The sequence below is a fragment of the Aethalodelphis obliquidens genome, unplaced genomic scaffold (assembly GCF_003676395.1).
Source record: "Aethalodelphis obliquidens isolate GAN/ISIS:26980383/991018 unplaced genomic scaffold, ASM367639v1 scaffold33, whole genome shotgun sequence".
In the NCBI taxonomy this organism is placed as follows: domain Eukaryota; kingdom Metazoa; phylum Chordata; class Mammalia; order Artiodactyla; family Delphinidae; genus Aethalodelphis; species Aethalodelphis obliquidens.
In genome coordinates, this window is record NW_020837977.1 from 12,305,444 (window position 1) to 12,520,204 (window position 214,761).

Genomic DNA, 214,761 nt, shown 5'->3' on the forward strand with positions numbered 1-214,761 from the left:
ACACACACACACACACACACACACACACACACACACACACACACACACAGCATTACTTCTCTGCTCTTATCTACACTGGCCTCTTGGCTGAGTCTCAAATATTCAAGAAATGCTCCTGTTACAGGAGTCTTTCACTGGCTGTTCCTTCCGCTCTTCCCACATATTGACAAGACCCACACTCTTACATGCTTTGCTCATTTCACAGCGTGAGTCTTTCCTGATCCCTCGATTGAAAGTTGCAGTAGCCTCCAGCTCCCAGAACTCCCTAGCCTTCTTCCTTGCTGCTTTCTCTTTTCCTCCTTATCACTTATCAGTTTCAAATATATTTTATGTTACATATTGAGTTTATTATTTTCTCTCTTGCCCACTAGAATGCAAGCTTCATGACGGCAGGGATTATCTGTTTTGTTCACTGATATCTTTAGTAACAGTCACAATACCTAGCAGTGCTCAATAAATGATTGTGGTAGTGGATTCAGATAGACTTTAAACAGCTAACATGGTATTAGATAACCTTCGGGCAATTTTGTTTTCTTAAAATTAGATGCTTTTACAATTTAATCCTTGATTTTTGTTACTTATGCATATTCTAAAGACTTTCAGCTACACACTATGTAAAAAAGATAGATATGAGATAAAGACTAGACCTTAAAAAGATGAATACCTTTTTTTTAATTTCCTTTGGTTCAATTTTGTACCTCTACAGAGATCAATGAATTGGTTTTTTCTGACCTTGGACAGAATTTTATATATCAATTACAAGCCTTTTCCACCTTTAAAAAGTTTAGTTCCTATTGAACAAAAATATATGGAAATATAAAGTCACTTTCTCTAAAGGTTTTATTTAATAAAAGACAGTCGTGAAGATTGATACAGTTAATGTGGATTTGGTTTACTTACTTGTTCCAGAAATCTCTCTGCCAATCAGTTTAATAGAATTATTGTGATTTTATAGAGTGTATATTGCATATTCGAGCTTAAATCAACTGTGTTGTGCAATTATCTAAAAATCAATTGACAAAGTATTTGCATATTACATTGACTGCCAGGTATTAGGGAACCAAGGGCAACAAGATTTTACTGTCTGTCTCACATACACACGTGTGTACACACAGGCACAGAGACAAATATTTTGAGAACTTTTACTACAAAAGGAAAACATTTAATTCCATTTTTGAAGGGAGTAAAGACAGGGAAATGAATTACACATTCAAATGCAGAAAGGTAATTAGAAGCAGAATGGGACCGTTATCTGACTTTCAGTCTAGTGCTCAGCCGATGACTAGGCAAAGCACTGTTCTTTCAAGAACAATATAAAGAATAAACGATGTCAGCACTGCTCCCACTACTTGCCATCCACTCATAGCTCACAAACACAGTGGTCATAAAATTGTAAGACAAGAAAAATCCGGGTGGCTGCAGTAAGAGGAGAATTTTTGGAGAATTCCAAAGTGGAAATCTCAAAGAATGGATGTGTTCTTTGGGGGTGAAGGGAATTTTTCAGGTAATGTTCAGTCTAGAAGTTGGTTTCTTCTACCCCTAAAAAAAGAGAAGAGATTTGCATAGTCTAGCCTTCTCCACCACAGGACGTAGAGAGGAATGATCCTCAGGGAAAAAAAAAAAAAAATGACGTCACTTCTACAAGTGAGCATCCCTGAGAAAGAATGTGGAAGGAAAGCAGAGCTTATTTTCCTGTATCGTAGCTGAGCTAACGCAAAGGATCAGGTGGCCAAGGCATTCACGTGAATCAAAGATCTTACCCAGTGTCAAGCTTTGCTAATAGTTGCAAGAATACAAGTAGCTAAGATGCACAAGACACAGCAAGGCGAGGTCTGAATCCCACGTACGGCCCTCCAGGTCTTTACTTTTTGGATCAGTTGCATCCCCTGGCTCAGCGCAGTGAGTTCTCCAGGTAAAGTACGGTTTTCTCTCTTGGCAGGGAGCATTCCAGGTTATGAAATATCTCTGAATAATATCCAGAAAGTTAGACCCCTGACATTTTCTAAGAAGCCGTGTCACATAAATTTTTAGATTCCAGGTTTGTTTACCATAAGCATTCTAAATCAGACATCTTGCTAAAATATTCCACAGTGAAGGACTCTCCTCCTGAAAAACACCATGAATTATTAAGTTGGCTTTTAGCATTCTTACCAGAAGATACACCTCATCACCTGTCTTCTCTCTCTTGGGCATTAGCAAAGATTGTCTCCGTGACCAAACTCTAGTCAGCCTCTTCTGAGCTCTTTCTCAACTAGACCTTGACTTCTGGACTTCTGTGTTTGTCTCTGAATTGTCCTATTTTAGCAAGAATCTTGCCAAGTCAGTTTAACCAGAAAACCTCCCCCTTCCATCCTCCATATTTGATCGCCTTTGATATCTATTCAAATTCCTTATCCTTTACCATCCCCCAGGTGACATGTGATCACACTGGCCTGCTTTCAGCAAGAATCCTGCTAGGTCAGTTTAGCCAGAATCCGCTTATTCCAGATATTTATTTCCTCTTAGTAATTTTCCGCCCGCCGACCTCCACCCTGCTCCTTGGTTGTAAATTCCCATTTTTCCTTGTTGTCACTGGGATTGAGCCTGATCTCTGTGCCTTGCTACAAAACCCCGTTGTAGTAGGTCACCCTTGAGTAGAGTCGTCCGTACCGCCTTTAACGAGTGTCATGAATAATTTTTCTTCTTCAACAGCATCCACCCTCAGCTCCCCATAAAGGGAAAGAACTAGATCACAGGCTGTCTTCTTCCTCCCCGGGTTGATCTGTGTGGCCGCAAATTAGAAATAGCAGTGAGTATTACTATGGCAATATAGTTAATGATCACCCAGTCCTTATAGTGTGAACCTTAAACAAACATAGACAAAATATCTGGCAATTCCTTGCAATTAGTACAGAAGTTTTGATATAAGGGAAGAACTTTCCAAAGCCAATTAACACAGGTTTGAAATAGCATGACAGATCAGTAAACAACTTCACAGAAGAAAACCAAACGTGTGGTCTTGACAGAACCAACACAAAGCTGATGCTCCTGGCCTCTCCACTATATGTTACTTGTAATTTGCTGTCTACAAAATTATGCTTAAATATTTATTAATTTGTATCTGTCGTGTGGGTTCTAGTTTTCTCAAGATGTCTTCTCATCGTCGTTAATATGGTTCAAATGTAATGACCCCCTTCTGGAATTGTTAAGCTGAAACCAGATGATTCGCCACATTTGCAGCATCAAGATTATGGTACCCAAAGTTGGTTTTAAAAAGTAATGCTGTCTTGCTGCTAGACTGCAGTGCACAGTCTACACTCATTGTTTTTTTGTTTTAATAAAATTTGTTTATTTATTTATTTATTTTTGTCTGCATTGGGTCTTCGTTGCTGTGCGCGGGCTTTCTCTAGTTGCGGCGAGTGGGGGCTACTCTTCATTGCGTTGCACCGGCTTCTCATTGCAGTGGCTTCCCTTGTTGCCTAGCACAGGTTCTAGACGCGAGGGCTTCAGTAGTTGTGGTGCATGGGCTCAGTAGTTGTGCCTCATGGGCTCTAGAGCTCAGGCTCAGTAGTTGTGGCGCACGGGCTTAGTTGCTCTGTGGCATGTGGGATCTTCCCGGACCAGGGCTCAAACCTGTGTCCCCTGCATTGGCAGGCGGATTCTTAACCACCATGCCACCAGGGAAGTCCCCACTCTCATTGTTTTTATAAAGTATTCCCAGGCAGCGTTCGGAGCAAAGTAAACACACGAGGACTTTGTCCTTAAGGAAATTACAGTCTAAAAGGGTCAACAAACAGAAAAATCAACAAGGTGACTATTCCCACTCTGACCCCACTGAGCTGATGGATGTCACTAAAACAAATCATTAGTCTACAGAAGGACGTACTGTCCTGGCTCACATAGACCTAAATCCTGGCTCTGCCGTAACTCTCTGTTGGCCCCTAGTGCACCACTTCCTTTTTCAGGATCTCAGTTTTATCATTCATGAAATAAATGAAATTTGGATTAGATGATGCAGAGGCCCTTTCAAAGTCTAAGTTCATGGAGGAAATACATACGATAAATGGATGGAGAGAATTAGCATCCCTGATGTTGGTACTATGAGACATGTCATTAAGTCCCAAGAACTGAGTGCAGCACAACATGCATTTCATTTGGCAGATTCCTATGACTCACTGCACGGAGAAAGGATGTGAAGCGTCTTGACTCTAGTGCTTCTATAAATATAATATGATCCTGGCTCATATTTTGGTCCCCAGGTATTTGAATTCTTGAGTCCTGGCCTTAGCCTTGTACTCAAAGGCTATTTAGGTAAAAATGTCTGACAAGCTTTACGCCTTTAGTTAAGTTGCATACAAAAATGGCTTGTTTGAAAGAAAAGCAAACATCATTTCAAACTTTTAAAAGGAAAATTCAAAAATTTCAGAGAATACAGTCATGCTTTCTGGTCAAGGCACTCCCATAAGGAGCTGGACAATTTTTGTGAGCATTTGAAGTTTCATTGTCAGAGTACCACGTGGCACGGCATTCTGAAGTCTTCTTCCCAGCCCTGGCCAGAGTGAAAGAAACTATTATGATGAGTGAAATAAGCCTGGCACAAAAAGACAAATGCTGTGTGATCTCACGTACATGTGGAATCTAACAGAGTCAAACTCATAGAACCAAAGAGTAGAATGGTGGTTCCCAGGGACTGGGGGGGTGAGGGAAATGGTGAGACGTTGGTCCAAGGGTACAAACTTTCAACTAAGAGATGATAAGTTCTGGAGATTTAATGTACAGCATGGTGACTGTAGTTAATAATGCAGGACGATATACTTGCAGTTTGCTACGAGAGTAAGCGTTCTCGCCACACATACACAGAAAAAATGGTAGCTACGTGAGGTCATGGGTGTGTTAATTAACTTGGTGGTAATTATTTCACAATGTATACACATATCAAACCATCACCTTGTACACCTTAAATATATACAATTTTTACTTTTCAGTTATACCTCAATAAAGTTGTTGAGGGGGGAGAGAGATTATTATTGAGAAGCCAAGATGCTAAACCTTGAACCTGGCAAGGCCTAAGCTGACTGCATAAGTTATGTAATTTTTTTCCTGAGTCTTCCATAACTCTTAAAGAGGAGAGGGGAAAATCCAATTTGAGTCTTTTTCTGAAGTACCTCATAATGGCAGAAACATTTGAATTTCTTAACTGGTGCACAAGCTAGGAGAAGAAAACAAGATGGGTAGAGATTTAAATTCAATTCTTTTCTTCTATTGTGTGAGGCTGCAGCATCAACAACTGGCAATTGAGAGAAGAGATACATCATTATACTTATTTATAGCATTAACTACTTTACATTCATCCTCACAAGTGAAACTGTAAAAAAAAAATTATAAAGGGAGTATGTGGTTCTTTCATTAGCTTGTCTGTAATACTGGATTGGTCCATAAATTAATGTGTATTGGGGGGGAGAGAATTCAAAGCTCTGCCATTGTAATTACAGCTCTTTAAATATCAAAAGACACAAAGAAAGATTCCTTTTGAAAAGCCTACTGACTGTCTTGGCAAGACACTATTAATTACTTGCATAAATCTGCAGTTTGTACACCCAGAGCTCTGGGTGACATTATATTACATTATCCGAGCTTTTAACAGTCCCCACTGGTCTCAGCATGTGTTTCTTTAAATTCTTGTTTACCTAGCGATCCCTCTGTAAACTTCAGCCTCCTGCTTAGAGGGAGGGAGCAGAGCTCTGGGTCAACAGGTAGATTTGAGTCCCTAGTATTGTCTATAACTAACACGATTCAATTAGAGAAACTGTACCAGGCGAATTATTAAATTAGGCTGGAGATTGCCACGAGCAGTAATAATATCACACTCTGATTTAAAACCAAGACATTTAGCTTCCATAAACAAACTGTTTATAAACAAACCACATGGGCAAGTGGAAGATACAAAGTGGGCCTCGGATCTAAATTAATAGTTAAAGCCCTAGAGAAAGGACACTAGAGAACCTGTTATATCTTAGAAAATATTTGCCTCCAAATTTCTAGCCTTTATATATAAATTTAATCAACATTTCTCTTCTGAACATCTATCGCACAGGAAAGTTAATAGAATTAAAGTCTGGCCTGTGGCTCTATATTTTTGCAATAAATACAGACTCTAGGGAACATCCTCCAAGCTGCTTTGGAGGAGAGGGGAGAGTGTGTTACTTGATAAAATGAAAACCTAAATTCAAAACAGCGAATGTGTCCCCTGCTGTGCCCAAGTGCCAATTTTCAGCTTTAGCCATGCCTAAGCACCCTTTGCAAAATTTTTTTAAAGGAAAATGCGTTTATGACCAAGCCAAATTGGCCCACGTCGTCTATTTGGGGAGAGAGAATCAGGAAAAGCAAACAGAATGTCACAAACTAAACTACGCGGAGAGCATCGCACCCAGGAGAAAGGAGGGGATGCTCTTCCTCAAGGCCAAGGCAAGCTCAACACAGTGGGAGATGAGGCTCACTCAAGTCAGACCCTTGCTATGATCTCAGAGGTAGCCCTGCTCTCACAGCCGTGAAACCTAACATGACACCATTTAATAATACAAGTTGTTGTATTCCTCCTAATGACCAACAAGCCAATTAATTATAAGACTTGGCTGACAGCCAATTCTATTGATCTCATGAAGCTTGATCATGTAATAGAATGGAACAGCTCCTTTACATCTTCTCAATCTTTCAACTCTTTATTTTACAGACAAGGAAACAGAGAACTCTTTATTTTACAGACAAGGAAACAGAAAGAGAAGGTACATGATTTTTTAAATTTTCACAAATAATTAGTTGGTAGAGTTAAGCTTCAAACTCCTATTTATCTCTTACTCAATGATCCTTTTGCTATTATGCTTGAGAGTAAAAAGTACAGATGAGTGAATATGTACTTTCCTTAAATCTAACAACTGCTTTTTGCTGTGGTAGCCATGGTCCAGCTAAATAACAAGAAAAGAAATTTTAAAACAAACGTATTATGTGGGAAATGTTTTAAAGAATGTTTGCCTGGGGCTTCCCTGGTGGTGCAGTGGTTGGGAGTCCGCCTGCCGATGCAGGGGACGCGGGTTCGTGCCCCGGTCCGGGAGGATCCCACATGCCGCGGAGCGGCTAGGCCCGTGAGCCATGGCCGCTGAGCCTGTGCGTCCGGAGCCTGTGCTTCGCAACGGGAGAGGCCACAACAGTGAGAGGCCCGCGTACCGCAAGAAAAAGAAAAAAAAAGAATGTTTGCCTGGAAGGAGGATTAAGAGTCACAAGCTGGATCATGTCACTTCCTTACTTAACACATTTCAGTGATGGTCCTTGACTTGCAATGGTTCGACTTAATGATTTTTTGACTTTACGATGGTGCAAAAGCAATAAGCATTCAGTAAAAACTGCCTTCAAATTTTGAATTTTGATCTTTTCCAGGGCTAGCAACCACCTCCGATCCTCTCTCATGATGCTGGGCAGTGGCAGTGAGCCACGCAATCATGAAGGTAAACAACCGGTACACCTCCAACCATCCTGGACCCAGACAACCATTCTGATTTTCCCTTTCAGTACAGTATTCAGTCAGTTACATGAGATATTCAACACTGTATTATAAAATAAGCTTTGTGTTAGAGAATTTTGCCCAACCGTAGGCTCATGTAAGTGTCCTGAGCATGTTTAAGGTAGGCTAGGCTAAGTCTATGATATTTGGTACATTAGGTATATTAAATGACTGTTCAACTTATGATATTTTCAACTTAGGATGGATTAATGGGGATGTAACCTCATTGTAAGTCAGAGAAGATCTGTACTGAGATTCAGGCTCCACTGTGACCTTCAAGACTCTGCCCTGGGCTCTCTCTCCAGCCTTCTCTCATGCCCTTCTCCTCCACTGCATTCCTAGGTCATCTGACTCCTTTCTGTTCGTGGTCGTCTCTTATCATCTCCCTCCCTAGATCATAAGCCTCATATTTGTCTTTCTTGTTCTTCATTTTATTCGTGATGCCTAGCACAGAGCCTAGCATATGGTGTGTCTTTAATACATTTGTGTAGAATAAATGAATGAAGTCAAGCATGTAAGAATGCTTGGAAAATTTCTAGGATGTAAAGCACTATTAAAATGTTAAGTATTTCTTCATTTAATTTTTAGCGCATTTGGAATCTGACACTTTCACACAGTTGCTAAGGGACAGATTTATGGCCTAAAGCTGCGCACATTGTATTATACAGTGACATCTGGATGAGCCAGAGTAACTAAAAATACACCACTTTAATCACCTATCACCCAACTCCTTGTACTCACCAAACTGAATGTTCTTAACTATACCTACCTCTTATTAATAAAAAAGAGGGCTATTTCATGTGCAGTAAACAAAAATGAAAAGGCATGACCTTTCACCTCCTCTATTATCCTGTCCCTGGTTGGAGGGCAGGATACTCTCAGATCACACACAGTCATCCTCTGGAGACAGATGTGTGCGATGGCGGAGATGATGTTATTGGTCCCTCTCTGACCATTATTGACTGAGCTAAATTTCTGCCAAGGGCCTCTCTAGAAAACGTAGCAGGAGCCTCGGGGCATTATCCCAACAGAAAACCTGGGCCAACCAGGTCTCCAGCTCTGACGGGGTTGGTCCTTCTGCAGACTGGTTCCTCACCTTCAGAGTAGAGGAGGCTGCCCATTGGCACATATATAGCAGCTAAAGTCTCTATACTCATGAAGTTTACATTCTAATTAGGAAGACAGAAAAATAAATAAGTAACTATATGTCAAAAGTGTAAGTGCTGAAGAGAACAGAAAAGGGGAAAGCAGGATACCAGAAGGGTGACGATGGGGCTGAGGCGAAGGAACCAGACTACATGGGGTGGAGGTCAGGGAAGGCCTGAGCGATAGGGTAATATTGAGTAAAGACTGTATGGGTGAGCAATCCATGCAAACCCCTGTGGAAATGACCATCTACACACAGGGAGCATGTGAGTGCTGCTGTACATATGTGGGGAGCATATGCCGCATTAACTGTATTTTCTTATTTTCTGTATTCTTGAAGCTCTGGCATCTAGAGCCTGCTGATCCTGGAAAGACTGACACCCCACCACCACCCACCCCCGCCCTGTGGGGTTAGCTAATTCCTAGAGATAGCAAACCACTCACTCCTGGAACATGCATTTCATATGCAAACCAACCAATCCAAAGCTGACACCCCAGCCACCTCCTTGAATGGGCTTTTACTCAGGGCCAACGTTCCCCTTTGCTAGTCATGCCAAGAGCAGATATCTGACAACTAAAGACAGCCCCTGTACCCCAGAGACCACTAAAATTACTAAAACTGGCTGGTCCTAAGCATGCTTACCCTGTCTTGCCATGCTTTTCCCTGCAGAAACCCCAGTAAATGCTTTTACCCCTGCTTTGCCCTCACTCCTCTGCCTCCTGATGGCCCCGGTGCTTCCTTGTGTGGCCCTGCATGGCCTGTGATGCTTCTAGGGAACTGTGAGTAAAAACTTCTTCCTTCATGACAGTCTGACAGTCATCTCCATGTCTGCATGTCTTGCCATGCCAGATTAAAACAAATCTAAGGACTTTTAAAACCCATGCCTAGTGTGTTCAAGGAGCAGCAAGAAGGCCAGTGTGGCTGGAGCAAAGGAAGTAAGGGGATTAGGATGAGGAGAGAAAATGGGAGAAGGAAACAAACGAGTAAGTCATGTAGAGCCTTAGATACAGTTATAAGAATGTTGGCTCTTCTGCCGGGTGAAATAAAGAGCCAGTGAGAGATTTGAAACAGAAGAATGACATGATTTGACTTAAATTTCAACATGATCAGTCTGGCTGCTGTGTTGATAATAGACTAAATGGTAGCAATGGCAAAAGCAGGGAAATAACTTGGGGATTTTTTACAATAAACTAGGCAAGAGGTGTTGGTGCCCTGGACCAGGATGGTCGTAGGGGAGATAGCAAAAAATAGTTGAACTCTGGATATAAATTCTTTTGAAGGTAAAGTCAGTAGAATTTGCTGATGGATTGATGTGGGTGTGAAAGAGAGAGAGAAAAGTCATGGATGCCTGCAAGGTTTTGGGCATGTGAAACTATAAAAATGTGATTGCCATTTACTTAAAAGGTAAAAAACTGCAGGAGGAGCATATTTGGGTTGGGGACGTGGGTCACAAATTAGGAATTCATGTTAAATTTGAGATGCCTAATTAATTATGTTTAAACATAATTAATTTTATGATTAACTCGCAGCGAGCAGCAATAGGTACGAGTATATCTTATGTAAAGAATGATAGAGTAATTTCCCATGTGAGTGAGGCTCACATGGCAAGAAACTGAGGGTGACCTCCAGCCAACAGCCAGCTAGGAACTGAGGCCCTGATTCCAACAGTTCAAAGGAACTGAATCCTGCCAACAAGCCTGTGCAGGACACACATCCTTCACCAGTCAAGCCTTCAGATGAGACCCTAGTCTCTGCTGACACCTTTATTGTAGCCTCATGAAAAATCCTAAATTACAGGACCCAGCTATGCTGTGCCTATATTCCTGACCCACAGAAACTGTAAGATAATACTTGTGTATTGTTTTAAGCTGCTGATTTGGGGATAATTTGTTATGCAGCAATAAATAACAAATACAAGATCATTAGAATGAATGTGTACATAAGAGAGAACTGGGGTTTGGCCCTGGGCTCACCACTGTTCAGAAGTCAGGAAGGTGCAAGGGGTTGGAGGACACTCAGGGAAGCAGAAGGGCAATGAAGAGACGGGAAGACAAAGGGGTCAGTGAAGAGGGGGAAGTGATCAACCAGTAAATGCTATTGATGAGTCAAGTGAGATGAGGGCTGAGAATGTGTCGCTGGAGTTGAATGCTGAGAAAATAGTGATACTATAAAAAGGATAGGGCAAAAAACATATTTAAAAACTTAACTTCTTTTATAAAGATAGCCAAAATTTCACAGATGGGGTTTCCTTTAAGTCAGATATAGCTCTATCTATTCCTGCTGCCGCAGTTGATCATAAAATTCTAACACTGAAAAAGAATTTAGCGACTTTCAACTTCAAATGTCTCTTGCATCGATGAGCACAGTGAGCTAAGTGAATTATTCAAGGTCACATAGTTAACTAATAGAGGACTTAGGAGTCAGAATGAGAGCAAAGATTCCTGACCTACTGCTCTTTCTGCTACATCACATTCCTTCTTCGATTTCCTACTGCAACGTGGATGATTAAAAACCCTAAAATGCTGTATAGCAATATTAAGTATAGCTAACCTTTCTTACCCGAAGTCTGGTTTATTTGTGCTCTCCTATATTTAAAAGTTTGTAAACGTCTTATTAAGAGCAAGTGTGTGGGATATTCTTTAAACCATTGAAAGAATCAACATGTAAAAGACACAGGGATACTGACGTGGGAGGTGGCAGAATTTAAATTAAAAGCTCAGTAAAGCCAATAAAATTCTTTTAGTTAAAACAACTGCCAATGACCGCACTATTTTAATGAACATTCTACAAAGTTAGTCTTTAACATATAAAATAATTTGCTTCAGAACATTTTTCAGAAATCATTACCTTGCTTATTTAATTATCACTCTTGTTTCCATTGTATTAAAATATCGGCTCCATGAGAGTAGGGATCTTACATGTCCTGCGCACTTCTGTTTCTGGGTACATATAACTGTCCCTGGAAACTGGTAGAAAGTAAGATATATTTGAAGGATCAATGAATGTTTGAACTGGGCCTTGAAGAACATAAGTGGAGGCATGTAAAGCAGAAGAAAAGCCATGGACACAGGCCTGGAGGCATAAGAGTTCCTCACGTGTTTGAGGATGGGGTGGGGCTCTGCTCCCTGGACAGTGGATGATTGAAAGAAAATGATGGGAAACGTTAGAGTGGAGCCAGCTCGCCTGATTCTTGAATGACCGGTGGAGAGTGCTGGCCTCCATCCTGAAAATTCAGAGGACCCTCCAGAGATTACTGATAGGAAGAATGATAAACATCATGAAACCTGAATTTTAGAAAGGACTTGTATTTCCATGTGGACGAGAAGTTGAGAATGAGACAGGAAGGAGGACAATATATTAGAATGCCTTGGATTGGTTTTTAAAAACATGTCATCTGTGTGCTTGAGCTACAACCGTGATCAAGATATTTGCCCTCAGGGAAATGACAGTCCAGTGGGAAGGCAAATGCATAAGCAAGCGACTGCAGCTCAGGGTAATGAGTACAATAGATGGAGAAAACCCAGAATGTGGTGGGTGCATAAAAAGGATTCTGAGCTCAACTTTAACTGCAAGTGACATCTATCGTGATGGCAAAAATATGAGAAGTATCAGCAGTGTAGGGGGGTGGTCTAGGAAAAGGGAAGAGCGTAGCCCAGGAACAAAAGGGCTGCTATCCCAGAGGCGAGAAATGATGCTCCCTGGACACACACAGCAAGAAGGCAGTAAGGGCCATTCAAACCACAGGAGCACAGAGATTCTGTTAGTGCACACACCGGTGGGGAGTATTTCCAGAACCCCATAACTTTCTTGCAGGCCCTTTCTCCAGTCTGAATGTTGCATCCCCACTCCCATGCCCACCCCCAGAGGTAACCGGTATTCTAACTTTCATCATCACAGGTTAGTTTTGCCTATTCTTAATTTCATATGAGTGGAATCACAGAGTAAGCTCTATAGTTTGATCTGGTGGTAGTTACATAGGTGTGCATGTACCTAAAATCACACTGTACGTTTAATATTTGTGTGCTGCAGCGTTCACAAGTTATATCTCAATTTTTAAAGCAAGGGAGGAGGAAGAAAGGAAAAAGCACAGATGACACCTAGGCAGCATTTCTCAAGATTTCCACCAGAACCCCTTAGAAAAGGGATTCCCTGTTCAGATAAGCAGGGAAATCGAGTTAAAAGCATTTTCTTCTGCAGATCTTCTCTGAGCTTTTACTACAACAGTAAGTATTGTGAATCTCCAGAGCTGTGATAAATAGCCAGACTTTCTCCAATCTCTTCTTGTGGAGTATCTCTCAGGACTCAGATATTAAGGAACTCACTGTGGACCCGCCCTCTAACCTGTATATGTGGGAAGTGGATTGTGTGACATTGGAACTGGTTCGTGAGGGAAATGATCTCCCGGGCATACTGCATTTGAGATGCCGGTGAATCCTGCAGGTACCAAGAGTCCAGGAGGCAGCTGAAATGCAGGAATGGTGCTCCAAGAGCCTTTAGGCCTGGGAATATATTTTGAACTCTGATATATGGTTGAGGCCTGGAACTCTGTGGGTAGACATGGATTACATCCCCCAAGAAGAGATATCAGGTGAGATGCTCCCAGGACCCAGGGGGCAGTGGGAAAGAGGGAAAAGGGACAGGAAAGTGACAAATAAGGAGGAGCTGTGGGATAATAGGGCTTCCGTCTGGATGAGACTGATGCAGCAGGAGAATGCGGCTCCTCCCGGCAACAGTACAGGTCCAGTGCTTTCAACCCCATTTCTCTCCTTTCTTAAGCCTCTACTCAAAACTCTCCCCAACAACCAGAACTCAGAGCTCCTTAAGTGTCTTTCAAGGTTCTCCAAAGGGACAAGATTTTACTGGATTCTTAACCTAGTGAGAAGAGAAGCCTAGTATTCAAAATACAACATTTACTCTTTTGAGGTGTTTATAAATTGTAAACACTGGTTCTAAAATAAGAACACTTCTTCCAGTCTAAAAGTTGGTTTTCAAAAAAAAAAGACGTACAATATGAGTGTGGTTTGTTTATATACCTTGTTCTCAAAAAAAAACCAAAGAAATTTCATTTGAATTAAATATGTTACATGCCTAGTACTACTTAATTAATAATAGTTCTACCAATGGTTGTACACTTTGCTTTCATTACTAGCAGATATATCAAGATTTGCACATAGAATACCACAAAGGTGGATTTAGATACGGAGTTAAAAGTTAAGCAAAGGAAAAAAGTTAACTAGTCGAGAAGAGGCAGCAGTGAAGTGAAAATAATATTGCTAATATTTTATGAAAAATGTAGAAAGACAAGATTTTGTAAATACCAAAGAGACAACCAATAAAGATCTTGTTTCTTCCATCTGACTAATCTGGGAGCAGCAGAGAATATCATTCATTTTAACCATCTTAAAAAAATGATCTTATAATATTGCCATCTGTTGGCATATGACAGATACAGCAATCCAACAATGCAGATAATGAAGCAAAACTACGGAAAATAAGGGACAGATGTGAAAAACTCACACACTCATTTGGCTTAGCGTTTCATTTCTGTAATCTCAGAAGCCTTCCCAGTGACACAAATCTGATTCCTGGATGCAATATCTTGAAATGTTATGCTGTGCAGCAAGCAGTGTGCCCATGACTTACTGAAGGTCCACTCATTCCAACACATCATGTGTTCCCTCATCAATATTGGGACTCTTCTATCCAAAACTCCGTTTCTGTCATCAAGGGAGGGTCCATGTAGGTATACATAAGTGTATATTACACTGAATGTATTTATCCGTCCTTCTAAAAATTGGCCTCACTGGCGTTTGAAGTTAACTGTGACAAGAAATGCAAAAAAGGCTCTCATCCATGTGTTCTACACACCATTCTGAGATCATTCACATTTTTGATTGGCAGAGAAAAAATGAAAAGTAATACAAATATTAACCAATTCCTGCATAGTGTATAAATCTGTTCATTTAAACACCATATCTCCTTTTTACCCTTTTAAAATTTTGGACTGTAAGTTGCCTATTCAAAACTGTTTAGTTTAAAATGTGATGAAATAAGGACTTCCCCAGGAGTCCAGTGGTTAAAACTCTGCGCTTCCACTGCAGTGGGCCCAGGTTTGATCCCTCGTTGGGGAACTAATATACTGCATGCCACACAACACAACCAAAAATTAAAAATATAATGTGATGAAATAAATATTTAATTATTCCACAGCACTTGCTGCACCCTTGCCAGAGCATCACAGCTTGCAGAGGTCCCCGACCAGGGCTTGAACCTGGGCCCTGGAAGTGAAACTGCCGAGTCCTAACCACTGGACAACGAGGGATCCCCGCCAAACACTTTTCTATGCAAAAAGGAGACCCCAAACACAGTAAGTTAAGCAAAATGAGAAGACAGAGGAATACACAGCAGATGAAGGAGCAAGGTAAAAACCCACCAGACCAAACAAATGAAGAGGAAATAGGCAGTCTACCTGAAAAAGAATTCAGAGTAATGATAGTAAAGGTGATCCAAAATCTTGGAAATAGAATGGAGAAAATACAAGAAACGTTTAACAAGGACCTAGAAGAGCTAAAGAGCAAACAAACAATGATGAACAACACCATAAATGAAATTAAATATTCTCTAGAAGGAATCAATAGCAGAATAACTGAGGCAGAAGAACGGATAAGTGACCTGGAAGATAAAATAGTGGAAATAACTACCTCAGAGCAGAATAAAGAAAAAAGAATAAAAAGAACTGAGGCAGTCTCAGAGACCTCTGGGACAACATTAAATGCACCAATATTCGACTTATAGGGGTCCCAGAAGAAGAAGAGAAAAAGAAAGGGTCTGAGAAAATATTTAAAGAGATTATAGTTGAAAACTTCCCTAATATGGGAAAGGAAATAATCAAGTCCAGGAAGCACAGAGAGTCCCATACAGGATAAATCCAAAGAGAAACATGCCTAGACACATATTTATCAAACTATCAAAAATTAAATACAAAGAAAAAATATTAAAAGCAGCAAGGGAAAAACAACAAATAACATACAACGGATCCCCATAAGGTTAACAGCTGATCTTTCAGCAGAAATTCTGCAAGCCAGAAGGGTGTGACAGAACATATTTAAACTGATGAAAGGGGAAAACCTACAACCAAGATTACTCTACCCAGCAAGGATATCATTCAGATTTGATGGAGAAATTGAAAACTTTACAGACAAGCAAAAGCTAAGAGAATTCCTCACCACCAAGCCAGCTTTAAAGTAGCAGGATACAAAATTAATGCTCAGAATCTCTTGCATTCCTATACACTAATGATGAAAAATCTGAAAGAGAAATTAAGGAAACACTCCCATTTACCGTTGCAACCAAAAGAATAAAATACCTAGGAATAACCTACCTAAGGAGACAAAAGACCTGTATGCGTAAAACTATAAGGCACTGATGAAAGAAATTAAAGATGATACAAACAGATGGAGAGATATACCACGTTCTTGGATTGGAATAATCAACATTGTGAAAATGACTATAGTACCCAAAGCAATCTACAGATTCAATGCAATCCCTATCAAACTACCAATGGCATTTTTCATGGAACTAGAACAAAAAATTTCACAATTTGTATGGAAACATAAAAGACCCCGAATAGCCAAAGCAATCTTGAGAAAGAAACAGAGCTGGAGGAATCAGGCTCCTGGACCTCAGACTCTACTACAAAGGTACAGTAATCAAGACAGTATGGTACTGGCACAAACACAGAAATATAGATGTATGGAACAGGATAGAAAGCCCAGAGATAAACCCAGGCACATATGGTCACCTTATCTTTTTTTTTTTTTTAATATTTATTTATCTTTGGCTGCGTTGGGTCTTCGTTGCTGCGCACAGGCTTTCTCTACTTGTGGTGAGCGGGGGCTATTCTTCATTGCAGTGCGGGAGCTTCTCATTGTGGTGGATTCTCCTGTTGTGGATCACGGGTTCTAGGCACGCAGGCTTCAGTGGCTGTGGCATGCAAGCTCAGTAGTTGTGGCTCGCAAGCTTTATAGCGCAGGCTCAGTAGTTGTGGCGCATGGGCTTAGCTGCTCCACAGCATGTGGGATCTTCCTGGACCAGGGCTCGAACCCCTGTCCCCTGCATTGGCAGGTGGATTCTTAACCACTGCACCACCAGGGAAGTCCCTATGGTCACCTTATCTTTGATAAAGGAGGCAAGAATATACAATGGAGAAAAGACAGCCTCTTCAATAAGTGGTGCTGGGAAAACTGGATAGCTACATGTAAAAGAATGAAATGAGAACACTTCCTAACACCATACACAAAAATAAACTCAAAATGGATTAAAGACCTAAATGTAAGGCCAGGCACTATAAAACTCTTAGAGAAAAACAGGCAGAACACTCTATGAAATAAATCACAGCAAGATCGTTTTGACCCACCTCGTAGAGAAATGGAAATAAAAACAAAAATAAACAAATGGGACCTAATGAAACTTAAAAGCTTTTGCACAGCAAAGGAAACCATGAACAAGACGAAAAGACAATCCTCAAAATGGGAGAAAATATTTGCAAATGAAGCAACTGACAAAGGGTTAATCTCCAGAATATACACGCAGCTCATGCAGCTCAATATCAAAGAAACAAACAACCCAATCCAGAAATGGGCAGAAGACCTAAATAGACATTTCTCCAAAGAAGATATGCAGGTGGCCAACAAACACATGAAAGGATGCTCAAACACATGACAGGATGCTCAAACACATGAAAGGTTGCTCATCATTAGAGAAATGCAAATCAAAACTACAATGAGGTATCACCTCACACCAGTCAGAATGACCATCATCAAAAAATCTACAAACAATAAATGCTGGAGAGGGTGTGGAGAAAAGGGAACCCTCTTGCACTGTTGGTGGAAATGTTAATTGATAACGGCCACTATGGAGAACAGTATGGAGGTTCCTTAAAAAACTAAAAATAGAACTACCATACGACCCAGCAATCCCACTACTGGGCATATACCCTGAGAAAACCATAATTCAAAAAGAGTCATGTACCACAATGTTCATTGCAGCTCTATTTACAATAGCCAGGACATGGAAGCAACCAAAGTGTCCATCAACAGATGAATAGATAAAGAAGATGTGGCACATATATACAATGGAATATTACTCATCCATAGAAAGAAACGAAATTGAGTTATTTGTAGTGAGGTGGATGGACCTAGAGACTGTCATACAGAGTGAAGTAAGTCAAAAAGAGAAGCAAATACCGTATGCTAACACATGTATGGAATCTAAAAAAAAAAAAAAAAAGGTTCTGAAGAACCTAGGGGCAGGACAGGAATAAAGACGCAGACGTAGAGAATGGACTTGAGGACACGGGGAGGGGGAAGGAGGGGGAAGGGTAAACTGGGACGCAGTGAGAGAGTGGCATGGACATATATACACTACCAAATGTAAAACACATAGCTAGTGGGAAGCAGCCGCATAGCACAGGGAGATCAGCTCGGTGCTTTGTGATCACCTAGAGGGGTGGGATAGGGAGAGTGGGAGGGAGACGCAAGAGGGAGGGCATATGGGGATATATGTATACGTATAGCTGATTCACTTTGTGATATAGCAGAAACTAACACACCATTGTGAAGCAATTATACTCCAATAAAGATGTTAAAAAAAAGTCTACTCAGCAACTTTCAAGTATATAATACAGTAGTGTTAACTATAGTCACCATGCTGTACATTCATTGTATGTCCAGAACTTTTTCATCTTATAACTGTATTTGACCAACATCTCCCATTTTCCCTACTCCCCAGCCCCTGGCAACACCAATCTATTCTCTGTTTTGACGAGTTTTGTTTTTGTTTTTTTTTTGGATTCCACATATAGGTAAGACCATACGGTATTTGTTGTTCTCTGTCTGACTTATTTCATTTAGCATAATGCCCTCAAGTTTCATCCGTGTTGTCACAAATGACAGGATTTCCTTCTTTTTAAGGCTGAATAATATTCTACTGCATTATTACAGTGTATATATCAGATTTTCTTTATCCATAGGTACTTAGGTTGTTTCCATACTTTGACTATTTTGAATAATGCTGCAATGAACATGGGATTGCAAATACCTCTTCAAAACAGTGATCTCGGGCTTCCCTGGTGGCGCAGTGGTTGAGAATCTGCCTGCTAATGCAAGGGGACACGGGTTCGAGCCCTGGTCTGGGAGGATCCCACATGCCACGGAGCAACTAGGCCCGTGAGCCACAACTACTGAGCCTGCGCATCTGGAGCCTGTGCTCCACAACAAGAGAGGCCGCGATAGTGAGAGGCCCGCACACCGCGATGAAGAGTGGCCCCCACTCGCCGCAACTAGAGAAAGCCCTTGCACAGAAACGAAGACCCAACACAGCCAAAAATAAATTAATTAATTAATAAAATACCCCCAACATCTTAAAAAAACAAAAACAAAAACAGTGATTTCCTTTCCTTTGGATATATACCCAGAAGTGGGGTTGCTGGACAGCTCTATTTTAAGTTTTTTGACAAACCTCCGTACTGTTTTCCATAGTAGCTGAACCAGTTTACATTCCCACCAACAGTGCACGTAGCTTCCCTTTTTTTCCACATCCTCACTCAGCTGTATTCTTGATAGCATGAGGATTCCTAACAGAACATATAAATTTTGTGCCTCTGTTAAGTTAATAGTCTTTCAAAAAGTAATAAAAGCATATTTTCCACATTATGGATAACAACCTTATAACCTAATAGCAAGAAACCCTATTTTTCCTTTAAAAGGATCTGTCCGTTACAAAAATTTGAGAACATTGGTAAAGTACCTACCTTAGCATTTGTTTTTATGAATGCGTCAGTACCAAGTTGCTTTGCATCAAAGCCTAATGTAAAATCAACAGAAGTGAACTTAATCTGGAAATCCTGCTTTTTAGCCAAATGACATCAAGAGCTGCAAGACAAAAGGCTTTACAGCAATTCACAGGGAGAAAAGTGGCAGAATTAAACTATCACAGGGCTTGTGATAGGAGAGTTGTGCTGATCACAAAAGCTTTTACACCTTTAGTCATCAGCACCGTATTCACACGGGAAAGAGTAAAGCAACAATATGTCTCCTATACTATCTAACATATACTTAATCTTCAGCTTGTGGAAATTTACATTGAAGAAAAACAATTCACATCCATAATAAGGATCCGAGAATCTTCTCCCCCAGCCTCCCACGCATTAAAAGGGTTAGTGCTGTTCTCAAGCTTGAGAAAGACTCGTGTCAATGTTAGGACCACACCTTTGGGACACACCAGCCTGGTTTCCCCCAGGCTCTGGCTCTCACTAGCTGTTTGATGTAACGGAAGTTCCTCAACCCCAGTAAACCTGCTCTCCACTTGTAAATGGGAACAACAAGAAACCACCCTATTGCTCATCAGGATGAAATGCCATCATTTGTTTAAATCACATGTGTTTATAAAAGACACAGCACGGAGCTGTTTTAGAGCAAGATCTCAGTATGTTTTCATTAGTTATTTTTCTTATTATTGATTCCTCACAATAAAGTGTCAAGGTAGAAATTATGGAGCCTATTTTACAAGTGATGAAACTGAGACTTAGGAATTTCTAGTAACTGTTACACAGCCAGGAACTGGTGTGGGGGCTCTGGAGCCTGGAATCTGTCCGTTCTACCACACTGCCCCTCAGGCAGTAGCCCAAGAATTCTCACGCTGTGGCTGAAGGTACACGGGCCCAGCCAAAGGCAGCGCCACCAGCTAGAGCTTCCTGTCCTTTGTTACTAGAATCTGGGCCAACACTTCTGACTGTGGTGAGCAAAGTTTACCAGACACGCGATTACCAGTGATAATCTTAGCGAGCGCGGCTCCGTGAACAAGACAGAAGTGACTGTTGTCGTGAAAGATAAAAGCCCTTCCTCCGCTTCCCGCTCAGCTCCCTCGGGCTCCAGGAACCACGAGCAGAGTGGCAACGTCTCACCTCCCTTCAATCGGATGGCACTGAGATAAGGAAGCATGAACACCCAACATATGCTTCCTGTTCCTGCCAGAGAATTTTCCTTGTTATCTATTCCAGTTAGAGGCTTTGTGGTTTCCATTACCAGAGTAAAAGTAAATCAGTGTGGGGTTTTTCTGTTTCTTTTTTTGGAGGGGGAGGGGGAAACCTTTTCTATACCTTGATGTGCCCTCAAAAATCAACTGCAGGGCTTCCCTGGTGGCGCAGTGGTTGAGAGTCCGCCTGCCGATGCAGGGGACGCGGGTTCGTGCCCCGGTCTGGGAGGATCCCACATGCCGCGGAGCGGCTGGGCCCGTGAGCCATGGCCGCTGAGCCTGCGCGTCCAGAGCCTGTGCTCCGCAACGGGAGAGGCCACGACAGTGAGAGGCCTGCGTACCACAAAAAAAAAAAAAAAAAAAAAAAATCAACTGCAGAAGCGAATGGATGGAGGAATTGGGCGTGTGATGAGTGTGGTGGCTCCCACATCAGACATGACACAGTATATACTCTACACAACAGGGAGATAAAACTCTCTAGACTATCACAGGTGACACGCCTGCAGTAAAGTCAGTCCTTTTTATTGCCATTAAATGTGCTCTGCATCAGCATAATATGTAATCATTCTCCATGAAATGGATGCCTTTAGACTGACTTAGTTTCAGTGAAGGAGAAATAACACAGATTTGTGATGTGGAGTTATTAATGGTGATGGGGGGTAGGAGGATGGCGTGGGGTTCTTGAAATGTCCTCCTTTGAAGAACCAAAGGCAGAGGCTATAAAAAGGCCTTGACCACAATCAGCGAGCAAGGACTCCACAGCCATTTTTTAAAATAAACCCTTGCAACATTATCTTTTATCTTCATCCAGTTTCTGAAGGGTTCCTGTTAGAGACCTGAGACACAGTATGGACTGGGAGACCCATACCATAAACACTCGTCTTTGCTCCCATGGACACATGGAAGCTGGAGGCTCGCCAGGGTGATGCGGTCCATGCAACGATCCCTTCCTCTGATGGTACCCTGCTCCTACCCACGGTGTCAGGTTCAGCTTCCTAGAAGGTAAGTCACAGCTCTGTCACACATTCAGTCCCTATTTATGTGAGCCTGTGTCATGCCAGGCGCTGGGAAAGGCATATGAAGGGTACAAGTCCCAAGGAGCTTGCAGTCAGTTGAACTGGGCTCTGCACTAGCATGTGGTAGGTGTCACAGTAGGATTAAGTATGAGGATGGGCCAGCAGGGTCCTTCCCAGGTGCTGTGGAAACGGAGCAGAAGAAAAGAGCTTTTGTCCTCTCCTAATATGAGCTCTGAAATAGGAACCTAATAGCTGCCAGCAGTCATACTGAAAAGGCCAGGAAACACTTGGCTGGAATAAAGCCAACATACCAAGAGAAATCAGGACAAGTGATTGAGGCAAAGTCCAATGCACTGGAGTCCCTGACTGCAGGTGTCCAGGACTTGGTCACCTAATCCTATGAATTCCCCATTTTGGCCTAAGCAAGTTCAAATGTGATTTCTGTTCAATATGAATTTGCAACCCAAGAGTGCCGGACAATGTAAGTGACAAGTGGGCCCAGCAGGGCGTCCAAGTCAGTATATTCAGCAGGCAGCTGGCTGGGTGCAAGGTTCAAAAATAGAATCTAGGATAGAAATATCAGTTCAAGAGTCATTAGCCTATAAAAGGTAACTAACTTCATGAGAGCAGAAAAGATCTTCTGGAAAGAAGATCTAGAGTGAAAAGATAAGAGGACATAAAAACCAAACTTCAGGAAACAGAACTATTTAATGGACAAAGAAAGATGAACTAGAAAGGAGAAGAGAAAGTGAGCCAGACCCCAGGTGGCCTCTTGGAGATGTGACCGTTTCACTGAGGAGGGCAAATGGGGCCACCAGCTCGAAGCATCCTGGCTTGGCCGGGAGGCAGATGCCATGGCAGATTTTCCACAATACTGTCAGGTGGCAGGGGTGCCCTGGGGTGGAGAGGTGACACCTGCTCCCTAGCAAGCAGTGAGTTCTTGGGTCTTCTCTGCGGATGTAGTGAGCGGTCCAGGCTGGGGTGGAGAACACAAGGGTTTCTTGCTGCTTTGGGAGAGTGTGGGAGACATTTCTGTCTTGGTTTTCTGCAAGTTCCATGAAAATGGTTCTCTTCAAAGCCCATTGTATCTGTCATGGTTTCCGTCTGTCTTATAAGCAAGTCATTCCTTTATTTGGCATCTGGAACATCCCAGCCATTAAAAACCCCATGTTCTCTGCACTGTTTGGCCAGCATAATAGCTGGCAACGATTCAAAGCAAAGAGTTTTAACCTGACGGCGTGGAATGGATAAATGAGGGTAGGTCCTTTGGTATGTACTCTAAGCACTGTATTGCTGTTTTCTATAAAACAACCCATAAGCCTTTAACCTTTAGAGAAAATGAAAAAGGTTAGTGTTTGGGGGGAAACTGACCTCTTCATTAAGTCAATATGTCTGAGCTGAGTATGTTTGAATAAACCTTCTGATTTTTCTTGAGGAAAAAAAAAAAAGACTGCCAAGCACTTGAGTAAAAGCAATTTCAGAGACATATAATCAATGTTGCCCTCATCAGGAGTGAAGTGACGGAGACAGATGGGGAAGAAGCTGAGGAGGGTAACGGGAGCAAGACGGTTCTAGAGTTAATTCTGATTCTACGACTAGGCCTCCTTATCTATAAAAACACGATGGACTGTAACTGAGCTACAGGCACGCCGCACCTTTTGCAGAGGTCTCGATGATTATTCAGATGGACTGACCAGGATAGTAAACCCACCCACTCAGGGACCTCTCAGAACTTCCACTGAGACTTCCTAAAATCCTTTTGCACAAGTCCAACTAGGCTTCCTTAAAAAAAAAAAAGAAAAAATGGTGGGACTTCCCTGGCAGTCCAGTGGTTAAGACTCCATGCGTGGGTTTCATCCCTGGTCGGGGAACTAAGATCCCACATGCTGTGTGGCATGGCCAAAAAAAAATGGTGACAAGGACTTTGGGATCTGTGGTCGGTTCTGGAAACTTCACTGATCCTACATTGCAGATGCCCTCAGCCCCTGAAGGAAAGGAGGGGTGAATTCCCCCTTAGGGGATACTGTAGTGTGTGCGCCCGGATACCCTCCTTAGGACTGAAGCACATCTCCGCGCTGAGAGCTTTGGTGGCAGGCAGCACCCAGTTCCCTGCCCACCCAGGAATTGCCCCTAGTTAAGGACAGCCACATGGCCAAGGTCACACTTCACCGCACAGGCTGCATCCGATAACTGGCTGGTGGTTATAAAGGCCAGAAGGCCGTCCCTACCTCAGAGCCCGGCTCTGCTGCCTTCACCAACCTCCCCACCTCCCGCCACACAGGGATTGATCCCGAGGGTCCACCCTGGAGAACCTCCTGCATCCAAATCTCCATCCAGAGCCTGTTTCCTAGGAAACCCCAGCTAAGTTACCAATATTTAGAAAGTATATTGCTGGGCTTCCCTGGTGGCACAGAGGTTAAGAATCCACCTGCCGGGCTTCCCTGGTGGCGCAGTGGTTGAGAGTCCGCCTGCCGATGCAGGGGACGCGGGTTCATGTCCCAGTCCGGGAAGATCGCACATGCCGCGGAGCGGCTGGGCCCGTGGGCCATAGCTGCTGAGCCTGTGCGTCCGGAGCCTGTGCTCTGCAATGGGAGAGGCCACAACAGTGAGAGGCCCACATACCGCAAAAAAAAAAAAAAAAAAAGAATCCACCTGCCAATGCAGGGGATACGGGTTCGAGCCCTGGTCCGGGAAGATCCCACATGCCGCAGAGCAACAAAGCCCGTGCGCCACAACTACTGAGCCTGCGCTCTAGAGCCCGCGAGCCACAACTACTGAGCCTGCGTGCCACAACTACTGAAGCCCACGTGCCTAGAGCCCGTGCTTCGCAACAAGAGAAGGCACCTCAATGAGAAGCCCGGGCAACCACAACTAGAGAAAGCCTGCGCATAACAATGAAGACCCAACGCAGCCAAAAATAAATAAATAATTTTAAAAATTAAAAAAAGAAGTATATTGCTGATGAGAAGGAAATGCAGACAGACAGGCGTTAGGAGTGAGTTATTGTCTAATGTGATCCCAGACATTTAGGGCACACAAGAGGAACTTCTGAGTGGTATTTTTCAAGTGCACCTTGGCCCACTCTCAGGAGACTTAAAACCTGAAAAGCCCAGCACCCTTTTGGAGGACCTAGTACCAAATTTGTGTGAGTGAAAGGGGTCATAATGGACAAACTTCCAGTTCTGAGTCCTGGGGATGTAATGCACAGCATAGCAACTATAGTTAATAATACTGTAATGTGTATTTGAAAGTTGCTGGAAGAGTGGATCTTAAAAGTTCTTATCACACACACAAAAAATATGTAATCATGTGTGGTGCTGGATGTTAACTAGACCTGTGGTTCATTTTGCAATGTATACAGATATCAAATCATTATGTTGTACCTCTGAAATGGATACAATGTTATATGTCAATTATACCTCAATTTTTAAAAATCTGTAAAGTGAAGCAGAGGGTCTGCTCCCAACTGGCCCTGGTTGGAGCCACAAGTCTCTCGAGTCGAGAGTGGCCCTGGAGACAACAGTAGAGTCACTTACCTGTCACTGAGAACAAGAGTGCCACCCGGGGGCTGGCCCGGGACCCTGAGGAGAACAGGTGAGGGCTGGGGCTTGAGGGAGTGTGGCAGACAGTGGTGACATCAGCGACCACCCCTGGGCAAGAGGCCTAAGGTGACTTTTCTGCACACAGGGACCCCGTTCCACCTATGGCCAATGAGGAGAAGCACAATGTATATACTGAAACTTCCTCAAAGTGAATGTAAATTGCGCAAAACTGAGGCAACTTGCTTCTACAGAAAGGTTCTTAGGGAAAAAAAAAAAAAATCCATTATCCTAAATCGCTGAAAAATAATTTACTTTTTCTTCTTTTTTTTTAATTCAGTTGATTTACAACTATAGTTGATTTACAGTACTGTGCTAGCTTCAGGTGTATAGCTTCAGATTCTTTTCCATTATAGGTTATTACAAGATATTGAATATAGTTCCCTGTGCCATACAGTAAACCCTTATAGTTTATCTATTTTATACATAGTAGTGTGTATCTGTTAATCCCATACTCCTAATTTATCCCTCCCCCAATAATTTACTTTTTTACCTTAGTTTCTGGGGGGAAGAATATCAAAACTTCTCGAAGTCCTCTCCGCCCATTTCCTCACCTTTGTACCCCCGGCCTCTTGCCTCTCCTCCAGCTCCTGCCTCTTGAGCTCAGGGCACTTCCTTCTCTCTCCTGTTCCTTCACCCTCTCTGTGCCTTTCTTTTCCCTGCCGGTGGCTCCCTAACCTCTCAAATATACCTCGCTGCCCCCTCTCACGCTTCCCCAGTCTGTGCGTGTGTGTATGTGTTTGGGGGGGGAGAGACACCTTACCTGTTACCCCCAGGCCTGGGACAGGAGGTCCTGGCCTCTTAACTGCTTGCGACACAGGGTCCTTCCTTCCTCACAGACTCTCAGCAGCAGCTTTGCTTACATTCCTGTCATACTACATGTACTACATTTAAAGCTGTCCTTTATTTCAAACTTACATCCTCTTTACCTTTTGGTTGTTAAAATATATCTTTTATTAAATGACGGTAACAGTAGGTGGTAGTGGGTTTTTTTTTTAAGTACTTGGCTAAATAAAATGTCTGCAACCTTATATCAGCCTTCAAAACTTTCTTTACATTTTACAAGCCCACTAAATACAAAACTCTTGGAATCATTATAGTTAAACAATATGCACAGCTGAAACTAATAATTTTATGTCAGTTATACCTCATTAAAAGAAAAAGACAATATGCAGAGAAAGAAGGAAGCACTGGGGACTGTCAGTCTGCAAAACGTTGACTGCTATCCCTCTTGGAAGAAGAATTTGAGGAAAGATTAAAAAGAACAGAAAGGAGCAAGGGGGTTAGAAACACCCCAGACAATATACGAGGGCTCTTTGCATACATTTGCATACATGATAACATGTAGGTGTTCACACCCCGACATTACTGATGATGAAACAGGTTCAGAGAGCCTAAGGAGGGTGCTCAAGACAACCCAGCAGGGGGTGGCCCAGCCGCGTGGAGTTCCCCCGGTAGTGGGGACAAGAGGGACATCCCTGATGAGCAGCTGGATTTTAGAGACAGTGGAACTGATGGCTAGGTCCCAGGACACAGTATATACGACCCCCAAACAAAGAGCGGGGAGCAGAAAGTCTGCCCCGTCTATCCTCTAAGGACAGACAGGGACATTCTTCTGAGAGAGAAATCAGTTGGAGGGCCTTAGATATGGAGCCAAGCAAAAAAGGAATTATCATCCTTAACCGACTAAGTCATCTACGCACGTCCACATAGAGTCACACGGAAATTTAATTCCCCGCCCACCAAGTGTTTCTGCTGTGTTCTCACACTCAAACCTTTGCCTCAAGTTATCAATAGCTTTTCTTCCCTGTCTTTCTTTTTAACTGAGCTAACTCCACCACTGCATCCTGACAGTATAATTAGCACTAGCCTTGGGAGAGGAATTGTTCTGCATTAAAAAATAAGTATTGTAGACAGATACTTTTAGGTCTTCTTGCATGGCTGAGGAAGAATCAGTACACTGCACATAGAGTCAAGACAAGTCAAAGAACAAAGGAAGAGGAACACTAATGAATTCTCAGATGTGTTGGAAACCTGTTAAGTCACAGGTTTGACAGTAGATGTGGAGTTAAGTGATTTTTAATTTTTTTAATTGTAATTTGAAATTGAATATAATCCAAGAATGCTGTCTGTCATTTCACAGAACCTCACTAATGGTTACACAGGAGGGACACAGTAACTCCTACCAAAGGGATTCCCTTAGGAATCAATCTTCTAAGAGTTTGAGACAGAGGTGATCCTCCACAAAATTATGCATCTATTTTCCTCCATGTTTTTCAAACTGAGCTGTTTATGCTGGTCAGGAGGGCCAAATCGTCATCTAGGAAAGGAAGAAAGAGAGATGTATTTCCTGAACAAATACTGTAATATCTTTCTGTAATATCTGAACTTACACATAAATCAGTCTACCAGCTCTATCAATCACAAAATGAGATAGGTTACAGGAGAATGCTTGGTCGACTATTCAGAACTCCTTTGATGTGATATATTATTATTGTCATTATTATTGCTACTTCTGCCATTACCATATTTGAATTTGGTATTGAAACGTATAATAAAATAAACACTAATTCAGACTAACTGAGAGAGAACAGCCTAAATCATACACTGTGTTATTAAAATGTAGTGTTATTATCGTAAAATCTGCAGTCTAACTTAAAGCTCCTGCTAACAAGTGCAACCAAATACAGTTCTGTCTGTTCTGCTTCAAGATAAGAACCATTTGTACTTGAAATTACACATTTATGTGCTATAATGAATGTGATAGATTCTTTAAAAAAGAATCCATCCTGCTAATTATTGTAAACATGTCTATATATTAAAACCTCATTAATCCAGGCTTCCAGTAATTCAGAGTTTAATCTTATTTTCCCTATGCCAAAATGAAATATACCTTTCTCTCAAGATAATGTAAAGGTATATTTCAGTAGAGCACAAGCTGAATTAGTAAAATTTAAATATATATTCTCTGAGATTTTATTTGAAAGGCTTTCAAAATCCTGCATTGCTGCCATCTGGTGGCCAAAGTGGTTCTCTACAATAATTTTAAAATTAAAACTACCTGTATAGAAACATAACAGTTTGAACTCTACCAATATGGGTATGCTGTTGCAGATGTAAATATCTTGCCATAAAGCAAGTGCAAGTAGGGATTTAGATAATTACCTGTAAAAATGCCCATTTATATTTTTTATATGCCCAAAGAAATTCTTCAAACATGTTCTGTTGTGGATTATTAATTACTATACAGAACAAGGTCCCTGCCTATGAATACAACCCCAAAACAATGAGGAATAGTCTCTGTAAAAGCCGCTTCATGTTCTCTTTTTAGCATAATACAGAGTTTTTAACAGTTCATGGGGTTTTGAGTTCTATTGCCATAGATTCAAGCTGTACCAGGTACTGCTACTTATTAGCTAAGTGACTTTTGGTAAATAACATAGTTGCTCTATATGCTCTGTACCTCATTTTCTCATCTGCAAAATGGGGACAATTGCATTTATCTTTCAGTTTTGTTGTGCGGATTCACTATGGATATTATAAGCGTATAATTAATGGTAGCAATTACTAGCATTTCTGTCCTAAATGGCAACACAGACGAGACTCAAGGAGAAAGCAGACTTCTTGTTTGGACTCTAACCCTAAATTTTCAGTCAGTTTCTACCTAAAGTGCAAACCGATGGCCAACTTTCTACCCTTCCCGTGTAAACACTTAGGAGGAGTTTCTTCGTAACTGCTCCTTGTACTGTGACTCCGGCCTCTTGAAAGGCAAATATTTCTTGGTATTCTTAAATAGCCAAGACTATAAGGAATCCACACTCAAACATGGGGAAAATGGGAAACAGCCACTGAATTCAACCTACCCTTTTAAACTACTTCCTTAAAGGGCAGAGTTCTCAGCCGAAGGTACTGCTCCCAGTGACCAGTGTAGAGGGACGTTCTGATTCTGGTAATTCGCCACCTGTCTGAGCATCCTGAAGCAGAAGAGGGCACCATCTGGACATCCAGCTGTTACCCCCCTGCTATGCCCTCAGAGAGGTAATTTGCTGCCCCCTTCCCCCCACCAGGCCTCCCTGTTCTCCCAGAGCGAACATTGACTCATCACATCTGGTTTCCGAAAGGACTTGACTCAGATGTTTAGCCTTAGGTTGTTATCTCTGTGTTAAGACGCTTTGGTAGCAGGAAAACTGCATGAGAGGTTTAATCGTATTGATGTAGCACAACCAGCAACTGCATAACCTCACCCAGGACCATCTGGCCTGGCTCAGCCCTCCAAGCCCACACATCAACTTTCATTAAGTGTCATATGTATGCTTGTGTGGCTCATGGGCTGGGTGATAAAGATTGGTCAGAAATCAATAAGTAAAGACATAATTTTTATTTTCAAGAAACATCGTGTCCACATTGGAGAAACCAGTAGTAATAAGGGAAATACTAAAAAATTGCCTTAATATAATGCAGAGAGTGCATGGTTCTTTGCAACAAGGAGAAGGAAGAGATCAGAGCACACTGACATGATTCTCATCTTTGAGTGTCTCTCACTCACAGTAAGCGTGATTATTAGGCCTCAGCACCCTTCCATCTGCCGTGTAGTTCATCCCATAGTCTACTTGGCCCCCCAAAAAGTTAAATAGCTAAATCACTTAAAGAATCTTTTCTTGGGCTTCCCTGGTGACGCAGTGGTTAAGAATCCGCCTGCCAATGCAAGGCACATGGGTTTGATCCCTGGTCCAGGAAGATCCCACATGCCTCGGAGCAACTAAGCCTGCAAGCCACAACTACTGAACTCGCGTGCCACAATTACTGAAGCCCGTGCGCCTAGAGCCCGTGCTCCTCAACAAGGGAAGCCACCGCAGTGAGAAGCCCACGCACCACAACGAAGAGTAGCCCTCACTCGCCGCAACTAGAGAAAGCCCACACGCAGCAACGAAGACCCAACACAGCCAAAAAGAAATTAATTAATTAAGTAAGTAAGTAAGTAGGGAAAAAAATTTAAAAAAAGAATCTTTCTTGATCAACAGTTACTATGTACATGGAGCCTCTGAAACAATCCAGCATCATATTCTTGTTCCAGAGGCGTGTAAACAGAAATTGGTTTATAAATTTCAGTTAATAAGCTTGAAAACAAACTAGAGAAGGATTAATGCACAATTCAGATTTGTCATAATCAACCCCTAGATGTGAGAGTCTAGACAGGCAATAATAAAGATTAACAATCTTATCAGGATTATGAGGCAGCAAATTATTGGAAAAGACATCTTTGATTTATTATAGTCATCAAAGGAATTATTTCAGAGCTGTAGAAAATGATGTAAGTCAAACTCCAGAAGAGACAGAGTCAACGGTGAACCACTAACATGACTTGTTTCTTGGTATCTAAAAATTATTTGAAAATACAACAAGGAAATTAATTTTGTCTATCTTGGAAAGAAGGATATGTAGCCAGGTTATCAGCACATATTTATAAGAGCCTGAGCTACATCAGACCACATCATGTCTTTTGACATAATTAAATGAGTACATAGGAGTACCAGAGTAATAATAATCTATTTACACCTTAACATAGCACTCATGATGAAAATCCATGAAAGGTCTACAAATATATGGATAAAGGAACTAAAGATGAAAATCCATGAAAGGTCTACAAATATATGGATAAAGGAACTAAAGATGACATAGTAATTAACAAATCGGTTTCTAGAAGGGCTTAGATAAATAACAGTACTGTTTCTTGTTACCTTTCTTCTTGAGTTCCAAATGGCCACACAAGGATTTTGGGTGCATCCCCACTTCATAAGCTAAAAGGTTTGTCTCAGAGCACCTACACTCTGAAAGCATGTGACATAGAAAAGAAAAGATGTCGTGGGGAAAGAGAGGTGCACTGAGGGGGAAAAGTGTGGAAAGCTCTGAACACAGCACAGAGAATTCAGAAAAGTCAGATTGTGAGGGAGACTCACTGTCCTAGTTGACTGTCACTTTGCCATATCCTGCAGGCCACCACTAAGTCATATAAATACCCTGAGTTTGTTCCTTCAGCCTGTCATGCCACTCACTCTCAAGGGTTGAGACCATATGCCCCACTCTGGTTACTATAAGCATTAGAATGTGAGTTCCATTAGGGCAGAGGTCTTGTATGTTTTATCAACTGCTCTATCCCTAGTGCTTAGAAAAGTGCTCAATACATAGCTGTTGAATGGATGGTAAATATGATCAATAAACTCACTGAAATAGTCTGTCTGATGGGTTCAAGATAAATACTAACTCAGTAGCTTTTCTCTGCAGAAATAATAACACTTACAAATACAAACTGAGAAAATATTCCATTCACAGAAGTGACAAAAACTACAAAGCAGTAACAATACAAGAACAGCAGAGATGTGAAGAACAGTACAAATATTACTAAAAGACATAAAATTGGAACAAATGCAAAGATATAACATAGTTGCATAGGAAGACAATAATAAAAATGTCAGTTCTCCCAAAAGTAATAATGTAAATCAATGTAATTCTAAGTATCCCAAAAGAATCTTTTATTTCATTAGGATCATCTTGAATTTCATAGGGAAGAATAAATATCTGGAATAGCCAAGAAAACTATTTAAAAATCTAATGACAATGGGAGATGTACTGTAAAGCCACTGTAATAAAATCATTATGGTATTGACATGAAAATATATTAAAAATAATAAATCAGTGGAATAATATAGACAATCCAGAAATAGATCCCAGTGTATATGTCACAAGGGGATACATTAATTTCACGAGTAATGAACTGATTCATTTCAAAAGCATAATGGCATAGCCAGGGCTCCATGAGGAGAAGTAAAAGCGGGCGGGCCTTTATTTACACTATATACAAAGTCATCTCCAGGTGCATACAGGAGTTATCTGTATAAACAAATAAGATAAATGAAAATGTTTGAAGAAAATGTAAGAGACTGCATATGTAATCTAGGTATGGAGAAAATTTATTAACCAAGTGAGAAAAACTGAAATCTGAAAGAAAGAAAAAAACTAGACAGGGAATGAGGAAGGGAGGAAAAGAAGATTTGACAATACAATTTTTTTCATTAGGGTGAAAGGGTCGTAAACAAAATCAATAGATAGCACAGGGCTTCCCTGGTGGCGCGGTGGTTGAGAGTACGCCTGCCGATGCAGGGAACGCGGGTTCGTGCCCCGGTCCGCGAAGATCCCACATGCTGCGGAGCGGCTGGGCCCGTGAGCCATGGCCGCTGAGCCTGCGCGTCCGGAGCCTGTGCTCCGCAACGGTAGAGGCCACGGCAGTGAGAGGCCCGCGTACCGAAAAAAAAAAAAAAAAAATAGCACAGGCAAGCAGTGCTTTGAGGGGGGGGGAAGTCACAACTTTGAAGATTGACAAAGTGTAATCATCTGTAATGTGAAGATTGACAAAGTGTTATCATCTGCAATAACATGGGAAAAGATATAAAAATAGTTCACAGAAAAGCAAATCTGAGTGACCAGCACACACACAAAAAGATTTCAGATTCACTAGTAGTCAAGTAAATGCAAAAAAATACAAAACTAAAATGTCACAATGAGGTATCACATCCAGCAAAAGTTAAAGTGCAATAAATGCCTACTACTGACAAGAATGTAGGGGGAAGGGAGACTCATACTACTAGGTGAAAGGTCAATTTTATAGTCCTTCTGGAAAACAATCTAGCAACACCTAATAAAATTTAACAGACTTACCCCCTTGGATGGGAGCAATTCTACCGGTAATCTATCACATAAAAATAAAGGCACCTAAAAATATCTACAGCTATGTTTTTTGCAGTACTGTCGATATGGTCACAAACTACAAGCAAAGCGGCTGTCTATCAATCTGGGGGATGCTTGAATATATTAAGATAAAATTACACCATGAAATAATTTGCATCACTTAAAACAATGGTTAGAATGATACTACATACTTGAAGAGAGTTCCTTGAAGTTTTCTTGAGAAAAAGAAAACACATAAAAGTAGGAATAATATAATGCCATTTTTAAAAAGAACTGAAAAATGGCCTTCTGTGTGTATTCATGTGCATACAGAAGTGTATCTATATGTAGCTTGTTTATAATTATAGAACATGGAGTAAAACACATTCATAAGGGGTAAGGTCTGCCTGATTTAGGGAGGAGCAAAGGAGAGAAGCAAGAAGAGGCAAACAAAGGAGAAAAACATGTTACAGCCTCCCCAGATAACGATATGATTCCATGTAAGCATTACATTCAATTATATATATACGTGTATATATATGTGTGCGTACATATAAAGAAAAACATTTAATTTAAAAAATTAAAAAGTGAGAAAGGGAAGGAGGAAGAGAGGAGAAGATGGGAGGGGTGGAGGTAGGGAGAGACGGGGAGAGAGAAGAAATTGGCTTCAGTGATCAGCCTTTTCAGACTTACATCACATCAACTACTTCACTTACTAGTGACTCAAGACTCAACCTTGACAGCCTTCAACAATATCAGATATTTAAACAACTTGGTCCCAAATGGGAGTGCATTTTTAGTTTTTGTAATTTTTCTTTTCTTTATCCTTCCCTCCTCCACTTCTTCCTTTTTTAAAAACAAGAACAACCCATTGCCAGTGTTGAACATGGCCTACATGGCTCAGAATCTTGCCTGACTACATTGAAATCTTTTAAGCTGATGTGCCTACAGACTGATATTCTAAGCTTTTTGTAGTATGTATGAAATCTCAGATAATCTATTGATGAGAGGCTTCTCCTAAAAGCAAAACTACCCAGTTCCAAGAAAAGCTTGCTTCTGCAAAACAACAACAAAAGCTTGCATGTCTTCTGAGTTATAAAAGACAAGAGGCTATGTTTCCAACACAGAAGAAACAGTTTCTGAAGCACCTTAATAAATCTCAGTAATTGTTAGCACACCACCAAGTCAAGCAGAAAACAAAGAAGGATATCAGTTTCTCAAAAGATCAAGGTCAATAAAATTGGTTCCAGCAACCATTCAACAATTTATAGTGAGATCAAACTTGTCACCAAATATCTTGGGAAAGTAATTACAGTGGATGTACTTTGAGGCTTTGGGTTAGCATAAGGCGTCACCGAGGAATTAAGAATGATGACAGTATTAAAGGTTTAGAGAACAATGGTTGAGGAACACGAATACCAGGGAAGGAGGTTTTAACACAGACATCGAGTCTGCAGACTAAAATTAACTTGAATTCAGGTTAGTATCATTCAAATAATCTATGTCCATTAAAATTTTATATTCAGCCCTCATCTCATCATTCATTCAAGCTGCCTCCCTCATCTTTTCTCTGCTTTAGCAAGAGTAGAGGACTCGACTAATACTAACCCCAGCTTCTTTTTGTTGAGCCCCTCTTCTAATAGAATCACACTTCATATCATATCTCAGTTAAGCATAATTGCAAGTTTGTGAAATAGGTATTTATTTCACCATGTTACGATGAGGGGACTGACGCTCGGAGAGGTACAGAGAATATGATCAAGGTCAAACAGCTAGTAAATGCCACAGCAGGGATTCGCAGCCATGGCCAGCTTCAAAACCTGTGCTTTTTCTGCTCCACTGTCATGTGTCTCTTGTTAAGTCAAGGTTGTCCTGGAGACAGCCTAACACAGAGAACCCACCATATTCACAGCCATAATCTGGCTTGGAGTCACTGACTCGGTATTATTCGTACAAGGCCATTGTGGTTGTTAACATCTGTGGGATGGATCTGAAGACGTAACTGCCCACCCCATCAGTTCATCTTCCTTAGACACTCATCTAGTAGGAGGACACTTGGTCCATCTGCCCCTCAGTGAATGGCACCCCACCCTTTCCCCACCAGCCACTATCAATATCTCAGACTCCCAGGACTTACAGGCAAGTGACCTCAGGGAATTAGTCATGACCCAACTCCATATTATCTTTTCTTGGGGAAAAACAATACACATTTCCTCCTCCTAAGCTCAGAAAATTTCATGGGAAGAAGAATATTAAAGGCTAATGGGTAATTAAAATAAGGTTACAGAATCTTATCCCAGAGAACATGGTGGATTGTGGAGTACTCAGAGACTCTATGAGCCAGAGGTCTCCAGGCCAACATGCTCACTTTGCAGCTGAGGAAACTGGGCTCAAAGAGGTGACATTACAAAAGCTCCTCAGTGACGCAGCCCTGCCTACCTTTCCAACCCTAGCCCATGCCCCTCTGCCATCCGTCACATGCCAGTTAGAACAGAGCAGCTAAGTGCAATGGACAGACTGCATGTTTCTCTTCCTCCATTTCCTCGTTTTCAAAACAGGGATAGCTCACCTTTTGGTCCTTCAACACATCCTTACTGAGATTCAACAATACTAAGAACTTTCTAGCCAACCTCACAGGGTTTATATGAGGATTACTTCATTAGAATTGATTAACGAGGCTTAAATTCCATGTACAATTCTCAGCCTGGTGAGTGCTATATAGTAACTTCTCTGTAAGTTATTAGTATTCTTATTTCCTTATCTCACCACTACATCTTTGTACATGCTGCCCTGTCTGCTTGAAATGCCCTTCCCCAGCTTATTCATTCTTCAGGCCTCAAAATATCACCTCCTCTGTAAAGCCTTTCTTTTTTTACCAGAACAGTAACTGGTTTCCTTCTCCTCCTCTGAGCTCTTTGTGCATACATCAATTATAGAAATATTATAATACTTTGTCCCATATCTGTCTTCCCCCATCTCCACTAGACACTGAGTTCCTTGAAGGCAAATGGGTGTCTTATTCATAGCAGAAGCGCCAACATTTAGTGCAATGGCAAGGACAGAATCGATTCTCCGTACACGGATGCTGAAGTGAATGGCCTACATGAACTTTTAGAGTCAGTTGGTCATAGAACCAGAGATCCCAGGTCCCCTGATCCTGCTGCTTGTGCTTGTCTCTCTACCATGCTGCTTCTCTGCATCACTGGGGAAAGGGGCCACAACATGCTAGTGTCAAGGTACCACAGATCAGCCAGTGCTCCTCAACAGGCCTACGTCAGTCTGGGTCCAATCGGGAGACAGAATCTCCACAGCAATTTAAGCAGAGGAAGTTTAACATGAAGTTTAACATAACTACACTATGACTCAAGGGTGAAACTACATAAGAGAGAGTACCCGAGGGAAGACAAACATAGGAGGTGGTCCCCTCCCCAAGGCCGGGGTCCAGATCTCAGTGGAGAAGGAAGAGTTTCAGGCCACTAGTTGGCAGACAGATTTGTGGGCCCACAATCACAGGGCAAACAGGAAGCAGGCTCTGTGACACAAGCAAGCTGTGGCTGGTGGGCGTGCCCACAGGTGTGCAAGGGGGGAGGGGCACCAGTGCAGGTAAGAGGTCTGGAGTGCCTAAAGTTTACATCAGGAGAGCTTCAGGAGACAAACCAGAGACGGAGGGAGCAGGCACGCAGAGGGAGGTGGGGTGCCAGTGTGGGCAGAGGGCCTAGGGTGCAGTGTCTGTGATCATCAGTCCAGGCCAGGGATGCAGGATCGTCAGAGAACCATGCGTTCCTGACTCATGGCCGGGGCAGAGCACCAGTGACGTTCTCACACCCACACTGCTGACAGACAGGGTAGGCACCAGAACCAACACAAAAGCCCATTCCTTCTGCAAACTCCTTCCAGTGCCCTCTATGAAAAAACTTAATATGCTCACTATAAAGGAAAAATGTTTAAAGTTGGCCTGTCCTTTATGACAGAGTAGATATTGAAAGATGAATTTGGAGCTGACGGGCAATAAATTGATAACTGGCACAAAGCCTAAATGGAAATTTCAGAGTGCAATAACTGCTTATGCTAATTTTTTGAAGTCCATGAAATTGCCAGTCAAAAGTGAACAACAGGTTGGAGCTGAGGAATAATGAGATAATACAGATAAAGGTGTAGCACAAAATATACTTTCAACTAATATTTTTACCTAATTCCCTTAATATTATTATAAAAGTTTGCTATACGAGTTATCTATTGCTGTGTTTCAAACTATGCCAAAAATTAGCAGCTTAAAACAACATGTACTTATTTGCTCATAGTTTCTGTGCATCAGGAATCTGGGCCCAGCCTGATATGGTCCTCTGTGTCAGAGTCTCTCACAAGGCTTCAATCGAGGTGTCATCTTGGGCTGCGGTCTCATCTGAAGGCTCAACTGGGGAAGGTTTGCTTCCAAACTCACTGTGGTGGTTGTTGGCAGGACTTGTTCCTCAACAACTGTTGGACTGAGGGCCTCAGCTTTTTAAAGGTGATGGGCTTGAGGCTACCCTCAGCTGCTCCCCACATGGGTCTCTCCAGCTTGTTTCATCAGAGCAAGCCCATGAGAGGAGCCAAAGAGAGTGCAAGCAAGACAGAAGTCACATCTATTATAACCTCATTTTGGAAGTGATGTTCCCCACCTTTGCCATTTTCTGCTCCTTAGGAGCAAGTATCAAGTCCAGTTCACACCTAAAGGGAGGAGCTCCCACAAGGACAGGAATACCAGGAGGTGGGGTAATTGCAAGCTCTGTCAGAAGTTGTCTGCCACATTGCCCTTTGCTTTTCATCTCTCACTGTTTTCCCTTAAGAATGTAAAATTAATACATGAAATTATATTGTTTAAAATCCCTATTAGAAATCTAACTGCGTTACTCTGGTGGGATAACATATTTAAAAGATCTTTGGTAATGCAGGAAATGAACACAAAATTTAAAAAAAAAACGCTTTATGATTGATGCGCTGGCTACCAATCACAAAATCTCCCTCAATTTAGACAAGTTCAGCCATTTGAAACCAATTTTGAAATGTTTCAAGATTAATCCCTAAATTAATACATTGTGCAGTCATACACACTTGTAAATTCTTTCTCAAAAGTTTAATTCGACATTCTAATTTTATATTTACTGTATTCATAGCTACCCCCAAATAACTGACTACGAAGCACAATTATCATAGTGAAAGAGTATTTGTTAAGCATTCAGTTTTGCCCACCAGTGTCCATATACACATGTAAGGGTCTTACATTCTAACAGTTTACATTCTAGAAGATTTGACCCGGATGTGACTAAACATAACTATGGCAGCGGTAACAGAATCTTATATTACCCTTTCTTAGATATTCACAGCACCCTTGCAGGACCAAGACATCCTGCACTGATAGGACTTCCTCTGAAATGGGAAAGTTAAATGATAAATATATAAACAAGGGAAATCAACATGGTTATGTAATAACCGACAGAGGTTAGCTTATATAGAGTGGTCAAGAAAGGCCTTTTTGAGAAGGTGATCTTTAACCAAAGATGTAAAGAATGAGAATGAATTAGACTTCCAAAGAGCTGGAGAAAAGTGTTTCTGGCAGAAAAAAGTGTAAGTACAAAGACCCTCTGTGGCAAAGGGTATCTGCTTGGAAGCAGATTCTTTCCTAGCTGACCCTCCAGATGAGAACCCAGCCCTGACCCACACCTTGACCGCTGTTTCATGAGAGACCCTGAAGCAGAAGACCCAGCTGAGCCATGCCAGAAACTATGAATAATAAATAAGTATTATTTTAAGCTACCAAGTTTGTAGTAATTTGTTACCCAGAAATAGATAACTAATGTAGGGCCTGTCTGCATAATGCCATCATTGCAGTGACACTCAGTCCCCTGAAGGGAGAGAGATTTCCTTCACGTCTCAGGTCACCTACTGGTGGCAAATAACTTGAGAACTCACATACTCCTCTTGTGGTACCATAAATGTCTATTGAAGCCCCAGCCAGGTAAAGGCATTGATCTTGATCTCCTTAGGCCAAAGGCATTTCAAAAAAGGAATCAGGGGGCTTCCCTGGTGGCGCAGTGGTTGATAACCTGCATGCTAATGCAGGGGACACGGGTTCGAGCCCTGGTCTGGGAAGATGCCACATGCCGCGGAGCAACTGGGCCCATGAGCCACAACTACTGAGCCTGCGCATCTGGAGCCTGTGCTCCACAGCAGGAGAGGCCGCAACAGTGAGAGGCCCACGCACCGTGACGAAGGGTGGCCCCTGCTCGCCGCAACCAGAGAAAGCCCTCGCACAGAAACGAAGACCCAACGCAGCTAAATAAGTAAATAAAACGAATTTATAAAAAAAAAAAGAAAAAAGGAATCAGCAATATCCTAGATGACATTTCAGGTGCCACCAGTTTTGATACACAACATCTGGGATAGCCAGGGCTATAACAACTGAATTCAGTGGCAATAATCCACCTGAAGTGTCCAGCCTCCATTAGCCTTTTCAATGGCCACACTGAACTGTTACAAAGAATTACATCTCTCAATACCTCTGTTGTCTTAAAGTCCTTAATCATGGCTTTGAAGATGTTTATTTCTAGATAGTACTTCTATATCGCTTTTGTTGCATAACATGGATGGAACTGGAAGCCTGGTTAGTGCCTCCATCCCACTGTTATCCTTCTACAAGCAATTCCCCTCCATTGGGAGAACCCTCTTATGCTTTATAAGCATTATCAGCAATGAGAGCAACAACGGTGCCTCACAGGGGCGAGACAGCCCCATCCAGTTAGTGACAGTGTTATTAAATGACAGTCACTTCCCTTCCACATTTCACTCCTATTGTCAAATCCAGCCAATTGAATGAGGGGCACTCACCCCACAAAAGAACCTGAGAAGATAGACAACAGAGCCATCAAAGTTTGTAGCCCCAGCCCTTCCATTCTATCCCATTGTACCCTCAATGGAGTATAAGGTCTTCAGTTCCTTCTAGGGTCAGAGAGTTCCTTCTACGGTCGGTTCCTTCTTGGTCTCACCCTTAGCCTACCTTTTCCTTATAGGCTGTTAAAGCAGGACACAGGAATGCAGGGTCAGGCAGCTCCCTGATCAGTTCTCTCCAGTAGCTGGAGGTCAAGTACCACGGAGGAATCTGGCTCTAAAGAGGCACTTTCTGTTTCAGTTAGGTGGACAGCTGCCTCCTGGAACCCACTTCCCCCAGTTGCTATATGGGCCAAATTTCTCCAAAGCTCACCCCCTCTGTCTCTCCTTGGGAAGCTCCTGTTAATCCATCAGCATATTGCCTTATTGCTGGGTTCCTTTGAAGGGGGGTTGGTTTTAGTCCCATTCTTGGGTTTTGATTCAGATTACAGAGCCAGTGCTTCGTTTGGAGGGTGGGAAGGTCAGTCGTTGTCCTGGGCAGAGATCACAGCCTCCAGCATGGGGACTCCAATACCAGCAACAAAACCAGTGGAGTTCTCCACACCGAGGGGCCGAGTTTGAGAACTCATCAGCCATTCTGTAGGAACGGGGCTCGTTATTCGAGGTGCCTTTTTTGTCCGTTGTGCAGCTAGTCAGGGAAACCTGTAGGTCTCGTGCTTTGAAGAGCTTACTCCATGGCATTTCCACGGATTTATCAGCCTGGAGGAGGTCTCCCTGTGTTGGCCATGATGTAGTCACTGAAACAGAAATCCAAAGCCTTTCTGTGGAGCACGATTCTGCTCCAACTAAATCATTTGCATAATGGCTCAAGGCACTGGCCACGTGTGAGACAGCCTAGTTACTGCCAGTCACCCTCTTACAATAGAACCTTTCCTTTTCTCTTGTCAGACACACCGGCTGAGTTTCTAAGAGTTTCCTGCTAAGAAATATCTCCTTTAACTTCTCTCAAAAACTCAATACTTTATTTCTTAGTTCCTCTTTCACCATTGATACCCGTTCATTTACAGCTAAAAGAAACCCACTGGAACTTTTTATTCCGCCTGGCAATCCCCTTACCCAAAATGCATTGTAAGCATGACTCTGCCACTTACCAGCTGTGGGGCACGGGGCAAAGATACGTCATCTCTTGTAGTTTGAACTTCCTCGCCTCGGTAATGAGGATATTGACGCCATCCTTGCAAAGATGTTGAGAGAGGTATAGTGAATGTATGCATTAAGCTCTAACCACAAGTTCATTAGGTGTATTTTCTATTTTCTATATATTTTTTTTGGTCACACGGCTTGCGGGATCTTAGTTCCCTGACCAGGGATCAAACCTGGGCCCCCCTACAATGGAAGTGCAGAGTCCTAACCACTGGACCGCCAGGGAAGTCCCCTATTTTCCACACTTTTGCAGATGAAGAATGCGGCCTGCTAGATCAGTAAACAAAGGATGTTGCGGCCATCAAGCCATCAGCCATTGTGGCTCCCCTGACTGTGCACCCTGAAGGGATTCAGGATGGGTAGAAAGAGGATATTGGCCCTAGATGGTTAAGGTGCATATCAAAGGAATGATTTCAGTGAGCCCAGACTCTTGCATCTTCCCATACAGAGAAAAGCGCTAACTCATTAACTTGAGATGCCTGGGTTTCTTTAATAAACAGTCATCTTTTGATGTTCCGATTGCCTAGTTTTTTCTGCCAAAACTCCTGCATATCCTGGCTCCTCCCTGACCTCTTTGGAGGAGTCCCTCAGAGCCATCTGAGAGGATGTCTTCCAGAAAGTCTGCTGAATAAAACGTAATTTTCAACTTTTAGGTCGTACATTTTTTTTTCAGTCGACACTATCAACTTTCTGCCAAGTTTTCAGCCACAGGTAACTTGGGTCACCTCTTCTCCAACCTCCAATGACAATTTTCTCTCTGTCCTTCCAGGTCTCACTAACAATCCCCTTGAGTCTCTTCCAGATTCTACCCGTCCCAAAGCCAAATCCATAGGTCATAAGTTTTTGTGATAGACTGTAATCAGGAGGGGAATGAGACTGAAATTATTTAGAGGTTTCCCTTGGACATTGGGATGGATTGGACTTTCTCTCCGTGTAGTGTCATGTGGTCTCTCCAGGGTGGCCAGATTTTTTATATGGCAACTTAGGGCTCCCCAGAATGAAGCTTCCAGACCTTAATGCTTAGATCCACATAGGCAAGTGTCACTTGAGCTGCCTTCTGTTGATGAAGCAGTCACAGGACAGGACAGATTCCAGGGGAAGATAAACTAACTCCCAATCAGGGGCATAACAAAGGAACTGTGGCCATTTTTTTTCATCCCAAATAGGCTTATTGAAGAGGTACTTTCGGAAGTATCTCCTCCCAGGAATATAACTTGGCATCTTGACTTGACTGGCAAAAGTTTTGGCCGTGGTGATCTGGGAGAATCATCTGACCTCTTTGCTGAGCTCCGGGCTCTTGCCAGAGCAATGCATTTCATTAAGAACAGATTTTGCTACTGCTATTTTATGCAGACACATTTTCACTGACTCATTTCCTGGGATAACAATCTTAGCTGTCAAGAAAAAGAGCCCTTTAATTTGTTCTTGGCATCGGGGGTGGGGAGGTCGGTTTAAAACAGATTCAAAACAGAAGATAAAACAACACATCTCTTGTTGCTGATAAAAAGCAAAGTGTCAAAAGAAGCAAAGCTGAAACCAAGCACACTTCCAGCTTGTTGCTGAAAGGAACTAAAGGAGACGGACAGCACTGAATTTTTGTAGGAGATATTTCTGACATGTATTTCACTCACCTGGATACATCACCTTATCACATTCATGCAGTACCATGTTCCAGAAACATCTTCTAAATAAGTGAACTCTGCCAGTAGCATTTATATCTTTATGGAACAATCAAGTTGATCTGTGGTTCTTGCCATCTAAATGTTTCCCAAGAAGCAAAAGAAAATGTTTGATTATACCTCATTAAACAAAATGACATAAAATTAGATGCTTGGGAAGATTATCAAACTTGGGCAAAAATCATGGATTCATTCATTCATTCAAAAATTTGCATTGACGAGACACTGCCACAGGACAAAAGCTACTTACAATTTCAAAAGAAGGCATCATAAAAAGCAGTATGGGCGAAGTGCCTTTAAAGAGGGGTCACTCATAAGAGGGGGTGACACTGTTAAAATTGTGAAACCACCCACTGTCTCTGATGCAGCAGCTCAGCTTACCTGCTCTTCTCTGCTCCATGCCGGCCACACAAAACTCACACCATTGGTAGTAGAAACTACCTATACAGTTGATTGGAGAATGCCAAATTTTCAGGCTGAGTTTCCTATAACTGTGCTCTTCCTAACAGAGTGCCTGGATGTCACCACTGGATTCACCTTGGAGATAAGCCACTAAAGGACCACTGGACACATGGCAGCAGGCTTTGGTATTAAGCCACAATCAAGATTGTCCATCCAGATAGCTAGCTGAGAGCACAGGTAAAATTCGATACAGAAGTCTAGAGGATGATGTCATGCCACAGAAGAAAAACCTGTGTAAAAAGCATTACTACTTTTATTTGACAAAGTAGCAAGGCTATGAGAATGGAGAAAGCAATCTCCATTCTCTAAAAATTCCGTTACCTCTTATTGAACACCTATATCTGCCTGTCATCAGATGAGCTTTCGCATAAATTCACTCTGCCCCTCACAATAATCTTGCAAAATGGCATCAATATTCCCACGTTTATGGTGAAGGAACTCAGGCTAAAGGAGGTTAATTAAATATGTTGTTCACGTCAGGTAAAGGTTGAGTCATGATTTTACCCAGTTCTGCCTGACATCAGAACCCTTCTGGTTCTAGCATACAAGCTACCCCAAGCAGAGAGAAGGATTCCAGCTGGGTGACCACAGAGGAACACCATCTAAAGCAGACCCAGGGGTACATGAAAGGCTTCAGGGAGACACTGATGCTGTGATTCAATCTGGGAAGGTCAGTAGATTTATTCATTTGTTTGTTTTCTAATTTTTATTTTATCTTGGAGTAGAGTTGATTAACAATGTTGTGTTAGTTTCAGGTGTACATCAAAGTGATTCAGTTATACATATACATGTATCTATTCTTTTTCAAATTCTTTTCCCATTTAGGTTGTTACAGAATATTGAGTATAGTGCCCTGTGCTATACGGTAGGTCCTTGTTGGTTATCTATTTTAATGCTCTTTTTTCTTTACTAAATTTATTTTGGCTGCGTTGGGTCTTCGTTGCTGCATGCAGGCTTTCTCTAGCTGCGGCGAGCGGGGGCTACCCTTCATTGCGGTGTGCCGGCTTCTCATTGCGGTGGCTTCTCTTGTTGCAGAGCACGGGCTCTAGGTGCGTGGGCTTCAGTAGTTGTAGCATGCGGGCTCAGTAGTTGTGGCTCACGGGCTCTAGAGCGCAGGCTCAGTAGTTGTGGTGCACAGGCTTAGTTGCTCCACGGCATGTGGGATCTTCCCGGACCAGGGCTGGAACCCGTGTCCCCTGCATTGGCAGGCGGATTCTTAACCACTGCACCACCAGGGAAGCCTGTTTTAAATATAGCGGTGTGTACATGTCAATCCCAAAATCCCAATCCCTCACCCCACCCTTCCCCTTTCATCTGCATTTAAATTATGTTCTTAATTACAAGTATAAGCTCTCGGTAGATAGTTCAAACCAAAGAAAGTTATAAGACAAAAAGCAAAGCCTCTCCTCTTTCCTCCTCCACACCCAGAAAGGCTAGCACCATGCTTCAGAAGTAGCCATTGTTATGAATGTCCTATGTATATTTCAAAGAACTTCAGCTATAAAATCCTTTTAAAATTGCTTAAATTATGTATTAAAATTATATGTGAATCTTTTATTTGAATTAAAACTCATGGTACAAATCATATGTGCCGTGAGTTTTTTTAATTTAAGAAAATTCATCACCATCTTCTCACATCGGCATTAATGGCTACCCAGTGTTTCACTGTTAGGAATTTACTCTTTACACCATTTACTCTTTAGACCAGCAGACTTGTTTCTATGGTTTAATTTGCTATTACAAACAGCACTGCAAGGAGTATCCCTACATCCCCACACCCTTTTTTAGGCACTTATGCACAAAAGGAGAAATTCCTAGAGGAGGAATTCCAACTTGTGTTGAAAAAAATGAAGACGATGGCTGAAGTGGGGAGGGTGGGCTAGGAGTGGGGAGAGCTCCGAAGCTGAGGGTCCAGTTAGGGGGCACAGGGCCAGCAGGTCGCAGGGCCTGGAGAGCAGGAGTAAATCACACACATGGGCGTGACCTAAAGACGATTGTGGAGAAAGGCCCGAAACAAACTTTTTCCACCTCCCTCCCCGTCACCCATCCATCCACACACTGCACAGGCCACCCGCGCATGCACACGGCGTGTCTTGTCTAGGTCAACCGTGCCTGTGAATTTCAAGACTTTCAGGTCTCATATCATACAAGCAAAAATCCCTGTAAGACTTTGAGGCCCAGTAGAAGTTTCCGGGAAGCCAGACAAAAGCACAAGTTAGGACAGCGGCTCGTAGAACAGCTGATCCCGATGACCCGGATTTACACTAATGGAGTAGATTCATTTCTAAAATTACCACTGTAAGATCACCGTGACTTTTCTTATACCAATTACCTTTACAGGAGTAGATTCATTTCTAAAATTACCACTGCAAAATCACCGTGACTCTTCTTATACCAATTACCTTTACAGGAGTTTGGGGAATGATAAAGAATGGAAGGGGGCCAGATGATAGAAAAAAATAAACTCATTTTTTGTAATCCTCCAAAGTGAATATGCATCCTCCAGTATAATCAAACGTTTCCTGTCTGTTGACAATTGAGAAAATCTAAGTCAAAATATTATAGTTTAAAGAAAAACCTCAACCAGGGCAATGGAAAATGTAATCAAACCTCAATAGCTCCCTCTTCTGTCGTTTTATGTAATTAAAAAAATTTTTTGTTTTATTTTGTAATTGCTCAGTTACGAACCACATTAAGCTGGGCAGTACAGAAGCCAGTTGATAAGATCCTTACTCCTTTATCTGAAATTGGAAGCGTCACCCCTGTATCACAAATACGGATTCTCTTATGGTGGAACATTTTTCTATATGGTAGAGGTATTAGGGTAACTTAAAGACGTAGCTACATTTCTGGAGTGAAAAGTGATATATATGTTTCGATAATAAGGAAACATCAATCTCTAAAGATCAGACTCATTTTTTAAAACAAAACTTTTAACACTTCACTTGTCTAGACAGCGTTGGCCCTGTGAAAGCTGAAAAGCCCACCCATGGCTTTGGAAAGGGTGTGGAAGATCTACAGTTTGAATGCGGAGAAGGAGGCAAACACCAGGCCAATTAGGGAAAAAACAGGTTCTTCTACTCGACGAGCCAGCACTGCAGGAGAGCGGAGAGCAGGGAGCCAGTGCTGACACACCCCGGAGGCTTCCGCGGGCCCCGCAGCGCGCATTCTCACTGAAGCCTCCAAACAAGTCTGAGCGAGGAGTTTTCTCACTTTACAAGCAAGAAAACAGAGGCGTTTAATTGTTTGGTTGGTCAACAGCTATGGAGAGGGTTTGGGCACAGACTTAGAAGCATTTGGCTTTGAAGTGGGAGCTAGAAAATCTGGGCTTGGAAGTCCTCCTGTCATTAACTGGGACCCTGGGAAAGTCATAGCATCCCAGCCTGTTTCTTCCTCTATAAACTGAAAGATGTGAGTCAATGGCCTCCCCGGTGCTTCCCAGCACTCTTAACCATCGCAGGGCCAGTCACACTCTACTCCCCCACTTTATCTGACCCAGACAAAATCCAGTGTAAATGACAATCAAAGGCAATTTTGGAAAAAAAGAAAGGAGGGAGGCAGGGAGGGAGGGAGGGAAGCTGGCGGATTTCAAAAGAGCAGCCAAATAGAATACTTGAGATGGAATGGAGATATGGTCAGGCAGTCAACAGGTCCTTGGTAAGGAAAATGAAAGTCACATGGCTTTTTCTCAAACAATAATTAGCGGCAGCAACTTTTCCCTGCTCTTTGCATCACCAGTTCATAGACTGACTTCTGGATCTCAAGCAACGAAGGCCGCCATCACAGATCGATAGCAAAGGCTCTATCCATCCCAATCCAGGAGCAGATGGGAGGCGTCAATGACTCATTCAGCCGGTAGCTATGGAGCAGCTTCCGTGCCAGACAAAGTCCCTTCCCTCCGAATCTCACAGTTTACAAAGCCATACGTAAGGGGCTTCCCTGGTGGCGCAGTGGTTAAGAATCCACCTGCCAATGCAGGGGACACGGGTTCAAGCCCTGGTCCGCGAAGATCCCACATGCCGCGAAGCAACTAAGTCCGTGTGCCACAACTACTGAGCCTGCGCTCTAGAGCCCACGAGCCACAACTACTGAGCCCACGTGCCACAACTACTAGAGCCCGTGCTCCGCAACAAGAGAAGCCACTGTAATGAGAAGCCCGCGCACCGCAACGAAGAGTAGCCCCCGCTCGCCGCAACTAGAGAAAACTCACGCGCAGCAACGAAGACCCAACACAGCCAAAAATAAATAAATAAACTATTGCCTTAAAAAAATTTTTTTTAATTTCAAAAAGAAAAAAGCGATACACGAACACTTCTGGATGAGTGCTAGGAAGAAGGTAGAGGGTAAGAGAATGGAGTGGCAGAGTAACTGATTCAGCTGTGGTGACCAGGGACGTCCTCTCTGAGGAAGTAAACCTAGCGGAGCCCCGTAGAAGAGAGCAAATATCTGATCCGGGCAGAGGATGGAAGAACTCGGAAGTGGGAATGAAACTGAAGTTTGTGGGAAGAAAGCAAGCCAGTGTGGCTGGAGGACGGGGCCAGGGCAGAAAGAAGGAGCTGGGATCTGAGGCCAGAGGGCAGTCCGGGCTGGTTAAGGACATGAGCAGGACGGCCGACCTGGACGGGAGAGAAACACAACTGAGCAAAGTGGGGCAGGGGAACCCCTCCTTGCTTGCCGTTGTCCCTGCGTTTGTTACCACCGCCTCTGCTTGCAGCTTGGTAAGTTAGAGCGGCGGTACGGAAAGAAGAGCAGAGGAAAAAGGAAGCCAGAGGATGCTGAGCCGGGTCAGGTCAGGCAAGGAGGACCAAGGATAAAAGCAAACATTCCCCTGCAGATATCCCCACACAAACCCCTTACAAATACAAATCAAAACTAATTTGAGCGTTAAACCACTCATGTTCTTATTTCTGTAGGCAATAAAGCAGCGGATAGGGTAAGGAAATGATATGAAGTTACAGGAAAAAAGTTCAGTGTTAACTAAAAGCTATGAATCAATAGATCCCTTGTAATGAAGATGTTAACCGAGATGCGTGTTGGACTTCCTGTTAGTAGATCATGAAGGAAAAAGACTGGTGTGTGTCTGTAGGAAGGTGGGGGGCTGTGTACCCATGAATGGTGGAGAGTTTCCCAACGGGACCCAAAAGATCTTAGGACAGCCATTCACACAGGGGACCGCGAACACCACGCAGCACACCAACAGTGTCCCCAGAGCCGTGGTTCCCAGAGGGCATCTGCAGTGACAAGTTTATACTCAGATTCATACCAGGACTTTTCACTCATTCTCTCCTGAGTGTACAGTCCAGTGCTCCAGAGGATTACATACACAAGAAAGATGAAAATCCAGCTGCTATTAAATCAAACAATAAGCGCTTCAAACTTTTTCAGTTTTAGTTTCCAGTATGGTAAATATCGATAAAACCCACATGAACAAAAAGCTCTTTGGTTACTCAATCATTTCAGGGTAACAGGGTCCTGAGACTAAAAAGTTTGGGAACTGCTGCTCAAGCTGTTAATAAATGTGAGATTATTAATATTATATATTATTGTATTATAAACATGATGGAAATGTTACAAGTATGATATTGATTGATAATTTTATTATTAATAAATTAGGGGAGTTACATTAAGACTAGATACCAGGACAATAGATCCAAGCATCAAAACCATCCAGGAACCACTATGAGGCAGTAATCTGTCTAGCATTGGGCCTGTGCAACACTCCTGAATGATGTCAAAATAGATCTACAATGATGAAACACTGGAGGCTTTCCTTTAAAACAGTGAAAGTTGCGCTTTCATTGTGGATGGATGTTTCCTCACCAAACTAAACACAGGAACTGAAGGGGAAGAAGAGGCTGTGTCTATATGTGAAAGAAACTCAGCATTAATGTCTTTTTTTATATCTGAACCTTTGTCAGAAAGCTGTTTAAAATGTCTGCTGTGAAATCTCTTTTTAATCTGGTTGAAAATAAATACAGATGCAAATACCTAGTTTATTTCTACACACACACACACACTCACATACACACATATGCTACTGATATTCATTCCTTTGGCTTTTCATTTGGTTTTAACACATGACCTTTCAACTATTGCCTGGAAAGCTGAAGAAATTTGAAAAAAAAAATTAAAAAAAAAAAAAGAACAAAAACAAAGAAACATGCCAAGGCTACGTAACTCTAAGACAGGTACTGAATATCTAAGTTCCTCTTTCTCAGGCCTTTTTTTCCCCTTATTAAAGGAGTAATGGCAGGGGTCGTGGGGAGGACCATCAATTTACATAAGCTCTGTGCCTTTCCAAAAGAGGAATGGTTTCACTCAAGACTTGACATCGTTTCAGTTGGCTTTAAATTTAGATACAAGAAATTATTAGTGGGTACATTTCATACAGAAAACATTGCTCATAGTTTAGATACTTGAAATAAATATGTAAGTGCTGGCACATTGTATTTTCCAAGTGGTATGAATACTTCTTTCTCTTTATTGCATTTATTTGCAAAGATATCCTAGCAGCTTATTACACATGGACACATGCAGTCATGTTAAGCTGTTTAATGCAGAAGGAAAAAAGTTCTGGGACTTTAAAAAGAATAATTTAGGTTAAAACTTTAAAATAAAGTGTTAAATAATGAAAGATGTCAGTTAACGAGTAGATTCATAAGTGATACAAACAAACTTTGCACATTTTAATTTATAACACAAATACTTCAGGAATTCCCTGGAGGTCCAGTGGTCAGGACTCTGCGCTTTCACTGCCGATGGCCCGGGGTTCGATCCTGGTTGGGGAATTAGTATCCCACAAGGATTTGATTTAGGTCCAAGACTTCTCTGAATAAGAATCATGTCTTTCTTCTGTGAACCATACCTCACCTCTAAGGCACCATCTAACATTTCCCACTGGAGTAAGAAATGAAAATACACTTGCAAACTGCACGCAAACTTCTACATTTTAATGATTTTCCTGCCAAGTTTTTACTGTTTTCTGATCTATACCTAATTAGACAACTCACTTTTGTCAGGTATTTCCAAAGAAGTCAATTTAGTTTTCATAGCAACAACTATCAATCACATTTTATCAGTTTACATATTTAAATCTCATAATAAAAGAAATAAGTACAACTGGAATAAACAAGCTTAGAAGGAACCACAGATGACACTGGTAAGCATACATACATGGGCAAACTAGAAAACAGCTCTGAGATGAAGTACTAACTGTGCTGTAAGCACTGGGTGCTTTACAGAGGAAACAGTCAGTGACTGCCGCAAAAGCCAAGCAGAACAAGCTTAACATACTGGAGCTTTAATATCAGCACGCAAACATATGTTGAAGCTTTATTTGTAAACTTTTTACCTCGAAATATAATCTTGAATATATACTAGTTGGAACTACTATCTGTCAAATACCTTTTCCTTCTAAAGTTGTACGATATCACGAATCGTTGGAACTACTGTCAAATACCTCTTCCTTGTAAAGTTGAAATACGGAGGTAACACATCCATAGTGTTTCCATTTTGAATTGTTACTAAATATTCACAGTGTGCTCTTATAATTTACTAATACACTTAAGTGGCATTAATATCGAGGCATTTGTAACAAGCAAAGCAAAAAATTTCTTGATCTAATTTTCATCTTTGGCTTAATTTTCTATTTTTCATAGATTTTCTTGTTATTCTTCCTAGTTGCTTTCCTTTTGGTCTAATTTGCCTTTGGTTTTGCCATCTGCTCAGCCCTAGCAGGATAAACTATGTCGTTTGATTTTTTTTTTTAATAGTGTATTTATTTTATTTTTGGCGGCATTGGGTCTTCATTGCTGCGAGCGGGCTTTCTCTAGTTGCGGCGAGCTGGGGCTGCTCTTGGTCACGGTGTCCAGGCTTCTCATTGCGGTGGCTTCTCTTGTTGCAGAGCACAGGCTCTAGGCACCCAGGCTTCAGTAGTTGTGGCTCACGGGCTCTAGAGTGCAGGCTCTGTAGTTGTGGCGCACGGGCTTAGTTGCTCCGTGGCATGTGGGATCTTCCTGGACCAGGGCTCGAACCCATGTCCCCTGCATTGGCAGGTGGATTCTTAACCACTGCGCCACCAGGGAAGCCCCTCATTTGATTTTACGTACTTTGAAAAAGCATGGCTGACAGTCACTGAAAACCCCGGAAATCAAAAGTTGCAAAAAACGAAGATAAATGATAATTTAACAAAGCTTTATTCAGGTAGTGCCTTTTCTCAGGATCTCAATCATGTAACAATATGAACTGAAAGTAATCAACTTTCTACAACCTCTAAACTGCATCTAAGCAGTAAAGATTACCGTAAGAAATATTCAACGGTAAACAATACATTCTAAATTTTCCATAAGAAACAAAAGAGGAGAGCAACAGTTAACAATCGGAAGGCTTGCCACAGGCTCAGGGTTTGTGCTCACCACTTCCTATTACTTCATTTAATCCATACAGGCTCCATTCTCATTCATCTTTTTTAACTGATGAAGAAATCTAGGCTTGGAGCCTAGTGGACCCAGATTCCATTACAGGTTTATCAGCCTCCAAAGTCCATGCTCCCGGCCAGAATATTATGCAGCAGCCTCCGAAGTATTTCAAAAGCATTCCATCAAAAAACAGAGGCAGAGCTACTTAAATCACCTTTTAAAGGAATGCATCATTCTAACCATAAAACACTGTTTAACTCCTACCTTTGGTTTTTCAATCCAGTCAAATTTGAATGACTATCTCTTCTTACCTATACTCGTAAGATCAGGATATTTGGCCATCATCTAAGTTTTCTCTACTGATATAACTTCAATCCCTTTACTAAAATCTCCACACACAATTAGAATCCATTCAGGGAGAGGGTATGAGTCTCTATTAGAATTCCTCCAAAATCCATCTATTCCATTGAGAAATGAGGAAAGACAGTGGGAGGGGAGGGAAGTTCTAAAGAGATAAAAGCAAAAAGGACACACAAGCCTGCCAGGATGAGACTATGTTCTAGTAAAACAGATTCCTGTATCCCTCTTTACAAATACAAGGATAAGGGAGAGCATAATTGCCTACTCAAGTGTATACTGTGACTTCCTTCCAAAGTACAGTGTGGAAAGGAGGGAAAAAGGGTAACTTCATAATGGAGAAACGTGACACTACCAGAGCCAAGTGGTCAGTCAACATCAACAGGCATATGTTGGTGGTATGCATGCTTGACATGATGTGATGGAAATGGCAACTTTACCTATGTGGTCTTCCTCCCAAAAACTCATAACCCCATCTAATCATAAGAAAGATATAAGATAAATTCCAAAGGAGGAGTACTCTACAAAATATCTGACCACTACTCCTCAATACTGTCAAGATCACCAAAACCAAGTCTGAGAAACCATCGCAGCCAAGAGGAACCTCAGGAGACACGACAACTAAAAGTAACGTGAATCTACCCTTGATGGCGTCCTGAACCAGAATAAGGACAATTTGGTTAAAAAAAAAAAAAAAAAAAATCTGAAAAAAAAAATAAGGGATCAATATCGGTCCATTAATTACAACATATGTACCAGACTAATGTGAGATGTTAAGAAGAGAAGAAGCTGGATGCGAGCTATATGGGGACTCTCTGTACTGTCTTCCCGATTTTTCTCTACAACTGTTCTAAAATATAGTCTCTTTGGAAAAAAAAAAAAAAGGATAATGTAAAACGGCAGTAGAATTAAAAAACAAACAAACTTGGACTGGATTTCTTTGGGACACACATTCTCTTGATTCTTTTTACCAACACTGTGGAAAAGATGAAGATTTTGAACCACTAGACTTCAAAACTCACTAAAGGGAAGTAATGGTTATATTTTATCAGAGTCAATGAATAAAATACAATTGGAGGTATTCAGTACTTATATTCTGAAATAAACAAAGAATGACTATCACAAATTTCACTGGTTTCCAAACTTATTTTTAAAAGTTCATTATTGCTAGAATAAGCCTACAAAGCTATATAAATCATAAAATTATAAAAATTCAGAACTGCAGAGAACCTAAGATGCATTCTATGCCAATCTCCTGAATTTACCAAGTGCACTAACAACAAAGGAAGTGATTTATTCAGTGTCCATCTACCAGTTAGAAGTAACTATGTAAGTCTGGTCTTTCCAACTCCCAATTCTAAGATCTTCCCCTATACAGTAATTCCATTCTGGTTACAGATGTGTCAGAAACAGCCAATGATGTTTTCAAATGACGTTCAGATACTTAAAGCTCTAAGTGTGTTCTGTGTAAGGGGTATTCTTTGAAGCGGCCCAGGGTGGCAGGAAGGGATGCGGAACTCCCCCAGTGTTTCGAACTCTGCACTCACATCTTCCTTGTACACTGACTTTTATAAAGACAGTTTTCATTTACATTTAGCTCCAATGTTATACATACAAGTAACTCAAAATATGGAGTAGAAAAATTCTGAACTTAGTGCACAATTTATAAACAAACTGTATTTAAACTGCCGCTACTACCTGTGGGTGATCTACAGGGGAGTTCTGCCCCTCACTATCACTGCACCAAGAGAAATGAGGAAAGAATACACATCATGATTACGCAATGACAAGTACAACTGACCCTTGAAAAACACAGGGGTTTAGGGGTGCTGACCCTCCACGACATACAACTTAAAGTCGGCCCTACTCACACACGGTCCCTCCACATCCGAGGTTCCTCTGCATCCACAGATTCAGTCAGCCTCAGATTGTGCAGCACTGTGGTATTTACTACTGGAAAAAGTCTGTGTACAAGTGGACCCATGTAGTTCAAACCTGTGTTGTTCACGGATCAACTGTTCTGTGATTAGAAAGCAAATGACCTTGAATTGCTCAGTTAACTTCTAACTGCAAGAATATTTTAGTTCCTAGACTACCATTACTAAATCTAATGTCACTAAGCAAGATAAAGCAAAGCCAGTAAGAATTAGGGTCCCAACTAAAAATGAGTAGCCTCAAATATAAGTACGCTGAAGAGATGCAAACCCTCTTTAGGAGATGATGCTGCAATGTGGGACACCTGGGGTGCTGTAAAACTGTGCTCTGATCGCAGGCTAACAGTGTGGTATGCAGCACAAAACTAAAACTCTGGTTTCCCCCATCTGAATGAGTGCCTTAGAGAGCCCAGCAATGATTATCAACGCACCATTCAGAGTCACCACGATCCCATCTCCACAAGCTCTATCCAGCCCAAAGGAAAACGTCCACACTATTAAAAAGCATTCCTTGGTACCAAGAATGGGGGATCAGGGTTATGAGACAGCTGGTGCCAAGACTTCCTCCTGTTAAGTAAGCCTCTTTCTCTTTTGCTCTAAGTTTAGCGTTAAGAGCATGTAATTCAGTAAGCTCACTGGAGTGGATAAAGATTAGGATAAACTGTGATCCTTCCTCTCTTTAATTTCCCCACTTAATTTCAAATGGCCAACTAAATCGAATGACATAATCTATTTGTACTTGAAAGGTATGTCAATCAGGAAATTCGTAACAGAGCTGACAAGAATGTTACGTTTTCTGGAAGGCAATCTGTATTTATAAAGATAAAATGGAAAGAACACAGATATGAGTGAACAATTTTTATTGAAACCCTCAAAGATTAAAGAGGACCAAATGGTGAGTTTGGGTACCATAACAGAAAATCTCACCTAACTGTACCATCATTCACAGGAATGAACAAACCCAAACACGACAAAATGTAAATTCTCATGTAACTGCTACAAGTGAATGTAAATGAACTAATCATTTTATCATAACCTTTCTTTAATCATATGAAAAAGAAGGGAATTTACATGGCATAACAAAAGATATGCAAAACTTAATGAAACACAATTCTCTTAAAGTTCTCAAACTTATTTTTATAGGATGCAGAATGCACTTGAAATGATTAAATGACTTAAGCTGATTCTTCTTTTATTGCAAACTGTTTTAACATCAGCTTAACCCCCATGCATGGTATTCAAAAAGAACACAGCTTTTGAATTAGAAAGATCACTTAAGTTAAAACGAGGATTGAACTTAGGAAAAGGCTGGGGTTTCTTCTGAAAGGAATCTTCAAGTACCAATATGTATAGAGAAAGAATACTAATTTTGGTTACATTTTCCCCCTTACTGTTAAATATACAAACTATATAATACCTTTCAAAATAAAACACCCACGTAAGATAACTTTAATTAAGAAACATTCAAACCAGATCTTGGAAAAACATTAAGCAAGAAAGTTACTGGGCCAATAATGTCTTAATTTGTGATTACTCAGAACACTGGATCAGTCTCCTGCTCTAGAGCCCAGTTTCTCTCCCTCTTGGTCCCCACAGCTAAGAAACCTTCCATTAGTTGTGCTACTGAGACAACTTCTGATCATCTCACTTAGAGGAAAAACATTTTGCTGTACACTGACAGACCAAGGAGGGAGAGAGAAGAGGCACTCGGAAGAAAATTTAAATGAGGAAAAAAACTGACCAATTGAAAAGTTTTGTTTTGTCTTGGTTTTTTCCCCAAAGGAATGCTGCACCCATTTCACTTAATATTAGAAATCCAGGTTAAAGGCACTGGGATGTACTCCTCACCATGAGTAGACTGCTGAGTTACATTTGACATTTCTGAGTCTGCTATTGCAATCAGCCTGCTTGCTGAGTGTTTCCGTGACATCTCTTACACAGAAACCTAATGTAAATTAAACAAGTTTCAATCCGTGTATAATGTAACTAGTTTTATAAAAATATTCAGAGTTGCTAATAAAGCACCAAGAAGAAGAGAACCTCAGAGAGAAGACTCAGATCCTTTCCACAAGGTCACCCCTGTACAGTTTTCTCTAACAGGACCTCCCGAGTGACAGTGTCCCCTCTCTGACATGTCCTACCTGTATAATCCTAGGGATGCAGAACGCTGCTGTGGTGACTATACCCAAATGCCAATTTTCATTACAAATAGTTACGAGACATGTTACTACAAGATTTCATGGCTTACTCTTAAAAAAGGTAAAATAGGTGCAATTTTCCTTTAAGAAAGTCTTTATTTTGTAATATACTATTAACATTTTGATGTTCCCTTCAGTAAACACTGGTAACTATCCTGGGACTACCAAAGCACTGTGAAGTAGCTACAATTTAGCTACAAATACTGTATTGGTTTTCGCTTGAATACAGTATTTGTACATTTTAAGAAAACATTGTACAAAAAAAAAAAAATCACACAAATGAAAGCCTCAAAGAAATATCTGTCACTAAATTTTGAATCGAAGTGACCAAAGACCATAGTAAATGAAAACATTTCTAAACATGATGTAAACATAAGTGGAGTAAATGCAAAACATCAAGGTACTCAAATCTACTGTATTGCTATTTTCATCCTTAACATATCTTTCTACATAGCTTTCTCCTTTTGGAACAGTAATATAAGGGGCAGTACATTATTTCATAACCATGTGCCATCAGATCAGTTAATACAGATGTCTGACACATAATTATACAAAATCAATTTGTTTCAAGATACAAAATTAATGTTGATATGTAATTAACGAAAAAAATAAGATGTTAAAAAGATAACTATAAGAATACCCAGATATATGCTGTATTCCCATTTATATAGATCTGATCAATAAAACATCAACACATTCACTTAGATACTGATTTAATCCATGGATCAAGGCCATATTTTCAAATATTTTAAGGATGCCAGGACACTGCAAAAGCTGGAGAAAGGAGCTGAGGAACAATATATGCTTGCTAAACAAGAACTATGTTTATTTAGCTAGTGAATACCTAGAGTAATAAATTTTTTACTTCATGATAGCAATCAGGCTCGCAAACACCCAGAAATAGGAATTAAGGGTTTTAAATGTAGTTATAAAGGTCATAAAAAGTCTGATTAGACTGAGGTACATTACTCAAAATTTTGAGATTCATTAAGTGGTAGCAAACAAAATAATTCCTCAGACAAATGCACATTTTTCAGTATACATATTATTGGGGGAAGGAGGGGAGAAGAATGTGCATTAACTGGTGAAATCCACCAAGCTGCATATCAATATTCTGTTACACCAAACAGTTTGAAGACAAGGGAAATGTTCTAATATAATCTCAGATTATGTTTCATTTGGCTAAAATAGAGCATAAGGTTGCTTTGCCATATTAAAAGTTTACTACAATAATTTTCACATAAACATTTAGACTTGAACTCCAGGACTAAATATGGCATGATTATTTTGCTTTTAATCTGTCAAATAGCTAAAAATTGACAATTTAAAAACTACAACAAAGAAAAAGTTGAAGCAGTGTGACTCTTACATCATTGAACCACTTCTAATGGTTAACTGTTAGTATTTAACAAATTCAAAGAGTTAATGAATCCTTGCATTCATTCAGTCTTCTGTGCCTTAGCTAGGATGCATAATTACAAAAGACAGCAGATACTGGTAAAAGCTTCAGGACAGAAAGTGCTTGACGAAGTTACAGTTCTCAAGTGTGTTTGGTGAGAGTATAAGGGCAGACGCGCTGATGAAAACCATTACAAGGAGAGTCAGTTCTGTGTTAGAGTTCAAAGGTGTCACCTTAAGCAGAAAAAAGCTTTAATAACGTCTTCTTTGACTTATTAGGCATTTCCAGAGTCTACATCATTAGTGTTGTATAATTCTAACAGGACATCTTCATATGGTTATTGTTTGTTTCTATTTCTCTCCTGAAAGAAAAGCACAAAGACCTTTAACAAAACACCATCATTATTTAATGATTTAAACTATATGCATTTATAATGTAAACCATCTCCATAAGAAGTTCTTCAAATACTAATTTTCAAGTAATTAGCTAAAAACGATTTACTATTACCTATACACACCTCAGTGTGGTTACCACAAACCATTTTAAAATAAAGAAGTCCAAACACAAAGACCTAGTTCAGGAGATTATAGGTCCTCACCACAGCTCTGTTTTCCCACAGAATTTTGTTTAGGTGAGACTATTACAATAAGGTCTTTCTAGCCCTTTCAGTGAGTTTTTGATGGTGAGGTATCAAAATAGACCAGAAGTCCTCTGAAGCAATTTGAAAACTATTGGCCGAGGTAGGGTTAGGAGGAAAGGAAAAGAGTTGCATTAAACTGCATTAAATTAAGCTTTCAGTATTAACTTAAAAAAAAAAACACTGAATCACAAGCTTCCTCCATATCCTACTCTCAGATTCAGCATAATTTTTCACATGAAGAAATATTAATAATACTTATTATTATAATTTCTTTTAAGAAAGCAGAAACCCCTTGAACATAAGTTGAGTGATGTTTTCATGATGTTTATTAACCAAATTATCCACATGTAATACTTATCCTTGAAAAAAAGGATGACTAGCACTCTGCATGCCTGTCAAGTGGATGCATTACGTAGTTTGTTTGTGCCACCATCTGCTTTAATGTGTCATCACTGGTTCTCATACTTTAGCAAGCATCAGAATCACCTGGATGGCTGTGGAAACACTCACTATTGGGCCGCAAAGGTCTGAAGCTGAATTTGTGAGCCTGCAGTTCTAACGAGTTCAAGGTGATCCTAATACTGCTGGTCCAAGGACCACACTGAAAGCCACTGTGTCTAACACATTATAAGACTCTCTATTTGTGGTTTCACTACTCCCACTTTTCTATAAGTAACACATGCTCCATAATAAATATGTATATACTTTGCCAATGGTCAAATTAATGTCCCATCCCCTGTGACACCATCAGAAAACTGTATTTTAAATTCCAAAGAGGGCACTTCCCTGGTGGCACAGTTGTTAAGAACCCGCCTGCTAATGCAGGGGACATGGGTTCAAGCCCTGGTCCAGGAAGATCCCACATGCCGTGGAGCAACTAAGCCCGTGCACCACAACTACTGAGCTTGCGCTGTAGAGCTCTCGAGCCACAACTACTGAAGCCTGTGCGCCTAGAGCCCGTGCTCCACACAAGAGAAGCCACCACAATGAAGAGTATCCCCCACTCGCTGCAACTACAGAAAGCCCGGGCGCAGCAACAAAGACCCAACACAGCAATCAATCTATCAATCAATTTATAAAAATAAATTCCAAAGAGAACTTTAAGTTCTTTGTTACTAAAGTCCTTTCTTTTTCATCTTTATATATTCCTAGACTAGAATAACAGTATTTAATACAGAAAGCTAACAAATAAATGCCCTACTATAACTACAAATGAATTATTTCATACACCCATAAGCATCAGTGAGATATTCCTAAAGAAAAAAACAAAAATGAAAACAGACACAGAGCCAGCTAATTAATCATGTTTCCAAAGGATAAACAAAAACAAAAATCCAACAACATAAACAAAGGAAAAAAAAGACAAAAAAAGAATTTGGAACCAGGAATCTGTAGTCTAATTTTACAAAGGCCCTAAAGCTTTTAAAAAACCAGCCTAAACATAAAGGAAATTTATTTCTCAGCTGAAGGAAACAGATTTGTATGAGAAATGTTGAAGCCTGCTTTAATTAGCTGGATATAAAACACTGTATTACAGATGAAGCAAAAAGTGGTGGTAACAGCTCACTGCTTATTCCTCCCCATGAAATGACTGATCAAAACTAGAGAAATTCATCAACTCCATGAAAAACCCCAAAACTACAGAAAAAAAGGGCAATACTACTTAAGGATAAGCTAGACAAAGAGAGGTTTAACCTGAGGGAGATGATTAGGTATATGAATGAGGACCATGTTTTATTTAAATAGAAGTTAGAGATGCTGTTTCATTTTGAACTGTAATCAATTATGGCACCTTTAACTGAATCAATAAAATATACAGATTAAATCTATGTACATAATGCATAACTTCTAACTCAGTGGACAGGAAAAGAGAAAAATTTTAAAAACTCCTTTCCTGTGCTAGGACAGGAAAGGAGGGAGAGGGGAGCTTGAAAGATCTAGGTGAATTAGAAAGCACAAAACATAAAATGGCAGAAATACACATTTATATTATTTATACATTTTTATCAAGCAATCAAAAAATGGAGGTTCATTAACGAAAACACAAAAGAGCTCAAAATTAAAAAAAGAAATCTAGTTACACATGATTTACAAGAAATTTACCCTAAACATAAAACAAGCCAAATGAAGACTTAGTCAACTATATTAATATCAGATAAAGTGGATTCTAAGGCAAAAACCACTGAGGCAAAAACCACTACATACTGAGTAAGAAACATTTTTTATAAAAAGCTGTAACAGTATTAAACTAAAAATACAACTTTACATATATTAAAAGTTTTCAGAATTACAAAGAAAACCTGACAGGTTCCTAATTATAGCAGGAGAATTTAACACATTTCTCTTAGTAATTGATAAAGCAGACAAGTTAATGAAAATAAAGACTGAATATACAGAATACAGAAAACGGAGCCAAATCATTACAGGGTCCACAATGAACAACCACAGAAAGGAACTATATGCCAGACCAGAAAACCAATCTAAATACCAAAGAGTCAGTATCATACATAGCATATTTTCTGACATCAATTTTAACAGCAAAACAGGTAACAACAAACAAAATCTTACATTTGGAAAATCTAGAACACATTTCTAAAAGTCTCCCAAAAAATCGTAACAAAAATTCAAAATTTTTATACCAGTACAATATAAATATACTAAATCTAATAAGCCCTGAAAAATAAAATTAGAAATTTAATGTATAGAATTTAAAAAAACATTTTTTTAAAACTGAAAAATAATGAGCTCATCATCCAACTCAGTATGTTAGGAAGTAAGTAGCATTGAGTCCCCCAAAGTAAAATGAATCAAATAGGACAGCAGGAGAAAATAATGAAACAGAAAACAAAGATAGAGAGAGCCTAGGAGAACAAAAATAAAAACTGGTGTTTGGGGGGTAAAAGAGGCTGACAATAGAAAAATCTCTGGAAAGACTGATTTAAAAAAAAGAAATGAAGCATAAATAATATCGTGAAGACTCACACAGCTAAAAAAAATTAAAATAATATTAATGCCAATACGAAAAAAAGCTTAAAACAACTTCCTAAAAATAAAATTTACCAAAACAAATTCAAGAATACAAAGAAAACTTGAAGACTTATAATAACTAAAGAACTTTAACCAACAATTAAAAATCTAACCCAAAGAAAAACTCCCAGGCTCATGTGGTTTCACAAGAATTCTGTACTTATACCAACTGTTCCAGAGACTAGAAAAAGGAGTATTTCCTGATGTATCTTGAGGTTGGCAACACTTTGATACTACCTTCAGAAAAGCAGGAGAAAACTTGAGTCCAGTCTCACTTGTCAGAAGGACCTCTTAAGGGCTGTTCTGATGGTAATGGAGTGTATAGAGGAGCAAAAGTAGAAGCAGGAAGGCCAGTAAGGAGGCTAGCACAATCATCATCCAGTACAATAATAATAATAATGGAGGATGGAGAGCTAGTGGAAAGTGTTTAGATTCTGGATCTATTCTGAAAGCAGAGCCAACAAGACTTACTGATAGATTGGTTAGATATGGAGTGTGAAAGAGGAATATTGCGAATTAGTCCAGTATTGTTGGCCTGAACTGGAAGGGCGGACAGTGGTGCCCTCTACAAAGAGGGAGAAGGAAGACTCTAACATTCTTGATCCTTCTGCATGACCACACTATAGTAAAGAACTACTTTACAAAGATTCCAGTGCCCACATTTGCATTTGATGCTTTATTGTGTGTCAAGTTTAAGAAAAGAACAGATGCAGTCTAATAATAAAAAACTATTCATCTGTACCAAAGATCAAATAACCTCAAAGTGTACTATAAAATGGAAGAGTTAGGAAGAAGGTCAAATAGTGAAAATGGTGGAGGACAGTCATAACATGTGTTAGTTTAGGTGGTCCAAATGAGAGTAAAAACAGGGTTCTAAAACTTAAGACTAATTCATGCTTTGAGCTGTGATTTAGTTTCGGCAAAATAACATCACTCATCACACTAAATTTTTTGTTTATGTGCAGTTTTATTTTGGTTTTAGAGTTTTCACTTAATTTTATGTTTAAGTAATACAAGTAATAAAATTACAAGAAAAAAAGCATAAAGATCAAAAAGAAATAAAACGGTCTCTATTTGCAGATGATATGATCTGTTAGGCAGAAAATCCTAAGGATGTTCTATTAGAACTACTAGAACTATTAAGTGAATTTAGCAAGGTCACACAATATAGGACATTTCTATTGATATAAAATTGTAGCAAACAACTGGGAAGACTGAAAATACAAATTACATTCACAATAGCAGTAAAAATTATATAAAATACTTAGAAACAAATTCAGTAAGAGCCATGTGGTTTTCAACAGTGAAAGCTACAAAATTTTACTGAGAGAAATTATGTCTGTCTCTCCAAGACCTCTGAGTTCTACAAAGAAAGGGTTATTGGGGCTTCCCTCGTGGTACAGAAGTTAAGAATCCGCCTGCCAATGCAGGGGACATGGGTTCGAGCCCTGGTCTGGGAAGATTCCCACGTGCCACGGAGCAACTAAGCCCGTGCGCCACAACTACTGAGGTCTTGCGCCACAACTACTGAAGCCCATGCGCCTAGAGCCCGTGCTCCACGAGAAGCCACCGCAATAAGAAGCCCACGCACCACAACGAAGAGTAGCCCCCGTTCGCCGCAACTAGAGAAAGCCCGCGCGCAGCAACGAAGACCCAACGCAACCAAAAATAAATAAATAAAATAAATAAATTTTAAAAAGAATAAGAGCTATTTATCTTAAGTGGCTTACTGGTAACCTTTAATATTTATCTGTTGAATGAATAAGGGAACAGTTAAAAAAAGAACACGCAGGCTCTAAATATATGGTGATAAAGGTTGACTAGAACACAGGACATAGGCTAGAATTGTCCGTGGAGTGTGGGAGGAGCGGGATGACACTACTTCTCTGGAACCCAGTAACAAGGTCTTAAAGCCGAGCGAAGGAATCAATATGCAACCGTATTTTGGAGTGAGATTTTGGACTCTTTATGATAAAATGAAAGTAATAAAATTATTATACTCCAGATTGTTGTTCACAAGTGGAACTGTCCACTTGTAGCTTTTTTACATCCTAGGTGTGTGTGTGTATATATATATATATATATATATATATATATATATACACACACTACATATATATATACACACACACACACACACACACACACATATACTATATATCCTGCAGGGAATTGGTTCCAGGGCCCCCGTGGATATCAAAATCCGAGGATGCTCAAGGCCCTTACAGCTGGCCCCCTGTATCCACGGGTTCCATTATCTGCAGGTTCACATCTGTGGATATGGAGGGCTGACTGTAATCATGCATTTGTTGCTAAAGAAAAATAGACAACTGAGATACCACTCAATTTAAGGATGACTGTTCACACCATAATCCATGTGAAACAAATCTCTCCCAAAGATCTATGATTAACCCAATAATCCATCTTCTAAAAACTCATAAATTTCTTTATCAACATTGGAACTTAACATAGCCACTATTAACTCTCCTATGGGGTGCCAAGATAAATCTGATGGGGAAAAAAAAATCAGTGTTATAAAATGCTAATTGAAGTACCTCTTTTCCCAATTCTGGCTTATAAAGAATTATTACTAAGCTCAGAACAGAGTATTACTACAATAAAAACAGAATCATCTTGATTATTCAAATATCACTCAATGTCTTATCATAGAATTACTCACTTAAATACGTAATGTAAGTTTATTCTGTCACGTGTGATACATCCTGGGCCAAAAACTGTTTTCCAGAGAAATATTCTTTAAATTTTACAGTGAAGATGAAAGGAAAAGCAAGATTTTATACACTGAATTTGTTTCTGTTCATCATAATCAACTCACAAATAGACAACTACAATTGTAGAAGAGTTTACTGAAAGGTCATCAGATAGAGACTTCAACCATTCTTGATCCTAAGAACTGCAATCTGATTAATGGGAAAGCATTAAACTAAATGTTCCACTTGAGAAAAAAGAAGTACAGAACTGTCAGGAAAATGCTTACTGCTAACAACAGTAACTACTACTAAAATAACTACAACTGAAGTAATTTCTTGTATATTAGCACAAACTTGATTACTTTGAGACAGACCTAAACATCATCTCATCTCAGAATCAAAATTATTCCAATTTTGAAAAAAATTATATCAGGGACTAAACTTTACTCTTTGGAAAGGCTCAGCGACACAAAATAGCATAAATGATTAAAATACACAGACGGTTCTGGAAATTAAAACTAATAAGGATTTTATTACAGTTATGCCTTAAGTTCATCTCAAAGTTACAGGTACCTGAAAACACTAATTTTTCCTATATGGAATTTTAAAAGTTATTAAACTAAAAATCTCACCTCAGACTGTTTACTGATCAATAAGGATTTATAAGAATGAAAGAATATAGTAGAAGCTAAATGATGCACATTCAGTATAACGAAGGTAAAATTTCAGTAAAAGGTTATCTAAATAGTCAAAAGTAGACTCTACGGCTATGTAGACTACTCGAATTTATACTGGACATAATATACTCAAGACATTAGCAGTTTTTTGTTTTCTTTATTTTCCAATCAAACTAGCTTTATCGTTAGAAGTAATACATACAATTGCAAGTTAAAGTAAAAAAGTAAAGCTCCCCTATCCCCCTCTAGTCTTTTCTATTTCAACTTCCTCTGATAGGTTACCACTACTGACTTTAAGTGGCATGCTAATATATACATTTCTTGACTTGTCAATTCAGACACTATCAATTCCCATTGTATATGACGAGCAATTTATCACAGTGAACGTTATATTCTCCTCTTCCCCGTCCCTACAATAGAACTCACTCTATCTTTAGTTCTGGTGACTGTCCTTATGACTTCACCCACTATGCGCCAAGCATTAGGTGCTAAGGATTCAGCAAAGAACAAAGCAAGTCCTGCTCTCAAAGAGCATCTCCAAGGTCAGTGCTTCCCAACTGAGGGCTCCTGTCGTTTGTCTAAGACCACAATGCCATTTAACAGACGGAGGCTTACAGCCCTGAGGTCCACTGTATACAATGAGAACCTTCTGACTCAAAATGCATACGGAGTCCCTATTGATGGTTCTAGTATAACCAGCTACCAGGTGTTATCCTTCTTAAATTCCTTTTTCATTCTGCTGAAATACCTCTTCAAGTTTCTTATGAAGGGTATGTAGCTAAGCTCTTGTACACCTGAAATCTTTATTTTGCACTCCTCCCTCACAGATATTATTTGACACTCATCTTTAAGAACATAATTCTATGCCCCATTCCCCTATACTACAAAATATGATTTTATATGTGTCCAGAGTTGTAGATGACAGAATTCTGGTAACAGTCTGACTCTCCTTCCTGTGTAGCTTTCTTACAGGCCTTTTGCTCCGAAAGCTTTTCTCTTTATCTTATCTTTTTTATCTTTTACAATTTTAAATAATCCTGCTGGTTACTCAGTGAGCCCATCATTCTGAAAACATGTATCTTTTGGCTCTGGAAATTTTTCTTTAGTCGTTCTTCCCTCCAACTGTTTCTTCCTGTACTCTTTTTAAAGACTCCTTTAGATATACTGGACCTCCTTTCCACCACATCTTTCACACCTTATATTTTTCATCTCTATTATTCCACATTTGGAAATTTCTGATTTGAAATTCCAGATGATTAACTGGATCTAAAACATTAACATTTTATTAATCCACTTGCTTAAAAAGAAACATTTTTAAAAACTGCTGACAATCCTGTTTCTCATTTCCAAGAACATTTTCTGGTTTTCTTTTCTTTTTCCCTGTGAACCCTAACAAATCAAATCTTGTTGTATAAATTACCTTCTGCTCTCCGAATACCTATTTCTTTTAGAGGATTTGTCTTGGTTTTTTCATCAAGCTTGATTTTAATCAAATATATCAAAGTTATGTGTTCAAATCTAAGAATGAAGAACTATACAAACACTGCAATAACTGGCATGGATTTTTCCTGCAGTTTTAAGTTTCACGACTACCCCTCAGTCTAAGATAGAGAATCTGACTTTCCAAGTTTTATATGAACAGACAGGGTATGTCTGGTCAGCTCCTCCATAGGCTGCTGTACTGGCAAAGCAAGCTGGGGAATTCCTCCTCTGCTAAAATAACCAGAAAAGGGACAAGAAAACAGTCAATGAAAAAGACCCAGCAATGACAAGATGGAATTCGTTTTTTTTTAAACTTCTTTTCTGCTATCACAAATCGGCTGAAGAACTTAAAGAGAAAAATGAAACAGTAAGAAGAGAAATGAAAGAAAGCTACAGTAACCACAAAACTAAATGTAAAATTTTAAACTACAAAACTTCTATTAAAAAATATACAAAAAAATTTTTCCACACTTGGGGAAGGCAAAGATTTGAAGTCAGGTTAGTATAAGTCTTCTAAAATAGTTCTTATTCAAAACTGTTTTGGTTATTCTAATCTTAGCCTGGATCTTATACTACAAAAAAAGATTAAAAAAAAAAAAGGCTTAAAGGACACTCTGGACCAACTGACAGAATATCACGGTTACATGAGAGAATATCCTTATTCTTAGGAAATATATATGATACTTTTTTGGGGTAAAGAGCCATGACGTATGAAACGTACTGTCAAATTGCTCAAAAAAACCATAAAGCAAGCATTTTTCCCGCTGATTGCATTTGAGTTGTTCCCTGTTATTTACTAGTATCAACTGTACACCTAAGAACATTCTTATATGTATTCTGGGGTATGCGCGAAGTTTCTCTTAGGTATAGATATATATCCTGGAGGACAACTGCTGAATTACAAGGTACTGAAACATTCAGCTTTGTAAGAAAATGCAGAACTACCCACCCACATGGCTATATCAATTCAATGCTCCCACCTGCAACTGTATAAGACCTTTTGTTGTTATACAGTCTCTCCAATACTTGCTATTATCAAATTTCTTAATTTTGCCAAATGAGTGGATATAAAATATTTTCTCATTATAGTCTTGATCTGCACTTCCTGAATTATTATTAAGACTGAATATCTTTTTACACTTATTACCCACATTTATTTCCTCTCTCATGAAAGGATTATCCATATCTTTTGCCCATCTTTGTAGTGGATTATTTTTTTCTTAAACTGATGCACAGGAGTTCTTTAAATGCTCTCGACAACTGTCTCCGGTCAGTTATGTTCAAATTCCTCCCAGTTCCTAACATGTCTTTTTACTTTCTTTAAAGCATCTTTTGATGAACAGATTTTAATCTAGGCAAATTTTTATCAATCTTTTCTTTTATAAGTAGTGCCATTTTTTGTCTTGCTTAAGAACCCCTACTTTACCCAAGGTCTCTGAAGGATGTGCACCTGGGAAAATGTGACCTCGACATATCAGAAGCTTTGAGGAATTTCAGCTGAACACAAGACAGATGGGGTCACATTAAAAGAGAACATAAATAATAACTTGCAACTCCTTTTACTTAAAAAAGAAAAAAGGCATAACCAGTGAAGGAAATCCTAGCAAAACACCACTAATTTGTCCTTTTTGATGGAGCCAAGGAGGACCTAGAATAGACAGGAGGCACATCCTTCATCACTGGGATGCCAAGAGTATTTGAAAGTAGTTTTGCTGGAAAGCCAAAGTGCAAACACAAGCATACCTAAGAGGAAATCTACAAATGAGTATCTACAATTTCTGCCTGGACAAGGACTTTAACAGCTCCAGAAAGAAAACGGCAAGAACACTTGATATCCCACATGCCAAACAGTTAATAAGCAAGGGAAAAGGTTTCCTGACATGGTGGTTTCAAACTCAAAGGAAAGTCAAATTTCAACTACTAGCATGTCCATTGCACTGGCTCTCCCTTCTTACTCTTCACAGGTTGATGAATCACTTAACTGGTAAAGTCAACATACATCATGGCTCTCCCATCTCCACGTTTGCAATGGAAAGAGAATATGCAACTAACACCAAGCATTAAAGCACACACACACAAAAACAAACCTATCTGGGGGCAAATACCTGATCCGGATGATTCTCTGCCTCGTTTAATGATGACAGAAAAAAAAAAAAAAAGCAAAGAGTCTTAAAATACTTTTTCAGAAAAAAAGGATACTAACAAAACTATAATGAGTTCAGATAGATACTGGGGAAAGATAAAATACAAAGGGGGAAAGAAAAGATAGTTTGGGGGGAATACTGTACCCTGATAGTGGTGGTTACACAAATCTACAAATGTGTTACAATTCATAAAACTGTACAGCCCAAAACAGTGACTTTCACCGTATGATTTAAAAAAAAATTTTTAAGGATATATACACAAATATTTATAGGAGCTTTATTTACATTCTTCAAATCTGAAAGCAACCAGATGTCCTTCAAAGAATGAATGGTTAACAAACTGGTAAATCCATACAATGGAAAGACAGAATTAAAAGGAACAAAGAACTGATACACAAAGCAACATAAACTGCAAGGACATCGTGCTGAGTACAAGACTCCAGTGTTAAAAGATTACACATTGTAATTTCATTCATGTGAAATTATGGAAAACGCCTTATAGAGAGAGAGAACAGATCAGTGAATTACTTACTAGTGGAGGGGAGCACTTGACTAGAAAGAGGCAGCAAAAGATAATTTACAATTTTACTGTGTGTTAATTAAAAAAAATTAAAGATATGTAAGACGAAGGAATTTAAAAATGATAATTACAGGAAGCAGAAATAAGCTTTCAACAGTCATCTTTGTGCTCAATAAAATCAAGATAAGAATGGCCAAGAAGGGGGAAAAAAAAAATCAAAGTGGACTCTGGAACAAGGGATTCAGGTAAGAAAACAACAGGTGTGAAGGGAGAACTAGGTGTGGTAATGTAAGCAAACTAACAGTCATTGAAAAATACAAAACCTCACAAATCACTGAACCAACACAAAGTAAATCAAATCAATGACATGGAAATTCAATTTTGAGAAACTCTCCAAACACAAAGAAAAATAATGAAGATAAGAACCAATGGCATTCAAGGACAAAGATTCAATATATTTTTTGACATTACTAGGAAAAAGAAAAAGAAACAAATTTGGCCTACAGATGAAGGAATAAGGAAAACTGAAGAGACCCATACTGTGCACATTCCATATACATGTTCACATAGCAAGAATAAATTTTGTGCACACAGACAGAAATAGTTATTTCCAAAGAAAGAAAATTTAGGCTGGCCCCAGACTTCTCCATAATATAAAACTATAAATAATAGACTATAAATAGAAAACTATAAAACAAAGCCTGAATGAAAAGACTGTGACCCAAGATTTCTATATCCAATAAAACTGTTGTTCACATATCATGGCCAAAGAAAGGCATTTTCGGGATTTAGAAGCGCTTAATAAATATATTACATCAAATTACTCTTCCTAAAAAAAAAAAAAGATGATGGTAATAAAACAAGCTAGGCTCCAAATTAAAATGTCAAAGGTGGGTTCAGACACATTATAAAAAGACTGGCAGTAAGCCATGAAACAATTTAAATGTAAAATTTTTAAGTTTAAAAATATAAAGTTTAGGGCTTCCCTGGTGGCGCAGTGGTTGAGAGTCCTCCTGCCGACACGAGTTCGTGTCCTGGTCCGGGAAGATCCCACATGCTGCAGAGCAGCTGGGCCCGTAAGCCATGGCCGCTGAGCCTGCACATCCGGAGGCTGTGCTCCGCAACCAGAGAGGCCCACGTACCACAAAAAAAAAATAAAAAAATAAAGTTTAAATCATTGTTGTATATATGATTATAAAACATAAATAATTCCTGAGACAATTATATAATAAAAAAATAAAACTAAGATAAATTTTCAGACTGGGTAGAGGAGAAGTGTGGGAAGACGTACAAGGTGACCTGTCCTGGGTGATGGAAGAAAAGAAAAGTTGAATCATTTCTCCTGATTCACTATTTGTAAAGGCACTTACAGTGGGACAATCTACTCAACTGCTGAGCTCAAAAACTCAGAAGCTACTCTTGATCCTCCTTTTTCCCTCACTTCCCACATTTAACCTGGAGAAAACTCAATTATATTCAGCAATTCACTGGAAAGGTTGAGCAGGGCCTTTAAGAGTCATACGTATTATTCCAAAGCAAAATTTCTAACAATTCAGTACAGCAATCACTAGCACCAGAATCACCTGAGGTGCCTGTAACAATACCAGGTCCCTTATCAAATATATCAGATTTTCCTTGAGTGGGTCTCAAGAAGCTGCATTTTCAGGGAGCACCCTAATTGATATTTATATGCCATAAGGTTTGGCAGGATCATTATTTCAACATTATTCAGCGGTGAGGATTGTTATTTGAACAATTCCCTCTTCTGTACAGACTAAAAAGCCACAGGATACTCAGGCGCACACAAACAAACAACAGAAACGAATCACTGATGTTTTACATACAGATAAAGTTGAAGTTCGTGCTTTATCTTAATTTCTACATAGAAGCTTTCCGTAGTAACCAACATAATTTACTGGAGAAGATTCTAACTTAAGCCCTGCTTCATTTGAAATTTAAATGTATTGTCTATGGAAAAATCTGCTAGTTGCCTATTCCATCCATTCTCTTTCCCTCCTATAAATAGGACTCTGCAATTTACTTTTGTAGCTTGGAACAGAAAATACTCCTCAGCCTGTCCTGCTCTATGGGCTCTGTGATCAAATTCCAGCCAACCTGACGCAAGTAATAAACAGTGTGTAACTTCAGGATACATCTCCCTTAAGAGTCTCACAGTGGGCAAATAACAGAATTAGAAATCAAATTCTGCAGAGTTTAAGTCCACTTCTCAATTCTAAGCTGCCTTCCTATAAAGTCAAATCCTTACTATATTTTGTACAAGTGCTTTAAGTGTACAAGTTATGAACAAGCCTCAGGAATCTTGGGGGAAAATATCTATTTATCATAAATACAAAATATGTAGTACTTTAAAAGCTGTTTGTCTCAAACTCCAAATACATTTTCCCGTAAAATTAAAGTTTAAGATTAGCGACTAGAATCCCTAGCCAGTTCTTAAGTCTGCTTAATTACAAATGCACAACTCAGGGCTCTGATAAAGAATAAAGACCTTTATCACCTGAGGAGTATGAACACGCAGGAAGCAAATTCAGAGTAAGGGTTACCCTTGGAAAGGCATCCGAGGCCTTCACGGGGGTCTGCAGAGTTCTGTTTCTTAAGCTAAGTGGTTGGTTGCCTTCAGAGTAAAGTTCTTAAACTCCGAATGTAATATTAAAAGGCATTAAAGATTACAATCCATACACACCACCCCAATAAAAAGACCCTACACACAAAAATCACTGTACTCTTACCCTACGCATGGCTTCCTCCTCTTCTTGACGCTTTTCATAATGTGCAAAGTCATCAAAGATTGAGGTGGTGTGCTTGAAAGTAGCAATTATTTTAAGCACTTGCTTAGCTTTTTCTAGGGGTACCTCTTGGGTGTCCCTTGAATTGGTAACTGGTTTGTTGTCATTATTTTCTAAGCGAATATGCCGTAACTGGTTATTGGGAACATCTTTGACAAAGATCCATTTAACTTCAAATTTGCCCTTCCACTTATCCTGAGACCAGACACCGGCATACGCGTTATAGTCCACAACAGACTTCATCTCAGCCACTCCACAAAAATGTCCACTGCCATTCACGCTGAAGAGCAAATAGAGTGGGCCCTTCCCATTCAGGGAACGGTAAGCGGCATCCAAACGCTTATTACCATGCTCAGTACTACACCAGATAGAGTACTTAATGGAACGGTGAATGTCATCCTCAGAATAGCTTTTAATTATAAACACCCGTCCATTCTTCAGGTTCCAGTCAAAGTCTTTGGGATTGTAGTTGTTTATGGCCTTTAGCTTTTCCAGCACTGGATGCACTTCTACACTTGAAGGTGAAGCACTGGCAGGAACAACACCTAAACCAAAGTTTTCACCTCCCCCTCCACTGTTCTGGTGGAAGCCCGCCCCCCTGTTCCGAGGAGCGAGCCAGCGATTCTGCAGCGGCTGCGGCTGTGGCTGCGGCTGTGCTTGGTGAGGCTGGGCCTGCGGCTGCGCTCCCGGCTGTGGCTGCGGCTGCGGCGGGGGCAGCTGGCCTTGCACCAATGGTGGCGGCTGAATTAACGGCTGAGGCTGCTGGACTAGAGTCTGAGGAGGCAGAACTGGTTGGGCTGCTGGAGCCTTTACCACTGACCCCTTTTCATCCCAAGTTCCAATATTCATGTTGTGTTTTATAGGAGGTGGTGGCACGGCAGAGCCCCCGATCCCCACGCTGCCCTTGGGTTTGAGTTTCGGTTGAGGTTTGGCAGGTTTTCTGGCAATGGCAGCCCAGGAGGTTGGCTTAGGCGCTGCACTGCTAACGGGCGGCACACTATTGGCTGCAATGCTAGTCATACCACTGCTGCTCAAAGCTGTTCCTACAGTTTTTGTCACTGCGGCTGTCAGGTCACCACCAATTTTCAGTCCAGTCATGCCTTGCTCAATACTGCTAATGCCAGGCACCTTACTCAAAGTATCATTGCCAAATCCAGCCTGTCCATCAGTAATAGCTCTCCCAAGAGAACTAGGTGGATAGCCGTAACTGCTACTATAAGCAGAACTTTGTGTTGATTGTCCCTGAGATCCACTTGTCCCCCATGTAGAGAAATCAGCATTACCAGGAAAAAAGTTAAATCCATGTTGACCAAGAAATGGAGGGGTATTTCCTAATGCCCCAGGTTGACTAAACACACCATCTGGTATATAATGATGTTCTCCATTACTCATTTGTCCATAGGTTGTCAGATATGGCATAGGTTGGTCTCCAGCTGTGGACCATGCTGCTTCCCCAAGAGAATATGGAAATCCAATGGATGGAGCATAGTAACTAGGCATGTATGGATCTGACATTGGTGGATAGCTGTTATTCTGGAAAACAAAAGACCACAATCAGGACAGAAATAAGATTAGGGGGCAGAGAAACATCTGAAAGAGTAAAATCAAATAGTTTTAAATAAATGGAAAACAGATGCACTTGTTCCAGATAAAGTTAAAATTTCAAATCGTTTTATCAAGGAAAAACTTTACTGATGACTTTTTATCTGTAATGAAATTACAGGGTATTTTTTTGCGGGGGTAGGTGGGTGGAGGGATATGGTAGGGATTATTTTTGTTTAAGAGCCAGATCCTCTGTGCACGATTTAAAAATACTCTAATTTCTACAAAACTGATTTATAAAGTTTGCAGAGACACTGATTGTTAGCTTTATTTTTAGCAACTGATGAACAAAAAATTTATGTGCAAGGATTAAACAAACATGGAAACTATGCCCAATAGAGGAATTACAGTTTATCTCTATGATGGAATCCAGTTCAGCAATTAAATTTTGTACTTTCATAAAGAAAAACTAGAATAGAGAAATGTTCACACTCTGAGAGGAAAAACAAAAAAAGATTCAAGATCATACTTAGAGCATGATCCATATTTGTTTTGTTTTGCCTTGCTCATTTTGAAAAAGAAAACAAAATCCTAATGGTTTCTTAATGGTTGGTTACAGGTGCCTATTTTCTAAATTTTACGTAACAAATTTATCACCTTCCTAATCAGAATTTTAATTTAGAAATAGTTAAGTTCCTATCATTTTTTCCAGAATTACTGTAATTAAACTGACCTTTATTTTGAATAAAATTAATCATCCATTTAGTGATTTGCCAAAAATCAAAGCTTATTAAAGAAAAAACTCAGTCAAATTTGTTACTAGCCAATGTAAAAAATAAAATATTCTCCAGATTTCTTTTGAAAGTACATTTCTTATGCCAAAAATATGTCTGATACAGCCAGCCCTCCAATCCACAGGTTCTGCATCCATGGAGCGAAAATATTCAGGAAAAAAATTTCCATAAAGTTCAAAACTTGAATATGCCACACGGGCAACTACTTACATAGCACTCACATTGTACTTGGTATTATAAGTAATCTAGAGGTGATCTGAAGTATACAGGGGGATGTGCATGTTATATGCAAATACTACGCCATTTTATATACGGGACTTGAACATCTGTGGATTTTGGTATCAGCTGGGGTCCTGAAACCAATCCCCTAGGGACACCAAGGGACAACTGTAATAGATTTTCACTCTATGATTTAGGTGTGATTTTTAAAGCCTTGGACAGAGCTTCAGAATTTGTAAAATTAAGCAAGATGAAAAAACTAAGCTAATATCTAGTCAAGACAATTTGTATTCCCCTCCCAAGGGTCAATACCATTTTGAAGGCTGATTATTCACTTTATTTACATAGACATTCTAAGTTCCCTGGAGCAAAGTGGAGAATGCAATGGAGCAAAGTGCAAAATGGAGCAAATCCATTCTGGTTTTTTTTGGCTGTTACTCTCTTGGGATTATTCTGCCACTGCTTTCCCACTCAAGAAAGTATATCAATATACATATGTGACAATTACATCATAGATACTACCTGGAATTCATTTTATTTTTTAAAGGCCTATTATTGAAAACTAAAATGCTTTACTATTACTATTAAGTTACTTGTGACATACCTTACAACTATTAAAACTGTCCACTGTCCATAAGAAAGCTAATTTCATATTTTGCCTTTTCAAATGACTCTCATATAATTAAATAAAAATGACAAGAGAATCAAATAAAGGCTGCATTTAAGTTAATAATTAAGACATAGATTTACTGAGTGTTTTCAGTAAAACCTGAACTTAAAAACAAAAAACAACTATGTCAGCATTATTTAAAGAAAAAAAAGACTTTAAACACATTTGATATTAAGTATATTCCACTGTATTCAAAACTGGAAATATATGTGTCAATCATTTACTAATTTAGTTGAACATATTCTTTAACTATATTGGATAACTGTTAACCATATTTGAAAATATATTCAAAGAATGCTCACAATATTAGTATGAAGGAAATGAAGCCTGAGGGAAGCTCAAAGTCACCAACAGTGGTTTTCGAAGAAAAAAAAAAAATTCTTGAAGAAATTAATAATGAGTAAGCTTCAGTAGCCATGGATATACACACACACACCTGTTTATAATTCAATCACCAAATTATTTATTGAAAGTAAAAGTATTCATAGTACTTCATACTGAAGTCACTGTTGAGAAAGCCCCAAAATTTAGCCAATATTAATGAACATACACAATCAAGATTTTTTTAACTTTTAAGTTTTTTTGGAGTTATTAAAGGTTTCCCTTTATTACTTTTTTAACCAAACACTTACTGAATGCGTACATTGTGAAAAATACTGATATAAAATATTCATTCTAAAAGAAAACCTACAGTTAAAGACACATTGCACAGGGAAGTGAATATATTCCACATGAGGGAAGAATAAGGAAGCTGAGTTGAATATGGAGGTAATCAGTTTCAGTTTCAAAGTTTTAATTTAGAATGTTGGCGTTGAAATCTGGATTTAGTAAGTCTTTACCTGGATGTGGGAGTGGAAAAACAGACAAGGTGGAAAATTTTTAAGTTCATTCATCATGATAAAGTGTTTGCAAAATTATACTCGTAACTTATGTTGAATATTCTTACTTCACCCTCACAAATGCTGAATTTTGCGCAACAGTTACACATCAGGTTCCTAATTTGTCTATATCCATCACATGACTCAGGAATCAGCAAACTAAAGAGCCAAAAGGCAAATATTTTAAGCTCTGCAAAAGCCCAATACAGCATCTGGTTGCAGTCCCATATTCATCTTCTTTTAACAACCCTTTAGAAAGCTGCTAGCTCAAGGGTTTCCTCAAAGAAAACAAGTTTTGGTCCCTGGGTCAGTCTGTCAACCCGGTTTTAACACATTATCTTATACTGATTCCTATTAAAAAAAAAAAAGTCCCCCCAAGCTATATTATTAGATTAAATGGGTAACAAATTTTCACCAATTCTGCCACTTCTGGGGCTGGAGCAGGTCCACACCCTTTTGTTGTGGGGCCTTTTATTAAATATCTTTTCAATTATTTTTTAAATCATGGGTTTTACTACTTCACCCCTAAACTACTAATTTTGTCAAAACGGTAAGTTTAAATTACTTTAAAATGTGCTCCATTAATCACAAGGGCCTTGTCAAACAGTCAGCTCAAGCTAATGAGCAGAGATGCAACTGCTGTCCCTACCTGACTACAGAGCTATCCACAGTGCTTCTATGCTACCAACCTAGAATCCTTCAGTACAGTGGATAACCTAGAATCCTTGAGTACATTGGATAAATGGCCTGCTTTCTCCTGTTTATCAAACAATGCTATTTATTTCCTAATTCTTTCAGTAGTTTTAGCTGAATGAGATGTTTTTTCCTCAGCTTTACGAAAGTAACTTAAGCAGTCTCCTTCCAAAAGGCAAGGGTTTTGGTTTGGGTTCTAGTAAGAACAAAGCTGTAGGAAACTACTAACGTTTAAAAGTAAGATATGGTCAACACATTTTGTATTAGCAGAGCTTCAATTATAATTGGAAATATTTTTAAACGTTCTGCTAAATGTAAGATAGATTTTTAATTGCTAGCTAAGTGGAATGAAGGGGAACAAAATTTCCACCTACTGATGATGGAAAACAGAAACTCAAAACTTTCTTTCACCTTTTACTTCAAACCTGGTACAACGAGGTACAATCAATTTAACAGTTTATGTCCAAATAATCACTTTAAAATAGTTTATTCATAATTCTGAAATTGGTCAGTAATAGTGAAATTTTACTTTGTTGTTTAAAGATATATAACCTTTAAGAAAGTGATATGAAATGTCTGGCACTTCCCTCTTACTCAAAAGACTAATTGAAAAGGGGAAAATAACAATATGTACACATAAAAAATGATATATAATAATCAATGGATATAATGAAACATACTTGTAAAGTAACAGATCCACAAACCCTTTACCTAGAGCATAAACTTAGAAACGCAACCTGAAGGTGGATGTGAAGCCACGAGGTAACTAAATTCTAATCCCAACCCAGTACTTATCAGCTGTGTGAAGCCAATATCAAGTTACTTAAAACTTGAGTTTTCTCGAATATTAAAAAGAAATAAAGATAATGTACCTAGGACACACTAAATATTCAATCAACAGTAGTTATTCCCTACTTTTGCAGTTTCTATGTCAGTGATCATCAGATCATTTAATTTCTCTAACCCTGCTTCTTCGTCGGTAAAATGCTGTAATCAATTACATATCTTTAAAAATCTAGTTGTTAACTGCAAAGTGCTATACTGAAGTATAGGAGTTAATCTTGTTTTAATTTGAAAACTAAAATATAGAAAAGATGAAAAACTCTTCCTTTGAATTTCAAAATCATTTATAATTATCATTTCTTAGCCTTGTGAGTCAGGTCAATTGTTTTTCTATTATCTCAAAGAAAACTTGAACAATACTAAGAAAAAATTCATGATTACTGTTCTGACCTGAGGACACTTTAATACAACTCAATTATAACTGAGTCTTTCAGTTATAGTAACTTAATACCTATTTTTACTTCATAAATATCCAAACTTCCAAGAAAGAACATTGTACAATGTCCTAGAAGTTCAATAAAAAACAGTTGAGGTATTATTCACCAAAAACAGCACATCTGCATAGAAAAACGGAAACTGTTTTCCATTAAGAACCTGAGGTACTTCAAACCCCAGAACTAACTACTAGATTAACAAAAAGTTAAGTGAAATTTAATATACTTTTAATGTTTATGTACATTTTCTTCTGTTATTTTAAAAATATTATTGTACTTCTCAAAAAGTAAAAAAGATGCATATTTAATCACATAGACGTCATAAGAAAAAATGTATCATACATTATACTCAATTAATCTGAATATTTCATCAAGCATACTTCTTCATTCCCTAATTCTAGCAGTTAACCTAATCTACTTATTCAATAAATGCTTAATGAATGCCTACTACATGCCAGATACAGTGCCAGTCTACCTAGAATCAACCTAGAATCCTTGAGTACATTGGATAACCTAGAAAATAAGATAAAGGACATGGTCTCTGACCTGGAACGCTTCACAGGTCTAGTAGGGAAGACATATTTACCCTGCAATTTGATAGGTATTGTTACAGAAATAAGAAGAAAGCAAAACAAAAACTCTAGTACAAAGAGGAGGGGGCAAGTAACTGGAAAATCAGAAGACTTCATGAAGTGACAAACATGAGAGTCTGTGTGTGTACATCATATATATAAATGGAAAGCTTGAGATCATGAAAGAAAATATTCAGAAAATACTTATATTTTCAGAAAATAAGAAGTCCTATTCCCTAAATAAGTTACATGGATAAAGTTGACCAAAGATGAGGCAGGGAGGGAAGTGGAGCCCTTTTAAGGGCTCCCATATAGTGAATATATCCACTGTGGTGAAGCTTTGGTAAGTCTTTAACATGATGACGGCAACAGACTTGGACTTTAAGAGGACTGCTGAGTGGCAATATGGAATTACCAGTTAAGAAATCATTCCAACAGCAGAGATAATGAAAACCTTACCTAAGGGCAGTAATAACACGGACAGAAAAAATCTGTTACTGTCTTAGTTCTCTATACCTCTTCTCTGATAAGCATGGCTAGGAATTTATTTCCCCATATATACAGGCAGACCAATTCAAACTTCATTTTTTTCAATTTATTCTTCAAATGTATATGCACAAACTACACAGCATCTTGAACAGTACCAATTAAACCTGAATTTTTAATCAACTTAATCGTCAGATTATTCCGAGGAACTACAGAGAACTAATTTTAAGTCCTGAAGGACATACGTTTACTTTTAAAATTACTATGAAAATTATTCCCTGAGAACTTGAGCATGAGAAAATGGAATAAGCTGCCACAGAAGTAAAAGGCCAACAACCTGTTTTTAAAGCATCCCTGGGTTTGATTTGATTTAGATCTAAGCATATAAAACAAACATTAAAAACTTTTCTAGACTAAAGAATATCATTTTTATTATTTGTAATATTAAAATCAGAAGAAGGGATTTAATTTTAAAGACATCCTGTATATTTAGTTGAAAAATTTTTTAATTAGCCAATTATTTCAGCTAGGTCAGTACAACAAATACTTGCATAACTTTACATCTGAAAATAATTACTTTAGATATTTCATCAATAAATCCACTTTTCAATAGTGTACTTTAAAAGGTCAATTTGTAAAAACTTTTCTATTTTAGCTAAGTAACTACGATAAATTTAAATTCTGTACAGCTTACCTTTAAGATTTCAGATAATTTTCAATTCTGCTCTCCAATAAACCCAGTTTTCAATATTCTATAGTGTTAGTATTCTTTAAAAGGTAAATATGTATCCTGGTTAGACAATTATTTTTAGTTATTACAGAAAGATAATTGCTGAAAACCTATTCATCAGCACTGGCAAGGAGAGGGAGGCAAAATATAGCCGTACTGGTATTAAACTTTAAGACTTCTCTTTAAAGAACACATTACATTGATGCTAACATCAGTAAGTGATTTAATTAATATAAAGTGTAAGACCTTCCATTTAAACATCACATTAAAACAAACCTTTTATAGATGTTTTTGCCCCAACATAGGGAAACTTTTATGATTCAATTTAAAAACTGGGTTCACTAAGGTAAATGCCCTTATAGTCTTAAAAAATAATGACTTTCCAACACTTTATGTGAAATCTTATGCAGAATTCCAACATATAAAAACACATGAAAAGCAAAGCACAGCTCTGGCTGCTGCACGGGTAGGATCCAGGTTACCCTCCCCTAGGCAGACCTGAAGCATCTCTGTGGAATGCCAAAAAACCAATCTTCTAAGCCCCTGTGACAAATAAATTATGAAACATCTGTTACCAAATAAAACGAGAAGATTCTCACAGGTAGCAATTCTCAAACATTTATAATCCATTAAAATTTCTTGAAAATAGAGTTTGAACAAGTCAGTCAGAGAATATTCATACCATACCCTTGTCTTAAAAAATCATTTTACATTAAAATACAAAAAGTATAAAATCAAGTAGCAAAAAACAATTATGTAAACCAAATAAATTTCCCAAACTTATCTGATCATGGAGATCTTTTTAGGAGAATATCTACTACACCTCATTATATCAGAATTTCTCAAAAAAGTTGGAAACACTGCCATAAGGATGTTAACTGAGATTACTGTATGGGACCAAATAGAACAGAATATATTTCTTTTAAAACTTGCACTACACTTCACAACAAATGATCTTGCCCTATTTTCCAGTGATATATTCTTTCACAACCTTTAGGTGGAAAGTAAATTTGTTATTGAGATCATAAAGGTAGATTACATAAGAATGAAATGAACTTTTTCATTTTTTTTAAAGTAGCCAAACTTTCATAGATTTTTATCACCCATTTTTATTTTTTCTTATTTATTTATTCCCTCCCAACATACGCTAGGGATGTAGATCAACAGATAGAAGGGGGTGGTTAAAGAGAAATAAATGTAGATCAGGTTGAACATAACCATGGCTCTCCAAAGTCCTAAAAATAACTGTACATTCCACAAATTGGAAACTACTTTTTTTTCAAATTTTCTCTGCAACTGCAAAGTTCTGTAACAATATTTGGTTCCTTATTCTTTTATAAGCTAAAAAAATCTAGGTTAAGATTTCAAGGTACATTTTTCATATGTCTTTTTATAAGCAAAACAACAAAGCAGTTTCATTCCAGAATGTTCTCTCTGAAGAAACTGGTTAATAATGAAAGTTTTTTTTAAAATTTATTTCTAGTAGTGACATTTTTATTAACAAACAGAAAGAGATGCAGAATTGGTATACAGAGACTAAGAAATACCATTCTTTTGGTCAATGTTTAAATATAAATTATTCCTATATACAAAAATCACAAGATTATTTGTGAAAAATTCAAACACAGAAGAACCTCAAAAGCGACCAGTTATTTGATTTGATGAAATTCTCCATGCCTACAATATATAAACAAGTGTGTTTATAATATCTTTAATTCTATTTCCTATGCTACCAGATTACATACCAGGTTATATTAAAACTTTAATTATACTAACGAAAAATTTCAGGCACAAACTAGTCTTCTCCCACAAACTTCTAGCTAATTAAACCTTATAATGTGCTTTAGCTATGAAGATATGGCGGCAGCATTAGAAGATTAAATTCAACAGTCAAAAAAAAAATCTAACTACAATACATACATATCCCTGTATTTCATAATCTAGTTTCAGCCATCTCCAATTTCCAAAGAACCCTCTTGTGCCAAAAGCCTGCAGCTGCTATTCACTATTATGTAGGCACACTGGGTTAATTCATGTTAGGGTTCGCCTCATTCAACTAAAATACCTACTTTAAAAAAATCAATTAATACTAACGTAAGTTTAATTTCCTAAATATGTGACTGTCACACTTACCTGATTTGTCTGGCTACTCAAGTATGGCTCAAAATCATCATCATTTACAGCATCTTTTTGATGAATCGAACCGTTTTGTACTGAAACTAAAAAATATGTTTGTATTAGATGTACTGTAATTATCTTTATGAAACTCACAAAATAACCTAATATTTTCAATATTTTTCAAATCAAATCGGAAACTTATCCTGCGTTCTTTGTTCTTTTCATTTAAAAACCCCCTTTAGGATTAACTTAATTTTGGATATAAATATTTATGTGCCACCAAAAACTTACAAATCTTGTATATATAGGCCCAAGATTACATAAATACAAAGTATATATACACTTCTCATTACTAAAAACATAACGTAAATATCCCAATTTCAACACTGTAGTAAGCAGTTAAATTAAAATGTTGGAAGGGTTTGCTAATGCTATGTTTGAATCTAAAATAACCACTTTAAGCAGTGTTATTGACAAGATAGATTTCTGAACGTTCTCTACCTTTGTTAAATCACTTTACTACTCAGTCCAATAAAGGTAAATAAGTAACCTTGTTTGGTAACCGACGTTAAAATAAATATCTTAAGTGTCTCCAGTCAAAGAAAGTGGCTAAAATTCACTTGAAGCAATATCACAATAAATAAATATTATCATAAAAAAATCTAAATAAAAAGGGCCTTTACTCTAAACAAAAAACCATGAAGACTTTCACAAGAAAGTATAAATAAAACTAAGACACTAAAGATAACCATGATTACTCTTGCAACATACGAGAAAACCAGTCAGAGTGATTTATAATGCCATATTTGTTCAGAGATCACTTCCATAAATGCTCTATATCAAGCTGTTGTTCTGGACACTGTCTCAGTGCCTCTGAGCACAGACTCAAGGTAAAAAGATCCTGGGTTTGAATCCCAAGTCCAACACGGAGAAGTTGGGGGAATCTCTAGTTAGTAACTTAGCCTGTCTAACTCTGACTACTTCTCTATTCAAGGAGGTTATTAATAGTACCTACCTCATCTCATCTGAGTATTCAATGACAGTATTTAATAATCTTGGATATTATTATCACATAAAATATTACAAGATCCAAACAGGACTAAAAATTACTTTAGGACCACATAAACAAGCTTATGACTAATCGACTAATCTCTTGGAAACAAAAAAAAGCCCCTCAATACCTGAAGATTTGTTGCTTAAAAATACAGTATTTTTAAATACAATACTTAAATATAAAATATTATAAATTAAGGTTAGGAGCAATGGATTTACGTTGTGTGTTCTTCTATAATATCATAACATCTTTATTTTCCCTAATCATTCCAATGAGTTCAGAGACATAAATGAAATATACAAGTTGACAGAGTCATGGGAGCAAAAATAGGTAAAATCCCTTAGTTCTTTGCCACCCACTGAGTAGCAATGATCACTCAAAAAAATACTACTCTGTGAAGTCTTCAAAGTAGACCTCTCATGATTCTACACTGCCCCTCAGAGACTACAAAAGAAACCTCAAGGTCACCGTGATCCTGGCTCCACTGAGGTGGCTTAACTGCATTTGATAAGGAATGCATCAATGCCAGAGTTGAGCTAAATGTGCTCCCCAGAATTTAAATATGTAACAGCCACTAGAAACAAAATTAAAGCGGAGGGTACCTTAGGTTATTTCAGGTGGGCTAATCATTTCAGCCCAAGAGATTCTAACATATCTGTTCTCCTTTACCACTCCTCTATCAAGGATAGTTATGCCTGGTCTATTACCTCCTGAAAAAGAATTCTTCACTACGTGCCTGGACTGGTACATATTTGTCACTGTTACGTTCATGTTTAACAGTATCTGAAACAGCTACCCATCTCAAAATTACAACTATTATCTCTTGTATTCATTAGATTATCATAAGTTTAGTCCACACTGCTAAAACAGTAAAAAAGTACCTACTTAAAATTTATCCAACTATATATTATATTGATCTTCTTACTCATCTGCTCTATCTTTTCTTCTAATTCTAAGAGGCTGAGACTAAGAAAATAATCTCATACACTAAGTAAATAGTCTATAGTCATTTATAATGATGCATTAAAATGTCTAAGTCCTAAAAGATCATTCAAGGACTATGGCAATCTAAGGAAAAAGTATTTTATTTTGTTTTAAGTATTTCACGCATACTGATAAGCAATTTGCATCAAATTAGAATCTGAATAAGAAGCTAGCCCTAGAGTTTCAGAAGCATACCTTTCTTAAAGAAATTCAATTGTCTTAAAGACTTCAGGTTTTGAACATTACTTAATGACAATCTAATGTCTTGGAGACTGAAAGCCATTAAATAGTAATGAAATCCAAGCTAGTCCCATAGTCTGTACAAGTTCTTCAGGGAAAAAAGAACAGATGACTTACATGATTCTTCGCCTGTTTCCTCTGCTCTATGAAGCAGAGTCAAATCAAGATAGAACATGGGCCTTAGGAGCCAGGTGATTCTTTGCTCTGGTCCTGACTACATCAAGTTAGGAAAGTCAACAGATCTGTGCATCATGTTTTCCCACCTACAAAAACAGCGACAATACCATATACCCTCTATCTCCTTATAGGAATGTTTTGAGGATTAATAAAATGAAGCCTAAAATAACAGTAAAGTGCTTTGCAGTCATTTCCCGAGGGGTTAGGGGTAGGGTGGAGAGAGGATACAAAAGATATTGCCAAAATACAAGGCATTTTCCACTACTTTTCCGAAACACTAAAAGATAGCCAAATTCAGCCTAATTCTTTTAAACTGCAGTACCAAACAATGACTATGTCCCTCTGTTGGGAGGGGCAGGTGAGGAGAGGAGGGAAAAGATATTTCCTTTCCATATATTTGCCTATTTATAAACTTAAGGGATAGGAGGAAGCAGGCAGCAAGGCCTGAGGCTACTAGAAGCATGGGATCTGACACTTTTATCTGTGGTGCCTGCAGGGAAAGGAATGGTACTTTTATTCCAGCAAGCAAAAATTCCACTTGTTAAATAAATAAAAGTGATATGAAGTCAGTTTTAAATTATGGGCCAATAGGTACATAACTATCCTTAAATTTCTACTATCCTTCAGTACTACCCTGGCCAAGGATAAAAGAGTTCTAATATTTAACATAGGGACAATCTATTAAAAAGAATTCAAGCTTATAAACAAGTAAACCTAGAAATATACTTATACTACAAAAGCATTTTTGCCTTACAAAGAGATTGATATAGAATTCCTTTTAAATTTTTGCTCCTTTAGTGTATTTAAGGACATACAGAAAAATACTTAGTAGAAAATCAAAGACACTGAAGCCAGGTGTTGGGCTAATGCTGTCAACTGAAGACTATTAAGAAAGGAAATACACAGTCCCTGAAATCATATTAAGTCAACTAAAAAGGATTATGCTTTCAGAATTCTGGTAATTCCTCAGGGACATGCATTTTTCATGAGGTTGATAAGTTCTGAATTCAAGTTTAATACTCATATTCTTAGAACACCGGGACTGTAGTTCAAGAAAAATAACTTTGCTTTCTGCTTCATAAAAGTAAGCAGAAAAATTATAAAACAATTTTACTAGCTTGAAAACCAAGTCAACTAAGGCAGAGTAGTTTTTCTTAAACACACATATAGCTACTTGTATGAGTTCACTGGAACTGCTGCCTTTTCCTTGTAATTCTCAGAGGCATAAAAATACAAGTAATGTGTATGTGTATTTGTACACTTGTAGTATCTACCAATTTAAAGCAGCTTAAATGATTACCAATACTTTTAGGCCAATAGAATTTTTCCCTCCTGCCAGGTCTTAGGCAATAGTCTTCCTGCACCTTAACAATAAATAGATGAGGTGAGGCAGCAATTATCATGGCTACTGGAGCAATGGACTACTTTAACTACAACCCTCGTAACATACAATAGGATTTATGGCTAGAATTGTTACTTTTATTTTACAGAGAGAGGGGAAATTCTGACAGAAAGGTACAATGTGTTCAAGCTCACTTGGCAAGTCAGCAGTATGAGAACACAGGTCTCCTAGGAATCCTAGTCCATTGTTCTATCCATGGATGAAATTATGAACTGAAGAGTATGGGGGAAAGCAAGAAAAATTTCTTGGAATAAACAACTATCCAAATAAATACTTTGTATGTGTGTCTAAATACATCTAACAGAGGTGATACAAACGGATTAAAAAAATTTTACTAACCAGTAAATATTTATTTGTAGTTGATACACAATTTTGTTTATAGAAAATTTATATCTCTCATATCAAAGATGTCATGAGGACATACCTAAGTGAAATAACTGTCATAAATCAAACTTACAGTAATACAGTAATGGCTTACAATGCTGTAGATGCTCTATTTTGTTTTGTCAAACAAGTTAAGTACTTCATAGAACTTGCACTTACCTTAAAGCAGGTAACACAAAACACTTAGCATTTCAAATAGCCTTGCAAAGTGCCACCTCCCCACAGATCTAGGATAAAATAATTTATGCTAGGCAATAATGACCACAGATTGCACATATGTCCAAGTCTATATACTTCCTAATGGGCAGACTAACAAAAAAAGAAATTAATGGATCATTCTTTTTAGATTTACAAATAAATTTTTTAAAACTCACTTTAAATAAATCAACAATATCAAATTCTAAGCTTTGTGCTTACACCACAAAAGATAATTCTAAAATTAAATTCTAAAATTTAAAATTGCCGTTTATATACATCTTTAATCAAAATAAAGCAATGAATTTTTTACCTAATACAGTGCCATATAACTAGTATGTAAAAATTTTCAAAAATATTGTACTACAACTCAAAAGAAAATTAAGCTGTGCATACAGAACCCATTCCTTTCAAATGTGCAATAGCTAATAAAAACCCTAAGAACATGAGGAGCACCAATAAAAAACATTAAACTTTACATCTAAAAGGCAACTGTAGATCTTACTTTGTAGGTTAATACTTCACTACAGAAATAAGAAACACGAAGCATAATTCTATTTAGTCTAATTTCAAGCCCTATTACAAAATGTAATAAATACATAGTTCACTGTAATGTTATTTAATTGGCACCGTCCCAAGAAAGCAGTTATTGTTCTACCCTTACTAATGTCACATGACTAATGTCATGTTTCAGTCAGCTGACTGTATGGTTCCATATTAATAAACACAAATCACACTAATTTTTTAAAAATGCTTGACTTTCAGCAGTACTTTTTTTTTCTTTTAGCTAAAGAGTAAATCATATAATCCTGGAAGGAACCTCACAAATTATTTCCTTCCCAATCCTTTCTGAAGTACCATATTGAGTCAAACCTTGCAAGACTACAGAGCAAGATGACATGCCTGTTCCGTCCAGATCTCTAACTGGCTACTGCCTCAATGGGACCGACTTCAACGGAACCAGTGACTAACGGTACAATTTCCACTACTGGAACACAAAATTCTATGTGGGCTGCGCGTTCCAACGTAAACCAGACAGGAAGAAAATGTCCACTTATCTACATACACTGGGATAATCTGTGGCAGAAGTCACATAATACAGACTGTAAAATTAAAGAAATGTCACTACATTCATAACAATACCTCCTTAAGTGAAATACAAGCTAATAAAACGGTTTCTCGTATCACTTTGGTTTCTATAAAGACCTACCAAGGACCTACCAAACTTTCGGACAGCATTTGGCTGCCTTAGCCGAGACGAACTGTTTCTCTAATCCTACATTTCAAAAAAACAAAAACAAAACAAAACAAAAACAAAATATCAAAACCAAAAAGGCCTTCACATAGTTTAAAAGTAACATCAAACCAACAATGAGAAATAAAGGTAAAAAAATATCCGAACTCACCTTTATTTCCTTGCCCTTTAGGTCTCTGTGTAGCAAGATGAAAGATGTAGTAATAAGGAAAAATTAAAAAAAAAAAAAGGAAGAGAGGAAAAGCGTGTTAATCAGAGACGTTATCCGAGACAAGTTATTTTAAACAATGCGCGTAGGAGTGAAACCCACCACATCCTCCATCGCCACCGACCGCCCACCCATGCCGGGGCTTAGCCCTCCGACCCGCCACTCGGGAGCCGTCTCCCAGCGCTCGCCCGGGGTCAGCCCCACTTCTGCCGCCCTCAGGACGCGTCCGAAGGCCCCGGAGCGCAGTCCTGCCTCCACCCTCCGCGGCCCCCGCGGCCGCCCGCCTGGACCGCAGGCTCCGCGGCCCGGGCGCACGCCCCGGCTCGGGCGGCGGGACCGCAACCAGTCGTGCCCGGGGCACCGTTACGAGCCCGGCGGCGGCGGCGACGGGGAGGAGCCGGAGCCCCACGCGAGGGTGGAGCTCCGGGGCTCGGGCCTTCGCTGAGCCTGCGGCCTCTGCTCCCTCACCTGATCCACGCTAGTGGCTGACATTCTTCACCGCAACCCGAGAGCTGCTGCTGCTACCGCCGCCGCCGCCGCCGCCTGGGCCTCTCCCCGTGCACTCACAGCAGTTGGCTGCCGCCCTCGGCCGAGAGACTCTTCCAGCCGCCGCCGCTCGTTAAGAAGCCAGAAAGAGGGCCTCGCGCTCGGGAGTCGGTGGAAGGCGCCCGTCTCTTCCGCTTGCACACTCCCCTCCCCTCTCTCTCTCCGCTTCTCGGGTCCACAATGGCGGACAGGCTCCCTAGTCTCACTTCCGCTCTGAGCCTCCCTGACCTTCCGCTCTCCACTCTGACGTCCGCGCTCACCTCGCTCTTCCTCCCCCACCCTCCCGCCACAGGCCTTGGCTCCGCCTCCGCACCCTCACGTGATCTGAGATGGGCCCGCGCGGCCGACCCCTCGGCGCATGCGCCGCGTACGGAGGGAGGTTGTGCGGCTGCGAGCGCCGGCTTTCTGAGACAACTCGGTGCCTTTCTTCTGTCGCGCTCGGAGGTGGCAGGGCGCGCGTCGGTAGGCGGCGGCGGCAGCAGCGGGGAGCCGGGCAGGAGCCGGAGTCTTGTCTCATTTTGGGCGGGAAGTGGGCGTGGGCGGCAGACGGGCGCTGCCCGGGATTGTAGAGCCCGGCCGGCGGCGCCCTCCCGGCGCCCTCCCGGTGGCGGAGTGAACGTTGGTGGGTAGGAACTCCGCGGCAGTAGCCGCGGCCGCCCCTAGGTGAACGAGCCGGGGCGGCCTCCACCGCGGCCGCCCGAGGCCGTCCAAGGCCACGTGGGCGGCGGGATGAGTCGGAGGCCCTCGGTACGGAGTTGCTGGGCGAACCGCGAGCCAGCACGTGCAGCGAAAGTAGCTGGGTTGCGGCTCTGGGCGCCAACACTTAAAAGCACAGACACATTAACCGTCACCTCTGAAGTCAGACTTTACCCTCCCCTGACGTGGATTTTGATGAATGAATAAAGTTACCTTGGGAAAGGTAAGCACAGTTGCAGAACGTTTTTTCAGTCCTAAAAGGACAGAAGTTTAAAGGTTCAAGAGAAACTGGTAAAGTTACTTTTCTGCAAATTGGCAAAACCAAAGGAGCTGATTTACAACATTTTGAATGGTTGGTTGAAACAACGTCTTTGCAATAAAGGCAAAGATTTCTTAGACTCAATGTAAAGAAATTACTTAAATGGCCAAATCCTTACTTTACTTAAAAGCCATCAGATAAGTGATAGTTTATAAAATATAAAATTGCTAAGTTATAGGATTGACTTTGTGTTTAACAATGCAACAATATTTTAGAAGCAATGAAGAGAAGTGAATCTTATCTCGAGAGTCCAGTGTTTCATATACATCACCAAGAGGCATTTTGCAGGTCTGCTTAGCTCCCCAGTCTCTCCCATTTTGCCACAAGTCCCAAGTGGGACTCTGCCTGATTCTCAGCTCAGGCTGAATGCTTTTGCAATTTCCCAAGACCGCCCTGCTCCACCCTACCCGACCCTTCCAATTGCTGCTCTTGATCTCTCCAGTCTGTCCATCCTCCCTCCTTACAGACCTTAGCCTGAAAGAGTTTGCTACTACAGTACCTGTTATGAGTGGGGAAACAAACGGAGGGTATACAAGAGGAAGCATGTGAAATCTTACAGGCTTTGCCTTCCAACCTTAATTATCTTAGTTAAAAAGCATGGCTTTGGGATCCAAACCAATCTGAGTTTGAATTACAGCTGGGCTAGATACATTAGTTGTATAACCTTGGGAAAGTCACTGAACCTTTCTAAGCCTTAGTTTCCCCATGAGTAAAATAAGGTCAGGTATGGATAATTCCTGGCAGAGCTTAAGCCCTCAAGAAGCAGTGGCTATACAGAGCTAATTTCTGGTTCCTTTGCTGAAGAATTCCCAGAACGGTGGTAATAGCTTACATTTATTCATCACTACGTGTCAGGCACTGTAATAATCATTAAAATCCTCAGTGCGTCGTTGGGCATTAAGTGCTGTTGACAAAAACTGACACACAATGAGGTTAAGAAAAGTGCCTGAAATAACACAGCTGATCACTGTGAGAGCCAGGATTGGAACACAGGCAGTTTGGCTCCAGAGCTTGTACTGTAGCCACCATATAATGCTGCCTAATGACATGTTCTGGTGAGTTTCTGTTCTCTTTCTGTCCCCCAACAAACTCCTTCCTTCCATATTATCCTAACTAGCTTGGAGGTCTGAAGTTGCAGAATGCAGCACTACCTACCATGAGATGTGGCCCATTTAATATTAAATATGTTTTAAGTACCTGTGGGAACTATCTCAGATCCTCCCCACTGCCTCCAGAAGTGTGCAGACTCTAGCTGTAGAGTCTAGATTCTAGACAGTGCTTCACTCTTGCACAGGGCCGCGGGCATCTCAGCCTCCTAGTGAATACCCGCTCTGGTCACAGCTTGGAAAGGAGAGGGCAGGCTGGATTTCAGCCCCCTTTCACTCCTCAGCCACCTTGCTGCCTTTATCCAGTGAGCTTCCACTCTGCACAGTGGCAATCGTGGGCCCTGCACTTCTGCATGACTCTTTGTATCCGTTCCAGTTAGGTTCAGCTGCAGGTGATAGCAAGTCCAAGATAACGGGAACTTAAGACAGGTCAGTTTTTCTTTCATACAAAAGAGGTTTGGAGGGGCTTCCCTGGTGGCGCAGTGGTTAAGAATCTGCCTGCCAATGCAGGGGACATGGGTTCAATCCCTGGTCTGGGAAGATCCCACATGCCACGGAGCGACTAAGCTCGTGTGCCACAACTACTGAGCCTGCGCTCTAGAGCCCACGAGCCACAACTACTGATCCCGCGTGCTGCAACTACCAAAGCCCGCACGCCTAGAGCCCATGCTCCACAACAAGAGAAGCCACTGCAATGAGAAGGCTGCGCACCGCAACAAAGAGTAGCCCCCGCTCACCGCAACTAGAGAAACCCTGCGTGCAGCAACGAAGACCCAACGCAGCCAAAAATAAATAAAATAAATAAATTTTAAAAATAAATTGGTCTGGAGGTAGTCAGTCCAGGGCTTGGGCTGCTGTCACAGTCAGGTATTGGGCTTCTTACAGCCTGTTTTGCCACCATCCTCGTGATAACACTTCCACCTGGGGTCCAAGATGACTGTTCAACTTCCAGCCATCATAGTCATTCCTACCAGCAGAAAGCAAGGTGAAGAAAGGCACCTTTCTCCCCTTTAAGGACATTTTGTAGAAATTGCACTTCTGCCTGTCTCCTAACTAGGGCACAATCTTACGAAAATACCAACTTAAGGAAACTTGGAGGATATATTTTGATGTATTCTGGTTGGCCATGTGCTCAGTTAAAAATCAAAGTTTACTATTAAGGAAGAAGGTGACAGTGGATAGTGAGAGACAAATGATAATAAACTGTGTGCATAGTAATTACCCAGATTCACTTCCTTACCTAGCAGCATTTAAACTTCTCTTTGAATTTTTGCCAATATTTAAGACAATTTCTAAGGCTTTTTGTTATCATTAAGTAACATAGTATAAGTGAACCAAGTATGGAAAATTCAATGTGAGGGTTGATTGATGCATTTTTAGAAGGAAGGAATCCTTAAATATCATGCTTAAGGTAAAACTAAGAGCTGAGCAGAACAGTGAATAAACCCCTCCTCCCACCAAAAAGAAAAGTAAACCTGCTTTGAAAGAGAAAAGTCAACAACTTTTTTTCATTCTTGTGTATACTACAGAGAAATTTACAATGACAGGAAGAAACAGAAAACATCAAGTAGCCCTAAGGTTTCCTTAAACCGGTGTTTTCCAGAGCGTTTCCCTAGTAACAGCATCTCTGGGGAACTTAATACAAATGCAAATGCTCAGGACCCACTGCATTTACCAAATCAGAAACTGGGTGGGGAACTTCTTTATTTTGAAATCATTGTAGATTAACAGAAATGTTGCAAAGATAGTACAGAGAATTCCTTTGTATCCTTCACCCAGCTTTCCCTAACGTTCACAAATTACTTAACCAGGTATATTTAGCAAAACTAGGAAATTGACATTGTTGCAGTACTATTACCTACAGACTATGCGGATTTCCAGTTTTTTCACTAACGTTCTTTTTCTTTGTCTCCCCCAGTTTTTGAGATTCTTCGTCTTTTCTTGTCTCATGGCCTTGACACTTTTGAAGAGTACTGGGCAGATATTTTTAGAACGAACCTCAAATTGAGTTTTTCTGATGTTTCCTTCCTCACAACTAGGTGGGGCTCGTGGATTTAGGGGAACAATACCAAAGGTGAGATGCCTTTCTTATCACATCATAACAGGGGGCATGTGACATCGACATGACTTACCACCGATCATGTTAATCTTGGTCATTTGGTTAAAGGGATGTCTGCCAGGTTTTCCACTTTCCATATTATAGTCTTGAGAGGTGAGTCAGGAAATCCAGCCCACACGCAAGGAGGAGGGGATTAAAGCTCCACCTCCTGGAGTATTTAGAATTCTTGTGCAGGGAAGGTTTGTCCTTTCTTCCATATTTATTTATATCCCTATGGACTCATGGATATTTATTCTTTGGGTTATAATCCAGTACTGTCGTAATTTATTTAGTTGCTCAGCTTGTTCCAAGCTTTGGCCAGTGGGAGATCAGATTGATTTTTGCCATACCCCTGTTCTTTTATTTTTTTCCCCCAAGCACTTCATTTTGGAGCACAACAACTATTTGATTCATTCTAATGTTTATTACAGGGACATTTACAATGACGAGGAAAAGGCAACAGAAAACATCAAGTAGCCCTAAGGTCTCCCTAAAGCATCTCAAAGTATGGTCCTGGGATAACAGCATCATTGCTACCTGGGAGTTTGTTAGAAATGCAAATTCCCCAGGGCTCCACCCCATAGTTACAAAATCAGAAACTCTGGGCTTGGGTCCCAACAAGCTATATTTTATCAAGCTCAACAGGTGATTCTGAGGCACACTAAAGTTTTAGAACCACTGCACCTAAGTTTCCCCAAAGATCCAGGTCAAAAACCTACTCAAAGAACCCATAAATTCTGTTACTAGCCTTGGTGAAAGAGTTTCTGAAAAACTTCTGGTTATTTGCATTAAAAATAAAGCAGACAAGGTATGGACAGATATTTCACCAAAGAGGATATACAGATGGCAGATGAGCATGTGAAAAGATGTTCGATGTCTTTTGCCATTAGAGAAACGCAAATTAAAATCACAGTGACGCATCACTACACACCTATCAGAATGACTAAAATGAAGTGACAGAATGCTTGCAAGGTTGTAGAGAAACTGCATCACCCTTACACCACCGGTGGGACTTATGGAAAACAGTTTGTTTCCTATAAAAGTAAGCATGCAACCACCAATGATAGTTGGATTCTTGAGCACTTACCCCAAAGAAACGAAAACTTGTGGTTGGCTACGTAATGGCTTTGCCGTGAGGCCCACATCCTAATCCGTAGAATTTGTGAGTATGGTACCTTATATGGCAAAAGGGTCTTTGCAGTTGTGATTAAGTTAACGATCTTGACATGGAGAGATTACTTTGGATGGTTCAAGTGGGCCCAATATAATCAGAAGGGCCTTTATAAGAGGGAGGCAGAAGGGCCAGAGTCAGAAGATCTTGTGATGTTTTAAGCAACACTTGGTATGCCTCCATGAGCCAAGAAACGCCAGCCAACTCTGGAAAGAAAAGGCAGGGATCAGATTCGCCCCTAGAATTTCCAGAAGGAACTCAGACTTTTTTTTTTTTTTTGGCCATACCCCATGGCATGAGGAACTTCCTTGACCAGGGATCAAACCCTTGCCCCCTGCATTGGAAGCTCCAAGTCTTAACCACTAGACCACCAGGGAAGCCTGGAACTCAGGCTTCTGATCTCCACAACAGCATGATAGTAAATTTGAGGTTTTTAAATTAGGTGTGTGGTAATATATTACAGCCACAATAGGAAAGTAATGCACTTTTGTGGCACAAAAACCTGTACGCACATTTTTATAGCAGCTTTATTCATAATAGCCCAAAACTGGAAACAACCTAGGTGTCCTTCAGTGGGTGAATGGTTAAACATTCTGTGCTATGTCCACACCTGTAATACTAGTCAGTAATAAAAGGGAAGGAACTGCTGACGGATGAAACAACTTGAGTCTCACACTGAGTGAAAAAAGCCAGTCCTGAAACTTTACATACTATGTGATTCCATTTATATAACATTCTTGAAATGACAAAATTATAGAAGAAGGACAGATTAGTGGTTCCCAGGGGGTTAAGGAAGATTTGGGGGCAAAAGAGAAGTGGGTATGGTTGTAAAAAGGCAACGGGAGGGATCCTCCTGGTGATGGAAAGTTCTATCCTGACTGTATGGACATCGTTCTCCTGGTTGTGACATTGCTCTATAGCTCTGCAAGATGTTCCCATTGTGGGGTAGAGAGTATACTGTGTCTTCTGGATGATTTCTTACAGCGTATGTGAGTGTACAATTATCTCAAGATAAAAATGAAACAGACAGGAAAAAATGACATGCCTCTTATTAAATGAGATGATGTACAAAGGATTATTACATTTTATTTTTGAAGACTGAAGATATGGAAACTGGCTTAATGTTAAATGAAAAGGGAGGAGCTAATCAATATGGTTCCAATTTTTCTGTTTATGTGTAAAAAGACAGAAGAAATCAATCAAAATGTTAACTCTATCAATTTATGTGGTCAGTTCCTTCTTTGTAACTTCGTTTTCCAGATTTTTTACTCTTACAGTTTTAAAGAGTTAACAAGAATTTACCTATCAGATAGTTATGGATGAAATGGTATATGTCTGGGATTTGTGTCCAGATAATCCAGCTAGAGAGAGAGGAAGAGGAAACGACACTGGCTGTTGTTGAGTCTGGGTCCTAGGTACCTGGGGGTCCGTTTACTATTCTCCCTCTTTTAGTTTTCCGTAATAAAATTTTAAAAGAAGAGTTACCTTATTTTTGTTGTTGTTCATTAAAAACAAGCAAATGTACAGTCGATTCTCATTATTCTTGGTAGTTAGTTTCTATAAAGTCTCGGGGAAACTGAATTAGCAAACAATGAGCCGTTGCTCCCAGGGAATCACAGGGTTAGGTTCCTGCAAGCCTCTAATCATGACATTTTTGTCAGCCAATCAGAACATAACCTTGTTTTATTTTTATTTATTTATTAAAAATATATTTATTTATTTTTGGCTGCGTTGGGTCTTCGTTGCTGCGCGCGGGCTTTCTCTGGTTGCGGCGAGCAGGGGCTACTCTTCCTTGCGGTGCGCGGGCTTCTCATTGCGGAGGCTTCTCTTGTTGTGGACCACGGGCTCTAGGCGCGCAGGCTCAGTAGTTGTGGCACGTGGGCTCAGTAGTTGTGGCTCGCAGGCTCTAGAGCACAGGCTCAGTAGTTGCAGTGCACAGGCTTAGTTGCTCCACGGCATGTGGGATCTTCCCGGACCAGGGCTCGAACCCGTGTCCCCTGCATTGGCAGGAGGATTCTTAACCACTGTGACACCAGGGAAGTCCCTAACCTTGTTTTATTTATGTTTCATATATACTGTTGATTCATTAACATTGAACTCAGGGCCAACAGCACTGAACTCATGCCTGAACAGAGTTATCTTATGGGTGTATTTTCTCCTTAGGGCACATCACAGCCTTCTTGCACTTAGGGACACTAGATAGCATTGAGCGCTACAGGTGGGGGCCATTTTAAACAGCAAGATCAGCAACAAAAAGCACAAAAATGTGATAATCAGCACTTAATAGACTACAAAAATGATGTATGTATACAGTATGCGAGCTGAAACAAGAAGAGAGTGTGTAGCCGTGTCAGACCTCAGCGGGGAGCGTGTGCTTCCCTTAGCAAATCAGATTCCCCCAGTCTGCCCATGTGTATGTCCACCATCTCAAAACTGCTGGAATATTGATCTGAGGGTTACAAATTTTTTTAAATTTTATTTTATTTATTTATTTATACAGCAGGTTCTTATTAGTCATCCATTTTATACACATCAGTGTATACATGTCAATCCCAATCGCCCGATTGATCCCACCACCTCCAACCCCCGCCGCTTTCCCCCCACAGATACATTTTAAGTAGGCATATCTACAAATACAGAATTCAGGCATAATAAGCGTCAACAAGTTCAAGTGACAAGTATAATGATTGACGCAATATAAGTGATAATTAAGTGTTCCTTTCTCTTTTTGTAGGTACAGACGAAGATGCTGAATTATTCAATAAAATTTGATACGAGTACTGTGGTTCTCATGTAAGTGAGTTACGTTAGTGAGTTAAATACATTAGAAAGTAATGTGCAGATGAAACACATGTCATCTGTAGTTGGTTATGAGTGGTGGTGGGGTTATAGAAAGTTGGACATAACCTCCCAGCCCATGAGAAAATTAGATTTAACTTAAACGTTGGAAAATTACAACATTTTGGGGAGTTCCCTGGTGGTCTAGTGGTTAGGATTCGGCCCCTTCACTGCCGTGGTCTGGGTTCAATCCCTTGTCAGGGAACTGAGATCCCACAAGCCATGAAGTGCGGCCAAAATAAATAAAGTTACAACATTTTTGTCAATACTAAACCCACCATAAGCTGGAAGACTCACTACATGCTATTAAATGAGATTTGTGCTTCCCTGAATTTCACAAGTGCATCAAGTAAAATACTTTAAAAGGAAAACTATTCATTTTAACGTGAAAATGTTGAAGAATTCCAGTTTTATTCTGGTTTTTCCAAAGTGATTTTTTTAATCAGGAGCTTCAAATGGAAAATATTGATGTTTCTGATAAATCTAGCGTAATGAAATTAGATTTAGGTTGTAAAAGAATACGAAAATCTTTTCGTATTCTTGTAAATGTAAATGCTTGTAAATGTCATTCAGAAGTCAGAAAAATCACTGGATCTTTAAAATGCTAAATATGTTCATTAGATCTTGTTTACTAAAACTAAGTGTATAAAGCTGAAACTTTACACTAAAAGACCTCTTTTTTGGTAAAAATATTGTTTCCCATTAATCAACAAATACTGAATGCCTTCTGTAATTGATGCACTTTCTGAGGCATTTTGGGGGGATGCAAATCAGACATTGCCCTTATCCTCTAAAGAACTTTCCTAGTTTTGAAGATAAAACCTGCCCTTATCACCTCAGTTGGATAGTGGTTTACAATTTTCAGGAATGGTTTACATCTGTTGTTAAATGAGCACGTCTCAATCCTCTGAGGCAGGACAGTTAGGATGTAATCCATTCATAAGAGAAGAAAGTTAGACTTAGGTTGTAACAGTACGTAATGATAGAGCTGGAATTAGAACATAGACCTTTCAGGTGGTTAGGCCAGTCTTCTAATCAAGTTTTAGGCAATTTTTTTAGGAAGGTCTCTGCTTTTTCCAAAAGAGTAAAATTCATGTGCCAAGTGCCATAGGAGTGTTACGAGATCAACAGAGGTTGCAGAGTGGATGGCGTTTACACGGGCAGTGAAGAAAAGTCTAGGTAGCGGGAAAGCAGTGAGCAGAGCTTGGAAGCTGGAACTCAGCGGTGGCATCAGGTGATGGGGGAGGAGGGGCGAGAATCCTGGCTGTGCTGACTTGTGAAGAAGGGCTGATTCCCAGGCCACCTTAGGACTCTGATGGAAAACTCCACTTACTCTCACCCTCTCCCTTCCCCACTCCCAATAGTGCCACGGGACTAGACCAGAGAGTGCTGTCCCGGGGTCCCTGGATCATGGCTGGTGAGAGATGAGTTACCGCGGGCTTCAGCCCAGGGTGGACGTGGAAATAAGTAACTGCCCTCCCCACCAACTCCAAACCCGAGGGAGTGCTCTTCTCTATTGTAGATGTGGTGGCCACTGTCTCAGGCAGCAGGCAGGACAGTCCTTAGGGAAGAAGAGGATCAGGTGCCTCAGACGCAGGATGTGGAGGCCAGAGGGCCAGTGCAGAAACCAGCTCTTCCTGCCACTGCAAGAGTGGCTCTCCGTCGGTAAAGGGCGCAGTGATACGTGGGTGATGGCAGTGGTCCACACATGTGAATAGAGAATTACAGACTCGATGGCTGCAGACGGGATGGCTTCCTTAAGTACCCACAGCACAGGCAGTTGGGGGTCTCAGTTCCTATTTCCGTAGGGGGTGCTCAGTATTGTGAGCCCTACTGTGCTTACAGGCAGGGCGCACTTGTTGGAACCGTCATTTCATTTGTGCAGGATTCTCTGCGTACAATGCCCTGTTTGTTTGGGCCGCTGTAACAAAGTACCACAGACTGGTAGCCTATACACGTGTACAGGAGCGAAATGTATTTCTCACAGTTCTGGAGGCTGGAAGTGCTGGCACAGTTGCATTCCAGCCAGGGCCCTCTTTCTGGTGCATGGCCTGCAGCTTCGCCGTGTCTCCACGTGGCAATAGGGGCAGGGATCTATGTGGGGTCTCTTTTATCAGAACACTAGTCTCCTCTCAAAGGCCCACACTTCCTAATACCATCACATCAGGCATTAGGAATTCAACATACGAACTTTGGGGGGACCCAAACATTCAGACCACAGCATGCCCTTCACCTGTTAACATTTTTCTATTCTTCAAGGCCCTACCGTTACTTTTCCCCATAACATCTCCAGTCCCCCCCGTCAAGATTAATTGTCCCCTCCTCCAACCCCCAGAGTACTTTTTAAACAATAAATTATCATTATCAGCCTGACTCATAAGTACAATTAATTGAGTGCCCATTACCTGGCTGATGTGTGCTGGGTCATTTACATGTGTTATATAACTTAGCCCTCACTGCAGTATATCTCCATGTGGCACATGAGACAGCTGGCAGTGGAAATATTAAGTCACTTGCTTAAAGTAATTGGCTAATCATATATTGGTTTGTAAGATGCCAATAAACACCGTCACGCTGGTTAATAATGGTGCAACAAGAACTCGGGTGACGAGGACTCTGCAATAGAGACTGCCAAGGAAGGCTTCCTAAGGTCAGCTAGGCATATACAAGTAGTTAAGAGGGCAGGCTCTGGAGAAGGCCCCCCTGAGTGTGCATCTCGGCTTTTGCATTTACTAGCTCTGTGGCCTGTGGCTAATTCCTCACTGGCTCTGTGCTTTGGTGTTGTGCTTGCCTCTTAGGGTTCTTGGAAAAATTAAATGAGAGAGAATTCTGTGGAGTGCTTGGCACTGTCCCTGGCAGATAGTAAACATTCAATAAACATTAGCAGTTATCATTATCATCATCATCATTATTATTAAATGTTAAAAGGTACCAAGATGTGTGGCAAGAGCTCCAGAATTTTACTAAGAACATCTGGATTCATGTCCCAAGTCTGCCTCTTTAGAAAGGCTGTCTTAAACAAGTATTTAACATTCTCCATTCTAATTTCTTAATTTTCAAAATGAGAAAAATATATTAGGGTTCTTTTGAGAGCTAAGTGAGAAATCACACCCAAGAATACTCGGTGAAACTATCAAGTGCTTCACAAATATGTTGTATCAATAGTACTTATTATGAGCTAATCTTTAAATATTTTGCAGCATTTTATACACTGCTTGCACACTGAAGTTTAAAAACGTTACTAAATCCAAAAGATTGTGGCTAATGATGAAAAATATGAGATATTTACTAGTATCTTTGTTCTTCTCACTTTATGAGATGTTGATGACCAGTTGTTAGTTCACTGTATACAAAATAGTGTCTCTGCTGTTTAAAGTACTTAGAACATTCTTATTGTAGGTTGAATTATGTCCCCTGAAAGATAAGTCCTAACTGCTAGTACCTCAGAATGTGACCTTACTTGGAAGTAGGGCCATTGTAGATATAATTAGTTAGGATGAGGTAGGAGTAGAGTGGGCCCACAATCCAATACAATTGGTGTCTCTTATAAGAGGAGACCTGGAGAGAAGGCCCCATGCGTGATGCAGGGGGCAGAGGCAGAAGTGATGCAGCTTCAACCCAAGGCCTGGTAAGGATTGCCAGTAGACCGCCAGAAACTAGGGAGAGGCAGGAGGGATTCTCCCTTATGGGTTTCAGAAGGAGCACAGCCCCACGGACACCTCGTTTTTGGACTTCCAGCCTCCAGAACTGTGAGACAAAAGAATTCTGTTGTTTTAAGCCGCCCAGATTGTGGTACTTTGTTACAGCAGGCCTAGGAAGCCAATATAATACCTTATGAATCTCTTTCAAGAATGTTCGATAATCTTAATTTTTAAAAAATAAGAGAGTTATTTTGGAGAATTAAAGAACCATAAAGTGGAAAAGAATAAAATACTATCTTAGACCAATACTATTCATGAGTCCAAAAATCTATGAGAGGCAATGAAAAATAATAAGAACACATGGGTTTTTCAGTCATATGTGCCTGGCTTCAAATTCTTGCCAAGCTACCTAATAGCTGTGTGAACTTTAGTTAAAACGTGCTCAGTTTCCTCATTTAAAAAATGGAATCATCGGGCTTCCCTGGTGGCGCAGTGGTTGAGAGTCCGCCTGCCGATGCAGGGGATATGGGTTCGTTCCCCGGTCCGGGAAGATCCCACATGCCACGGAGCGACTGGGCCCGTGAGCCATGGCCGCTGAGTCTGCGCGTCCGAAGCCTGTGCTCCGCAACGGGAGAGGCCACAACAGTGAGAGGCCCGCATACCGCAAAAAGAAAAAAAAAAAAAAAAAAGGAATCATCATGCCTATGCCCCAGGGTTGTTGAGAAGCGTTTTTCCAGCACCTGGGACCAAGCAGGGACGCTGGCACATGGTAATTCTGAGTAGATGCCAGGGGATGTTCTGTCCAACAGCCTGGTGATTGTAATTTACCACAATCTCAGATTAAGAATATGTAAATAATCCCTGCATTCCCCTTTAGTAACTCATCACAAATATTCCATTCAGGAGTCAGATTTTTACTTGTGAATATGAAGCAGAACACTGATTTTACAGTGTCTGTCCGTATTCATCCAAGCCTCTCTCCTCTTTCTCAACATTTCCTTTTTTTTCTTTTTCAAGTAAAAGGAATTTAATCACATCTTCATTTGTAATTAAAAAACTGGAAACAGCTTACACATCTGATAGAAGCAGGTCATTTATATTGTACAATATGCAACTTATGTGAACAATAATATGGGACTATATGACATGGTATTGTGATATGTATATGTGTATATATTTACACATTCACATGAATATATGTAACAAATACACATATATTTAGGGTACAACTAGAACACATACAGCCTAAAATAGCATTGAGGCCTTTATTTGAACAATTAAAAACAACTGTGTTTTCATTTGAGAGAAGCCATTGTAGGGATAAAGAAGCAGAATTCAAGAAGTACTTCAAGAAGGCTTTAACATCTGGAATCAGATGTCATGATTTCAGAAAGGTTAATACTCCCAAGTAGACCCTTGTTATAAATTGTCCAGTCTCAACATTTCCTTTTGTCTTCTTGGTCCTTTATCCATTTTAAAGCAGCACCTAGGCACTTCTGTTTGTACTCAGGGAAGGAATGTAGCTATGGGGAGGAGGGGGGTGGGGGTGGGGGCGCGTGCTGGCCTTTGAGTTTTAAGGATAAAAACTAATGGATTAATAGACAAAAGGCTGAGGAGGGAGCATCAAAACGATTACAGCTTCCCCTCCTTCTTCCACAGTCTCTCGACAGCCTCAAACAAGAATCCCCAAGGCTCAGAGGGGTCCTGAGTGTCCAAATGAGAGGAGCCTGGGAGGGTCCCAGAGAAGAGCACTCTCCCTGCCGAGTGAAGAGATAGTGCATCCCAGGTAGGGTGGAGGTCCCAGAGCCAGCAGCTCCAAGCTTCAGCCCTGGGGGAGACCCCTGGGCGTTAGCGGGACCCAGAGGGAGCGGCTGCCTGGAGCACCAAGCAGCGGAATGAGTCCCACTCATCCTTGGGAATGAGACCCAAGGACGGAGGCAGAGAAGAGCAATCCTAACTCAAAGGAGTCGTGGGATAGGAAAAAGACAGTCAGTCTCCAGGGCAACCTGCTTGGCCTAATCCAAAAGGTCCAGGTGGGGAATTGATATCTCAAGTGATCGAGGGTCCAGATGACATGGAAATGAGCTTCATCTCAATATCTTGGCTTTATGCAAATATTAGGGGAAAAGAGGGGAAGATACTGAATTGACCAAGACAAAATTTTTGCCAGCCTGGTGAAACGATGCCTTGGAATAGAAGTTGAATTGTAGTAATTCTACAATTTCTATGTGTACATTTCATGCACATATGAGTTTGTAGATGGAGATCCTGGCCTAATATACCTGATTTATCAGTTTGAACTATAAAGCTCAATTTAATCCAATCAGTGTTTATTGAGTGCCTGCCATGCGGCAGGCAGTGTTCTAGCCCACATGATGTTTACTGTCCAGTTGGGGTGGTGGGTACTAAAAAGTAATTGCAAGTCAAATAAATGTTACCAAAAGGGAAGTTCGTGGAATCACATAGCAGAAGAATTTAGACTATATAGCAGTATGGTAAACGCCTCCTTGAGAAAACTACGCTTAAGCTGAAACATGAGAAATTAGAAGGAATACGCCCAAGGTGAAATGTGATCAGGAGAAGAGTGGTAGAGGGGAAAAAGGGAGAGGCAGTTTCAGAACTGCGAGTGACAGGCGGCACGGTTGGGGCATAGAGGGCAGAGGGAAGGATATTAGTGCTTCGGCTCAAAAAAGTTCTTAGATTTTTAGGATATTATTTCTTTGCTAGGTAAGTTGGCTGGAAAATCAGATAATGCAGCATATTTAGGTCTAAAACCAGGGGGAAAGTCTAGCCATTATTTAAAGTAGCATTCTATCATAATGCCCCAAATTCACTTGAAATGACTGATAGTTCTAGAGTAAAAATATTTTCACTCCTACACCCTATGCCTATTTCTAGACATTATCTGTAGTTTCATAACTGTGTCCAGATGGGGGTTCTCTTAAGGTCGTAAAGACTGTATGCTCTTGTAACTATGTCACTATCTTCCCAACATGTTATGGTGTTTACAAGTGTAACTGAATTCAGAACTTTATACCACTTCCATTGGAACTCAGCACATTTCACATGTTCTTTTGATCAGAATCTGATCATTTATTTCACTTCTGGGTTGGCAGTCTCCAACAACACATTTCTTGTGTTACATCTGTGTGGGCTGGAAATATACAACTTAAAATGCATTCTTGCATTAAACTACTATCATGAACGGTGGCTTCAGCGAGGATATGCATCCTGTAGTATTGCTGAATTAATTTGTTCTGCATTTGACTTTTGATTCGGCCCACTTGTGGTTACCTTACAAAGCATCCATCCCCTTCTTTTTGTTTCTGTTATTTCTATCCTTTTTTCCTCTGCAGTGCACACAATGTCAGTCTACCAAGCCCTATCTACATTACCTTCTGAATGTCCCTTTCCCACAATTCCTGTGCTGCTTCCTGGTTCAGGCTCTTAGCCTTTCTCACTTTGACTAATGCCTCCAAATTGCCTGCATGCTCTCTCCCATCAACAACCCTCCATCCTGCTGCCAAAGTTTTCCATCTTGTTGCCAATCTTTCCTCCTTAAAACCCATCACTGTTTCCCTTCACCCAAAGCAGCTGTCTCCAAATCTCAGTGAACTCGTACCCTTAACTGCAAAAACAATGAGGAGCATGCAAACCCAATACGGCCAAATTTATTTTTTATAACATGTGTTTATTATATTAATATTAGGTCTAATATAAATTGCATCACAAGAAGAACAATTTTAAATATAAACTGAACTGCAAATACATACAAGTTACAGTTTTTCCTATACTCCCTTGAACTCCCACAGACTCACATATACTGTACCTTTGAGCTACAGTGTATCACTTAGAATTCTCTCACCTACCACAGTCACTCTTTTTTTTTTTTTTTTTTGGTGGTGCAGCATCGGCATTTTAGTTCCCCCACCAGGGATTGAACCCGTGCCCCTGCAATGGAAACGGGGAGTCCTAACCACTGAACCGCCAGGGAATTCCCATAGTCACTCTTGACTGTATCTTTGCACAGGTTGTTGCTTCTGCTTGGAAATTCTTTTACACTCCCACTCCCCCCAGCCGTTCTTTGCCTAATTCATACCCATGGTTCAGGACTCATTTGCTTGACTATCTTCAAGGATACCTTCCTGGATCCTCTCAGACAGGATCAGATACCTTTCTCTGTGTTCCCATAGCAACCTGAGCATCCTTTATGTAGGCTGTGTCCCTTACTAGTCATTAAGCTCCTTGAGGATAAGGATCGGGGATTTCATCTTCATGTTATCATTGCCTAGCACAGGACTCAGTACATAGAGCAACGTTACTATTCAGCTGAAAATAGTTTGTCAACGGTAGTTTGGTGGAAAGCAAGCTGGATGACATGTCGTTTTGGTCATGGTGGGGGGCTTGTAATGTTTTATGCATCTTTAAGAATTGTTGCCCATTTTGCTTCCCCCCCCCCAGGAACATGATTGTACTTTTTTATACTAATTTATTTTCATCTAATTTTAACTGCTCTCCACTATTAGTCATTTCAAAAATTTGGTACAACCTAGATGTTTAAAAATAGGTAAATTGCAAAGAGTACGCATGATATTAGATTGTAGAAAATATACATAGGCTCTATGTAAAAGAATCTTGGAGGATATATTCTAAGGTATTAATAAACATTTTATTACAAAAATAGGTTTGTATTATTCAAACACTTCCTGCTCTTTACAGAAAATCAGAAACCACAAATAAAGAAATAAATTAAGAAACAGTCAAAATGTCACTGTCCTAGAGACAGCTGTTAGGTGGGAGAGGATGGGGGGAGGGGAGACGTATATGAGTCGATTAGGGACAGATTAGGAAAAGGGTCGTCTTGATTGGACTTTTGGAGGGAAGCACAGAAAATCAAATTAATTTGGTGGGAATACAGGGATCGCTTGAAATAAATGAGGAATTCTTTTGAAGTAGCTAAACCTATCTTCCTACCTCAGATTAAAGTACAGTTTATTCATTTAATTTTGCTAGCCCCAAATCTGGACAAATTAAGTACATGTTTATTTCCAGATTTATTCTCTTCTCCTGTGTTGCAGCCAAATTATGGTCCTCGTGCTTCCCCTAAACTTGTCGCTAATGTCCTCTTGACTTTGCAAGTTATGCTATGCACAAGTTATGCTAGGCACAAGTTATTATTATAATGAAAGCCACCAATCATTGTCTATTGAAGTATGTCCACCTTTCAGAGCTCACCTGAGCTGCTTCCTCCTCCGTGAAGTCTTCTCTTCCCAGCCGACCCTTACCACTCAACTGCAAGGAATCGCTTCCCTTTGAATCTCTGTAGAGCCCTTTTTTGGTTGATGGCCTCTATATTCTGGTCATGGAAAGGGAACAGAGCAGAGAATTTGTACTGTGACAGTACATTTTAAACTAAAAAGCATTGTACAAATATATGTTATCTCATTCTTAGAACTAGATTATAAACCCCTTTAGGACAGAGATTATATTTTATTCAAACTTTTGTCTCAATTGCCTAACATAGTTATTTAATAAATATTTGTTAAATAGCATATAATAATTCTTTTCTGCTTTCCCTTGTATCAATTCTTTGGGAGCGGCCATGAGTTTTAAAGAAAGACTTCTTGAGCTTCCCTGGTGGCGCAGTGGTTGAGAGTCCGCCTACCGATTCAGGGGACACGGGTTCGTGCCCCGGTCTGGGAAAATCCGACATGCCGTGGAGCGGCTAGGCCCGTGGTGTCCAAGATTGCTTTTTTTTTTGCTTTTTTTTTTTTCGGTACGTGGGCCTCTCACTGTTGTGGCCTCTCCCGTTGCGGAGCACAGGCTCCGGACGCGCAGGCTCGGCGGCCATGGCTCACGGGCCCAACCGCTCCACGGCATGTGAGATCTTCCCAGACCGGGGCACGAACCCGTGTGCCCTGCATTGGCAGGCGGACTCCCAACCACACGCGCCACCAGGGAAGCCCCAAGATGGCTTTTTGGTGGAGGGAAAAAACCCACACATAGAATTGGTGGCCAGAATTATTATATAGATAAATATTTAATAGCTTGATGTAACCAAAGAAGCGTTAAATGAAACCAGTACAAATATATAAACTCTATTTTAAAATATAAATATATATACAGACATAGAAAAAATGTTAAAATGATATACATTCTTGAATGGTGGAATTATGAATGACCCTTATCCTAGTATACTTTTTCTTAGTTTTGTAATATACATAAAATGAGTATGTCGAATTTATAACTAGAAAAATTGAATTTTTAGTTATAAATATAAAGCTGCTTCTTATTTTTAAAGAGAGCATATCAGTCTCCCAGATAACTTTAGGATGTGCAATTTGTGTTGAGCTTACTTTTAATGAATCCTGGGTCACTTTACATTTTTCCTCGTTTCCAAGACTGTAGAAAAACCAATTGATTTCTTCTAAAGTTCCACTAGGTGGTGCTACGGTGGAATTAATCATGGCTTTTTTTTTTTTTTTCCTTTTCTTTTCTTTAATCCACTAGTTCTCAAACTTTAGATCCTGCTTTGGAATTCCAGGCACTATTCATTTCCCCCAGTCAATCTCTTCATGGTGCCATTACCAATTAACAAAAACAGATCACCTCACTGCACCTCTAGTGCTGATTTAATGTGATATTAAGGAGGTGACATCTATTAAATATGATAGAAAATCCATTGATTTATGCTGAATGATAATATAAGCAATGGTCTGTTGTAAACATTAAACAGACATATATCCAACCTTGATAACCATGAGTCCTTGGAGATAACTGGAGATATCTGTACCATGTTTTGTGAACCACTAATTTACAATACACTACGTTAAGAAATTTGGATTGTTAATTTTGCAATTACCAGTCATTCTCAAGTTTCGGATCTTGAGCTACAGGAATCCAAAATAATGGCACACTGATGATCAAATGCATGCTATTGTGTATGGCATTTAGAGCAGTCCGTGCAGAGGTCAGAGGTGTTCTGGCCCAGAGGTCCTTTATTGATGAGGCTCAGTACATTTCTCCTTTTGCTGCACATTTGTCCCCCAGCGATCTTTCTGGCTCATGGCTTCAGACATCACAAAATTTCCTCATTCTAATAATATATGCTCTTTAGCTTTTTTTCCTGGTAATTTTGTCAATAAATGTCATGAGTTGTAATACTGTGCCATTAGAAAGATTTAGCAAAAATATGTCACAATTCGTTACTTATAAATAAATTTATGTAGTAAAAAGAAAAACCCCAATTTATTTTTTCCTGTGTAGGGAAAAACCCAGTTCTTCCCTACTGTGTGTTTCTCTCCTGTGTGTCTCCTTTCCCACTCTCATCAAACACTTCACACCTGACACTTCTGGTCACGAAATGTGGGTCTTTCCCCCAATAACAAAGAGCAAGTCTTTGGGATGCCAGCTGGGTGTCCTACGATTTAACTAAATTCTGATCCTATCGACCTGGAGGTAAGTCAGATCCCACAAGTTAAGGGCTCAATCCCATAAGACTCCCCTCAACACACACTCACAGTCACACACTTCAGATGGCAGTCACAAGCCCAGGTTATCACCCGTGCTCCTGACCAAACTGGATATAAATCAGACGTCCGTTCAGCCCCCTCGTCAGCTTCCATTAATTTGCTAGAGCAGCTCACAGAACTCAGGGAAACACTTACTTACATTTACCATTTTATTAGAGGATATGATAAAGGATACAGGTGAACAGCCAGACGAAGAGATAGACAGGGTGAGGTCTGGGAGGGTCCCAAGCCCAGGAGCTTCTATCTTCATGGAGTTGGGGTGCATCACCCTCCCGGTGTGGATGTGTTCCTCCACCTGGAAGCTCTCCGAAGCCCCTCCCATTGGGATTTTATGGAGGCTTCCTCACATAGGCATGGTCAATTATTAACTCCATTTCCAGCCCTCTCCCCTCTCTGGGGGATGATGGATGGGGCTGAAATTCCGAACTTCTCACCGGGAGCCCACTCAGACTCACCTCCACAGAGCAAAAGGTGTTTCTAGTGCCCTTATCAGTTACGAAGTTTCAAACATTTTAGGAGTTTTGCGCCAGGGATGGGGTCAAAGACAAATATTAGAACAATAGGTGTTCCTAGTATTCTTATCACTTAAGAAATTACAAGGGTTTGGGGAGCTCTGTGCCAGGAACCCGGGACAGAGACATACATATATTTCTTTCTATAATCTAACACATAGTGTCTATAAAAGGTTGATGTGGTAAAACTAAATAATGACCTCCAAACGTCCACATCCTAATCCCTGGAATCTGTGAATGTTATTTTATATGGCAAAAGGGACTTTGCAGTTGTGATTAAATTAAGGATCTTGAGACGCGGAGAATATCCTGGATTTTCTAGGTGGGCTTGATGTAATTACAAGTCCTTATAAGAGGGACACAGGAGGAGTCAATGGCAGGTGAGAAGGCCACGTGACTATGGAAGCAGAGATTGGAGTGATGTGCTTTGAAGATGAAGGAAGGGGCCACAAGCCAAAGAATACAGGCTAGAAGCTGAAAAATGCAAGGAAGTGAATTCTCTTTTAAGAACCTCCAAAATAATGCAGCTCTGCAAACACCCTGACTTTAGCTCAGTAAAACTGATTTTGGACTTCTGGCCTCCAGAAATGTAAGAAAATAAATTTGCATTGTTTTAGGCCATTAAGTTTGTGGCAGTTTGTTATAACGGTGATAGGAAATTAAAATACTGATACTTGTATATCTGATTCTTGCTCAGTTACCTACCCCTATTAATATAGCATTGTTGCATCTATTTTGAAATCCTAACCTGCCTATATTATTGTAATATAAACATTGTAATACATTGCAAAAATACGTGCTACTTCTCATGGATTTATTAACTAGTTCAATTTTTCTGGAAGAAGGTTTAGCAACATGGATCAAGATATTTTTAAATGTTCATACCCTTTGACCCAATAATGCTAGATATCTGAGAAAATAACCATAATTACATAGATTTTATACAAGAGTGGGCATTGTAAGAATATAACCAATATTAGAGGAGATATTAATAAAAGAGAAAAAACAAACAAAATAAATACCCTGCTTTCAGTAATGAATAAAATAGTGTGGCAGAAGGTTGACAAGAAGTAGAAGACTTGAATATATCATAGCTCAAATAGACATCAATAAAACACTCCACCCAACAACAGCAGAATATACATTCTTCTCAAGTACACATGGAATATTCTCCTGGATAGACCACATGTTAGTCCACAAAACAGGTATCAATAAATTAAGAATATTGAAATCATAGCAAGTAACTTCTCTAACGATAATGGAACCAAAATAGAAATCAATAACAAAGAGAAAACTGAAAATTTTACAAATCTGTAGCAATTAAACAACACACTCCTAAACAACCAATGGGTCAAAGGAGAAACCATGAAAGGAATTAGAAAATACTTCGAGATGAATGAAAACTAAAACACAACATTCCAAAATGTATGGAATGCCTTGAAAGCAGTGTTCAGAGGGAAATTTAGAGCTATAAATGCTTACATTAAGAAAAGCACAAAGATCTAAAATCAATAATCTAACTTTCCACCATAAGGAACTGTCATTCTAAGGAACTGCTGTTCTAGGAAAAAAAAACCCAGCAAACTAAACTCAAAGGTAGCAGAAGGAAGGAAATTATAAAGATTAGAGTGAAGATAAATAAAATAGAAAAACAGTAGGGCTTCCCTGTTGGCACAGTGGTTGAGAGTCTGCCTGCCAATGTGGGGGACATGGGTTCGAGCCTGGTCTGGGAATATCGCACATGCCGCGGAGCAACTGGGCCCGTGAGCCACAACTACTGAGCCTGCGCGTCTGGAGCCTGTGCTCTGCAACAAGAGACGCCGCGATAGTGAGAGGCCCGCGCACCGCGATGAAGAGTGGCCCCCGCTCGCCGCAACTAGAGAAAGCCCTCGCACAGAAACGAAGACCCAACACAGCCATAAATAAATAAATAAATTTATCAAAAAAAAAAAAAAAAAGAAGAAATACAGTAGAAACAATCAACGAAACTAAAAGTTGGTTCTTTGCAAGGATCAGCGAAATTGACAAAAGTTTACCTAGGCTAAGAAATAAAAGAGAGAAGACTCACATTACTAAAACCAGGAATGAAAGAAGGAACATTAATACATATCTTACAGAAATAAAAGGATTATAAGTGAATACTGTGAACAACTGTATGCTAACAAATTAGATAATCTAGATGAATGGATAAATTCCTAGAAAGACACAAACTGAATCAAAACTGAATCAAGAAGACATAGAAAATCTGAATGGGTCTAGATCAAGTAAAAAGATTGAATTAGTAGTCAGAAAACATCCAACAAAGAAAAAGCTCAGGCCTTGATGGTTTCATTGTTAAATTCTATCCAAAATTTAAAGAATGAATACCAAATCTTCACAAACTCTACTAAAAAATACAATTGGAGGGAACACTCCCCAATTCATTCTTTGAGGCCCATATCACCCTGACATGAAAACCACACAGACATCACAAGAAAACTAATGACCAATATCCCATTATGAATAGAGATGCAAAAATCGTCACAAAAATACTAACACACCAAATGTAGCAAAATATAAAAAGGATTATACCACGTGACTAAGTGGACCTTATCCAAGGAACGCAGGCTTGGTTTAACATTAGAAGATCAATTAATGTAAAATACCATTCAAAGTTTTGATTGTGTAGACTAAACGTTCTAATTTCTAAATCGAGACTACTTTGGTGACATTAAGTGATCACAGAAATTTTATTAACTGGAAATGATCAAAAAAATCTTCCAGGAGCAGAGGAAAAATTTCGAATGGGCATATTGTAAAGTCACTGTGGGACACAGATATAAAGTTTCCTTCCGATTAACTTCCTTGAGCCCTGCTTATTCAAGGCATTGTTTACATATATTAATTTTTTTCTATTATAAATTTATTTCTATAATGTTGTCTTGCAGGATCTCAGTTTCCCCACCAAGGACTGAACCCAGGCCACAGCAGTGAAAGCCTGGAATCCTAACCACTAGGCCAACAGGGAACTCCCACCCATTGTTTTATAACAGCTTTATAGAGAGATGATTTACATAAAATGTTTTATAACAGCTTTACAGAGAGATAATTTACATATAAGATAATTCATCTATTGAAAGTTTTCAGTATGTTAAGTATATTCACAGAGTTGTGAGACTGCCCCACTAGCAATTTTTTGGCAGATGTTTCATACTGACTCTTTCCTTTTTTCTGCATCATGTACACCAGGGGCTTCCAAACGTAGCATTTAACCTTTGGGCCAAATCATCACCTGTTGTCCCATGCATCATAGGATGCTTAGCAGCACACCTGGCCTCTGTGCACAATACCCGTAACACACCACTCACTCCCAGCTGTTACCACCAAAAAATCTTCAGACATTGCCAATGTCCCCAGGGTACAAAAACATCCCCGGTTGAGAAACTACTGATACAGATGATGCATCCTCCTCCAGCTGAACTCTGCCTCCCAGCTCCTGTTTTTGTTCTTAATGGGCTGTTTAGACACAGTTCAGCACATGACATGGTCTACTTCACACATACTTCTTTGATGACCAGTGTCCCCATGTAGCCCCTCTTGGACAGAATGTAAAGCAGTCCCAGGCCAGCTCTTTCTCACAGGTGCAGCCCAGATCTTGTCCTTGGGACGCAGCTGGCATCTTTTACCCTCACAAACTCAGAATGGGAATGCCCAGCCACTCTCCTCTCTTCTTACCCTGAGGGCAGCTGCCCACAGGTCTCTGCCCTGTGTTTTCCAGTCAAGAATCAGATACGCGTCTACTAGGTTGCCCTAACCACAGGGGCGCCAATCATACTAGCTCTCAGAGGACCTCACTGAACTTGCTTAAGGATAAAGTCATCTCCACTTTTGACCCTTTTATACCCTAGATGAGGATAAAGCATTCAGGAGTTAGGAGCCAGTTTTCAGACAATGACTTTCGTATTCTGACAGAGCAGTTTGTCTTACAATTCATTTTAGTATCTGACATCTGAGTACCTTAGGATCTAGTAAACTTCCACTTTATCCCTCTGTTCCACATTTAACAATGTTGCAAATGGTAATTTATAGTGTATTTCATCAGGTACAATATTAAGTAACCATTTATAGTGTAACCATTTGTAGTGTAACAATTTATAGTGTATTTCATCAAGTACAGTATTAAGTAACCATTAAGAATATTGCCCTTTGAAGAAATGCTCACAACATAATGGTGATTGAAGAAGAGGCTGTAAAGTCTGTTTTTACCCTATAATATTAACATTAATATTGAAAATATATATTTCTAGACAAAAGAGTAGAAGGAATTATAATTGAATATTATTTGTGACAATCTCTAGATGGCAGAATTCTTTTTTATAATTTTTTGTTTTCCTCAAATTTTCTACTATAAGCGTGTATTGGTTTTTAATAGAAAAAAATGTCCTATGAAAGCAAAATGTGCAAAGTTGATTCATATTCACATTCTCTTCCTCTTTTAATTTAAATATTTTTACAATGCACTGCACAGACTTCCAGAAATTTTAATCTATTTCTTCTTTTTCAGAGAGCTTCTCATTGCCTCAGAAACAAAGTCCAAATTCCTTCGTGGGACATTCCAGGCCTGTCACCAGCCTCTTAGCCCTGAGTCCGTCTGCTCCTTCCGTGTTCTGACAGGTACTTGTGCGGTGGAGACCTTGCAACCTTTACTTCCTAGACTTCCTCGGCAGCTGGCTTCTAGTGGCTTCTACCAAAGAGATACTACTGAAAAACAGGCAGATGGGGGTAGAGGAAGAGAGACTCCCTTGTTCTCCATCGTATCAGTATCCCTGCAGCAGCAGCAGTCGGCTGTGGAAGAGTGTCTTTAGTGGCACCATCACCCACTGGGCAAAGCCTCCTCTTCAGTCTTAGCCTCAGCCCTGAAACCCCAGTCCACGGCCCTAACACCTGCGAAGGGCCCCTTCCCTATGATTCCAGCAGTGCACGTGGCAACACCTCAGCTCCTCAGTGGATACAGCACCAGGGAGAGGACCCCTCCTCTGAGAACAGCCGAGGTGGCATGTCCCCATAGTTCTGGTCTGTGGTGACACCACCTAGTCCCTTTATTCCTCCAGTTTTAGGGGTGGTAGGTGCTTCCTTCAGTTACTAATTTCTGGATTTCTTTTCTACGTAAATTTTTTTCCTAGATTTATTGAGATATGATTGACATACGGCACTGTATAAGTTTAAAGTGTACAGCATAATGACGTTACTTACATATGTTATGTAACAATTACCACAATAGGTTTAAACATCTCATATAGACACAAATGAAAAAAGGAAATATTTTTTCCCTTGTGATGAGAACTCTTAGGATCTATTCTCTTGGCAACTTTCAAATACACCACACAGCAGTGTTAACCATAGTCATCATACTGTACGTTATGTTACTTCATTCTTGTTCTTACTCTCTCAGTTTTTCCAACAGTCGTGCAAGGAATAATCTGCATTAAGTTGCCTATATTTGAAATGCCTAGAGTAATGTCCGTTTTCCTAACTGGTCCCTGACATCACCCATCACACCTGCTTAAATTCCACTGGCCAGAATTCAGTCATGTTTCACCCAACTCAAGAGGAGGTGTCCTGGGAGATGTGGTCTAACTGCTCCCATGTCCAAAGAGAACACGGATCAAGGTGGTCCTGCTACCAGCTGGTACCAGTGGTCTTTCCCACATTGCCTAGTGAGGCACAGAGTAAGTTAACTATGATGCAAAAACTAGACAGGACATTTTAAAAAAACCAAAAGAGGTATAATTGTCTAAAGAAAATCTAGGTATATATAACAAAAGACCTGAAATGAGCTTATTTTTGAATTGGACATTGAGTGTAGCTCTAAATTTCCTCAAAATGAAGGCCTATAAAGGGAGCTCCCTGGTTGCCTAGTGGTTAGGATTCTGGGCTTTCACTGCCGTGGCCCGAGTTCAATCCTTCGTCAGGAAACTGAGATCCCACAAGCCATGCAGCGTGGCCAAAAAAAAAATATACTGAAAAAAATTTAAGGCCTATAAAGAAACGTATGGGATTGCAGTTTTGTTTTGTTTTGTTTTGTTTTTGCGGTACGCGGGCCTCTCACTGTTGTGGGCTCTCCCATTGCGGAGCACAGGCTCTGGACGCGCAGGCTCAGCGGCCATGGCTCACGGGCCCAGCCGCTCCGCGGCACGTGGGATCTTCCCGGACCGGGGCACGAACCCGTGTCCCCTGCATTGGCAGGCGGACTCTCAACCACTGCGCCACCAGGGAAGCCCAAATTGCAGTTTTTAAAGTATATTCAACAGCCTAGATAAGGTTTGTCCTGAAATGAAACACAAGCGTCATTCATCACATTGATCATCATATAGTAAATATTAGAATATACAAGAATCATAATTTGAAGCTGTGATAATATGTTCATAAATCTTCTGCTCAGTTCTGATCATAAGTATTTTCATTTTAAAAATATCAATTTTGGGGGCAATAAATTTGAATTCTTAGATTATTTTCTAATGTTCAAGGCATGTACTACCTGTGTCCATAGGAAAAATAAAATATTCAAAACTTGAATAAATGATATTATATTTACATATATTTTTTCAAGAATAATATTGGTCAATAGCAGGATTTGGAATTTTCAAACTGTTACTATTTCTTTTAGCTTAAAAGTTTTTTTCAACTTCCATGTCTGGGTAATGTGATCTATCTACAACAAAAAGCAGTTTAATATACTATTAATTTAGAGTCAGTTTCTAAAAGGAGAATGACAGATCCCCAACATTTGTGGCCCTAGAGTCTAGAAGAATTTCCGGCACATAGTAGGTGCTCAACTGTTTACTGAATGAGAGACAGTCGAATCCAAAAATGTTAAATCTGTGATTGCTAGTTGTATACTTAAAACTCTAAAGCATGCAACTCCCATGTCTCCAGCTCTGCCCTGTTTTTAGATAAAAATTAGGTCATATCGTATTAATACCTGAATCTTCCCTTCCCGCAAAAAGTCCTCCCTCCAACTAGGTATTTCAGAGAGGCCCAGGCAGGTATGCACACACTCACAGATCAGGGGCGGCTGCCCTCACTGTCTCTCTACTGGCTCAACCAGACAATCGCTGCTTCAAGCACTCTGCCTGAGCGTCTGGTACCCACCCCGCCAGATGTGCTCTGGGCACATTCTCGTTGCCATGGTCCCAGCCTCTCATGGATAGCACAGCACGGCCCGCCCGCCTGGGGCCGGAGCCAGGAGGATGCCTCCTCTCCCATTTGTTACGTCCAGTTAGAGGGACCCCACAGCAGAGCCTTGGGGCTTTAACTTTTAAATATTTAGTGAGAAATCTTGGAGTTCACCACCCCCTAAATGAACATTCTTTTATGTAGATCTTTGTACTCTTAAGCAATTATTTCCTCAGAATAAGTCTCTGGGTTGAACTACATGTCCTCTTTTTTTTTTTTTTTTTTTTTTTTTTTTTTTCCCAGGGTTTTTTTTTTTTTTTTTTTTTTTTTTTTTTTTTTTCTTTTTTTCCCCAGGGCATTTTTCGGGACTTTTTTTTTTTCAGGAATGTGGATTGCCAAACGATCTGGAGAGGTTGTGCCAGTTTACCCTCCCACCAGAAACTTAGGTTGATTTCCTAATGCTTTTATCAGCAATCATTACATCTTCCTTTTTAATCAATTCCTTCATCTTTTTTTTTAATTACAGTTTACGCAAGCTTCTTAGAGATGCATGAATATCAAGTTTTATAGAAATACATTTTGGAAACATTTGAATTATGAAAATTCCAATTTCATGTAGTACAAACTGAAGCAAATACTATTTGAAGCACTATTTGAACTTGGTTAACTTGCATAACTGATTTCCAGAACTAACTCACAGGGCAAGGCTAGGTAAACACTCTCTGGAGTTGGTTTTTGGTTATTTACAATGCTGGGTAGTGGACTAAAGGCCACCATTAAGTAAACTGACTGTGGGTGCCTGATTGCCTCGTTCCTTCTAAAAACTTCACATACAGACATTTATTCCTGTTTCCAGAATGAGGCCACCTATATAAATAATTTTCATGTAACAGGAATATTATGTATTAACATTTATCTATGAAAAAAGACAAATTAGCTTTTTTTTCTTTTCCTATTCTTAATCTGATGTTAAATAATAACTGTAGGACAGGCGGACTCTCAACCACTGCGCCACCAGGGAAGCCCTGTACCTCTTAAATGAAAGGTCAAAACAGGGATGGATATTCCTGGTAAGCAGGAGTCATAATTCAAGTCTAGAAGAAGGGAGTGAACAGAATCAAAAGCACAGATAAAGCTGATATTTTATTTATGAAACCTAAGATGCCATTGATTGTAAATGGCAGCATTATTTTGTGTATTACTTAGAAAAACATTATGAAACACTGCTTTCTTATCACCCAAATATTTTATATTTATAGAAAGAACTATTTTAGACTTAGATAAATATTATTATCATATACCACTCAATAACTCTTATAAATACATTAAAAAGTAGAATACTGGGACTTGCCTGGTGGCACAGTGGTTAAGAATCCGCCTGCCAACGCAGGGGACACGGGTTCGATCCCTGGTCTGGGAAGATCCCACATGCCGCAGAGCAGCTAAGCCCGTGAGCCACAACTACTGAAGCCCGCACACCTAGAGCCCGTTGCTCCACAACAAGAGAAGCCACCGCAATGAGAGGCCCGCGCACCACAAGGAAGAGTAGCCCCCGCTCGCCTCAACTAGAGAAAGCCTGCGTGCAGCCGCAAACGCTCAACGCAGCTAAAAATAAAATAAAATAATTTAAAAAAAGCAAAATACTGCATTTCAGTGAGTCTAAGACGTTTTAAAAATATTTTTACATTGCAGAAATCAGTGAGTATATTGTAATCAGTGTTGCCACAGCAATGCATCGTAGTTCAATGTCTCTTTACTTTTATAACATATATAAGAAATGTAGTCTTACAATACATGGCACCGTAGCTTCAATGAAAGATGATGTGAACAAAATACTTCGATTAATGCATTCCTAAAACATCTTCACACCCAGGGACGATCTCTTTTGTATCACTCTTTAACTGACAGTCATCCATGTCCATGGTTTTCTATACAATTATTATTCCCCTCTGGCATTAAAATGCAACATTTGTTAAAAGAGTCCTCGAGGGCTTCCCTGGTGGCGCAGTGGCTGGGGGTCCGCCTGCCGATGCGGGGGACGCGGGTTCGTGCCCCGGTCCGGGAGGATCCCACATGCCGCGGAGCGGCTGGGCCCGTGAGCCGTGGCCGCTGAGCCTGCGCGGCCGGAGCCTGTGCTCCACCACGGGAGAGGCCACGGCAGTGGTAGGCCCGCGTACCGCAAAAAAAAAAAAAAAAAAGAGTCCTCGAAAGAACTAAGCCTCGTTTGTTCCAGACTCTAAGCCAGGTGTACAATTTAGTAGAACTACTTTATTTTGACATTAGGAATGTTGATAATTACATGTGATTCACCAATGCCCCCATCTCCTGCCCATGACCTTTTGGTTTGTACCCCTGATCTTTTGGTTGACAGAGGATAAAAGATTGCACCAACTGCAGCCTTTGTGGAAAACATTTTGGTGGTTTCTCAAAAGATTAATCATAGGACTACAATACAGTGCAGAAGGTCCACTCCTAGGTATATATCCAGAAGACTTGAAAGTAGAGACTCAAACAAATACTTGTACAGCAAAGCTCATAGCAACATCATTCACAATAGCCAAAAGACAGAAGCAACCCAAGTGCCCATCAAGTGAAGAATGGATAAAGAAAATGTAGTAGATACATACAATGAAACACTATTCAGCCATAAAAAAATGCAATTTTGATATTTGCTACAACATGAATGGACCTTGAAAACATTATGTTACATGGGCTGGCAGGGAGAAGAGTTATTGTTTACTGAGTACAGAGTTTTGGTTGAGGGTAATGAAAAAGTTTGAAGAAGAGGTAGTGGTGAATACCTTGTGAGTGTATTTAATGCCACCTAATCGTACACTTATGAATGATTGAACTGATACATATTTTCTTATGTATATTTTTCCACACACAAAAAAGTTTGCACCACTATTTTATCTTCAGATTGCTTCCACGTCATGCACACTCCCTCTGTAAGTCTTCATGCTTGCCTTTTTGCGGTGTGCAGGCAACATCTACTGTGTCACAACCGTGGTCTGGACAATAGCAATTGTAAGAAGCCATTTACATGTATCCCAAATTCAGAGATGAAAAATGTGGAAAAATGTGTGCCTCAGAAGGAATGAAATGAGGGTCAGGGACTTGGGCTAGAATTAGGTGTCGGTATTTAAGGTCACTAGGACAGTAATCAGAAGAGACTACATGTGATCCTGAGATAAATTCACTTGGCGACGTGGGTAGCAAAGTAGCAGACACAAAATTAGCTGATTTAAATTAGTAATCAGTTCAGTTAGAACTCAGTGCCAGAGTCACAAAGCAAAGAATGTGTGTGAGCATTTTGGCACGTTGAAGCAAAAAACTTAATAATGATGACATATAATCTACATAAGTATATATTAAATATATGTGATACACGTAATGAACCTGACAATGAACAGATCTTGGACAAACATAAGGATGCTCTTTTGATACCCTGCATCTGTAGTTACTACAACACACTTTCACCTATATTATTTCATTTGACTTGACCGTTGCAACATCCCAATGAGGTAGTCAAAGGAACGCCTTTCAGAGAGGAGCCAGGCGCTTCCTCAGGGTCACGTCTGCTGCCAAACAGAATCAGGGTCCAACTCTGGCTTTCTGACTCCAAAGCCCAGGTCCTTTTCCCTCACCACAGGAATGGACCAGTAAGTACCCAGTTTACATCCTCAGTCCACAGTCCACAGACGTGGGGATACTTGATTGAGGGGGAAGCTAGGTCCTTCTGGGACATTCCCTGTTCTGCAACAGGTGTATAATACAAATCTTTCCCCCAGATCAAGCGCAGAGGGACCTGAAGCTATCTATCAGAGTAACAGAGCAATGGAGAAAAAGGACCACGTTGAGCTTCTAAGGGTTCCCAGATACTATGAAGCTAATCCCCAGAGCCCCAAAATACCTCTATGGTTTCCATCAGAATGAGGCTTATGGAGATAAGTGATAGATGAAGTCTTGACCTGAGTTTATTTTAGTGAATCTGATGGGATAGAAGACTCATCCTATGGTCATTTCCTCACTCGCAGAACAGATAATGGGAATAAGCATATTTGGTATCTGGTCATATCGGTCATGACCCATGGAGTACGTGCTATTTTAGTAGAAAGAGCCAAAAAGAATCCCTCAAAACGGACCACCTTGCTCTCTCTCTCCACCCACCCCCAATGCCAATCTCCCATATTATCTCCAAGGTAGTAACCCAGAAGCAGGACCACATCCCTAGGTAACTGCAGAAATTGGGGCTATTTAACTTGCTCCTTCAGTTAGCAAAAGCCACATGGTTCTTAGAAGGTGACTCTGAATTATTACAAACGTGAGCCGGTGGTGATGCCAGTTATAGCTGAGGTTCCAAGATGTGGTTTCTTGACAGGAGCAAATAAACATTGTGCTATTGACCTAAGAAAAAGGGCTCTCCAAGCCCCTATCAGTGAAGATAATCAGAAGCAAGTTGCATTTAGGCAGCTGGGATCCAGATCTTACCCGGGGCTGTGCAAACTCTCTTGCTTTCTTACTTCATCCAGACACCTTGATTGTCTTAATATGCCACACTGGTTGGTCAGACAGGGTTCTGACCAGAAACAGATGGCACACTCAAATTGGATAATTTAGGATATAGTTTAATAAAGGGACTATGTACAACAGTGAAGAGGTGGAAAACAAAGTCATTACCACCCTCAGGTTTGGTACTGGTTTAGTGTCCACCCAAAATTCACGTCCTTCCCAGAACTCAGACCGTGACCTTATTTGGAAATAGGAGGAGCGGACAAATAAACTCCTGTATTAAATTGGTCGCATAACCCCACAGAAAACAGCATTTCTTAAGTGAATTTAAAACGCAAGTATTTTGACTGTATATCCCTAATAAGATATAGTTGGAAAAATAAAAAAAGGTTTTTATTATTCATCTTTATTCATTTTATCCTGTACACACAAGGTGTTTTGGGTCAGAAACAGAGTTCTTACTAAATATTTACAGTAAATTAAGTGGGTTGGTTCCCCTTGTCCCATTCCTTGACCCCAGGGCAACTTGATGAATACTAAATGATAATTTTCCTACATGACTGGCCAAACACCCCTACTAAGGAGTGTTGAGGAAAAATGATTTATCTTTGCATAAAAGGAGGCTGTCCTCCACCCCTCCTAAAAGGGTCTCCTCCTTAGACCTCCAGACCTTTGGTATGTATATAAAATCTCCCCAGGAGCCAAAGAGATCCACTCCCTTTGATTCTCAGCTTCTACTATTTAGAGCTGTCTCCTCATTCTGGGATAGCCATTCCAGTCTTCCTGGCACTGTGGGGACTTAACCTAGGGACTGAGATGTGGTCATCTGGCTTTCTCCAGGAGATTAGAGAAGTCTTCCTATCCTTTCAGGTCAGAGCAATTAACTAGACACACTGCTACATAATCTAATCCTCATGGTATGTAAAGATGTTTCTGTGAGCCTAGGTCTTTTTATAGAAACACTAAGCAATCCAGGCAAGTTTAATTTCCCCACAGACATATCCTAAGGACAAAAAGGACCACAAGGAAATCTTTAACAGCATTCAGTGATCTTATTTCTTAACAGTATTATTGATACTGCTAATTTTAAACTTTTACATGTAAATTATATGATTAAAACATCTAAGTATGTCAATATCAGTAAGGGGTAAGATATACAGTGTAAGGGAACAGGGTTACAAATATAAAATCAAAGGTCAGTAACACCATGGCAAGCTTCAGTTTGGGAAAAATAGGTCTGGACTCATGAAGCATCTTCTGCTTTAAAACAATGCACTTTCTGCTTCTGTTCACTAAAGACACCTAGAAACCAAGACACTCCAGTAGAAATGAGCAAGAATGCGAGCGCCTTTGTGCCTGTCCAATCACCATCTGCCCCCCATGGGGACCCACGTTTCTAATACACAGTAGTTCTGCCAGGTTTTATGCTTGTTATCGATGGAACAATCCAGCATGAACTCTTTAGTGCCTGCCTTCTCTAACTCTACCTATGTTTGTGAGATGCATCCACGCTGTGTGTGGTTGGTTTGTTCATTCTCATTATATAGAGTGCTTGAGTGTCTGAATATACCAAAATTTATTCATCCCCCCTATTGTTGATGGACAGTTTTGAGAAATGGAATATTTCCTGCCGTATCAATAAGCAAAGGATTTCACAGTCATCAGCAATTGCAGCCCTCCAACGTGAGTCTGTGAGCTCTGAGGAAACTCCGGAAGGAAAGAATACCTGCCATCTAGCAGCCATCAGACTGCAGCCACTCCCTACGGCAAGCCCTGAGGAAACCTAGGATGTGAAAATACAGGATACTGATCCCAGATAGCTGAGGTGCATATCAAAGGAAGAATTTCAGTGAGACCAGACTCTTGCGTCTTCCCATACATAGAAAAGCGCTAAATTCCTAAACTTGGGATATCTGGTTTTCTTTAATTTACAACAATCTTTTGATGTTCCCAACGACCTGCCCTTTGTTGCAAAACTTCTGTATAACCTGACTCCCCAGTCGCCTTGTCTCCTCGGAGAGTTTTCTCCGGGTTACTTGAGATGCTGCCTCCTGGGCTTGATGTCCTAAAAATTCCCTCCAAATGAAATATAACTCTCAAATTTTAGGTTGTGAATAATTTTTTAAGTCCACAGTTTCATTGCTTCCAACTTGGGATACAACAAATAGAGCTCCTACAAACATTTTTTTACATTTTTTTTTGTTGAACATATGGTACTCTTTGTTGAATATATGTATTCTACATATATAGACACATTTTGTTACACCCATGTTATACATATGAATATATGTGCATATACATAGAGTGAAAGTGCTGGTCATAAGGCATGAATATTTTCAGCTTTAGTAAGTATTGCCAACCAGTTAATGAGAACAGTCAAGCATTTATCTTACCTTTCCCATAAAAACTAAATTTCAAGTTAACGAAATAGTTGATAACGGCAAGCTCCTATTCCCAGAAAGATTCTTTCTAATAAATTAGGAGAGAATGGTAAGATAGAAAATGACCATTTTGCAATCCCTAATAAAGTAATGGGCCTAAGCACAGATTGTCATCAGCAAATGCAAAACCACTGGGTAAAAGGGAAATGGAAAACTTTAAAATGCATGGATTGGGGTGACAGCATCTAAACCAGCTAATCAAGCAGTACCGTAAACCAAATGGACCACACGGATATTATGCAAAGAAGATGCAAAGATCCAAGGAAGAGTCACCTCATGAAATAGTCTTCCCGGAGTAAGACTACCTAAATCTAATCAAACATCTAGATCTACTTATTGTAAACCCATCTAACACTGTTCAGAATAGAGTAGCGCCTGTCAAGGGCTACTATCAAGTCTCTTTCAGACATCTAAGGACTGGAAAATTACTGAAGACAAAAAGTTACAGATTCTCAGCACATCCTGTAGAAGCACAGCCAGTGCAGATACAGCTGTGGACCAGAACAGATGTGAACCACCCCTCCCTGCTGCACCTTGCTCTTTGAAACCCAATAAAAGACTCAAAGCCCCACCATTTGGGGTCAACGCCACTCTGTGCGTCTGGCCCCTTTCCTCCCTTGCAAAGTGAATAAAAACTTTCTTTTCTTCCCTTGTTAATACTTCTGTGAATTCTTTCACAACCCGCATGGACTCACCTAACACTTATCATAAGAAATGCAGGGGAAAGAGGAACAATTCAATGATACCACAAAAAAGCAATCCACCACATCTAGAATGTGGCAAATCCTAAGGAATATTGACCTGGTTACTCCAACGAAGTATTTAATTTTTTTTAAAAAAAAGAGGAGAGCTACTTTTTACACTTAGGCCAACCAACCAAATGAAGTGTGTGCATTTAGGTGTATCCTAATTTGAATAGACTAAAAGGGATATTTTTGAGACAAGCAGGGGAATTTGAATATAGACCGGGTATTAGATGATATTGGGGAATTGTTGCTAATTTTTTTAGGTGTGAAAAATGGTATTTTGATAATGTAATAGAAAGAAAAAAAATGCACATTTAAGTATTTACCAGGAAAATGATCCTTTAAAATGTAGGTAATATTTAAAATGTTACAGTTTATTAAAAAAGCAGAGGAGGGCTTCCCTGGTGGTGCAATGATTAAGAACCCACCTGCCAATGCAAGGGACACGGATTCGAGCCCTGCTCCGGGAAGATCCCACATGCCGTGAAGCAACTAATCCTGTGCGCCACAACTACTGAGGCTGCTCAGCCCCTGCTCACCACAACTAGAGAAAGCCCGTGTGCAGCAACAAAGACCCAACGCAGCCAAAAGTATCAATCAATAAATAAATAAAAGCAGAGGAGACCGATAAAACAAGACTGGCAAAATCTCATTGATTGCTGCAGCAGCCTGTTCATTAGCGTTCACTAGTAGTCTCTTTCTGTTTAAAATTTTCCACCATAAACATTACTTTAAAATTTTTAAAATAAATTTACATCATTCCAAGTGATGTAGGATAAAATTGTGCTTCAGGGGAAAACTGTGCACTGTATGGACTCCAGAGCACTCCCTCTGAATGACCTGATTCTGATTCTATCTAGGTTATTTCACAACACCATAAATTATAGCTCACTGATGGCAATGACAGCTACCTAAAAGCATGCAAATTCTGCCCTACCTGGTAGAGTTTCAATTGGCCTCCTCCCTTCACGGTGGAAGAAGTTAGTTTTGTCTCCATTTGCACATTCATTTCAACATCCTTTATTCCATGTAAATGTGTGCTATTTTGATTTCTCCTTTGAGCCTCATAACATCTGCCTGGTTCCCTGCTTACAAGTTAAATAAAAAATCCTTAACACACGTTCATTTTTATATCTGTATGAGAGTCATAATTGTACGTTTTTGGAAATTATCTCTTAATGATAATAAATAGTATTTATGTCTTTCTTGTGAAGCTGAAAGTAAAATAATTGGTATACTTATGAATTATTACATGTTAATAAATAGTTGCTAAATAATTTCAGAGTAAACTGTAAGTTAGTTGTACAAATATTAACTAATTTTCCTTCCATTTTTTGTTTTCGTTTCCTTATGCCACTAGTTCCAGAAACCCCTCTGGAATCTTTGTATCAGAGGCCTGGATGTATGTGCAGGAAGCAGGTGAGCTTGCCAGAGCAACATATGAGTGAAGACACTTCAAAACAAAGAGTGAGTAACATCTCCAGAAAACTCATGCCAGGAATTCTAAAATGCTTTTTCAGATCTAAGATACATTGTTGAAAGACAGAAGGATGGTCTGCATTACTTAGCAAAACTGTCTGTTTAGGTCTTCTGCCCATTTTTGGATTGGATTGTTTGTTTTTTTGATATTGAGCTCCTTGAGCTGTTTGTATATTTTGGAGATTAATCCTTTGTCTGTTGTTTCATTTGTAAATATTTTCTCCCATTCTGAGGGCTGTCTTTTCGTCTTGTTTATGGTTTCCTTTGCTGTGCAAAAGGTTTTAAGTTTAATTAGGTCCCATTTGTTTATTTTTGTTTTTATTTTCATTACTCTAGGAGGTGGGTCAAAAAAGATCTTGCTGTGATTTATGTCATAGAGTGTTCTGCCTATGTTTTCCTCTAAGAGTTTTATAGTGTCTGGTCTTACGTTTAGGTCTTTAATCCATTCGGAGTTTATTTTTGTGTATGGTGTTAGATAGTGTTCTAATTTCATTCTTTTACATGTAGCTGTCCAGTTTTCCCAGCACCACTTATTGAAGAGGCTGTCTTTTCTCCATTGTATGTTCTTGCCTCTTTTGTCGTAAATTAGGTGACCATATGTGTGTGGGTCTATCTCTGGGCTTTCTATCCTATACCATTGATCTCTATTTCTGTTTTTGTGCCAGTACCATACTGTCTTGATTACTGTAGCTTTGTGGTATAGTTTGAAGTCAGGGAGCCTGATTCCTCCAGTTCCGTTTTTCTTTCTCAAGATTGCAATAGACATTTCACCAAAGAAGACATACAGATGGCCAAGAGGCACATGAAAAGATGCTCAACATCACTAATTATTAGAAAACTGCAAATCAAAACTACAATGAGGTATCACCTCACACCAGTCAGAGTGGCCATTATCAAAAAATCTAGAAACAACAAATGCTGGAAAGGGTGTGGTGAAAAGGGAACCCTCTTGCACTATTGGTGGGAATGTAAGTTGATACAACCACTTTGGAGAACAGTATGGAGGTTCCTTAAAAACCTAAAAATAGAACAACCATATGACCCAGCAGTCCCACTACTGGGCATATACCCTGAGAAAACCATAATTCAAAAAGACACGTGCACCCCAATGTTCATTGCAGCACTATTTACAATAGCCAGGACATGGAAGCAACCTAAATGTCCATTGACAGATGAATGGATAAAGAAGATGTGGCACATATATACAATGGAATATTACTCATCCATAAAAAGAAACGAAATTGAGTTATTTGTATACAGAGTGAAGTAAGTCAGAAAGAGAAAAACAAATACCATATGCTAACACATATATATGGAATCTAAAAAAAAAAAAATGGTACTGATGAACCTAGTGGCAGGGCAGGAATAAAGATGTAGACATAGAGAATGGACTTGAGGACACGGAGCGGGGTGGGGGAAGCTGGGGTGAAGTGAGAGTAGCAGCAACATATATACACTATCAAATGTAAAATAGATAGCTAGTGGGAAGAAGCAACATAGCACAGGGAGATCCACTTGGTGCTTTGTGACCACCTAGAGGGGTGGGATAGGGAGGGTGGGAGGGAGACGAAAGAAGGAGGGGATATGGGGATATGCATATGGCTGATTCACAATGTTGTACAACAGAAACTAACACAGTACTGTGAAGCAATTATACTCCAATAAAGATCTATAAAAAGAAAGTAATCAAGATTTCCTGTAGGAGTCTACTCTACCACTTCTCCATCTATTTTTCTTTCTCTTTTCCTCCTTCTTCAATGGTACTAACTGTAGGCACTGGAACTGCTTCACATTTTGGTCACAGATATGCCCCGCTACCACTGTACCTCTTGGCTATTAGGAGCCGTCTCTCACAGCCATCTGGGCTCCATGTTGGTTCCATTTTCACTGAGTTTAATGTTTATCAATCTCAATCAATCAATAAACCTTCTTTTGTGCTTATCTTATAAGAGTTTTACCAGTGCAGACCTAAACAAATTGGACTCCATACCCCATATAGCTCACTTCCAAAAAAGGATGTTATAGCCATGATACTATAGCTATGTCCATGACCTCTCACTGAACATTTTTTTTTTTTTTTGGCCACGCTGAATGGCTTGCAAGATCTTAGTTCTCCGACCAGGGATCGAACCCACGCCCCCTTCATTGGGAGCATGGAGTCTTAACCACTGGACTGCCAGGGAAGTCCCTCTCACTAAACTTCCTGCCCTATTTCAAAATAGCAGATGCTAATTACTAAGAACAAGTAGAAAAATGTGTTAAAAAATTTGAAAGAGAAGAAAATATGCTATGTATACTCTTTCTTCTACTAGAAAAGACTGGCTTCCCTTGTAGTTTTCATTAGTCAGAGCTCCAAGTAAGGCTTTGCACAGTCTACACCTTTTGGCTAGTACTTTCTTCCTGATCTCCCCCTCTCGCCCTCACCTGGCATACTTTCCCAATGCGTCCACTAAGCCCTCTTTATGAAGCCTTCCCAGATCTCCTAGGCAGAGTCAGGAAGGCTTCCTCTGTGTTCTCTACAGCACTTTCTCTCTGCCTCTTTCATGACAGTTTTCATGTTGAATTGTAAGCCTTTACTCCAATAGCTTTCCATCTCACTCCAAGTAAAAATCAAAGCTTGGAATCTCTAGCCCTCATTTAAGTAAGTACCACAGCTTATTTACTGGATTCTGATGATTTATTCCGCTGGCTTCCCAAGCCTGCTCCACCCGTCCCCCCCACCCCGCCCCCCATTCCTAGTCCAGGCTATCCCTGGTCCAGCCTACTCACCCCTTGCAGGTGTTGATTCAAACATCACTGTCGGTGCTATCCTTCTTCACAGCTTTATGTTTTCCCAGAGCACTTATCACCACCTCTCATATTGTCTTTTATTGCTTGTTTATCTCATTCCTTGTCTATTTCCCTCCACAAGAATCAAAGCCCCCAAGACGAGGGTTTTGTTTGTTTTGTTTGCTGGTGGACCCTCGGTACCTGGAACAAGTTCTGGACACAGAAGCTGCTTAATAACTATTCTTTTCATGAATGAAATGGCAGTCTCTCTCACCTGCCACTGGACATCTTAAAGGCAAAGATTTGGTTTTATTTGTGCGATTCTAGTATTTACCTGTCGCATACTATATATTCAATAATAATTCGTCTCATGGGTTCCCCCTTGGGGAAACAGGTCAACTCTGGGATAGGGCAGAGATCAAGAAAAAGACCAATTTAACGACCTTTCTGGCTTCCACATCACTTTCCTGCTCCGTCTTCATTACCCAGGATCACTTAGATGAGGTCACATAAGGATTCTGGACTCTCTGTTGAGGGACTAGACATGGTGGTGAAGCATAACAGAGGAAGTATAGAGTGTTTAGAAAGATTTGTTTGGGCACTTACTAGTCATTTATTGGTATATGTCACTAACAGAGTAAAGTGCCAAGAACTGAGAAGACTTTGCCTGGATTGGGAGGAAGGGGAAAAGCAGTGAGTCGGTGAAGGTGCCATTTTGGGATGTGTATTTTGGAAACCACTGTTGTAACACAGTTTGAGGTGAGGAGTCGGTGTGAAGCGGAAGGGGTAGGGAGAAGGGCTCCGCGGCGAGCCTGCCACCAAGACGTGAAGTGGTGGTTCTAAGGCTCCTTCCATCTCCAGGACAAGGAGGGAAGGAAGAAAGGGAGGGAGGGAGGAAGGGAGGAAGGAAGAGGCCGCAACAGTAAGAGGCCCGCGTACCGCAAAACAAAAAACACATCCCAACCAATCACAATCAACTAAGGCAAACAAACTTTGTCATCTTCCCCTTGACGTCGAACATCAGTGCCTTCCTTACTGGGAAGGCTGGGGTTCCGACCTGGAGCTTCCAGAACGCTGAGCACGTCGGGGCTGCCACATGGTTCCGCGTAAGGAGCGGCCGGGCTCACCCCTGCAGGCGGGGCGGGCGGGGGGCGTGCGCGGGCTGCCCGCGGAGGAGGGGCGGAGGCGGGCTCGACCTCTCCCCGGCGCCTGGGCAGCGGCGGGATCGGGGCGGCGGGCATGGCGGAGGCGCGGCCGGGGCCGGCGGCGGGGGCGCAGCTCAACGGGCTGCCAGACCACTCGCCGCTGCTGCAGCCCAGCCTGGCCGAGCTGCGGCGCCGGGCTGGGGAAGCGGGCGCTCGGCCGGCGCGGCGGCCGCTCAGCGACGCCTTCCTGCTGCGGTTCCTGCGCGCCCGGGACTTCGATCTGGACCTGGCCTGGCGGGTAAGGGGTTCTCCCCGCCGGGCCGCACCCGGGGGACGGGCCGGTAAGCCGCGGCTGGGCCCGGACCCTCGCCGACGCCCGGCTCGCCCGCCGGACCTCGGCGGGGGCGCGGCCCGAGCGCACCGCGCGGCGGAAGCGGGAGCTCTGAGGATTCCCGCGCTGGTCCTTGCAGTTTCTCTGGGTCGTGGAAACGGGAAACCTCGAAGAAAGATGGAGCCTTCTAGGGAGAGGGCCCATTTGACCCCAAGCACTGGAACTCTGCCCTGCACGAGTCTCCCGAACCTATAAAGTTTGGGGGAAATGCTTCACTCTCCGCGGCAGAGCGGGTGAGATAGAAAATGACAGCTGAAAAGTGGGAAGCCTAGAATTATTCCATCTTAGCAGGTAACTCGACGTTTGGTGGGGGAAATGAAATTGCCAGTAAAACTGAAGATCTAAAGCCAAATCCTAGCAAAAGAGTATTATTAATAGTAACACTGAAGTGTCAAGACGGTAAAGCAGTCCAGAGTGTTCTGAGTGGAGGGATGCGGATGAGGCGCTTCTTTTTATTTTTTTTTTTTGCGGTACGCGGGCCTCTTACTGTTGTGGCCTCTCCCGTTGAGGAGCACAGGCTCCGAACGCGCAGGCTCAGCGGCCATGGCTCACGGGCCCAGCCGCTCCGCGGCACGTGGGATCCTCCCGGACCGGGGCACGAACCCGTGTGCCCTGCATCGGCAGGCGGACTCTCAACCACTGCGCCACCAGGGAAGCCCGGCACTTCTTTTGTGGCTCCAGGTGTGTTATGACAGCTGATTGAGAGCAGGGTGGTGGGAAGACAGGAATCAGAAAGAGGGGTACGACCTTGAGTTCTGGCACTTTGGACTCAGCATCCTCACCTGTTAAATAACGGTGAAAGGGCCTCCCGCGATGACTGGTTTCCAGGACTGAACATTAACCAGTTTAACGGAACAGGACGTACCCAGCACAGAGCCTGGCACGTAGGAAGTGCTCAGCAGTTGGACTTGATCTAGCCCTTTCTCCAAGTGGCTCGCTCAGTGTCACACGGCGAGCTAGGAGGCAGAGGAAGTATTAGAGTGCAGAGTCCCAGCTGTCTCACTATGAGGATTTTTGTTGTTGGTAACTAATTTTTAATTGAAAAAGTAAGAAGTACAGACGGTAAAAAAAAAAAAAAATCCATAAATAGTAAAGAATGCAAAGCAAGTTCCTAAAAGTAACTTTCTAAGGGAAAAAATTCCTCACCCCAGATCTTAGCTTGCCAGCCTCCTACCCAGTGGCAGTTACTGTTACCTGTCTCTTACCTTTCCAGGTGTAATCTACAGTCACACAAGCATATGTATGTGTTTTACATTTTGCCTTTTTAACATAATTTATCATAGAGATGAATCTGTTTCAGCATGTGTCTTATTCTTTTGGGGGCTGTGTACTATTGCATTGTCTCAATTTATTATATTAAAATGTATTAACCAGTCTCCTGTATTGGACATAGGAGTTGTCATCAGACATTGGCAATGCTGCCGTGCAAGCTGTTCATTCCTTCATTCAACGATTATTTTTTGAATTTCTGCAATTTGCTTGACAGTTCACAAAACACAGAAACCAAGACAAATAGGGTTTCTTCCACACCAACTGGGTATTCTAGTATGTCTTTTTCATTGTATCAATACAAAAATAGGAAAATCCTTATAGGATAAGTTGAACTTGCACAATTGCTGGATGAAGTGCAATGTGCATTTTCAGTGTTGATGAATAGACCAACTGTCCTCCAAAGTGTTTGCACTTATTTTATCACTTCTATATTATCAATACATAATGGTGTCTTTCCCCATATTATCACCCATGCTGTGTCACCAAATTTATGATGTGTGTCAACCTGCTAGGAACTGGTTCTCATTACTATAATAATAATGAGGAACTGGTTCTCCTTATTATTATAATATGCATTTAATTACAAGTGAGGTTAATCATCTTTCATATATTTAATATTTTTAAATTCCTTTCTAATTAACTGCTTGTTTTGCTATTTTCTTCCACGTTGTTTTCATAAAATATGAAACATTTTATTCATATCTTCGTGTATTAAAGAAAATAGGCTGTTGTCCTAGTTTGCGGTTCGTCTTTTGACATCGTTAATGCTATTTTCTTTCTGTGAAGAATTTTAAAGTTTTTATGTAATCAAATGTATTGATTTGATTGTTCTGTGATTGCTTCTAGTTTCATAAGCTCTTCCCTTCTGCAAAATTTTCTCTAGTAATTTATGGCTTCTCTTTTTTATGTTGGAGTTGTCGATCTACTACTGCACTTCATTTTGACATTAGGAATGAAATAGGAGCCTACCTATTTCTTTTCTTTTATCAGATGGCTACTAAGCTCTCCTCATACTTACTCAGCAGCTACTAGATATGAAGACACAATCTCAGGTCCAATGAAAAGTGTAGCTCTAATGGGGTATTAAACATTTATAGGTAACTAACAATTAAAAGTGTATGATTTACAGATTTCATTTTGGTTACTTTTTTTTAAAAAATTTTTTTAAGTTTATTTTATTTTTGGCTGCGTTGGGTCTTCGTTGCTGCGCGCGGGTTTTTCTCTAGTTGCGGTGCACGGGCTTCTCATTGTGGTGGCTTCTCTTGTTGTGGCACACGGGCTCAGTAGTTGTGGCTCAATGGGCTCTAGAGCGCAGGCTCAGTAGTTGTGGTGCATGGGCTTAGTTGCTCCACGACATGTGGGATCTTCCCAGACCAGGGCTCGAACCCATGTGCCCTACATTGGCAAGCGGATTCTTAACCACTGTGCCACCAGGGAAGTCCCCATTTTGGTTACTTTTTTAAAATAATGTCTGCTATGTATAAAATAGATAACTAATGAGAACCTACTGTATAGCACAGGGAACTCTACTGTTATCTGTGGTGACCTAAATGGGAAGAAAATCTAAAAAATAATATATATATGTATATGTATAATTGATTCACTTTGCTCTACAGTAGAAACTAACACAACATTGTAAAGCAACTCTACTCCAATTTAAAAAAGTAACGTCTAGGGCTTCCCTGGTGGCACTAGTGGTTGGGAGTCCGCCTGCCGATGCAGGGGAAACGGGTTCGTGCCCCAGTCCGGGAAGATCCCACATGCCGCGGAGCAGCTGGGCCCGTGAGCCATGGCCGCTGAGCCTACGCGTCCGGAGCATGTCTAAATAGAAGATAAAATAAAATTGACCTCCAGCCTCTGTGTTGTATATTTTTTTCCTGTATTATTTGTTTTCCTGAATTGTTTTCATTGCATCATGTCCTTGAGGAGCTGGCGAAGGACTGTGTCCAAATCTACGGGATGGGAATCAAGTTTCTGTGAACTCTTTGCCCTATTTTTCTGCCAACTTGAAAGGAAAAAGGGAGAGTTAAGAGTATGAAACTGTTTTTTCATTTTCCTCCACAGAGGCAGTGAATTCAGTTACACTCCTTTATTTAAAATATGAAAGCCCTATAGTTTTAGTGTATGAAGAAACCTTGATAAGTCCCTCAGGTTTTTTTTTTTTTTTTTGCGGTACGCGGGCCTCTCACTGTTGCGGCCTCTCCCGTTGCGGAGCACAGGCTCCAGACGCGCAGGCTCAGTGGCCATGGCTCATGGGCCCAGCTGCTCCATGGCATGTGGGATCTTCCCGGACCGGGGCACGAACCCATGTCCACTACATCGGCAGGCGGACTCTCAACCACTGTGCCACCAGGGAAGCCCAGTCCCTCAGTTTTAATGAAGTTTCTCATTATTCTACTTTTTGTATTTGAAATTATAACAAATTAGTGACTTTTGTGAATTCTAATAACTTTGGGAGTACCAGCTACTTTGGTAAGTAGTGTTTACATGGATTATCTCACTATTTTCTCATTTTAGAAGAAACTGAGATGTAACGAGTAAGTAACTATCCTAAATCGCAGTTATGAAGGGGTAGAGCAAGAATTTGAACTTGAGCTGAGCTCAGGGGAGCCTGCACTCTCAAGTGAACTCTACTTGCCCCATCTGTTTAAAACAACCAACTGTTAACCTCTGTCTATTCTATATATTCTTGTGAATATATAGAATCTTATCTTTCACATGTGAATATTCCTCCTTATATTTTTGCTCTATGTGATACGTTTTTTATTCTTTAATTATTTTTATAGTTTTCCTAAATACTTCAATGTTTTCAAAATTCCACTGACGCTCCCTGCTCATTTCCCACTAAATGCAGCTTCTTTTGTAAAATTCACTGAATCAAGTGTCAGTTTCAGACTCCACTCTGCTCCTGGTAGCTACTACCCTGAAACAAATGTGTAATTTCTTCCAGTTTAGTTTTCTTACCAATAAAATGGGGTAACAATAGTTACCTCTTAGAATGTTCGAGAGCGGGAATGAAATGATGCCATTAAACCCCAGAAAAGTGGCACAAATATGGTTGTAATTTTGTTGGAAAGTACACGAAAAATGTAAGGAGAAACCTACTCTGTTACAAAGCAGAGTTAAAATAAGCTGTAACTTTTTATATTTATTTATTGCTAGTGGTGGTACAAAACAGGTGCCTTTCGGTAATGAATATTCACCCGCAGGCAGTTTTATTTCTGCCGTGGACTTTATGTGGTTTGTTGGAGAATTGCTCGGTAGCAGTTTACGTCATTTACATAATTTATTTATGTCAACCAGACTTTTGAATGTATTTATCAGTGGAAAAGTAATAATCAAAGATCCGGGTGTAGAGCCTTCAGTTGGCAAAAGTCAAGTGTCAAAAGTATGAGGGCAATTTGTGCATCTTTATGAAAGTCATTTTTTTCAAGCATGTGGATCCAGCTGGTTTAATCATGTATTAATTTATTCTTTCGTTCAACACATGTACCTATCTCCTAAGTGCCCAGCACTCTGCAGAGATCAATAAGCTGAGGAACCTTCCTCTATTCCCTAAAAGATCCCTTTTTTAAAAAAAAATAAATTTATTTATTTTTGGCTGCGTTGGGTCCTCGTTGCTGTGCGGGCTTTCTTTTAGTTGCGGCGAGTGGGGGCTACTCTTTGTTGCGGTGTGTGGGCTTCTCATTGCGGTGGCTTCTCTTGTTGTGGAGCACGGGCTCTAGGTGTGCAGGCTTCAGGAGTTGTGGCGCATGGGCTCAGTAGTTGTGGCTCATGGGCGCTGGAGCACAGGCTCAGTAGTTGTGGCGCACGGGCTTAGTTGCTTCATGACATGTGGGATCTTCCCAGACCAGGGCTTGAACCCCTGTCCCCTGCATTGGTAGATGGATTCTTAACCACTGCGCCACCAGGGAAGCCCCCAAAAGATCCCTGTTAATGAAGCTATAACTTTTATTATTCCACGGGAAAATAAAATTGTTATTTCTGTATTGGAGCTCCTATGCTGCTTCTGGTGTTTTGCTTGAATCAGAATTAAAAGGACTAGTTTTCCATCTGAGGGAACTATGAAAAAAGTAATGAACATTAAAAATGCTAGTAACACTTATTCTGATGCCCCCTAAGAAAGGAGAAGGAAGAGAAATTCATCTTATAGAAGAGAATGAATATATCAGGATCTACAAGGTGTCTTTTTTTCTTACTGCTTTTGGAATCTGCTATTTAGGTCACCAATTATTTCTTTGTTGGCAAATTTACTGACTTTTTTTCTTTCTAACCTCTCTGTTGCATTTAACTCTTAGTAACATTCTCTTTTTTTTTTAACAGTTAGGGAAAGTTTCTTAAATGCAGAAATGACAGCGAGAAAGAAAGAGAAAGAGAGGGAAACAGTATCAGAGAGAAAGAAGTGAGGAGTAGAGCAACACAGATGCCTTTCCCTCCCTTCTGTACATTGTGGTGCCAGATCTCCTGTCGTCCAACCAGATCCTCTCTTCCTCCAGCCATTCCTAGCCGTTGACGTCCCCCAAGGCTTGGAATTTCACCCTTTACTTGGTTTTTTAAACTTGTTTTTGCAGTTTCTCCTCCAGATCATGACTACTTCGTGATTACAGTTCTCATGTTCATTCCAGTGACTCTCAAATGCAAAATTTGTCCTTTCCTTTCATCTGAACTTTGATTCCACATTGCTAATAGATCTCTTTAAACTCAAAACAAATATACTGTCGTTTTAGAAAAACTGAGAATGCCGAAAATCATGGAAAGGTAAATTGAAATATAATAAATTTTAACTGTAATTTGATGTCAGTATTCTCCACAATACACTGGCAATGTTTGTATTATTTGTAAATGCAGAGTAACCATTATTGGTGGTTTTTTTGGAAAAAAAAAGAAAATGCGGTGCTTTCAAACCATATTTTGCCAAGACCTAATATCCAGGCAGACTGTTCCACAGGCTATCCGAGTGTATACCACCGTTAACAAGGTCGATTTTTGTTGTTTTCTGTTAGTACAGTATAGAAATGTTCCTTTGTATCTTTTTTCTAGGAGAGAAAATAAAACCCAAAAATTTTTAGTTATCTTTAATATAAACCTGCACTAAAAGCTTGGATGAGCAACTAATCTAAATAACTTTCCCTATTAAGAGAGCAGCAAGGCTGACTACCACTCGTTATGCCCATGTATGCTTTACCCAGCACCCTGCAAGACACATGTTGAGAAAACATGACCTCAGAGCAGTTAAATACATGCCAAGACCAAATGGATAGTAGGTGGTGGAGTCAAGGTTTTCCTGAAGCAGCAGCAGCCTGCGAATCAAGCTCTTCACTACATAGCATGGCCTGTATGATCCAGTTGTCACCAACCGGTGAGGTCCAAAGAGAGCAGGGATTTTATTCTGCCCACTGCTATACCTCAAGTGCCTCACTAAGTGTGTGGAACATTGCAGATGCTCAAAAACATTTGTAGAGTTAATTCATCTGCTTGATTTCTTTTCTTCCTTATTCACAAAGACTAAAAGGTGGATGTTTCAGCCTTCTATTGCTAAGTAACAAACCAACCCCGAATTTAGCGGCTTAAACCACAGCTGTTTATTGTAATGCGCCACTTTGGGCAGGGCTCAGCGGGGATGGTTCGTCTGTGCTCCACGTTGCATGAGATGGGACCATGGCTGAGGTCAGGCTATCTGAGATGGCCTCTCATCGTCCAGGGCCTCTCTCTGCAGAGATTCATGATTTAATAATCCTCCATGGTCTCTGGACCCCAAAAAGCAAAAAGAGAAGGTCTCAGGCTTCTTAACCAAGCACGGTGTCACTTCCATCAAAGCGAGACAGGAGGCCAGCTCAGCTTCAAGAGGAAGGAATCAAATGGACTCCACCTGCTGGTGGAAGGAATGACATGTGCACACCAGGAGGGGAGGCATTGTTGACAGCTATCTTTGGGAGACTCTTTACCACAGGAGACAAATAAAAATTCCTCAACTTTGAATTTGCGACTAACTCCTAGCACCTGAGATCCTGCATGAAGTGTGCTTTTAGCTTTTACAGCTAAAAAGATACCCCAGGTTAGAATCCTGACATAATACATGGCAAGGGCCCTACATAATGCCAAGACTTTCCTATCGCTCTTACAAAATGCTTACCATGTATGCTATCTGTAGATAAGTTTTATTTTATTTTCCAGTTACTGGAAAACTACTATAAGTGGAGAGCAGAATGTCCAGAAATAAGTGCAGATCTCCATCCTAGAAGCGTTCTTGGCCTTCTGAAGGCCGGCTACGTCGGCGTCCTGAGAGCCCGAGACCCCACTGGCAGCAAAGTTCTGATTTACAGAATTGGTAGGTCACACACAGCACTTCCTCTTTTTTATTTTTCTTGACTGCCATATCGGAAGCTTCCATGAGTTCATATTTAAGAATTTAGCTTTTTAGGTTTTAACTTGGGTTTCATTTAGTCTTTTTAAAAATTTTTTTTTAATTTTTATTTTTTATATTTTCTTGGCTGCACTGTGTGGCATGTGGAATCTTAGTTCCCCAACCAGGGATCGAACCCGTGCCCCTTGCATTGGAAACCTGGAGTCTTAACCACTGGACTGCCAGGGACATCCCTCATTTAGTCTTTAAGGTCCCCCAAATAGAATAAAACTGGCCGTTGTGAGAAAATTATCCAAAACCAATGAAAATCCCACTTCCATTCTTCCACACAGTTAACTATATAAAGTAAGAGGAAAAGAAAACAGAGAAGAGAAATAGGTGGAAAAGGTAAAAAAGATCAAGGTAAAGTGTTTCAAAAATTCAAATAAGAATTCTGAACTATAATAATACAAGCTCCACGAGAGCATAGATTTTGTCTGTGTTCTGTTCGCTGATGTTTCCCAAGCACCGAAACCAGGGCGTGGCACATGGTAGGTATTTATGAGATATTTTTGGAGTGAGTGACAGAGTGAACAGTGGTTGGGTCCTGCCCCAGGCTGCGGAGCGAGGGGCTCATTCTCCAGGTGGAGGAAGGGGAGGAAGGGGCCGTGGGAAGCAGCACCCAGGCAAGTGTTAAAGAACCCCTGTTCCACGTTCCCCTCTTTCTTTTTTTTTTTTTTTGTTTGTTTGTTTGTTTGCGGTAAGCGGGCCTCTCACTGTTGTGGCCTCTCCCGTTGCGGAGCACAGGCTCCGGACGCGCAGGCTCAGCGGCCATGGCTCACGGGCCCAGCCGCTCCGCGGCATGTGGGATCTTCCTGGACCGGGGCACGAACCCGCGTCCCCTGCATCGGCAGGCGGACTCTCAACCACTGCGCCACCAGGGAAGCCCCCGCTCTTTCTTTTCACTGCTTCCTCTTTTCACCCCTAGGTTTTCCTAGTGTTTCCTGGAAGCTGGAAACCTATAACTTCTGCCCCTCCCTTCGACATGTGTGTGATTAAAAATGGCACGAAACGGAGGGTTCACACTGTCCCCAGCATCCTTTCCTGGCCCGGTTGGAATGACAAAGATAACCAACATTTCATGAGCAGAATCTTATGAATTATCCACTTACGGAAACTTTCACATCTGTAAATATTCTAGGGAACTTAAAGATATTTATAGATTTGCTTTTCCTGCCTGCTTATAGATAAGATACCTGCCTATAACTCAGCACTTGGCTGTCTTGCAAGAAGATCCTGCATTCAGTTCTTGAAAAGGTAGCAGAAGACTAAGTAGAATGATTCTGTTTTTCTGCTCCAGCTTCTGTGTCAAATACAGCTGGGTTAATCCTGAAGTCGTTGTCTGTAAGCCAGACATTACAGGTGCTCTTCTGTCCTGTCGTTGCCTCACCGGTGTTATAGGAAGTTGCATGAGGTTCCCCGAGTTCCTGAGGGTTAGAGTTGCCAGATTTAACGAAGTATCTGTGTTTTATGTAGCAAGTGAAACTGTTTTATGAAAACTACAGTGTCCAGTTACATTTGAATTTCAGGTAAACAATGAATAATTTTTTTTAGTATGCATGAGGCATACTTAGACTAAAAAAATATATCCAGTTTATCTGAAATTCAGCTTTAATTGGGCTTCTTATATTTTATCTAGCAACCCTACTCAGGGGTCCCAGGAGCACAAGATGGAAACCTACAGGTGATTCCTTCTGCGGGTATCCTGGCTCTGCATGCCTGGCTGGAGGTTTTTTGGGGTCTCCTCATGTTAAGTAAAAATGAGACTTTAATAGTGAAAAAGCAAATGTGCTACTTTGATCAGAAACACTTTAACTAATAGAAGTCAACAGTCTTCTATTGTTTAGCGAGGGCCTCTTTTTAACATCTTTATTGGAGTATAATTGCTTTACAATGGTGTGTTAGTTTCTGCTTTATAACAAAGTGAATCAGCTACACATATACACACATCCCCATATCTCTTCCCTCTTGCGTCTCTCTCCCACCCTCCCTATCCCACCCCTCTAGGTGGTCACAAAGCACCGAGCTGATCTCCCTGTAGCCTCTTGCAGTTATTAATTTATAAGTGTACTGTTCAACTCAAAGAGATTTTAAGATCAAGAAAACATATCAATTTAGTGACGGTCAGACAGGAGAGTATACAGCAAATCTTCTGAGTGTTATGTAGAATAACATGTTACTCCAGGGCGAAAGGAGAAACTCAGAAGAGTTTTATGAGTAAAATGAAAGAATAGGATAAATTTATATTTATACATTTTCTAAATTTAATTGAATTAATGGGAGGAACTAAAAAAAAGGAAATCTGTGGTAGAGCTTTTTGGGTAGAACGTTAGCATAACTCCTTCCCTGGTACCATCTCTGTGCAGTGTAAGCAGTGAGAAAATGCACAGAACCTTTTCCTCCAGTCCAGCAGGACAGCCCAAGGGGAAACTAAAATTTTGCCATTATTGGCCTATAAGCCAAAGGATATAATTTTATGCCTTTTGAGACTCACTACTGTACTACAGCAGCAAAAGTAAAATTTAGCAGCGAGCATTAAGTTTTGACTGGCTTGGTTCTCAGGAACACAGGTTCTAGGGCATGCTGCCTGGGTCGGAATCCCAGCTCTGCTACGTCTAGCTACATGGAAAGCTGTGCAGCTATAATTCCATCTTCTCATCTGTCAAATGGGCATAGCAGAAACTTTCCTCATAGGGTTTCTGTGAGCATTAAGTCTTGCAATACAGTATATATAAAATATAATTAGAAAATTACCTGGTATGTACTAAGCACTCAATAAATGTTAGATAGTTGCTGGAGAAGGAATTAAAAATGTACGGCAATCTTTTCTTTTGCCTTAAAGGAGCCCAGAGTCTAAACCAGCAATGTCCGATAGAACTTTCTATGATGGTGAAATTGTTCTCAGTAGCTACTAGCCACACGTAGCTGTTGAGCACTTGAAATGTGGCTATCGCAACTAAGAAGCTGAATTTTTATTTTATTTACTGTTAATTATTTTAAATGTTAATTAATTTAAATTTACATAGCCACATATGGCTAATGGCTACTATTTGGACAGCACAGGTCTAGACAACTATGTTGGTGGGCTCAGAAATTTAAGTCAGTCACTATTTTCTGAACTGCAGACTTTCAGTCATTCTGTTCATATTTTGCACCATTATAGCTTTCAGCCAGTGTCTGAAGTCATACAGTACACGTGAACTGGTTTATCCATGGATTGATTATTCACATTCTTACCAGGAATCTGAGGCTTTTAAAAATAAAGGGCAATTCCATTGTACCTTTCTAGGAATACCTCTAATTACCCCTTCTCTTTCTTCATCTCTAGATTTTTCCTTGCTATTCCACACTATCCATTAACATTTAAATCTGTTAGGATCAGCCATCCCAAAGCTCCTTAATCCCGTAAGGCCCTCCAGCCTCCACCCTAGCCGTCTCCCCACACCTCATTCTCAGCCACGTTTTTAGAGTTCGTTATGTTCACCATCCACATTTTCTCACAGGTCCTCTCAACGCCCCCTGGTCTGGTTTCACTGCCACCTCTCTGGTGAAATGACCTTAGCAAATCATCGGTGACCTTTTCACCAAATCTAATGGATGTGTTTAGTGCTATTTCACTTGACCTCTTTACATAGCAAACCTCTTCCTCTTTTTTGAGGTATTTGCCTCCCTTCTCTGATGCCACATACTCCTGGTGTTTTCCTCCAACTTAAACTGACTGTTTCTTCTTAGTCTCCTTTGCTGGCACTACGTATTCTACTGTAAATTCCGTAATGCCTGAGGACATTGGCCTTAGCCTCCTCTTCTTAAGCTACTTACCTCTCTACCATAACAGAGAGAAACATAAGTCCATGGTACTCCCTGCTATATAGACCTATAAGCACAGAAACTCTGAGATTTGTATCTTCACCCCCATTATCTCTTTGTTCCCAAAGCTCCACACGACCAGTTCCCGATCTCAGCTGTATCCAACTGGACATCTCACAGTCACCATTCTAACGTGTTCAAAACTGCCTATGATCCTTCCTTCCTAAACACTTTTCTTCCAGTGTTTCCTATCTCAACAAATGGTACCACCATTCTACCCAGTTGTTCAAGCCAGAAACTTTGGTATTTTTAGGATTTTACCATTCCTTAGTCATGAATCTTTTTTTTTTCCTTAACCCTTCATCTTGTTAGGTATTGCATGAACCTTGTAATCTGAAGATTTGCATCTTTTTCCAGCTTTGGAAAATTTTTCTCTTCTGTTACTATTCCTTTCCCCTCTGTTCCCTATTCTCTGTATTATTGCCTTCCAGAACTCTAATTAGTTGGGTTTTGAAACTTCTGGATCTAGCTGCATGTCTGTTAACTTTTTATTCATACATATTGACTCCTGGGTCTTCTGTGCTGAGATTGAGAGACTTCCTCAGCTTGATGTTCCAAACCATTATTCCATCGTTGGCTGTGTCTCTTCTGACATTTATCCCATCAACTGAGATTTGCTTGGATTGTCATCTTTTAATTTCCAACATCTCAACTGATTCTTTTTCATAATAGCCTGTTCTCATGACAATAGCCTATGGTATCTTTTTTTCCTCACTGAAACAATTTTGTTTCTTTTAATGTTTCTTTTGCTTTATTAGCTGTTTCCTTCAGTTTTAGTGCCTTTGTCTATTGAGTTTGGATCCTCTCTGCTTTGTGTGTCTGTGTCTTTAAAACTATTAAAATTCTTAGTGGTTGCATATCTTTTTTAAAGATCACCTGCTTGCCTATCCATTACTGTCAATTTTGCATGACGTGGCCTGCCCCAGGACTGGTGGGGGAGGGGAGAGGACAAGAACTCAGTAGCTCCTCTTCTTAGCACAGGTATTCCTTGTTTTTCCTGGGTGTGGGGAGCTGGCTACTCTTCCGAGCGCACACTACTTTTCTAGCCTATATGGACGTGCCTCTCCTACACGCTGCTCGTCACGGAGGGTGTCAGAGAGACCCACCTGCCTGTCTGTTCCTCGCACATTTCCCTTAGCAGCAACCTCTGTGGTTACGATGGGGCCCTAGTTATTCTTCATAATTCAGAGGCTTGCTTTTCCCATTTTCAATACCTTCGAGCGTGGAGCATACCCAGAGGCATTCCAACCTTCAGCCGCAGTTCCATCCTGCTGTAGTTTGGGCTGTAGCTTCATCTGGCCATCAAATCCAGGCTGCATTTATTCTCTTATTTTCTCCGTGCTCTTAAGAATCTGTTCTTTGCTAGGGATTGGAGGGAGGGAGGGAGGGAGGGAGAAACAGGCACGTGTTCTTGGACCACCAATTTGACCTGATACTCAATTCATGATCTTTGTACGTGTTTTATTTCTATTGATCCTTTAAGTCTAAAAAGAATTCGTTTCCTTTTGTAAATCTTTCTGATTCTTTACACAGTGCTGAGATATGATTTTTTACATTTTTTTTTTTTTTTTTAGCACACTGGGACCCAAAAGTTTTCACAGCTTATGATGTGTTTCGTGTAAGTCTAATCACGTCCGAGCTTATTGTACAGGAGGTAGAAACACAACGGAATGGAATCAAGGCTGTCTTTGATTTGGAAGGCTGGCAGTTTTCTCATGCTTTTCAGATCACTCCATCTGTAGCCAAGAAGATTGCTGCTGTTCTTACAGTAAGTGTGTATTTTAACTGTTCGGCACAATACTTAGTTATATGTTAAAGAGAAGGGAGAGTACATTTATTAGAAAATTAAATACAATTTTAGAAATGATACATAGAATTCAATAACGGTAAGAGGAAGTAAAGTGTTATTAATTCAAAAAGAAAGAATGTTGCAACAAACTGTGAAAATATGTTCAAAATTTCTAACCACAGAATTCATATATTTAAACAATCATGTGGTGACTTTATCTTTCAGTCACTAAAATTTTCTTCCTAAATTAAAAATTGACTCAAAAAATAATATTTATAGCAATCATACAACAAAATGTCATGTAGGTTTTGGTTGATACAGATTGATACAGTTGATATACAGGTTGAAAGATTGATACAGTTCTTTCCGGGAAAAAAAAAAAAAAAGTTTTAAAAATGGCCATCATCTTTGACCCAGTAATCCTGCTTTTGGAAACCTAGCCAAGGAATAATCTTAAATATAGCAAAGACTTTGTGTATAATAATAATAGCTTACTGTGTGCCAGGTACTTTGCTAAGTGTTTCAAGTGCATTACCACTTAATGGCTACACCAAAGCTTATGACATATGACTATTAATTTTTCCATCTTACAAATTATTTTACTGTGTCAGAGAGATGACATAGCAATGCCCAAGCATACACATTTTGTCAGCAGTGAAACAGGGATTCCAATCCAGGATATCTGAAGATAAAAGCTGTACTTAGAACCCCCATTGCTTCTATGCATAAAGAAAGTTACTATAGCATCAATTTTTTAAAATAAATTTACTTGTTTAATTTATTTATTTTTGGCTGTGTTGGGTCTTCGTTGCTGCGCGCGGGCTTTCTCTAGTTGCGGCGAGCGGGGGCTACTCTTCGTTGAGGTGCGCGGGCTTCTCTTTGCGGTGGCTTCTCTCGTTTTGGTGCACGGGCTCTCGGTGCACAGGCTCAGTAGTTGTGGTGCACGGGCTTAGTTGCTCCACGGCATGTGGGACCTTCCCGGACCTGGGATCGAACCCATGTCCCCTGCATTGGCAGGTGGATTCTCAGCCACTGCACCACCAGGGAAGCCCCCTATAGCATCAATTTTTATAGAAAAAAATTAGAAACAGCTTATTTGTCCAGAAATAGGAAAAGCGTTACTTAAATAATGGTACATCCATTTGATGAATTATAGCATCAATATTAAAGCTCACAATGTTTACAAAAATTGTATTATGTCAGTGAAACAAAATTATTTAGAGAGCATATTAGCAATTATGTTTAAAATAAAATTATTCATAGAAAGAACCTGAAAGGAAAAATCACAATTGATAACAATCTCTAAAAGCTATGTGCAGAAAAAAAAAAAAGAGTTTTGCATGAAAGAAACTTGGTAGGAAAAATCTCTACATTAACAACACATCCTTGGGAGGGAAAATACTGATGGGGTTGTTCTTTGAATCCTTAACATTTTAAACCTTAGAAAAAAGCTGATATTACTTTGATGTGAAAGACTTATACCCGTGTCAAAAGTTTAAAAGTGTGTGTTTATTGTACTATTCTTTCAACTTTTATGAAAGTTTGATTTTTCTTCCTCAAAATAAAAATTTGAGGGGAAAGGTTAAGTATCCAAATGACTCATTGATTTTTCAAAAGCACATTTATATGTGATTGGGGAAGATATTTTCTGTGTCCTGCTTATGAAAGATGTAGGTATTTCTTAAAATACTTGGCCTAAACTACAAGGTGCAACCTTTTTAGAGACCTTTTCTTAACCTAGGGACAGTGAACTATAAAGCAGGCTATTGTGTTGATGGAATAACTTTGAAAATAAAATCACACTTTAGGTATTGCTGTAAGTTTAGCAAGTGTTCAAAGAAGGGGCTTGTCGATGCGATTACATATTGATTTATGCTTTGGTATTAACAAGACATTTTCTTTATTTTCAAAGGATTCCTTTCCATTAAAAGTTCGTGGTATCCATTTGATAAACGAGCCAATAATTTTCCATGCTGTCTTTTCCATGATTAAACCATTTCTGACTGAAAAAATTAAGGAACGGGTAAGTAAAACATATTCAAGTCACTATTCTTCTGTACCAAATGTTCCACTCCTTTGTTATTTAAAAATGGCTGTCTTGCTTCCGCCCCTCCCCCAACACACACGGCATTGTCCCAGTGCTTTGAATATTTATCTAACAACCCAATGACTTTTATAAAATTTCTTTTTGGTTTTGAAAAATCAAGTTAGTGAGGCTGTGGAAAAACTGGACCTCTAACGCATGGCTGGTGAAACTGCAAAATGATATATTCCCTGTAGGGGGCAGTGTGGTCACAGTTATCAAAATTACAGCCTTCACATTTCTGGGATTTTTATCCTACAGATATACATGCTCATAAACAAAATTACATTTACAAGGGGATTCATTGTAGCAAAACATGGGAAACCACCCAGTTCTCATCATGAGGGAACTGGTTAAACTGTGATGCATCGACACAATGGAACACAGTACGATTTGCAGGATGTATTGTGAGGGGAAATAAGAACATGCAGAATCGTGTTTATACTATCTTTTGTATAAAAAGGGAAGAAATCAGAATCTATAGTTATATTGGCATAAAAGTTATTTTTAAAGGATATGCAAAGAAACAACCAAAGTGGTTACCTATATGGAACAAAAGAGAGGTACGGATGGGGTAGCTGAGGATATGGTTGGGAGCAAGACAGCTCACTGTGGACCTTTTATCTTGTTTTGATTTCTAGCCGTGTGAATGTATTACCTATGTAAATAATAAACATGCTTAAATTAGACACGTGTAACTGAAAACCATAGTACCCAAGGTATGTGACTTAATGTCGTTAGTTAAAGCAAGTAGATTTGATGTTTTTTTTTAATTAATTAATTTATTTTATTGATTTATTTTTGGCTGCGTTGGGTCTTCGTTGCGGTGAGTGGGCTTCTCATTGTGGTGGCTTCTCTAGTTGCAGAGCACGGGCTCTAGGCACGTGGGCTTCAGTAGTTGTGTCATGTGGGCTCAGTAGTTGTGGCTTGCAGGCTCAGTAGTTGTGGCTCGCTGGCTCTAGAGCACAGGCTCAGCAATTGTGGCGCACGGGCTTAGTTGCTCCGCAGCATGTGGGATCTTCCCAGACCAGGGATCGAACCCATGTCCCCTGAATTGGCAGGCAGATTCTCAACCACTGCGCCACCAGGGAAGCCCGATTTGATGTTTTTTACCTATCTTGCAGAGTCTTATCTCAGGTGAATATCAATATTACTTGGGATTTTTCAAGTGTTGACAATAGAGTGTGAGTTCCCAAACTGGCAACCAGTCTTCTGCATGAATCTGTAGAGGATAATTTTTAGAGCATTTATTTAGACAAACGTTGGCAACATCTAATGCATGAACACAAACAGGTTTTAAAGGTATTGACAATTTAAATCTCAAAAACTATTTAAATAGAAATACTGGTAATGTGAGTGATAATAGCATATTTGGAATGTTACAAAGTATATTCTTTCATACTAAGAAAATGTAACATCTTGCATCTGGTCAGAAAATGACGACCCTAGAGCTTCTTTTGAGGTTTTCCAGTAGGTATTTCTGTCTGTCTTCAAGAAGAACTGCCCCTACGGAAGATTCTTTTATTCTTATAAAAGCCGGGGTTTTTTTGTTTATTCTTTTTTTCCTCTCTTCAGTATAGCTTGACAATAGCTGGCCATCTTCTGTTGAACGCTGACAGACATAAAAATAAGTATTTCTATTTTGGGTTATATTCTGGACCAAAAAAACGAATACAGCAATAAACTGAACCTAATAAACAGGAGAACATGAGCAAGAAGAGAAGAAAAATTTTAAATTGAGAAGTGAAGCATTTCAATGAAAGTTAATTGACGTGAAACAGACTTGCCAAAATGGGAAAGGCAGGGAGGACCAAATCTAGCCACTTTCTCCCTTTAAACATTTTGGCAGTACTCTATGAATGATTTTATTTCTCCCTTCCTGAAGAGATGGTTGAATTTCTTTTCAATTAGCTGGTAATATTTCAAACATTTCAGAAAAAAATCAAGGATTGGGACTGTAAGGTTCCTGAGTGCAAAAAACTTGTTTCATTCATCTTTCAGTCTTCATATCCTAAGCACATAGTAGGTGCTTATTAAATGATTGTTGAATGTACAGATGAATGCTAGCAGATGAATAAAGGTATTTATGTATTTATTTTTAATAAGATGTGCTTTTAACCAAAGGTTCCAAGTCTTTATTTTAACTTCAGGACATTATAGGATCAATTTTTATAGTTTAAAATGTTGAAAAATTTAAAGTTCTCAACACAACAACTATCATAATTTCTCTTAATTTTTTATTAGCCAAGACTATCTGTCAACTGTACCACATAAATTATTCCCTGCGTACCTAATTGTGTGCTCAGATATATGCTTTTATTTAATATGAACTAATAAAAGGAAGAACATTTTTATCATCTACAGAACCATCCCAGGATATTCAATCTTTTGCTAAGAATCACCTGTACATTAGGGAATAGAATGTATAAAATGATTTTATTTAGAGTTTTAAAAATCTACTTTTGAAAGAAAAAAGAATAGCTTTTTGTAAATATTGTATAGTTACAAGGATGCAAATATAAGAGAACAGTAAATTGATCAGATTCAGAAGCAGCACAATCTAAACTTAAGTATAGTTATTAGCTTCATAAGCAGAGGAATAAAGGATGTATCAATAGTATCTATACATGTGCTTCTATCTTAGAAGTGATGAGAGCATCTTATCTTACAGTGTTGATTTTCCATTGGAAATGCATCTGATATACTGAGAGGCAGAGGGCATACCTTCTAAAACATTTTGGCTGTTTCAGATTCATATGCATGGGGACAATTACAAACAAAGGTTACTTCAGCATTTCCCAGACATTCTTCCAGTGGAATACGGTGGTAAAGAATACTCCATGGAGGACATTTGTCAGGAGTGGACAAATTTTATAATGAAGTCTGAAAATTATCTCAGCAGCATTTCACAGACCGCTAAAGGAGAAGAAGTTATTTAATGTGAGAGACTTCCTAATTAAAAATACATGAGTAAGATCCTACCTGGTTATATGAATGAAAGAAAAAGAATCATTAAACTAATGCTTTTCTGATTGATTTTTTTCAATGTAAAAATCTTCTAACTTGAGCAACATGGATATTTGGGAAATTTCTTTACTTTTTAAATATCTTTTCCTTACCTTTAAAGTAATTAAATATTATTATACCTTAAAAGCATAGAAGAGGTTCCTGATTTTTGCACTTGGAAGAAAGTTATCTCTAAAGTATCTTTTCATGCGCACTTTGGTGTGTTTCTCAAAAGTTTTATTTTAAACAACTTTTCTGGTCACACTGGTTTGATTATAAATGAATAAATAGTCCACTGAAAAGAAATATTAGCACAAATCAACTGATTATAAAAATCTATTCACACTCATTTTGGGTGCATGTCAGATAGACTATAATTCAGATTAAAATCTGAATACAGTTTTATATAGTTATTTCTGTGGGCCAGCAAGGTAGTTCACCTCAGGGAAATTCTATTTTACCATATTTGCACAATAGAAACTTTTGATTGAAGAGTCTGTACGCCATAAACTCTTATGTGTAGCATCAATAGGTCTCTATGAAATTATTCATGTTGATACAGTTAACTACATAGAGATTCAGAGGTGGAATAATATTTGGTTGCCGTATACGTGGACTCTATTTTTTAATTGAACAGTAACACAACTACACAAGGGAGAGGAAATGTTTACATTTTAAAATCACTGTCAACTACATCTGGAACTTTTCAGATTATGCATGAAGAAATTTGGGTTTTACTGTATTATCAGAACATTCTAGCCAAATCCTACAATTCATATTTACTTAAAAAAAAATCAGGAGTTAAAATGTGCTGTTTGTACTGTAGCTATGTTAAAGCATATTTCATTTATTGAGAAAGATATGTCAATATAGCTTTCAACTTATGACAATTTTTATAGTATTTTATAATTTTTAAATTTTATTTTAAACTTAAAAATGAAAGAACACAGTATACAAAATTTGTTAAACATTTTTTAGCTTAGTTGGGTTTCAACATTAATCATACAATAGTATCTTTGTGAAAGAATATGTAATGGGTGTTTTTCTTTATAAGAAAATTATTCTAATCAGATGAGCTGATACTTGTGATTCTCTGTACATGTATCTGTGAAAAATTGGGAGTGATTGTGAATGTTCTTTAGAGAACGTGTTTGATTTTGATTTAGCATTGGGAAGGTAACTTTATATTATAAATTTAATTTAAAATATTAGATCATGCCTGTTTTCTAAAAAATGTTAAAATCTTCTTTACAAAATCATACAATTTAAAATTGTATAATTAAAAATGACAGCAGAATAAAACTATTTAAAAAGTATAAATAATAGCAACAACAAAAAGTTCTAGTTTACCCAACTTTTATTCCTAGAAGGTTTACATCACAAAGTTCCACTTCATTCACATTTGGGTGCTTAAAACACTTTCTTCTGACTCTGTGAAGGAATGATTACTTTAGCACAAGAATAAAGGATAGTATTTTAAAATCTTTTAAATATGATTCATTGGTGATGTTACTGACAGTAAATAGAATTAAAATAAGTCAATCAGTAGAAGTACATTTCATTATAGGACTTTGAATATTTTATGAAATGCAGCGATTCACTGAAGAACATTCAAAGAACAATGTAAAATGAACGGGCAGTTTTATAAGGTGGCAAAATAAATAGCTATTGAATTGTCTCTATTACTTTACTGTAATTGCACCAGAGGTGCCTTTTAAAAGATTAACTCTAACGTGTGCTCATTGTGTTACTGAACTGCCCGATAATTTATTTGTTTTAATATTGTTCAAAACAAAATAAAGATCTTTCACGCAAACTATAGCTGTTTGTTTTTCATTTTTAAGTATGAATATTAGGCATTCTTTTTCAAAAACTGCTTTTCCTTACAGAAGAGGTTAAGAAAAAAGTATCGCATCTAGCTGTCCATTACAAAAATGCCAGTGTTTTCTTTAAACGTTTCAATTGCAGGCTGGCTTTCCTGCTGCTCAGTTCAATACCATCTTCCCCTGTCTTGTTGTGCTGAAAGGGACCCAAAATTAATTTCATAAAACTAAGCCATGCATACTTCAGAAGTTAAAACTTCTAAGTGAGAAAAGCCAGAGTATGTCACTAAATCAGATAATTGGATTCTGAAACTGCTATGAGCCCAGATCACGATTTCATTTGTCAAATTATGTTTTTCTTACAGAAATAACACGTTCTAGAGCAAAGAATATCTTGTCTCCCACCTAAACTAAGCCAGTAGCTCACGAAACAGGTCAGACATACAGACAAGCCCAAAACTCAACAAACTAGTAAGGCGGTGTTGTCTGAAACACTCCTTCCTGGCCTGTGTGTTGAATTTTGCCCCACCTAGATGCTGTGGAGGAATTAGGAGTTACAAAGGTTGAACTAGAATGATGGCAGTAGAATAAGGATTGGCAGCAGTGCCTCCCCACTGGTGTTCTGGTTGGCGAGGGCACATCCCACCCTTCTCCCTCCCCCAGAGCTAGCACTTGACTGACTGCTCGCCTCTTCTCTATCCAAGTCAATCATATCAGTCTATTAAATATCTACTTTTGATAACACTGTACATTGAATTAAGTACTATAGTGAATAGAAAAACTAATTGGATGCTAACTAGAAGAGAGAAAATACTTATCCAAAATAGCCAGGTAGGACTTCCCGGGTGGCACAGTGGTTAAGAATCCGCCTGCCAATGCAGGGGACATGGGTTCGAGCTCTGGTCTGGGAAGATCCCACATGCCACGGAGCAGCTAAGCCCGTGCGCCACAACTACTGAGGCTGCGCTCTAGAGCCCGCGAGTCACAACTACTGAGCCCGTATGCCACAACTACTGAAGCCCGCATGCCTAGAGCCTGTGCTCCGCAACAAGAGAAGCCACCACAATGAGAAGCCCGCGCACCACAACGAAGAGTAGCCCCTGCTCGCTGCAACTAGAGAAAGCCCGTGTGCAGCAAGGAAGACCCAACGCAGCCAAAAATTAATTAATTAAAAAATAAATGCATATTTAAGGGAAAAAAACCAAAATAGCCAGGTAAAGTGCAGTAAAGGTTTCTCCTGGTATCTGAGAGTAGAGCTTTCCTACCAAACCTTGCTTAAGCCAAAATGGGGTAACAGTAACGGATGCACAAAATAAATAGAAAGCACAGGTGCTCATAGACACAGTTCAAAGCTATGGATGCTGGATGCTGAGATGCTAAGTGTGGTTCCAGGAAGGAGCTTGGCAGTGTCACTCTCACTGCTCTGGGTGGCGCTGCCTTTATAATGGCTCATGGCAAAACAAACACTGAGTGCTATTTTGGCCTTTAGCCTTTTTTTGTAAAAGCAAAAATCCTTGAGGGATTTCTTTTGGTTAGTGAAAACAGGTACTAATGTAGGTTTTTGCAAAAGTGAAGTGGTGTAAAGCAGCCTTTCGAAAAGCAGCGGATACCTGTATAGTGTAAGAATCTTTAGAGTGGTTGCAATAAAGTGCTTTAGGAGTTTCACAGAAGGAAAGATCATTTCCACCCAGGGATCTAGAGGATGTGTTTTTAGCGGAGGTACTATTTGAAGCACAGCCTGTAAGAAGAATGGACTCCCCCAGAGAGCAATCAGAAGTGAGGAGAGGGAGGCTAGTCCAGGCAAAGGAATAGCATGAGCAGAGACTCAGAGACCAGAAGGAGTAGGTCACGTCTGAGAAGTCGTACGTAGGCCTATATTTTTGGAGGGAGGGCAATGCTACAGAAGCGTGGGCCTTCTGCCTAGAAGGATGCTTGGGAAACAAAATATGGGAAGCCTTGAATGTCAGCTGAAGGACACTCAAATGTATGAACTGCTTATTTTGTGCCAGGCCCTATTTTAGATTCACATACATGTGTCACTCAATCTTTGCGGAAAAAAAGAAGTTAAGTGGCATTATGCCTGTTTTTACAGAAGAGAACTCAACTCTGAAAGTGTCCATTCCTTGCTCAGAATCACAGGGCTAGTAAATGCCAGAATCATACTGAACTCGGCCGGCCTAGCTGTAAAGTCCACGCTCTCTGCAACACCACCATGCTCCTAATAGACCCAATTCCACAGGCCACAGGGCTCAATGGCCACCAGGTTCTATCAGTCCTACCTGAAAATATCTGACCATGACCCATTTCTAAGGCTAATCATCTCTCATCCTACCTGCTGTCATAGCCTCTCTTGTTGGACTACCAGCTTCTCACTGGTTCTGCCTTTATATACCCCTCCACTGCTGCAGTTATTTTTCTGCAAGATTTCATTCTCTGAACTTTCGCCAGAGAAACACTGCACGCGGGTAAATTACTAATTGGCACCTGAGGCCCTTAACGATGAGGCCCAATCTGTTTTTCCATCCTTATATCACAGGACTCCTAACCCCACGTATAGGCTAGGCACACCAACCTTTTTTTTTTTTAATTGGAGTATAATTGTTTTACAGTGTTGTGTTAGTTTCTACTGTACAGTGGAGTTCCCTCTGTTATACAGTAGGTTCTCATTAGTTATCTATTTTATACATATCAGTGTATATATGTCAATCCCAATATCCCAGTTCATCCCACTCTTCCCTTCCCACCTTGGTGTCCGTTTGTTCTCTACATCTGTGTCTCTATTTCTAGGCACACCAACCTTTTCCAAAAATATCACCCTTTCTACACCAGACCTCTCAGAATCAGCAGCAAGGGGAAGGGGGAGGGGGAAGGGGCGAGGGAGATGAAGTGTGTGTATTTTGTATTCTGGCCAAAATTCCTCACAAATTACTCTAATCCCTACATTGTTCGGAGACAAATTATGTTTGTTTGACGAGATCAGCAAACACAGACCTTTCTCTTCTGCCCAAACCTGCTCACAAGGTCTCCAGTTTCCTGCTCTACGGCTCATGAGTAATTAGCTATGATTAGAACCACTTGTCATGACTGGTTAGGCAAGGTTACAACTCTTTGTCCTCCTGAAACTTGTTGACTGCGGAGAAAAGCATTTCCTGTTCGGATACCTGACTGAGACTTCTGCTTGCAGAACAACCCCCAGAAGCCACTGTTCACCCCTTTCCATGAAGGTCTAAGGCAAAACCTCGTGAGTGAAACACCCTGATAGTCAGATCTGGGGAGCTGTCTATATTGCAACAGCCAGAATAATCAACCTCTTTACTTGTCCAGTTTTTGTTGTTGATAGAAGCCTCCCAATATTCCCTGACAGGTAGGCAGGTGCCCCGTCTGGAGTCAACAGAGAAGTTCTGGGGAAGGTTGTGAGCAACTGTTTTACCTCAGCTGGACTCAGCCCATGGCCACGGGAATGTTACACAGAACTGATGTGCCTGGGCCTCCCTTGGCGGACTCTGACCTCACTCAATCACTGTGTCAGACTAACTTTACTCCTGCACACCCAACACACATATACACACAGTACAGCACCAATGAAGAAGATATTCTAATGGCCAACAGACGCATGAAAAGATTCTCAACATCACTAATTATCAGGGAAATGCAAATCAAAACCACAATGGGATATCACCTCACACCTGTCAGAATGGCTATCATCAAAGCAATGACAAATAACAAGTGTTGGCAAGGATGTGGAGAAAAGGGAACTCTCATGCACTGTTGGTAGAATGTAAATTGGCACCACTACTATGGAAAAATGTATGGAGAGTCCTCAAAAATTTAAAATAGAATTACCATGTGATCCAACAATTTTACTTCTAGGCATTTCTCCAAATAAAACAAAAATACTCTTCAAAAAGATATGTGCACCCCAATGTTCACTGTAGCATTATTTACAATACCCAACACATGCAAGCAACCTAAGTGTCCTCTGACAGATGAATGGATAAAGAAGATGTGGTATACATATACAATGGAATATTACTCAGCCATAAAAAAGGAAATATTGCAATTTGTGACAACATGGATGGATCTAGAGAGTATTATGCTAAGTGAAATAAGTCAGACAGAGAAAGCCAAATACTGTATGATCTCACTTATATGTGGAATCTAAAATACAAAACAAACAAAATGAAAACAGACTCAGATACAGAAAACAAGCCAATGGTTGTTCAGAGGGGAGGGTGGTGGAAGGGCAAAATAGGTGAAGAGGGTTAAGAGGTACAAACCTCCACTTAAATAAGATATAAGGAGGGAGGGAGGGAGGAAAAAAAAAAAAGAAAAGAAATAAGCCATGCAGATGTCAGCATAAGTAATAATATTGCAATAACTTTGTAGGGAGACAGATGGTTATTAGACTTACTGTGGTGAACATTTTATAATGTATGCAAATATCAAATAACTATGTAGCACAGCTAAAACTAACATAATATTGTATATCAACTATATTTCAATACAAAATTAAAATAGAAGTCTTTTCTTCTAACTCCCATCTATGGGTCTCCTATTTCACCCTTCTTTTTAGATTATTATTACACATTTCTGCTTCTTCGTATTTTTAGTAACATTTTATGTTGGTCATTGTGTTTAACTAATAGAGGCTCCAGGTAATACCTCCCATCAAGTGATGACTCTTCCTTTCTTTTGTCAGATAGCATGAAAGGCAAGTAAATCCAATCAGGTCTTGAGCTGGGCTGCAGACTTAGGAGGATTCAGTCTATCTCTGGTTCATTCCCATTCTTCAGGATTGGTCCACTTGGGTTTTTGATTGGTACCCTGGATATTTTCTTTTCTCTTAGCCTTGAAAATTCTGCCTTTTGCCAATCTAAACTTAGTTCCTACCCTTTGCAGATTCAAAATATGGCAAGTGTCTGGAAGTGGAGTTCTGCTGTATGTTTGTTTCAGGCTCCCTCCCCCTCCGATGGGACTTTATCTCCAATGCTCTGCAAGACAACTCAATGTTTCACTCCCTTTCCTACTCAGCCTTTCTAGTCTCTGGTACCATTCCAGAACTCGGCACATGTCACGTGTGCTGAGCTATGAGCATGTACTTTATATTTTCCAATATTTTTCCCAGTTCTACACAACTGCAAACAGTTCCACTGATTTTTCTTTTGGGCTAAGTAGTATCTCTGTTTGGGTTAAGATATATCTCTGTATTTCTATCTTACCTATGTGTACATGTATAGATATTTACCACTTATATCCCATTTTTGTCCATTTCTGTTCTTGGGCTGTAAACTTCTGGTCTAGATTTGATATGTGCACAGTATTATCTAACACTTGCTTAAGGATATTTAATTTTAATTTGGAGCTTGGTCTTATGGTTTTGTTTGCTTGTTTGTCTGTTTCCTTGGGGGAGAATTTTCATTAGGTGAAATGTTACCATTCACCTTCTCTGTTTTCTTCTGAGTAGTTTTGTGTTGGTTTGATTCTTTTTAAAAATAGGCCTTTTGGGGAATTCCCTGGCAGTCCAGTGGTTACGACTCTGTGCTTTCACTGCTGTGGGCCCAGGTTCGATCCCTGGTCGGGAAACTAAGATCCCACAAACCGCATGGTGCGGCCAAAAAAAAAAAAAAAAAAAAGGCCTTCTGTAGACCCTTCCTAGTTGAAAGTGTTTTATTGTGCCAGTACAGTGAAGTGCAATTCCTCTAACAGACGCTTTTAGTGGTGGCAGCTGTGTGTATGTGGAGGTGAGGTGGGGCTGCTGGCATGACTTCTCTTCATTTTTCCCCTTACCTCCTTCTTTCCCTTCATCGTCGTGCCTTTAAAGGACACTACCCCCTTGTCAATGCAGTTGTGTCCCCCTCAGAAGCAATGTTTATCTGAAGCTGCCACCTCTGGCTCCTTCCTGAGAGCCAGTACTATAACCTTCCAAGACCCAGGCTGTGTTCAGTCTTTTGGCACTTAATGTTTGACATTTTCTCTCAGGGTTTGATTTTGCCTATGCTATGTCTATATCATCCACTACTCTTTCCTCTTTTTCCAAGATTCTCTGAAGCCCTGCATCTTCTACTCTCAGCATCTAGAGTCTTGCAGCAGTGGAGGAAGTTTGCTACTTACCAAATTTTCTGGTAATTTGATGTTTGTGATACCCTCCAACTCCTAGTATCTCATGAATCATGTGTAACTTTATTTGTACTCTTTGTACACCTCATGGGTTTTTTTATTGAGCTGTGTGGACAGATTCTGGTTCAGGCCGTTGACATCCTCTGGACCTCAGCATAACTTATCTGTTGTTTCATTTCTTTAAAGTTAATTAATTAATTGATTGATTAATTAATTTTTGGTTGTGCACAGGCTTCCCCTAATTGCGGAGAGCAGGGGCTACTCTTTGTTATAGTGCGTGGGCTTCTCATTGCGGTGGCTTCTCTTATTGCAGAGCATGGGCTCTAGGCGCGTGGGCTTCGGTAGTTGTGGCTCGCGAGCTCTAGAGCACTTCGCTGCTCCGTGATATGTGGGATCTTCCAGGACCAGGGGTCGAACCTGTGTCCCCTGCATTGGCAGGCGGATTCTTAACCACTGCACCACCAGGGAAGTCCCTATTATTTCTTATTAAAAGAAATTTAACTCTGTTCATAAGCAGCTCCAACTTATTAATTTTCATGCATCATAATTATCTATTGTACAATTTATTCATTCTTTTATTGATAATGATGTAAGTTGCATGTAATAATTCACTATTACAAAAAAATGCTACAAAGAACATACTTGTATATATTTATTCACACATGCAAGCCTTTTTCTAGGGTACATACCTAAGTCTAAAAAGTGTTTGTGTTACAGAATATGTGCATCTTCACCTTTACCAGATATTGCCTAATTGCTCTCAAAAACAGTTGTAATACTTTACAATTCTGCCAGCAGTGTTAAGAGAATTCTTATTTCTCTACACCCTTGACTTAGGTTCACATTTTTGTCATACTGATGGATGTGACATATTATCTTGTCTTTAATCTGCATTTCCCTGATGACTAGTGAAGGTCTGATTTGTCTTTTCATATTCTTTTCCAATTTTTCTATTAGGTTGTTTTTCTTCCTTGTTGATTTTAGTTCTTCAGTATGTGCTAGAAATGAACACTTTTGAAATTCTGTGTTTTGTAAATATACCTTCCAAGTTTGTGCCTTATCTTTAATTTACTTAGTTACACAGAAGTTTTCAAATTATAGCATCATTAAATCTACGTTTTTTTCCACTAAGATGTCTTTTTTAAAATATAATGTTGTATGAAATCCTGCTGACCACCAAAGTCATGAACATACACTCCTATATTTTCTTATCAAAGTATAATATTTTGCCTTTTACATTTACATCTTTACTCACCTGGAGTTTATTTTTGTATTTTTGCCAGGTAATACTTTAATTTTTTCCTATGTGGAGAGTCAATTTCTCCAGTACCACAAATTCACACTTACAAAGGTTCTGTTCAATTGTGTTCAAAACCAGCTGAGAATGTGAGGCCTTTCACAACATCTTTTACCGCACCCATGGAGCTTATCACTCATCATGCCCTTCTACAGCAGCATTATTTTCTTGCCAAACCGGACTACATATTGCATTCACTCTTCTTGAAATACGTTCTCTCCACAAGTCCTGTTCTCTTTTTTCCTTACTAAATTGTAAACTTATGAAAACAGACTTTGTCCAATTCGTCTTTGCATCCTCCATACTTGCCATTGAGTTGATTTTCAAACACTCTTCAATTTTATTCTGAATTTGACCCTTATAGGTGGGAACACTCACCTAGTATAAGCCAAATCTTTATATTTTGGTTTTCACTCTTTCATCTACTTTCCCACCAAAATATGCCTAGTGTTTCTAAATCTCTTTTAAAATTTTAAACAGAAACCTCAAAAAACTTCTAATGACTAGGAACCCAAGTCATCCTTTCTGCCCCGTTTGTAGGACAGTCTGTGCTTGGGGTCAACATTGAAGTTAGGAGGCACCGTCTGCGGGTCTGGCCTGGCCTTGCCCCTTTGCCACGATGCCAGCGGTGGGCCGACCCAGCTCGGGGCTGGGGCGGTGCGTCCATGGACGTGTTCGCATCCATCGTCCTTCCCTCGTCTTCCCTTCGTATCGTCCATAAGCCTCGACCCTGAACACAAATGGCAAGATGTGGAAATTACCTCCTAAGTCACCGTACATCCTTGTATGGAACGCTGGGGTGTCAAACTTGACTGCCAGCCTTCCTAAAGACGATTTTAGCAGCTCCCGACGATTTTAGGCAGGGGCTGCCGATGGCGCAAAGTTCTCAGGCGACTTCTAGAACCTCTCGCCAGCTTCCCCTGCTGCCAGGTTACCATTTCGGTCAGGCAGAGACTCTGCGGTTCCCCTTCGACCGCTGGACCGGGCGCCCCAGTTAGCTCTGGGTGACTTAAGGTCACGTCGAGAAAACAACTGAAAGGGCAGATTCGAGGACGCGGAGACCGCCCCGTGCCCACCCGGCACTTTCCCGAGTCTCCGCAGGCGCGGCGAGGCGCGGCGGGGGCGGGGGCGCGGCGGCGGCGCCGTGATGGGGCGAGCAGGGTCTCTGGTACCCAGAAGCCGCCCGGCCCCGGCCCCGCCCCGGCCCCGCCCCGGCCCCGCCCCGGCCCCGGCCCCGGCCCCGCCCCGCGGCAGCCGCGCGCACGCGCCGGGACAGCTTTTCCCATAGGCCCCTGCAGTGGAGCACCGCCCTCGCCCTAAGCCCTGGATCGGCCGGGAGGCCGGGGTTGGGTCACTTGGCTGCGCGCCGGCAGTGCCTTTGAAAGGCGGCGGGAGGCGGCGAGCGCGATGGCGAGCTTGGGTCTTCTGCTGAGAGTGCTGGGCCTGGTCCTGTGCGGGGCGGCGAGCCTTGGGCTGTCCGCTTCTCCCGCCCCCACCTCCAAGAAGCCCATCATCGGTGAGGAGGCGGCGGGGGCCGGGGGCCGGGACCGCGGTGGGCGCTTCCAGCAGCTGCGCTCCGGCGGCTGCGTCCTGTCCTAGAAGAGCCAAGTTCAGGGTTAGGATGTGTGCCTTCCTGTGTAGCACAGGGGCCAAGCCATCATTTGGATCGTGCTGAAATATAGCTAATTAATGCCTCGTTGATTCCTCAACTCCAAGGCTCTTAAAATTGGAAGGGAGGAAGGTGCACTGTGAAGAATCCTGCGGATGGTTTGTTTGTACTTAGCTAGGAATTTCTACTGATTAAACGAATTCTATACATGCATTATCTTTATTAAAATTTCACCGGCTGAGGGCGCATTTCGCGGAACGATGCATTATAACGTATAAAAATCGAATTGGCTAGATAATCAAGAAATAATGGTATACCTTGGTCTTTGTCATCTCCAGCAGAGGAGGGCAGCAGCGGCTGGTGTGATCCTAATGGCAGTTCTGTTCGGTGTTAAAGTGAAGCATGTCATTTTTCGTTTTCGACAAATGTATGTTTTAAAAAGAGAGTAAAATCAATTTGCATTGCCAGAATAGACATTTGATACTGGGCAGGGGAAAGCAACCCAGGAGAAATCAGCCCGGATTTTAAATTTGCAGAAAGTAACTTGTGTGTGGACAGGTAAAATGGTCTCATTTTAGCTGTAGTGTTATGCCTTTCATATTGTTTTTTGTGTGTTCCCCCCCACCCCGAAGATGGGCACTGTATTGTGTGACTAAATAGAAAGTAGATGAGCATTTTTTCGTGTATATTGGTAGTGCCCAGTTTTCAAATGTGTTGTGTATCAGTATTTGGAACCCGGAATGCCTTATTTTATAAGCTACTTAAAATAGTGGTTAGAATCTCCCAGGGGAATTAACTCAAAGTATAATCTCATGTAGGGTGCTGGGAATTGTGGGTGCAGAGGGGAGGGAAGAAGGGAAGAAGAGGAGTGATTGTTTTCCCTTTGCTAGAAACAGTGGTTTCTAGGAAACAAGTCCAGGGTCAAATATAGAAAAAGTAAGTAAGCTTTTGGTTTACCCTGATCAGTTAGGACAAAATAGTTAACTGAATACCTGTGTGCAAGGCACTGAGTTAGGAGTGCAAAGGATCAACGAAAAGAAGCCGCGAAATTCATGAGATGGCCTCAAAGTATGGGTAGAATTTTGGTCCCATTTTGAGGGGCGGGGAATATAGCCGATCTCTTGTCCCAGGATGGAGAGGGGGCGGGGGAGAAGTTGGTGGAACTTACCTACTCTAATGTACTTTCCTCCTTTCTAGTACCTTGTGTCCACATGTCCCCAGCCCGCCTTTGTGGCACCTCATCCTTGCCTGTCCTGTAACCACTCCGTTTCCTACGACAGTCCCTAATTATTTCCCTGCCAGTTGTTATTGTCCTTAATAAGGGCGATCTTACCGCTCCATGAGGAGAAAAGCAGTCTTACTGAACAAAGTTTGGCATGTGGCATATATGTTAACTGAGTGCCTGATGAATACCAGTTATTGTAAGAAGCTGGGGATACAGGTGACTGACTGATAAGGACGGCCCTGCCTGTCAGGTGGCCTGCAGAGACACTGAAGGTGTTCCAAATGGTGAAGTAGTGAGCGATACAGGCACAGGTATCCTCTCCGGAGAGATGTGTTTTGATGTGTCCTGGATGCCAGTGCTGTGCTGGGGCTGAGGTTTCAGGGGTAAGAGGCAGCCAGAGCGGTAGGTGTGCCCGAGCATCAGGGTCTGTAGAGTTTGTGAAAGTTTAGGAACCCATCGAAGTGCTCAGGCAAGGAGGTACCCCTGCTGCTTTGATCTCTCTCTCTTCTCTCTCTGATTTCCTTTGCTGTCACTTTGTCCCCTTGCCAACACAGGACTCTAGTCACAGGCACTCCTTGCAGCGGGACAGGCACAGAGCCGACTCGGGGTCTCTGCACTTGCTGTTCCCTCACCCTGGAACCGTCTTCCTCCAGATACCCGCATATGGCTGACTCCCTCACCTCTCTGAAGTCCTGCCGACAGTGTCATGTTCTACCTTCTGAGAGAGGACTTGCCTGGCCACCGCATTTAAGAGACTTTCTTCTTTCCTGTAGATTGGAACTTACCCAATCCTTCCTTCCCCAAACACACACCTTCTTCTGCTGCTTTACTTTTCTTCTCGGCTCTTACCACCAGCCATCACACTATTGTTTACCCTTTTGATCTTGTTTACTGTGTTTCCTCTCTTCTCTCCCTTCCGCACACTGGAATTAAAGCCCACAAAGCAGGGATTTGGTTTGTTCAGTTCACTCATGTGTCCCCAGCACCTAGTTCAGTGCCTGGTATATAGTATGATTCAGTAATATATGCCAAAACAGTGAATGGTGATGTCATCGGATTTCTTTCCATGTGGAGAACTGGTTGGAGTTGGAAGACAGTTGCTTAAGAAAGGATGCAGAGAGACCTTTTAAGGGGCTATTATAATAGTCTGGGGTCGGGGGGACGCAAGATATTAGTTGCTTGGATCAAGGTGGTGGTGATGATGTTGGAGAGATATGGATAGAAGATACTTTCACTCCTTTACTTTGTTGTCAAGGAAACGATGTGCCTTAGAGTGTGTGTGTGTGTGGGAAGGGAGAGGCCTCCTTCTAGACTGAAGGATCTGTACTCTGAAGTTGATTCTAGCTTTTGTGAAAAAGGCTGGTGCTATTGTAGACCTACTTTGGGGGCTTATTTGGCCTCCCTAATGAGGCAAGAGAGAAGGCTACTTAAAACTCAGATCAGCCTCCACTACTCCTTTCCCAAATTCTATAGACGTGCTTTCGGGAGAAGCTTCATATTTAATTCTGTGAATTAAATGAGTAGAGTAGTGACATTTCTAGGGTGATGTGTTTCAGTTTCTGAGCAGGAAAAAAGGAAATTGCTTGAAAGTGAAACTTCTTTTTTTTGTAATTTAGGAATATTAATGCAAACGTGCCATAGTGAGAACATGAAAATCCTGGGAAAATACTATATTGCTGCATCCTATGTAAAGTATCTGGAATCCGCAGGTGCAAGAGTTGTACCCATAAGGTATGATTCGACATTTTTTACTCTGAGTAATACAAGCTGCAACTGCTGTTTTACCTCTAAAATTATCTTTTATCTCTAAAATGAATGCTTTCTCTCCTATGATCACCTCATTCAAGTGTGTTAACATCACACCTGATTTTTGTCACACATCTAATGCTTAGGAGTCTCTCATTAAGTCGTTTAAGGTGTGAAGCTCTGTGCATCTGTGATATCATTAGACATGAGGCATATGTATTAGACGGAGCATGAAATGAGTCACCTTTCCCCCAGCAAAGGTGATCCTCATCAGACAGCGTGGAAGTAATGGAGTGAAGGCATCTACAGCGGCACTTCATCCCGTAATATTAGGGTAAGGAAACACTTAGGGAATCAAGGAGTGTTCTAGAAGAGGACTTTTAAAACACCTTTGCACTCTACTCTAGAAGTTTGGGGGCTTCCCTGGTGGCACAGTGGTTGAGAATCTGCCTGCCAACGCAGGGGACACGGGTTCGAGCCCTGGTCTGGGAAGATCCCACATGCCGCGGAGCAGCTGAGCCCGTAAGCCACAACTACTGAGCCTGCGCGTCTGGAGTCTATGCTCCACAGCAAGAGAGGCCACGATAGTGAGAGGCCCGCGCACCGCGATGAAGAGTGGCTCCCGCTCGCCGCAACTAGAGAAAGCCCTCACACAGAAACAAAGACCCAACACAGCAAAAATAAATAAATAAATTTATAGAAGTTTGGAAATTACTACTACAGCAGTGTTGCTTCAGTATAAATGACAGGTATTGCAATTTTAAAGGAGGTACATTATTTTTGTGATATAATGACCTAGAATAAGAAAATGACTCATGTCATATTCATGACATGACGTGATAATAAATGATGCATGTCATTTTGATTTGGAAAGAGTTGAATTTTTTAACAGAAGCCTTGTAAGTATTGATATTATCTTATCATCCAAAATTGGCTATATTTGGGGGTCTTCCAGCACCCTCACCTAATCCATTATAAGTGATTTCACACACAAAACACAACTGTTTGCTCTGGGCAACTTGTTTTTGTAAATAATTTCGCATTAAACAATTGTAACAAAGAAAAGTACTGCTCAAAAAGAACATTAATACTAAAAATGCAAATATTACAATTTTGAGAATGGTACCACCAAATGGTTTTATGTTTAGATTCATAAGGATTGTCTTTTTGCTTGATCTTTTACATTTAACTGTCTCTACTCCAAGATGAACGTTCGCTTTTGACATTAGTCTTCAATTTTATAGTAGCAGATCTAATTTTTCAAATGAAATCTTATTTGGAACCCAGGTAACAGCAGCATTTTAGAGCTGAGGCAGAGGCTCTGGACAGTCCTTAGGACAGTGTTGCAAAGTTTTGATCCTGGAAGCTTTTTCTGGAAGCTCTTCTTTTAGGACCTAGTGCTGATAACACAGGTGGGAGGTGGAGAGTGAAAAGGCAGGTAGGCCAGTGCAGAGATGGCTGCTAGGTGTGAGTAGGCGAGGTGTGAAGCGAGAAGGGCTTGTCTTAGAGCAGTGGTTGTAGGATCGATGGGTAAATATTCTTTAAAAAAAAATCAATAAGACCTGACGAGTAATAGAATGAAAGGGCACAGGGAGGAATAGATGAGAATGACAGAAGTTTTGAAATGGGAAATTTTGAAACTAGGGAAGTTTTGAAACTGATGATTTGGAGAATACTGGGACTTAAGCCTGAGATACTGAAACCGTGACTGTCAGCATTCAGGTTAATTTCCAGCTTGGGTTCCCAAAGTTCACTTGAAGGTATATTGCTCAGAATTAGAATCACGTGATCCTGTAAAAACAATGTAATGCATGGCAGCTTAATTCCCAGAGGAACCTGCAGAGGATTGCCTAATGTAGAACGAGACAAGTGATCACACCGGTAACATTGGATTCATTTCTGAATTTCGGGTGCTGGGGACCAACTTCTGCAGTTTAGAAGGAAAAGGAGGAGGATGGGAGACCTAATCCTGGAGCAGCTGAAGAAGTTTGTCTTTGGTGTCCTTCCGCCTTCTGTCTGCTGCCTTCGCCCTCGGGTGGCCGGTGCACTCAGGTTATAATGATCTTCTGCCGCAGGACTAGGGAGACCCACCGAGTGTCCCCCACCTGAGAGCTGGCACGTGGCTGCCCACAAGCTGCTCTTGGTTTAAAAATGTGCTTCATTCACGCAGTGCTTAAAATATGTACAAATCAGAAGACTTTGTAAAAGTCTGAATTTTTGGCTTCCTTTTTTTTGAAGGCAGTTTTCTGGAGCTCATTTTAAACGGAGCACCTGCTCTCCATTGGCAACAGCGCCTGTCACTCATTTTCTCGTTGCTGAAGCTGTGTCATTTGCCATCATTACCAGACTTTCGGTGTTTTCTTTAAAAAGAACTTATTGAGAGGGTCTTTTGTTTCAAGAAAGTCTGATAACATGGAAGCACCGTCTGTGTTCAAAGAATGTGACCTGGTCTGTTTTGCCTGCAAGGCCTCTGAGGCGCTTGAGTTTGTGACACCCCCTGCCCCCAACCAACAGTTAAGCCCCTTAATAGTGATAAACAGGGCCCGAAAATTCAGTCATGGACAATGGGGGAGCCATTTACTTAGAATGACTGAAGTGACTGGAAACAGGCTGCATGTCTAGCTGGTAGGAGTCCCTGGAGCGCAGCTGAATGATCTGAATCCATTCTGGTTCCTCGTGGTGGTAGCTGCCCATCTGGTTTAAATATCCATGGGGAAGCTTCTGGGTCCCCGCTGGTTCCTTCTTTGTTGACACAATCTGGGGAGATTGAACTGGCAGAATACTGGGACTCACATTTCATCTTCCTATCACTTCCCAAGTCACAGCCACCTGCCCATCTATCCTCCATTTAAGATAGTGGTAAGCACCACTGCAGTGTCACCCACTGCTTTGTGGCTCTCTGCCAGAGGAGGATTATTATGAATTTCTGAACAGCACAGCTCATTTGGGCTTAGAGGAGAGCCTAGAGGGGTTTTCTGGCAAAGCACAGCTAAGTCCGGGCATCATGGGTATCTCCTTAATAATGGGAGAAGTGTCCTAATGCCTCTAGAACTTTCCTGTGCGGCAGAAATGGACTGTAGTTGATATCTGAGAAGGCATTATGCCTTTTTATTCTCTTATGCAACCAGAAGACTCTGAACGTAGCACAGTTCTTGCAGGAATTCATAAATAGGATGCTCTTTTCCCTTGTCCTTTCATTCCGTCGAACTTCTGGAAGAGTAACCTGTCTTACTGTGACATAAGTCAAGGTTGTAGCCAGTTGTCACAGACTAATCCCGTGGGTTTTCTCTGGAGAAGGGAATAAGATCATCAATAACGTGGTGATTGTTAGGAAAACCTTACCAGATGTTTGATAAAGGGAACTTCAGAATAATTACCTGGGCAAATTAGGCCCATCTACAGGGACCTGCATGTAGTCTGTACCGCCTAGATCTGAACTCTTCTGACTTGTGAATACACAGTAGTTCTGAGACCTTTGCGGTTGGCGGTAGGGGTGGGTTGAAGCAGAGACTTGGCATTTATATTTTTTGCCGAAGCTTCCTGTAGTTAAGATAGGTATGCTAATAAATCTCTTAGTCTTTACTTAAAAACTACTGAATATCCTTACTTTTCTTTTTTTTTATCTTGGCTAGCAGAGAAATTACTGGTACCCAAATCTCATGGTCTTTAATGTTTTGCATATTAACATGTACCTCACAATATCAAATTACATTAGACCAGAGGAAAACATGTTTACTTGTCTGATTAGCAAAACAAGGATATAAGTATGTGGCTTTCATGTAGTTTGAAAAAAATGCCTCTAGGAAGGCAAAGAGGTGATATAGTCCAGTATTTAAGAATTATTTTTCACCCGGCTTTTAAAAATTAATGTGGTGACTTCATTTAGAGGCTTACTTTTCTTCTTAAGTTTTGGAAATGGATGTTTTGTAATTATTTTTATTGTTTTCAGGCTTGATCTTAAAGATGAAGAGTATGAAAAGCTTTTCAAGTCTATTAATGGGTAAGTTGCCAACATTGGTTTAATATAGTGTAGGAGGTCTAAGCAATGCAAAGAAGTACATATAAATTTAATACATGTTTCTATGTAGCTGTCTTACAGTGGTGTAATATTAGTTTTCTGAGTTGAGAGGTGCAGAAATCCTGCAGAGAGAAGGCAGGTTAAGAAATAAATGTTACACAGTAGACAATATACAATTTTTTTTTAATGTGCGACATAGTCTTTATTCTTTTAATGCTTGTCTTAAATGTTTTGAAGCCACTTTGGAGGCCGTGGCATACTGCTTGCTTAGGGGATGTATAAGTCTTAAGAATGAGAATATTAATTGGTTATTTTTCCGAAGGTGACTTGGATAGAACTTGGAAAAAACGTTTTATATCCTCTAGCTTCTCCGCAAAAGATATGATTGCTTAGCTCGCAGAAAAAAAAGCAACCCTCTTAATCATATGAAAAAATGTGCAACATTACTCACAATTAGAGGAAAGCTAATTATAGCAATTAAAAACCATCAAGTTAGCAAAGAGCAGAAAATGTGCTAGTACTCTGTGGTGAGGGTGTGAGGAAACAGTGTTCTTATCCTTTACTTATGGGAGTTGTTGATCCAAATAATCAATAAACAATTATTAAGGAACAGAAGAGAGTTTATTCGAGCCAAATGGAGGACTATAGCCCAGGAAGAAAGTGCTCTGGAAAAACACGATTTTATATCTTGACAGAGCAAAGAACGTACATCAAACACAAGGGTGCATTCCTTCAGGGTTTTGACAGACAGATTAGCACATATACAGCGAGTCAGCATGACCTTGGTATCTGGGAAGGGAACCTTATCTTTGAAGGACTACTAGCATGGACGTCATAGGAAGGGGAGACATTTATCCCCGTCTTCAAAGTGAACTTTTTTTGAAACTTCTGGATAACGTATTATTTTCTTAGTGGTTAAAGCAGTTGTACAGCACTTGTTTGATGCGCCATAAGATAGGCTGTTCTAGTTAGCGTAAAGTTCAAGCCAAATCATGTGTAAGCCAGGATGATGTCCCCATACCTCAACAGGTGAACATTTCTTCCATCAGGGTGAGTTACATAGTCTTTTGGGGGCAGGTTTTTTTGTTTTTTATTTTTGCGGTACACGGGCCTCTCGCTGTTGTGGCCTCTCCCTTTGCGGAGCACAGGCTCCGGACGCGCAGGCTCAGCGGCCATGGCTCACGGGCCCAGCCGCTCCATGGCATGTGGGATCTTCCCGGACCGGGGCACGAACCCGTGTCCCCTGCATCGGCAGGCGGACTCTCAACCACTGCGCCACCAGGGAAGCCCTTGGGGGCAGTTTTACAGTATCTATTGAAATTAAAAATGCACATACCATATGACCCAGGAAACCCTTCAGAGGAATTTTATTTTACAAATATAATCAGCCCTTTTAACATATACACACTACTATATATAAAATAGATAACCAACAGGGACCTACTATATAGCACAGGGAACATACCCAATATTTTATAATAACCTATAAGGGAAAGTAATCTGAAAAAGAATATATATACATACATACATATACATACATATATGTATAAAAAAATGAATCACTTTGCTGTATACCTGAAACTAACACAACATTGTAAATCAACTATACTTCAGTAAAAAGAAAATAATAAAACAGAAAGAAAAATATAATCCCCCCTTATGTGAAGACTAAACATATGCATTGTAGAATTGTTTGAAATACTTCTGATTTAGAACCCATCCAACGGTCCATCAGTTGGGAATTGGATAAAAAAATAGACTATATGCATATAATAGAATATTATGCACAGGTTAAACATGAGGCTATCTATAGATGTTGCCCTGAATCACTATTGTTCTGTGAACCATGTGATAAGAAGCAAGGCACATAGTGGTGTGTATAGTATACTACCATTTACTTTTGTTTTTAAAGTTGGGGTGAGGAGATATGTATAGCATATATGAGGTCAACATAACAAATTTTAATGGTGGTTATTTATTTTTACTTTTTTTTTTTTAAAGAACACCCATCTTTTTAAAATAATTAATTAATTAATTAATTAATTTTTGTTGCAGTGAGTCTTAGTTGCAGCAGGTGGGCTCCTTAGTTGTGGCTTTGTAGGCTCCTTAATTGTGGCATTCGAACTCTTAGTTGCAGCATGCATGTGGGATCTAGTTCCCTGACCAGGGATCAAACACACGTTCCCTGCATTGGAAGGCAGATTCTTAACCACTGCGCCACCAGGGAAGCCCCATAATGGTGGTTATTTCTAATCAGGAGTGGGATGGAGGGAGTCTATTTTACTGTAAAGCTTTTATAAAAAGAACTTTTTAAAAATTTTAGAAAACTGTTCATTTATTAATATTTTTTTTTAAAAAGCTATGTTCAAAACAGTCGTTTGTATTCACCTCAGTTTGGATCAGTAAATATTTACAGTAAAGTTAGTTCAATTTAGTGAAACATTTACAATGCCTGTTATATGCAGTGTACTTTGGCATGGACAAAGATAAATAAGTCCCGGAGAGAGTATATGGTAGAACCTCAAAAATATACCGCAGGCAATGAGCAGGACTCTAATGCCACTTCCGAAACACCTTTACTGAGCCTTGTATGAAGTTTTTATTTTTGGGGGGGGGGGCGGGGCTTGCAGAGATGAAAAGGCAGAGCCTTGCTTTGAAGGAGTTGGTCAACCGAGAGGGACAGTCAAGTTTTACTTTATGAATGGACTTTGAGATTAAACATACCAAGTTTGTTCAGAGGCAGCTTTTTAAATACTGAGTCAATGAAAAGGGAGAACTGCTAATGAGTCTTCATTAAGCCACTTTAAACTGTAGGGTTTTCTGCTTGGTTTTGTGGCAGATGTTCTGCCTTATAGTTTATATATTTCCTACTAGACCATGATCCTACTAACAGCAAAAATTACCCATCTTTGTCTCTGTGGGCTAATACCTATTACTGAATGAACACAGTCTCAAAGGTGATATTTCACATGTCTCAAATTCATATTTAAGTATTTTCAAAAATTTTAATATATTTAATTCAACCTTTGTAATCTCTTTTGAATATCCTTAGTTACTTTAAGAGCTTTTTAGAGTTAGTTTACAAAGTTGATGTGAAAACATAAATATTTTTCTCTCTCTCTCCTTTATATGTAGGGTAAAATAAAGTCAAATGCTTGTGACTCCCCTTTTTCTCCTAGAATTTTTTAGAATGGTAATTGTGTTCTTTTTCAAAATTTTTTAACACCATTCTTATTTCTGAAGAGATTTCAGGGTAATAATAATAAATTTTAAATTCCATAGATATTTAATTCTAGCCTACTATATTTTTATGACTAGTTTGTTCTTTATTGTTAAAACAGATTTTTTTTGTGAGCTAAGCCTGACGCATGATTATGGACCTGCAGTTGATCTTGGCATCTCTGATCATCTTAATTTAAACCTAGCTATACTTGGAATTTTATTTCTACTTGATTTCTAGCTGTGTGTATTCTCCTCCCCTCCCCCCATTTATTTTACTTTAACTTATCCACACTCTATTTCAAAAATAAACTTGTTTATCCAAGAGGTTTAGTAGAATATGCACAAATTCATTGTTAACTGCAATAGTTTACAAATGGGTGGGATTGTAAATATTTTGTATTTTCTTTTTGCCTAATTTTTCTCATTTTCTCTAATGATCTTGCTGCTTATGTAGTAAGGAAAAATTGTTTTAAAATAAAGTGATTGTTTATTTTCTGGGAGTGGGGAGGGGTTGAAATGCACGCTGTTTGATGTTGTGTTTATTTTCTGGGAGTGGGGAGGGGTTGAAATGCACGCTGTTTGATGTTGTTTCAGGATCCTTTTCCCTGGAGGAAGTGTTGACCTCATAAATTCAGGTTACGCCCACGTGGCCAAAATATTTTACAAGTTGGCCATACAGGTAAACCTCAGTTATTTCTTATTATTCCAGGTGAACTTTTGTAATTTTCCATGAGGATAATTCCTTTTTTAAGCACGTGGTAATACTTTCTGCACAATTACCCTAGTCTCGTCACACCTTTAGCTGTTGGGGTGCCTGTTCTTTTCCAGCCAGTGGCAGCTCTTGGCCATTTTCTCTGCGCTTCATTTAATTCTGGGCTCCAGGGAGCCTCAGGGCCCTGCTGGCCGGCCCTCTCTGTTTGGGCTCATTAATCTGAACCAGGCCCTCATGGTGGCCAAGTAAGCTGGCTTCATTATGTACTGGGCATTGTTCATGTGTTGTGTTTTTTTTTTTTTTAATTATTTTTTTGGCTGCGTTGGGTCTTTGTTGTTGCACGCGGGCTTTCTCTAGTCACGGTGAGCGGAGCTACTCTTCATTGCTGTGCGTGGGCTTCTCATTGCGGTAGCTTCTGTTGTTATGGAGCACGGGCTCTAGGCATGTGGGCTTCAGTAGCTGTGGCATGCGGGCTCAGTAGTTGTGGCTCATGGGCTCTAGAACGCAGCCTCAGTAGTTGTGGCGCACGGGCTTAGTTGCTCCGCGGCATGTGGGATCGTCCCGGACCAGGGCTCGAACTGTGTCCCCTGCATTGGCAGGCGTATTCTTAACCACTGTGCCACCAGGGAAGTCCCTGTTCATGTGTTGTTAATTCTCATCTCCTCTCCGTGACTTGCAGAGCCTCTCGATTCCTTTTTAGTCTTCTAAAAAGACTGCTCCTGCCTTTGCACCATAGCTCAGACCCTGGCTATTTCTCCCCTGAACTGTTAACAGCAATTTTCTAATTAATCTTGCTGGTCCTACTATCTCCCCCAACCTTAAATATTTCCCTAAGAAACTGCTTTTAACATATGAGATGCTTGTTTGAAAACTTAATGGCTTGGCTTGATGACCTGTATGTAGCCTTTTATAGTCTTTGAGTCAAGATATACAGTGTGTCCACAGCTCACCTTTTCCAGACTTTGCTTGTGCAGGTAATTGCAGCCAGGCTGGTATTTCCAGCACATACTCTGTGTCCTCCTACTTTCAGATCTGCTTAGGCTGTTCCTTTCTACCCCGTCCCTAATTTGTGCCTTAGCCAGCTTTTCAGGGAAGCCCAGAGACAGAATATCTTGAAGTTAGCTGTTCATGTCTCATCAGATTGCATGGCTCTGACACCCTTTGAGGCATTCCTCATTTCATATCATATGGTTCCATGTACTTAGTACATGCTCAGTGGATATTTTTTGGAAAAACTAGGGAACAAAATTGAGATTTTATAACATGAGTGATTTAAAATGCATTTGGAAAGCATATATATGAACATTATAAAGCCACTCTTCCTTTGCATATAGAGACTCATGTAACTGGCTTGTTCAATTTAAAAAAAAAGGAGCCACCTAACCCGTAAGACCCAAAGGCCTATTTAAAAAAATATAATTAGGGCTTCTCTGGTGGCACAGTGGTTAAGAATCCGCCTGCCAGTGCAAGGGACACGGGTTCGAGCCCTGGTCCAGGAAGATCCCACATGCCGCGGAGCAACTAAGCCCGTGCACCACAACTACTGAGCCTGTGCTCTAGAGCCCGCGTGCCACAGCTACTGAAGCCCGCGCGCCTAGAGCCCGTGCTCTGCAATGAGAAGCCCGCGCACCGCAACAAAGAGTAGCCCCTGCTCGCCGTAACTAGAGAAAGCCTGTGCGCAGCAATGAAGACCCAACACAGCCAAAAATAATAAATAAATAAAAATAAATAAATTTTAAAAAATGTAATTAGCTACTTGAAGATTTCAAAGCAAAGAAAAAAGCTTAGCAACCTTGAACTTCCATTTAGCTGTAGCCACTGGGGTCCACAGGCCCTGATGAAGAAGCCCTGAGAAGTGATTTCTGTGAGATCTATTCGGTTTCACTCTGTGTCCTTTGCTCTGCTGATCACAACAAACAAAAGATGTGGTCCCAGCAAATGGGGATTTAACATTTAGTTCAGAAATCAAGTTTGGTGTGCATATGGAAACAGAGAACAGTTCAGCCCTCTTTTGTGTTTATTGTAAGTGGATGCAGTAAGACCCTTCAACATAACGTATACAATTCTAACTTCTAAAAATAAAATTTCCAGACTTGCATATAAAAGTATTAAAATCCTATCTTGAGATAGGAAGTATAGGAATTAATGCTGTTCTATATTTTTCTCATTGAAGAACAGAAAAAAACTCCCTAACAATTTCCTCATTTAAAATGAGTTACTGTTAGGTTATAAATATATATATATATATATTTTTTTTTTTAATTAATTAATTTTTTTTTTTGCGGTACGTGGGCCTCTCACTGTTGTGGCCTCTCCCGTTGCGGAGCACAGGCTCCGGACGCGCAGGCTCAGCGGCCATGGCTCACGGGCCCAGCCGCTCCGCGGCACGTGGGATCTTCCCGGACCGGGGCACGAACCTGCATCCTCTGCATCGGCAGGTGGACTCTCAACCACTGCGCCACCAGGGAAGCCCTGTTAGGTTATATTTTACAGTCTATGCAGGAAAACCACTGCTTTTAGAAAAGTTACAAAACCCAGTTTTGTAACTATCAGCACACTTGGGTTTAATCTTTGGTTAATCAGACAATTCAGTTGCTGGAATGCTTCTCCCCCAGTCACACTGGTTGTTGTGACTTCCTCTGAAGAAACCCAGTACATTTGTACTTTTTTAGTTGACAGCTTTTACTCTCTGAAATTTTATTTTACTTTTGCTTGCCGACTGTTCCTTTCCTTCCAGATCATGGCTTTCACCTGATTTAAATCTGATTAGCTGAAGGTGGTATAATGCAGCTGTTACTATAAATTCTGAGATAATGGAGGAAAGACTTCCATTCAGAGTACGTTCAAAACTGGACAGTCATTTAAAGCAACAAGATTTGTAGAAAATGTGTAAATAGGCATTTATCTAGCATCATCCTTGATATTTACAGTCCCTGAATGTTACATGTGTTGTTCGGTAGTTGACTGGCAAATGTCTGTATCTTTCCCAGCACAACTGAGTTTGGATAGTTTGGTTAATTAAACCTGAACTATTATGTGGGAGCTTGATCTAAAGAGAAATTAAGTGATATCCTACTGATAGAAGAGAGAGTAAGTGATAGCCTACTACTATTGATCCTGGAAAACTCCTTAGAAATCCATGTATACCTCAGGTGCCAATCTTGTATGACAAATCAAATGTATAATTTTTATTTTGAAAAGTTTGAGTAAGCTTAGTTTTCTCTTTATTCTGCACAGGGCTTTGGTAATGGAGACTATTTTCCCACGTGGGGGACCTGCCTTGGATTTGAAGAGCTTACGTATCTGGTCAGTGGAGAGAGCTTATTAACCCTCACAGATACTGTTGGAATTAAAATGCCACTGAACTTCACTAGAGGTAAGAATTCTCTTTTGATCCTGAAAAAAATATTAACTGGGCAGGATTAATAAGTTGCAAATATCAGAGTAAAAATATGTTCATAACATTTGTTGATTTTTAAATTATTTGCACAGGCTGAAGATGTGAATGGTCACTTTTTGTACTGAGTTATAAAGCTGGCTTAAGGAATTTTGAATGTTGATAACTTATTGCTTCTAGTGACGTCAGGACAGTGCATGATTAAAAACTCTAAAGTCAGACTTGGTGTTGAGCCCTAGCGTTGTCACTGCTGCCTTGGGGAATCATTTACCCTCTCTTAGCTTTAATTTCCTGATTTGTAAAAGCGTTTACCTCTTAGGATTTTTTTGTGAGGATTAAATAAGATAATGTTTTCCAGGTACTCTGATAAGCTCTTTAAATATTACTCTAATAAGTGTTAGCTCTTATTATTATAGTCAGCATTTTTCCCTTGGCTGTGTACTCTGTTTGGATCCCAGATAGGGTGCACTGCAATTCCATTCTAGTACTAACGACCTGGAGTTAGCACAGACTCCAGTTAAAGGTTATCTCCGTGACTAGACTGCCCTTCTGTCGGATACCAGCCACGAGTCATACCCCGAGGCCACCCATACATCTGATCAGATGGCCATGAATCTTGGGATTCCCACAATCCCCCTCGGGTTTAATAATGAACTGGAATGACTCTCAGAACTCAGGAAAGTGCTATGTTTGCAATAAAGAGTTTTACTGTAAAGGATACACATGGGGCAAGGTCTGTGAGGGAATATAGAACTTCTTGCCCTCTCCCTGTTGAGTCAGGGCACATCACCCTCCTGGCACATCAATATGTTCACCAGCCCTGTAGCTCCGGTGAACTTTGGTGCTCAGAGTTTTTATCGGGACTTTATTATGAAGGCATGGTTGATTAAATCATTGGCCATGTTATTGAACTCAATCTCCAGTCCCTGTCTCATCCCTGGAGAACAGGCTAGCTCAAAGTCAGACCTGCTCTAGAAGTCCAATGCATGTCCATTGCACTACATAGCCAGGTAAAGTCAGACCTGCTATAATCATGTGGTTAGTTTTTCTGATAACCAGCCTCATCCTGAAGCTGTCCAGGGGCCACCTTGTGTCACCTCATTAGCATTACAAAGACACACCTATCAGTCCGGAAATTCCAAGGGTTTAAAAGCTCCCAGTCAGGAACCCAGGACAAAGACCAGACAAATGCTTTATTTACCAATCTGTGTAAATAGATCATGATTCTTGGAGGTTACTTGACTTCTGAATCATCAGAATTGAATGTTGAATGCTACCAACCATTCCTGTTCTCAAAAGGATTTTGGATAGAAAGTAGTAGTTGTTATACATAGAATCTATAAAATGCTCTATACTTTTCAAAGCTCTTTCTCATATTATCTCACTTAATTACTGCAAGAATCCTGTGGGAAGTGTATGTATCAGGTCAGTCTCTTTTGGTTGTATGTGGTTAAAACCGAGTTTATACAAAAAAAGGAATGAAATCTGCTGAAGTAAGGTATCAGCGGATTTTTATTATGTAGGGCTCTGGGATTCTAATGGAAGCCATTAGCATCCTGAATGAGGGATTCATTGAGGGACAGCTGGCGATAGGGCCTTGAACACCGTCAGGATTTTCTTATCCCTTTGCTGGCATATGTCTGTGTCAGACTCCAGAGCCTTCATTGAGGTAAATTGCTTCTTTTTTTTTTTTTGCGGTACGCGGGCCTCTCATTGTTGTGGCCTCTCCCATTGTGGACGGAGCACAGGCTCCGGACGCGCAGGCTCAGCGGCCATGGCTCACGGGCCCAGCCGCTCCATGGCATGTGGGATCTTCCCAGACCGGGGCACGAACCCTTGTCCCCTGCACCGGCAGGCAGACTCTCAACCACTGCACCACCAGGGAATCCCATTGCTTCTTTTGATCTATTTAGTGAGTAGAATTATCTTGGCCTGGTTAATGTTTTTTCCTACGTTGTTGGTATTTTTAACCGTTTAAGTCCCAGATACCTTTGAAAATGTGTTAAAAGTTCTGGGTTCTTTCCTGAGAAAACAAATATATACACATGTGGAAAATTTCACCTATTTTTCAGCGCTGTCTAGAGAACTCATTTTGAAATCCTCTGCTTACTCTATGGCTAGCCTGCTCGTTATCACGTCTGAAGAATTTTAGTTATTTATGTTACAGTTCTACAAGAAAAGTACTTAAGTATGGAACATATTTGGAATTGTGTGTTAAACTTATTTTGTGCTTGACTAGAATACTTCTGTGGAAACGATGTGTTTGCATATCATTTAGTCATCTTGATTATGCCTTAACAATGGCCTCTCTCTGGCTGAAGATCAGTTGACTTCAATGGATTTTATTTTTTCTGTGTTTAAATTATTTCTTTTTATGCTTGAATTATTTCAGGTCCATTGCAGAGCAGAATGTTCGAGAATTTTCCTGCTGACTTGTTGCTGTCATTAGCAATAGAACCTCTGACTGCAAATTTCCACAAGTGGAGCCTCTCTGTGAAGGTATCACATTAATAACACAATGAAATTAATGCATTTAGATTTACTACAGAAGTAATTATTTTGTTTTTATTTTTGCACTTTAGAATTTTACAATGAATGAAAAGTTAAAGGCGTTTTTCAATATATTAACTACAAATACAGATGGCTCTATTGAGTTTATTTCAACAATGGAAGGTATGTATCACTGCAGATGTACACTTTATTTTACTTATTATATTTATTAATTTTGATTTTATAGTTCTCTTATGAATAAGATCATGTTACTTTGGGGACTGAAGTTAGAAGTTAGGGCATTTTTGGAGACAGGAGGCCTGTTTTGCCCATGTTCCAAATCAGTTGTGGTTTACCTGGGTCACCCTCTATGATAGGGTGATGAAAAGGGGAAGTGAAGAGTAAGGGGAGAGTGGATGAAGAAATAAATGGAGAAAGTGATTTCTGTTTCTAGCAATACTGCAGCTTAAGTACGTGCTGCAGACAACAGCAAAAAATGTGACTGACATACAGAAAAACATCTTCCTAAGTAAATACATTGATGAAGTGACAGTAAGGGTATTCAGACCCCAAATTGCAGGAGGTAAGTGGAGTATTTAAACCAGCCTTATTATTGAGTCAGGAGAGCTTGAGATGAAGCTCAGGACCCCCCCTCCCTGGAGAGTACCCCCGTGGAGCAGGACGCGGAAGGCTGGACCCTCCGTGAATCCTGCCTGCACAACTGCAGGGAGAGTTTGCCATCCTGAACCGTAGCGCTAAGCGGGTGGGCTGGTAAATCAGTAAAGCCCCGAGTGTTTTCATGACAGGCCTGTCTAGCGTGGCCCGCGCTATACTAACTGGGAAGTTCGGCACATCTTAAGTCAAAAAGTGTGTTTGAAGCTATCTCGGACTGATAGTGCCTCAACGTGTGTGTCAGAAACAAACGTCAGTAGTGCTCTCTGGAGGAACCTGCATTTTTCCGGGACTTTTAAGAAGTTTCCATATGAGGTTTTAAGGAAAGTGATTGGTTCACAGCCAAAACATCACAAGTGCACAAGGAAGCAAAGTACCATGAATGAGAGCTTGCAGAAGCAGTAGGTGGTCTCTCAGCTGGCGAGACTGATTGGTGCTACTGGTGAGGCCCGAGCACTGGAGTGGAGTCAACTGGGACGAGGCAGAAGTAGTTCATGCTATTCGCAGATTGTGGCCATGTCACTGGCTCCCTTGTTGGGGGAGGTCAGATGTCTGAAGGTTCAGAAACGACCTCCCCGGAATTCTGGGAAGGCTGATGAATGCAGTCTGAAGTGAACCACTCTGAACTTCTCTCTCCAACCCTGTTTCCCCTCCTGTATTTCTTACTTTAGTTGACAGCGTTGCCATTCACCGCATCATCTAGTGTTGGCTGCCCTTGACTTCCGGCCCTCATCCTCCACATCTGAGAAGTCCGTGCCACTTGCTACTTCCCACATCCTTCTTGGGAATTCTTCTTCCCAGATCTCTCTATTCCTCCTGTCCGACTGCAGCATAAACCACCTGCCACCTGTGTTGCCGCAGGAGCTCCTAACCGTTCCACAAACCTGCCTTCCAGCCGGTCACCAGCAATCCCCCGAGATTCCAGTCTGACCACATTGCTTGGGGAGAAAGCTCCTCAGTGGCTCTTCAGCACTTGGAGGATGGAGTCTGGATTTCCCAGTCATTTACTCAAGGTCTCCCCCGCAGCCCTCGCTAGCCTGGATTCCATGCACCCTGTTCAGTACACACAGCCCTCCACAGAGCAGCACTTCTTGCCCCCGTGCTTTTCCTTATGCTCTTTCCTCTCCTCTGAAAAGCTTTCCTTCCTCCCCATTCCCTTCTGCTGATGGCCTCTTAGCTAGCTTTAAGAACTCAGGGCAGTGGTCAGCTCCTGGAGGCCGTCCCTGCCCGTTATCCTTTCTCGCCACATCCTCAGTGCTCCTCCTTTATACTTGCTCTGCACTCCTAGGAATGTCTCTTTGCACTTATTTGCTCATGTTCTGTCTTTCCTCCTAGGCTAAGAGCTCATTGAGAGCTGGGACTCTGTCATTCTTTGTGTTTCCAGGACTTTATGGAAATCTCAGTAGATGTTGAATAGATGAGTAATTATTTAAATGAAAGAGTATTGGCTTGGAAATTAGGGAATAGGACTTCATGTTGGTTCTGTTCCTGGCTATGTCATCATACCAGGCTCTTTTGAAATTTTTATCTTCTGAAAGTTTTCTGACACCTACTAGATAGAAACACTTGAGATGCTCCTATATGCGCATTTCCTTCCTGTTCTTGATATTTTGTTCTAAATTAGTGAGCCAGGGCGTGATTCCTAGAGTTGTCAGGAACCTGCATTGATCTTTTATTGACGCAGTTTACAAAAAATGAGTAAATCTCAACTTGCTTCTGAATGTCAGTGTGTATCTCTGTCCTATCCATTCATCTATCTGAAAAATCTTTATTACAATTTATCACTTAGGGTATTTCTTTTTTTAAATAAATTTAATTAATTAATTAATTAATTAATTAATTTATGGGTGTGTTGGGTCTTTGTTGCTGCACGCAGGCTTTCTCTGGTTGCAGCGAGCGGGGGCTACTCTTCTTTGAGGTGCACGGGCTTCTCATTGCGGTGGCTTCTCTTGTTGCAGAGCACGAGCTGTAGGCGCGTGGGCTTCAGTAGTTGTGGTGCGTGGGCTCAGTAGTCATGCCTCTTGGGCTCTAGAGTGCAGGCTCAGTAGTTGTGGCGCATGGGCTTCATTGATCCGCGGCATGTGGGATCTTCCCAGACCAGGGCTTGAACCTGTGTCCCCTGCATTGGCAGGCGGATTCTTAACCACTGCACCACCACTTAGGGTATTTCTTATTCTAAATAATACTTTTCATATCTCAAGGAAATATATTAGAAGATCTGCCTTTCAGTTACCTATGTGTAACAGTTAATTTCCTGGTCATCCAGCCCATGGGTCTCCTGCTGGTGGCATCACATGTGGTTCAAGACAGAGAAAGAGAGTACGTCACAAAGCAGGAGGGGGGGGAGGCGCAGTGGGGAGGGATGGAGTAGAGTGACCGGAGCTGCTTGCTGGTAGGTTCTTTTCTCTTGTGAATCTAGACTGAAGAAGGCTAGGATAAAATAGGTTTCCTTCTTCTGACATGATCTCTTTTAGCAGAGTCTCATGGGATATGCGGACAGTGCCCTTTTCCCTAGATATCTCTACTTTTGGATAATTCATTTCTCTAAGTATTTCCCGTGGTAGTCAGGGTTATAATTTCAAAGCAAGAATAATAGAGGGAGGATTTTTTTTTTCAATTAAAATGAGGAAAGGCATATGTGAAGAAAAAAAGAGATGAGTATAGATATTTCTCAGAAGGTAAATATTACACATATTTTTTAAAAAATTATGGAATTTTAAAGCCATATTTAGAAGTAGAGAGAGTAATGTAATGATCCCCTGGGTACCTTTCTCTAAGCTTCAACAACTATCACATTTATATGGCCATTGTTGTTTCATATCTATTTTCTCCTCATACCAGCTTAGTTTTTGGAGTAAATCCTAGGGATCGTATCATTTTTGTATATAAAGATATTTAAGAATTCTAAAAATAAGTGAAGTACATTACCAAAAATCTTTCACACCAAATTTAAACTTTTAAAAACTATTTAAAAATTGGCAGCATGAAACCATGAACCTTTCCATAGAGTGAGAGACACAGTTGAGCCTGAGACTTATGTAAAAGGACACTAAAGATGCTGGCGTAGTTCATGCTCATGTGAATGTCATTACAGGAGGGGATGAAAATGCGGTATGAAGTGGGGGGAAGAGAGTTGTAGAAGAAACTTATGACTAATCAGATGTGCGGTTTACTATTGAGCTGGGATATATTCAAAGGCTCAGTTATTTCACTCTACTCTGATCACCTAGTAAACGGAATCATATTTCAAATCATAAAAGGTTGTAAGTCAGTGAAATATTGTATTGTGAACTTTCACATTGACTGTGAACTGAAATTGTTTGTGTCTGAGAGAATGTGCACAGTTTAACTTTGTCTGACATTGGGTGTTATAAAAATAATGTTTTACACAGCATGTAAAACATAATTTAATTGTTAAGTAACATCCCAGACCATTGTTACTACTTAATACTCACCAGTCTATGTTCTTTGTGCAGGATACCAGTATCCGGTGTATGGTGTCCAGTGGCACCCAGAGAAAGCTCCTTATGAGTGGGGCAAATTAAAAGGCATCTCCCATGCGCCTAATGCTGTGAGGGCTGCATTTTATTTAGCAGAGTTCTTTGTGGCTGAAGGTAATATGGGGCAGGGGTTATAATTTTGTCTCTCTAGTGTGGTTTTGAAGGAAATCGCCCTCATCTGAACTTCTGTGTACTTTTACTCTGTAAATGTTTTGTAGGTTTAACTTTTAAAAAAATTAATTCATGTGAAAGCCCTGAAATTGAGATATTAGTCATTCAGATCAAACCAGGACAGTTCTTTCAGTTAACGGTACTGTACAGTCTAAAGTGGGCTGATTTCCTGAACAACAGCATAAAGATTGTTTTGTTTTGTTTTCTTGAGTCCTTTTTTTTTTAGATTCCCCTCCAATTACTCTTTTTAGGGATAATGATTTAATTATGACATTCTCTGAGGATTAGATCTTACTTTTCCAAGACAATTATGTAAATTGACTCTATACTCATCAGTCTGTGGTTTTAAGGCTGCCTATCTGTAGGTATTGGCACAGTGGAGAAAGTTAATACGCTTTGCCTGCTTTTTCATGATGAAAACACAGGCATAGTCATGCTAGGTTATGTTTGTGGGTAAATTGAGAATTTGGCTATAGATGCTTGGGTTTTAGTTGAGTGATATGGGTGTAAGACAGAGCTACGAACACAACTTGCAAGGGATTAGGGCGTCGCTCTGGCAAGTCGCGGCCCCGGGAAGATTTCCATGAACTTCGTTTGCATCCTCCCTTCACGCTTGCCCTGAGGTTTTATCAACCCTCCGTCCACACTCGCAGGTAAAGTGCTTCCTCCTGAGTTCACTGTGGTTTAGAATTGTGCTCCGGTGAACGGGTCATTTCATTACAAAAACCCCAAATTAAAAAAAAGTTCTCCCAGGTGTAGTATTAGTCCCAAGAAACATTTTCATGTCGTTCGTATAGGAGTGATGAGAACAGCAGAGAGCAGAGCAAGGCTCCCTGCAGCAGTATCACAGGAACGGCTACATGGCCTTCATTTTCCAACATCCCTCTTTCTAAAAATGCCACGGAGGCCTGTATTTACTTTATTTGGACTTTAGGGTAAAGTCTGAGCCCTCACCCCCTCACACCTAAAGTTTCGCCATGCGACTTCTTTGTGCCTCCTTGCTTTTCAAATTTCTGCCTTACCTGGGGGAGATGCCTCCCTTCTCCCCTGCCTCAGCTTTGCCAGTTTCTCCATCCTCTTGAAGCGTCCTCCTGATTAGTCTATAAAAACTTCTGTGTGGTGACTAGACAAGACTTCTTGAGCGTTAGGACCTTGCCTTGTGGATGTCGCCATCCCCAGGCCCTACATCAAGCTCTGCACACAGTAGGCGTGTGGTAGGCGTTTGAATGAAAGGGGAGTGAGCGCCACGTGGGGTCTGGTGCAGGGTTAGCACGGCTGCTGTCAGGAAGGCTCTACTCCAAATCAGGTGCTGCTTTATTTGGGGGAATTTGGTAAGACGTTTTTCCTTTTTGCTGGTATTATCCCACTTAATAATGCTGATTATAGGAAGAAATATTTTAAAGTAGCCTTTTGAAAATTGTATCCTATCTTTTTAAAAATTAACGCTTTCTTTTTCTTGCAGCTCGGAAAAACAATCACCATTTTGAATCTGATGTTGAAGAGGGCAAAGCACTAATTTATCAGTACCGTCCAGTTTATACTGGGAACATTTCTTCGTTTCAGCAAAGTTATATATTTGATTGAAAGCCTTCAATGTGTTAACAGAGAAATTTTGATTAACTCCATGATTAAACTGTTGTAATAACTTGTTACTCCTGACGATAATAGAAGGCCACAGAGATTCCTTTTCTATGATGTTACTGCCTCTGATTCTGCATTCAGTATATTTGACTATTTATATCACATTTGATAATCAGTCAGTGAGACAGATACATAATCTGAGTGTTTTTCATGGAAAAGCTTTCTTTTATCTGAAGATTAGAAAAAAATAAATTTATTGAAAATACAGATATTTCATTTTTTCTAATTGATTGATTCTGGAAATACATACGACTCCCTACCCATCCACCTACCTCATCCTTGCTGAAGACTCTTCATTTTTTTATTAATTTTTATTGAGTTATAATTAACATACAACACTATATGAGTTTTAGGTGTGCAACATAGTGATTTGATATTTGTATACATTATAAAATCATCACAATAAGTCCAGTTAATGTCACCATAGGAGATTGTTACAGTATCATTGACTGTATTTTCTCTGTGTATATTACATCTTCAGGACTTAACTTATTTTGTAACTGGAAGTTTATATCTCTTAATCCCCTTTACCTACTCTGCCCTACCCCCTGCCTTTCTCCCCTCTGGTGACTACCTGTTCATTCTCTGTATCTATGACTGTTTCTGTTTAGATGTGTTTGTTCATTTGTTTTATTTTTTAGATCACATATGTAACTAAAATCATTCAGTATTTGTCTTTCTCTGTCTGACTTATTTCACTTAGAATAATACCCTCCGGATCCATCTATGTTGCCACAGATGGCAAGATTTCATTCTTTTATAGCTGAATAATATTCCAGTGTGTGTGTGTGTATACATAATGGAATGTATATATATGTATACATATATATGGAATATATATACATACATATGTGTATGTATACATATGTATATATGTTTGTATATATGTATATTTATTGGGTTGGCCAAAAAGTGCCTTCAGTTTTTAAGTAAAAATAAAAGACACATTTTTCATTTTCACCAAGAACTTTATTGAAAAACATATTCACCCTTTTATTCCACTACCTTCTGCCATTTTTCAGGCAACTTCATAATTCCATCTTCCCAGAACATTTTACCTTTTTGAGCAAAGAACTGTACCAGGTACCTTTTACAGTCTTCCGGGGAATTAAAATTTTTTCCATTAAGAGAATTTTGTGAAGACCTAAATAAATGGAAATCCGAAGGTGCAATGCCCCGTGAATACGGCAGATGAATCAGAACTTCCCAGCCAAGCTGTAACAGTTTTTGCCTGGTCATCAAAGAAACATGCGGTCTTGCAGTATCCTGATGGAAGATTACACGTTTTCTGTTGACTAATTCCAGGTGTTTTTTGTTGAGTGCTGCTTTCAGTTGGTCTAATTGGGAACAGTACGTGTTGGAGTTAATCGTTTGGTTTTCCAGAAGGAGCTCGTAATAGAGGACTCCCTTCCAATCGCACCATATATACAACATCACCTTCTTTGGATGGAGACCAGCCTTTGGTGTGGTGGGTGGTGGTTTATTTCACTTGCCCCATGATCTCTTCCGTTCCACATTGTTGTGCAGTATCCACTTTTCATCGCCCACCACAATTTGTTTTAAAAACGGAACATTTTTGTTAACGATTAAGTAGAGAATCACATGCGGAAATATGTGAAGGTTTTTTTCCGTTTAACTTAAGTGGAACTCAGACATCAAAACAACATAACCAAGTGGGTGCAAATGATTTTCAGCGCTTGATTTGGTTATTTTGAGAATGTCGGCTATCTCCCACGTGGTATAACGTTGATTGTTCTCAGTTAATGTCTCGACTTGATTGCTATCAACTTCAACTGGTCTACCTGACCGTGGAGCATCATCCAGTGAGAAATCTCCAGCACAAACCTTCGCAAACCGCTTTTGACACGTTCGATCAGTCACAGCACCTTCTCCATACGTGGCACAAATCCTTTTTTTGTGTTTCAGTTGCGTTTTTACCTTTCTTGAAATAGTAAAGCATGATATGCCGAAATGTTTTTTCTTCCATATTCGATATTAAAATGGCCACACAAAAATTTACCAATTTTGCTAATTTTTTTTAATGCACTTTGATATGACAGCTGTCACGTTAACAATCTAATAAAATTGTTTTGAATGAAGTTAAAGACAACTAAGTGCTACTAGAGCCATCGTAGGCAGAAAACCAGACGAACATTTTGGCCAACCCCAGTATATGTATGTATGTATGTATATATATATATACTGCATCTTCACTCATTGTGAAGTGTCTATCCATAGACACTTAGGTGGCTTCTGTATCTTGGCTATTGTAAATAATGCTGCAGTGAACATGGGTACATAAATCTTTTCAAATTACTGGCCTTTGTTTTCTTCAGATAAATACCCAGGAGTGGAACTGCTGGATCATATGGTGGTTCTAATTTTAGTTTTTCGAGGAAGCTCCATCCTGTTTTCCATAGTGGCTACACCAGTTTACATTCCCACCAACAGTGCATGAGGGTTCTTTTTCCTGCACATCCTCACCAACACTTGTTCTTTCTTGTCTTTTTTTTTTTTTAACGTCTTTATTGGAGTATAATTGCTTTACAATGGTGTGTTAGTTTCTGCTTTACAACAAAATGAATCAGTTATATATATACATATGTTCTCATATCTCTTCCCTCTTGCATCTCCCTCCCTCCCACCCTCCCTATGCCACCCCTGCAGGTGGTCACAAAGCACCGAGCTGATCTCCCTGTGCTATGCGGCTGCTTCCCACTAGCTATCTACCTTACGTTTGGTAGTGTATATATGTCCATGCCTCTCTTGCGCTTTGTCACAGCTTACCCTTCCCCCTCCCCATATCCTCAAGTCCATTCTCTAGTAGGTCTGTGTCATTATTCCTGTCTTACCCCTAGGTTCTTCAAGATATTTTTTTTTCTTAAATTCCATATATATGTGTTAGCATACGGTATTTGTCTCTCTCTTTCTGACTTAGTTCACTCTGTATGACAGACTCTATGTCTACCCACCTCATTACAAATAGCTCAATTTCATTTCTTTTTATGGCTGAGTAATATTTCATTGTATATATGTGCCACATCTTTTTTTTAAATTTTTATTTTATTTTATTTTATTTTATCTCTTGTCTTTGTAATTCCTGAGCATCATCCATTCTCTTTTTTTTTTTTTTTTAACATCTTTATTGGGGTATAATTGCTTTACAATGGTGTGCTAGTTTCTGCCCCATAACAAAGTGAATCAGTCATACATAAACATATGTTCCCATATGTCTTCCCTCCTGCGTCTCCCTCCCTCCCACCCTCCCTATCCCACCCCTCCAGGCTGTCACAAAGCACCGAGCCAATATCCCTGTGCCATGCGGCTGCTTCCCACTAGCTATCTACCTTACTACGTTTGTTAGTGTGTATATGCCCATGACTCTCTCTCGCCCTGTCACAGCTCAACCTTCCCCCTCCCCATAACCTCAAGTCCATTCTCTAGTAGGTCTGCATCTTTATTCCTGCTTTACCCCTAGGTTCTTCATGACATTTTTTTTCTTAAATTCCATATATATGTGTTAGCATACGGTATTTGTCTTTTTCTTTCTGACTTACTTCACTCTGTATGACAGCTCTAGGTCTATCCACCTCATTACAAATAGCTCAATTTCGTTTCTTTTTATGGCTGAGTAATATTCCATTGTATATATGTGCCACATCTTCTTTATCCATTCATCCGATGATGGGCACTTAGGTTGTTTCCATCTCTGGGCTATTATAAATAGAGCTGCAATGAACATTTTGGTACATGACTCTTTTTGAATTTTGGTTTTCTCAGGGTATATGCCCAGTAGTGGGATTGCTGGGTCATATGGTAGTTCTATTTTTAGTTTTTTAAGGAACCTCCATACTGTTGTCCATAGTGGCTGAACCAATTCACATTCCCACCAGCAGTGCAAGAGTGTTCCCTTTTCTCCACACCCTCTCCAGCATTTACTGTTTCTAGATTTTTTGATGATGGCCATTCTGACTGGTGTGAGATGATATCTCATTGTAGTTTTGATTTGCATTTTTCTAATGATTAATGATGTTGAGCATTCTTTCATGTGTTTGTTGGCAGTCTGTATATCTTCTTTGGAGAAATGTCTATTTAGGTCTTCTGCCCATTTTTGGATTGGGTTGTTTGTTTTCTTGTTATTGAGCTGCATGAGCTGCTTGTAAATTTTGGAGATTAATCCTTTGTCGGTTGCTTCACTTGCAAATATTTTCTCCCATTCTGAGGGTTGTCTTTTGGTCTTGTTTATGGTTTCCTTTGCTGTGCAAAAGCTTTGAAGTTTCATTAGGTCCCAATTATTTTTGTTTTTATTTCCATTTCTCTAGGAGGTGGGTCAAAAAGGATCTTGCTGTGATTTATGTCATAGAGTGTCCTGCCTATATTTTCCTCTAAGAGTTTGATAGTTTCTGGCCTTACATTTAGGTCTTTAATCCATTTTGAGCTTATTTTTGTGCATGGTGTTAGGGAGTGATCTAATCTCATACTTTTACATGTACCTGTCCAGTTTTCCCAGCACCACTTATTGAAGAGGATGCCCTTTCTCCACTGTAAATTCCTGCCTCCTTTATCAAAGATAAGGTGACCATATGTGTGTGGGTTTACCTCTGGTCTTTCTATCCTGTTCCATTGATCTTTCTGGTTTTGTGCCAGTACCATACTGTCTTGATTACTGTAGCTTTGTAGTATAGTCTGAAGTCAGGGAGCCTGATTCCTCCAGCTCCGTTTTTCATTCTCAAGATTGCTTTGGCTATTCGGGGTCTTTTGTGTTTCCATACAAATTGTGAAATTTTTTGTTCTAGTTCTGTGAAAAATGCCAGTGGTAGTTTGATAGGGATTGCATTGAATCTGTAGATTGCTTTGGGTAGTAGAGTCATTTTCACAATGTTGATTATTCCAATCCAAGAACATGGTATATCTCTCCATCTATTTGTATCATCTTTAATTTCTTTCATCAGTGTCTTATAATTTTCTGCATACAGGTCTTTTGTCTCCTTAGGTAGGTTTATTCTTAGATATTTTATTCTTTTTGTTGCAATGGTAAATGGGAGTGTTTTCTTGATTTCACTTTCAGATTTTTCATCATTAGTGTATAGGAATGCAAGAGATTTCTGTGCATTAATTTTGTATCCTGCAACTTTACCAAATTCATTGATTAGCTCTAGTAGTTTTCTGGTAGCATCTTTAGGATTCTCTATGTATAGTATCATGTCATCTGCAAACAGTGACAGCTTTACTTCTTCTTTTCCGATTTGGATTCCTTTTATTTCCTTTTCTTCTCTGATTCCTGTGGCTAAAACTTCCAAAACTATGTTGAATAAGAGTGGTGAGAGTGGGCAACCTTGTCTTGTTCCTGATCTTAGTGGAAATGCTTTCAGTTTTTCACCATTGAGGATGATGTTGGCTGTGGGTTTGTCATATATGGCCTTTATTATGTTGAGGAAAGTTCCCTCTATGCCTACTTTGTGCAGGGTTTTTATCATAAATGGGTGTTGAATTTTGTCAAAAGCTTTCTCTGCATCTGTTGAGATGATCATATCGTTTTTCTCCTTCAATTTGTTAATATGGTTTATCACATTGATTGATTTGTGTATATTGAAGAATCCTTGCATTCCTGGAATAAACCCCACTTGATCATGGTGTATGATCCTTTTAATGTGCTGTTGGGTTCTGTTTGCTAGTATTTTGTTGAGGATTTTTGCATCTATGTTCATCAGTGATATTGGCCTGTAGTTTTCTTTCTTTGTGACATCCTTGTCTGGTTTTGGTATCAAGGTGATGGTGGCCTCATAGAATGAATTTGGGAGTGTTCCTCCCTCTGCTATATTTTGGAAGAGTTTGAGAAGGATAGATGTTAGCTCTTCTCTAAATGTTTGATAGAATTCGCCTGTGAAGCCATCTGGTCCTGGGCTTTTGTTTGTTGGAAGATTTTTAATCACAGTTTCAATTTCAGTGCTTGTGATTGGTCTGTTCATATTTTCTATTTCTTCTTGATTCAGTCTTGGCAGGTTGTGCATTTCTAAGAATTTGTCCATTTCTTCCAGGTTGTCCATTTTATTGGCATAGAGTTGCTTGTAGTAATCTCTCATGAGCTTTTGTATTTCTGCACTGTCAGTTGTTACTTCTCCTTTTTCATTTCTAATTCTATTGATTTGAGTCTTCTCCCTTTTTTTCTTGATGAGTTTGGCTAATGGTTTATCTATTTTGTTTATCTTCTCAAAGAACCAGCTTTTAGTTTTATTGATCTTTGCTATTGTTTCCTTCATTTCTTTTTCATTTATTTCTGATCTGATTTTTATGATTTCTTTCCTTCTGCTAGCTTTGGGGTTTTTTTGTTCTTCTTTCTCTAATTGCTTGAGGTGCAAGGTTAGGTTGTTTATTCTAGATGTTTCCTGCTTCTTAAGGTGGGCTTGTATTGCTATAAACTTCCCCCTTAGAACTGCTTTTGCTGCATCCCACAAGTTTTGGGTCGTTGTGTCTCCATTGTCATTTGTTTCTAGGTATTTTTTTATTTCTTCTTTGATTTCTTCAGTGATCATTTCGTTATTAATTACTGTATTGTTTAGGCTCCATGTGTTTGTATTTTTTACAGATTTTTTCCTCTAATTGATATCTAGTCTTATGGGGTTGTGGTCGGAAAAGATACTTGATACAATTTCATTTTTCTTAAATTTACCAAGGCTTGATTTGTGACCCAAGATATGATCTATCCTGGAGAATGTTCCATGAGCACTTGAGAAGAATGTGTATTCTGTTGTTTTTGGATGGAATGTCCTATAAATATCAATTAAGTCCATCTTGTTTAAAATACCATTTAAAGCTTGTGTTTCCTTATTTATTTTCATTTTGGATGATCTGTCCATTGGTGAAAGTGGGGTGTTAAAGTCCCCTACTATGAATGTGTTACTGTCGATTTCCCCTTTTATGGCTGTTAGTATTTGCCTTATGTATTGAGGTGCTCCTATGTTGGGTGCATAAAATTTTACAATTGTTATATCTTCTTCTTGGATCGATCCCTTGATCATTATGTAGTGTCCTTCTTTGTCTCTTCTAATAGTCTTTAAAGTCTATTTTGTCTGATATGAGAATTGCTACTCCAGCTTTCTTTTGGTTTACATTTGCATGAAATATTTTTCCATCCCCTTACTTTCAGTCTGTATGTGTCTCTAGGTCTGAAGTGGGTCTCTTGTAGACAGCAAATATATGGGTCTTGTTTTTATATCCATTCAGCCAATCTGTCTTTTGGTGGGAGCAATTAGTCCATTTACATTTAAGGTAATTATTGATATGTATGTTCCTATTCCCATTTTCTTAATTGTTTTGGGTTCGTTATTGTAGGTCTTTTCCTTCTCTTGTGTTTTTTGCCTAGAGAAGTTCCTTTAGCAGTTGTTGTAGAGGTGGTTTGGTGGTGCTGAACTCTCCCAGCTTTTGCTTGTCTGTAAAAGTTTTAATTTCTCCATCAAATCTGAATGAGATCCTTGCTGGGAAGAGTAATCTTGGTTGCAGGTTTTTCTCCTTCATCATTTTTAATATGTCCTGCCAGTCCCTTCTGGCTTGCAGAGTTTCTGCTGAAAGATCAGCTGTTAACCTTATGGGGATTCCCTTGTGTGTTATTTGTTGTTTTTCCCTTGCTGCTTTTAATATGTTTTCTTTGTATTTAAAATTTGACAGTTTGATTAATATGTGTCTTGGCATATTTCTCCTTGGATTTATCCTGTATGGGACTCTCTCTGCTTCCTGGACTTGATTAACTATTTCCTTTCCCATATTAGGGAAGTTTTCAACTATAATCTCTACAAATATTTTCTCAGTCCCTTTCTTTTTCTCTTCTTCTTCTGGAACCCCTATAATTCGAATGTTGGTGCATTTAATGCTGTCCCAGAGGTCTCTGAGACTGTCTTCAGTTCTTCTCATTCTTTTTTCTTTATTCTGCTCTGCAGTAGTTATTTCCACTATTTTATCTTCCAGGTCATTTATCCATTCTTCTGCCTCAGTTATTCTGCTATTGATCCCATCTAGAGTATTTTTCATTTCATTTATTGTGTTTTTCATCGTTGTTTGTTTCATCTTTAGTTCTTCTAGGTCCTTGTTAAATGTTTCTTGCATTTTGTCTATTCTATTTCCAGGATTTTGGATCATCTTTACTATCATTATTCTGAATTCTTTTTCAGGTAGACTGCCTATTTCGTCTTCATTTGTTAGGTCTTGTGGGTTTTTATCTTGCTCCTTCATCTGCTGTGTGTTTTTCTGTCTTCTCATTTTGCTTATCTTACTGTGTTTGGGGTCTCCTTTTTGCAGGCTGCAGGTTTGTAGTTCCTGTTGTTTTTGGTGTCTGTCCCCAGTGGCTAAGGTTGGTTCAGTGGGTTGTGTAGGCTTCCTAGTGGACGGGACTAGTCCCTGTGTTCTTGTGGATGAGGCTTGATCTTGTCTTTCTGGTGGGCAGGTCCACGTCTGGTGGTGTGTTTTGGGGTGTCTGTGGACTTATTATGATTTTAGGCAGCCTCTCTGCTAATGGGTGGGGTTGTGTTCCTGTCTTGCTAGTTGTTTGGCATAGGATGTCCAGCACTGTAGGTTGCTGGTGGTTCAGTGAAGCTGGGTGTTGGTGTTGAGATGGAGATCTCTGGGAGATTTTCGCCGTTTGATATTATGTGGAGCTGGGAGGCCTCTTGTGGACCCGTGTCCTGAAGTTGGCTCTCCCACCTCAGAGGCACAGCACTGACTCCTGGCTGCAGCACAAAGAGCCTTTCATCCACACGGCTCAGAATAAAAGGGAGAAAAAGTAGAAAGAAAGAATTAGTAGAAGTAGAAAGAAAGAAAGAAAGAAAGGAGGGAGGGAGGGAGGGAGGAAGGGAGGGAGGAAGGAAGGAAAAAAGAAAGAATATAAAGTAAAATAAAATAAAGTAAGATAAAATATAATAAAGTTATTAAAATAAAAAATATTAAGAAGAAAAAATTAAAAAACAAACAAACAAACAACAACAAAAAAAACGGACGGATAGAACCCTAGGAAAAATGGTGGAAGCAAAGCTATACAGACAAAATCTCACACAGAAGCATACACATACACACTCACAAAAAGAGGAAAAGGGGAGAAAATCATAAATCTTGCTCTCAAAGTCCACCTCCTCAATTTGGGATGATTCATTGTCTATTCATGTATTCCACAGATGCAGTTACACCAAGTTGATTGTGGAACTTTAATCTGCTGCTTCTGAGGCTCAGCTGGGAGAGATTTCCCTTTCTCTTATTTGTTCTCACAGCTCCCAGGGGCTCAGCTTTGGATTTGGCCCCGCCTCTGCGTGTAGGTCGCTGGAGGGCGTCTGTTCTCCGCGCAGACAGGACGGGGTAAAAGTAGCCGCTGATTTGGGGGCTCTGGCTCACTCAGGCCGGGGGGGAGGGAGAGGCACGGAGTGCGGGGCGAGCCTGCGGCGGCAGAGACCGGCATGACGTTGCACCAGCCTGAGGCGTGCCGTGCGTTCTCCCGGGTAAGTTGTCCCTGGATCCCGGGACCCTGGCAGTGGCGGGCTGCACAGGCTCCCCGGAAGGGGGGTGTGGAGAGTGACCTGTGCTGGCACACAGGCTTTTTGGCGGCGGCAGCAGCAGCCTTAGCGTCTCCCGCCCGTCTCTGGGGTCCGCGCTTTTAGCCGCGGCTCGCGCCCGTCTCTGGAGCTCCTTTAAGCAGCGCTCTTAATCCCCTCTCCTCGCGCACCAGGAAACAAAGAGGGAAGAAAAAGTCTCTTGCCTCTTCGGCAGCTCCAGACTTTTCCCCGGACTCCCTCCCGGCCAGCCGTGGCGCACTAACCCCCTGCAGGCTGTGTTCACGCCGCCAACCCCAGTCCTCTCCCGGCGCTCCGACTGAAGCCCGAGCCTCAGCTCCCAGCCCCGCCCGCCCCGGCGGGTGAGCAGACAAGCCTCGGGCTGGTGAGTGCCGGTCGGCCCTGATCCTCTGTGCGGGAATCTCCGCTTTGCCCTCCGCACCCCTGTTGCTGTGCTCTCCGCCGCGGCTCCGAAGCTTTCCCCCTCCGCCACCCGCAGTCTCCGCCCGCGAAGGGGCTCCTAGTGTGTAGAAACCTTTTCTCCTTCACGGCTCCCTCGCACTAGTGCAGGTCCCGTCCCTATTCTTTTGTCTCTGTTTTCTCTTTTTTTCTTTTGCCCTACCCAGGTACGTGGGGAGTTTCTTGCCTTTGGGGAGGTCTGAGGTCTTCTGCCAGCGTTCAGTAGGTGTTCTGTAGGAGTTGTTCCACGTGTAGATGTATTTCTGGTGTATCTGTGGGGAGGAAGGTGGTCTCCGCGTCTTACTCTTCCGCCATCTTCCCTTTCTTGTCTTTTTGATAACAGCCATTTTGACAGGTGTGCGGTGGTATCTCACTTGGTTTTAATTTGCGTTTCCCTGGTGATGAGTGATGTTGAGCATCTTTTCATGTGCCTGTTGGCCATCTGTATGTCTGAAGACACTTGAAATCCTATCTCTAGTTAACTGTGATGTATTCCTCCTCTGAGTCTCTGGAGTAGTGTGGTGTGCGCGTGTGTGTGTGCGCGCGTGCGGACACACACATATTTCTGTTTTTGCTGTTGCAGCTCTGCAGTTAAAGTGCACTCCTCTTGAAAGCAGAGTGTGTGTTTTTATCTCCCACAATGTTCAGCACAGTAGGTCCTTAATATTTGTGATCATTTGTGAATGTATTTTTTTCCATGGAAAATAATTTAAATGCTGTCATATATTTGCCTGGGTATATTTTAATATATTTCTCAATCTGTGTTTCCCTCTTCCACCCCTCACCATCCCATATACCCTCACAAACACTGAAATTTAGACTTTCCTTGAGGACAACCAAACAGAAGAGAGGATTTTTTGAGCTGTTTCTGACACCATGTAGGTATCTGCTGTCCTTATTCTTCCAGAGATGCTGCTGGAGAAGGGAACATGGGAAGCAGAGAGAGTGATTGGGCAAGATGCTGGAGGAGATTAGGAACAATTTTATGTACAGAAAGATAGGAGCAATAATTTGAAGACACTGATATAAACTGTACACTTTGGGCAGTAAGGCCGCACAGAACATAGAAATCAAAGGGGGTTAACACATTTAATCAGTTGAAAAGACCTTAACGGGATGTGGCAGATTTCATTTTTGTCCATGAGCACGAAGATTCCTTGTTAAGTCTTGACAGATGTGCCGTTTCTGGCTTATTTCATGTCTTTCACCAATAGGAAAAGGTAGTGACACTGTTCTTACACTGCCCGGGCTCTTCCCAGCCCGTCTGTTGCAATGTTGTAGATCTGCTTGTCTCTGAAGTTCCCTAGTAGCCCTGAATCCCGACTGTATCATTACTCACAGTGCTGAATCATCCATCTTCCTGCCCGTGAATACTGGCTTCTCATTGCTCCCAGAGATTCTCACCGTGCTCCACCGATGATGGCCACAAATGCAAGAAAACGTGAACCATCTTTTTTCTTCTTCACTCATGCTAAGTTTTCCATTTTTGCCAGCCATGTGCATTTTTTGAAGTCTTTATGCTGGAAGCACTTTATTCCAAGAATGGAATCTGTTGCAAAGTTGGCAACACCCCTGCCTTCCCCACGCCACCATGCAGAGGCTCAGCAGTTGGCCCGAGGGCCAGCGAGGAGAGCTTCCCATTCGGGCAAGGCGTGTCTGTCCCTGGTCAGCTTGGCTGGAGACTGACCCAGGGCAGCCGGACGTTGCTACATCAGCGGAGCCAAGCGAGGACGTGCATTAGAAGTGCCTGTTGATGTTACGGAGAAAGTCAGGAAGTCCTGGGAGGAGACGGGCGACCACTGCCAGAAGACCGCCTGACGCGCCAGGGGAGCCTAGGAGAAGGGCGCCAGCGGCCGGAGGCCTGAAGGCCGAGAGATGGGTGTTGCCACCCCACTGCCTTTGTGTGAGTAAACCGGCAGTGACACTAGCTGGAGGAGTAGAGCCAATACGCGGGCCCACGTGCGGCTCAAGCCCAAGGGTTAGCAGATCTCCCGTTGCCCAGATCCCTGAGCTTGTCCTGTGCCCATCATGAGAGTCACTTAGCATCAGCATGTCAAGGGACATGGTGCTCCAATGGTTAACACTCGGCGTTTCCAATGCAGGGGGTGCAGGTTCGATCCCTGGTCAGGAAACTAAGATTCCGCATGCCGCGTGGTATGGCCCCCAAAATAAAAAAGAATCAGCATGTCAACAACACCGTTCTCGCCAGGCGGCCCTCCTGGAGCTGTCCCGTCGGCATGAATCCCAGAGCTGCTCAGGGCATCCTGCTGAGCCCAAGGATGCTGGGCAGCGCCTGGAAGGGGCAGAAGTGGGAGGCAGGACCCGTGCAGCTCAGGCCAGGCTCGGAGTGGCCTGCCTGCGTGGCCCTGCCCTGGCTGGCTCGTCCCCGCCGGCGGCTGGGGCAGTGCTTATGAAACGCTGAGGTGTGTGCCTCCTGGGACCGGGACCCGCACGGGACCAGCTCCAGGCGTGCGGTACCCAGCCCAGAGAGCACTTCTGCCCTTGACCAGTCTCAGGCACTGGAAAGGGGCTTAGGCAGCTTGGAGGAAGGTACTCCACAGCGTGGAGACCCCTGATGGGCCAGGTCTGAGCAGGGGTTCCACTTGGCCGAGTCTAAGGGTGATACTGCCTAGCTCAGGGCAGGCCCAGTGACAGCTGCAGCTGAGAGGATAAACAGTAAGAAGTACTAGAAGGTTTGTTTCTGAGCACAAAGTATGGATGCCACACGGCCTACCGCGCTCGAAGAAAACATCCCTTACTGTGCCGGCACTCTTGCCTTGAGCCAGTTCATGGTTCCAGTCAGCTCCCCCTGGTCCTGGAGGTGGCTTGTCAGCTGAAGCTCATTTGTTCCCACTCTTGGTGTCGAGCAGTGCTTTCCAAACTTACGTGCATCAGAATCACCAAGATCTAGGGATCTTGTTAAAATGCAGCTCGTGACTCAATAGGTCTGGGGTTGAGCCTGAAGATGGGCACTTCTAACCACCTCCCAGGTGACGATGATGCTACCAGCCATTGAGTCCCACTTGGAGTATCAAGGATCCAGACCTTGACGCAGGAGAGGAGCAGAGGCTGACAAAGTGTGGGTGCGGGAACGTGTGTGGATTAGGAGAAGGAAACAAAAGGAGGCAGGAGCGGGTAAATCTGGGGCTTCCTTTATACAAGTAAGAGACGCCTAATGTGCTCCCAACAGCTGTCAAAGTTCTTCCAGCATTTCCATTTCTTTTCCCTCGTGGAACATCTCCAATGGAACAGGAATGTGGGATTTGAAGGACAGGCCCAGTCCCTCATTTCTATTTGCATAGGCCAGCTCTTTCTGACTGCCCACAAGTTGTGTAACTTGTAGCCTGGCACGCGACGTTTCAGGAAGGGGTGTTGACTGTCTCCATTTCCAGCTGCAGAGTGGGAAAGCCCTCAGCACCTCGTCAGGGTGAGCGACCCTGGTTAGGACGGTCCTGTAGCTTCTAAAAGCACAATGATAACTCGCACTAAAGTATTTAGGCCCAGTACCCGGCACATAGTAGGCCTTCAGTAAGTGCCCCTCCCTCCTCTGCAATAATGGGACAGCCCTATGTATATGCTGGGAGCCTCTACCTTGCTATCAGAATAGCAAGAAAATCCTTCTCATATGGGAAGAATTAGGAGAAAAAATCTTTTGCTCCTTAGAAACAGAAACCTTGTTATTATTTAGCTTGTAGGTTTTTTTTTTTTTTTTTTGCGGTACGCGGGCCTCTCGCTGCTGTGGCCTCTCCCGCTGTGGAGCACAGGCTCCAGATGCACAGGCTCAGCGGCCATGGCTCACAGGTCCAGCCGCTCCGTGGCACGTGGGATCCTCCCAGACCGGGGCACGAACCCGTGTCCCCTGCATCGGCAGGTGGACTCTCAACCACTGCGCCACCAGGGAAGCCCTAGCTTGTAGTTTTATTGGACTTAACAAATTTCTTTCTAAAATGAACAAAGTTTTTATTCCATATAACATTTTCATTCTCATAGTTTAAAATTAAATGGAACTATTTTGCAGTAATGAATCAGGAACACTAGATGTCAGGAGAGAATCAGCTGCCCTGATGCTTACCAGGTTGTGTTTACGTTCCGTTCAACCGTTTAGGATAGTAGATTTTATTTATTTTTCTTTTTTTATTAATTGAAGTGTAGTTGATTTACAGTGTTGTGCTAATCTCTGCTGTACAGCAAAGTGACTCAGTTATACACATATATCCATTCTTTATTTTTCATATTCTTTTCCATTATGGTTTATCACAGGATATTGAGTATAGTTCCCTGTGCTCTACAGTAGGACCTTGTTTTTTATCCATTCTAAATGTAATAGTTAGAATAGTAGATTTTATGTAGCTCATGATTCTGTGGGTCTGCTGGGCAGTCCTTTGGGCTGGGCAGGTAGTGAGTTAACACCCAGCTGCCCTGCCTGAGACCCAGGTCCTTCTGAAGCAAGCCTGTGAGGCACTGAATGCGTTGAGAGGGGGGTTAATTCAGTTCTGCATCTGTGAACTGTCTTTGTCTAAGTGCTGGGCCAGTTGGCCGCAGTGGCCCTTTTAAAACATTGAGATAGGACTGACCTGATAATTTTCTTCCGAGGTATGCTTTGATCCCCTTCTCTTTATCTTCTATGTATCTGCTGTAGGTTTTTGCTTTGTAGTTACCATGAGGCGTACACAGAACAGCTTATATTTATAAGTCTCTTTTAAGCTGATAACTTAACTTTGAACACATACAAAATCTCTACATTTTTCCACTCCCCCTCCTCACATTTTATGTTTTTTTATGTCACAGTTCATATCTTTTTTTTTTTTTTTTTTTTTTTTGCGGTACGCGGGCCTCTCACTGTTGTGGCCTCTCCCGTTGCGGAGCACAGGCTCCGGACGCACAGGTTCAGCGGCCATGGCTTCCGGGCCCAGCCGATCCGCGGCATGTGGGATCTTCCCGGACCGGGGCACGAACCCGCGTCCCCTGCATCGGCAGGCGGACTCTCAACCATTGCGCCACCAGGGCAGCCCCCACATTTTCTTTTTATACATATATGCATATATGCATTTTCCACATTCTATGTGATGATTCTTTCCTAGAAATAAAGACTGGAATGTGCATGTTAAAGTAAGGAGGGCTGAACCATTTGGATATTTAAATAGTGCAATTAAAGTAGCATGGTTAAGGTTTAAAGACTCCTACTTTACTTAAATAAAAGCATGAATAAAAGCATTAGAAGTGATGGAGTGATCACAGTATGTAGTTTTCTGGTTGGCATCATCCCAAACCAGCTATTTAGAGGTAGGATCAGATGTGTGTGGATTGTTGCTGCTCTGGTACTACAATTAAGCTTTTATCTTTTCTTCGCTTTCAAACAGAAAGGTCTGACAAACTATGTAGTGCCCTCAGGGCCTCTTGGAATCCACACAAATGATGCCCTTGTGTTGAACTGTAAGTTAAAGAATGAACTGATGCTGTGCTAGTGAACTTGTGTCAAGATACTACAGCTCAGGTCTCATCACTTCTCATTAAGGCCTCGAGAATTCTATGAACCTTGCCAGTCTCTACCTTGGGTCATTTTAACGTGTTTCCATTCCAAAGTCTGGCTGCTAATTTTGATTTTTTTTTTCCCTCTGTAGGAGTTCCTGAATAGTTATGGCATAAAAGTCATTTACTTTCCCCTTCATAATAGAAAATTTCTGTTTTAGAAACTTTTTATTTTGAAATAATTTGTCTTAACAGAAAACTTGCAATTATTGTACAAAGAATTCCTGTATATCCTTCAGACAGATTACCCAGTTGTCAACATTTTACACATCTGCATCATCATCCTCTCTTTCTCTGCTTTGTGTGTGTGTGTGTATGTATACACCCACACACACATTCCTTTTTAACTAAATGAGATTAAATAGCAGGTGTGTTGCCTTTTACCCCTAAATACTTCAATGTATAGTTCCTAAAAACAGGAATTTTTTTTACATAATAATGTATAATTATCAACATCAACAGACTTTATTAAAATGTTGCCAATTGCCCTGCTATTGTTCTCTATAGCAAATGAAGAAAAAACGGGGGATCTGGGATCTAATCCAGAATCACATGCTGCATGCAGTTGTCATGTCTTCTTAGTCTCCTTTAATCTGTTCCTCAGTCTTTGACTTTCATGACCTTGAATTTGTGAAGACTGTAGGCAAGTTGTTTTGTGGAAGCTTTCTTTAATCCTAAAAATCCTAAATCTTCAACTAATTCCAAAGGCATGACCTTTAATTTGCAATTGAGTTCTTGTTATCTTAATTTTCCCAGATGTAACCTGAAGACATTTACCTCCTAATTATGATAAAAGAAGTCAGTGTACAAGGGCAGAAACATGGGGAGGGAATTGACATTTGCTGGGCACCTGCAAAGTCCCTGGACTGGGTAGCTGATATGTATTTCATTTAATTAGCACATCCATCATGTAGCATAAATTATTATTATTATTGCTACTACCCACATTTTGCAAATGAGGAAACAGATACTCAGAGATTGTAACCTGCTCATAAGTAAGATAATGTTGAGAGTAACACTGAATGTAGGCATAGAACCACAATCCTTAGAAAGGTGAACAAGTCGCCAAGTAAAAGGGAAATTCGGTGGATGTCATCATATGAATGTTTAATTTTTCAAATTCAACTACACATAATCAGCAAAAAACAAAAACAAAAAAACCCAACCAAACACAAAAAAACTGTAATGATGAAAAAAATCGCAGGGTGACAGCTCAATCCCTCCTCTGTAAAGACCTCTAACAACTAACTCATCTGACTGGTGCCCACAGAATCCAACCACCCCTGACCATGGTTGCCATCACTTCTGTGGTCAAAGCCACTCCCACCTCTCACCTGGAATATTCCAACAGTCTCCTCACCTGTCACTTGTTTCTGCTTCTGCTCTCCCAATTGTCTCTTCTCAACAAAGGAGCCAGAGTGATTCTTTTGTATCATTTTTTTTTTAGAGTCCGCATGTAAGTGATATCATATATCTGTCTTTCTCTGTCTGGCGTACTTCACTTGGTACGATCATCTCCAGGCGCATCCATGTTGCTGCAGATGGCATTATTTCCTTCTTTTTTATGGCTGAGTGGTATGCCACTGTATATATGTCCCACATCTTCTTTATCCATCCCTCTGTCCAGAGTGATTCTTCAGAAACCTGGGTTCCATCCTATTACTCTTCTGCTCTGAACTCTTCGGCTACTTCCTAAATCACTCAGAGTAACGGCTGACCTTGTGCACTGGCCTCTGAGGTCTCAGGGACCTGGCATCATCTCCATCCTTCCCGCCCTTCCTCACTCCTGCCGCCAGCTGTGCCAGCCTCCTTCCTGGGTCTCCCCGCCTCCCAGCCGCTTCCACACCTGACCTTTGCCCTTGGGCTCCCGGTCTGAAATGCCCTTCCCGGTAGAGCTGCTGGCTCATGCCCTACCTTCCTTCCTCCCTTCCAGTCTCTGCGTAAATGTCACCATCTGAACGAGCCTTTCCCGATCACTCTACGTAAATCTCTCGTCCTGGCGCTGCCTCCTCGCTTTCCCTGCTTTCTTTGTTTCCACAGCACAGAAAACGATCTGATGTAGTTTTATTTACTTGATCACGTCGTTATTCTCCGCCTTATCACCTAGAACATCACCTAGAACTGACGTGACGGGGAGGACTATTTTATCCTTCATCACTGTCTGCGTGTGGTTGGTGCCGATTAAATAACCAGTGAAGAGCTGTGTGTTCAATGCTGAAACACTCCTGACGGGGCTGAACTCGGGTGTACGATTCACAAGTACTGGACTTCAGGGGTGAATTACAGTATTTTTTTTTTTTTTTTTTTTTGCTTTACGCGGGCCTCTCCCTGCTGTGGCCTCTCCCGTTGCGGAGCACAGGCTCCGGACGCGCAGGCTCAGCGGCCATGGCTCACGGGCCCAGCCGCTCCGCGGCATGTGGGATCTTCCCAGACCGGGGCACGAACCCGCGTCCCCTGCATCGGCAGGCGGACTCTCAACCACTGCGCCACCAGGGAAGCCCCCGAATTACAGTATTTTAATGGAAATGTTGACTACGCTCAACTTTTGCTTGATGCACTCACTTTACCACTTCATCCCCTGAGTAAGAGTTGACTCCACTATAGAAGACCATGGCTGTGTGGCCTCTTTCATAAAATAAATAACAAAAACCTGGCAACCCAAAGGTCTTCAAAGCCTCTGACGACAATTAGTAAGTACGTGCTGGTGTTAAGGGCCTCAAGCATCCAATATACTTAAAAAATGTACTAGGCTCATAGTTCCAGTTTTAATAATTCAACCCCCAGAACATGAGGCTTTCTTTTTTTTTTTGAATGTTTGAATTTTATTTTATTTATTTTTTACACAGCAGGTTCTTATTAGTTATCTGTTTTATACATATTAGTGTATACACGTCAATCCCAATCTCTCAATTCATCCCACCACCACCGCCCCCCTACTTTCCCCCCTTGGCGTCCATACGTTTGTTCAAAACACGAGGCTTTCTTGCTTCCAACTCAAAACCCTTGTCAGCCCAGCAGCATACACAGAAAGGAACGTAAATCTGACTCCATAAAGCCCTGAGGAGTAGTAGGTCTTCAGGTGGAGTTTTCATTTTATTTTCTTTTTCTTTCTTTCTTTTTTTTTTTTTGCGGTACGCGGGCCTCTCACTGCCGTGGCCTCTCCCGTTGTGGAGCACAGGCTCCGGACGCACAGGCTCAGCGGCCATGGCTCCCAGGCCCAGCCGCTCCACGGCATGTGGGATCCTCCCGGACCAGAGCACAAACCCGCGTCCCCTGCAACGGCAGGCGGACTCTCAACCACTGCGCTACCAGGGAAGCCCTCATTTTATTTTTTTATGAGGCTGCGGAAGAGGGGGCAATTGCGTGGTCACAAACACACTAACATTTCCTACCACTCTCTGTAGACACCGTGCATCATTAAAGCTCCTTAGTTACTCCGATTTCCTTCCGTTTCTGCTCCTGCAAGCTCTCCCGGACCTTGCCCTCTTCCTCCTCGGTCACCCGTCCTGTCCGCAGTCTTCTTTCTTCCATGTGTCTCATGACATTTGTAGATCAGTCATGACTAATGTAGATCAATGTAGCTTTTCTTGGTTTTCTTGACAACAACCTGCTTCCACACTGAGCACAACAAAGGGTGAGAAGTGGGAAGGAGGGTTTTCCTCTCCCTCAGCCACAGGCTGAGCTCCTCCGTCGCTGGTAGCACAGTGAATTCTCTCTCCTTCTTAGCTGAGTTCAGTGACCCTGGCTCTTGCCCTGCAGCCTGCGCCATTTGAATGAACTCCCGAAGAGCACGGAGCACAAACATCTGAAAGACCTACTGCCCACGATTAAGCATGCAACAGGCTGTGCCTTTGCCATGCCCATCTATTTGTGGTTCATTTGTTTAATATTAAAATACTCTCAAATCTACATAAGCCATCTGCTTTTCCTCCACGTTCACTGAGCCCTGATGCATTAAGCATCTGTAACACTATTTCTCTTTATGTCATTAAAATGGGTAGGTGTTAATGTAAATACCAAGTGGAAAGCTTGAGTCGTTTCTCAGATTTTTCAGTCATGCTGTTTGCTGTATTATTATTGTGGATTAGTCTACTTTTGGTACGATTTCACAGTGTCGTCAAAGTCCTACTCTAATACTTAGATCCCAAATGAAAGATTTAATGGCCTCAGTTAACACCCCAGTGACGTGGGTTTAATATTATGGTTCACCTGTTTTTGCTGTTTACTTTGCCGAGCTTCAGCCAAACTAAAGAAACTATGAAAACAGAGTCCGATTGCCCGTGAAAGAAAATGCCACCTTCCTCAGTAAAAAGAAAACCTGGCTTCTTCTAGGTTGGTACCTTAGGGAGGGACTCTACACTTGGGGCAGAAGGAAATGCAGACCCCACGGCTCCTCTGCTCTTCCCCACGTGATGCCTGAGTCACACTGTCTTCAAGGACAAGTCCTGCCCTCGAACGTTCTCACTCAGAGGAAGAGCTGGGGCCTCTTCTCCCAGTAGCCCATGGCATGGCTGGTTTAAGATCAAAACATTTTGTTTATTTATTACCAACTTGAATTTTCCTGAACAGATTATAAAAGGAAAGTCTACAAAGTCTTCTTTGTTGCTCTATGTCCCCAGCCACCCAGCCCTCTCTCCCCAGACGACCAGTGTAACTGATTTCTCTATATCCTCTATGCTGAGTCAAATACATGATAGGATTCTTCTCTTCCCCCGTCACCAACATGATAGAACACTCCACACTGCCACAAGTGGCTCTGTCCCTTGCTCTGTCTTGGAAATCCTCCAACACACAGAGTTCCTCTTTCTTTTCTGACGGCCACGTAATAACCCATTGCGTGGCTCCACCATAATCGATTCATGCAGTTTCCTACCAGTAGGCGCTTGGGTTGTTTCCGGTCTTTTCCTGTACCAAAAAGCTTCAATAGAAACAGTGGAGAACTTTTTTGCACATATGTGGCATCTGTAGGACAACTTTCTAGAAATTGCTGGGTCAAAGAATAGGTGCATCTTTAATGTTAGTATCTAGTGCCGAATTTACGCTAATGATATTTTAATTTACACTCCTCCCCAACACACACGAGTAATGTATGCATTCAACAAGATTTTACAAAAGGCTGGGGGGTAATGTAAGGAGATAAACCTAGTGACCTGATTTTAGATAGCATGGTTTAGGAGCTGTGGCTCACTCTTCTTTATTTTTTTTTCTTTATTTTCATTTTTTTCGGCTACACCACATGGCTTGTAGCATCTTAGTTCCCCGACCAGGGCCCCCTGCAGTGGAAGCACAGAGTCCTAACCACTGGACCACCAGGCAATTCCTTCACTCTTCTATACTTTGTGATCCATTAGAGCAATCCTTCCTGACTTTTAACTTTGCTTGTCCAGAGCAGAACCTCTCAGTGAGGTAGGGGACTTTCTGTACTCCCTCACCTACCTCACATCCTTCAGCTTCTCTGAGCCAGAAGGTAACACAGATGCCTCAGGTAATACAACTCAGGGAATAGAAAGCACAGTATTTTTCCCATCTCTATCCTCCCAACATCAGCATCTTGCCCAACTAGGCCTGATGCCCGAGGCTGAGCACGAGCAGAGGGTACGTAGCAAAACCCTTGAGGAGACCAAAGGGTCCTGGGAGGTAGAAAAGGGGGAAGGGACGAGGGGGGAGAGCTTTCTCTACTGACAGGAGAGGGAGGCCCGATGGTGTCCCTGGAGTATGCTGTGGATGACGTCATTGTTGACCTAAACAGTGTTTTAGGAATATAGAAAGATTCAGATTAAGATGGTCATTATTATTCTACGGGAGCTTGACGCGCAGACTCAGCGGCCATGGCTCACGGGCCCAGCCGCTCCGCGGCATGTGGGATGTTCCCGGACCGGGACACGAACCCGTGTCCCCTGCATTGGCAGGCGGACTCTCAACCACTGCGCCACCAGGGAAGCCCCAGATGTAACTTTTATTTGTGTATGAAATAGAGGGCTTTTCTAACTTTAATAAATACACATTGGAATGGGGAAAAAACATTAAAAACAGTAGTCATCTTTTACTTCAATGTACATTTTTATTCGTAATTGAAAAGAATATTATACTGCTAATTTATTGTAAGTGTACCTAAAGTAAAAGGTCCATAGAGGCATAAAAAATGTATGCAGTTTCTATTAAAGAACACTTTCTGGTCACTTTAGAATATGAGTATAATATACAGATATTATATGCACAGAAAATGTAAAAAGGAACTGTGAAAACGAGCCTTGTTACCAGTTTGTATAAGAAAAAAGACATTCCTTTTTCACAGGCTACCAACATCATATAGGATAGTTCCTAACAGAATTCGACTTTTTCAGTTGATTCACCTGGTAGCTCAAATATGTGTAAGAAAAGAAGTTAATATACAATGAAGTCACTGCACAGTGTTGGGGGCAGTAGAAATTCATCCTGGTACAAAATATTATTCAGGGTTTTTACATGAAGTTGTAGTGTTGAGATTGAGACACATCTTGGTTGGCAAGTAATCTAAGAATCGTTCAAGATGGAAAGTTTTGTTTAAAATGACATTTGTTAGTAAAAACGTTAAAGGTTAAAAACATGTAGAAATACACAGGCCGTGTCCTTCTGTCCTCTTACCAGTAGATCCTTGCCTTTGTAGAGTGAAATGCTTTAGGTACTTCCAGTATTTTCCATAAGATGGCAGAGTTGATACTACAAATGTGAGAGCAAACTAAACTTTCATTCTGTTGGTCACAGTGACAAAAAGACCTAGAGGCATTCTCACCATTTAAATACTGCTACTCCGCTTTCAATAAATAATAATAACAATATTGAGTTTGTTAGAAACAATACCAAAGAAATAATTACACGTCGTGTAATCCCGGCAACTTCTGCCATCTTGCATAGGGATTGCTTTCATCATCGCACTGCTCCTTTACTGAGTCCCCTTACTTGTCTGCTCTGGGTTTTATTTAAAAGTGATCCATGAAATTAGACCAGGGGTCCCCACCCCCCAGGCTGCGGACTGGTACTGGTCCGCGGCCCGTTCAGAACTGGGCCACATAGCAGGAGGGGAGCGGGCAGGCGAGTGAGCGAAGCTTCAGCTGCCGCTCCCCATTGCTCGCATTAGCGCCTGAGCCCTCTCCCCCCAACTCCACCCACGACCCATCCGTGGAAAAACTGTCTTCCACGAAACCGGTCTGCGGTGCCAAAAAGGTTGAGGACCTCTGGACTAGACCCTGTGCACCACCCTCGGGTCATAGAGGTGGAAGGAGAAAATGTCTGTTGATAATCGCGTGAGTGAGTAGTGGCCACGATTGCTTTTGACTGCGAGGAGCTGTGAATGGGAATTCAGAGGCCCTGCAGACTTGCTTTGGCTTGTCTGGGATGGGTGACTGCAGTTCTGGCATTTGTTATTCAGGTCCTGAGCGGTAGGGGGCTCATTTTGTCCATTTGCCCTTTCGGCCAGAGTCACAACAGAAAAGATGGTACAGGTTTGGCCAGATGGACGGGGCAGCCTCTGGCCTAGCGAGACCTGGGTATCATAGAGTGAACGGATGTCATTTCTAGAGGCCGAACCCAAGGAAAGCAACTTATTGACCACCTGAAAGCTACTAAGATTTCTCCTGTAAACTTCTCAGGGCAAAGGTGTGATTTGTTTCTGTCACTCCCCCAGCTTCTGGCACAAAGTAGATGCTCACTGTTTGCTGAATCACTGGGAGAGAGAGGGAGGTTGTGAATGGGCTCTGCTTTCTCCTCCTGGGGTTGCTGGGGCCCAGAATCTGGAGGAAGGAAGGCCCTAGCCTCTCCCTTCAGGACCTGGCTTGTACAGAGCAACAGGTTCAGGGTGATGAGGTTAATACTCCTTTTCACAACTGACTGTGAGCTCCTTGTGGGCAAACTCCTTATATCTCTAGTGCCTGCCCAGCCCCTCACACACAGCAGGCGCTGAGCAGGGTGTTTTGAAAGGAAGCAGCAGCAGCCGTAGCTAGACACCGGGTTGGGGGGATGCTGGCACACAGTGTGGCTTCAAGACGGTCATTTAATCCTGTCTCCCTGGAGGAGCTGGTGTACCAAACGCTAGTGTGGTCACCACCTGCACAGAGACTTCAAGACCAGTAGTATCTTCTGGGTATTGTCAGTTTTACACATCAAAGTGCAAATCAGACTTACCCATGACTGAAGAAGTAACTACACATTCTAGTTTGCTGTAAGCTGATATTATCAGGAAAGAAGAGTTTTCTTTTCATAGAGCGCTGATAGGCCAAGAATGCGCCAGGAAGAAGTTTGTTTTCGCAAACAGAGGAGTAGGGTAACACTTCCCGTGGAAAAAGCATGCTGCACTCATGCTTGCTGCAAAGGCTTCCCATGTCTGTGAAACATACCGGGACTTTGATATCTTTGCAACTGAAAAAAATCAGAGCATTCTACTAGAAGAGATAATTTGACAACTACAAGATGGAGAAAAATTTATCGAAGGGGAAAATTCCAGAGAACTAATACCAAAAACCACAGTCTTGAAAATCTATTCATTTTTTTCCCCCCGAGAGAGCATCTCACTAGAACATGACTTCTATTTAGAATATTCAGGGAATGTCTTTGCTATTCCTGATACTTTATCTTTTAAAATACCTCAGCGTCTTTATTTTAATCATTTTGGATGGTTAGGTTTCCAGAATCAATTTTATGTACCCAATTATTTAAGAAGAGCTTATTCACCACAGGGCCAATGTATAAAGTTGTGCAGGTTATACAGGGCACAGCAATGCCCCATTTAAAGTGTTTCCATTCGAATGACAGACATTGAAGATAAGGATGGTTATTTGAAACTTTTTCCCATAGATGCTGAAGTGTCTAATTTAAATAAAAATCGATCATTTAATTTTAGGACAAATGAAAGGACCGTATCTTGATTAAGGGGTTCCTGTTCCTAATTTACAGTAAATGTTTTTATTGATAATCTGGATTTATCACCATATGAGTAAAATGCTGTCCTTTGAAGCAATACAGTTACCCACAGGCTCTACTAAGTGTATTCATTCTCCCCTTAAATGTCTCCAGACAACTGTGCTATAGATTTTTATTAGTTTTCTTTCCTTGTTCTTTTAGTTAGGGAGAGTATGTTAAATTATTGCAAGTGTTCCTGCATGTTGAAAGTATTCCTTTCTAGTTCTCTGCTCTTTAGTCTGTCATGTGATTGACAATAATATCATTAAGATCATAAGAACTGTGTGCAAATTAAGAGTTAATAGGATTCGGCTTCCCTGGTGGCGCAGTGGTTGAGAGTCCGCCTGCCGATGCAGGGGACACGGGTTCGTGCCCCGGTCCGGGAAGATCCCTACATGCCGCGGAGCGACTGGGCCCGTGAGCCATGGCCGCTGAGCCTGCGCGTCCGGAGCCTGTGCTCCGTCCGCCATGGGAGAGGCCACAACAGTGAGAGGCCCGCGTACCGCAAAAAAAAAAAAAAAAAGAGTTAATAGGATTGAAACAGAGGGTTGAAGAACTTTTCTATGGGAAAAACTCAGGAGTTTCAGAGTGTGGACTTTATAACATTTATTGGGATAGTCAAAGACCTTTTCTGTGTGTTCCTCGGTTCTCAGTTCTGTTGTGGGTAGAGGTTGCCAGGAAGCAGAGTTCTTGTCACATATAAGGGAGTCTCAGAAAAGTTTGAAAGGTAAGCACAACTGAGAAGACAATGTTTTCTTGTCTTTCTACCTACAATGGCAGAAATTCCTTAGTGTTTTCAGATTGGGAAGGTCTCGGGGGGAGTTCTCACCTATACATTTCTACCATGGGATGAGAAATAACTTTATTATTTGGAAAGAGAATAAAACATGCATTTAGAAAATTAATACTTTCCACTTCAGATGATCCCCTAAGGACTTAGAAGTATTTTGAAGTGCTAACACCCAAATTCCCTTTGAGTTATATAGGAGGAAATTGGAATATCTGTGTTTTTATGAGAAAACGAGACGTAGCCTTATTACAGCTGTCACCGATACTAATAATACTCTGTGCTGTTAGCATCCATCATACGGCATCTTAGATTTGCAGGGAAACTTTAATGAAAACGCTCCACTTTCTTAAGAGGTTTTAATTATCGTGCAGCCCCATATTTACAGATATGGAAATGTGAAGATCAGGTGGACTAAAATCAAGGAGGGTTGACGGCCATGGGCCCTGAAACAAAAGAGGAAAGAATAAAACAGGATCAGAAGTCCTTCTTCTCGACCCTCCCCCAAAACAGCCTCTCGACAAAGATTAACGGGACCAATGTGACTCAAGCTCAGAACTTTAGAGCCAAGTCTTTGCAGGCCTAGAGCACAAACAGAACTTTCCAAAGGGTCAAGCAATTTTGATTTCTGGGGGAACTTGAGATATTTGAGTAATGAATGGCTTTTCTCTGTGATGTTAAAAAAAATCCAAAGATCAGTCCGGTGATTTTTCTCTTAATTCACCACACTAAACAAGTGGTTTAAAAATAATAAATCAAATGGAATTGACGAGCTTTGCTTGCCCTATTAAAAAACAAGTTAAGCATGCCACGTGAATTGCCCCAAATTCCATTCTCTAAAATTACTTAACTTGGTGCTCTGTAGATTATATTTTGCTTTAAAATGTTTAGCACAGGAAACTGATTTTCTTATTTTGAGTGATGGCAAAAATGAAAAGCTATAGAAGGACGTAAATAATTATTTACAGGTATTGGTTGAATAAATGGGTTAAATGGGACAGTTTAGAATAATGAACACCCTGGACAATGCGAAGAGGAGTCTGCACAACACAGTGTAAGTTATGATGAGGGAACCAGAAAGCTAATTACCGTTCACACATAGAACACTCTAGTTGGACCGTCATGATCGGAGTGCAGTAGGAGTGTTGCAACGGTGAGGCTGTTGATTTCACTTTACATAGGAGACCCAAGAAAACTATTTTGTAAAAGTGCATTCAGTGAGTGCTGTTTTAGGTTTAAAAGAGATTTAAGATAACAGAAGTGCAAGAGAGCAATTCCCTTTAAAAAAAAAAAAAAGAGGTTTAAAAGAAAGGAAATTATGTGAGGCAGTTAAAAGATGACTTGAAGCAATTTACAAAATCACTTCCTCAGGAACAAAAGTCTTGAGAAGAGACTGATTATCTGGTAATTAATAGTAAACTATCTGCTGGCTGACAAAAAAGCATGAGAAGGCTCGACTGGAGCAGATAGAAGTATGTTTAAATCACGAGTCAAGAAAGGAGAAGGCAGGAAGGACTGAGCTGTTCTGACTTTCAGGAAGCAAAGCGCAGTGATCTGAGGTCTGCGATGGTTTTTTGTCCTGAGAAGACAAAGTGGCAAGAGGCAAGCCCACTGGACAGGACTTTCTGATACTCAGATCCAGGAGGAGGGAAGGGGGAAAGGGAGGAGCCACCAGCAGGAACCCAGGGGAAAACAATCACAAGATTGCAGTCAACAGCCAAGGGATGGGTCAGTCCAGACTCGTGACAGCTGATGGCCACCAAATGTAGAGAAAAGAAGGCTGGACCGAAAGCTTGCCCAGCAGACCGACGGGACGAGGGAGAAGCCTTTGCAGCTACCAGCCTCTCTCCTCATCTCTGAACCAAGCGAACCAATTGTTGAGATCCTTTCAACACTACAGTTTTGCATAGAAGGAACACATTGTCCCAGGCATCTTCCTTCTTTTAATTCTCGCTCCGAAAAATAATGTGACACTATTTATCCTTCAGGGAAATGGGCCACAATGGTGCATTTTAACAATGTGATTTTAGAAAAGGATGTACTTAGTGAAGTTTGTGTGTACATGTGTGTGTACAGCATGGATAAGTCACCCAATCTTATCTCAGTGATCAGTGCCAGCTGCCAGATTTGTAGGCACAAGGTGCGAGGAGAATATAACCAACACTTTTCAGTGATGAAGATCACTTCATGGGGGTATTGTTTAATGAGTAATACCTGGAAGGTTTCTATCTCTGTTGCTCTGGCTGTCTCCCTTTCACTCACACACACACAAACACACACACACACCACACACACACACACACTCACTCACAGAGCCTAGGAGGAATATACGATAAAATCTAGTTACAAAAGCAGGTTACGATTTCCTTCAATTGTATGTTTTCTTAGAGAAACGTACTATCAAGTAGTTTAAAATACACCCTCCCCTCCGTATCCACGGGTTTCCACATCCACGGATCTGGGGTGTTGGTGGGGGAAGGTGACTGTTTTCATTGTTAGTGCCGCTTTATTTAAGGGACTTGGGCATGGAGGATTTTGGTTTCCCTGAGGGCTCCCAGAACCAATTTCTCACGGATACAAAGGGACGACTGTACTCGTTGTCGCTAGCCAATATTATGTTCTTAAAGAAAAACAGGTGAAAGGAAACACAAGTCTAACTTTTACTGAGAGAAAATAACAGAAAAGGACCATATACTGTTCACTTGGAAGTCCTTCCCCACCTCCCTAAGCACTGATGTCCATACATATTTGTTGAATTGAATGAAAAGAAAATAATGACACTACTGATAAATTCAGAAGCAAGAGTTGAAGAGTTACGACCACAGAAGAATTAATGTACTTTTGTAGCAGAACAGTGAGAACCAAGCAATACATTAGATTGGTTCTTGAATTTTCAGTTCAATTTTCAGAGAAGGAAAGTTAAAATATACTCTGCAGAATTATGGGAAACATTGAAGTATCTTGTGTCATAGATTTACATTTTTCTTTCTAAAAAGAAAGGCAGAAAGATGAGGTAGAAATTCTCATTTCACAGAGGTGATAATCAATTCCTCACAGTATTGAAGAATATATGTATTTTTCTATAATGTATTATAATTAAAGTAAATAAAAACATTATTCCAAAATATCATGCCCACTAGTTTGAACCTTGTGGCAGAGACTGCTAAGCATTCTTCAATATGCATTTCCCTTTCTTACTAAGAAATGAAGCCCCTAAATTTTAGATGGGTACAAGGCCACCATGAATAAGGACTACAATTTCCAGCTTTCCTTGCAACTAAATTGGGGGTGAACCAAGTAGTGTGTGCAACTTGTGAGACACATCCTTAAATGGAAGAAGCACCCTCCTCTGTCCCTTTTTCCTCCTTTTTAGCTGGAATACAAAAGCAATGGCTGGAACTTTGGCAGCCATCTTGAATCATGATCTTGAGAATGGCAGGACACATAGTGGAGCAAGACAGAAGGAGCCTGGGTCCCTGTCTCTAGGGAACCCAAATCCACCTCTTTGCTATCTCCAGAATTTTGAAATATGAAGAGACATAGACCTGTATCTTATTTAAGCCACTGTCATTTTTCTGTTCTGTCACTTGTAGGTAACTCTAATCCTAACGAATGTAGACTGACAACGTTGTCTGCCAAAGCAATTCTATGAGGATAACTAGATAGATTATTGGTTTCTTCAAACTGTTTTTAAAAACTTAACTCTGGAGAGCAAAGGCAAAGCATGCCCTAAATGGAAAATGGTCCAATGTTTTCAGTTACTCAAAGAAACAAGAACAATAACACCAAGTTAAGGATTGATATGTCCAAATCCAAATTGGGTAGAATTTCAAATTTGAATTCTTCCCTCCTTCCTCCCTCCCTCCTCTTCTTTCTCTTTCTTTTCTCCTTTCCTCCCTCCTTTCTTTCCTTCCTCTCTTATTTCTCCTTCTTCTTTTTCCTTAATTTAGTTCTCAGGTTCAAGCCAAGGTATCTTCTGGATTCTTCAGATATTTCATTAAAAATGTTTAGTATTTCATGTGCTACTTGCTCTTCATATGCTTGCAAGTCTAAGGAAGATGATTCATTTATCACCTGACACCAAACTTTTCTACAAATATCAATATTTAAGAAGCTTTTCCTACCTTCTAGAAATGGCATTTTTTCCTTAGCTCTCAATAAAGAAATTAAGCTTTTTCAGGATGAAAAGGGAAATGCTGCCCACAAATTGTGAATTTTTGGGGAATTCTGTTTTTGGAAGAATTCTTTATTAATAAATACATTCTTCTAATATTTAAGATATATCTGCTCCCTTTCTGCGCTGCACACTATGTAGTTACGTGAGTAGTGATTCCCTGTATTAGCTTAACTTTGGGGCATAATATCCTTGAGTTATGGCCTATTTATCACGAATATTTGAGCAGCGTTCATAGATAGACTATCTGTCAATCAGAGATTACCGATGACTCTTAAATGGGAGGAAACAAGAAAAACAGACATTCAAGGTTTCGAAGTTTGAAAAGATCAATTATTGGTATTGTTTCCTACTTAATTCAGTTATCCATTTAAAGCAACTACTACCTTGGGCTAAAAGGTCAAGTCAGAACCTTTGAATTCTAATCAACTGTAAACGTTCTCCTAGTTACCTACTACAGCAACTCAGAAATGATAAGCAAGTATTTCCTTCAAGAAATAATTAGCCAGAATGTTTACACCATAGTAGTGAATCCACATTTTGGGACACTATACATTTTAAAATTAGGTATGAAATGAAGATCTGTTTATTCTTGGCAAGATTCCTTTCTAATTTGCAAAGATTGAAAAGAGCAATTTTGGTTTTCACTTGCTTCTCAGTTTAGCAGTCACGATGGTCCTCTCCAGATTTGCATCGTAAGTTTCAGCTGATGTTGATGAAGACGAATTCCTCTCAATCACGAGCGAGCGTACCATCCATTAAGTGAGACAGATGGCAGCCCTGCCCTATTTTGTTAGATCAGCCTCTTGAAGCCGGCTGCTCCCCTTATTTAGGTCTATAGGAAATAGCAAGGCTTATTTTTTCTGGAGGAAAAAAGAAAGAAGGATGCTAGGCAGGATGCTAGGCAGAATGTCAAGTTATCTTCAAAACAAGTGAGGCGATAGCCCTTCAGGTCGGAGTGATATGGACATAAGTTTTTGTTTCAGGGACACATACCCTCACACTCTATGGCGGGTGGAAGGCTAAGGTACTTGTGGATGTACTAGCTTAGAGCTTTTCCTAAGAGACGTTCTGGATTTCTCTGATCTAGGCAGTTCCACACCCCAGTGTGTCTTCTGTCCCTTGGGAATTCTCTAACAAACCCTCTGAACCACTGTCATTCCATCGATTAACCTGTGCTGCTTTGAAGGTAAATCCCATCTGCCTGTGACTTCACACACTTCTCTTATCTTTAAGAAAAGTCATTGACCAAGATAGAAGACACGGCCTGGGGCAGGGTTGGGCAGGGTTCACGAGGCAGGATGCCAGGATGGTTCAAAGAGGAAAAAACCTGTGGTTTTAACGTTCGCGTCTCCATTCCAGTCAGCACTAGGGGCTCATGGGCACTGGGGGACGCATCTCCAGGTAAATCGAGACAACTTCTGAGGAGAGCGCTGGAACCTGGAGTTGGACCATCTTTTAGGATGAGGAGATGGTAGCACATGAATACAGGCTAAATATACGCGTCGCTCTGACCAGACACACACTTTGCATACAGGGAAGCCAAGATTCAGCAAGAGTGTAGATAGAGTGAACACGTTTTTGTCGAAAACCCTGCTGCGTGATGCACGGTGCAGCGTACATTCCCTAAAACAGGAGGCAAAAGCTGCAAAACCTGGAAACGCTCACTGCTAAGAGGCAGCAAGCTGGACGGTGCTGTGGTGGAATTACCCGGATCAAGGGGTGGCTGCTGAGTGTTACCGCACAAGCCTGTGCTGCTTTTCATCCCTTGGTCTTAAGTAAGCAGAACCTCTAAAGACTGGCCGGGAAGAGGAGAGGCAAGGAGGGGCCCAGTGGGAGGGAGGGGAGATGGGAGATCTATCTGACTTGTTTCTGATGAGTGGCAAATTTTCTGGAACTTTAGAATTACCATTATGGATTGCTGGGATTGGGGATTGAAACAGTTATAACTTAAATGAAGAAAGATTAAAAACTAAAAACACACGTACCATATTAAGTAGTTGCCTATATTGAATATCCATAGAAAGATCACTGATGTGAGGATTTCCTCCTCAAATCTGCAGCTAGACAAGATCTAGGACTCTGCAGTGCATTGTAGAAGTATGTTCAGATTTATACGAAGGTGAAACAGCAACACTAGTGAGTATGGTACTGTTTTGTGAAGTTTACTGTGTTTTGTTTGTGCGTGTGTGTGTGTGTGTGTGTGATGAAATGACAGTTTAAAATATTTAAATGTTATTTTTACTCTTCCGTCTTACTCATTTTCTACATTTTTTATATGCTATTAGTTTTCTCCATAATAATATGTATTCGTCTTGGAATTTGAATGTAAAAGTTATTTTAAAATTAAGAAATGCAGTGTTTAGTGTATACTATTTCTCATCTCTTAAATATGGGCAAGTTTTTCAAGCTACTTTTTAGAAAACTTGGAAGAGTTTGGGGTTTGCATGGGCTTTGCACAGCACTTGAATGGGTAACAAGAGCTCCGGACAGGATCCAACTTCTTGTTCTGACATGACAGTGGTAACTGCCTCTTTCAATTGTGGCATGCTTCACAGTTTACACAGTAGTTTTTATATTTTCAGCTAATCCTCACCTTACCCTTGGGAGGTAGGGATTGTTGTTCTACTTTACAGATGAGGAAGTCTCCAGGACCGAGATGTCTAACACTGCCCAAGACCACAGTGGTGGGCTGGGGACCCAACCTTCCCCCCCTTTTGCCCTCCGGCTTCTCCTTCCTCCGGTCATAGCCTGTGCCCTCTGTATACAGCAGGGCTTCGGAGAAATCACCAAACCCCCTAGGCTCCAGCCCCCAACTGTACAAGTCGGCTTGGACTGGCCCTTCTCCCCAGTCCCTGCTATCTCCTCTTCATTTTGAATTTGGGTTTATTCAGTGGAATGAAAAGTGATGGGATTCAGTGAGTGTCAGCTGACTGACAGGGCACAGCCCAGAGGCTGTGAGTACAACAGACCTCCGGAAAGCCCATGGTGTCTGTCATGAACTGGAAGGAACCAGGGCCAACTTTATTGCATAAATTCTGATTCTTAACAGAATCTTATAAAATATATGGGCTTCAAAGGAGAAGAAGGAAAATAAAAACCTCTACACACATACAAAAAATTGGACACAATTTAAGATGGTTTGTAGACCGACTTAGAGATGTACGGGCCAAGTTAACTTCTGGATTAAATACTGCACGTAGACACAATTTTGGGCCCTATAGGAGGCCTCATCTTAGTTGTTACACAAAGTGAGCAAAGCTTATTTTGATATGGGAAATAATAATTGAAAGATATGAAGGAAAAAACTGTGATATGTTTTCAACAGTCCTTTTCCCGTGGAATATTGTTTCCCATATTACTTTCTTGGTTCTTGGGATGGGGTAGGAGAAAGAAAAGTTGATTCAGAACAAATATAAACATCTTCTTTAGAAGTATTATAGAGAATTCCACACTATTTTAATACTTTTTGGAATATCTTAAGAGCAACATTCCTGATCACAGATTTATGGTTGTGATTTCTGTCCCATAAACCTATAAGCTGTATATTGAGGTCTGATGCCAGTGTCAGAACTGGGAGAAAGGGTAGAAAATCTGAACCTCAGAGATACCCTCCAAATGGGAAAGGTGTTCTACTGGTCATTTCACTCTTTCATACGCCCGTGATATATATTTTTTCAGAACATAGGAAGAACGAGATATCATGCAAGCATCTGAACATTTAGATTGCCATAATATGATTCTGGGTTTTCGAAAGTCGAGAACAAAGGAGGACTCTCTATTTTGTCTGTGGTGTTGAAAAAATGATCTGTACTCAGTCTGAAAGCCCCATCCACTATCTGTACCCATTTATCATCTGTCACCGCATCTAACTTCCTGCCGAGGAACCCCAGGTAACATCCTCTATGAGAACTCCCGTCAGGCCCGAGATCACCGCAGTCAGCAATGGGGACTTGACACCTCAACTACACAAAGCCACATTTCTCTTAGAATTGACTGTGGAAAGCTTTCACAGAATGTTTTTCATTTTGCATGCCTCACATTAAATATTGTTAAAAGATTAAAAACCAGTTTTGGGGTACAATTTACAAGTATTCATGTAAGAAGGAAATGACTAAAAAACACCCACCCAAGCACCTACAACTCATCTAGCGAACAATGCTAATAACACTTAGGCCGTGCCTGGAGAACTCTGTGATTCGTGGGAAAGTGGGGAGGTGCAGTCCATCCTCTGGAAGAAAGTGAGACGTGTCAATGCAGAGAGGTGCTGTCATTGGTGCTTTGCTTCCTAAGTCAAGTTCAGCAGCCGCATTTTCAGAGTCAGCGTCATTACTTATTTCGACCTGAAACAGAAAGGATGAAGTGCTTTAAAAGACTTCAAAATTGAAAACTAAATTTCCTTTTTATTCATCCAGGCTTTTCAAAAGGCAAAATGTGCCTTCTGCTGTCTGTGCCTGTGGCTGTAGCAATAAGCAAGCAAAACACCTGGGCTCCCTGCTTTTCGGATCAGGGCGGGGCAAGCAGGTGTAAATGTCAGAGGGGAGGACTTGCGGTTTCCTGGGAAAGACGTGTCAGCCACATAGCAAATGGGGAGTGATGTAAAGGTATTGCCTTTGGTGGCCCTGGGGTAAAGCTGACAGGGTAGTATTATGTCTGTGAACTGCTAGCTACAGCCCTAGCCTAACCTTCCTAGAGCCTTCCATTGGCTGACTGCTGAAGAACCATCCAGGTCTGGCTTTCATAC

The 214,761-nt window shown here is 40.7% G+C and overlaps 4 protein-coding genes across 11 annotated transcripts in view; 2 read left to right on the plus strand and 2 right to left on the minus strand.

The window, feature by feature from the left end:
* Positions 1-54,810: 54,810 nt before the first annotated feature.
* On the minus strand, positions 54,811-88,265 carry YTHDF3 (YTH N6-methyladenosine RNA binding protein F3). 3 transcript variants are annotated; one of them, XM_027128009.1, is made up of 6 exons: positions 87,916-88,265; positions 87,391-87,415; positions 83,944-84,089; positions 81,564-81,649; positions 71,513-73,102; positions 54,811-57,925 (listed from the first exon to the last, which is right to left on the minus strand). In XM_027128009.1, the coding sequence occupies exons 3-6, from the start codon at positions 83,999-84,001 to the stop codon at positions 57,902-57,904; spliced, it is 1,758 nt and encodes a 585-aa protein (XP_026983810.1). In that variant the 5' UTR covers positions 84,002-84,089; positions 87,391-87,415; positions 87,916-88,265; the 3' UTR covers positions 54,811-57,901. The 3 variants fall into 3 exon arrangements, with proteins under 3 accessions (XP_026983810.1, XP_026983811.1, XP_026983813.1); XM_027128010.1 differs by lacking the exon at positions 83,944-84,089; XM_027128012.1 differs by lacking the exon at positions 83,944-84,089 and having other exon boundaries at positions 88,015-88,185.
* A 93-nt stretch (positions 88,266-88,358) lies between these two features.
* Positions 88,359-148,785, plus strand: TTPA (alpha tocopherol transfer protein). Of its 5 annotated transcripts, none has more exons than XM_027128014.1 (9): positions 88,359-88,455; positions 92,033-92,188; positions 96,118-96,176; positions 112,450-112,559; positions 124,121-124,227; positions 135,991-136,144; positions 141,661-141,854; positions 143,788-143,898; positions 146,709-148,785. In XM_027128014.1, exons 2-9 carry the CDS (start codon positions 92,132-92,134, stop codon positions 146,895-146,897), a joined length of 981 nt encoding a protein of 326 aa, XP_026983815.1. In that variant the 5' UTR covers positions 88,359-88,455; positions 92,033-92,131; the 3' UTR covers positions 146,898-148,785. The 5 variants fall into 5 exon arrangements, with proteins under 5 accessions (XP_026983815.1, XP_026983814.1, XP_026983816.1 ...); XM_027128013.1 differs by lacking the exon at positions 88,359-88,455 and adding an exon at positions 88,830-88,912; XM_027128015.1 differs by lacking the exons at positions 88,359-88,455; positions 92,033-92,188 and adding an exon at positions 88,830-88,912.
* An 8,701-nt stretch (positions 148,786-157,486) lies between these two features.
* GGH (gamma-glutamyl hydrolase) lies at positions 157,487-180,813 on the plus strand. 2 transcript variants are annotated; one of them, XM_027128018.1, is made up of 9 exons: positions 157,487-157,717; positions 160,652-160,766; positions 164,731-164,781; positions 168,616-168,700; positions 171,971-172,109; positions 174,523-174,629; positions 174,713-174,803; positions 178,769-178,906; positions 180,426-180,813. In XM_027128018.1, exons 1-9 carry the CDS (start codon positions 157,609-157,611, stop codon positions 180,545-180,547), a joined length of 957 nt encoding a protein of 318 aa, XP_026983819.1. In that variant the 5' UTR covers positions 157,487-157,608; the 3' UTR covers positions 180,548-180,813. The 2 variants fall into 2 exon arrangements, with proteins under 2 accessions (XP_026983819.1, XP_026983820.1); XM_027128019.1 differs by lacking the exon at positions 178,769-178,906 and having other exon boundaries at positions 157,550-157,717.
* Positions 180,814-213,361: 32,548 nt separating this feature from the next.
* NKAIN3 (sodium/potassium transporting ATPase interacting 3) overlaps positions 213,362-214,761 on the minus strand; it is a 509,268-nt gene continuing 507,868 nt past the window's right edge. Inside the window, 2 exon segments of the mRNA XM_027128020.1 lie at positions 213,362-214,329; positions 214,331-214,360. Of these exon segments, the coding sequence (XP_026983821.1) occupies positions 214,306-214,329; positions 214,331-214,360 (54 nt within the window). The 3' untranslated portion in view covers positions 213,362-214,305.

What these genes read in the sequence shown, in the direction of transcription:
- YTHDF3 (XM_027128009.1), bottom strand. Translation starts at nt 84,001, where the DNA reads ATGTTCTATCTTGATTTGACTCTGCTTCATAGAGCAGAGGAAACAGGC. An exon ending in TGAGTAGCCAGACAAATCAG is followed by an intron (nt 73,103 to 81,563) that starts GTAAGTGTGACA and finishes TTTGTTTTCCAG; the next exon opens with AATAACAGCTATCCACCAAT. An exon ending in AGGAGGAAGCCATGCGTAGG is followed by an intron (nt 57,926 to 71,512) that starts GTAAGAGTACAG and finishes CTTTTCTTTCAG; the next exon opens with GAGAGAAATAGAAACAAACA.
- TTPA (XM_027128014.1), top strand. Translation starts at nt 92,132, where the DNA reads ATGTTTCCTTCCTCACAACTAGGTGGGGCTCGTGGATTTAGGGGAACA. An exon ending in AGTTCTGATTTACAGAATTG is followed by an intron (nt 136,145 to 141,660) that starts GTAGGTCACACA and finishes TTTTTTTTTTAG; the next exon opens with CACACTGGGACCCAAAAGTT. An exon ending in CTGAAAAAATTAAGGAACGG is followed by an intron (nt 143,899 to 146,708) that starts GTAAGTAAAACA and finishes TGGCTGTTTCAG; the next exon opens with ATTCATATGCATGGGGACAA.
- GGH (XM_027128018.1), top strand. Translation starts at nt 157,609, where the DNA reads ATGGCGAGCTTGGGTCTTCTGCTGAGAGTGCTGGGCCTGGTCCTGTGC. An exon ending in CTCCAAGAAGCCCATCATCG is followed by an intron (nt 157,718 to 160,651) that starts GTGAGGAGGCGG and finishes TTTGTAATTTAG; the next exon opens with GAATATTAATGCAAACGTGC. An exon ending in TTTACAAGTTGGCCATACAG is followed by an intron (nt 168,701 to 171,970) that starts GTAAACCTCAGT and finishes TATTCTGCACAG; the next exon opens with GGCTTTGGTAATGGAGACTA.